Raw genomic sequence first — 271,621 nt, forward strand, 5'->3', positions numbered from 1 at the left:
TTGGCCATTTGGCACCATGCTTGTGGCCATCACAAGCCAAAATCCATCAGACTCGTCCTCATCCCCTGCCCTTCTGTAGCTCTTGCTTGAGAAATTGGTCAAAGGGCTCAAAGGTCTCAGGGCATCCTTAGACCTCCAGTGACCCGTTCAGTTGAGCACTAAGAGCAAGGACCATAGCTCGCTGCTGGTGTCTGCCTGAAAGCCTAGACCACTAAGGGAAAGTGGGTTGAAAGGTGTTTGGGCATGAAAAATGCCCCAAAAGAGCCCGCAGAAAGCAAGCAAATGACCCGCACTACGACAGAAGAGGGGTGGTGGACCCGCAGAGAATCCACCCAGCTCGTGCTTCTGCTGTGTCTCTGCTGGTTGGCATTAGCCAGGCTCTGCTTTGTGGCCTGTACACACCACAGCCAAAGCAAAACCATCCCAAAAAATACACCACAGCTCCTGAAGGTGGCCCGGCACCAGCAGAACTTGCCTTAATCCATCCTCCCCCACCAGGCTGTGCTGGCACCAAGATGGGCTTCGCACCTCACCACCAGGGAAAACCAGCATCCTCTGTCCCTGCGGTGAGGAAGATGATGGTCCAGCCCCCCAAATCCGTAGCTACCACCCCCTGAAGCCACCAGCATCACCCCTGAGCAGGCAGGATGAGGTCCGTGAGGACAGGAGGGCAGCAGAGCCCCCAGCGCACGCCCCTCCAGGAGAGGCTGGAGGCGCGAGGCTCCCCCCCCAGCCACCTCCCCCCACCTCTTCTCCCTTCCCCGTATGTAAATGGAAAATAACAATTAGTTTATTTTTGCTTGTGCAAATTACAGCTCGCGCTCCCAGGGAGCAGACAGCTGCCAGGGCTGCGCCGAGCTGCGCGCCAACCCCGGCCTGTTACATGAATAAATAACCTGGCGCTGGGGTTGGGGAGGGGGATGCTCGAGCTGCCCCCCTCTCCAGGAAGGGAAAAAGGGGGAGGGAAAACCCACGAAGCCTCTGGATTCCTCCAGGTGTGTAATTAGGCAATGAGCTGATGAGTTAATTGGGGAGCTTGGGGCATGCGGGGGACAAGGTGCTGGGGTCGGTGACACCACAGAGGGCTTTGGTGCACATGGGAATCCTATTTCACGTAGATACACATCGGTTTGTCCTATAAATCCTACCTGGAGTGATGGGAAATAAGGAGTAATAGCTCCCAAAAATTGTTAACAAACGTGCCAGGAGTGACTTGCCGTGGTGGTGACAACTGGCACCGCGTCCCTTGCTGGAGCCTGTCCCGGTAGGGAAGTGCCAGGCTCCAGCACCCGAAATCTTCTCTCCTTGTGCTCCAGCATCCAAAATCTTCTCTCTTCATTCATGGTCCAGCACGGCTCCTTCCTCCCAGCACAGCATCAGCCACAGCCGACACACGGTGCCATGGCAGAGACATGGGTACCACTCAAACCACGAAGGGGGCTGCTAGAGGAAAGCATCCCATAACCCAAATCCTGTACCCCACACCCCATATCCCATATTTACCCCCCTACATCCCACTTCCAACCCTCTGCATGCTGTATGTGACACCCCACATCCAATGTCCCATAACCTGCCCCATATCTTCCATCCAACCTCCCACCTCCTGCGTGCCACATTCCATATCCTGCATCCTACATCCCATATCCTGCCTCCCACCTCCCCCAAATCCCACCCCATGTCCCCCTCCCACAGCAGCAGCCCCCCCACAGTGCCCTTTCCCCATTAACACTCTCAGTCCAGCCATGTGGGGGAATTTTTTTTATTATTTCCAGGGCCCGGAGCCGGTCATGCCCCAAGGTTGGATGCTGCAGGACCACAAACCCAGCTCCCTGTGCCGGTGCTCTGCAAGCTCAGAGCCTTAAAAAAAAAATTGTGAGAGCTCAGAACACCCAGAATTATTAGGATTTTGGGGGATCACAACCCAGCTGTGTTCCTGTTCACGGTGCACGGGGATTTCTTGCATGGCATCCAGCCGGGAGGATCCCAGCAATGTCGGTGCAAAAGCGATGAGCTGGGAGTAAATCCCAGCCACAAGGACGAGCTGGGCAAATGCCAGAGTGAACGAGCCCATGAGCTGTTGGAAGGAGGTTAGCTGTGTTTTTCCAGCGTGATCTGTACCTATAGGTGTATTTTTCTATGGGGAGCAGGGCAGGGTTTGGCTCCCGGGGACAGGGGAGCCCCGAGGAAGGAGCCAAAAGCGTGGAGAACAGCAAACGGCAGCCGAGCCAGAACCTAAAACCCACCCCGAGCCAAAAAATATCCGCTCCAACCCACAGCAGGGACGGCTCGCCCTACCAGCCCTGAGACCAGCACTGAACCCACCAGGGCTTTCGTTTCACCGGGGGTTTATTTTTGCAAGAAATTTGGCCAATTCACGCTTTTCCAGCTCGCGCAGCCCCAAATTCGCGCCGAGGAGCCTCCCGGCCACGACCGAATATCCCAGGGCCGTAGCAGGGGCTCATGTTACCAAGATGTCGGGGCTTGTGCAGAGCACACTGCAGCAGCTCGGTGGCAAACCTGCCGAGTGTGAGCATCAATAATTGACGAGGGATGAGCCAGGGGTGCTCCGGCGATGCCGCATCGAGCGGCCCGGTGCGGTGTTCGTTCTGCCCCCTCTGCAAAAACCCGCTTGGTGCTGGGAGGTTGGGCGAGGAACCCCGGGGTACTGCAGATTTTGGGAGCTGCATCCCCCAAAATTACCCTTCTGCCTGCAGGGAGAGTGGTGCAAAACCCATCTGTGGGCCAGCTGGAGGAGAAGGCTGCGGTTATTTCCCAGCCCTGCAATGCCCGTGGCCGCTCGAGCCAGCAGCGAGGACGAAGCCGAAAAGTGTTTTAGGAACAGCCCCGGGTCCTACAGCCCCACGCAGACCCCAAAGGGGTTAAAGAGAAGTGGTTGCCCCACTCCAGGGCTGTAATATGGGCAGAAAAATCTGAAAACTGGGACAGAGCACCCCAAAATTCATACACATTCCCATGACACGCTGCAACCGTGTGGTCCCCCACACCTCCATCCCAAAACGTGTGCCCCAAGCACTCACAACACACTGCCAGTGCGCACACAGCCTCAATGTGCTGCACAAGCCATGATCCTGCACCCCAAACACCCTAAAATACCAGCAGGCATTGCCTGGACCCCTCTCTCCCTGGTGCACGATGCAAGGTTGGGCTCAGTCCTGTTCCCAGCAAGAAAATAATTCAGAAAGTAATTCCCTTTTGGGGATGAACCCCTTTACTTTTTGTTTTTTGTTTGCCAGCAGCAGCTATGAGGCTGGGAAAGTGCCAGGAGTAAGTCGGGGTGATGGGGACACTTGGGGTCCCTGCCCCCTGCACCCCAATGCTGAAAGGGGACAGGAGATAAGCAAAGAAGAGGAGTGACTCTGCCCCTAAATGTCCCCAGGAGCTGTCGTGGTCCCCCACGTAGGAAAGTGGCTTGGGGACCAGGTCCCCACTGTTGATACAAGGCTGTAACACCCTGTGCCCTTTTCCAGGGTGCTTTTCCCCTGCTTAGGGGATTTCCAGGAGGCGCTGGAAGAACTTAAATGGGGGTGGGAGGGGAGCAGGGGTTGTGAAATAAAAAATAAATCACAGTAGTGGAAAGAGAATGGGTCGGAGAAATGCCCTGAGGGTCAGGGATGAAGGGGAGCGGGTGATGCTGCGATCGCCAAAATGGACTGATGGGGCATGCGGGAACGGATCTGCTCCCAAAAAACAAGGAGTTGGTTAAAAAAAAAAAAAAAAACAGGAAAAAAAAAAAAACAGGAGTGCTCAGCCCCAAACCGCTGCCCGCACTGCACTGAGTGGGCAGGGAAAGGCATCGGGGGCAGGAGCCGCTTGCAGCTGTCCCGGGGTTTGCAGAGCATCACAGCAGACCCCGGGACAAGACCCCATGGGACAGAGCTCCCCCAAAACCAGAGCTGGGGCATCGTAAACCCCACAGATGTGATGGGGACAGAGGAGAAGGATGGACAGGAGGAGCAAGGACGGAGCAGGGTGACCGGGACCAGGGGCACAAACACAGCCCCGAGCGCCACTGTGGTGCAGGGAATCGCTGGCCCCAAACCCCTTCCTCTCCTCCCCAAACTCTTCTTATTCAGTCACAAAGAGGAGGGCTGGGAACACTCTCAGAAACATGCCGAGGAGGGGAGAGTATGGGGGGAACACCGGGAGGAAGAGGCGGTGCAGAGAAATTGGCTGAACCCCACCGGGTAGCTGCGAGCCACCCCCAAAAAATAGCGAGGAGAGGAAGCGATGCCCTGATGGAAGCCGAGCAGGGCAGCAGGGCTGGCTGCAGAGGCAGGGGTGGGGATGAAAAAACTTCCCAGGCTCAAAATAAAAATAGGAAGAGGGGGTGGGCAACCCCACAGTCCTCCCCCCAGAGCTTTCAGCCCAGCCCTGGCGCATCAGGCACGGGACCGCGGATCCCTCCGTGTGTCCCAGCTCCCATCCCAAAAACTCAGTAAGACTGACCCAGAGCAGCTGAGCTGTTCCCCCAAGAAAAATCCTAAATAAAAAATAACACCTCTGGTCCCCAAAAGCCCGAAGAGGCCAGGGAAAACAGGACAGAGGGGCCCCAGGGGGGCTGCATCAGCGCCACTGGGCTTCTCCGCCCCGGGAAGCGGATTTACGGAGGGAGCCAGGAGGAACCTTGCCACAGCCCGGGGGCAAAAATAAGGGGAAAAAAATGCAAAATATACCTACAAAAAAGTTCAGAAGTACTTCAGAGCATGGGTTTTGTCGCAAACAGCCAGGGAAAAGCAGGGAGCAAGTGGCCACGGCCGTGCCCGGGCTCTCCAGCAGCGCGGCACGGAGCCGCCAGGAACGCGCATTCCCCGGCCAACCCCAAAACATTTGCAAAGAACGAAGAAGGGAAAGGGTTGGTTTCTTGTTGTTAGTTTTCCCCTCTCCTTTAATTACAAAACTCAGAAGGGAGCAGCCAAAAAGGGGGGAATTAAAAAAAAAAGCCATTTATTACCGTTTAAAATCAAGCCAGCGGCTCGCTGTCGGGCAGCCTGGGGTCCAACGGGATCCGCAGTCCCCGGGCTGGGGCGAAGGTGACTTTTCGGCGGCCACGGGGACGGAGGTCTCCGGGGAGCCCAGAACCCATCGGCCGGGGAAAAGGTGGGTTCCCGGCTGGAAAAGAGAGGCAGGAAAAGTGAAAAGCAAAAAGCAGAGCAGGGGGAACGTGGGGTTTGCCCTCCCCGAGCCCCCCACGCCCCAGGAGGGTTCGCATCGGTACCGGGCTAAATGGGAAAGAGGAAGGAAATCCCAAAACGAAACGCGAGGCTGCGGGGGTCCCCGCTTGAGAGAAAAGCCGACCCAGGCTCTAGTTGAATATAAGTTTTTATCTTGATGCAACATCGTTAAAACCGTCACAAATCGAAACAACAGGTCGTTAAAAACGCTTCGCACGATCAGTACCTAAAATGCACCAGGCTCCAAAGCTCGCTTTGTCCACAAAACCCTTGTGTTTTTTCTTTTTTTTTTTTTACCCCCCAAGATTATTATTTTTTGTGGTTTTTCTTTTTTAAATAAGCAACTTGTTTTTTTTAAAAAAAAAAAACATCCCGCTCCTCCGTGCAGGATCGACCCCGCTTTCGCTTCAAGCACAATTGCACGAATTCTTTTTTTTTTTTCCTCCTCCTCTTTTTTGCGCAAGAAATAATGTGCATTTTCCTTTCCTTCCTTCGACACCGAGGTTAAAATAATATTTCGTTTCCCGAGGGTTAATAAATAAATCTGGTGCATAGTGAGATAGCAGCCAACCGTTTGCAGTCCATATATTACTATATTGCCTTTCAGGTCACCCTAGAATTGTTACCTCTCCCCCCCCCCGCCCCCACTATTTTTATTTTTTTTAAGAGCATAGATAATTTTAAATCTCTATAAAACAACAGTATTATTTAACCCAATTGATTCCTGTATATAGTGCATTCGGCTTCTTCCCAACATCATTAAATTAACTCGGATATTATTTGCATGCTATTACATACAAACTTTAAGACTCGTGTTTTTTTTTTTTTAAAGGATTTTTGTCGTTTTTTTTTTTTTCCCCCGTAAATCACCAAGCAAAATATAGGCTCAGAAAAAAAAAAAAAAAAAGGCAGAAAACTAACTAATTTCTACATATGTACAGGGGTGAATAAGTTAAAGGAAGGGGAGAGGGGTTGAGGGGAGGGGGCTCAGGTTCGCCGGCCGGGAGGGCGGCGCGGGGTGCGGGCAGGGCGCAGCGCTGCCGGGGCCCCCCCGGGCAGATCCGTGGGGACACCCCGAAAATAATGATAATTTGGGGGGAGGTCTTGGAGGGGGGTGTTAAGCACGCAGGGCTGAAGGGGAAGGGGGGGGAAAGAAGCCACCGGGCTGGCGCTGGCGCTGCCGGGGGGGCGCGCCCTACACGTCCCGCATGCAGGCTGCTCCAGGTCCGCCGCCCCCCCAGCGGGTGTGGAGGGGGGGGACACTCCATTTCCAGCTCCCCCTCCCCGTATTTCCGAAAGAAAACTAGGATTTCGGTTCAAACCGAGCTGGGGGGGGATCGGGGGATGCTCCCCAAAACCCCCGAGCCACCCACCTTTTATCCCCCCCCCCTCCAATCCCAACCCCCCCCCCCCTCCCCAAAGGGGCCGGGCTCACATGAAGAAGTCGGCGGCGGCTTTGGGGGCGGCTGCCGGGGATGGCTCCCGGGGGAACCCCCGGGCCGCCAGCTTCTCGTACTTCTCTTTGTACAGATCCCTCTCCTTGGCCAAGCGGGCCACCTCCTGCTTGAGCTGCTCCACCTGCCCCTGGAGCTGGCACTTCTCGTTCTCCAGGATGTGCCGCTGCTGGACCCGCTTGTAGCGGCAGGACTGAGCGTAGCCTCGGTTCTTCAAGGTCCTCCTCTTCTGCTTGAGGCGGATCACCTCCTCCTTGCTGAAACCCCGCAGCTGCCGGTTGAGCTCCCGCACCGACATGCTCACCAGCTGGTCGTCGGAAAAACGCTCCTCCAGCCGCAGGTGGTGGTGGTGGTGGTGGTGATGGTGGTGGTGGTGGGAGCCCGGCGCCAGCTCCTCGCCGCCGAAAGCTGGGGGGCGGAAAGCCTCGTAGCCCTGCGGCGGGTGGTGGTGGTGCTGGTGGTGGTGGGGGGCGCCGATCAGCGCCTCCACCGCGTCCTCGGGGGTCAGGTTGAGAGCTTCGGGGTTGAGGTGGTGCTGGTAGCCCGACATCCAGTAGAGCTCCTCCAGCTGGGGTTTGGAGCCCAAAGAGGCGGCGGGGGGACCGGCTGCGGGTTGGCCCCCGGGGCTAGGGGCGCAGAAGCTGGGCGAGGAAGGCACGGAGGAGCAAGGGGTGCTGAGAGGGGTGGAGGACAGAGAGCCGGCGGGCAGGCGGTGGCACAGCCTCTCGGCCTCCGCCGGCTCCTTCTTCACCTCGAACTTCATCAGGTCGAAGTCGTTGACGTACTCGATGGCGAGGGGGCTGGTGGGCAGCTCGCCGCTCATGGCCAGCTCCGAGGCCATCTCAGTCCATGGAGGGAGGCCGAAGGGTGCTGTCCTCCTCCTCCTCCTCTTTTTCTTTTTTTTCTTCTTCTTCCTCCTCCTCCTCCTCCTCCGTGGCACCACCGCTCGGCGCGGGGCTCGGCGGCCTCCCTCCGACGGGGGAGGCCGACGGGAGGGATCGGGAAGCCTCCGGCGAGGATGAGGAGGCTCCGGAGAAGGGACGGAGAGAGAAGGGAGACCCCGGCGAGGCTGAGATCCGACGGTGGAGGCTCCGAAGTGGAGGCAGAGAGAAAGGAGCCCCCGGCGAGGCTGGGCTCCGCCGGCAGCCTCCGAGCTGAGGCCGGGCGGGCAGCCCCTCCGAGATGAGGCCGGCCTCGGGGGGGACTCCTCGGGGCTCCCCCGCTGCTTTCAACCGGGCTCCGGCAGCCTCCTCCGAGGCTTTTCGTCCTCCGCCGGCTGCCTCCGAGGTCGCCGCTCCGGGAACCTCCGGCGAGGCTGGGTTGCTGCTGCCTTCAGCCGGCCTCCGGGAGCCTCTTCCGACGGCTCCCCTCTCTTCTTCCTCCTCCTCCTCTTCTTCCTCCTCTGGAGCTTGGCCTCCGGGGGGGGTCCCCTGATAACGGGAGCCCCGGCGGTGCGGGACCGGCCGCTCTCCAGCCTCCGGCCGGAGCCCAATAGCGAGGAGCAGGCAGGGTCCTGCCCTCCCCCTTTCTGCAGCCCCTGGCACCTGCCCCGGCCCCACCCCCGGGGCTGCTGCGAGCCTTCCTCTGCCCCTTTTCCTCCTCCTCTTCCTCCTCCTTTTTTCCCCCCACCCTCCCCCAGACCCCCGGAGGCGAAGCTCCCGGGGCCGCCCCCCCGGTGCTCGGCGCTGCCACTGCCGGGCGCGGAATGGAGCCGCCGCCTTATATACGGGGAGAGGGGCTTGGGAACGCCCCCCCGGGGCGTGGCCTGAGCCCTCTCAGCCAATCAGCGAGGAGGATGCGCGGGCTCATTAGCATATCCCCATGGCAACGCCCCCGGGCCGGCTGTCAATCAGCGCGGCGCTGGAAATTGGGGACCCCCCCCCTTTGGGGACACTTTTGGGGTCACCCCCCCCCCCCCGGTCCCATCACGGGGCTGCAGCCCCGCAGCTCGGTGAGAGCAGCGATGAGCAGATTTCTACTGAAATAAACCGCTCCCTCCTCCAAAAAGGACAGGAAAACCCCAAAATTGGGGTTATTCACCCCAAATCACGCGCCCGCCTCCGGGACACCTCTCACTATAGGGCCACCACCTCCCACCCCATCCCATCCCATCCCAGTGGGTACCAGGCCCCAAAGCTGGGCGCAGCCCCTTCCCCACCCCACTTTTCCCAGCTCTGTGAGCACCCAGCACCCTTCCCAAACCTCCCCGATCCCTTTTTTTGCTTTTTTCACCTTTTTTTTTTAATCCGTTCCTATAAACTCTTGGTGCCCGGGGACCACCGGCACCTGCTGGAGGCGCCCCCGGTACCTTTGGGTGCCCCCAGTGGGTGCTGGACCCATTTTTGGGGTCGCCTCATGGGTGGGAATTTCGCACGTGGCAGCTCGAGGCCATCAAATTGGGGGGAAAACGGTAAAATCCAGGTGAAACGCAGCAAAACGCAGCTCCGAGGCGGGAAGGCACGTTTGGGGAGGGCGATACGGGGAAGGGACAGAGTGATTTATGGGATCCCCCCCATCGGGGTGTTGGGTGTTAGGGTACCGGGGTGTTGGGGTGTTGGGGTACTGGGGTATTGGGGTGTTGGGATGTTAGGGTATTGGGGTATTGGGGTGTTGGGGTACTGAGGTGTTGGGGTGTTGGGGTGTTAGGGTGCTGGGGTATTGGGGTGCTGGGGTGTCAGGGTACTGGGGTGTTGGGGTGCTGGGGTATTGGGGTGTCAGGGTACTGGGGTGTTGGGGTGTTAGGATGTCAGGGTACTGGGGTGTCAGGGTGTTGGGGTACTGAGGTGTTGGGGTATTGGGGTGTCAGGGTACTGGGGTGTCAGGGTTCTGGGGTGCTGGGGTGTTGGGGTGTCAGGGTGTTGGGGTATTGGGGTACCGGGGTGTCAGGGTGTTGGGGTGCTGGGGTGTTGGGGTACTGGGGTACTGGGGTGTTGGGGTGCTGGGGTGTCGAGGTGTTGGGGTACTGGGGTGCTGGGGTATCAAGGTGTTGGGGTGTCAGGGTGTTGGGGTATTGGGGTGTTGAGGTATTGGGGTGTCGGGTACTGGGGTGTCAGAGTACTGGGGTACCCAGGTGTTGGGGTATTAGGGTGCTGGGGTGTCGAGGTATTGGGGTGCTGGGGTGTTGGGGTATTGGGGTGCTGGAGTGTTGGGGTGTTGGGGTGTCGATGTATTGGGGTGTTGGGGAGTCAAGGTGTTGAGGTGTTGAGGTATTGGGGTGTCGGGGTATTGGGGTGCTGGGGTGTCGGGGTAGTGGGGTGTTGGGGTTTTGGGGTGTCAGGGTATTAGGGTATTGGGGTGTCGGGGTATTGGGGTGCTGGGGTGTCGGGGTACCGGGGTGTTAGGGTATTGGGGTACTGGCGTGTTGGGGTGCTGGGGTGTCGAGGTGTTGGGGTGCTGGAGCGTTGGGGTGTCGATGTATTGGGGTTCTGGGGTGTCGAGGTGTCAAGGTATTGGGGTGCTGGGGTTTTGGGGTGTTGGGGTGCCGGGGTATCGGGGTGCCGGGGTGCTGAGCACCCTACAGGCCGTGGTCCTGGGCTGGATGCGGCCCCGAGGCTCCGAGCCCTGCCACCTCGTGGCTGCCGAGGCTGCAGCACGAAGGGGACGAGGCCGCTTGGGGAAGGACGGGGGGGCTGCAGGGTTTGGGGTCAGGGTGGGAACGGGTGCTGCGGGGCAAGGGACGGGGGTCTCCGGGGCTCCCCACAACCAGGGGACTGGGGGAAACTGAGGCACGGGGCCGCCAGCTCCCAACCAGCCCAGCCTGACCCCAAAGCTCCGTCCCATGGGGTCCCCTCCATCCTTGTGCCCCCAGCACCCCAATATCCACTCGGTCCCTTTGGGATAGGGCCCTGCCCGGTTAGAAGCAAGGACTGTTTTGGGCTGTATTCATGCAAAAAGGGTTTTTTCTTTTTTTCTTTTTTTTTTCCTTTTTTTTTCTTTTTTTTTTCTCTTTTTTTTTTCTTCTTTTTTTTCTTTTTTTTTTTTCCTTTTTTTTTTTTTTCTAGGGTAAGGGAGAGGGAAGAAGGAGGAAAAACCCTTTATCCTGAAACAGCAGGGATAAATAAAATTGGAGGGGGGCTGGGTGCTTTTCGTCCCCTTCCCCGTCCTCTTTCTGCCAAAATAAAACAGAGGTGGGGGGGGGGAGGCTTTGTCCCAACCCCAGGAGGGGGACACGGTTACGGGCAGAAGTGAGGCTGGAGAGGGAAAATCTGGGGGAAAACCCAAAGAAAACCGAGCCAGGGAGTAAAAAAAAAATTAAAAAAAAAAATATTTATTTATTTTTGTGGGGGGATTTTAACCACTTTTTCTCCATTTTGTAGCAAAAAAAATAAAAAATAAAAATAAAGAAATAAAAATGCTGCTCCTCCAGCTTGGAAAATGCAGAGAATGAAACCACGCACGTGCCCCTCTACCTTAAACTCCTAAAAAGGGGAAAAACACCCCAAAAAAAAAAAAAAAAAAGCAGATTTTGCAGCCCAGTTGTGACCCCAAAGGCGGCGCCTGTAGGATGCGGGGACCCCGTGGGTGCCACCACCCCACTGCCGTGCCACCACGGCCCCGGGGCACCCTTGGGACACCCTCGGGGCACCCAAAATTTTGGGCTCCCTTCCCGCAGGGGCCACCACGTTAGCAGCAGCCGCCCACGGTGGCCAAGAGCCACGGAGGGATTAGGGCCGGGCCGGGCTCCAAGCGGGGCCGTCGTCGCTTGCCCTCTTTGGGGGGTATTTTTAGCGGGGCGGCCGGGTACAGTGGGGCGGCCGAGGGCCCCGTGGCATGTCCCCGTCCCCCGTCCCTCCCCGCCACGCCGAGCAGCTCGGTCATCTAAGTTTACTCGCGGGCGGTCGAGTGACATAACCAGGTTGGAGGCTATGGGATGGCGGTGGGGTGGCGTCACCCCGTGCTTTTAGAGCGGGCAGCTCGGGCGATCCTTTAACCCTCGGAGCGGGGCCGGGTGCCTCGATCCCATACGGGTGCTGCCTCGGTTTCCCTGGGTGTGAAACCAGAAGGTGGGGGTGCTGGCTGGTGGCCCTGGGTGGCCATCGTGGGGACAACGAGGTGGCCGTCCCCATTGGGGTAACGGGGGGTGCCCCACCGTAGGGCTGGTGGCACTGTCTCGGTGCTCGTCCCCTCGCTTGGCTCCAGCCCCTAGGGAGGATTAAAAATGATCCCCGAGTGTTAACTTTGTCCTGGGGGGGGATAAAATTGCCCAGAGTTGTGCCCCCCACCTTTGGGATGGGACTAAGGGGACGGCCACCCCGCTAAGCGAGCCCGAGGGCGCTGCTCCCCCGGCACCTGCTTCCCCGGCAGGGGACCAAGAGCTGTGCCAGCAGCCCTGGCCCACACGGGAGGGATTTCCAGGAAATGTTTACGGTGTGCCCTGCAAAAACACAGCCCCGTGCGTGCGTGTGTGTGTCCCCCCCGGGGCCCCCTCCGCTGCCAAGGAGCTGCTGTCCCTTGGGATTTGTCCCTTATGGGGCTTGCGCGGTGCCTTTGGCCACCCCGTGCCCATCGCCGAGCCATCGGGGCTGCTTTGAGGGGGCAAAAAACCCACCAGGGCTCCGTGACACCCCTCCAGGGGCTGCGTTTATCCCTTTTTGGAAATCAATCACCCCGCAGCAGCTGGCAATAAATTAAAATATTCCCCGGGAAGGCGCCGGTGGGCGGCAGAGCCGGGGATTTCGGAGCCTTAATTATTTTGGTGCGAGCTTTAATCCTCGTTAGCCTGCTCGGTAACGGGGGCTGCAGCCTCGTGCCCCTGGGCTGGGGATGGTACCGGAGCTGCCAAAGCTCCTCGGCCACCGTCACCCCTCACCGGCCACCCCCAGGGACTTCGCCGTCTCCTCCCGGGTGATTTGGGGTGAATTTAGGTTTTTGACTCGATGCCGGAAAGCATCACCGGGCACCACATGTAAAAAATGGCTTTTTTTTTTTAGAAAACGGGAAAAATTAAAACACCTTTCCCTGGCCAACCCCTCCTGGAGGTTTTTTCAGCCAATTTAAAAACCAAACGCTGGAAGATTTGGGTTTTAGGGGAGCAGCCCCTCTGCCAGGAGGGGGATTTGTGCCCGTTTCCCCCCCTCACCACCACCATAAGACTCCACTGAAAGACGAGCGCTGTTTTCGAGGCAGGAACTCCTTTATTTAAATATCAAAACGCACAGGTTAATAAAAGACATGGAGGTAACGAGGTGGGGGGGGGGGGGGGATGACATCTTTATTAAAAACAGCTCGGGGCGAGGAGAGCTCCGTACACACACCGTGCGCTGCCCGCCGCACCGAGGAGGGGGGACACCGGGGGGGGATGCTGGGGACACGGCCACCCCCAGCTCTCCTCCACGTGGCATTAAACCCCCTGGCTGCCCATAACGAGGAACCCAGGGAGGTGACAGGCATTAATTAATTAATAGGGCCCTCGGTGGCCTGCCATGCCCCGAGCCGTGCGCCAGGCACTTGGGGCGAAACATGACCGGGATTTGGGGAGGGGGGGGGGGCTCTGCGTGCCATAAATCCCGCGACCCCAAAAAGGAACCAGGCAGGGTGTGGACGGGGTAACAACAACCCCATGTCTGTGGGGTGCACTCACCCAGCTCGTTCGGGGATGTGAACCCCCCCTTTGGGATCGTGGAGGGGGTGAAAACGCAGCCGTCAGCCTCGCCGGAGCCGCGGTTGCAGCTGAGCCCGCTGCGGCGCGGTGGCTTCGTCGCCCACCCCACGGCCGAGCCCAGCTGGGTGCCAGCTCCCCGGGGACACCGAGCACCCCCTGAGCTCACCCCCCCGTGCCTGCTGGAGCTGGCTCCGGGTTGGAAACGCCGAGGAGGGGCTCAGGGGTGTAAGGAAAGCGGCTGAGCTCTGCCAGCAGCAGGGTGAAGGGCGCTGCGCACGTGGGGAGCGAGCAAAAAGGGGGTTGGTGCACAAATATTTTGGCACGGGCAGGCAGAGCCAGGAAAATGTCTCCACGGGGCACGCAGCCCTGCTTTGTGCAGCCCTGCCTCTTCCCCCAAAGGGTTCCTAGGTCGAGTTTGCCCCCGGGGGCTGCAGTTTAGGGACAGTGGGTGGGCAAATCCTGCCTCCCCGTCCTCAAAATCGCACCCGAGAGGCCGAAAGCAAAGTGAATTTGGGGTTGAAATTGAACCCGCGAATGCAAAAAAAAAGCTCCACAGCACTGGCTGGCCAGCAGGCGGCCGGGAGGAGCTGAGATTTGCACAGCTCATCACACCCACGCCGTGAGATATTCGATCCACACCGCAGCAGGGACAACGGCTCGACATTTAGGATGCGCCCACGACGCGCAGAGCAGCTGCGGTCCCGGGGTTATTTCCTACCAGCCTGGAGGTTTGCTTTGCTCCCATCCGGATTCCCAAAGACCCCAAAAGAGCTGGTTGGGGTCTTCCAAAAGAGCAAAAACCCCGCTGGGACGGGCGTGCTGCGAAGGAATTGGCCCACGGTGATGCCTGGCACGTGGCTCCGCTCCAAACACTCCTAAAGAGAAGGGACGGAGCAGGATGGATGCAGGTGGGCTGTGATTTTGGGAAAGCCGAGCCAGGCGGGGGCTTTACGCCCTGCTACATCTCACCACGATGACTTGAGACCATCAGGCTCTTTGTCCCAAACCTGGAGGCGGGCACGTGGCCGTGGACGACCGCAGGGCGCTCGGGTCCCGCATCCGAGCAGCGCCCGCGTGCCCTTCAGCCTTAAATAAACCACCTTAAAAGAGAATTTATTGGGAAAATAAAATAATAAAAAACCAAACAGCTTCAACAAAAACACCTCCCTGAGCCACGTGGACTGGGCGCCGCTCCCTCCGCGCCGCTGCCGGGCTCCCTGGCCAAACCACATCCCAAAACTCAACGCAAAAAAGGGGGTGCCACGTCCCGGCACGGGGTCCTGAGGTAGGTGCCAGGCGATGAAGCCTGGTTTTGGCTTTTCCTGAGCTGGTCGGCTGCCGCGGGGACAACGCTCACAGCCGGGGCTTGATCTGCAGTTTTTTGCCTGAAAGGAGGAAAGAAAAAAAAAAGGTGGAAGGTGTCCCACGGCGCCCTGGCTTCGTGCTCCACCTCCGGAGGGGGATAAGCTCACCTCTGCCACCACCTTCCTCCTGAGAGGCATTTTCGGGGTCCCGCGAGGCCGCCCACGACAAGGTCCTTTTCCACTTGGTGCCAGCTGTGTGAAAAAAAAAAAGGGAGAAATTGGGAGAATGTCATCCACCTCTCCTCCCTCAAAGGTGGCCGTGCCCCCGAAACTGAGAGCGCAGCCGAAATTGGCTCCGGCGAGGATTTTCTGCTCCACCACGGCCCTGCCAGCGCAACCTCGAGGACACGAGTGTCCCCCCGTGGTGCTCAGCCTGGTTGTGCTCCCCAAAAATGTCCCCAGCCTCCTGGTGGGGATTTGTCCCCTCTCCTGGGGCCGTGTTTCCCCGCCAGATGTTTTGTGGTGGCTGGGATGGAGCTTGCAGCTTCCCCAAATCCCTCCGAGCATCCTCAGCCCCCAGCAAGGGATGATGTGCACAGGTCCCTTCCCCACCACAATACTGAATCGGTTGCAAAATCCTATAGTTATGGGGAAAAAAAAAGGTTATTGCAGCATAAGGTGGGTGTCACAACCAGCCCAGGCACCCAGAGCACGCATCCGAGCCGCCCATCACCAAATCCGAGGCAGCAGAGGGCAAAATGAGAACCAAAACCCACCCAGGGGGGCTGGGGGGGTGCAGAGCCGATGGGTTTTTGCCACCTGGCGGTGACGAGGCCGTGGCAAATCCCAATTCTGGTGCCTCGAGGCCAGGAGGGTTTGGGGATTCGCTTGGGAACGGCGCTGCTGCTGCCATCTAGCCGAGGGTGGCCGGGCCCCGTCCCGAGGACGCTGAGATTTTTTTTTGGGGGGGGTGAAAGCTCAACCACCCCAAGCATCCCCCCTCCAGGTGCTCTGGGCGAGGATTTTTTGCTGTTTCGGAGTGGGGAGGAGGTGGAGAAGGCGAAGCTTCCTCCCCCGGGGGGGATTTACGCCCGCTTTGGTTTTCACAGGGACTTTCCGCTCTCGGCTTCCAGCTGCTGCCCTGCTCCCAGAGGGAGTCCCCCGGGGGCTGGGTCCCCCCGGCGCCGTTTCCCATCCAGCCCTTGGAAAAAGCAGGGGAAAAAAACGCTTTTTTGGGTGCCCGCCAGATGCAAGGAACAGCTGGAAGCAAAGGAGCAACAAGGGATGGAAGAGGAGGAAAGCAAACCCTGCCTCCCTATAAAAGGTGCCTGCTGCCCCTATAAAAGGGTCCCAGATGCCCCTACAGAGCCCAAACTTCACCAAATTCTCCACCCGGAGAAGTCCCTTCTCATTTGGGATTTTAGGAGGAGGAGAGCAGAGAGGAGGAGACGGAGAGGACCCAGCCCAAACCTCATCCCAAGCGTTTTGGTCATAAAACTGGAGAATAAGCAGCACACAACGGGCTCTGTTTTGACCCCTGTTAATCTCTTCGGCCATCCAAAGCATCCCCGTTGCAGAAATCCTACAAAAGGGGTGTCCCCAAGCCAAATCGAGCACCGGGAAGCCCACGAGCACCACGTCCCCTCGGCGGGGAAGCGTCGGGTCGCGTCGGCCGAGCTCTTCTTCCCTTCGAAACTTGGGTAACCAAACTTGCCGGGCGCCGTGGCAGTGATACATGGCTCCGGAGCTAATTTATGTAAAATAAAGAGGGCTCATTTAGCACCTTTCCACCCTTAATATAACACCCATACATCAGAGGGCTGCAGAGCAGCCGCGACGGCCGCGGCCATCAGTCACCCTAATGCGGTTCGAGGAGCGGCGGCGCGAGCCACCCGCACCCCGCCGAGCCTCTCAGGGCTCTCCCGATTTTCCAGGTGACCCCAGAAACCCTAAAATTGGGGATATGGGCACTATAATCCCATGGGAAATGGTAGCAGAGGAGTGGGGTCGCTGCCCAACCAGCCTGATAGGGGAGCATCAGCATCTCCGCATCGCTGCCCCGCGAGGATTGCAGCCCCAGTGCGAGGGGAACCCTACAAACGGCTCAATTCCCCCGAAGAAACGTCCTTAGCTCATTTTCCTACAAGCGGCACGAGAGCCCACGCTCTGCAATTCAAAGCAAATATTGTTACGGAAGGAGAAATCGAGATTTCTTTGGGGGAAGAGGGAAAAAAAGAAAAAGAAAAGAAACAAACACGAAGCTGATTTCTGCATCGACCACAATTAACTCCCCATCTCCTGTACCAGGTTGCACAGAGCCCAGCTCTGATTTTCCTAAAATCCCACAATTATAGAATTCTGTTCTATCCTATTCATGGCGCTGAGGTCTGGTTTTTAAAGTCTTCCTCCAAAAAATCACCACGAGGGTGGCAAGACGCGGCGGCGGTGACGGAATAAAAAAACAGGGTGGGTTGTAAAAAGGGCAGCCAGGTGAATCGGGGCCGGTTTCTCACCTCCGATTTCAGGTAGAGGAGATGCTGCCCGTGGAAAGGGGCCGGGGGGGAACTCGCCATGCTGTTAGCCCCACAAACCCAACTCCATTTTCTGCCTCTGCGCACGGCGGATCCTGCAAATGGCGCGATCAATCTCGGGGCGCATCTCGCGCGCCTTCCGCTCCTTCCCTCCCTTCCCTCCCTCCCTCCCTTCCACCCCCCCCCTGCGTTTCGGGAGCGACACAATCCATCTTCCAGGAACCCAGGTATATCATTTCTAGTTAGCGAAAGCCGGGCTAAGAAGCCCCTTTTTCATTACGATGATTGAAGCGCTCCCGAGGAGAGGCGCGGGGCTGGAGCACGAGCCCTCCGCGCGGAGCCGAGGCGCTTTTGCTGAGCTTGTCAGCCTCGCCGGAGAATTAGGACTTCCAGCGCTCTTACTTCTGATGAAAATCAACATTTATTTTGCCTAAGCCGAAGAAGGTGTCAGGCAGACGGAGAAACTTGCCACTCTTCGCCGGGAGAAGGGAGTGAAAGGAGGAAATCTAATAGAAATATATTATCAAGTCCGAGGAGTGGACACGGCAGTAAATCACGCTTCAGGTGGCACCATTAGATTTTTCAATAAAACCCGGCCTTCCCCCAGACGCATCCTCGCCGAGCGGCTCCAGCTGCACCCACCAAGTGAAACAAAATCCGCTTCAGCCAGATGCCGAGGGAAGGGGGAGAATGGGACGGGGGAGTTTTAGGGGATTTGAAGGGACGCTGCCAGCAGGGAATCCCCCAGGACGGGGGACAAAAGGAGGTGGCTTTTGTCCATCCCCAAATCCTCTCCCTGCTCGATGTTGAGTGCTGAAAAATGCTTTTTTTTTCCCCCGATTTGTGAGGCTGGGAGGCAGCTGGGGTAAAGGATGGTGCCAGGAGGTGTCCAGCATCCACGGGGACCGTGCAGCCGCTGGAAGGTGCCCAAATCCCGAAGCGATGGGATGCGGGGAAGATGGAGAGCGTGGCAAAAGCTCGCTAACGATTTTCCAAATTCCTCCATCAAAACCTCGCCAGAAAGCTGGCTGGTGTAGGGATGCCTCCCCTCCAAATGCAGGCTAACGAGAGGGCTGCAATTAGCAGGAGAGCCGCGCTTCGTCAGCCTCCCAGATACTCAGACGGGAGCAGCGGGGAGCAAAGGGGATGCTTGGGGCGCCGCGGCGCATCCCGGCACCTCCCTACCCACACAAAGCCCAGGTGGAGAAATTCCTGCCTTTCTCCCCCAAATCCCACGTGTATTTTTTTCACCCTTCCAGGATAAATACCCTTTTTCTGCTTTTTCTTTTTTTTTTTGAGGGGAGCCCAGAGGCTGAAGCTGCCTCTGGAGCAGTTTTTTTCCTGCCGCTGAGTCAGCTCCGGAGGAACTTGGGCTGAGGGAGGCCTTTTTTTTTTTTTTTTTTCCTTTTTTTGCAAAGCCCAAGGACAAAAGCAGGGATAGAAAGGCCGGCAGCAAAGGGCTAAGCCCCAGAATTTCCAAGAAACGGGTTTTTGGATGGAAAAAAGCAGCTTGCTGGGGGGTTTTGATGGTTTCCCAAGGGGTGTCTGCATCACTCCCCAACTTTCTCCACTCCTCCTCACGTTTTTAATTTAGCTAGAAGGTGCCTGGGCAGGTTGGGCCCTCTCCTGCCACCTAATATCAAGTTTTTATCCTCAAAGACAACACCAGGGCTGCCTCCCAACCCCTACAAAATCCAGAGAGTGATTTTCCGTGCCTCTGCATGCAGCGAAAGTGTGCAGGAGGGAAGAAATTATTGCGTCGGGCAGGAGCACTTCACGCAGAGAGGTGCACCTGAAAAACCAGCAGCATTTCGGTGCGGAGAGCAGGCTGAGACCCCAAATCCTCCATCCCCAAAGGGGACCCAAGCATTGAAACGTAAAGTTTGTGAACCAGACACGAGCTACAGCAGTGCTGGAGGAGTTTTGGTAGGTCATGGGCACCAAAATGATGAGGAATCATCTGGTGGTTTGGGTACGGTCGGGTATGGTGAACATCTGCCCCAGCCAAGCTGAAGGAGATGGGATTTCATCATCTCATCATCACCAAGGGTTCTTCCATCTCCAGCTTTCGGGTCATTAAATAATTCAGGGGGGGCATGACAGGGGTTCCAAGTGGCAGCCTGAACGAGAAGGGTCTTCAGAAATCCTAAGCAAAGTCTGAAAGCCCTGGTCTCCAGACCCTCCATCCCAGGAGGATGAGACCCTAAAAAAATGGGTAGAAAATTAATATGGAAAGAGCAGATTTCAGGAAAACAAGAGAGACTTGGCAGGTCTGAACCTCGCCTGCCGATCAATCGATAAGGAAAGAGGATTGGAAACGTGCAGGCAGCGAGGTGCGGGCAGGGAGTGAATCAGAAAGGGTTTTTTTTTTTTTCAAGTGTGGGATGAGAAAGGGCGATTCTGATTCAGACGGAGAGCCCAATTAGAAAAAAGCCACGGCGCTCATCAGCTTTACTGGAAGTTTCGAATAAATTGGCCGCTTTGCAAGAAGGGAATTAAATAAACATCAGTGGAGTTTCTTAACTCTCGGACCTTCCATCTCAGCTGTCCAGGCTGGGAGCATCCAGAACCAGGAGACGGACTCCTGAAACCAGCACCCGGATAAAACAGGATGGAGGAGAACAACCCAAGGCTCTCCTGATGTGGGGACCACCCTCAAACAGCCCCCAAACCCTCAGTGGTTTTGGGTCCCCAAACCCAGCACCTGCTGGTTCGGGAGGAGGAGATGGGATTGCTAAGGACCCGAGGAGAGCCGGCACGTTACCGGGAAAGCTCGCTACCTGCAGCTCCATCCATTTGGCATGAGGCAAGCAATTAGGTTAGAGGTTTGTTAATTGAGTTATGAAAGAATTTGGAGGCTCTCTAATTAAACTGCCTGCCCAACGGGGCGTGCAGCAGCCCGGGGCTGGTGAGGAGCAGGAGAGCCGGGTGCGCACAGCAGCATCGCGCCGCTCACCGTCACAGGGGAGATCTGCTAAGTGCCAGGAGAAGATCCAGGAAGGTCCCACGAAGGTCTGAGCTGTAGGAGAGCCATGAGAGGCAGTAGGAAGGAAGGAAGATGGGTTCTCCTCCTCGTGCTCAGCTCACCATCCAGACCCTCTTAAGTTATCCTACTGGAGCAGAAGACCCCAAAGAAAGGAGGTGAGCCATTCCGTGGGGCCAAAACCTCTCCTCGGCTCTCCATCGGTCTCCTCACCTCTCCCAAATTGGTGGAGGACCCGGCCAGGTGTGTGCTTTGGTGGCCATGAGGTGTCCTGAGTCAACTCACTGTCCTCTATCCCATGTCCCCTATTAGATGATCCACTGCTTTGAGTTTCTCGTTGAGTTTCTCGCCCCTAAGCAGGGGTAGAGCAAAGATTTGGGGAGTTATTGCCCAAAGATTTGGGGAGTTGTGAGCAGGAGAGGCAGAGCCCGTTTTGGAAGTGATCCCACCCAAAGAAGAGACCACGGAGGTGGCCCCAACCAAAGAAGAAGCCACAGAAGCAGACCAGATGTATGGCCACTGCCTCATCACTTCCCCATGGCCAAGGTCCTTCCAAAAAGGGGCAAAGACCCCCACCAGGAGAGCCAAGACCTCTGCGCCGCCACCAGCCAGGACTCAGATCCCCAGAAAAATCCTGGAGGTAACTGGGATGGAAGAGAGAAAATTGGTTTTTGTTTTTTTGGTCATTTTTTTTGGCCAAAGAACTGGTTATTTATTTATTTATTTTGGCCGAAGAAGCGCAGGTTAACGGGAAATTGCGTTCTTCAACTACCTGCCCTCAAATAATTGCTGCCTTCGGTAGCTGCAGGTGGAGCCAGAGCCTGGGTGGAAGTTCCCACGGAATAACGGATCGATACAAGCAAGGGCATAAAAATTGTTTCCCTGGGTAAACAAAAAGCTTCAGCTTTATCATGAAGAAGTCCAAGTTCAGCGCTAAGGCGTGCAATAAATGTTTCGTTAGCGGTGCTTTTCGGGGTTTTGCTGGCGCTGTAAAAACCTCTTTGATATCTACCTGGAGCCCTCAGGGTCCCCAGTACAGAAAGACGGGGACGTACTGGAGCGAGTGGAGGCCACCAAGAGGGTTGGACCATGAGGAGATGTTTGGGACAACGCTAAAAAGACAGTTCCTGGTATTTTATCCACGATAATGGATAACCAGACCCTACAAGGGGATCAAACGACTTGGTCCTGCTGGGATCAACGCTGGCAGGACGCTGGCTCCCTGGGACACCGCTCTCGCACTCGACCCTTCCATCACCAGCCCCAAAGATGCTTTCTGTAGGGTTTCAGGGCATTTTTTGCCACGTCAACCCAAAGGGCTGGCTCTCATCTGCCGCCAAAAACGCAGAGATTTGGGGCAAACAGCAGGAGCAGCGTTGAAGGCGATGCTGCAGGTGGTGGAGACCCTCCACAAGGCATCCCACCACCAGGATTTGCATGGGGGAACCAGCCCCAAATGTGGGCTGGGAGCAGGAGATGTTCACACCGGGGTCCAGCCCCATGGGGTCGCAGCAGGGCGAAACGGGATCGGGATCAGCCCCGGCGGCAGCGAGCACGGCACGGGTTCGGGCAGGGAGGGCGGCGGCGAGGATTTGTGTTCTCCGAGTGATTCCTCCAGAAGTGAAAGCTGTAAACAAAACTGGAAGCGCCGCACCTCGATGAATTCCTCCGAAGCCAAAGCGTTTTTGAGCGTGCTCAGCGGAGCCGTTAAAAAAGACTGTAGCGAGCATCTTCCATTAACGTTACGACCGTGAAATATGACAATAAAATGATAGCCGTATGGTCGCAAATTTGCAGCCCGCCGAGTTGCTAGGGGTTTATCGTCACTCAAACGTGCAGAGAGCTGTAAAATGTTTACAGAAAGGGTCGTTTGCAGCTATAAAATCCTCTTTTCTCTCCTAAACAAGGCTGAGTGGAGCCATTTACAAACCCCTGAATGTTCATCGGGGGAGAGGGGAACATCTGTTCTCTCCAGGAGTTTTCCGTGATCTTCTCGAACAAATTAACTAAAATGGGTGCTTTCTAATTAAATTAGCACTCGATTGGAATGGTTTGCATTGGTGCGCTCGCTGACAATTAGCGCGGGGAGGCCGGTTAGGCTCCGGCGCAGGCTATTTAACTGGGAGGTGAAATATGGAGGAGCCCATTACCTGCACGATGCTCGCGCTCCCTCCTGCCTCTGCCCCGAGAAGGAAACGTGACGGAGGATGGGGAGGCACCGAGAGATGTCCGGGAGCTCGTCCCAGGCACCGGGGTCTCCATTTGGGGACTCACGGTGGGTCTGTCCCCACGTGAGGACAGCATCGAGCTCAGCACCTCCTCTCTCCTTTCCAATCCCCTTTTTATCCATCCCAAGGCTGCGGATGTGCACCGAGACCCCGTTAAGACCACGGTGAGCCTAAAAAGCTGGACCCTAAAAGTCATCCCCAAACACCTGCCCCACCGGCACCTTCCCTCCTGCACGTGCAGCTGGTGCTTTTCTCCCTTCCTCCCCTATTTTCCAGTATTCAAAGGGCATTTTCTGAAATTGTGAGCGTTTAACCAAGCCATTCAGATCACTCCGTAATAACCACCTGTCCTCCTCCTGATTTCCTACCCCACCAATTTGCGTGTCACCCTCAGGGTCTGCAAGCAGGAACTGAATATTAGCGCCGCGCCCCCCGTTACGGACAGAGCCGCCCCTCGGGGAGGACACGGATCCCAAAACCTCATCGCAGACACCCGGAGCCATGTGAGGACCCATCCTAACCGACCCGAATATACCCTCGCTCCTGGCTTTGTAGGTGATTTGGGCACGGTGAATCGTTTAGATCCTTTAGGACCACCAGCAGCCTCATCCTGCGCCCTCCTGGGATGACCAGGATCAAACCTGGCGCACGATGGCTGCATCCCCCTGGCAGGGAAACTGCTTCCTCATCAGATCCTTTTACAGACATCTGCAACTCCTTCCCTGCTTTCCTCTCCTTTGGCTCCTGCTTCACTGATTCCCTCCTGCTTTTTTTATTTTTTTCACAGTCAGGTCAACCAGCTGAAACATTTCCTTAAGTTTTACCCAAAATTAAAAATGTCAAGGCGGGAGCTGCTCGCTGTCAAGCTTACCAAGTTTTGCTCATCCTAAAACTGAATTTTTTCGTGGAGGTCCAGAGACCACAGCCTTTTGTGGGTCCAGCAGTAGGGCAAGGCATCACCACACCCCTCTGAGACCCCCTCTTTCCTACCTGGGTTTGCTGGGGTTATGGGAACAAGACTGGATCCATCATTGGGTAATTTATAGGATAAGGAGGAAGCCACTGAAGATAAAAGATGGGGACAAAATCCTATGGCGTGATTTCAGGAGCAGTGAGAGAATTGGTCAGTATTGGGGCTGCTGCCCCTGTGGGTACAAAGATGCGAGTCCCAGTTGTCAGCCCAGTTTGGGCTCCCAGTAAACTGGTTTGGGGACTCATAAAACCCACCGATCCCATAAAAACACACAGGAAAAGCCACTCAATGAACCGGGGCACTGAGGAGCAAAACCAGTGCAGAGCTTCCTACCTGGCTCGTCCCCTGGCTCGTCCTCGTCCCTCTCCACTTTGCAGCCCTCGTCCCCGGGGGAGGCGGAGGACAGGAGGGAGATGAAGGAGGGCAATTTTTGGAGCCGGCTGCTTTGCGAGGCGTCAGCGTCTTTCCAAAACTTCACGTCCTGCTCCGCGCCGGAGGGGCCGGGCACTTCCCCGTCATCGCAGCGCTGAGCTGGGTGGTTCCTGGCAAATAATGAAAATAAAATTTAATAATGAAAAATGAAAACTCAGCATCACGTGCACGGGAAGAAGCCGAGGAGAACCGCTGGGTACGCGGAGGATCCTCGGGCTCCATCCCGGGCTGCCCCTTGTCTCTGATTTCTTGCGAGCCCAGCTAACGTGACAGTCAGGCTTGCTTTGACATCTCTGGTGACGGTGCTAATAAAGGAAAAACCTCCCGGGCAGCTTTCAAACTCTTCGAGCTGGCCAGGGGCGTGCTCCCTTTCCCGTGCAGGATATGCCAGGAACCGACCCGGGGCCGGGAACGGGCGCAGGATGCCCCGCGCTCATGCCTCCTTACCTAAAAAGAGCAAGGAGCTATTTTACACCTCATTCACACGGGGGACGTGAGCTGGGTGTCATTCCAAGGCTCTTCTGTCACCCGGGAGAAGTCCAGAGCCTGCTGAGAGCTCGTCCCCTCCGCGGCCATACAAGGCAGGGCTGGGATGGGGACCAGGACCCGGCCAGCACCGTGGTGGGGGGCATCTTGTAGGGTCCCCCTGTGCCATCCCAAATCCTGCTGCGGAGGGGCGAAGCAGGCAAGCTGCTCTTTCCTCCTCCTGCTAACCAGGACTTTTTAGAAAGGTCGTGGGTCTTTTAAAACCCACATTTCAGCTGGGTTTTAATTTTTGGTATGCTTAAAGCGGGTGACAGTGACGGTGATGGGTAGGGCGAGACCTGCCCATGGGCTGCGAGGAATTAGCACCACCCCAGCCCTCCTCTTGCCCCCCGTTCTGTCAGATGGGTTTTCTGCAGTGGATTCGCCACCAAAGCTCCTCCATCTCCAAGAGGAAGGGCTGCAGAAACCCCAGAGGCCACGGACGTATCCCCAAACCTTCTGCTCAATTCCTACCTGCCCGTCTCCTCGCAGAGCCACTGGCACTTGGAGGGGGGATCAGCGATGTCCCCTCGGGGCTGACGTTTTTTCTGCGGGTGCAGCAGCTTGCAGCGGGCGCCCTTGGGGCAGACGCCCTTCTTGGCGAAGTCCGGGCAAACCAGGGTGTGCTTCTTCTTGCACTGCCAGGGAAAAGAAAAAGAGGGAGATGTTAAGAAGTGTGGCGACGTCTCCCTCCCGAAATCCTCACAAGGAGAGGGAAATCCGCAGGACTCCCCGGGATTTGGGGACTTTTGGGGCACTTTTTGGCAGTGGGAAATGATTGAAGAGATGCTGGCAGGGCAGACGAGGCAGCTCTGGATGTGATTCAATCCCCGAGACATCCAGCCCCTTGTTTCTCTGCGTGGCTCCTGTCTCACCTGAACGCCCGCACTGCAAAACCTCCTCGCTCCCGGGCGGTGCGGATGCCAAAATTTTGCCTGGGTTTGGGGAAAAAGCGGACAAATCCATTGGGTAGAGAAACACAGCGAGGGGTTGCGGGACAAAATCATGGATCACAGGGCTCCTGCCCTTTGAATACCCTCAAAGTGAAGCCGTTTGGGACCAACCCCCTGCGGTGACCTCGGGGACGTGGTGGCAGCCCCGCTGAGCCGCCGGAGCGGTGGCGGACCGAGGGGTCCCCGCTCGAAAGGGCAGCGGGGTCGGCAGCTCGGTGGCCCCAGGGGAACGCCGACGTCGGCAGCGGAGCGAGGAGCTCGTCTGCTGGAGGCCGGGGAGGTCGCCAACGCGGCAGGAGGGCTGGGAGCTGGACAGACACACGGACAGCAGCTCTGCAGGGGTGGAAGAACCGGGGAAAAGCCCAGCAGGGATCAAGCCAGAGGTGGAAAATTCGTAGAAACATCTCCCTGCGCTCCCCTCCTCTATTTCTATGAGCTGCCGTGAGGTTGCAGCAAGTAAATCGCTAACCCAATGCGTAATCTGAAAGTTGAGCATCTCCAAATAGTGCCCAGAGTTTAGCACTACTCTATTTTTTTTAATAAAATCCTACTTTTGACTATGGATGGGTGCTGGAGAAGCACACAACTGGGCAAAATCCGCTCCGTGCTTGGTGCCAGCTCTCAGGAGCTGGTAGGGTCATTAAATCTTATCTTTTGAGCGCATGAAAATCACCTCCTCCAGCACCCAAAGCTTCTCTCGCCCTGGTTAAGCAGCCAATATCTCAGCAAATCGAGAAAACATGCGCTAAAATTGAGGGAAGTTTGGGAAAACAGCTTTCCTTTTCTCCCTGCCTTCCTCCCAACAAAACCCTCCGGCTGCCGAAGTCGTGGACCACCAGCAAGTGCTTGGAAAAGGCACCAAGAGGACAGCTTTCGGGGCGTTTTTTCCCAAAATGTTAGGATCTGAGAGCAAACCCCTCAACCCGGGTGACGTCCAACGCAAAACCAGACGTGGGAAGGAGAAGGGCAGCAAAAAGGAGCCCTCCCCTCAAAGGGCCACGTGGATGCACTTGGCACTGCTGCCCCTACACCGAGGGATGACAGAGAACACCACAGATTTGGGAAAAAAGCCAGGAAACGTGGCTGTTTCATCCCATATCAGCTTGGAGGGGCCAAGGGACAGTGCCACGTGCGTCCCCATCCCCGTTAACACCTTGCGGTGGGAGCGGGAGCATCCCCAGCTGGTCGCTGGCTCCCCGGCGAAGGCAGACTTAATATTAAGAAAACAAACCGCCCGCGACTAATTCGGGGCCCCGGCTCGGTTTTCTAATGACTTTTCCTCGCTGCTCTCCGTGCCAAACACGCTTGGCCCTCCTCTCACGGGGCTGCAGGGAGAGACAGGGAATTGCTCGCAGCTCGCGGGGTCCTGGGGAAGCAGCTCCTCGGCTCCAGGCTCGAAAGAGAGAGTGGAAAAGCCCCCTCTATTTATTTATGGGAGGGAAGGGGGAGCTCTTTTTCTCGTGCCCCCCGTGCCCTAAAGGCAGGTGAAGGCGAGGGTTGGGGTTACTGTAAAGCTGCTCGCCGCGTGTCGGCCGGGGTGAAGCAGCGCTGGGGCTGCGGGGTGGCAGGAGCCACCCGATCCCTTCCACCTGTCGGGGCGGCTAATTATACCCCGCGGGACCCCCGCCAACGGGCAGGTTGGGCCATAAAAAGAGAAAAAGCATCTGGCTCCTTTCTCCAGGCAAGAGAAAACCCGGAGCACCCCCCCAAAACGCCCCCGAGGAGAAAGCCGGCGGCTGCGTCGGGCGCCCGGGTGATGCCACCACAGTGGGGACACCCCATGGAACGGGGTCACCCCATGGATATGGGATGGGGACGAACCCCAGGGGGTGCTTCTGGTGTTCCAACCCCTTCTACCACCTCCCTGTTCTGGGGTTTCCCCTGCAGCCTGCAGCAGCGGTGCCCGACCATGGCACGGTGCCCGCTGGCATCCCCGCGGCCGGGACTCCTCCCTGGCTGCCAGGGAGCCCTGGGTGAAATTTGAGGTGCTGCTCAGCACCCGAAAAGCCTTAAATGGCCCCCGGCCCCATCACACAGCGGGAAGGGGTCGGGCAAGAAGGGTTATCTGCAGAGTGCTGCCTTCTTTAGCCCGGACCTGGCAAAAGAGGAGGCAACAACTGGCAGGGCCGGTGGAAGAGCCTCACTCAGCCCCGGGAATGCCGTTAATGAACATTTTCCATCACCGCCCTTGGCAGGAGGTTGGGGAGGGAGGGAGGAAGGTGAAGCTGGGTTACTGGGCCGACCGGCGAGCTCCCGCTGACCCCACGGGGGGAGCAGTGGTCCCGTCCAGCTTGGCATTCCCGGCTCCGCTCCACCGGCGGGGTCCTGCCCAGGTTGAACTTCTCAAATATCTCCGGGCTCGTCTCGCGCCCTCCGCTCCAGCCCTTCTGCTCCGGTGCCAGGGGACAGCAGGTGACACGGGGAACGGCGGCTGGGCAAGAGAGCAAACCCCTGGTGCATCCTTGCCCTGCTCTTCCCATCCCTTTGGGCTCGCATCCTTCTCTCCGGAGACAAGAGAGTGCGGCTCCTCGCCTGCTGTGCCAGCAGGGAATTCCCCTTCTGGGGAAAAGGGCGCCTCGAAAGCCCAAACTGAGCCCCAAAAGCCAAGCATCTTGCTCTGCTGGAGCTGTTAGAGCTCCGGGGTGCAGGATTAACAGGCTGGATCGATGTCAGGCTGCCTTCATGCACCTCTTACCCGCGACTTCTCGCTGGAGGTGGCGGGGCTGCTTTCCGACGCCGCTCCGAGCTGACAGCCTGTAAACAGCTTTTTTTTGATGGCTTTTTTTTTTATAATTGGCTGCAGATGGAAGCAGCCTTAAAAATTCCAGCTCCCCGGCGTTAAAACCTGGAGGACAATGCAGCCGAGCATCATGTGTGTGGGGGAATAATAACAGGGGAAATTTAGCCAACACACGGAGCGGTGCTTGCGCCTTTTTGTCTCCAAGCTGCAAACAGCCCAAACCAAGGCTTTTTGATGCTGTTTTATCGTTTCTTCCAGGCAGGAAAAGGCTGGCGGGGAAGCAAGGAACTCCTAGAGATGGAGGCTCTCTAGGATTTTGGATCTATCTGCTCTCTAGGACCTATCACAATATGAACAGGACTGTGGGCATCGGTCGCTAACATCCATCCAGGCACGACACGAAGAGGTGCTTAGAGGGACACCCACCCCAAAGCCAAGCTTCTGAACCTGCCCCGTGGTCCTGGCAGGAGTGAAAGTGCCTCCAGAGCAAGAATGGGGTGGCATTTCTGAAATCACAGTGATTTAAGAGGCAGGAAAACAGCTGGGATGGATTGAAGGGGTGAGGAAAAGACCTGTCCCTGCAGTGTGCACCGTCCTGGCATGGTCCAGCCTAGATATAACTGACCTAAGGGCTGGGTTTTGTTCCACATCCCTTCTCCCCAACCCCATTTTGGCTCCCTCTCCATCATTGTTGACTTTTTCTTCTTGTCTTGCTCCTTCCTGGTTTGGAGGCGTTGTTTTGCTGGTGCAAAATAAAATACACGCGGCATTTTGGGCTCAGCGAGCATCTGCAGGGCCGGCTGTCCTGCAGCATCTTCCCCCTTGCTGCCACCACTCCCCGACGCTTTCTCCTCTGAGTCTGCTCAGGCTTGCCCAGCGCAGGGACTTTTTCAGCAGACAGGTCCTGTTACCGGCCAGATCCCTCCTTCTGCCAAAGCCCAAACGGGAAACGCCATGAATGAAAGAACTGTGAAACGTGCAAAGGGAAGAATTCACGCAAGGAACTTGAAAAGCTGCAAAATTCCCCTCCTGGAACAGCCAAGCAGCAGCGTCGCGGTCCTAGTTAACGTCAGGCAGGAGATCTGGAAGCAGAGCATGAGCTGGCAGGAGCTGAGATCAGGGAGGCGAAGCATCACGGGATCCGTCAGCAGAAGCTGACACTTGAGCTCGTGGTTTCCAAGCCAATGGCCCTTGTTTTGGAAAAACTCTTTGTTTTGGAAAAAAAAAAAAAAAAAGGAAGGAAGAACTTGAAATCTGCAGCCACTCGATGCCTCGGGAGTTCGGTGACACCGCTCGAAGGGTGACAACAGCACTTGACAAACTGCCCCACGAAGCACCGCAGCCCGGAGCTGCCGTTTGTGCCGCGGCCCTTGGCAGGCTCCGTGTAATTGGAATTTTCCATGTAGCAAAATGATGTCAAAGAGCAGTTAACCTCCCCAGCGTGAGTGCACGCGACAGCTCCGAGCAGGAGCCCGAGTACTGTAATTGAGCATTTCCAATGCTTTTTCTTTTTTTTTTTAAATTTAATTTTCTCTCTTCCCTCGGGAATTGCTGCCGGCCGGTCCCACCGCTCGCTCCCAGCTCCCTGCTCGGAGCCGCAACAAGCAGAGGTTGGATTTTCCAGGCTTGGCTTTTGTCCGAGTCCTGGATCGACCTGGAGGACAGCCACGTGTCTCTGATGATGCTTTCTGACATTATATGCCCAAATATAAATAAAAATAACCGAGCAAGCCTGGAGGATAGAGGAAAACCAGCCAGCCACAGCAAGCACCTTGGCCCTACTCCAACCCCAAAGCAGCAAGGGCTGGTAGAGACATGGTGAAAGTGAAGCCATGGATGTAAGGAGGAAGGGGAATCCCAGCTGAAGAGCAAAGACCTGCAAAGGCCAGCAAGGACACCCACGTGGGAATGCCTTCAGCATTTAATTATTTCCTCACTGCTTCGCTGAGCTTGTTCAGGAATGCCATTTCCATCAAAGCCCCCTGATAACTTCATCCTTTGCATCTCAAAGTCACAATGGAACTGTTTTTTACGGAGAACCTATCAATGTTTGACATGGAGCCCCTAACCCCTTCATTACCAACCCCAAATCTTTACCGTTAGGGATGTAGCAAGCCAGAAACCCACCGTACATCCCCTACAATGGGGTCTGCATCATGAGCAGCCTTTCAGGTGGCCCGAGGAAGCAGCTCACGGGACGCAGAGATCATCTGACAGCAGAGAACAAGTGGGAGCAAAGAGGAACCCCAATGCAGGAAGCAAAGACGACATCTGCCCCGCTTTGTGTCCGCCTCTACAGAAGTTCAGGCTGAAATCAAGAACTCTCTGCCTCGTCAGTAGATTCCCAGCCGGTAGCAGTGATTCAGTGACTGCTTGCCCCCAGACTTCCTAATTTTCATGTTTTGTGATGCATCTTCTTCTACAAAGATATTAAAGCGTGAGAGAAAAAAAAATCGCAGGCCGGTATTTATCTAGGCACTATTATCAACTAGCCCGGGCTATTAAGCAGTTCGAGTTTGCCCTGATAAGCAACATCTTTAATGTAAGCATCTGAGTGCCGTTGGAGATACTACAGTTAAATTAAAGTCGCAATAAGAGCCCTCATTATGCCATTACAGAGTACGGTAAATAAGATGCAACTGGAAACCCACAAAGATTTCTGCACAGATACATGGGTAGGATGGGGCCGGGAAGAAACCTGATTAGTTTTAAAGCTCCGCTGCAGGTTACGAAGCTTTTTGAAGAGAAAGCTGCCATCACCAGCATTCAGGTTTATCACTTTATCAGTAGCACAGCCCTCGGTGCTGTTTTAATTTCAGCCAAGAATGTGCAAAGAGAAGCTACCGACTTCAGGCTGAAGTCCGGCGAGTGTGGATCACCCGGGGCATTTCTCTCCAGCAAGCTCAGCACATTCCAGTGCAGAGCTAGGGAATAGTCCTGGGTCTCTGTCCTGGCACAGTTCTGGCACTAAACACTTCCCCAAATTGCTGTTTAGCCTGTCCAGGCAGCTCAGCAGGGTCTTAAACTGCAGAACGCTGCGGGCACAGAATGGCAGAGGTTGGAGGCGCCTCAGGGCCATCAGGTCAACCCCCGCCACAGTAGAGGCCTACAGCAGGGTGCCCAGCCCCAAGGCCTGGTGGGTTTTGGGAGCCCCCAAAGAGGAGTCTCCAGCCCCTGGTCTAGGGGGTCCAGTGCTGTGTGGGGGCCAAGTGGAGCCTCCCAGGCTCCAGGCTGGGCCCGTGGACTCCGCTGATGGCCCTGGGCCCTCCTGAGCAAGGCCTGGCCCCGGCCTCTCGCACCTCCCTGCAGGGCTGCAGGGCCGTGGGGGAGCTCCCCCAGTGCCTCCTCCTCTCCAGGCCAATCAGCCCCAGCTCTCGGAGTCTCTCCTCATGGCAGGGGGGCTCCAGGCCCTCCCAGCACCATGTACCGAAAGACATTTGTCTGTTTTGGGCCTACACTTCCAGAGGAGAGGAGCTTTCCGCCTCTCCCACAAGGACTCCCCATCCCCAGCGAGGCACCCAGGTCCCTGCCTTCTTGAATCGAGCCTGGCTGCTGCTTGTGATCTTAAGAGCAGACATATTCACCATCATTACTAAACCTAACCTTTTTCTTTCCCCCCCCCAATAAAGAATTTACTTACTAATCAGTTTGTTGACTGAAAATTCCTGCTACACATCACAGGAGAAAAAAAAAACAAACACCACACAACAAATTAAATGGGCAACTGTAGCACGCAGAAAACATCTGTCAACCGAAGCCAAAATTAAAGATAAATGAAATGAAGTTGCCTTTGCAGATGATTTTCATACAGCTGCAGCGGACTATAAAAGAGCAATCAAAGGCAGCGCTGCCTCTCAGCTAATTCTGAACAATGGGAGAAGGGGAACTGCAAACCTCCTGTGGGATCCCAAAGAGGGGTCTGGAGAAATCTGTGGTGCTGTGTGGGCAGGCCAGCAAGCACCAAAAATTGGCTGGAGGGTTTTGGTCCACTCAGCACACCACAAACTTACAGTTGGAACAGACGAATACGTGGCTACTGTCTACAGATATGCCTAAAATATCACTAAAAAGTCCCAGTGAACTCAAGTCCTCAAGGTGATCCAGGTCAAAATGAAGGTGAGGGAGCTAAAAATGGGTGAAAAATGGAGGTAAAATCAGAAAATCGTCACCACTGTGAAGGGATAAAGGCTGAGCCAAGAGCACAAGGAGGGCAGCAGTCCAGAGGCTCTTGGACATGACCTGGGATGAAACCTCAAAGCTCCGAGCCAAGAGTTGGACTTAGTGATCCTCATGGGTCCCTTCCAACTCTGGATATTCTGTGATTCTATGAGAATTAACACTGTAAGACATGGCCCTTGGTGAACATGAGCAAGCCTGTAGAGGACTTGTAGCCTCAAAAACCAGCCCTCGTGCACCCCATGCAAAGCAAAAGAAGGGGGCAAAACACCCCAAGAGATGTTTCATGCACGTAAACAGCATTTCTGTAGCTAGGACTTGGCGTTTCTACCACCTGTCCTCCAGCTGAGCCCAAAACAGCTGCACACGAGTCAGAGATAAATTTCCCTCTTCAATGTCTCTTTCCCTCGCACGAGGGAGTGAAGGGGAAGAGAGGTTTCCGAGATGCTTTAATGCGACACCTCCTCACCGCTCCCTCCCCTGTTACAGGTGTAGAAAATGGATCAGCTCTTTAGAAGAAGCAATTTGCCGATGTCCAGACTCCTAAACATCCAACCTCTGTGAACGCAGGCAGTTAATCTGTTTGAGGTTTGATTCTTCTAATAGGAGCCCAAGTCAGTTTTATACTCGGAGCAGAATGTGTTCGGTGATGAGGTATGGAGCAGGGCAGCGAGACTCAGCAAAGCCATCCTCGCTTGGGTAGTCCTTAAAGATTTGATCAAGGTGGATGAGAAAAGGGAGATGTCCCTGAGCAGCTGAATAGTGGAAGCTTTTCTCCTCTTCCTCCCCCCCAATCCTTTGACCAGCTCACCCGATTCACTGATTTAGTGTTGATGAACACCCCGTTGCCTCCTGGTCATGATGAGAGGTCCATCAATCACATCACCGTTCCCCTCTGCTCAGGTCCAGCCTCATCTTGCACACATACAAGGTCCTGCTCTTCCCTACCCAGCGCATCCTGCCACCAGCAGCTCCCTCTGAATCAAAGGGGACTGGAAATTGGAAGCAGCTCTGATAGGATCATAAAAGAAATAAGATGGAGGTACGGCCGAAATAGGGAAAATTTAGGATGGCTCAAAGCTTAGCCTTCCCCGTACCCCTCCCCATGCTCACACCGAGTGGAGAGGTTTTATATTAAGGCTTCTTGCACTTCAAACAGCCCCCCTGGTAGCTGGGCATGGAGGAGCTTCTCAGCTTGATTGGGTCTAATTCAGCATAACAGCATCAGGGAGTTTGGAGATGAGCGCTTCAAGCCAGGAAATCTGCTCCTGCTGTGGCTGGTTCTCTCCAGGCAGCAGCAGCAGGGCGATTTGAAAGAAAAACCATCTGAATTTGAAGCCTTTAAAAAAAAAAAAAAAGTTAGTCTGTCCCAAACTAACAGCATAAGGCAAATAATCCACATGGGAAGCAGCTGCTTGAAGTCTCACGGAGTATTTGAAGGGCCTCCAAGAGGGGAGCAAACCTTCGTTTGCTCACAGATGTGATGCCGATGACCCAAAGGTACAAATTTGCCACCCAGAAAAGTGATCCAGAAACACAGATGGAGAATACGGCCCCTCTCGGTGCTAGCACATCTGGATGGGAAAAGGAAGGCTGGGAGGAAGCTTTCCTGGTCACCAGTCCCAGTGCTCTCCTCTGCAACCCCCAGCGCACCCAAAACCTCTCCCAGATCCACCGTGGCCCCAGCCAGGACCAGCTTTGAAGCGATGACAAGAAGGAGCAGTCTGAGGTTTTGGGATTTCCACAGCCAGAAGATATTTAACAATTCTCTATGTTTTTTTTGTTTTTTTTTTCATCCAGGGCTGATTTGTCCATGTGCTTCTCTGAAATAGTAGCTCCAAGCCCTGAAGGAAGCAGATCCCGTCCCACCGCCAGTCCTGACATGGTAGCAGGGACCTGGAGGAATCAGGACAAAGAGCCCAACCCAGCTTAAGAGCAAAATGGAGAAGAAAAATTATTCTGAAAGGGTTTTTACACAACTTAAGAACTTCCTGGGAGTCTTATTTCTACGGCCAAGAAGCTTCTGCCATGAAGCGCCTCCGAGTGCTTTGCTGTCGCCGAGTCTCCCAGTGATGCTGGAAGAGGAGAAACGTCTGATGGCTCTTTTGAGGGGAAAATCACTATTTTAGCAAATCGTTATGCCAGCAAATGATACAAAGCAGCTAAATACGCAATATGAGGTGTTAACGTCACCTTTCTGTGCTCTGTGCAAGGGGAGCAAGAATGCCAGGCGGCTCTCTCCATCCCAAACCAAGCACTGGATAATTAAAAGAATTGCCCCAAGATGTGAAATTGGCAGCTGCCGCTCATACAGCTAAGGTGGCTTTTCCTAAAGCTCGGTAACGTGTTAAATTTAACGTGTCCAATCCATGAAATGAGAAAAAAAAACAACAAACTTTAGAGGGAACCTGTTAAACTTCCACCAGAAAAGGAGGAAAGAACCAACCTGACGCACCACCCGACGGGAGAAACACCAACAGGAACAAACTGTCCCCTAAGAAAAAGTCCCCGAAATGGAGTTTTTTTTTTTCTGCAGAAAATGAAGCAGCTGCCGTGGTGGAAACCAACACGCTCCACCTGGGGGCGAGAAATGATTTTCCCCACGGAAGCGGCACTTCCACGGGCAGCTGCCCCTACGAGCGGGATTATTGAGGGTATTTTAGGTGGATTTTGGGTCTCTCTCAGCCAAAACACGCTCCCCAAAAGGTTTTAGGGGATGGCTGGGCAGCCCCAGTGCAGGTCAGGGATGAGCATCCAGGAGGCCAGGAGGGATTGGGACCGGCAGAGCTCCCGGCCCCCGCCTTCCCCCTGATTTATTCCACTACATTTCCCCCCGCGTTTTCACAGCGGCCTCGTTGTTTAATCTCCCCGTGCCTTACTGCTTAACAGCTCCCACAGGGGAACAATTTACCCACAGGCTTCAAAGCAGCTGATGGAAACAATCCGAAGATAGGTATTTAATGCAGCACGTTTGCTAATGTACGCCGTGGGGGAAAAGCTTATTTAATACCGACCGATTTTACGGAGGCAGCAGTTACGGGGCACCGGGCTGGCTCACTTGCCTTTGCTGCGACACGCTGCGAGGGCTGGAAAACACCAACGATGCTGGGAAGCGGCACCAAAACCCACCCAAGCCACGACTCTTCCAAACACAGTAAAATTTCCCCAAAAAGTCAAGTTTGGCTTCTTTACGGCAAATCGCAAGCTGCCTGATCCGCTCCACCAGGACCGAGCAGGAGCGTCCACCCGGACCCCCTGCTCCACTGCCAACTGCTGTTGGGCTTCAATAACTTATCCAGGGAGCTGTGGATAAGCAAAATCTGTTTGGGGAACCTGATTAGTTTTCACCATAGAGAAACTCATTAAAACAGCTTATTTTAATGACGAAAACTTGGTATGACAGCAAGCACCACGGCACGGCCGTCATCAGAAAACCCTGGGGAGCACCTGCAAGCGGCCCCATTTCTCCTTCCCTCTCTCCCCGCTGTCCCCTCTGCATGGGCACAAGGACCCTTTACAGTTTGTGTCCCCAAAAAAGGGATTTGGGAATGCAAAATTAAAGCATTTTGCGCTTATTCTGAGCTCCTGATGAAGGCAGAGCAGGCCAGGCTCACAGAACAACCTTTTTTTTTTAAGGAAAAGTGTGCACAGAGTTAGAGCTCACGGGATGGGCAAAGCCTGATCGTCTCGGCCGGAGAATCCTGCAAGAAACTCTAGAAAACACCCAAGATGCGACAGCGCCATCAATTATGAATAATAACGGGCATTTTTTATGAAGGTCTGATAAAAAAAAAAACAAAACAGCTTCTTCGGCGGAGCGCGGAGAGGAAAACACAGCAGGCAGAAAAAATCAGGCACCGAACGACCTCGATCCCTAATTCCTGAGCATCCTCCCCCGAATTTACCCTCCGAGGACGCCGCACGGACGCCGAGCGCCTTCGCCATCCTCGCCCTCGGCGGCTGGGGCTGCGGCTCCTCGGCCACGGCGCCGCAGAACGAGAGCGAAGATTTACTCCTGGCCTAAATTATTCAAAAGAAAAGGGACTGCGCATCCCTAACAAGGCATCGTTTTATGAAGCAAGGTTAACATTTTTACTTGATTCAGGAGAATATTATAAACTCTCCGGGGTCCATTTGAGGACTTTCTACTTTGAGCAAAGGCACGGACTCAGCACTTTTGGTATTATTTAGAGAATAAAATTAACCCTTAATGGCCCAAGCTGGTATTTCTCCTCCCCAGTTAAATATGGCCCGCTCAGCAATTTCTCCCCATATATAATTACAGGCTGCTATCCATCATCTGTAGGAGAATGCTTTTCTGACACTCTAAAAGTGACGCGGTAAGCACTTTTCCTAATAGAATAAATATTCTAAATATCTCTTTTATATTTTCATTTAAATTGGAATATTTTAAAATAATTGTAGGGCCGCTGCCCGCGTGGCTAGTGCTGGAGGGAGGCGGCAGGACAGCTCTGTTTTCCTTCACGGGAGATGTTTACCCTGCACGCAGTCCCCTCCGCGCACGCCGCCGCAAGAAGTAATTAGGCAAGGACTAATTTATTAGCCTCTCCCTCCACTCTTGCTGATGTCCCGCTTTTCTTCCAGCTCTAACTTTTGGCTTTTCTTCCTCCCCTTTGCCTGCTTTTCGCTCCATTGCTGTTTTTCCCTCCAGAAGGGATGGGTTTGCTTTGCCAAAGGTGTTGTCCTCGGTTGTGTCGGGGTGCTGGGACAGCTCGGGGGGCACCTGGTGGCTCTGCACGGTGACAGGTGACAGCTCCAACAGCTTCACCTCTGCCCACCCACCCCAACACGCCATGGCTTCACCTTCTTTTTGGGCAAAACCACCTCCTGGGCATCTCCTTCGAGCACCCTCATCCATGTGGGGCTCTCCAACTCCCATATCCGCACCCAAGGATGGTGCTGAGACCTCCCGGCACCTCGCTGGTGATACCTCTGTCAACCCGAGCTCCTGGGATGGACAAGGAGGAGAAGAGCCCAAAGATCTGAGCTCCTGACAGCTCATCCTAGCAAATCCCCTGGTGAAAAGGAGCCCAAAAAGGTTAAAAACCTCTCCGAGCAGCCGGTCTGCGAAACCATGCTTAGGCAGACACCCACACGTATCTATTAAATTCAATAAAATAATCTCGCTCCGTTGGCCCACTGGGGCGCTTTTGGGATGGTGCCTGGCAATCTGGCAGCCTTTCTCTAACCAAAATTATCGTTTCATTAGTGGCTCGTTTATTTTTTTTCAGCTGGAGAGCCGATTTCGAGCAGTGTTTGCAGAACTCCTGGTGTGTTCTGAGTATAAAGGCTTCACCTCGGGGAGGAGATGTTCCCCAAAGTTTGTCTCGTCCTGCTTGCTTGCTGTTGGCTCATGGAAGGCTGAATTAAACCAGGACATGTCTGTGATGTTTTCTTCCACGTAAAGCAAATGAATCCTTGAGGATATGGAGAGAAGGGGAAGGTTTCCATCCTCTCCTAGATTAGTGCTGGATTCATCGGGATGCTGCACAGAAAATGGTCAAAGGACGGACAGAAATCCCACCACGTGTTACAAAAAGCTCCCAACTACAGAAGAAACCATCATCTCCATGAATCGGAGTCAACCTTGTCTAAATATTCAACCTGCTGGCAAATTTACTGGCTACCCCTCCTGAATTATCAGTGTCTGTTGTGATGGTGTCGCTGGTCTCGTGAGTTTGGGATGGCACCGAGAGGAACCAAGTGAAGGCGGTCTGCACCTTGTTGGTGGGACCCAGAAGAAAACCATGTGCTCTACGAACAAAAAGCCCAAAATGGTTTATAATCGGAAGCCAAACAAATGTTTAAATGAATAGAAAACAGCAAAGACGAAGTATGAAGGTCAGAAACGCCCAGGAGGTACCAGGAACCTTCTCCAGAGCAGCTAAAGGAGGGAGCCCATCCTCAGCAGGAGGCTAACGAGGTCTCCCCGAGAGCCAAAGCAGCAGCACAAGTTTCCTCTCATCCCTTTTGTCCTCAGTCATCTCCCCCGTGGTCCTGGAGCAAAGCATCCTAACTTAAACCACCCCGAAGTTAAAACAACCCCGGGGAGGAATTAATTGCACGGCCAGCTCTCCCCCTTCCCACGAAGCGAGGGAAAAGGAGAAAAGGCATTTACGAGGAAGGGGGAAGATGTGAGATGTCAGATAAACCCTAAATTTCTCTTTTTTGGTGCAACTGCCCCCACGTTTTTTGGAAATGAGCAGCTCTCAGCCAGCTCCAAGCCCTGGGCTCGCTCAGGCTCCGCGTGTTTCGTACGGTGCCGTAAGCTCGGGGACGTGTTGTGTGCCTACCCCGGGTGCACATCGAGTCCCTGCAGGTGCCGCGTTGATCCAAGCAGAAGGAGCCAGGGATGGGAGCCGGACTCCAGGAAACCCCCAGGAACGTACCCAGACACAGCTCAAGGCTCACATGCTGCAGTTACCCAAGGAAGGGCGCTCCTGGTGCTAAAGCTGAGCCACAAGAGCTCGTGCTCAGCTTTAACGGAGCCAACGTGACTGTAAATAACCATTAACCTCTCCGTTTGCTCTGTGTAAACCCTCTCCCTTCACTTCTCATCCGTTTAACCGAGCAGTGCCTGGGGCTGGGGCTGTCTGCTCGTGCACAGGGCTCTGGTATCACACCGGCAAACATCGAGGACGCCTCTCGCATTCGTTCCCTTCCTATTTTTCCCCGCCTGCGAAGAAACAAAGCCGCTCTGCCCGTAAACCCTTTGGTTTTGCTCATCCCATCCAGGTGTTCGGCAGCTTCCAGCTCTACGGCTCCCTTTGGTGCCGTAGCTGGAGTGAAAAACAGCTCGAGGCTCGCCGGCACCCCGAGCAGGCGGCGCGGGTCCCTCCCGCTTCGGCAAAACCTTTTTACCTTTTCTCCCATGGGGCAATAGCCTTTGAGGAAATCCTGGCACACTTCAGCCTTCCGGGAGACGTAGACGTGGCTGTAGGGGCAGTTGCTGTTGCTGCAGATCCCCTTCAAGAAGTAGGAGCACACCGGCATCTGCAGGGGCGAGAGGACGACAAACCCGTTAGCGCTGCCCCCAAACTCCTTGGCGATCCGGATCCGTTCCGACGCCCGGCGCTGAAATAAAACCAGGTGAAATTAAATCAATCTCTGCCTTTTGCCAGCTGCTGATCTCGGAGATATTTGTAGCTCTTCGAGTGGTGCCTCGCAGCACAGCTCCTCGGTGTTACCTGGGCCCTCTGGATACCGGCACCGATGCTCCCGACTAACCTTGGAGAGGAGAGGAGGCTCCTGGCTTGCCCACGATGCCAACCCGAGCATCCCGGGGACCAAAAACACCGGTCCCGAGGGGCGATGCGTTGCCTGTAGCTGGAGCAGCCCTGCCACCTCCTCCCCTGGGAGCTTGCCAGCACCCCAAAAGCCCAACCAGCAGCGTGGGGGTGCCCCCGCAATTCAGCAAGGGGGAAAAAGTGCTTTTTTTTTTTAATTTTTTGTGCGAGTTGCATCACATCAAGGCACCCCCCAGGGCTGTGAGCGAAGGGGGTCCCTGCACACCAGAGGAGGGATGCTCCAGGAGCGAGGGAAAGGAGAAGGAGAGCTCTGGCTCCTTCTGTCCCAGTGCATAAATTCGTGGGGCGCAGCTCCCCACCTTCAGCATCGCAACAGCCGGTGGAAAAAAAAAAACAAAAAAAACCAAAAAAAACAACAAGAGAGCAAGGATCCTCCTCGTCCTCCGCCTCAAACCACCAACTTCACCTTCCGCACAGCTGCTCTAATTAAAACCGAATTACCAGCCCGCTGCAATATTTCACCGTCCTTAACTCACCGGCCGCTCGCCGACGGGCGCGGGCGCTTTGCACCGCCTCGCTTCGTCCCCGCGCCCGGCTCCTGCCTCTCAGCCCCCCTAAAATGCAAAATTTACTTACTGCTCGGCGCCCTGCCCATCCCTCTGCTCGCCCATCTCAGCCGGTTCGTGTCCCCAGACCAATATTTCCCCTTCTGCGCCAAGCGCAGGCGGAAAAGTCCCTTTCCCTGAAGGGCACGGCGGGGTTTGAACCAAATTGGCTCACTTGAGGGAAAAGAGAGAGAGAGGGAGAAATGGCAGGAAGGAGGGAGGGGAGGGGGGAAAGCCGCAAGAGGAAAGAAAACAAAGGGTGCTTTAAGAGAGAAGAGTTTATTTTTAATTGTCTTTTAACTGCAGGCATTAACATAAAGGACAGGGCTCTGGGGCTATCTTTTTTGTTGGTGGTGGTGTGACCGTAAATGATTCCCTTAATGTAGTTTTTGATATAGAGCCCAAATTAGCTCTAATAAAAAGGGATAATAAAGCCAGCTCTTAGACAAAAATAAACTCCTCCTAGCTGTCAAGCCTGAGCCATTATCAAGAGGAAGCAGCGCTCTCATTTCAATTAACCTTGTTTGCACCCCACTACGTCCACACAAATAACAATAACATTAATTCAAGGCACTGGTGCGGTGCGTCCATATTAGACAGCTTTGACTATGTACACGCTTTGGAGCCAGCAGCTAATGAACCCGAAACTCAACGTGAATTTCCAAATTGCTCACAACAGAGTTTTGAAGCTCTATTAGGGAGAAAAATGCTGATTCTTTTCGAGTTCCTCAAGGGGAAAAGCTGTTGTAGCAGCAGCAGGCGGCTGCCCGAGCCCTAGCCTCTCGCTAACCTTCAGTCGCAAACCCGTTCATTCACTTTTACCGGTTCCCCTAAATCATTGGGATGGGCTGGAGAGGCTCTGCCCCGCCGCACGGAAAGCCCCGAGCAGCGCCTCTGTGGCTGCTCCTCAGCCGAGGGCTTTGCACCAAGCCCCCCCTGGGGTAAAAATCCCCGAGCTTCAGGTTCCCCTGTCCTCCAGAAAGGTTTTTCTGCTACAGTTTTTCCACTGCTGGAGGGGCAGTTTTGCTTCCCAAGCCATCTGCGAGGCTTGGTGCCCATCTGGAGCAGCGCTCTGCTCCGGGGCAGCGAGCAGAGAGCATCCTCGGAGCGGGACCATGGTTGAGGAAGGAAAAGATTTGGCCGTTTAGGATGGGGAAAAGCTCTTTGCTGCCTCACTACTGTCACAGCTGAATCCGCAGAGCCTCCGTGTATAAAACACGGGGATTATCCCCGGTTCTCAGTGGGGAAACTGAGGCACGCACTCGTTGAGCAAGGGTTTTGTCCTCAAATCAATAGCTTGGGGTCAGGCACCCCATCCCGGTGACTTCCCCCCCGAGGTGGGACACACGATGACAACACAAGAGCTCCCCCGCTGGCACCCCGAGCACCCGGGTGCCCCCCACATCTGCAAAGAGAAACGGAGAACAAATTAACGGGGCCAGCCGCAAAAACCTCGGGCACCGCCGGGGAGCCCCCAGCCACCACCTCCTTGAAACTGAGCGCCAGGAAGCAATAATTAACCCTATTAAAGCTCCGATTTGAATAGAGGACCTGCCTGGCATGAGGTGTGAGCGGGGAAAACGCTGCCTTCCTCTGCCGAACGGCTCCTCCTGTCTCCCTCCCCGGGTGTGCGGGTTGATAAATGAGGCTCCCAGCACCTCTGCTAGTAATCACCCGGGTTAACAGGGAGCCACGGGAGCTGAAGAGCAGAGTCGCCTCTCGCTTTGGGCAGCCGGCTCCCCGCGGCTATAAATCACCCTGAGCAGGCTGGAACTCCGTGGAGGAGCTTGTTTCCCTTCCAGCTCATGCTGACGACGAGCACGGGGCAAGCGGAGAGCTCCGAAGCGCTCCGGGGGGCCTAATCCCGCGACAAATAATCCTCCTTCCCCACTGAGAGCGACGTGCGTGGCTAGAAAACACCTGCTCCGAAATATTATTTGTTTCGGAGGCACGACAGAGGGCTGGCACCTGCCTGCTTCACACGGAGAAGAGTTGAGGTAAGAGCTCAGCCTGCGGTGACGACGCTTGGCGAGACCACGCGTACCTGCTAAGGAGAAGGACGAGATGGGTAAAGACCCCTGTGCCTCGTGGGGCCCCTTTGGTTATCTCTAACTCCCAAATCTTGCACAGGTTTTTGCCCTGGGACCAAAACCAGGCTGAAATACTCCAGGAGTGCTGAACTCCCTGGTACAGATGGAAGGTGATCGCCCCGTGCCATCTGGATCGGCGCCGATCCTTCGGATCACGGGCATGGGCTTGCGCGCACACCAGTTATTACAGTGTAAAGAAGCAGCAGCTCTTTTACAAACCATCTTACCCCAATATCCCCTCCAAATTTCTGCTACGATATGCCAACAGCCAGTTCCTTTGCAAGCCTTTCTTCTTTCTTGGTTTCTTTATTCCTGAAGTCTCGCTACATGTTATAGGGGAAAAAAAACAACAACTTCCAACAGCCCTCCTGCCTTCTATCACTTCTCATCCCCATCCGTCCTCGTCGTGCCGTGAGTCAGGGAGTGCAGCTGTCCCCAGTCTATCTCCTCTACTTTATATACTCATGATTAAGTGACTCTGAAGAGAGAGCCATGTAAAAAACATATGGTGCTTTGTGCCTTGCTCAGAGCGACTCCGCTCACCACCGGCATAACTTATGAGCTCCTCGCCGACAACGAGCGTGCCGTATGCAGGCAGGGGGGGAAAGGAGACAAGAAAAACTGCACAGCCAAAGGCAGCTGCTGGAGGAAAAGGTCCTGTTTTAGACGCTGATGAGAGCCAGTGAGCCCCATGGGTTAAATCTTTTACGGGCAGTAATTGTGCTGTGGTTTACCTACACGATGCTGGACAGGGGAATGAGGGCAGTGACCGAAGAATCACAGGATGGCTGAGGCTGGGAGGCACCTCTGGGTCCATCTGCTCCAGCCTGTGCAAGTTCCAGTCCCTGTCCTGCCCTAGGCACAGCTGTGAAAGTTTTGGCAAAGCCACTTCCACCAGTGTGCCAAACCCACAGCCAGCGGGGCCACAGGCTCATTATGTGCTACGAGGAAAGACTGAGCTTGGTCATGGGTTTCTCCAGAAAAACTGAATTCTCATTCCCATCCCAGCTTTTGTCACCTCCACCCCAACAGTGGGACCTGTCACAAACCATTTCCTTCCTGCAGGGACCCAACTCACTGTATTTTTGATGTCCCAGTGGGATTAACCTTCCTGCTCTTTTCTGGGTGATTCTCTGGCTGTAGTAGAGAAATGTTCCTGCAAATCCACTAAATCAACACGTAAACACGTGCTCGATGCACATCCCAGCTCTGTGAAGGACCTCAGGCCACGCAACCTTCAGCACCAACTTCACCTCAGCTGAAGAGCCTGAGGTCTCCAAAACTATGTCCGACTGGAAATCCTAGCCACCGTACAGAGTTGAACCTGCTAAATTGTCAGCTGATCATCACTAAAAGAAAACCTAATTATTTTTCCACCTGGCACCGTGTAATAAAACCACGGAGCCCCAGATACGCCAAGCAGGATGAAAACGATGATGAAATCAAAAACCATTCTGCCAGGGAGTTCCTCTGCCTGGCTTTTTAGAAAGGTTAATTTATGCCTCAAAGCTCCCGGATGCCGCAGCATCGTCCTTGTCTGACCCCAGCGTGGGATGATTTGGAAGGAAGGGCGATCTGGCAGAGGTAAATAAGGATTAGACATAGCAAACAATGCTCCCGTGCTCTTTCCCTCTGAGTTTAAGTACTCCTTAACCCAACACGTTGTTATTGATACTTCCAGCAGCCCCAGGTGCTCTGGTTTCCAATCCGCTGCTTAAGGCACTAATCTACTGATTCACCACGCTGGTTTAAGAGGCGCACTCTGCTCCCATTATAAGCTCTGACCCCGTAATGAGCCTGAACAGCTTGGCAAGCAAACTACAAATGAACTCTATTTGAAGCACTCTATAACACAGGTTTCCCTACAGCCGTCATAAACGCTGCCTCTGTAGGTCAGCTCTCTCATAAAGCCGCGGCGAGCTCATTAGGAAGCCATACAGACCTTGTCTTTGGAAACTTTGTGGGAAAATGGGCAATTCCCGTCCGTCTTCTTGCACGTGCCACGGAGAAACCTGCCAAAAAAAAAAACAGAGGGAGAGGGCTGAGTGTGAGATCAGGTGGGTCACAAAATGCAACTTTTTAACATTGAGTCTCTTCTGGCCCAATATCCCTGCAAATTAACATGACCGCTGCAGAGTTCATTGTTAAAGCCCGTAACAGGCCATAAATCGGTCCTTTTCCGGACAGATTTTGCTCTCTCACTGTATTTGGCTGCTTATTAGCAGTCAGAGCAATGTAGTGAATGACAGAGTGGTGGAGGGTGCAGGCACCTCAGGGCCATCAGGTCAACCCCCGCCACAGTAGGGGCCTACAGCAGGGTGCCCAGCCCTGAGGCCTGGTGGGTCTGGGGAGCTCCCATGAGGAGCCCCTCCAGCTCCTGGTCCCAGTGCCGGGGCTCTGGCACCTGCTGGGGACCAGGGGGAGCCTTCTGGGCTCCAGGCTGGGCCCACGGCCTCCGCTGATGACCCTGGGCCCCCCTGAGCAGAGCCCGGCCCCGGTCTCTCGCAACTCCCTGCAGGGCCGCAGGGACGTGGGGGAGCTCCCCCGGAGCCTCCTCCTCCCCAGGCCGAGCAGCCCCAGCTCTTGGGGTCTCTCCTCATGGCAGGGGGGCTCCAGGTCCTGCCACCCCTCAGGGCTCTGTGCTGGGCTCTCCCCAGTGTGCCCAGCGCTCTCCCCAGTACACCCAGGGCTCTCCCCAGTATGCCCAGGGCTCTCCATCCCAGGGCCAGATGAAGACTCAAAACAGCACAAGCAGCAGAGATTCCTAAGGTCTGCAAGTAGCACAGCCAACCACCCGATTTACTCCCCAAAATAAGAAGAACGAAGGAGTCAAAATGAGGACTTGGTAGCCAGCATCCATAATCCTCTGTGTCACCAGAAGTAATCCTCACACCTTGCACACGCATGTCTTTGTGCTCATGAGGATGAGAAACTGAGTGCAAGCAAGTAAAATCAGTTTTAAAAAATAATTTAAAAAAAGAAAAAAGTCGCTTTTCCTTCTGTATTGTCTCCCACAGAGCTTTGTGCAACCCACCAATGATTTCTAGCATGGCAGCAGTGTTAAGGAGAAATTAAGAGTTCATCAGTGGAGTTGGCTTTTCTACGCTTTTTAAACGACTAATAATATAGTTTAATCAACTGTTGGGCAGGTATAATGAGCTGGCTGCATTAATCAGTTCTCCTGTAATAAATTACCAAGTCTCTCAGCTGCCTGGCGTCACAGGCTGAAGGACTCAAACCTGTTGCAAAGATCTGAGCCGGTCTGTGCAACACGTCAGCTCCAAACGACACAAATGTAGTTGTGGTAGTAGTAGTAGTCGTAGTGGTAGTAGGGTGATGGTTGGACCAGATGATCTTGAAGGTCTTTTCCAACCCTTATAATTCTATGAACTGGTCTGTGATAGATGTTGCCAGGAAGAAATCACCTGGTGCACGGCGAGGGGAGGCTCTCAGATCATTCAGCCAAAATCCAGGCTACTCTGACCATCTGTCCCCATCATCTCCAACGAGTATTATCCAGAACCCATGAAGCAGTTTGTTCGAGTTGGATGGCCTTTTCAGGGTCTGGCTAAATATTTTAGCCTCAAATCCCACCTTGCAAACTCTGATGGCGTTCTCAACCCGACAGTAGTAACTAATGGCTAAGGATTATTTTTCTGATTATATTTTAAATATATATATTTTTATATAATAATATATATTTTATATAATGATATAATATTTTATATAATAATATAATATTTTATATAATAATATATATTTTTATGTTGATTTGATCTTATTACAGGTTCTTACTACAATTTTTTAAATCTTTGTAGTTCTTCTGCACTATGATATGATGTGATTACTTGGCAGGCATAAGTGTACAGGTGGTGGTATCCACCTCCAAATTGTGAAGTAAATATTTCTGTAGTTCCTAGAAGCTTCATCAAATATCTAAAACATGTACACTTAACTTTGAGTCTTAATGTGGTGTTTAACTAGCATGAATAGGTCTCAAATGTTGCATAAATTCAGAAAAGAAAAAAAAAACACACCAGAAGAGATTAAATAGATCAGGATTCTCTTGTCTGACAAGCTTGGATAGAAAGGGAAGACTATATAGAGTTATAAATGGTGCCTAGAAGGCGATTAGGGAATTATCCTATTCTTCTCGTGAACGAGGAGGTGCCTAACGCAGCAGTCAGGCAGGCAGTTGAGGAGGCTTTTTTCACGCAGAGCCCAATTCAGTTACACAACCCATTGCCACAAACATCACGCATTAAAGAAAGGACAAAATCCATTCACGAAAGAAGAGAATTGCTGACTATTACAAGATGCTTTGGTGGCAACCTCCAGCGACTGCAAGCCCTACCAGGCAGCAGGGTTTCACTGCCAGAAACTGAGAGATCCCAGAAAAAAGAAAGAGTCCTCTGTGAACCTCATCTCCTTCTCCTCCTCAAGGCACCTTCCAACCCCAGGGCATTGGGCAAACCCTGGGCCTGACCCAACCCAGCAATTCTCATGTTCTTACATCTCCATTATCAGGATTTTTCCCCAAATGAGCAAGCTCTGAAGCCATCTGCTGACCCAGTGATGGCTCAAAGCAACGTGGATGCTCAAAGCATCCATCCATACCTGGTGCAGACGGCCACCTTCTCTGGATCATGGATGTAGGGGCAGTTCTCCCCACGATTACACCGGCCGAAGCGGTTGTAGTACATGCAGTACTCCTTCTTCTTCTCTTTCTTCTGCTTGGCTTGACGAATGATGGCCAAACTCCGCTGAACGGCACGGCTAAACGGAGCGAGACAGACAGGTTGTGGTAACGCTTCCAACTTCAACGCAACGTCATAGAACAGCACAGAGAAAATAGGTCAACTGCACCCAAATCACAGAGAAGCACAGTTCCTCTTTGAAAAGGGAGGGAGATATTTAGAAAATTCGTACCGGGCCATAAGCTCTAGCACTTGGTGACTTTTGGACAACTTCACCCCAAAGCTTTAAAAATCTGCAAGATGAGGCCAATTGTAGAAGAGGTCGTGATGCCAATCACGTTTTGGGCTGTACGAGCAAGAACGCAGCTGGGAGGATGAGGGAAGGGATGAACCCCCTCTGCTTGGTACTTGTGGGACCACCAGGGCATACCAGGCCCTCTTTGGGACTCCCAAAACAACACGGACAGCAGAGGATGGCAGTGAGGCCAGTGTAAGGCCACCAGGACATGTGGGGCTGGAGCAGAGGCCATGAGCTGATTTGGTCACCCAGGAGAAGACAAAAGGGGGATTTTATTGTCCTCTGTGATTATTTATGGCATGGTGCAGAGGATGTGGAACCTCCTCAGAGATGCGGTGTAAGGATGAGAGTCCCTTTGGTGCCAGAGCCCCTACAGAGACCTTCAGGGATCCCTCCGTGACCATGACCGTCTCCAATGACTTTGTGAGCATGGAGAGAGCTCCGTGCAGTTTTTATGAGCACAGTGAGACAAAAAATATCCTTTTTTTTGGTGCTGGGCTCATGCAGTACAGGCTGCAAACACCAGGCAACTCAGGGGGTACATCAGCACAAGTCTTAAGGGTCACAGTAGCATTACCCACGATAAACTCGCTCAAGGCAACTATTTTAGGGGGGAAATGCACATTTTTACCTCTGTATTGACCAACTGAAGCTTTCCAGTTAAAACGTGCTAAGAAAACTTCATGCAGCCAAAATGCTGACCGTGAAAGCCCCTCTATATGGCATGATAAGGTTTTAGAAAAAAAAAAGGAGTCTTTCCTTGCTGAAATTATGATATTGATAAACACGGTGGCTACCTGAGATACTCAGCCAGGCCACCGGCACGTGGACCTCGGTGGCCGGCGCTGAATTCGGACTCTACCACCGCTTAACTTTGACAGCAGGTTTTAAATCAGTTGGTATAAATGATAGGAGAGGATAAAATATAGCCAGGATCTGGCACTATGTCTGCGTAGACATCTGGAACCAACACGCTTCGGGGATAAATTTCAGTCTACTACAATTAAGCGGGGCTTGTCTGCAAGAGCTCACGCTTAAGGACGCGATGATATGCGGCACATCTGTGGCACAGAAGCGAGGCGATGGGGAAGTCAGGAGGGTGCTGAGCAGCAGCGATGTGCTGTTGTGCCCGGGGTGCTTCCCTGCTGGTGCTGGAGGTTACTGGTTTGCAGGGGCAGAGCGCCCAGTGAGCACTGGTTCCCAGTTTGCAGGGGCTGAGCAGCCATCGAGCACTGGTTCCCAGCTGGAAAAGCTCAGCAGAGCCAGCAAGAAGCAAAACCTGCAGGTTTTCTGGGCTGAAAGGGGATGAAATTCTCTGGATCAGGGGGAAAAAACACCAAACTGCTGTGATTCAGGTGACGGTGACGCTGCTCCCCTCGAGAACAATGCAGTTGTTGTTTTAAAAAGGGACTTTCGGAGAGGGCTGGAGCAGGGTTTGGCGTTCCTTGCCCACAGAAAGGTGCTGATATCCATTACTAACCTTTCACACCCTTTCAAGAGCACCTTTCAAAGCAGAAACCAGTGGTTTTTGCTGAGTTTACAGCCGCCTCGTGGCATAGGATGGGGGAAAACCAGCGGTGCTTCGGTCCTTCACCGAACAAAGAGTCGGTGAAACAGCCTCGTGCCAAGTTTTTGACCCCATCCTGAGCATAAAGCATCCGGAGGGGGAGCGTGCTGATCCTCCCCATGGGTACAGACCTGGCAATGTAGCGGCTCGTCGTGGATCGGTTCAGGATACCAGATGGGGAGAAGCCAGGACCACCGGGCGTGCCGCTCAACCTCACTGTTTGAAACAGAAAGAGAAACACAGGCACGTTCAGGACAATTTGCTCCGAAGCAAGAAATTCAGCAGGAATTCATGTGGTCCTTGGCTAAGACGGCAGCCCCGAGAGCTGAGGATGCTCTTTGCAAACCTGCCTGCTGCTGGCACCTCTGTGCCGGCCACACCAAGGATGAGCCCTACCAAAAAGGGCTCCAAAATCCATCAGGTGCCCTTTTTCTCCGTGCTCAAACCTGCTGGGAAACCCCCCCCGGGGAACCCGCATGCACTGGAGCAACCTTGGAGGCTCAGCAGAAGCAGCTCACGCTCCCTGCAGCAGCCCGGGGAAGCCCAGCAGCTGCCTGGAGCCCGTGCGTGCACATAATTAAATCGTCCTCGAGCGGCGCAGGGAAGACTGAATCGAAAATAAAGGCTCGGCTCGCGGTTTTCCAGGTGGCACGAGCGCGGCTCAGTCACTCACCTGCCAGCCCGGGCGTGCTGGGGAGTGAGTGAGCGGGATTTGATAGCTCCCCCCGCGCTCGAGCTGTCACTCTGGCTGCTGGCACCGGCAAAACCCCAGCTGTTCCCTCGGAAAATAAAAAGCGGCGGCGCAGGAGCGATGCCGGCACGGGTGGCACGTGCCCGTCCGTCAGGGCATCAGGCAGTCCTGATATGGGATGCAAGCACGGGTCTTTGTCGTGCAGCCACCAAAAAATAACTGGGTGTTTGAGCATTATTTTGTGTTCTTTTTTTTTTTTTTTCTGTTGTTTTTGGGGTTTTTTTTGGCTTACAGCTGGGGTCCTGCTTCCCCGAGAGGTGCTACAGAGCATCGCGCTCGAGCAACGCTGCCCTTCCAAACGATGTAGGGACACAGACCCAAATTAAAGCCAGTTATTAGGGTCGGGATAAAGCCTCCCTCAGACCTCTGTAATTACATTAATGATCTTTAAGACAAGCTCAGAAGGACAAACTATCCCAGGAGTGGGCTCCCCTGGGTGGAAAAGCTTTTGGGTACGCGTGCGTTGCCGTGCCCGTGCGCCATCCTTTTAGTTAAAACAACCTGCCAGCCACATCCTTGCCCGAGAAGGCACAAAATAAATCAACAGATAAATAAATAAAGGCTGCAACGGTCTCACGCAGCTGGGTTTTAAGTGTATATATACCCAAAATAAACCCATGGCTGAATTTATTTTTTTTTTTTTTGCAGTTTTAATCTTCCCACAAGAAGGCTCGCCGTTGTTATACGCAGCCTAAAACCACTGAAATCGCTGGGAGGACTGAATGTGTGCGATGCTGGCTGGCCAATGCACGTCTCCTGGTACAGGTGACCGTGCTGTGAATTAATTTTCAGCCTGCAGGCACTTTGCACGCCTGCGAAACGCTCCCATCCATCCCAAAACACGGGGCAGAAGAGCCTGGTCGGCGTGCCGGCCACATCCAGAGAGGCAGCAGCCTGGCAGCAGGCAAAGAAACCCTTCCTACATGCTTCCACGCTGTCCAACCTCCTAATTACTCGCCCAGAGTGGAAATCCTCGCCCAAATAATAGGGAAGTGCCTAAATATTTACCCAGGAGGAGCCCATCGGCTGCGCAATGGCACCGGTTCGGAAGCTCCCTAATTACGCGCGGAGCCCGTTAAGGCGCAGCAGCCTGGAAAGGGGCGAAGCCTCATTTCTCTCTTCCATCTCCGGGGATTTACAGGAGGGTGTTGTTTTTAGAAGCCTTTCCATCACGTAAAAATTAACTTAAATGCTCAAAGCAACGAGCGAGGGGATGCAGGCAGGGGGATTTATCGCCGCACCCCTGTTGGAGGGTTCAAGGAGCCCAAGTTTTTCTTCGAAGCAACACAAAAAGATGTTAAGTGATGAAGGTCAGAGCAGGACGGAAGCAAGGTGGAGATTTGGGGTCTCTCTGCATTACCAGAGTTACCCACGCGGTGCGAAATTGGGGCAGAAAAAGACACAGAGGGCTGGAGAGGGGTTAAATTTAGAAAAAGGAGCTGAGACGTGCTGGTGCGCGATCCCCCGGGGAGCACGGCAGCAGGCTCTGGATTAAAGGGAACAAAATGCTGAAACCATGCCCCCAGGGCTTGACTCTGATCTTGGGGGGGGTCTCACGGGGTCCTTTCTTCAGATGCGACACGATTTCGCACGAGAGGACCTCAGCACGGCGGGGAGAGCATCGGCGTCAGGGCCGAGCGCCGCCGGTCCTATAAAAGTCCCCTTGCTGCAGAGATCGAAAGGCAGCGAAGGCAGAGGGAACAACAGGAGGGGAAAAGAAAAAAAAAAAAAGAAGAAATAAATAATAAAAAAAAAAAAGCTGCTGGGGAGAGCATCAAGGAACTGCACATTAAGGGCTTTTTAACTGATTACACCCAGCACGGCGGCGTCAGGCTTGATATTTTATACCCCGCGTAAGGGACAGGTGTTTTTCTCCCTCCGCCTTTTCTTTTTTTTTCTTTTCTTTTTTTTTTTTTTCTTTTTCCTTAATGATCGAGCCGGGCTGAGGCGCATCATCTGTAAGGAAAGCCGCAGCCCGTGCAAACGGGGGCTGCTCCTCTCCATGCATCACCCGCAGCCGACGCTGGCTGCTCCGGCGGCGCGGTGACGGCGAGCGCTGGGAAGTGATTGTTGTACCTAACCCAGCCGGGAGGCTCGGCGCGTCTCTCCGGAGGGAACGGGAGCTGTCATGTTCATTAAATGCATGATTACAGCTATGATTAATAGCAGGGGCTACAGCCTAACTACTTTTTTTTTTTTTTTTTTTTTTTTTCCCTTTCGCTCTGAAGGAATCCGCAGGCGAGCAGCGCGACAGCCTGGCTCCGCTCCCTGGGTTTTTTCCGCGGCGCCTGCTTCTACCCACTCCAAAATTGGGATTTTGGGAGAAGAAAAGGGGAAAAAGAAGCAACCCAGCCCTGCCAAAGGGGCTCCCCAAGCACCAAAAGTGGTTAAAATGAGCGGGGTGGAGGCTGTGCCCCTCCGCCACCACCCCTACCTTAGTCCTGATGTTTTTCCCCGTAACACAAACCCAGTTTGCAGCTCTTGGTTCCCTCCCCGATCTCCAATCTCACTCCTCCAGGGGATGATTTCCCCTTAAATCCTTCCAAATTGTGCCTGGGAGCCAAGCTCAGCGCTCCCAGGATGTGGCATGGGGTGCACGAGGCACCCAGCTCACGGCTCCTCTCACCCCAGGGCTCCTCCTGCAGCAGGGCGCTCAGCACCTTCCTCCGTATTCGGGTCAGCCCCAAATATTTCAGAGGGATTGCTGTTAATTATGACCTGCTTAATTATTTAGGAACGACTTCAGTGCTCGTATCGGGGGTCCCTTTATCGGGACCTCAGCACCGCTGCGGTGGAAACGCAGAAAGAAGCGCGTGTGCATCCGATGTAGGCGATTTGTTGGGTTTTTGTTGGTTTTTTTTGGTTTGGTTTTTAATCTTGTTTGTTTTTTTGGGGCCGTGTGGGTAGAGATGCCATTTGTTTCGCCGGGTGCTGAACCGAAAGTTTCGAGGCCGGCACCCGGTTAATTTATTTCTTTAATTAGCAGCCGTTTAAGCTCCTTCCACCGTCGCAGGCGATCAGCACCCGCGGCTGCCGGGGGTGATTTATTTCATCTCCCCGGACGGCACGAGCCCTCTGGAAGGGAACAACGTTAAAAGGGATGCGGGAGAGCAGCTGGACACGCTTCCCCTCCCACCCCAACAGGATCGAGCACGTCCCTGCTTCGGGCGTTTGGTTCTTAACGAGGCACGCTCAATTAACGAAGCGTTTCGGCGCTGTTGCGTGACCGGCTCGGCGGAGGCGAGGCGAGGAGGTTGGAAATCTCCCGAGCTCTGCACACTTCGGTCCTCGCGGAGACCAGGTCCTAAACCCGAGGGGCTGAGCTAAAAGGGGACGAGGATTGAGCAGTCCCCAACTTAAAGGGGTTGGGTTCAAAAGGGACCGAGGGACTGAGCGATCGGACAATCCCAAAACCAAGGGGTTGAGCTCAAAAGGATCCGAGGGATGGCGCAATCCCAAATCTGAGGGTCTGAGATTGAAGGAACAGGGGGAGTGAGCAATCCTAAAGGCAAGTGACTGAGCTCAGGAGGGACCAAGGGAATCATGAATCCCAAAACCAAGCCATTAGGATCTAAAAGGGATATGGGATCGAGCAATCCCAGCCCCAAGAGATTGAGCTCAAAGGGGACGTGGGATCGAACAACCCCAGCCCCAAGGGATCGAGCTCAAATGGGATATGGGATTAAGCAATCCCAGCCCCAAGGGATTAAGCTCAAATGGGATATGGGATCGAGCAATCCCAGCCCCATGACACAGAGGGCGCATTCGTCCCCCAAGTTCCCGGCACCATCACCGGCTCGCCGGCAGCGCTGAGAGTTTGCCAGCGGGGATGTCGCTGCCCCGATAGCAGAATGGGGAAACTGAGGCAGGAAGAGCTGTTATGCACCAGGATGGAGAGAGGGAACGTGTTGAGATTTGGGAAAGGCCCCCCAGCCCCATAGGGTTGAACTCGGCCGTGAGTTTGAGAAATAATTCGCTCTCCTGGTGGCAGAGGCACCGCCGCGAAACCACCGCGGTGGCATTTAGGGCGCACGTGGCGAGAAGCTGAAGCTCCTCTGAAACCTCCATCGCGGGGAGCTCGGCCGTTGTGGGAGAAGAGAGGGATCTCGAAGCCTTCAGAGTTTATAAAAAATAAATAAATCCAAAAAAAAATGAAATTTTGACGATAAATAAGACCTTAACACCCGAGGAGCTGTTGACGGCCCAGGGGCTGGAGGCACCAGTTCGGGGCTCAGATAAAAGGTCTCACCTCCGTTAAAAGGATTCCCATTTTTTCATGCCATTTCCCCCATTTTCCTACAATTTCTCTGAATTTAACACATCCCCCGGCAGCACGTAGAAGTCTCCAGGAGCGCTCCAAAGTGCCTGGTCCCGTGGAAAAGCAGCAGGAGCTCAGGGATTCGGACACTTTGGAAAATCCCATCCCCCCCCAAAAAAAAAACAGACCTCTCTGACCCCAGGCTCTGCTTGGTCCACAACCAAGCGAGATTTACGCAGCCTTTTTCCAAGCCTCCCAGGGCTGATCCTTGCCCACCCTCCTCTGGACTCAGCCCCAAAGCCGAGCTCACAGGCAGTAGGATCGCAGACTCCCCTCCCTCCTTTTGCCTCCAAACCCTGCTTTTTGTGGGTCTGTTTGATGGAACCGGTACCCAGGGGGTGCCAGGAATAACCAGTTAGGGAGCAAAACCATTTGACCCCAGGTAAAAACTCAAAACCCACTTTAGGAGCAGCTCAAAAACCCGGTCCTGCCTGAGAGCTGCACTTGAGGTGTCAAGCACTGGGGGAGCTAAAAGACAAATTGAATCGAAGCTCAAATTCCAAATTCCACTTCCTAAAAAGCTTATTTTTTTCCCCCCAAAAAAACTTCTCGGGGTTCTCAGAGAGAGGTGGATCCTCTCAAATCGGGAGAAGGCGACGAGCCGCAGCCACGCAGCCTGGGGACGAGCAGCTAAAAGCCAACGCTGCCACCAAGCCGGGGTCCTGCTGGTTTTGGGTGCGCACCAGGAGAAATTCTCGCTGCTCACCTGCTCTGCCGGGGCTCTTGGTGCTCAGATCTCTGCCCCGGCTGGGGGTGCTGGAGGTTTTGGAGAGTTTGTTGGCCGACACGCGGTACATCACCCCTCCAATGCAGCGGTAGCCTTTGCTCCTCCATCCTGGTGGCACGGGCTGGGATTTGGTGCCCTGCGGCGAGGGGCGCGCTTGGTTTAACAGCAGGGACCTGTAGGAGAAGGATAAAGGCACGGTGAGAACCGATTCGGGAAGATATCATGAGGAAAAATTGCTTTAGAGAGTGAAAATTGGTGGTAATCCCCCAGGGGAATCGGTGGAAGAAGCCATGGGTCCGTGGGACCTTCCCGGAGCTTAGCCAAGATTTTTGGAGCTCTAAAGGCTTGGATGTTCTGGCAGCTTCACCCCAAGCCTGTCTCTTGTAGGGTTTTTACCACGTTCTTGCATGGGGTGAGCTGCCTGAGAGTGCTGCTGGTCCCTGTGTAATGCCTGGAGGGGATGCCGGGACCCAAATCGGACCCTGGCAGCTCTGGGGACCCTTCTCCAGCCCCACAGCTCCCCGTTACACCACCAAGGGGACACAATCCCCCTCCAGCTCCGCAGCGATGGGGCAGGAGCCGTGCTACAGCCCCAATTTTTAGTGTCACCAGGACATTACCATCACCACGATGTGCCCAAGCTGTCCCCAACGGGCAAAGGACACCTCCAGGAATTTCCCAAGCGTCACCCTGGGGGTGAATCCCTCCTGGCCAGGCTCCTCTGCGCCCAAAAACCCCAAAACCCCAAACCCAGCTCCCCACACGACCCGCAGGGAGCCCCCCGCCCCCAGCTCGGTGCGGTACAGATGCCGTTCTGCAAACAGAGGCGTTGCAGCCACATCAAATCTACGCCCAGATCAGTCGCCTTCGCCATTTAGCGCTAATCCAAACAGTAATTTGTTTATGCAAATCAGAGCCCTAATTTGGTATTAGCACAAACTACGCTCGTAATGCTATTAGCGGAACGTATATAAAGCGCGCATTAAGCGGCGACTATCTGTAAATTAAGGGCTGCTATCCTATCAGCAGAATGCAAACCCCGGAGAGCATTACCTTTAAATGAACATGTGCCGCCGAGAGAAAAGGGAATTGTAAAATGGAATAGTTACATTTCTTGGTGCTTAGTGTGACAGCCGATTCATTTAATAGGGCTGTTGCCACTGGCTACCGAGCTGGGCGAATTCCTGCCAGGCGGAGAGGTGGGGATGGGGACCTCGCAGAGCCGTGCTCGGGGCTCGGTCCCCGGGCAACCCCTTTCCTTGCTCTGGAGATGAGCAAAGAGCCTGAAATTGTGCAAAAGCAGCAGGAGAAAGCGGCACCACCAAGCTGAGATTGAGCACCGAAGGTCCCGAGGGCTTTCCCCAGCTCCCCGCGTCCCCAGATTTGCAACGCTCCAGCTCGCAGCAAACCTCGGCGCGCCCCAGCCCATGGAGACCCCAAGAAAATCTCCCTCAAGAAGCTCAAACATATCTCACAGAGCCCCTCCAGCCTTCCCGAGGGAGGAGGAGGCACGGGATGCTCGGTGCCGATGGTTTTTGCGCTCCCGTTGTGCGTGCCATTGAGCTATAAGCATCGGTCCCCTACAGATCTGCACCCCTGTACTGCTGACGCGGACACATCGGGTCGTGGCAAGGCAGTTTTGGTATTAGCTGCCTGTAAAAAAAACTGAATTCTGTTTAAAAAAAATATTTCAGCTCTTTGCAGCCCACCAGCAAAGTATATTCGAAGGTCTCGAGTACAGGGAGATGCTACGAGCAACCAGAGCATCTCCCACGCCGGGCGCCCTGCACACCAAGCACAAAATTCCACTCAAAGAGGTTTGTCTAAAAAACCCGGAAAATGGCTCAAAAGTGACCCTCTGCAGGCCACTGCCGTGACTCCGGGGTGTGCTGCAAACCTGGATTTGGGTAGAAACAGAGCGTTTTCTTGCTCAGAAAGATCTGGCTGTATCCCTAATCCCCGCACGCACGCCGCATTAGGGGAACGGTTGGTGACATGAGGTTTATTTACTTCAATTTCAACCCAGAAAGCGCAGCACGACACCGAGGGAACCCTACTGATGGAGACACGGAGCCCAGATGTTACCATATTGCTCCTCTCCTGCCTCGGGGTCTGCAGAAGATAACTCAGAGCAGCGCTCCTGTGCCCGGCGCGCTGCTCCAAAAAAAACCAACAAAAAACCAACACATAATTGGGGTGCAAAATAAAAGGCTGGGGAAAAACCCTCCTGGTTTAAGCAGCAGCTCAGAGCTGGGGTGGTCACAGCCGTAGAGCATCAGCCGCCGTTCCCACTGTTCCCCCAGCCCCTCCAGATATTTATTTTCTCACTTTTCCACGCTCACTCGAACCGCTGAAGTGGCTGCGCGCCGCAGCGGCCCCCGTTCGGAAGTCCCCGTTTCTCGAGAGTTATTACCCGGTGGCATCTGACCCCTCGTATGTGAGCAGAGAACAAGCAGCTGCTGGCAAAGACCAAGCAGCAGGAGCAGCAGATTATAAAACACGTTAGACTTTTATAAACCGATATTAGAAAAAAAGAGGAAAGAAAGGAACAAGGCAGCGCACCGGGAGCAGAGCGGCGACGCACGCAGCAGGACCGTGGGGCTCACGTCCCTCCCCTGCAGAGGATTTTCAAGGATTTCCGCAGCTGAAGGCATTGCCTTCACCCAGACGTCCTCCAATTTGCATTTTTGAGGGAGAAAAAGCATCTGTGAGTCCCGCTGGACCGAGACCTGACCCCACAGGAGGCTTGGCCACCTCCGCTTCCACCCTCTGGCTGATGGGGCATCGGAGAGGGGACAGCCCTGGCACCCCCTGGTTCCTCGCCTGGGAACTCAGTGTTAAAAACTCAAAAAGTTAAGGGAGAGGAGGAAAAAAAAAAAATAAAAAAAAAATCAAAAGGAGTTGTAATCTGCTCCAGTAACCTTTACAGCTGTTTCCCCTGCTGGAGACAGACAGACGGAGCGAAAGGCGCCAGGAGGTTGCAGCACTGCTTCAGCAGTTTTATTGTCCGTCCTCGCCTTGCTTGCAAAAGATACGGCCCAAACCTTTGCGGGGAGAGATCCCAAACCCCAAAGTACCCCAGACTGGGTACGGTGTCTGCCCTAAAACCCCAAGCACCTGCCCTACTCACTCGATTTGAGCACATGGCAGAGGGGATGCCACAATCCTGGAGACGCCTCGCGGGGACTTTTGGCTGCTGAACGCACGCGTTAGGGTGAGCTCTGGCCACTTCTGTTTTTTACTTTTTCTGGTTTTTTACTTTTTAGAAGCCCTAGGCCATTCAGAACTGAAGGTAAAATATGTTCTGTAAAGAAACCTCACCGGGTAACCTTTGCCCGGGGAGAAGAATGGGAAAAAAGGGAATTGGCCAAGCAGACGGAAAGCCGCGACCGCTTCGGGTGCTGCTCGCACGCGGTGGCGTCGCCCCAACGTCCTCGTGCCACCAGCATCACCTTCATGCATCCGAGGTGACACCTCGACCTGGGGACGGCCACCACTGGGCCAGAAGAAGGGGACGAGGCCTCCAACGGAGGGCAAGGAGCCTGGCAAAAGCCCTCGTCGCTTTTCATCCCCGGCGGTGTCACGGCACTCGGCTGAATTGTTACCCTAATGGAAAGGACGGCCTTTGGAAATGAACTGTATTGAGAAGAGAGGATAAAATTAATGAGATAATAGCCAGGCCAAGGACCTGAAGAATACGCCGGCCCTCGACACGAGGGGCTTGTAATTCCCTTTCTGCAGCACAAGCCCTCGGATCTAAAGAGTTCTCCCGTCCATCCAGAAGACCCGCTCCGGCAGGAAATTTCATTAACGCTGGAAAATAGGAAAGGTATTAAGCGTGGATAATGAAGGCCAGAGTGTGAACAGTGCCTTAAGATAGTCTTCTTTCTAGCCTTTGTAATGGGAGGCATGAACTTTCCCTTCAAATCCATTTCTAATCCATTTGAAATACTACAGCAAATTATCTTCCCTTCAGCCCGAAAGCGGCCAGCCAATTTACTCCGAATAGAAGTGACAATGCTACAGAATTTATCGCCATAACCTTGACTACACAAGGTTGAGGGTTGTCTTTCCCCCCACCCCGGGGTGGACAGGGGAATGAAAATTTTTAATGAAAAGGGGGTAGAGGGACACTATAAAAATGTTTTAAAACAGCGTAGCGGCTGTTGGAGGTCCAGCGCCCACACCAGGGCCAGGCTCGACGGCGAAATCTCAACACCTACACTAAAAACGTTAGGGGTGCAGGTCCCGGGCTAATAAAACTCTCTGCAGTTGGAGATTTGGGATCTTCCATGCATCCTTCGAAGCAGCAGAAACTTTGTCCGAGCCCGATGATTTCACGCAACCTCTTCCTAAATGCCTGTCTTGACCAAGTCTTGACTTTCTTCTTCTCTTTGCTGTGGTTAAACAATGAGTGGCCTCTTCGTGTCTCTTCTGCAAGACTTTCCAAGTGCTCTGAAGCCCATGTCTCATTTCTTCCAACAGCAAACCCAAAGTGAGAATTGGACCAAAAGAGGGAGAAAAGGGGAAAAGGATTCAGCCAGGCAACGGGAACCCAACGGTCAGCGGCTGAGCGGTTTCCAAACACGGCAAAACTTCTGAAAGTTGAACAAAACCACCAAGACTTCAGCCAGGAGCCACCACGTGACACAACTGAAATGCACTTCTCTTAAATAAAGACCAATAAAAATAAAAAAAGGGAGATTTCCAAGCCAAAATCTTGGGAAGTGAGGTTAGCAATCAAGGACGATTCACCCCGGAGTGCGGCGGACGCTCACGTTTAACCCCCACGTGCAAGCAGGGACAAGAAGATCTCATCCAAACCCCCAGAAGCAGGCACGAACCCACCTATATTCGAAACACGAAAATGCCTGATGCACATAAATCTCACACAAAACCGAGAGCAGGGGAAGAGCATCCCGACGGCGTTTCAACCAGCTGAAACGGAGAGGATTTCTCGGAGCTAACGGCAATACAAGTGCCTCTTACAGGATGGTTTTCTTTTACTTCTGGATATCTTCTTTAGGCTTAGCTTATTTTTATTTATTTATTTATTTTTTTCTTAAAGTAATCCTTACATAGTAAGAAATCGCATTTGCATGCTGGTATTTGAGGAAAGAGAGGATCACACGGGGGCTGGGCGCGCTCCGGGGCCCGGCGAGGCAGGAGGGGCAAAGCACTGATCTGGGAGAAATGGTGGAAAAAAAAAAACACAGGACCCTTCTTCTTTAGCACACAGCAAAAGAAAATACAGGATTTAGGCTCCGAGTGCTCTTCAAACGTGCCTCTGAGCTTCAACAGCATTCCCCTTTGGAAGCCATCCCCATCACCCGCAACATCTCTATCCCCAGCTGCCCGCTGCTCGAGTACCTACCCAAATCTGCAGGGAAAAAACAAGTGATTCCATTGAAATGTTTGATTTTCAGGATATTATCAACGTTTTATCGCTTTATCTTCTTAAATTCTTCTTTATCTTCTTACAAGTAAAAACGTGAATACTCAAATAAACGCTTCCTATTTCAAGACCGAACTTACAAAAAGAACCTGATGTGGGTTATTCGGGTAAGTCAACTGAAGAACGAATATTTGAGGTTGAAAAAGTGGTTGCAAATTGAAAAGAAAAAGAGCACACGTCTTCTTCCAGTATACAAATACAAAACCCACCGGCTTTCAAACCGTAGTTACCGGCAATACTCTAATTGATCTGCAAACAAATCTCTATTTTTAACAACCAGTTCTCATTAGGAAATTTGTGCTCAGAAGCTCAAGTCGGCTTCCCGTGCGTCCAGCACATTTCAGGTAACCCAAGGAACGCTTTAAAAAACTCCTCGAGTTGAACTGAATCTGAATTTCCATTCACATGCACCTCAATGATAATCTCCAGAAAAAAATAATCCAGCACAGATCTCATTTACCATTTTCAAACCCTGAGAGAAATTACGAACCTCGATGAGTGCCTATTAAGCCACGTAATTGCCTAAATAAAGATGTGCCCACCTCATAAATCCTCCTGACTCGGGAAGGAAAAATAGTTGCACGTGTGTCCTGACGGTTCTCAACCACAAGAGTAGAAACTCCAGAAATACATCTGGGATTAAAGACGTGGAATAAAACCAGGTAATATTAAACCAAGGGTTTCCATCCCGTGGATTTCAATCCTGATTAACCTCAGCAATTAAATCAGCGCGAGCTGCGACGGTGCCACACAGCCAGAGGCGAAGAAGGGTTGACACAACGGGGCTGCTGGCAGCTCTCCGCGAGCCACCAGGACCATCTGCAAACCACACAACTGTTTAATATTTTCTCCATCTATTTAAAAGCTTTGGGCTTTCACCACGTGCTGCTGCCAACGCTGTTATCAAAGCTATCCGACTGGATTTCTTCTTCGCTGTTCAACCCATGGCTTGAGCCTGCAATCAAAACCATCACGGTCATTTTTATGGCTTCATGGCGTAGAAGAAATATTTGATTTATACCCGCAAAGCAGGGCCGTTGGTGGCTTTTTGTTTGTTTTTGTGTGGTTTCCCCATCTTCTACCTGTCCTAGGTGTGAAACCTCCTCCTTGCACAGGATGAAGAAGCTCCCTCCTCAAGCACTTTCACTCCGAAAGACCAGGACACAAAAATATTATTCTTGTGTCTTCCCAAAGGGCTGTAAAACTTATGGCCAAGCTCGTGCTAAACTGATGGGGAATACTTGCAAGAGTTGAATCTTTTACAGTTTTTCACCCAAAATGAAGTTAAGACTGGAGCAACCACATTGATCCTCATTGTAAAGACAGGACCAGGCCATGGGATGGAGAGCGATGTTTTGGAGCCAGCAGCAGAGTGAGGGCACTGGGGCAGCACCAGCAAGAGCCAAAACTTCGGGAACTAAAAGCTTTGAGGACAGAGGTGGGAGGAAACGCAGATCCCAAAGCCTCCATCCCCAGGAGCCATCAGGTAACCGGGGAGCAGCTCCAGACAGAGATGATGATGGCACGAACCAAGGAAGCCTTCATTTTGGGCTGGGAACGGCTGATGGGAGAAGGGAAGAAGCACCAGATTTTATTTAGGGTTTCTCACCTGTCCCCAGCATCAGCATTTGCTCCTTTTTCCCCTATTCCTTCCTCTGGACCCTAAACCCATCGGCTCACCCTGCAGCCAGTTTGGGTACGGACCCACAACCAGGAGCAGCCAACACAAGCTCCCTCCCCACCAACCCCAACAACACCCCGAGCAATCAGCAGCAGCTCCCTCTGGGCTCCAAAACCCATCCAAAACCTCAAGTTTCAGCCAATCTTTTAAACACGTTGTGTCTTCCCTCACCACCCACACAGCTTGGGAGAAGAGGCAGAGGCAGAAACATGCCCAACACCATAAATCCTGCTCCAAGCTGGGGATTAAAAACTGGAGCATTAGGCCTGTAAAAAAAAAAAGCCTAATTAAGGCTGCAGAAGGAGATACAGTTTGGGCTCCACGTGAGCCACGGGCAAGCCAGGAGCTGGTTCGTGCCTTCCTTCCCCAGGAGATCCAAGGGGGAGCAGAGGGAAGTCCTGTGATGTTCCTTCTCCGGAGCCTTGGCTGGCCACACACTGTAATCCCACGGGATTAATTCCCATTTCTCTCTCAAATGCCTTTCAGTCCTACCTTCCCTTTCATTTTCACCATCCCTTTCGTTTCTCTGCAGCTCCCAAAATAAAAAATCACAGCCAAGGCACCGCACTTGGCAGCCCCGCGGCGCGCCGGGCACGCTGCCTTGGCCGCACGGCAAGGGAAAGCCAGGAGCCAAGGAAGGCACTTAAATCACTCCAGGATCTCACGAAACGCAGAGAAGATGCTGTTATCGCCTTCAAGGAGCTTATCGCCGTGTTAGGGACTGCTCTTCTTCCTGCCCCAAATCACTCCCGTGTGCTAAATGGCTGCTATTGTTTGCAGCCCCATTCATCCCGGCGCTAAAGATAAAGAGCCTGGAGAGCACGGAGGAAAGCATCTGCCTCCGTGCTGCTGTGCTGAGGGATGGGCAGGGAAAGCAGGGATGGATCAGGCTCTTTCAGGGCAGTCTGGTTGTGGGCAGAGAGGGTTTGAGGTGGCGTGCCTGGAGGGCTCGAAATCCTCGCTGATATCGGGCTCACGCCGCGCTCCCTTGTTGCCCATTTTCCAGTTACCCAAAGCCCGTTCCCTCGCTCCTCTGGGCAAGCAGCTGGTGGGATGCTCATGCAGGGGAGGTGAAGATGGGGGTCACAGCACCAAAAAAGGCAGCACGGGTCCTTATGAGAAGGTTTGCTCCCGTGGCTTCACTGAGCTTTGGGCCGGGAAGCGGGGAGGAAACCAAGAGCCTTGGACCAGGAGCAGGTCTGTGCACGGCCATCTCCTCCTACAAACATCCTCCTGTAAGAGCAAACTGTGATCAAGGTGAAACCCAGGGCAATAAAGAGAGATTTTAAGATAAAGGACAAAAGTTTGCTGCTTAATTAACCAAGGAAACCAAACGAGAGCATTCTGCACCCTTGCCACCGACCCTAGATGGCTTTGAGACTGCAAGGGTGCACGCAAACCACAATCAAACCAACGGCTTCAAGCCACCGAGGATCATCACCTCCCCTTTGAAAGAGGTGTAAAAGTCCCAGCTTTGGTTAAATTGGCCCAATTGCCTGCGTGGATCAACCTCAGACAGATGACAGGGTCATGGTTTAGTGGTGTAGTGATAGGGACATGCTTTAGCCATGGGTCGTAGGGTGCTGGTTGGAGCAGATGAGCTTGAAGGTCTTATCCAACCTCAATGATTCTAGGATTTGGGATCGTAGAATCATTATACGGGCCATATCTCACCACAAGCAAAGCCTCACCTGACGTTTCACCCCTTTTTTTTTCAACGAAAGAGCAAAGAAAGAGCTGGTAGGCTCTGCACTGACGTCTACCCCGAGGCTGTATCCACTTCGGGTGTCGCTTGTTGGTCAACAACCGCCAAGGAGCAGCGGAGAGGTTAACGGCTTGAGCAGCAAAAAAAAAATAAAACAAATTGAAAGGAGCAAATAACCTTTAATGTCCCGTGACACGTTCAGCCTCCCAACGACTGCATTTCCTCTCCAGACCCTTCATTTCCAACGATTATGCGAGACAGCCGCACGTCAACGGGCTTTCTACCGCCTCGGCAATCTGCGCTCCCGGCGGTGTCACACACGCGGCCTCAACTGTGTATTTAGGCAATTTATGGAAATGTTGCAAACTGCCTTTAGGACGGGTCCGTTCTCATTTATAAACCCATTAAAATTCTTGGAAAATGCTCTTACCCAGCAGCACTGGGTAAAAGAGCTTGAAACTGAAGGATGGGATGGGATGGGAAGAGGAAAAGAAGAAAAACCCATCGGGATGACGACAGGAAAAGAAGAAAAACTCATCGGGATGACGATGGAAGGTGGTCCAAGCATGACAGCCTCCTACCCTGCGAATGCAGCAGAGCATCGGACATTAGGATATGAAAAAAGGGGCACCTAATGATGCCGGGAAGGGCCAAGGACCCATGGGTGGGGTGTTTCGGAAGCTGATCCAGGCACGGCATCCATCACCTGAATCCCGACTCACCACGAGCGGGGTGGCTCCGAGCTGATCCCGCAGAGCCCCCCGGTAGAGCCGGAGGGGATTACTGCAGACGGATATCGACTGAGGGCTTAATTACTCGAGGGATAACAAGAGAGTTCTCCTGTTAAATTTGAAAGCGTCGCTAATGCCAAGAGTTTAATTGGCGTCTCCTTTTCTAATGTAACTGGAATTGAGCGATCAGCCGCTGGTGACAGAGGGACAAGCGAAAAGCCCCAGCTTGTTACGGGCACGGACCTATTTTAAGATCAAACACGTTACCGGACGCATCAAAAGCTCTGTCCCTACGACGACGCTAAATAAGATTTCACTGAGGCACTGGGGTCATCGTGGCCTTCACACAAGGGCGAATTTCACCCCTGGTGTGCAAACACAAGTGTCTCTGCTCCACGACCCGTTTTGCCCCGAGGTGTGAGGCATTTACGGAGCGCCGCGGCAATTCCCAACCACAAGGACAGAAGAAGGGAGAGGATTGCCCAAGATCACTGCGGGTTCTCCATCCACCCTATACAAGAGTACGGACCTACGTCTGAGTAAAGCAGGCCTGAAATCACTTCTGGCCTCTCCTCTAAGCCTTACGACTTGCTACATCTCCAAAGCACCAGGAATTGGCCAAAGCCACCCCGATCTCCTGGTGGCCCCTTCGTATCACACGTACCTTGTGGGAGATATTGTTCCACCCAGCAGCTGGACTCAATAATCCTCGTGGGTCACTTCCAACTCAAATATTTGACAATTCTGATTCATTCCTTGCCACAAACCCTTCTTCTAGCCCCGTGACCAGGTTTCCATCCAGCTTTTCTTCGTGCCCTTTCCGCGTCCCCATCCCATCACCTCGCCCACGCGAAGGTGCCCGGCTCCGCCAGCTAAATGCATCTTTGCAGAGCTGCCAGCAGGACAATATTCCTCTCGGCAGGATGCCGCCTCTGCCTGTAATTAATGTTTCATCATCAGCCCTGAAAGCAAACAGCTGCTGCCGTCTCAATCACTCATCTTCTCGTGGCGCTCGCTCTCCGAAAGGCTGCCTGGCATCACGGGACCTCTTCTTCTCCGTCTTCACCCACAAATTTTGCCATGGCCAACAACACCTCAGGTCGTTTTGTAGCCTCCTGGCCAGCAGGGCTCGGCCAAGATGCCTACAGTCAGACTGTTTGCCAAATTTTGGGTTTGTGGGGATTTGGGCATGGTGCTGCTGGTCGAGGCCACCACCGTGTCTTCCCCAGTGACCCCCAGGTTGGACTTTTCTCTCCAGGTATGGACGAAGGGAGTTTTTGCTGAGTCTGCTCCTCTGCTGGCTTCTTAATTTCTGAGATGCTGCCCTGTTCACGCACAACTTCTGGTTCCCTTCATCCTCAATCTCCTCAGCTGTTTCATTTCCGTGTGCTTCAGCTCTTGCACGCCTCTCCTGCGGAGCCTCCAGGTGGTCGCACACCTCCTCCCATCCTTGGCAAGTCCTCCTCCCATCCAACCCCAGCCCAAAGCTTGTCTCAGCTCACCTGAAAGCCCAACTCAAAGCTCCCTTGCTCGGCTTCTCTCCAGGGCAAGGCATGATCCCGGGGTCCTTGAAGGATCTTCCGAAACCTTCCAAAGTTCAGAAAATTTCCCGGCAAAGTCCTAACGCTGTAAAAACTTGTAAAAGAGTGGCCTGGAGAAAAGACAAAAGCCCCTCTCTAGAAGACGTGATAGTCCAGATGAAGCTGTTTTCAAGGTAGGTCAACTTTCAGCCTAAAACCCCATGACAGCGTCCCGTTAAACCGCTTAAGCCGAGCTTGAGAATGGAAATGCTGACAGCCCCTAATGCACAGCTTTCCAACCCGCTGCTCTAATGCTGCAGCACATCACTAATTCTACCAGGAGGACCGGGGGGACCATTGTCCCATTAATTAGATTCCTTTTACCCCCATTAGCTCAGATGATTGGACGGAGTTCATTAGGGTTTAATTCCGATTAGCTGAAACCGAGCTCCCGGGGCAGGCAGGTGTTAGCGGTTTCAGCGCTTGAGTCGCCGTGTGCCAAAGTCCCAGCCCACGTGGGATGGGACACGAATGCTTCATCCCCCCCAGGCACGGTCCTACCACCCTTGGAGATGCCCTAAAACGGGCTGGGAAGCTCACGGACACTCTCCTGCGGAGGCACAGAAGTGACACTTACTCTTTGCCATCCTGCAGCGAGCAGAGCCTCCTGCACCACCTGCAAAACCCCAAAACCCAAATATTTTCCGAAACGCTCGGCCAGACGCGCAGCCCAGCCCCAACCGAGGCTTCCCCTCCCGCCTGCTTCCCAAAAAAAAAAAAACACCAGTGTAATTGCTTTTCCCAGAGACGGCTCCTTGTGAAATATTCTTTTTTTTTTTTTTTTCTCACGCGGGAAATAATAATAATAATAATCACAGCAGCAGCAGCAGCAAGAGCAGCTGATAGGTTTTAATTAAAGACAACTAATAACTCAGGCGGGCAGCGGGGCTCGGAGGCGAGCGGCGCGGCGGGGCCGGACGCCTGGAAGAGGTGAGCTGGGTTGCTGCAGGGGATTTATCCACGTGCCCACAGAGACAGAAGTAAAAGCAGAACTGAAAACCAAGCGTCCTGCTACTTTGTTCGTGTCTCTGCTCCACCAAAATGATGGAGAGGGATGGATCCGGCCCCTCTTTCTGGCTCCCCTTCCCATCCACCACGAAGCGGTGCTGCCCGCATTTCCTCCACCCGGTGGTCCCGGGTGGGACGGGGACCACATCCCAGAGCAGGTTGCTTTGCTAGGGATGGAGAAATGCCCAAACTGCGTTTTAAATTCAAGCTAATTCACCTCTTAGGGCTCAAAAAATATCGCCCAAGTGTTGCTCCTGTTTTTTTCCCCCGCAAGAGAATCGGGTTTGCTGCCTTCTTGCTGTCCGCAGGAAGAAATCAGCTCGTCTTTCTCCTCCAGGTTTACTTCTCTAAGTGTTACATACCCATGAATGTAGCTGATATTGGGGCTTTTGGGCACCTTTTAGGAGCCGAACGCCAAAAATTGGGCTCAGGAAGCATCCGGAGCAGCCCTACATGAAACCATCCCGGCAGTAAATGTATGAATCCAAGCGTTGGCTCTGTCTGTGTGAGCACATACACATATATATTTTATAAAAGTGTGCATGCATATTTTATCCATAAAATCACAGAAATACACGGATAAAGGACTGAGATCCACTCGGAAGCAGAAGTACAAGAGGTGAAGCCTGAGAGCATCGGGGTATCGGCTGCTCGCCGGGCAGCTGATCCGAGGAAGCCTGCCCGGGCTCCGTGGACTCTGCAAGGTAGAAAAATGATTCAAAGGCACCCATCCAGGGGCAGCGTATTGGTTAGCAATACTAATTGCATCGCCTCCGTTACAAATGATATCGCTCCCGTTATTAAAGGGTCGGGGCCGATTTTATGGGCTCCCATCCCTTTCAATCGGTATTTTCGATCAATGGCCGCGTTACAAGCTTCCCCTTTCAGAGCCTAATAAACAACACGCCGGGAAGGAAAAAATCTCCGTAAAATGACGCTTTTAAAAATCCATTTCGAGGGGAGCTGGTGGTGCTTGGCTGCAGCCGTGGAGGGAAGGAGTTCAGGAGGAGAGGGCACGGGACGGCGCCCCGGGCTCCAGGAGGATGGGCTACGTCCTTCGTAGTCCTTTGGGCTCCCAACAATCCTCCCCGGCTCCAAAAGGAGGCAGAAATCTCACCAGAAATCCCAATATTTGCTCGGACGGACCAGGCAAAGCCGATTCCGAGAGCCCCCTCATCTCGGCTCGCTCTCGCAGGGAGCGGCGTTGGGGTTTTGGGCTGAGATGCCCGGAGCTGGGTGCTCGGTGGTGGGGTTAGGGGTTAAAAAAAGACAATGTGCAAGAAACAAAACGATGTGCACGATGGTTGTGATGTTGTTTTGAAGATGAAGGCGCTGGGGGGCTGTCCCCACGCAGCGCATCGGATGCAGGATGCACAGAGAGGTCAGCGAGGATTTCTACAGCTCCGAGGTGCCAAAGTCCCCAATTTTGGCATCCCGGAGCGATGCGTGTTCAACGTGTATGGGAAAAGGGAATAAATTCACTGCCACTCTCCCATGAAAGCTGAATTAGCCTTCCCCGCGCTGGACTCGCACAGAGCTGTCTCCCTCTGCTGGCATCAGACCCAGAGCGACTCAGGGCTCCGGAGCCAAAAAAAAATAGGGAAAAACTTCGCAAACGAACCCAAAACTGGCTCAGGGGTCTCACACAACCCTGCACAGGCACGTTAGGGTGGGATGCAGCATCATCACCTGCCTCTCGACACCCTCCACCTCTGCTCAAGTGGCAGAAAGGGGCAAAAAAAATGATTTCCATGATGAAATCTCTCCAAAGCTGACGTGGGGCCCTCAGACCTCTCCGCCTTCCCTCCTCCCAACTCCACACGGGCTCGCTGACTTTCGGGGGCTCTTCTCTCGTTTTTGACCCCCTGGGCTTACACCAGAAAGCCAGATCACACGTTTTACAGCCCAAAAACCCAAAAGGAAGGAGATGAGGGATCGACCGCAGGTCACCCAGGAACCAGGGACTCATCCCCAAGCCACCACCAGGGAGGTGCAAGAAGAGGGCACGAGCCATGCTCCCTCTCCCTCCCATCAGGGTGAAACTGAATTATTTTTCCTTTCCTTTCCCACATCCCAGCCTTTATTTTAATTTATCCACCAGGGAAAACAAACCCTGCTTGGGGAGGAACGGACACTTCACCCCATGCAGCACAGAGCCCAAACCCGGAGGAAAATCTCCTCCCGTGCCACAGCAAAGCACCTCGCTGCTCCTGCCCCCCAAAAAATTGGCACGGCCGGACCCCAAACGAGGGCTGGGAGAGGTCCAGCAGGGCTAGGAGAGGAGGCAAAGCCGAGCCTGAAGAAGACACGGCGAGATGGCTGTAATTTATACTCTCCTGCCTATACTTTATGGCTTTCTTAATTCGGCTCCTGCTACTATTAATGTAGTTAATGTTGAGATTATATCTATTTTCTGGCGTCAGGCAGTGATTTATTCGAGCCATTTTTCCGGTGCCGGCTCCCACGCTGTTAAATCAAGCGACTTGCCAATTAAGTGCTGACTGGGGAAGTGGATGCAATCTGAACAGATCTCTTAACCGCAAATTAAACCGGGCCCCCCTCGCACGCCCGGCGGTGCGCGCGGCCAGCCCGCCCGCCCAACCTTGCTGAGCTCGGGGAAAAAAAAAACAAAAAAACAACCTCCAAAACAAAGGGGAAAAAAGGGAAAAAAAGCACAAAACTTGCAAAAGAGAAGGAAAAAATAAAAAAATAAATAAAAGCAGATTTTCTCAGCGGGCTGGCCCCAAGGGGTTAGGGGAGGTGGCGGCGATGCTCCCGGTCACGGAGCAGCCCCGGGTGGCCGGATTTTGGTTTGTCCCCAGCAAGGTCCGAGGGTGGTGGCTTGGTTCGGGGCCAGGAGGCTGTCAGCAGCCCTTTTTAGCTCGTGGCCCCGGCAGCAGGTGACAGGCTGCTCGCTCGGGAGGCGTTTGTCACCCGCGCTTCGGGGCTCGGGTTCGAGGCTGGTGACAAAAACCAGGCAGAGGAGAGGGGCACGGGGTGGAAAATTGGCACCGGGGGGATGCCAGGATGGCTCCGAAACTCACGTTTCGGAAATTCAAAAAGAATTTTTGAACAGCAAAGAGGGGAGCTGTCTGATCCACCAGCACCTCCGGGTCTCTTGGGGTTGGCTCAAGATGAAGCCACCTTCTCGGGTGGGGGCTTGGGTGGTCCTGGAGCTGGCCAGCACCTCGGTGGGTTGTGTCAGCTGCCCATCTGAGGGCAGTATCTGCCCTCTTTTTCCCCCAGATGCTGCAGGAGGGGGGGGAAATAAAATACCTGTTGTATTTTTTCCACTCTGGAGCATCTTCAGAGGCGACCACGTGCGGTCCCAGCCCTCAAGAAGGACTCAGCACGGTGCAGAGCAGCACATCCAGAGGGACACGGGGTTGCTTTTTGGTAGGTGACCTCCAGGAACCTCCAAACCCACTCCCCTGCCCTCCCGGAGAGGCGATGAGGGCTCTCCTGCTTCCTTTTTTATTCTTAAAAAGGAGAAGGAGCTGTTGTGGTAACAGCTCGTGGTAAGTGCCGAGCGGTTTTACGCTCCTTGAACACCGAGCAACCACTGAAAAAGAAATAAAAAACGAAAAGGGGAGGAAAAACCCAAACATATGGGGTGCCAATCCCCAGGGATGGGATGGGCTGATGGCCCCGAGGGAATGCAAGGACGAGAGGCAACAGGTAAGATGCTGCCGTGCCTCAAAAGCAAGAGCAACCCCCGGGGCCGACCGGAGAGCTCCTCGCCAGCTGATGAAATTCAAGCCGAGGGAAACGCCACCCGCAGCTCCCATCATAAATACTCCATCAACGAGGACAAATGACTTGGCGTCGCAATAAAAGGATCGCGTTCCTGGGTGGCACAGGCACGTTAAAGGAAAATCTCCTCCCCGCTTTCGTGCGTCAGGAAGCCCAAATCCCTTCCCCGGCACGAGATAAACCGCACTGGGAGAACGCAAACCAACCCGTACGTTATTTACAAGAGCCCAAAAGGTTTTACAAAGCAATTCAAGATCCAAAAATGGTTCGATCCATTGCAACGAGGTCTGGGGACCCCATTTCCATCGGTCTCTGGCAGGAGCTGCCTGCCCGGCTCCCCAAAATCCCAGCGCGTGCCACGTGCTGCGACAGCACAGGAACATTATACACAAATATCATCATACCCAAATAAATTCTTCAAATATTGGCAAAAATACTTGAAGACCTCACAGCAGTGAGGTCTTAGTTTGGTTTTCTCTCACGTGAAGTCCCTTTTTGGCCACGTTTTTGGGCTTTCGGGGCTTATTTTTTGGGGGGGGAGGCCACCGAGGGGTAAGTGCTGCGCGCAGCACAAAGCGCAAAACGTCTCGGCCCGAGAAATACAACCTGGGCCAAACGCTCCCTTCCCCTGCCGATGCGTTTTAAATTATTAGCATTGATCCAATTAACGCAGCTCCGGCTAACCCGGGTGATTTCCAAGCCTCCTCCCGGCTGTCGCACGGCCTCGGGTGCATTTGGAAGGAGCCAAGGGCTTGCGCCTGATCTCCGTGGGCCCTTCTTCTTCTCTTCAAGGCACTTTGGCAACAAAATCGTGGTTCCTTCCTCACCTCTCAGCTCTCCTGCCGTGCTGGTTAACCCCCAAAATCAAGTGTTTGACCATTGGATGTGGGGATGCTCGCCTAGGTCTGAAATGTTTGGTTTCTTTCCGACTCGCCAGAGCCTCCAGAAGACGTACAAAGATCTCCAACTCTTCCTAGGTGCAGCATCCCCACCACAATACCCTGAACCCATCCTTGTCCCCTTCCTATGGTAGCTCCAGGATGGATAAGTGGGAGGAGAAGCCAGTTCTGGTTGCCCCCAGGGCCACCCTGGTCTCCGTCCTTCACATGGGGAGCCACCAACTCTGGGTGGGAAGAGCCCCCAGGTGGCACCCAAGAAGTTTTCCAAATGTTTCTGTCTTAACTCTGTCTTTCCGAAAGCTTTTTTTATTTAATTTGGTCACCAAGACATGCTTCCTGCCCCCTGAAGCATCCCTTGGTGGGTTCACGCAATGCTTCACCACGAGCAGCCTCTCCGCAGCGAACGATGCCTTTACACGAGCTCTGTTTTTTTCCCCAAAAACTCCTTTTTTTTGTCCCTCGAAATACATGCAAAGGGCTCCTTTGAGGTCTCAAAGTGCCCAGAAACCCAACGGTGGGAGCACCTGGCTTTGAACCAAAAGCTCAGGGCATCCCAGCTCTTGGCCAGGGGCTCTGCTGAGACCAAGGAATCGAAGGAAGAGCCCTCCACGTCTCCAAACGCAAACTGCAGAAGCCTTTGAAAGCGGCTCCAAATTAAGAGCTGCACCGAGGCTGTCAAGCCCCCGCTAGCTGAGTCTCCAGCACCTTGCGTGCAAAAAAAAGGGAGCTTAGCCCATTTATTAGAGTGATGAAAGCAAAGGGATCTAAAAATTGCACTCCTTCGTTAATGAGCAGCCGAAGGGATCGGTAAGCATAATTTCAGAGGCCAGTAATATTTTATATAATCGCCGAGCGGTTTAAATTGAAAACCCCCAACTGAATCAATATTTACTGCATTGAAACGAAATGAATAGTAATAAGTCACTAAGCTCCCTGTCCTGTTTCATAAAATAAAAAATTATAAAAATGAGCACAGGCGCAGAGAGACTATCGCATTAACTTTTACGGCACTCGGGGAGTCATAACCGACTCTCCTCATCAAATAAAATTTTAAAAAACCTGCCGGAGGAAGCCTGGCTTCAGCATCGCCGACAGAAAAAAGGCAAGCGGGAGGCGGGAGGCGCTCCCAAAGCACCTTTTCAAGTAGGATTTCATCCCAAATTTCACGCTGATGTCAAGGCTCTGGACAAACCCCGGCACCCAGACCCCATCCGCCGGTGCCTTTGGGGTCTCGGACTTGCAGAATAAATTGAGGCTTCCCAAAAAAGCTTTACAGGATAGGTTGAGGCTTCCCAAAAAATGTTTTGCAGGATAGATTGAGGCTTCTCAGGCAGGGCGGCTCACCTACATTGCTCGGGGCTGGAGGTCTGAAAGCTGGGGGAAGCATTTCTTGGAGGGGTTGGCAGCGCGATCCGTTTCTTCTTGCAGCCCTGGTGTAATTATCAGGGGAGTAATTAAAACAAAAACACCTACAGCGCTTTGGTCCACGTAGAAGAGATGCGTTTCAGCACCAAACCGGGGAGAAAAGCGCCACCCCTTGTAGGTTTTGGAGAACCAACCTCCCGAAGACCACGGCCGGGACCGATGCCACCGACTGAGGACACCGAGAGCTTCCCCCAATACCCTCAGTCAACATCTCCTCTTCCAAGCACTGCTCAAAGCCATTTTGGGTGTTTTTCATCACAAAGAAGAGAAATAACCCAAAGCAGGAGTGCTGCCTCCAGCCACGGTGCCGAAGCGCCCGGGAGGCGGCCCGGATGCGTGCCCATCTTCGCCTTTCACCTTTTCGAGCTCTTTCTTCATGTTTCTTCTCGTGTTTCCGAAGCTGGTTGCCTGGCTTCCCAATCTTCTTGTCCATGTTTAAAAAGAAGATGTGAGTCTTGCAAATATTACCAAAACCAAACAGGAATGAAGAGAAATTCGAAAAATACGAGCTACGTTTTTTTTTAGCTCACTTCGCCAAAGCCAGCGCCCGTCCCATGCGCGCTTCAACAGCGATAGGGGAAAAAATTAAATTATAAATAAATAAAAAACTAAATTATAAATAAATAAACACCTCTCATTGCTTGAGACCTCGGTGCTGGAGCTTCCCAGCACCTTCCCACCTCTCCCAGCACCCTGACCGTGTGCTCACGTGCCCCGATCCCCCCATGGTGGTGCCGAGCCATTGACCTGGCACTGACAATTATCATTTATTTGTCCATTATTTAATTAACCATCGATAATTATGAAATCCAGATTCGTTGGGAGGGGTGGAGGATTGAAGCCAAAGGAAATTATTTGTATTTAAAACATACTCCAGGCTGCGAAAACCACTGATGCCTCCGGACAGGTGGCCGCGGCGCTCGTGCCAAGTTCGGGAACCCCCCCAGCCCCTTTTTCTTCCCATTTTCCCAGCGTTAACAGCTGTGACCTCTCAGACCTCCCCCTGTCCTTCTGCAAATCCTTCTTCCAGGCGGGTCCAGCGGGCAGCGCCAGCCACAGATGTCGGCGAGGGTCCCCTGCTTCTCGGGGAGCTCAGCCGTTCCCCTCCAAAAGCAGGGACGTGCCAGGGGCTGAGCCGGATCCCAGCCCCGTGCAGGGATTTAGGGGCAAGGTGGTTAAACAGGCGGATAAATCTAGATATTAAACAAAAACGGGTTATTTCCAGCAGCTACGGAAAGAATTTCATGGAGAAATTGTCAGGGTAGAGGCACCCAACACCTCTTGCAAGTCCGGCCACTGATTTTTCTCGGTACAGATCATCCAATATGGAAAACACAAATGTTGTACCCCAAAAAAAAAACAACGCTGTGCCCCATTTCTACCACGTGGTAGATGGATATACCAAGCGATGCCTTCCCAGTAAGGCTGCGCTGCTTCATGGAGAGCCTTACTGGTCAAACTGGGAGCTGCACTCAGCCCCACGGGGAGCACTGCCCAGGATGCCCACATGGAGCATCCCAGCTGGCAGCTGAGGAGGGTTTGCACCTCGCAAATGCCTCCAGCTGAAAAAACTAAGTTATTTTTCTAGTTATCCACCAATCCTCGCATCCAAACAGCCACACGTTAAGAGCCCAGCATCAAAAGGGGCCCCAAAAAGCAGGGGCCACATCCCGCAGCCCGGCGGCCCCCGTTTCACGAGCGGCTTTCCAGCCCCTTTGGGGAGCGCCTTTATTTCTCACCCCAGGACGAAGCAGATGGAGCCATCCTCCAGCCCAAAAGCAAACTCGATGTCTGCTCAGCCTGGGATGAATTAATCAGCCACAAACCAAGCTCGAGCGCCTGCCAAGCGAAGCGACCTCCGTGCCCCCGCAAAAACCTCTTCGCCCTCTCCTTTCCCCGGGTCCCGAGGCGGGCGCACGGCGCGGGGCAGCCCAGCTGCCGGCAGCATTTGGCCACGGCTCAGAGCAGGAGCTAAGGAGAAGCGAGCGGGGTCAAGAGCCACGGAGCACGGAGCTGCCACTCAGCACAACCCGGAGCTCTTCTGCTTTTTGTTTTTTTTTTTAATTATTATTATTTTGTTCCTGTCCCAACTTTCGCGGCGGCGCTCGGCACGGCGAAAACTTCTCGCGCCGAGCGAAGGAGTCGCAGGTTTGCAGCAAAAACCATTCGGGGAAAAGGGGAAAATGGAAAGAAAAAATAAAAAAAAAAACAGCCCTGCCGTTGCTCATCTCCGAGGAGGGCAGAAATTTAGAAATTAAATCCATCGCTCGCGCAGCTGTCACTGGCAGGTGAAAAAGCAGTGACACTTGAAAATGCCCGGCGCCAGGAAAAAAAAAAAATCCTCCAACTGCTCCGCCGTTAGGTGGGATTTAGCAGCCCGGGAAAAACCGCTTCCAGAGGTTAAGAACTGCTTCGAAATGAGCTGAAAATACCGAGCGTGTGCAATTTTGCAAACTATATCCCCAAGCTGATTTCATCTTTCCGGGACTTGCTTGCTTGCTGCTGAAGCCCGGGCTAAAAAAGGGTGAAAAAGGCTCCTATCGGGTAAAAATTTATTTCCTTTTTTTTTTTTTAAGAGGCACAACTGGCGTTAGGGAATTTGGGAAAGGAACAGTGATATCAGAAGGCTCACGACCACGTGAGATATTTTATCCTGGAGTTTCCAGGAAAAAAAAGAGATGCCCCAGGGTGAATGGGGCCAAAAGGGTTTGGAGAGCTGCTCCAGTCCCCGGTGTCACCACTAGGACCTGCTCACGAACCCACAGGCAACACCGTAACACCCCTATTTAACGTTTTCCCACTATTTTTTGCTTGGTTGGTGTGTAAGGATGTAATGATTTGAGTTTGGAGAGGTTCTTCAGCCCACGTGCTGCGTTTCAAGGTGCTCCAATGTGGACCCCAAGCGAATGAAGAGCAGTGGCAAGCCCCAGCCTCCTGACTGCCACGGGTACCATCGTTTTTAGGGTGCTCTGGAGGAAACCCATAGGACCCTGCCCTGAAGCAAACCTTCCCAAAAGCCAACAGAGAGGAAAATGCAGGCGCTCGCCCATCTCAGGGTCCCAGCACCTGAAAACAGGCTCCCAAAATCGGCGCCGAGGCTCCACGTGAACCCTTGTGGTTCTCCCGGGCCATACGATCCGGCCCCGATCCGAAACTGCTGACCCGCAGCTCAAAATCCTCCGCTTTTAATCCCCGTAAACCTCCTTGTTCGGGATATCCTGCTTTTTTTTTTCTGAAAGCTGCCTGAAAGCAAGGCGAGGCGATGACAAAAGAGGGGGGAAGAAATCCTGCCTAACGAATCGCCGCTCATCAGCAAATCCTCCGGCAGCCGTGCGCGCGCTCTCTGCCCGTTATAAACCCTAAAGAAAACATTTTGGCTTAGCACCCAGACTTTGTGGATGAGCAGGAACCCGTTAAGGAGCAGCACGGCCCCTTGTGAAGCACTGGGATTTGGGTGAACACGTGCAGCTGAAGCCCCTTGAGAGGTGGCTGCACCGTCCTGGGAACCTGTTCTCCTCCTCTCTGCCTCCTTGGAGAGCCAACATCCCCACCACAAACCCACTTCATTTCAGCAAAACCCTTTGGTTTGTGTCATTCGGGATGTCTCGGGGCTTGAGAGCATTTTTGGGGTCAGTGCCATCCACGAGGAGCCTCCAGACCTGCTCTGTGAAGGACCCCAAAGCGTTCGGGATGCTTTCTGCATCTCCATCCCTAAATCCAGACAGCAAGAGGAATTCTGGGCTCTGGATCTGTGGCTGCATTTAAGCAGCCAAATAAGAAGCCTGGTAGTCTCGAGGTGCCTTAAACCCATGGAATTTTATGGATTTTAGGAAAAAAAAAGGTTATTTTCGGTACCTGTGCAGGAAACGCAAGGCGCACCCAGGTGCATCCCCTAAATAACGCAGCGCATGGGCTACCAGTTGTACCCCACTAGCTCACAGAGGGAGGAAAATAAGCAGGAATTCTCCAGTTTTGAAGTCAAACCAGTCCCACACCTCCTCTCTCTTCTCAAAATAAACCGCTGCAGATCCATCATGCGATGAACCCACAAGATCTCCCCAAAAAACAGGTCCCGGTTTCGGGATTTGCGGGCTGAGTAGGGAAGGATGTGCCCGGCACAGGGCAGCTGGAAATCTCCTTTCTGCCTGTACCGGGCTCTGGGAAGATCTGCAAGAGGGGCTGATCCAAGATGAACACAATCCCGAGTAAATAACCCATAATTGCCTCCCCAGGTTGGGGAAGTGACACTTTTATTTTTAATCGAATCCATTCCAAACTCCCCTAACTCCATTAAGCAAAATTAAAAAAGGAAAATCCCATTATTCTGAAGCATTTCCATATGCATTTAAAGCTGGTCGTTAACCTCTGAGTCCCGCTTTTATTTTGTTTTCATTAGTTCCTCCGAAGTAGAGCTCGATGACTGCGGCCGGCCCTTCGAGGAGGAGCGCGGCGCCGCCGGCGGGCACCAGCACCAAGAGCTCTGAAATGCGGGGAGGGGAAGCAGGGGGAGATGTTTGATCCTATAAGGGCACAGGGTGATCCTACAGGACCTCGGGAGGTTCATCCAGGTGGAGGACAGGGCATGGGGACACGGAGGACAGGGTATGGGGACACGGAGGATGAGTGGGGACGGTGCCCGGGAGCGGCACGGTGCTCGGAGCCGACGTGGGATGCTTGCTTGGGAAATCAGGGCGAGATAATCAGGCCCAGATTCCAGTTCTGGTTAGGGAGAGGGAAATAGAAGAGGCAAAAAAAAAAAGAAAAAGAGGCAAAAAAAAAAAAGACATTGAGCTTTATAATGCGTCTTTCTGCAATGGGGGGAGCGGGGAGAGCATGAAAGATTAATCCCGAGCTTTGCTGAGAAGAGGCGACATTGTTTTTTTGAAAGCCTCTAACTAGTCCCCAACAGAAACTGGATTACGTTAGGCCAGATGTCAGGACTTCTCCGAAACAATGCGGGGTTGTGTATCTCATACCATCCTCATTAAAAAGATTAAAAAGTACTTCCCATAGAAAAAAAAAAAAACACGTTTTCAGACGGAAAGCCCCGGTTTCCTCCTGCCTGTAACGTCTCCAATCCGGGCAGATGAATTTCACTGTAATGAGATGTCAGTTGGGAGAATGGTTTAACATCCCTTCAAAAAAAAATCTTATCCCTAAACCTCGTCAAACCACGTCGAGATTATTAAAAGAAAATGTACCGCCCAGACAAAAAACTAAAATAAAATCAAATAAAACAAAATAGAAGCCGCCAATTCGCAGAATCCATGACACGGCCGTTTTTAAATGTGATGGAAAAGGCTTTCCAAGTTATCTGCTTAAACGCAGGCTTTCTGTTTACTTCTCACTTTCATGTCAAATGAATTTGGGGAGAAAAAAATTGACAGGAGCTTTAAGGACATTAGTCACATTTCGACTCCTTTTCAGCTTAACGCAGAGGAAGCCGGGGAGGACCGGAGCGAGACCGCTCGTCTTGATAAAAGGAAATTAACCCCGGTGCCACGGCCTCGGGCCGTCGGGTTAGGATGTCCCCGGCCCTTCATGGACCATCCAGGAGCAAAAAAAAAAATCCCATCGGAGCATCCTCTGACGAGGCATCGAGATAAAAACCTCGGCGCTCCCCCCAGGTCGCTAAAGCGAGGGGATAAAATAGACGGAGCGAGGAGAAAAAGGCAGACTTTGCTGAGCTCGAGATAAAAACCCCACAGTCGCTGTCTCCTCGCAATATACGGTGCCTTCGATTCGAGCCTCTCCCCCGCAGCACCCAGCAATTAGCAGCGGCAGCCGCCGACGTTAACATTTTTCTCCGGATTCTCTGCGATTTGTGCCGTGACATCCCGGCCCCGCAAAAATACGGCTTTGCTCTCTCTCCCCGTGCATTACGGCCCCAAACGGGGCTCGTAGAAGCCCTCAGCCCCCCTCCAGGCTCGTTAACGTGCCGTGATTTAATGAGCTTTCCTCCTGGCACGCTGCGCCAGCACCGCCGGACCGGCCCGGTGATGCCCAGAGCCTGGCACCGTGCGCATTTTGGTGGAGAAACCCAAGGAAAATGCTCAGCCATTCCCCACCTCCCATCCCCATGTGGCTGGGATGGAGATGTCAAGGTTTGCCCGGCACGAGGGTATCAAAGGAAAGAGGGGAAACCCTAAAAGTCATCGATTTATCTGCCAGGCTGTGTCCTGTGCAGCTCTCCAAAAAAATAAAAGCGCGCTGACTTCTCCTGGAGGTGCGTCGGAGCGAGCACCCGAGAGCAGCTCCTGCTGAGCAACACGGAGAAATAATTACGTGTAATTTATTTGCCTCTGGCTTCTCCTGGATGTCTTTGAGACGGTGGGATTGGGAAGGGAGAGAGCAGGATCCAAGGGAAGCTGCCTCTGCCTGTCCCAACCCCGTGCACTTGGGGAAACCACACCTTGTGCTACGAAACGCGTTTGGTTTTCAGGACAACCTTCATCAAACCCCAAATGGCCAAGATAAAATCCCAAGATTTTGTTGCTGGTGGATATCGGAAAGGAAAGGAAAGGAAAGGAAAGGAAAGGAAAGGAAAGGAAAGGAAAGGAAAGGAAAGGAAAGGAAAGGAAAGGAAAGGAAAGGAAAGGAAAGGAAAGGAAAGGAAAGGAAAGGAAAGGAAAGGAAAGGAAAGGAAAGGAAAGGAAAGGAAAGGAAAGGAAAGGAAAGGAAAGGAAAGGAAAGGAAAGGAAAGGAAAGGAAAGGAAAGGAAAGGAAAGGAAAGGAAAGGAAAGGAAAGGAAAGGAGCCAACGAGGCTCCTGTTCCAGCCTGGTCCTTCCACATCGCTCCAGGCCAAGGAACAGAAAGAAAAGAAGAAAACAAAACTAAAATACACAAGCTTATCCTCTGCTGACGAGCCTTTTCTACTGAGCAGGCACTTTCCCTGACAAATGTTTTATTACCTTGTTCTTTACTTATTTATAACGCTGGAGGGTGAAGTTTGTCCCTCCAGAGGAGCTGCAAAGTTTTCTGAAGGAAATATCTGAGCTTTCCCACCAGCGCCAGACAATATTTGCAGACGGGTTACTTTTCTTTTCAACGCAGGCATCATTATTTTCAAAGAAAACTGTTCAAAGTGGGTCAGCGCTGAAGTTGCCCGGAACTAGGATCTCCGAACGCGACATCAGCCCATCTGCTCCCAAAAAAATGGTCTCAAAGCGGGTTTGTCTCTCCGTAAATGAGTGAGTTGGGGTCTCCTTCTCCTGGTCAGTGCTCGTGGGACAGTTCCTGGTGGAGCCCACCACGCAGCACCAAGTACATTGTTCCCCAAAGGGTAACAGGGACATTTCCCATTGATATCTTGGGTTGCGTGCTCAAGGATTTTGGCTTTCTCTGGCTGGCAAGAAGACTGTTGCTTCTGTGGAGCAAGTGGATTTGCAAGGGGAGCATCTCCAACAGCCAGGAGCATCCTCCTGCCGTCATCTTCATCCTCCAGCTCCAACCGAAATGCACCAGGTTGACACCCTACCTTCTCCTCTAGTAGTTTCCCCAACCCTACAGAACCCTCAAGCCCACGAGGCCTGTGGATATCTCCTACCTGGACACCCCATCTGGGCAAAGCGGGCACAATTTTGGCCCCAAAAGCCACGGAAGATGCCAAGAGCAGCATCTCGTCCAAGGAAGGCACCGTGGAAGGGCTGAAGACGTTTCCAGGACCTGCGAACGCCGCCGTCACTCCTCCATCCCGATTCCTCCGTGTCGAGCAGCTCGGCCCCCTCCTGGCCACGGAGAAGATGTCCCTGCACGAATTCCAGGCGATGGCCGACCGCCACGTCAATAAGGAGAAAATGAAATTGAAGGCGAGCAGATCAGAGCCCTCCCGCGCCGCGCTCCTGCAAAGCGCGGCGAGATAAGGGGGAGGAGTGAAAAGGAGGATCAATAAATCTTCACCTCATTCACAATGATCTGGAGCTCTTATTAAGTAAATTAATTTAAGTTAATTTAACTCGATCATGACTCCCGATCACAGTGATTTAGTGAGGGGGAAATTGCATTAGGAAAGGCCACACTCACTAGATAGAAGAACGGAAGAAAATTAGATCCACTTAGCAATGTGAATTAATATGGAAATAGCAGGTGTAAATTTAACCTTATCAAGAGAGCGAAAATTATCTTCATAAATTTGGAGAAACAGCCCCCAAGCCGCTTATAAATCTATTTAAAACAAAAATATTACAAAAAGTGGAGTAAAATTAATTTAAAATATACTCCCGTCTATCGCCTCCAGAAAAGTCAGCGGCGGGGCCACGTTTAAGGCGAGTCAGAGGTAAGGGGAGAAAGCAGCTCGTCCCCGAGGGATCCGCAGTGACTCTCCCCATCACTTGGACACATCCATCTTCTCCTTCTCCTGATAATTTGGGGCTTGTTGGCAAGTTGGCACTACCCGAGATGCTCCAGCAAAGTTTTTCTGGCTACGTAGCCAAAAAGAGGAGGGAAATCTCCAAGAGGTGGTTCAAGAGATGGACAGAAACCCAGTTTGCTACGTGAAATCTATGAAGTATTAAATCAGAAAAGGTCACTGGTCACGTAAGACCCCTGCCCATCGATTTTGGAGCCCCAAAAACTGGGTTTCACAGCAGGAATTGCCCCATAGCCTCAGCTTGAAACGAGCTCAGGAGCAGCGCTCGAGCACGGTGCCACCAGCCCTTTAACGCCGAGCTCCTGGCTTCAGGCCAGAAGGGCATTAAAAGGAAAAAAAAAAAAAGTTGGCTGCTCGATCCGACACACACCGAAACGTGAAACGGGAGAGGTGACAAAGCCTGGACTGCAAAACGACCCCAGGGAGATCTGCACGGTCCCTATAGGGACGACGCGCGGGCATGCCCCATGCTTCCTCCCCGTCCTGGTTTGACAAAATAATTTTTTGACAATAGCACAGCAAAGTGGCTGGAAAAGGAGCTCTCATTCCCTTGCTACTTGTCCGAAGGGATGCTACGAGCACAAGGGAAGAGAAAAATACTCAAAAGTAGAGGAGAAGCATTTGCCATGTGCTTCCCCCCGCCAGGCGGGATGATGGATCACACGTGCCGAAGGTACTTGGGAGACGGAGCGGGAGATTTATGGCTTCTGGAAAATATAATTGTTTTTAATTTGCTGATGGCGTTTTATCAAGATTTGTCTGAAACAGCCGTAAGATCCAAAGCACGTTATTTAATGAAGTCGAAGATTAATACGGATAAAATTATCCTCCAAGTGGGAGCTCGCGGATGATCGGGTCCCTCCTCTGCGAAGCGACGGCCTCGTAGTTTTGAGCCAGGCCCCAAAACTCCTGCTCCCAGCCCCCTCCCCTCCTACTGCCCCCAACCTAATTATCTCACCCTCATTAAACACATCCACAATGCTGTGAGGTTCACCTCGTAATGGGGCAGAAGAGGAGACCCGATACGATGTCGAGACGACACTCCGCGTGCCGCTGCTTTTGGAGTCAGGCTCATGAATTAGAGGGTAAAAGTTTGGGTGATGCCACAACACAACACCACGATACTCTACAGGAAGCCCCCCAAGCTGCAAAACTTCATCTTTCACTGGCTGTGATTGCAGAACTTAATCAGCACGTCCCAGACACAAATTCCCCTCCCAGAAATAAAACGGGGCGATGCCAGGGCGGGGCGAGCCCAGCCTGGCTCACGTTTTCTCTCTCTTTGCACCAAATTTCCCCTTATCAGACTTAAATAAAGAAGCAAGATTTGCTCAAAGTGGCTGGTTCAGGGCGAAAAAAAACAGCCACTTCCCAGGCAAACTGAGGAAAATGGGAAAGGGCAAGAGTGCAGGAGGAAACAGGAGAAAACAAATCCTCACCTGCACACAAAGCAGCCGGGAGCCGCAATTACCAGCAGCAAACTCCGAGCCTCTGAGATTACCACTGCAGTTTTTACCGGAATAAAATTCACAGAACAAAAGCCGTGCTTTAAATAATAATAAATAATAATGTTTTTAAGGAGTTTCTATTTAGCCCGAAGAAGAAACACAAGAATTACGTTATTTGATGGTCTGGCTTGTCTATCACTGCCTGACAGCGGCGAGCAAGCGAGGAATTTATCTGTCGGTAACAAGCACACGTCTGCGAGCTCGATTCAACACAAATACAAGATGAGGGAGCAGGGAAACGAGGACGTGGTTTGGCTGGGGAAAGGACAACGCAAGGATTTGCCCCCAGGGACCCGAAAATGGAGGTGGCACGTAGAAGCAGGGCAGGAACTGTACCAAAAGAGGCAACGTAAATGTTCTCGGAAGGGAGTAAGAGGAGATATCTCGATCCCAGGACTGTCAAAAAGGGAATGGATGTGTAGATGGAAGTAGAAAGTAAAGAAAAAGGAGGAGGAGGTGGTGCAGGTAAGACTGAATGCAGAAAATTTGGGTAAAAGCCATTAGTCCCAACCGTTTTCCATAGGAGAAGCACTTGGACCAGGAGCTTCCAAACTACAAGGTTTTGAATGACCAAAAAAAAATATTAAATCTAATTCTAGATTTTTTTTTAAATGGTTTGAAAATAAACACATCTTTTTTTTTTTTTTTAAATTCCCCTCTTTTCCTGGAAGTTTGCCTCGCCATCCTCAAGTCTTTCAAAACCCACCTTCCCTTCTGATAGGAACATTTGTTAAACCCGATGCCGACTCCACGTAGAGCAAGGGGAAAAATCGGGCAAAGTCAGGCTTTAAAAACAACCCCCGCAATCTTTTGAGTCTCCACAGCAGCCAGCACTCACCAGGAAAGCGGTCAGCCCTTGGAACACGGCATGAAGACGAAGGAAAGCACTTTTGGAGGAAACCACCTAGATGTCAACCCATGTAGGGTGTGCCAACGGAAGGGGACAACCCAACACGTCCTCCAGTTCCTTGGGTCTACCCAAGGCGTGAATAACGGCACGGGCAGAGCAGAGCAAGCTCTTTTTCCCCAAAATATTGCCCCTGACAAGAGCAAACCAGCATTTCAGGAGGAGGAGAAAGAGAACCGGTTCTCTCAGGAGCAGCCACAATCAACCACGCCTCATTAGCAGGACGTGTCTCTCTCCAAACACGCAGTAAGTCTACTTAGGTCTGATATTGAGAGCTGTGTGCATTTCCTCGGCATCCTCACGGCTTATTTAACCACAATGAATTCAAAGAGGGAACGGATCTGAAGGAGCAGGCTGCGGGAAGCCGTTTGCCACCAGCCCGGCTCAGGCTAACGTGATTACTAACACGATTTTCCACTTTAAGTCAATAAACGCCGCGTGGAAGCGGCTAAACAAATAGAGAAATTAAGGGATTCGTGCAAATAATGCGCAGCAGTAACGGCACGGAGCGGTCGTGGCTCTCGGGTCCTGCATCCGAGGGGTGGCAGGGTTACCTGGATGTCCCCAAACGCCTGGTCTTCCAGCTGGGGCCAGGGCTGCTGAAGGAGGAGGAGGGGAAGCCCACGTTCTTCTTCACTATCCTGTAGCGCGTCTTGATCACCTTGTTGGCCGGGGGGCTCCTCGCGAAGAGCAAGCTGGCACCTAGGGGAAAGCAGAAGGGGAGAAGGAGATGAAATTCGGACGTTCCCATACAAAACCTCAATCCCCAATGCCTCCATTAGGAGATTTCTGCACTGAACCCCCAATTTGAGAACATTTTGTGGGATGATCTAAGCGCCGGTTCATCCCGCTGAACATTTCACACCATTACCAGTTGTGTGTTTGGTTTTCTCCGTGTTGACGGCCCGCAATTTATTTATTTTTATTTTTTTTAAGCTTTAAGGAAGGCGTCTAATTGCCTGGTTTTATAACATCCAGCCATAACTGCCCGGCTAATTAAAGCTGACACTACACGCCGAGACTTCAGCCTGCTGGTTTTAGAACTGATTTAAAGGGCTGGCGGTTTTTCTTGGAGATGGTCTCGTTAAAATTATTGAAGGGAAAAGCAGAAGCATTATTTTCCTTGAAAACCTTGTACCCATCATCACGTATCCCTTGGAGAAGAGCGAGGCTTCCCGGATAACCCGGTCCTCGCCGGGATGTTGAGATGAAGAACCAAAAAAAGAAAGGAAAAGGCATTTTGAGGTGGCTCTTGGCCCCCGGAGCAACCTGCATCTCCCAAGTTTAACACGGAGAATTATATTTTTATATACATATAATGTATTTTATATTTATAATTCTATCTTATATTGACAAAGCACGGGGAATTTTCATACCATGGCCAAGTGCTTTCATATCCACAGCCCAAACATTCAATGTTAGCCCAAAAACCCAAGAAGTCAGCAGCGGTGCCTTGAGGAGCTTCTGGTGGCTTGGGTTAAAAATTAAACGAGATGCATTCGATAAAGACTCCCCGGGATTAGGAAAGGAGGACGACAAATTCCCTTTTTTATTTGTTTTTGTCCTAAAAGATCTTCATTTCCCAGGTATTTAGCCGTCCTTCATTGAGCCAGCCTCTAAATGTATGGGATCTGGGAGATGCTCACAAGCAAACAAATGTCATATATCTAAAAAAAAAAGGTAAAAAGCTCACGCAGGAGCAACCAGAGGAACTGCAAAAGCCCACAGCTTTAAGGGGGAAGGAAAACGAGAGGAAAGGACAAAATCAAAGTGGCTTTCCACCACTGTTTCTACGCCCTGGGACTTTTTCCGACAAAATTCTTCGGGGCAATGATTGTGCCATGAGTCTTGACAGCCTTTTGCAAGGTTTGAGCACTGATTGTAATTGGGATTGTGTAAAACAACAGCAAAGTTGGACAAATTTGCTTCTGAGAATTGGTTTTGGGGGAAGGGAAGGGAAGGGAAGGGAAGGGAAGGGAAGGGAAGGGAAGGGAAGGGAAGGGAAGGGAAGGGAAGGGAAGGGAAGGGAAGGGAAGGGAAGGGAAGGGAAGGGAAGGGAAGGGAAGGGAAGGGAAGGGAAGGGAAGGGAAGGGAAGGGAAGGGAAGGGAAGGGAAGGGAAGGGAAGGGAAGGGAAGGGAAGGGAAGGGAAGGGAAGGGAAGGGAAGGGAAGGGAAGGGAAGGGAAGGGAAGGGAAGGGAAGGGAAGGGAAGAGCCACAACCCCGCAGCCTCCCCAAACAACACCAGCATCTCCTTGCCTCCTCCACCCCAACCTTACAAAATTACGAAGCTGGGACTGTGTCGATTGCATTATTAACTTGTTTTTTTTGCCCCTGCTTGGCCCCCGGTTGCCACCAATCAGCCCAGAACCCAACCAAGCCCCCGCTGCCATCTCCCCCTCGCCCGACGCTCGCGGGAGACGCGGGGAAGGTCTCGAATCGTCGGGGCTCGCAAGCGGCCCCGGTGCCGGCACGCAGAAGGGCTGGCACCTGCTCTCAACTCGATTCCCCGGCAGTAATTGGATGTTGTATTCATGCCGGAGCTGCTCTTCGGAAGCCGCCTGCCCGGCATTAAGCACCTCGTGAAAGCGGCTCTCCGAAGAGCTGGGTTTTCTATTATTACTTTGCTAGCTGAGGGGTTTTGTGTAGATAATCATGTTATTTAGATAGGATGTTGGTTTAATTCCCTTCATTACAGGCTCCCAGGGTTGTAATTTTTTTTCTCCGCATGATGTATTCCCCGTGGCACATTTCACTCAAATCAAACACTTCAGGCTTTTATTACAAACAATACCCCGGCGTCCCCCGTTATCAGCCCGGCACACGCGCGCACGCTCCTCGCGGAGATCCAGAGGTCACTTCTAATGACTAATCGATCTCATTAGCTTTCCTAATTAAAAACTTTACTACCGCAGTGGAAGACAAACTACAAAAAAAAAAGAAAAAAAATCTGCTTGCATCATATTTGAATGGGATATGAGCACCATTTATCAGGCCCGCGCCGCGTTGCTGAGCTTGGGGCTTTGCTCGGAGCCGCGCTTCCCCCGGGCACCGCTGGCTGGGGGCTCCGAAAAAACCTGGCCCGGGGACCCCAAGGCCTCAAACCGACCTTCAGATGGGAAAGCCAGGTCCAAAAAGCTTCCCTGAGGTGTGCCAGCACCAATCATGCCTCTGAGCTGATGTGGTCCAGGATCACATCCCCTATAGAGGGCACGCACCCTATAGGAAAGGGGCCAAATGCCACAGGGTGATGTAGGGCGTTATTTCAGCTCGGATTTTGTCCCCGAGAGGTTCCAGGAGCTGACACCACTTCAGGAAAGGGATGTTTGAGGCAGGGAGAGCAAAACAGCTCCTGGGATGCCTGCAGAGACAACACGAGGTCCTGCTGCCTTCTGGTCGCCTTAAATCGTGCACACCCGGCTGTGCCCCGAGCTCTCACGGCCCCAAGCACCTCAAAGTGCCTCTTGCTGCTATTCTGTGCCTCCCCCAAACCCAGGAAGTTTATAAAAGTGATGGTTTAAGCTTTTTTTTCTCGATTTTTTTATTCCTCCCTCAATGCAAAACTAAGATCGCTCACACGTAAGTTTCAACAAAAACGTGAAAGCTTTTGTAGAAACATAAAAAAATATGGAAAATCTGGTTTTGTAGAAACATAAATATATATTTTCTTCTATGGCAAGAAAAATTAGGGGGAGAAATATTGACCTGCTGTTAATTACAAAAATCTCCTGCTCCTAGGGCTGCCATCAAACTGTAATCCTCCACTTCTGCCAAAAAAGATGAGCGAGAAGAGGAAGGTATTGGGTAAATTTGCCTGCTTCTTCAAAAACCCAGGTCTTTTTGTGAGCTTTCTGCCCCTTTCCCTGCTGTGGCTTTAAACCAAATAATGGGAACTGCATCCTTTTGGGGGATATTCCACAAAAAAGGGAAAATCTGCCCAATTTCTCCCTTGCTTCTCCTCTCCACGTCGTGGGTGACCTTGGCACCCGGCTGAGCCCGGAGGTGCTGCCACTCAGAAAGTGCAGCATCAGCAGAGCAAACCCTGCACTGCTGGGAAAAAAAGAGTTAAAAGAGCACGGACACGTTTCCAGGAGCACAGATTCCTAAATTTAAGGGGTTATTGCGGCTTTAGGAAAAGGATTTGGGACAGGGAAAGCTTCCCACATGGGCAAGGGACCTGCCGTGGGAGCACGGAGCGCGTCATAGCAATTACGCTGAGCAATTTGCCAGCAAAAGGAAGGGTCCCAGCAGCTAAAAGCTGAGAGTCCCTAAAAGACAGGGTGACTCTAAGGTCTGATGACCTTTTTTAAGGTCTGATGACCTTAAAAAAACAAAACAAACCAAAAACACCAACTCTGAGGGGCTCCGGGAGAGGTTGGGGACCTCCCCAACTCATCCTTCAAGAGCAACGCGAAGCGGCTCCGCACAAAACGGCCTTCCCAGAAGGACAGATCTGCACGGGTTCGTGTGCCCGGGGTTTTAGCACAACCCTCCACGCCTCTCTCCCCGGCTCAAATTGTTCTGGTGCTTCGCAGGACGCCGGCAACACCTGCCCGACGCCGGCCCCGACGCCTTTTGTTGTGCTTCCCAACTTGGCCGGGTCCCGCGCGTTGACAAAAGGCTTTGGGATTACCGTAAATGCTGTTACGAATCGAGTGTGAAAGCAGACACCAGTATTAGGGGGTGATTATCACCGAGAGCCTTCAATATGTTCCCGCAGAATGGCACAGCAAGAGGTTAATTATATTGCCGCCGCAATCGGCTTCCGAAAGGGCCGTCCTTCGGTGGTTTAAGAGGGGAATTGAATTTTCACACCCGTTCAGCACGCAGCTCTTCCAATGGAGGCGGCTGTTTATGCCGGAATGGAAACGATGGTTTCTGATCACGAACTGCTGCTGAATAGGAAATAAATCCCATTGAGCAAAAAGGGCTTTACCTGCGACCCCAACGAGGCGGCCGCGTTGGCGGCGGTGCTCACGGAGGACGAGAGAAGCACGGGGGGCTTCGCAGCTGGAACGTTTCAGTGGGCTCCAAGAGCACGGGGATTTCTTTTTTCCCGGCAGCTGCTTTCAGCTGGGCCCATGTGGGGAATGAATACCGAATCTGCTTCCCAAATTCTTTGTATAAAGTGGGCTGGAGGCAAGGATGAAGCCAACGGAAGCCATCAGGCACGACAACGCATGGGTACAGTGGCACTTGGTAGAGGGGAACCCCAAGGAAATTTTAGGGTTAATGTTTGAGCAGGGAAGGTTTTAACACTCACAACTGCTATTAAAAGACTTGCGTGTGGCTGTGTCTGTACCCGAATTTCCAGGTTAGAAGCAAAAAGAACCGAATTTTGTTTCCTGGAGATACGGCGTGGCAGGAAGGGGAAAGCATCACCCACCTGCGAGGGGAAAATGAAGTTGTCAAAAGCTCACCGAGCTCAAGAGTGCCTTGGGGAAATGATTTCATGTGACATTTCTGGGAAAGAACCATTTCCACATGGAAATATCACTGGATGTGGTTAAAGGACAACTTATTACGAGTTACATCTCCGCTTGCCTTACACCCAGCAAGGACCCAAAGCCTCGCTCCTGTGTTCTCATCACACATTTGCAAACAAAGCAACCAAATCTTACCAAACTCTCACAAAAAAGCTTATTTTCAGATTGGGACTTATTTTCAGATTGTTCTCCCCATTCATCAAGCTGGCTGCTTCTCCTCCTCAAGCTATGGCTGTAATGATGCCCACCAGTTTCAAGATATTCATTACTGAGTGCAAATAACCTGGAGAACAATCCCATTTTCCCAGCTACAGGGCACAGATTGAGCAATAACAATTCCCAAAACCAGCTTCAGGTAGGTGCTTTTCATCTAGGGATTTTTTGGGCAAGAGATGGCTCAGGACACAGTGCACGGAGACAACAGGAACGGAGTAAAACCTCTGCACAGTGGGAACTGGAATTACATTCAATTGTAGGTTTTTCTCTAGGTGTCAATTTCTCTAGTGTCTTCTCCGCGAATTTTGACACAAAATGTCAAAATTTGGTGTCAAAACTTTTCCTTGGCACAAAAAAAAAAAAAAGTAAGGGAAAGGGGATCGCCGTGCAGTCCTGGAAGCTGGGAATCCTGCCTCTGGGGTGGAAAAACCCCAAGGGTGACGCAAGCGTCCGGGCTGAGGGCTGGATTTTCCATCACACAACTGCAGCCAGCTGGGTTGAGGGCCGGCCTTGGCAAAGCGGGGCTCGAGCTGGCAAATCTGAAGATTGACGAGCAAGGCAGGGCTGGAGCAAAGCTGTCCCCAGCGAAAACGCCCCGCTCACCCCTCGGAGCACTTCTTCCCGAACTAAATTTGTGCCCAGGGAGCGCATCGGGACGGAAACCCGCGCCAGGGAAGTTGGTAAGGCGGTGATTTAGTTCATCCATCTCTCAGATCTACCCATCCGTCTTGCTGATTGATGCACCCGTCTGGAGAATCCACCTGAGCTCCTCCGCAGCCTCCTCTGCCATCCGTCTGGGGGCTGTCCAATGAGGAAGTCTTGCTCCCAATTCCTCCCAACGCCAAAACCGAGGCTTCAGCACCCTTGGCATTTCGGTGACTTTTCCTGAAACACCCCCAGAGCACTCACACGCTCATTTTAAAGGAGTAGGGGGAAAATGGAAACTTTTTTAAATGTGTAGCCACGTGCCAGTGTTTCCTCTTTCCCATTTGTGTCCCCACCTGGACGCGGGTTGAAGCTTCCCTTCCACGTTTCCAGCCCAGGCTGTGATGCTGCCTACAAAGGAGGTTTATTGGATCCGTTTTTTTTTAGGGGATTTTGCTCTTTCCACCTTCCAGCTCCTGATTAAAGGTGCTTGGGATCAGCCTCTCCATTCAGGAAAGGAGCTGTGAGCGCAAGGTGCCACACAGGGCACCGCTGAAAGGCACCGAGCAAGTCCTCAGCGCTCCTTTGGGAGCTGCTGCAATCCCTACCCTGCCCAAAACAGCACGAAAATGAGACAAAAGAGACATTTTACACCTTAGAAACACCCAAAATCCTCAGGACTCGAAGTACAGCTCCCCTGAACCACACTGCTGCTTTTCTTTTTTTACTGGGCTTTTCTTTTCCAACATAGTAAATGAAGCATTTGAATCTCACACATCGTGCTGAAGATTCATGATGTGTGTCTGCTGGCCCTGGAAAGCCAAACGCTGATTTACCACGTGGAGATCTTTCCTGGTGCTTGGTGGTCACACCATGACCATCAGCAGGTTGTATGGCACAGCCCATGCTACCATCCCCCAGGATCTCACATCCCTCGCAGCGACGGATTTCTAACGCTCTGCAGACCTGCACAGATGAGTTATCTCCTCTTGTAACGCAAGCAGCCCTTCAAATATTTCTGTCTCGCGTCAAGCAGGGCCACTTAAGTGGCTTCGGCAGCAAGACAAACTTCTCCCCGAGCAACACTCGCCACCTACTTGTCTTCTTATTTGACCCAGAGGTCCCTGCAGTGGATGGTGCTTGCAGGCAGATGGGGACCTCGCGGTATCTGCCTGGGTTAATTCATGCACCCCGCATCCCAAAGGAAAGGAAAGCATTTTAAAGCTATTTCCAGTCGCTAGAATCAGAAGCAGACAGCTCGTGGATTGGTCTGTAATGCAAAATCAGGATGACCTCTTCCAGTTGAGCCATAGTGGGGCAGGAGAGGGGACAGCAAGCCACCAGGGCAGCTCCTCCATTCAAAGAGAAGGGCAAGGAGCACGTGTCGAAGCCTCTGTTGAAGTACAGATGGAATAAAATCCCTTTCTAGAGCCTGCACACGCTCCCAGACCTGCCAATGGTCTTCTGCAACAGCTCCTGGTCTCTCTGAGATGTTTGGTGGATTTCAAACGAATTTGGGCTGCAGTCAAGATTTGCAGACGCTGGGTTAGTGATGGCTACGCCGCTGCCAGACACACCAGTGAGTCAAAAAAAAACATATAGCCCTGTGCTGACAACTTATGTGGTCCCAAGGGCCTGCCAAAAGCCACCCTCGTTGCCCACCGAAGGTCCAGCTTGAGGTCATGGTTGGCACGCTTTGGAGAGCCACCAGCACCAGGTGATTCAGGAAGCCCAGGGGAATAACCCACAGGGAGCGGCTTGGACTCAGCTCTATGGGACTCAGTTTTAATTATTGAACCCTGACGAGAACCTGTGTTTCTCCTCTCCAGTCCCAAAATACAGAGGGAGATGGGACAGGAGGGGGCCAGGAGGACATCTCCCCCACCATCAACCTTGCGAAGCCGCGCTCGCAGTTCCTGGTGGCTGGGCACAACCTGGGGGTCCACAGACCAATTCCTGGCTCTGCTGCATCCCTGTCTGAACATCATGGGAACTAACGAGCCCACTAACGAGGGGGAAAGGCTGCTTTATCCCTGTTTCCATCGGGATCACCAAGGGGTGGCCATGCTTAGGCCCCACTAGGCCGCGCCTTTCCCCGCGGCAGCCCCCGACCAGTGCCAGGCCTTGTTCAAACACAACCCTTACATTATTCTAACAAAAGATTTTTATTTTTTTTTCCTCCCCACACCTTCCGTCGGTGAATGATTATGGATGTGTTGCCAGGAGCCGGCTCCATTTCTCTAAATGAGAGCGGGCTGGCAGCCGAGGCGGGCGGGAGGCTGATAAATGCCCTCCTCCCCCCCCCCCACGGCCGGCCTCGCGGCGGGAGCTGCCAGGGGTCCTCCTCTTAACAAGCTGCAGATGGAAGATGACTGGAATAACAAAGTGTGAATTTTGATGAGCCTAATAAATCACTCCACTTTTCCCGCTCTTGATCGTTTCCAGCGCCTCACGCGGCAGCCGAAGGCCGGCTACCATCAAATGGCTCCGCGCATCCCGCGCTGGCGCGGGGAGGCCGCTCCGCCACAAAAAGCCCTCGTCAGGCTGAAAACCCGTCTGCATTCGGGCTTTAGGACTGGCTCCGTGCCTCTTTGGTTGAATTTAATGAGATTTGAATCCCTCGGGGTGTCCCCCACCCTCAGAGGCCCTTCTCGAAGTGAAGGTCGACCTCCTTCCCCCGGCTTTTATCTCTCCTAAGTCGCCGCTTAAAAAGACCCTGACCCGACTCCAGAAACGTGGGGAAAGTCCCTAAGAGTGGAGGGAAACTTAGCAGGCAGCAGGTTTGTTAAGATCCTTTTAAACCCCCTTCTTCAACATATAAATAAAGCAGGCGACGAATGGGCCCCAAACACCAAACTAAAGGTTTCTGATTCAAGTTGCTACCCCAGAGCACATGCACAAGTATCTGCCAAGGAAAATATCTGCCAAAAGGCCACAAAATAGTGTCTAAACCCCATGTCGATCTCAAGAAAATTAAGACTTTGCTCTCCCTACTGAAGAATTACTCTCAAAGTCACCCGGACAAAGACCAGAGGAGGAAAATGGGACCAAAGTCGGAGTGTGACTGCATGAGGCATCAAAACGCTCTGCAACACCCCAAAACCAGACCAGAAACCCAGCCTGCAGCTCTGGGGAGCTCTGAAAATGGAAAAAGACAAGTCTGTAAAATGGGTACAGTCCTCCCAGGCCACCAGCGCCTCGCTGATGGCAAACCCTCCTAAGGACGGGCATGGCCTTGATACCCCAAAGCATCCCAATGCCCCAAAAGCATCCCGATGACCCTGAAATATCTTGACCCCAAAACTTGCAGGTTCACCTCCCCGAAGCAAGGAGGGCAAGCAGGCAGGGAAACCTGTTGTTTTCGTCATCCTCCTCCCGCCCCGTTCCTCAATCCCCCCGCTACGTTTCCCCGCGCACCGCTTTTCATTTGCTTTTCCAGCACGGCACTGAATCAGGGAGGGAATTCATCTTTGACAAACATTTACCGATTATCAAATCACAACTGCAGCCACAGACAGGGGCAATAAGTCACTTTAAGCAGCCGTCCGTACTGCAGTCTGAGGAGTTTGGGCAGCTCGGCGATGACAAATAACTCCTGTCAAAGCCGCATGTTCCCTCGCGCTCCGAATCCGTGTTCTCTGTTGTTCCACGCTACCTGGTGTTTAATGACAACACTGTCAGACTAAGACGAAGCCTCGGCGCTGCGGACTGTCAAAGCCCTATTAGAGGAAAGATTGAGACCCTACTCTTCTTAAACTCACTCAAGCAACACAACCTGCTAGTTTTTATAATTATTGTACGAGAGCCATCGATCGCGCGCTGACACCTAACCTATCTGTATGAAATGGGAGTAGTTTGCTGGGTGACAGTTGCTATAGATTATTGCGGGTGGGTTTTTTTTCCCCCCTTTTATCCATTGCTCTACAAAGCCTAAAATGGATGGGAAGGAAGAAGGGAAAAAGCGTGCGCCTTCGCTGAGACGCCTTCTCTATCCCCGCTCTTTACCTTCAAGAAGTTTGCCACTTGTCTCTTCCCCGTTGGGAAAACCAATCCAGCTCATCGGATCCGCACATCTCATGGTGTGAACAACACGCAGATCACCCCAAAAAAGCATTTCACACCAGGACAGTGCTTCAGGAGAGCACTGGAAATACTCGTGTAGGGATTTGGGAATTACGGAGCAACAGTGGGCAAAGCCAGTGCGGCTCAGGATGGATGCAGGGGAAATCCCAGCTTAAAACCTACCAGCCTCGGGAGACAGATGTGCCAGGCAGACACGAGGATGAGCCCCAGGCTGTGCTGGAGAGGACTTTCACCAGGCTTCATCTGATCTACACCATGTTTCAAAGCTTCCTTTGGGCACGAAGTTTTCCCCGTCTAATAGTACGGCTGCGATCCTGGTCCTGGCAAAGGCTCGGAGGTTGAATTTTGCTGCAAATGCTTGTTAACCTTGCCTGTTTGCATCTAACTCAGCCTCCCCTGGTTCATTTTGTTCCACTCCTGGAAAAGGACTGGACTAAATTTGGGGTTGGCACCAAGGAAAATCTTCTCCCCACCCAGAAACTTGGTTCAGGCTGAATTCCCAGCAGTATAAAGGGAGGAAACTGGAGTCTGGGGGCGCTGGGAAGCTGCTCCTGAGCCAGGAAAAGAGGCGCAAAGGGAAAATCAGAGCCAAGGAGGCATTCAACCACCCCAAGGGAAACTTGGGCTGGAGAGAGGACGCACTTTCTAGCAGGACCATGGGCAGCAGCACCTTCCCCGTGGACAGACGCTTCTCCCAGTCCATTACACGCAAGCAATGGTTTTGTTTCTCAGGAGCTCCATCCTCCAAACCACGGTTGGGGCCATTTTACCATCAGTTATTTTGGAATCGGTACACGCGTGGCTTAGCACCACGTGCACACCCCAGCACCAAACACAGACTGGAAACTCTTGAGGGTCTGGACGGGTAAGGAGGAAGAAAATTGCTTTTGCTTTACAGAAATGTCCTCATTTGTTTAGAGCAGCTACTGGATCCAGTAAGTTGCTATAAATAAATATTTGCAGTGCCTAAGCTATGCGCAAGCATCAGTGCACGTGGTTTATTTGCTTGTATTGCCCATTTGGGTGATACAGTTGGGTGAGTTTGGCACACATCCACGTCTTCCCCTCCCCAAAGAGCATCATTTATGCTAGAGGAGAAGAAACCCACCAGCACTCCAAAAAGAGGCACCGAGAGGCAGCCAAGCTCTACCTCACCTTCCCAGTCCATCTTCACCAGGTCCTAAATGGGATCCAAAGATCCCAACCCACTGAACCAGTGGTGAAACCTTCTCATGGGTCTTTATCCAAAGAAACGGCCCTCTTTGGGAGGGGAGGAGTGTGAGAGAGATTAAACCACGGGAATATTTCACCCAGATGTCTGTCTGGTTGAAATCCACGTGGGTCTTGTGGTCACCTAAACGTATTGTGTGGAAAACGTAACCGATGGTCATGAGAAAGCCATTCCCGTTGGCTAACTGGATGGCAAGAAGATCTGAAATGAACATCACAGCCCCTCAGATTCCATCCACGTTCATTTTGACACCACTACAGCCACAATTATGAGTACAAATGCACAAAAATGACCCCAGGCTGTCCATTTAGGAAAGGGGGCAAAAGAAAGCTTGGGTGTCGGTCGCCTTCTACCTTCTGAAGACAGCGATGAAGTTGACCAGAAGATGGCTGAGCGATGAAGTTGGCTGGTCCTAAATAATTTACCCAGCCCACCGGAGGCTGTTAATGAAGAGGGGCCCAAAACTGCCAAAATGGAGAAGAGAAATTTCCATTTCTGGTGGAAAACAAGCACTGTTTTTCATCACCACATCAACAACCCTACCGTTGCCCTCCCATCGAGTGCTTTATGTCCAGGCTCAGTCCCTGGAGACCAGCGCAGCCTTTCTGTCCTCTCCTCCAGCACACGTCGAAAAAAACGGCGTCTTGTTCCACGACAAAAAACGTAGGGTAGCGCCCAGCTTCTGCCTGCGATAAACACCTCATTTTCTAAACCCTGAGTGACAGGAGCAGAACGCTTCCCTTGCATCGTCCTCGCGATCACCTGGCGATGTCAGAGCAGGAAAAGGAAAGGCGAAGAAGAAATCTCACTTCTCCTGCCTCCGAGTTTGACAAGTCGTCCTAGACAGGGGCGGTAATATTTGATAAATTTTCATTTTCCTTCCAAGGCTGTCAGGTAATCTTTTTATTGACAGCACTCCGGGGGTTTTCTGTAGTCTCAGGGAAAAGGTCTCGCGCTCCTGCTTGTTATTAAACCAAGCATGTTATTTCGGATGGAGAAACAGCTCCGAGCCACCTCCACCTCCAAACAAGTCCTCCGGGTGCAAGTGCACCCAAGGCTGGTTCACGACACCCTTGGAAACCCCCCGGCAGAAATCCAGAGCTGAAACCACCTCTAACACCAGGTCTGCTTTCGCACCGGAGCAATCGTGCTTCCCCTTCTCTCTTCGAGGGGATAATTTTACAGCTAACGGGCCTCGAATGCCAAGAGATGTTTTTGTGGCTTAAGCCTGACCACGTCGCTTCTAATTATACCCGCTGGAGTCACAGCGGGGTGGTGGTTCCCAAACCACCACGCGAGGTCACTGCATCGAGATCCTGGCTACGCAAAGAGCTGCACCAAGCCTTGTCCTCGAGGACAACGCCATCCCATAGAGGGTTGGCATCCTGACCCCAAAGAGGCACAACCCCGCATCGTGATGACCAAGGGAAGTTGAACCCAGGATGAAGAGCAGCCTCCTCTCCTCCTTCAAGCCTTTTCCTCGAGGCTTAGGGAAGATGCCCAAGGAGGGCAGGAGCACAGGCATCTACGGACAGCATCACTGATTTCAGAAGGAAAAATATTCAAAGAAAACCAGATCTGCAAAGGGAAATAATGTCTCGGAAACGGTGTCCTCTTTTCCCTCACCGCACCGTCAGTGCTTCCCTGCAGAGCAAGTTGAGAAATGTGGGTCCGTTTTATAGGGAGAGGACAAATAGTTTCTCTCAGTGTTGGTTAAATCAATAAAAGAAGTTCATTTAAGTTAGAGGAGCCTTCCCTTAAAGCCCTTTTTCCCTGATATTTCATTACCGCACTCGGAGAAAGGTCACCCGCAGAGAAGCCCGAGGTGTCGACTTCCCAGTGCCATGAGCATTCGATCCCGGAAAAGAAATTAAAGCAGGGCCAGAAATACCAGAAAAAAAGTTGCAAGAATCATAAATAAAAGCCTTGCTGGATTTCTGTTCATTTTGAGACTTCTGGCTGTTTTTTTTCCTAATTTTTAAGTCCAAAAGGAGACATTTGGTGACGAGCCATCACTGAAGAGAGCTGCGGTTTCCAAGGAGAGTCAGGGGAGCCAAACCCCGGAGAGGTCCTTCTGAAAACCCCACCCTCCAACTTTTAACACCCTGCTGGTGCAAAAAGTCAGAAGAGGAACTTGGCCGCGAAGGCGAATTCTATCCAACACCCGACACCGTGGCAGGAGTGACGCTCGCCGCATTCCCAGCCTGGCCTCCTCCTGTTACCGAGCCCTTCCAGCACAAACAACTGCCCTAGTTCACGGCGTTGGTATTTCGGGTCTCCTGCTCTGCAGATCTTTTGGTGAAAGCCTGCTCCTTTTCTTTTCCATACCTCCTCATCCTTCAGGACGTGCAGCCTTGTCCTCGCCGTGTCTTGCAAGCTCGTGCCGCGTGGTCTCAGCCCTCGGGGGCTGGAGGACCTCTTGCAAACCATGTGGGTGTTGAAGAGGGATGCTCTAAGCTCCTAAAATCCACGTTCTCACCTTATTCCACCTCTCAAGCGAGCTTTCAGCTCCTCGTTACCTCACCTGCCACCTCCAAAAGATGGAGAGATGACACAGCGAGGACTCGGGTGTTTCCCTCTGGCAGTTCTCTCCTTACCCCCAGCGTCAGCTTTAGGTTGGGGTTACCCTGGGAAAAGCCAAAACGCCTTCCTGCCATCCTGTTCCTTCCTTTCCTGCTGTACAAAGCACAGTTTGGTGTGGTTTTACTATCACTTTTTTTAAAAAAAAGTACAATTTGTGATCGCACTAAAAGCTCACCTTGCAATAGCTCGCGGTAGTTCCACCAGTGCTCCTCCAGTTCACCTCGCACGTGGCAGCAGCTTAATTAACGTCTGCACAGCCTCCCGAAGCCAATTAGTGCTGAGTATTATTAGTTAATAAAAGACCCCATTACTTAGGTTCCTCCTTATCTGCACGATCCTCGCCAGGCTGAGTTTTGAACTCACCACGTGCAGTCCGCTTTAGACACAGCGCCAGCCCCGCGAGTTCAATACCCAAATCCTCATCCCTGAGCTCCTGCCTGCCCAAAAATCATTCTGCAAGGGGCCGTCACCAACTCAAGTCAACCCCAAGGTGCTCCTCATTGCACAACAACGATCTCGGAGGGGTCTGAGGGCTTTTGCAGCCTCTCCAACAATGCCAAGACGCGAGGCGAGCACACGCAAGAGGCCACCATCAATAAATCACCCCAACTAGTAATGTCCTAGCCCACGAAATAGCTGAAATTCAACAAGAATCCCTCCAACTAGCAACATCCTAGCCCACAAAATAGCTGAAATTCAACAAGAATCCCTCCACAGCAATGCCCTAGTCCACAAAATAGTTGAGTTGCAACAAGAACCGCTGCCCACATCACTTTGGGTTTTTCTGCTCGTTTTCTGTGCCGCTCCACCACTCGACGGCTTCACGTTCAAAGGTCAGAAATCCCCTCGCAGGAATACCCCGAGAATAGCAGGGCTATAAAAAGAAAGGCGAGCTCACAGCGAATCCCACGTGCAAACCATAAAACCCTCATCCGCCGCGGGGATTCTGCGCCGAAGGCGTGCGAGGTGCTGAGCTCGGAGCCCGGGTTTTCACGTTGGCTCGGGCACAGGACCAGGCTCCACGATCCGAGCCCGTCCGACAAACCTTGTGCTGCTTTGGGAGGGTTTGAGCCCGAGGAATGAAAGGTTTCGGGTGAGGTCCAGGAGTCCCAAGCAGCTCGGTAGAGGTTTGACGAAGCGTCCTCATAATTTCCTTTACCACATCATGATTTGAGTCATGTTTTTGGAGAGCCAAACGTTACCCTTCTAAGTCCCCTGTGCGGAAAAATCAAGCCGAGTATCATAAGCAGCTAAAATAACCAAAAAATTCAGAAGGAGGGCGTAAGATAAAGAAGTCCTGCTCTCCCCATGCCCCCCCTGAGCTCTTCGGGGTGCAGGCACAGCGGCACGAGACATGGTGCCAAATGTCCCGCACCCCACGAGCTCCTCCGGCGTATCCCAAACCAGCTGCAGCTCTCCTTAATTAGTCTCCGCGGGCATTAATGAATCCATTAATGAACCCCACAATATGAGGACCCCGCTTTGGGCAGCGCCGGGGGAAGATGTGCCCAATGTAGGGCCGAAGGCACGGCCCCAAACACGCCGTGGCCCCCGGCAGGAGCTCGCTGCGTTCGCTCCAGGGCCCTTTTAACCCCAGCTGCTGCCTTCCAGCTTCTCCTCCCAGGCAAATGGGGCTCGAGGGTCTGAGCAGAAGGCGGCGGGGAAGATGAGAGCGCATCAAGCCGTTGCCTTGACTCAGCACTTGGCTGGCAGAAATAACTTCCCCAGCAAGAGCGGGTCGGGTAATAAAAACCTCAGCAGCGCGTCCACCCGGTTCCCTCAGCGGGGGCCGGGTTTTAAAAGCAGTTATAACAATTAATAACAGTGGGAAAAAAAAGGCTGAGGATGGCAACGCTGCCACTGGAAAAGGAACGTGCAGAGCAGCCACCGGGGAGGAGCTGAGAGGACTCCAGCTCGCCGCAGAGGTCGCCTTGAGAAAAAAGAGCCACGTGCCTGGTGACTTCCCCGCTGCCGTCGCAGTTTTCGAGGCAGAAATGGGGGTTAGGAGGGGTGCAGATCCAGGTGGGACTGAGCTCCAGCGCTCGGAGATGTGCCAGGGGACTGGTTTTAACTAAGACAGTCCCCAATTTCTGCCCAGCTCCCCGTTTCGGCAGCAGCAGCCCGCCCTGCCAGCCTTCCAGCGGGGCTCAGAACGCACTGGAGAAAACAAAAAATGAGAAACGAAGCGAAATCTTCCTCCCAGCTCAGCGAAACCTTTCAAAGCCGCTTCTGGGGGATGATTCTCTCCCCTTGATGTACCTGGGCGAGTCCCAGATTCGGCGGAGAGGTCCCCAGACATCGGGGAAGCAGCACAAATCCTCCGGGCTGGTGGCTCCCAGGGGCGGACGGCACCGGCGCGGTGTCTTCGGGCAATCAAGAGGCTGGGGGAGAGCGAGCGGAGCACGAGGCAAATTCCTCCTCTTCTCCTCTGCCTCTTTTCCCTTCCTGCACCCACGGGAGGGTGCCTGGGTGCCCGCAGGATCTCCACGGATTTTAGCAAGAAGCTAAAAGGGGTATCTCGAGCGCACACGCGCGTGGAGCTCTCCGCTTTCCCTCGGTGGCACACACCGAAAGCTCCCGGCTGACGGAGTGACAAAACCCCTGCCTCTCCCCGAATTAATGCGAGTTTGGGACATGAAACCACACAAACGGGCTTGGAGCTCTTTAAAATAATGAACCGCCTCGGATTTTTCACGTTCGGAAAAGCCGCGACAACGTGGCAGCCCAGGGAGGACGCCCATCAATAAAACCGAAGGTTTTCCTCAACCTCAGCCCCTGCAAGTGCATTTTCCAGGCACTATTTTCTCTGAAATCGCCGTAAACCACGCGTGGTTTCTGTGTTTTATCCTGTTTTTGTAGGGGAGGGCACTGCCATCGGTCTTGGGAGGAGCAAAAGCTTCGGTTGGGTTCGTGCCGCGGCGCAGCCCCAGAGCTGTAGGGGTGAGGCAGGTCTCAACTCTTGCTCTCAGAGCATTTAAACAGAGATTTTCAGGAAAAAAAGAGAGAAAAAAGGGACAGCAAGCATGGATCTGCAGTGGTATCATCTCAGGAGAGCCTCCCAAGGCAAAGAAACCTCAGCCTTTGCAGGGTTTTCTTCGTGGAGATGGATAAATGACAAGTACCCAAGATACGGACCGAGATCTTTTACCCCAAAAGCCACGAGGTGATGAGCAGAGCAGAGCCGGGGATGCTCTGCCTGTAAAACGTGGTTAAGCCACATCCTCACCCACGTTTTGGGTCTAATTCTGCCATAAATCCACATAGAAAAAAGCCTCTAGATGAGACGTGAAGGTGCTTCACCCTCTGCCGAGCCACTGAGTTGGGTTTGGGGGGGAATCCCCCATGGTAATGCTTCACCCTATAACTTCACCTCTTGTCCACAGAGCAGGGGTCTGTGAACGATTTGGGGAAAGGCAAAAACCAGCTGAATTTCCCCCGCAGCCGTTCCTTGAAAGGAACAAAGGGAAGAGTAAAAAGTTAAGAGGTGAAATCTCTCCCTATCGACTCTCCCCTCCGGCCCCGCAGGAAAAGAATCAGGAGCCAAACGATGTGAAAAAATGAAATTAAGAAGTCAAGCAGCATTTTCTCCCTAAATATCCAGCCCCATCCGAGTGTTTGAGCATGTTTACACCCCCCCCCAAATCCGGAGCATCGCTGAATTAACACCCGGAGTTAACACCCGGAGTTAACTCCCTCCCTTTTGGGTGCTAAAGGCGGGGAAAAAAGGCGTCCCGTGACGCCCGGAGCTGGCAGGACCCCATGCAAGGACACCCTAAAGGGTCTGCCTGCTCCTCCAGGCGGATCATATAAGCTGAGCCAGATCCTTTCCACTCTAAATACACGAATTTGGCACCCTAAACCACAGGAGCACCCAATTCTGCCCTGCAGGAACACCCCCTGCCTTGCGGCGTGTCCTAAAATTCACACCAGGGCCCTGGCGCAGCACCAGCACCAGCGCCTTCCCCCTCAGGAACCCTTGTGCCGTTAAACCAAAACCCAGAAAAGTCCCCAAGAGCCCACCCCATAACTCTGAGCCCTCCCTATAACTCCGAGCCCTCCCCTGAGAGCTGAGGGATGCCGAAAACAAAAGTTTGGGAGCTTTGTGCTGGATGAACGCGGCGCTGCTCTCAGCTTCCAGGGCATTTCCCAGCCAGCACCGCTTCATCCCACCAGCTGCTAAAGCGATTACAAGATGAGGGAAAGCTGAAACAGCAGCAAAATTTGGGAAGGAGGCAGCAGAATCGGGCTCGAGGTGAGTTATGGGGTGGTGCCTGCGCCTCGCCGTTCCCCTCGCCAGAATAAATCCTGGTGGAGAAGCGTAAAGGAGAAGGAAGGGGAAAAAAAAAATCCAGCCGAAAGGATGCTTCACGGAGAAACCAGGGTTTAGGGGGGGTCGGGGGGTGCTGTTTGGAGTCGAGGGAGTTTTAAGCTCCAAAAATTGAACCTGAAGACTTTTAAGAACAAACTTAAGGTTTGTTTGCCCTGCTGAGAGTCACCGAACCTGGGGCACCGAGCCAGCCGTTTGCTGCCTTAACCCAAGGCAATCCAGGGATGGATTCAAGGAGCTGATGGGGTAACGATATATTTAATTAAACAGCAGAGCCCTTCTCCTTCGCCATCCTGCTCTTCTGCTCAAGTCCTGGTCCTGTCCAAGGCAGGCAGAGCCTTATTTTGGGGTGAGGAGCTGGCCGCAGCACGAAAGCAATGCAGGCTCCAGCTCTACTGCGGCGATTGGACTCGAGAATTAATTACAGGAGCGCTGGGAAAAAGGATTTACCCCAAAATCACTCATGGAGTCACCTGCCCTGTGAGTTATTCTCCTGCCCAGAGGCTCAAGGAGCCAGGGAAAAAGGAAAAAGAGGAAAAAAGGGCAGCAGGTTGTTTAAAATCAGGAGCCCCAAAGGTTTTTGAGGTTCCCTGGGCACGCGCCAGCCGCCGGTCCCGGTTTTACGCAGCCCCGTCCTTTATTTGCCAAGCTCTGGGAAATCTGACCTCGTTGCTTCTGCTACTTAAAAAAAAAAAAAGAGAAATAAAAGCTTTAAAATCTGGCTGGTTTTCAGGTGATCTTTACACAGGATTGGTTACGAAAACGATTCAGGAGCAGCTCCCTTTGCAAGCCCCCTGCCTTAAATCCCGAGCAAGGTGAAGAAAGCCCTACAAAAAGCAAAGCCAGAGCCTCCCCAACAGGCAAAACCCCCCCAGCTCCGGCCAGGCCCCTCTTCCTGCTGACCACGAGGGTCTTTTGCTGCTTCTTGTGGCTCTTTCCCCATCATTTCAGAGGGAAAAACCCTTTCCTGCCAGAAAAAAAATCGCTCAGGTTTTGGAGACGCAGGGAGCAATCGCAGCCTCATCGTGCCCCCTAGAGGTCCCCTTTGCTCCAAGGTCCTCAAACACCCAGGTCCTCATCATATCGGGGTCCTCATCGTATCAGGGTCCTTGTGTGCCGCAGCCTGCTCAGGTTTTGGCTCTGAATTTGAAAAAAAAAGCAAGGAGAAAGAGGTGGGGGGACGCAAAACTTGGCCAAAAAGGTCAGGGGTGGCTGCGGACCGCTCGGCGTTTCACTCTCCGGTTGGATTTGCTCATAAATCCCAGCCTGATCCCAACCTCAGGGGGGCCCTTGAGGGCCATTTCTTGATTTTGGTGATTTTGGGGTCGAGATTTGTGCAGAATTCATCGCCCTGAGTGCTTGGGGGAGCCGGCGGTGCGGAGCTGAGCCCTGGCATTTCTACAAAACGATCCAGAAACGATGCCTGGAGGCTGCGCCCTTTCCCTCCCCGGGGCTGAACCCCCCAGGAAAAGCCAACCCTATTGCATCCCTAGGGTAAAAGGAATCGGGGCGGGGAGAAAAAAGCCACCCCCCATCACCCCCACCCCCCAAATCAGGAGGGCACGGCCTGGGACCACCAGCTGAGGGTGGAGAAGGCAAAAATATCCCCTCCACAGCGTCCTTTTTGAGGGTGAGGACGATCTCCGGCTTCTCTCCTGGAAGAGCTGGGTGCTGGGGGAGGAGAAGAGCCCCAAGAGCTTTGCAATTCTGAAATTTAGGAGGTGATCTTTGGGGTTTATTTGATGTAGAGGAAGAAGCTGAGTCGCTGGGAGCGAGCAGAGACCCTCAGCCAGCCCCTAACACCCCCACGGTGCAGCGGATAAAGGTGGCGCAGGGCAACGAGCCGATTCCTCCAAGCCCAAGGAGAAACATCCAAGCCTTAAAAATCCCTCTGGACACGGAGGAGATACCAACGGGGACCCCTGATTTGGGGGGAAAACCTGCAGAAACGTGAGCATCTCCAAAACAATCGTGAGCAAGGACTTCACCCAGAAAAAAAAAGAGGAGGGAGGAGGACCGTAGCCATAACGCCATGCCCTCAATCAGCTCCTGCAGCTAATTACAACTAATTACCCCGTGCAAATTGACGGCCAGGGCTCGGGGGGCAGGCCCCAGGGAACCAGAGGAGCCAAGTGGCAAAGGGACAAGGGGATTTGGGGTGAGATCACGAGAGCAAAAAGGGGACCAAGGGAGGCGTCGGGCAGCAGAGCCGCGTTTAACGGCGCACGGCTCGAGGGCCCCGGCGGCGATCGGTGCCAGGACCCGGCCCCGTCTTTAATTTACGGTAATTGCATCTGACTCGGGACTTCGGTTACGGATTCCATGGGTGGGAGGCACTCGGAGGGAGCCTTAAAATGGGCAAGGCACCTGCGAGGGGCGCGAGAAGCTTCCTGAAGCTGCGGCGGGGAGGCCGGCGTGCCGGGCGCGCGGCGGATGCCAAGCGGGATGGCTTCTACGGGGACTTAAAAAAAAAATGTAAGCGTTGTCCCGAGCCAAGCCGGGTAAAGATAGCTCCTGCCCGCCATAAAAAACCTCGGGCTGAAGTTTCCCTTTCTGCCCCAGGTCCCTGTTTTGCTTTCTCGCCCCCTGGAGAGTCCCAAACGTCGGCCGGGCGAATCCCCCCGGGGAGAAAGGCTGAGGTTGGGAAGCGGGGTGGGAAGGGATTGGGTTACCCCACGGGGCTGGGGCTCGCTCGCAGCTGCTGTTCCCTCCCCTCGTTTTCTCCCAGGCGGTTAATTGGTAATTTTCATCACGCTGGCTGCAGGCATTCGCTGTTAGGTACAGCTGCAAAAAAAGGGAAGAGGAGGAAAGAGGGCAGGGCGAGCGGGCTGGAGACGTGCGAGGGGCACAAGTGGCACCCCCAAAGAAGGATGCTCTTGATTGTGTCTGCAACCCCGATGCTATTTCAGCAACATAAATAATAACAAGGCAATAATCCACGATGTTCCCTTCGCCTTTCCCTGCTCTCTCCGCCTACACGTGCCCAAGAATCCTCAAAAAGACCAGAAAATGCTCATTTTCTTCCCTTAATCTCTATTCTTGGTATCCTCCAGGACGATTTGATGGCGGCGCTGATCCCGACGAGCTGCTGGAGCACCGGCTGCAGCTCTTCCCCGACCCCATTTTTGCTCTTTGAACCAGCAGAGAGGCGGCAGCGGATCTGGGAGCACACGACGGAGGAGATTTTGGCTGGGTTGGCTGCCAGAAACTTTACCCAAGCTGAAAAGGGAAAAGCCACGCTGCCAAAACGTCCCAAACCACGTAAAGGGATTGCCACTGCACACCACGCCCGCGTTATTGCATCCAGCCCTTATCTGTGTGGCTCACCCTGCTCCAAAACCTTTATTTGAAGCTTTTAAAACGTTTTAAAAAAGGGAGAAGCTGGAGCCACGGAGAGCAGAGCTGTAAAACCGGAGGCAGGGATGCCCCTGCTAATTTTGGCCGCGTCCCGGTCCGTGCGCGACCACGGGGAACCTCGCTGCCCACGCAGGGGCGAACACGTTCACCTCTTTCTTCAGCCTCGGGGATAAAAAAGTGAGCAGCTGCCAGCCCTGGGAAAAATTTGGGATTGTTTCAAGCAGTGACACCCAGCCTGCAAGCACGGGAGCTCCGTGGGGGGCAGCCCTCGGCCACCAGCACCTGGTTTGTCTCGGCGCTCTGAATTCGGGGCACCTTTTTTAGGTAATTATCCGAATTTTTACCGCTGCGCACCCTGAAAAAGAAACCTCTGAAGTTCTCCGGTTTGGCCTGTAGCTGCTCTTAAAATCTGCTGCCACGGCCACGATCACACGAGGGGTTTTTGGGGAGCTGGCTCCTGTGATGCCTGTCCGGCGAAGGCCGCTCCTGCTCCTCTCCTGCCCCATCACATGGGGGCAAAAGCTGCAGGGACAGCCCAGAAGATAAAAGTTTTGCAATGGGTTGAAAACCAGGGGAAAAAAAAAAACCTGCAGCAGCCCCGGCAGCAAAGTTTCGAGGTGTTTTTGGCCAAGGGCATTAGCCCAGGTAGCCACATCCCATCCCTGTGGGTGGGGTAGGAGAGGTACCCAAAAATCCCTCGGGAGCAGGGCGACGAGGGACTGAGCGCACGGCTCCTCGGGGTTTCAACGGGTACTGCAGGAAGGGAAATTCACAGAAAATCCCGTTTCTGGAAAAAGACTCGCTGACAGCAAAGAAAAGCCACGTTTTGGCTACCCAAACCCCAAAGTGCCCCGATTTTAGGCTGAAAAGGACAAAGTCGGCGCTGTTCCCTGCAGCCCTTCTCCCTTGCTTGTTACCAGCCCATGCCGCTTGCTTTAGGACCAGCAGCTCCCCTATAAAGGGCCTTAAAATCCTCCACTAACACCTCTGATGAGAATTTTAGGACTAATTAACTCTTGGCCTGATTTTTCAGGGGGAAAACGGGACAGGCAGGAGCGATGCTCACCCGGGGGGGGCACAGAAAGAGCATCCGCACGCCCGCACCCACACCCAGGGGGATGCTGTGGGTCCGTGCACCCCCGACCAGCAAGGAAAGCAGGACCCGAAGGCTCATAATTAATTCTGTGAACATCTAATTAACGTTTTTCCCACCAGGAGAGCCAAAAGGGGCTCGTGGTGGTCAGCTGGTGGGTTGTGGTAGCGCCGGGACGCGGCAATCCCCTCGCTCTCGGGTTTGAGCTGCTGCTAAGGGCACGGTTCAGAGGTCAGCCCTATAATTCAGCCAAAAAGGGGGGGAGCCACGGCGAGGTGCTGAATGATTTAAACCATCGTTCTCCCTCCCTTTTTTCCCCCCCGGTGAAGGGAGCCACCTGTTCGCGGGGCTGGAGCCTGAGAAAACAGCCAGGAATGAGCAGAATCCCGGGGCGCCCGGCTCCTCTCCACCAACTGCGCTAAGGAAGAAGCTGCTCGGGGCTCCTGGCTTGCTCTTGGGATTAGGGTCAGAGCTCAAATTGTGTTCCCAAGGAATGGGGTTCCCAAGGAATGGGTTCCTGGGGCGCATTCCCCAGGAACGGGTTGGATAGCAGGCAGCAAGCTCCCCGGCACCGAGAGCGAGCCGGGCGCCGCGGCAGCACGGGGCCACGTGGCACGGGCAAAAAAACCCCAAAGGATTCGAGTGGAGGAGCCCAATAACGATTTGCTGGGGATCAGGAAACCCTAAAGTTTCCCCCAAGGTTTCCCCCGAGGTTTTCCCCAAGGTTTTTCCCTGGGTACCCCCCAGTTTTCACAACCCCTTCAGTCCTACGGGGTGGACACGCGCCAGCCCCATGGTTACGGGGACTACAGAGAATTGCTGAGAACTGGGAAGCTTTGGCAGAAAAACGATAAATGGGAGAGGAAAAAAGGAGAAAAAACAATAAAAAAAAGGAAAAAGAGAAAAGAGAAGATGGCAAATACAGCTGAAGTTGGTGAAAATCAGAGAAGCGCCACATAATTCTCATTATTTATGACTCCGTCTACAATTACCGGACCCTGACTGCTCCCTGCAGTGATAAAACACCCGAAGCGGGATGGCTGCGACTTGACCGCGCTTTCCTTTAATGTTTTCCCCAAAAGAGGGCCCTGCCCTATTTAACATCCCCCTAAAACCCTAAAAGAAGGGTTTGAGCACTCGCAAAAGGCCTCGGATCCATCACCGTGATGATGGATGGTCCCCGCCGGCCCGAAGCAAATCAAAGCCATCGCTCATTTTGAGCGCCGAGGTTGTCCCCCCTCGGGGGGCTGGGAGGATGCCTCTGCTTTCACCCGAGGTACACCAGGAGCTCGCCGACGAGCTCCTTTTCCAGCCCACGAACGAGCTGGAAAATATATTTATTTTTATATATTTTTTTTAACGGACTTTTGCTGCTAGCGAAGCGCCCCGCGCCAGGCTTTCGACGGAGAAAACTTTGCGGAGATGGCAAAAAAAAAAAATAAATAGATTAAACAGTTCACATGAAACATTTCCAGAAGAAAACAGAAAGAAGAAAAAAAAGAGTTGGCTTCCATTTAGGCTGGTACCTAAACCTTTTTTTTTTTTTTTTTGATTTATTTGAAGTCAGCACTTGTGAAAGGCGGCCGCTCGGGAACGTCACCTGTCAACGCCTGCTCCCCAGGCGCACTTAGAGGGGAGCTGATGGGCACTGATGTCCCCCCCCCAAAGCCCGTAAATATTTCAAAGCAGAACCAATTAACACCGCCGCTGCTCCGCTGCGCTTCAGAAACAACTTTCCCCGGCTCGAAGAAAGCTGAAGGAAAAGCAAAGAAACGACGAGGCTCTCGGCGCCGAGACGCTTCGACGCTTTCCCTTCTTGCTTGGACGCAGCAGGGCCACCGAGGCAAAGCAGCTCAGGGAATAAAGGACCCGCAAATAGGTCCCTGAATCCCCTACAAAGGTCCCTGAATCCCCTACAAAGGTTCTTGAATCCCCTACGCACCTCTGGCTCGTCCCCTGCGAGACCCCGAGCTCCCCCAGCTCCCCATCCTCTCGTCCCCGCGTCGTCCTCTCCGTCTAAAAGCTTCATGTTGTAGATGAAAAACCTACAGGAAACCTCTGTCCCCGAGTAAATCCAAGTCCCAAAGCTCCCAGAGGAAAGCAGTGGGGTCAGAGGGGGCTGATTTCCATTCCCAACCCACCACCCAGCAGGGAAATCCTCGGGCTCCTTGTGGACCATCGGAGCAGGAGGAGATGTTGAGCCCTCACCATCTGCCTCCACTTCTTTGGTCTCCATCCACTTCCCTTTGCCATCCCCTTTTGTTTTTCCCCCTCTTTTTAGCTCCCCGACACCCCCCTGACCCTACAGGAATAAAACCAGCAGCCGAGAAGGGAGGGAACCAGAAACAAAACCGTGGAAAGCGCACGTGGGGATTTCCTGAGCCTGATGCACATCGGGTGGTCGGCGACATCACAACCACCTCCCAAGGACCCGACCCCACAAACCCTGTCCGTCTGTTGATACCGAGATGGCCCAAGGCCATAAAAACAGCCGGGAGCATCGAATTATTTAGCAGAAAGGGGATGAATCCGGGATGAATCGGGTTTTTATGCTGGTTTAGCTTTTTGGGTTGGAAAACAAAAAAAGGATTTCTCGTCCCGGCCCCCTCCTGCCACCCAGGCGGGCAGCGGAGCACCGTGGCCAATGAGTTATTGTGCGTGAGCCGAGCCACTGGAACGGGGGGGAAAACACATTATTTGAACGTTTCTCACGGCTTTGTGCAAATTAGAGTTTCCCTCGGGTCTTCTGTGGGGTTAGGAGCTTGTAGGACCAACTAAAATACGGCAACACCCAGCGTAGGGGCACACGGTGTGGGCAGGGAGAAGTCCTGGTGCTCTCAACACGATCAGCTCTCTGAAAACCAAGTTCCTCTCCTCTATATTGCTGTGGCACAGCAGCTACGATCCTTTAAATACCATCTTTGGTGGTGTTTTATTCTTTTGCCAAGATATGGAACATTTTTGGGGTTGTATAAATATCTCTGCTCAGGGTTTGGATGCTTCCCAAACATCTCCAAAGCATGGTTTTGGTTAGCCAGCCCCAAACTAGCCCTAAAGCCGGGTAAATTATTTAGGCTGTGAGGCTCCGGAGCTCACAGCATCCTTTCCAGGGCACCCTCAGTGCTTTTAGTCTTCAAAAAATAAAGATCCAGGGACGTCGCCTCCTGCAGCAGCAGCACAGAAAGGCTGAGGTTGGAAGGCACCTCCAGATCCTCCGGTGCCCACAGGTCCCTCAGCACCCACCTTTGCTCCCATAACACAGGCAGGAAAACTGAAGAACACCACTAAAAAAAAAGGATTTACCCCACGGTCTCAAAGGGAATCAGCAAAAACAGGAATTAATAATGAAATATTCTGGCTCCTAGCCTGCTCTGTCAGGTCTTTCCCTCTCCTCCCAATTATTCAGGTGGCCAAAACGCCTGCTTGGGATTCAGATTTAAGGGTAGTTAGGACAGATCAGATGGTACAGAACAAGAAAAGCAATTCCCCGCTTTCCCTTGCTGTCCCTGGACCTGTCCGAGGCCCCGTTTGACCCCGTTTTTTTACCCAAAAACTTCCTTGGCTTCGTTTTAAAACTTCACGCATCTGCGTGCAGCGCAAATAAAAATCGCATCCAGCACTTTTCACGCAGCTGCCACGTCCGATTATGCTCTCGGGGCCGTGTGTCAGGGGCTCTCTCCTAAACCTGGGGGCTGTTTCCGTGGCAGGAGAGGCGAAATCGCAGCCCTCATCCCACCGGTGACCCGAAAGTGGTGGGAGGACGGCGGCTGGAGGAGCTGCACGAAACGCAAACAGCCCCCGAAAAGTTTCAGCCGTTCCTTTGGCGTTTTATTCCAGCCTTAAATAACGAGCGATGCCCGAGAGCGCCTCAAAGCTAGCTGCAAACGCTGCGCGGAGTCCCAGTTCTACCATAAAGGTGTTATTAACGCCGCTTTCCGAAGAGGAGAGGAAAAATAAAGCCTCAATTACACGACTCGCGCGAAGCGAGCAAATTCCGGCCTGCTGCGTGAAAGCCTTGCCTGAAAATAAAGAGAGGAGTCTCCTTCAGCATCCTTTTTTCTACGTTTGCTCCTTGAAGCAGCTCAGTTTTATCTTTTTGGAGAAGCAGCAGGTGATGACTTGGAGGACTAAAATTGATTTGGTCGTTTATGGGCCAAGAGGACGGTGGCCAATGGGCACAGGAGGAGGACGAGTCCCGGAGATGAGTTTCCTGCCCCAAAACATCCCCGTGATGGGAACCAGAAGGGCGAGAGGCTGCCAAGCCTCAGCAGAGGTGCTGGTTTCTCCTTCCTATTACCTGGCGAAGGCAAAATCCTTTCCCAGAGCTGAAAACTCCATTTGGTTTCTGACATCCCAGGCACGAGGGCTCACACGCGCGCTCATCGGTGCTGGCGACGGCCCCCGGCAGCAAAAAAAGCCAGGCTCAAATCGGGTCAGAAGAAATAATTTCACAAATAAGATACCAAGCACCTATATTAGCATGAATCCTTATTAATTCCTCTACTTTTACCTCTCCCCATCCTTCTTCTGGCTTTTTGGAAGCTGCTTTAGGGTCTAAAAACCGGAGCCTCATCGCTCCTTGCGCCATCCCCGTGCGCCACCGGGGCCGAGCCGTCCCCAACAGCTCCCCCGTGTAGGAAGGGCTAAGGAACACCCAACCAAGTGAAAATCCTCTGTCCCTACAAGATCCAGCTTTCATCCATCCTCTGACAAGGCCACGCTGGTGCACAAGGGCAAATTTCAAACGGGAAAGCCGCTGTAATCCTTCACCGCTGCTCAACGCGATGGGCGCCGGTGCCGGCGTGGCGTTGGCACGGCGCTGGGATTCGGCTTCCACGCTTCGGAGAGTTGGGAAGCATCTGATGGGGTGCGTCAGGAAGCCAGGGCTGAAGGAATCTGCGGTGCTGAAGCCAGGGAAGAGAAAAGGGCAACGGGGTAAAGGTGTACAAATCCTTAAAAGCCAGCTCTTAAAAGCCGGCTCCAGCGGGGAAGGGCGTCCTCCTTCCTTGACCACCACCAAAGCAACCACGAGCTTAACGGTGGCAGACGGGTAGCAGGGACACTGTGAAAGAAGTAGAAATAACGGGGCCAAAGAGATTATTTAGAGGGGATGTGGAGCATCCATCATTTGGGGTCTTCAAGATAAGTTTAGATGCCCACTGGATGGGAATGATGGAGATAAGTGGCTGTGCCTCAAGCTGGGAAGAGACCAGATGGTGTCCTAGGTCCATCCCATCCTTTTTTTTTCTTTAAACACTATTTTATGTCTTCGTATTGCCGCTCTCACTCACCAGAGAAGCCTTCCAGAAGAGTTAAAGCCTTTATTTACACGATAAGGCACAGAGGAGCGAGGAGCGGAGTCGATAAAACAAGCTGGAGAGGAGAACTCCTCCTAGCCCCGAAGCTGCCAAAGAGAGGAGAGCATCCATCCTCATCGACCCGCCGCCACCTTCAGCCAACCCTCCGGCAACAGAGGGGGAAAAATGAAGGGTTTTAACCTTTGGAGAGGGAGTGATGTGCAAAAACACCCTCAGCTTCCACTGGCGGAGACGCGGAGGGCTGTAAATCGGAAGGGAAACGAGAGCCCGGGCGTCACTGCTCGTGGCACCGGAGCGCTTCCAACCCCAAACAATATCACACGAGGTACTACAAGAGAGAGAAAGCACCGAAATGACAACCTGTCAGCGCTGCCATCAGCTCCAGACCTCGCAGGGAGAAAAGAGAGGAGAAAGAGAAGGGGAAATCCTCCCCCGAGAAGGATGAGTTACTTCCCTCCTGGGAGCTCGCACGAGGCAAGACAGCACGGAGCTCGTTCACCTCTTCGATCAAGGGTTCGCGTAACACGCTCCCGCAGACATCTCTAATTCCCGTTCAGCTCTGCTTGCTCTTCCCCTGAATCACTTTTTTTTTTTTTTTCTTACCTCGACTACTTTCTGGTCCAGAATTTACCGAGCAAGCAAATCGCCAAAAAACACCCAAGGCACGAAAGCGACTCCCGATAGGAGATAACGCCCTCGGTGCGGGAGCATCCTCCCTTTTAGGGAGACGTCCTTTTTTTTTTTTGCACCAGAAGTCATTTAAACGTCAAAAGAGGGGAAATATGTCAATCTTGACAGGCTATCAGGCGGCTTAGTGAGAAGTTTTTAAGAGCTTATTGCCAACAGGTCCACTTCTGCCGCGGCCGCGCCGCTCCATTAAGCAACCCGGCCACTCCGCTCCCATGAATATTTCAAAGAGAAAGAGCGAAGCATTAGGGCAGCCACGCAGCTCGGGATGTGCTCTAACCTCTTCGGGAAGGACAAAGGAAGTGTCAGCGCACACAAAGTGCCCGCTGCGGTGCCCAGCCTGCTGAGGAAGACGTGGAAGGGGCGAGGTCCTTGCCCCTCGTCCCCACTTTGCGTAAAACCAGCTTTTCCCCAAAAAAAATTAAGCACACGGGGCTACGAAGCGATTCCGTATCCAATAGATGTTCAGGGAAATGAAATAAGGAGGAAAACGTCCCTTGGGTTTAAAGGTAAGAGCGTCGGGGAATCACGAAGGCACGGCACAAATGAAAGGAAAACTCTTTGAGCCAATCTTTCCTTCCACAAATGCCCAGAAAGCCTCAAAAATTTGGGACCACGCACTGCCAGGTGAGAAATTAGAGTGAAAGTGAGGACTCTGAAGAAGAAATCAAGTTGAAATTGTTTCCAAACCACAGCCTGCTGCTTAGCACGAGCCACGAGGGCAAGTAAGCAAGAGAGCAGGGATCCCGTGTAGAAAATGTGATCCGACGCCGTCCAACTCTTTGGAAAAAGAAGCTTTCGGATGAGCTCATGTGCAGCAACCAGGAAAGCTCCCTTTCCACCGAAGCCTTTAAATCACGGAGGAGCCAAAGAGCAGCTCCCCTGAAAGCCAAAAATGCCCAGACTGGAAAGCCTTGAAGTGGGAGACCAGATCTGGAAGGCACGGAGTGAAAGGAACGGAGATCGCCCCGCTCACCTCGTCTCGGCTTCGGAGCCCACGAGACAAGAGGAGATAAAAGGAGCTGCCCGCTTTAATATATATTAAAAAGCGCAGGAACACCCGCCAGGCTGCAGATTTACTGCCTGTCACCAGCGGAGGTTTAACGTCTTGATTTCACGCTGGTATTCTTCATTAGGTTTTTATTACCGGGCTTTGCTTGTTTCTGTCGCCGCCGTCGCGCTCAGGTGGGAACCGGAGGGGTTTTCATTCAGAAAGGGCTTCAAGCGGAGCAGGGAAACAGCCGCTGATCTGGTTGATGGCACAGGAGGAAGCAAGGATGAGGGCGGCTGGGCAAAATACCCAGCCACAGCCTCACCGTGAGGATGCTGGGGTGATGTGGTGGGGATGGAGAGGGAAAAAAAAGCACCTGGAGATGAGCGAAGTCACCCCCTGTGGTCCACGCTGAGCTCCGCTCGCTTGTCCCTGTGGTTTTGGGACCATCCGAGGGCCTGGTGTGAGCTGGCATCCTCCTCAGACTCTCCCCAAAGGGACTTTTTTTAGGAATTGGAGCAGAATGAGACATTTGGAGAGGGGAGTTTTTGAGTTAGCGATGCCCGGTGAGCCCGAGGGACCGGGCTGGTTTTTATGCGCGCCTAGGAAACGAGATGGGATTAGTTCCCAAATCAAAGCTCAGCCAAATAAAAGCTCAAACTGACAATTTGGTATCGAGATCGGGATCTGTCCGCATCACACGTGGTCACAGAAAGCAGGCAACGTCCCCAAAAGCAGCCCCAGCTGCCCCATGTCACAGCCCAGCAAGCAGCAGCCCTGGTCCTAGAGATGTCCCGGAGACCAGATGTCCCCCCAAATGGCACAGGGAAGGGAAAACTGCAAAAATTAGAGCTCAGGCTGTATATTTTGGGATATTTCCATGTCCTCGCTGCTCCGACCTTGTCGATGAGAACTTCCTCGCAGCCAGACAGAAGTTGGATGGTTTTGTCAACTGGGTTTGGCATCACCGACCCCAAATGCTACAAAACCTAGTAAGCTGCAGATGGACTTGGTTGCTTAAGGTGAAAATTTTAGCATTGTGGAAGAAAATATTTCATTGAAAGCACAGGAATGGACCTCTTGAGGTCCCACCAACCACGAGCACCACCCACACGAAATCGGGGCAGCTGCAGCTCCATTTACCCAAACCCAAAACACCTCCAAGGGCAGAGACTCCACAGCTTCTCGAGGTCTTCTCGAGGTGACCCCAAATGAACCACCTCTTCCCATCCTACTTGAATTAAGGTGCCCCAAAATGGGTATACCAGTAGACCAGAGCGGCCCCCCAGTGCCACGAAGAGGTTTAAGGTCGTTCCTACAGTGAATTTGGCTTCTAGGTCGAGCCCTAGCTCTGAAATTTGAAGAAGCGTCGTGAATTTGTCAGCTGAACAGAACGTTAAGGCCGCCAATTCCTGGAGCATTTCACCAAATTCCCCCGCTGCTCGCTTCCCGACGGACCTACAGACCCCGCAGCCGACCCGTGCCACCTCGTTACCCCTACAAGGTGTTTTTTTTTGCCAAAAGCAAGCCCTCTGGTTAAAAATATACACGCTTACGGAGCAGAAGGGTAAAATCGAAGCCCAGACGACTTCACCGGGGCCAGAATTTCACCGTTTCTTTAAAAAAATTATCAACTCACTTCCTCCAGTCGCACGCGTCTATCTCCCCAGCGCGTGGACCGTTTCGTCTCCATTTGCAAACATTTTATAGCCTCTTAAATAATTCCTCCCCTTCCTTAAAGCCTCTCCATCCTGAAAATGCTCATGATGGAGGCTTGCCCTGGACGTCGGGAGCGTTTTGCTCCGAAGGCGACGCCGTGAGCGAGACCCCCTGAGCCCCAACACCGGGGAGATAAAATGAAAGCACGGCCACGCTGCCCAAAAAAATACAGCTGCCATGCTGAAAGTAAACACCAGAGCCCATTAAGACGGGAGAGAACCAAACTTTTCCTTTTAAACATTGATTATTCGGGAATAATTAATTAGCGGAGCTGGAACAATACATAAACTTGCCAGCCTCTGACTCTTCTGATAATTTATGCAAGATCCCAGTATCGCTGCGGTTGCCTTTTCCGCTGCCTAATTCAGCATTTTCTTTTTTCCTTATGAAAGCAAGACTCCAGATTTAACTGCTCTAATGCCCTTTTACAGTGTTGGGCGTAGTAAAACCTAACAGCCACTCCGGCAGGGAAATGATGGATCACGGGAGCTCGCCGAAGGGGAGCACCGTAAAACGCCCCGGTTAACGTTGAGATATCGAGTAAATCTTGTTTTAAAAACACTCCCCTCGTACATACCACGGGAAGCAGCACCTCTGATGAACTCGTTTCACCCTCTCAAATCCCCTTTTTTTTTTTTTTGATTTTTCCCGTTGATAGCAGGCACTTTCACACCAAGCACCTGATAACCGCGCAAAAGCCATCGCCGCTTGATTACGCTCACCCATCACGGGCTACATCCAGCCAAGGAAAAAAAACAACATTTGGGTGAGGTTTTTTGAAAAGATGAGAGTTGATCTCTTTTAAAAAGGTGTATGGGAAGCATTTGAAGCTGTTTGGGGTTTCTGGGACTCATCCTTTTCACCCCAAAAAGCTCAGAGCTGAGGCTTCCAGGAGACGAAGCGCAGCACCTCCAACAAAAGAGGGCAGGACCACCACGGCGAGCCACTGCCCTGGCTCCTCGAGCTGTTTTTTTCATTCTCAGCACGGTTCCCGAGCCAGATTTTCCCTTACAAACCCATAAAACGAGGCTGCTGCTCTCCTGGGGCCAGGAGCCGCGAGTCACGCACCTTGCGAGCCCTTTTCCTTTTCCACGAGCTGCTCCAGGCTGCAAACGGGGGGGGCAAACACAAATTTAGTGGCTTGATTTTACTGCAGAGCCCTCCCAAAACACATTTCTGGGAGTTTTTTTCGAGGCTGAAGGGCAAATATGCTTGCCCACGCTCACTACCTGGGCGCTCTCCATGGGACTTCTGTCCCAGGAGGTTTCCCCGTGCACAAAACTGCACAAAATACCCCAGAAAGAGGTTTAACAGGGGGTTTAACACCCCACACTAAGGCACCACGTCTGCTTTCCTACCTTTTTCCCCATCAGAGAGCTCCCGAGGGCAGGTTTTTGGGGGGTGAACAAGGTGTAGGATCCGTTTTGGGGGCAGAGCTGGACCTCCAGTTCACCGCCTGTGCTCCCGCCCCGAGCAACCAGCAAAACCTGCACACGTCTGGATTAAATGGAGGTATAAGAGAGGATGAAACCTTCCTCACGCTCAACCTTCCCGTGGGCGACAGCAAAACTCCCGCTGACAACCGAAGGAGCCGCGTTTCCCCATCCCTCAGCCTGAAGCAGAAACCCGAAACGGCGAAAACTGCTGCGGCAGCACGGCTTTGTGGGGCTCCTGAGATGCTGGCAGGTCCACTCCTGCAGCTGTTCCGTATTCTGGGGGGGTATTTTTCATTTCTACGTGCTTTGTAGAGCACACAAAGCCCAGCCCGAGTGAGCAGGAGGGTCCCCGAGCGCGCGGCTTCCACCTCGGCTCAGCAGCGATAACGGGGGAATCGCCGCGCGAAGCCCCCGAGTTGTTAGAGGGGAAAGAAAATCAGCTGGAAAAGGTTTATAAAATAAAAAAAAATCTGTACTTGCAAACGGGGATTTGGAGAAGAACGGGAAGCAGAAAGCAGAACAGAGAAACCCAAGCAGGTTTTGCAGGGAGCCGAGCGTTGGCTGGGGTGGGATTTGGGGAGCTCCGGCACGATGCGCTGATGGGCAGCGGCTCGCAGCCAGGGAAGCATCTGCAACTTCCAGGGTGACCCTGCTGGGGATGCTTCCCGTCACTCCGCACATCAGCTGCGAGGAAAAAGCCAGGGGAGGAAGCAAAAGAGGAGAGATTTGTCAAGCTTCAGGTTACGGGTCCCTTCCTATTTCGATCAAGCGCCTTAAACGCCCGCTGTTGTTCCTCCCGGTTTCATTTTAAGCACGCAAGGAAAGACAACCAAGGGGAGGAAAGGCAGCAGCACTGAAATTCAGCATGAGTCTGAGCAGCAGGTCGAGCTGGACGGGTTGAAAACCGTTTTAAAACCACCTCTAAATGGTTTATAGGGTCTTAGATGCATTCTTTCGGGGTAAGGCTAAAAAAAATCCACCTGCAAACCTCCCCGTAAAAATAATCACCCTTTTTTTACAACTTTGTAATTTGTAATTTGATTACAAATTTGATTACAAATTACAACTGCAAGCCTCGCTGTAGAAACAGGGGCAAGTTCCAGCGCTAAGACCTCTTGGCTCTCTTTTCTTTTCCTTTTTTTCTTCCCGTGGATAAAGACGAAAGCGGAAGGCTCGATCGTCGTCGCGCACCGCGCCGCCCCTGCAAGGTCTGAAATCATAGCAAGGGCCCCCCACGGACCTGCAAATATCAAGGGTCAGAGGCAATGAAAGGCTGTCGTACATCCCCCAAGCCAAATATTTCTTCCTGTTAGCGCAGGGATATACGGCTCCCCCGAGAGCCACCTGCTAGAAAAGAGGATTTCAGGAGCCGGCGCCGCACGCGGGTACGGGAGATTCACCGAAAGAGGGCAATAAAAGAGGGTTTTCGGCATCAAATCGGGCACGAGGCTGAATTGGAAGGAAAAAAGGAGACAGAACGGACGTGGAAAATGAAAATAATTCAATGCAACTGGATGTGAAGAGTGGATTTGGTTTCTATCCATCGCCTGCTGTTCCCCAAACCCTCACCACTGGCCCAAAATTTCACCCGTGGCAGGGGTCCGCTCGCAGGTCTGGCACAAACCCGTGCCCAAAAGCACCCCAAGCACCTTCAGCTCTCATCCCTGCCACGTTTCGAGCCAGATACTCCTCGGATTGCAGCCCCTGGATTGCCTGGCCCCAAATCCTGACACCACAGTGCTCGCACGGAGCTTTGGGGAACGGGCACGGACGCGGTGACACCTCCTCGGGTAGCAGCAGCGACTTCCCTCGCTCCAAGGGACCTGATATTTTGGAAAGAGGGCTCCGAAAACAGAATCCCCTTCTCCGCTGCCTGCCTGCGGCTGGGGACGGAGTCACCTGGAAATGCCAAGGGAAAGCAGAAACCCGAAACCCCCGCTTACGAGCACGGACGCAACCGGTGCCGGCGGGGAGCCAACTATGTGAACTTTTCCCCGAAGGCTGCGAAGGGGCCGGGCAGCCACGTTTCCCCCCTCTCCTCCCAAGGACGAGGCAGGGAAAGCAAAAAAAGGAGAGCTGATTTATGGGCAAGGTCAAGATCCGCAAGGCAGCGGGGCTGGTAATGATGTTATCCCCGCCAGAGTCCAGCAGCAAAACCCCTCCGAGGGATCGGATAAATTGGGGAGGGTCTGCTCCAAGGCCAGATTGGTGCTGGGGAATAAAAGATGTGAAAAAGCTGAGGGTTCCGGGGTGTTGTGCGCGATGAGGGATTCCTTCAAAGGTGTGGATCACCTCCTTTACCTCGTCCTAATCGATGTAAGAGAGGAGTTGAAGCAGCTTCACGCGGCACCCCGCAGGCAGAATCAGCGCTCGGTGCAATTCCCTGAAGGGAAAACAGCCCTAAAATGAGGGCACGGCCAGAAAATAAAAGGACACGGCCAGAAAATAAAAGAACACGGCCAGAAAATAAAGAAAAAAAATACAGTACCCAAGCTGGAACCTCCCCCGTTAGAAATATTTACTCGCCTGCTTCGCGCGAACAAGAAACGGGAGACCTCAAACTCCAGCCCCCGAGATTTTGGAGGCTGCCAAAGGGATGCGCAGGCAGCCAGCGCCAATAAAATTAACAGCAGCTGAGCATTCGGATGCCGGAGATGCCTCGCTCCTCGCCGTTTTACGCCCCCGTTTACTCCCTTGCGCTCGCCCGGGCGCGAGGAACGCCAAGCGGCTCGCTCCCGTGACGCACGGCTCGTGGTTTTGGGGCAAAGCGGGGAAAAAAAAAAATAAAAAGGGAGGATTTGGGGGAGGTGGATGGAATGAGGGGGGATTTGGGGTTTTTTTTAGGAAGGTGGATGGAATGAGGGGGGTGTAGAAGCACTGCTGGAGGGAGCAAAATGCGGGGAGGGTTTGATCCCGTTGGGCACGTTTGTAGGGTCCGGCTGCGGCGCTGGCAACAGGGGACGGGGAGGAGGCTTCTAACACCAACCTTGATCTGAAGCACATAAAAAAAAGGCAAAGTAAAGCAGGAAAGAGAGATTTTGAAGGATTTTGGAGGGGGAAGAGTGAGAACTAGCCCCCTGGCAGCGCACGGGGCGGCTGCCACAAAGGATGCGCTCCCAGCTGGATCCCGAAAATAAAGAGGAGGTCGTGAGGCTTAACTCTGGAGGTTCAGCAGCAAAATAAGTTTAAGTCACTGAATAAAAAGCCACCAGGGGGGTAGAAAGGGCTGCCAGATTGCCAGGACCCTAAAAAGCCAGGCTCAGATGCGTGCCCCGTTCATTCCAGGGGAAGAAATGAATGGCTGAGGGGGTTTCGGGGGCTCCTCTCCCCTCCTGGCTGCACCCAGGGTGGTGAATTCACCCTAAAATAAAACCTACGAGGTTTTCTAGTTGCCTGCTTCCACACTGAGCTGGTGCTAAACGACACAAGTTATTTAAGAAAGGGAATTAGGGAAGAAAAGGGACACGAGGAACACGAGGAACGTCCTCCCCCTGCCTCCAGCCGGCCACGACCACACCAAAAACCCCGGGCACAGGGCTAAGAAGTCCTGCCCGCGAGGAGACATCACAGATTGGGGGGAAATTAAGAAAAAAAAGGCATTGGGGGGGGAAATTTAAAAAAAAAAAGGCACCGGGGAGCCTCTCCCCGGCATCTCCGCAATATTCTGCAATCCCCCCCGGGGCCGGGCGGGCAGCCCGCGCGCCGCTGCTGAACGCTGCACTTTTGGATTCAATTAAAGCCATTATCTGGTGTGCCAAATAAATTGTGTACAGCACACAGCCCCGCAGCCTCTTACACCTCCGGGCTCGTTATTTTCCTCCCCCCCCCTTTCTCCCCGTTTCCCTCCCTGTTTATGCGCTTCTCAAATTAAATCGCTGATAATATGCGCCGAAATAAAAAACGAGCGCACCTTGTCCGCAGAAAATTGATTCTTTTTTTTTTTTCCCTCTTCTTTTTTTCTTTTTTTCTTTTTTTTTTTCTTCCTCTCCCCCCCCCCCCCCGAACCGGGCGATTGCCAGGTTTTATATACTCGGTGCCTGGCGATCATTAGTAATTCAATTTTCTTTTTATTAGCCCCCTTATCTGCTGAGCAATATAGTGGCAGAAGCTGACCTCTTTCGCACGGGTAAATGTTTAAAATCTTTTCCCTGATTAATTTTGCCAGTTAAGGAAAAGAGGAGAAATGGCCCGGCTCTTAGCCATCACAATGAATAAAGCTTAATGTTGATTGTGATGGAATTTCTAATGCCAGGGAAATTGATTGAACGCAGCAATTACACTGCAATAGTAACTCAAGGGAAATGGGATAGTTTTCTCCTGGCCATAGCCTTTTGGTTATTTAAAACAATCCAATTTGCAAGGATAATTATATATTAGTGTTTTATCTGCCACTTGAAATGAACATGGGAGTTTTGATACTGGCCCGGCATTAGCAGGTTATTGCTGCAAATTACTTGATATCTGCTTTCTTTCACATAAAGACGAAATTAGGCCATCAATAACCAGAAAAAGGTGGGCCGGGAGAAAATGCGAGGGGCACGAGTGCCCTCTGCAGGGCTGTGCCGAAGGCTTGGAGGTGCGGGAGGCTCCCCAAAATCCCCAAAATCCCCGAATCACCCCGCTTTTTGGCGGCTGTCTCCGCTCACGTGCGCACGCTCCCACCGGGGACACGCGGGGAAAGGGCACGGCACGGCTCTCCTGGCCCTTCACACCCCGACAGCTGCCACGTTTCTGCCTAAAATAATGTTAAAACGAAGCAATTAGCTTTAATTTCTCCCGGAGAAGAGGCCAGAGCGGTGTCACGGCGAGGATCCGAGCTCGGTGAACCCTACCTGGGCAGGGGAGGCGCAAGGAGGGCAAGCGTGGGCTTTGGCAGGGGTAAGGAAATTAAAAAAACTGCAAGTTTTCACCTGGTTTTCACCCAAAAAATAGCTGAAAAGGAGCCTCATCCTGCGAGATATCAGCTACACCACCCCCATCGCTCTCGGGTAGGATGTTGGTAAAAAAATTAAGGGGGATTTCGGCAGCCACGCTGCTGGCACAGGGCTCGAGGTGCACAAACAGCAGGCACAGCCCTCTGCCACCACATCTAGATTAGTGAAACGTCACTTAAAAGCCGCTATTTGCCCTTAAAATTGCTCAGGAAGAGCTCGAGACGCTGCTTTTTGGGGAAACCTCCCCAAAAAAACACAAATCCGTTCAGAAAAATCCTGCTGCAGGCTGCCCAGGCAAATGGGGATGCGGGAAGCGGGGCTGTCCCCACGCATGCTTCAATTTTTTGGGGGTTGGATGCCAAAAAGGGGGTTGGGGGAACCAAAAAGGGGGTTGGGGGAACCAAAAAAGGGGCTGGGGGAACCAAAAAGGGGTTGGGGGAAACAAAAAGGGGGTTGGGGGAAACAAAAAAGGGGGTTGGGGGAACCTAAATTGGAGGAAACTTCACCCAGACCTTAATTGGGGTTACTCCTCGGGAAAGGCAGGGACAATCCCTTTGCTCACACCCCGGGCACGTCCCGCAGAGTTTGTGCCAAAAATCCCCAAATTAAAGGACCCCTGTGAAGCCAGAACACACTCACCGCTCATTATCCATAATTGCTCGTTAAAGGGCATCGAACGAAGCAGCTCGGGTGCTGCCCACGAGTTTTATCGGGGGATAAAATCAGGAAATGCTGCCCCCAAAATCCCCCGGCCCTGCCCAGCACCCAACAACACCACCACGAAGCTCACATTTTTGGGTAAAAATAAGAAAAAAATAAGAAAGAAATGTTGAAGTTATTTCATGCTTATAATGAAGAAATAAATTAGAATTATTTTAATTCACCTTCAGCAGTTGCTGCGGGTTGTGAGGAAGAAGAGCCCCGCAGAGCTGTTACAGCAGGGATTTGGCTTCCCCGCTAGGAACCAAGACCCCAAAATGCACAAAACCAAGCTGGGAAGTACCAGAAATCACCAAAACACCTCCAAATTCTCCTGGATGAAGCTTTGTGCCATGCTCTGTCTGCATCTCTCATGAATATCTCGATAATTTGACCCGCTTTGGGGCAGGGGACCGAGCTCACTGCTCCCCCCGAGCCACTTCCAGCCCCGTTTTCCCCATTTCTGCTTTCCCTCCGCTTCTTTCTTGATATTCCTCTGCTCTGAGCAAAGGATCACAGCCGAATTTCTGCCCTCTCTACACGTTTCCAAGCCTACGTGACCGAAGACACGAAAATTTTCGCCGCGGGACGATTTCCTTCCAGCGAGGGACGGGGATTCGACGCGCCCCCAAAACACGCGGGGTTTTTGGCAGCGGATTTTGCTCCATTTTGTACATTTTTAACCTCTCTGCAGCTTCATTTCAGCAGGACAAACGCTTCTACTGACAGATAAAAAGGAAAAATTCTTTGCCAAGTCTCAGACGAGCTTCGAGGAGAGCTCGGAGCCTCCCCAGGGCTGCGATTTCAGCGCCGCGACCCTCCTGTGCCATACAGAGGGCTGAGCGCACTCTGCTCGCCATAAAGCCGGGCTTAAGCAGGGTGCTACAGAGAAAAGATCGGGTTTAACCCGGCACGGGATCACCACGACATTTTACATCCCCCTAAACACCAATATCTCAATTTTCTCATATATAAAATGCTCTTACCGGGCTGTAGAGAGGTCCCCGGTGTGGGGTTTGTGGGGTTTGAGTCCCCAGTTAACCCCACAACCAGCCTTGGATATCCCATGGGAGGCTGAAAAGCTGTTCCTCACCCCACAAACCATCAGCCCACAATTAAATTAATTGGAATTAAAAGGAATTAAAGCCCTCCGGGACCCTAAAACGCCATCCCAGATGGATCCACCACCTTTTTGGGGTCAGAAGAGCTCATCTGCGCAGTTATATGGACACACGATTGTCCCCACAAGTCACCTCCAGGCAGCAGACCCCAAATTCCCCCCCCACCAGGCACCAGCCCCCAAATTCTCCCCAAAACATCCTTGCCATCCCTCCTCAACCACACAAACCGCAAGAACCCTCTTTTTCTTCTTTTTTTCCCCCTGTTTCCCCAGGGAACAGAGCCAAAAACCCCCCAAAACCTTTTTATGCGCCCGGATCTGCGGCCCCAAAAAGCCGACACCTGCTTTGAGAGGGGCCCCGGCCCCAAACCACCCGTTGAGAACTTTTTGGGACTCGCTATTCCTCCAGAAATTGTGATTTTAACCCTTTTAAATATAAAAAAAAACTTTTTAAAAAACCCTTTTAAATATAAAAATGATTTCTGGAGGTTGTGCACCGAGACACGGCTGCGTCAGAAGGGCGTGGAGTTTTTGGGGGAATATTTTGTGATGTGCGCAGGCTTCTCCCGATCCGAAAAGAGAGAAATTAGCCTCGCAGATGGGATTTCTGCCTCCTGAAAGTGTCAGAGCCCGGTCATTTTTGGGACAACCGCCTTCAAATTTGCCTTTACCGCAGCCCAAACTCTTCCTGATGCCTGCTTGGGGGGGCGGAGAGCACCGACTTCACCTCCTGGAGGACCCGGGAGCGATTTCCCCGCTCCCAAAACCTCTCGGGGAAGCACGAGGTGAGCCAGGAGCTGATTTTTTCCTACCTTCCCTGCCGAAAATCTGGCTCCTGGCGGCCGGCAGCCTGCAGAGCCTGTGTTTGCTGAGCTGCAGCAGCCCCTTGGGCGAGCAGCGTTTGGGCAGCGCCGTTTTCCCCCGCAGGTTTCGCTTCTTGGCTTGGAAGGGGCTCCTCAGGGGGGCGGGAGGAGTGGGGCTGCTCTTCTTATCCGCCGGGGAGCTGCCGGGGGGGGAAAAAAAAACAGTTAGAGGAGGGTAAAAAGCGAGGAGAAACGCCCTCAATCCCTTCACCTGGAGGTAAAATGAGCGATTTTCCAAGATTTATGGCCGGGATGTGTTTTTTTTCGGGTGTCCCCAGGTCAGCTCCCACCCCGGTTTTCTCCCTGGAGCTTTGCACAAGGTTTTACAGGCATAAATAAATTAAAAAAATAATTAAAAAAAGAAATATTTAAAAAAATAAAGCACTTTTTCGCCCGGTGCAACGAGGTTCTGAAAGGCAATCAGCAATTCCTATCGCCCCGAACTTTAGGGGGTCGGGGAGGAACCCCCTCAGCGCAAAAATCTTCGGAGAACGGGGATGGGATTTGGAGAACGGGATGGGAGACGAGATAAAACCCAGCTCTGGTCGAAAAAACGAATTCTGGGTTATGCAGATTGCTAAAAACACCACAATTTGAGGCCTGGCAACCCTAAAAAGCAAGAATTAAGACCCAGGAATTGGAAACCGGGCGCACCCTGCGGTATCCAACAACCCTCGGTGTCATTTCCCCTGCGGGGACGCCCAAAGCTCTCCGTTAGCTGCCACCGAGGAGATGCCTGACCCCAAAACCATCAAAAGCTGCACCTAAAACCCGAAAATTTGAAGGAAAACCTCTAGAGGGACGGCTTTGCCGAGCAACCCAGCCGCTCACCCTTTCCTCCGGATGATTTTCGTCCTGCTCTTCACTTTGTAGCCGGAGGGAACGGCGTCGCCGAAGGGTTTCGAAACCCCGAAACCCAAGGGAAAGGGTTGGGGGAAGGAGGAAGGCGAAGGCTTCTCCTCCTCCCTCCTCCTCACACCGCCAACGAAACGCCGACCTGGAGGTGGAAGGAGAAGGCTGCAGGGCGGCGGCTTTCCACTTGTATTTGCTGGGAGAAACGCCCGATTTGGGCGGCGATTTCTTCGTTTTGCTCCCCAAATCGCTTTTCGGCGCCACCGTTTTCGCCCCGCCGACGATTTTCCCGAGCTCCTTCGGGACCCCGAGGGCTCCCCCACCTCTTTACCGCCCTCCAGCACCTCCCGGGGTTCGCCACCCAGGTGTAGTTGCTCCTCCTAAATTTGGAGCCTTTCCCCGACCCCGTTGTCATCATCGCCGCCGCCCTTTGGACTCCGGGAGCTTTGTGCAGCGCCGAAAATTTCCCTTTCGCCCCGAGGGCTCTGGAGGACGCCCCCACGACCCCAAGAAGCTCTCGGCGAACGTCCCCACCCCGCTCGAAGCCCGTTTGTCCCGAAATTTCCCCCTCCGGCTTGCACCACACCAAATGGCGAGCCTGCGGTTGAGTTTTAGGGGCGACGGCGTTTTCGCAAGGCGCCCTCGAGGTTTCGGCTCCCTCGGCGCTCAGCTGCACGTTGTGGGGTCGTTCCGGGAAGGTTTTGTAGGACGAGCTGACACGCGGTGAGAGGAGCTGAAGGAGACGGAGAGAGAAGGTTTTGGTCCTTCTTTTTGGGGCGGGTGAGGAGAGGAGGAGGATGGGCGCCCGCTTTGATCCTCGCCCGGTTCCATTTTCAGGCCGGAGGAAGGAGTCGAAAAAACTTTTGGGGCCAAAAACTTCGGGGCCGAAACCTTCGAAACTTTCGGTGTCCATATCTTTAGGGCCGAAAGCTTCAGCATCAAAACCTTTAGGGCTGAAAGCTTCGAAAGCTTCAGCATCAAAATTTTTAGGACCAAAACCTTCAAGACCTCCAGCCCCAAAAGATTCAGCATCAAAATCTTTAGGACCAAAATCTTTAGGGCCAAAACCTTCAAAAGCTTCAGCATCAAGATCTTCTTTAGGACCAAAACCTCCAAGACCTTCAGCCCCAAAATCTTTAGGGCCAAAACCTTCAAGACCTTCAGCATCAAAATCTTCTTTAGGGCCAAAATCTTTAGGGCCAAAACCTTCCAAACCTTCAGCCCCAAAACCTTCGAAACCTTCGGCCCCAAAACCTTTAGAGCCAAAACCTTCCAAACCTTCGGCCCTAAAATCTTTAGGAGCGAAACCTTCCAAACCTTCAGCCCCAAAACCTTTAGGGCCAAAACTTTCAGCCCCGAATCCTTCGGCCCCCAAAACCAACCCGCTCCTTTGGGTCACCTGGATCCCCACCACGATATTCCCGTCCCTAGTGAGGTCCACGTGTCTCTCGGGTGACCCCGCGGGGATCGGGGCCTCCCGGTTCTCCTGCTTGATCCCAAAAGCCCTGGAGGGCGGCGGGTTGACGAGGGAATATTTCTTCCTCCAGGAACGACCCTGTTGGAAATCCCGGGGGGGTAACGTCCCGAAAACGACCCCCTCCTGCTATAGGGGGGGTTCTGCCGCTGCCTGGGGTTGCTCCAGCTCGGCCTCGGCGCGGCCCCGTGGGTGCTCCTGTGGCTGTCGATGAGCCCTGGGGGGGAAAAAAAAAAACATTTTTTAACGTCCAGCCCCGTTTTTTGGGTTTTTTTTTGGAGCAGGAGGCTCCCAGGTGAGTCACAGGGCCCTAACGAGCAGCTGGGGGTAATTAAGACGGGTGATTAACGCGCCAGGGAAGCCAGGGGTTGTCCCGTCCCCACCCCCAGCACCCTTGGGTGCCCGACACCTCCCCTCTGGAGGGTCTCGGAGCTCCCCTAAAGCCCCCCGGGACCCTACAGAGCCCCCCCAAAAAAAACTGGGTCCCCCTCACTGAGCCTTCCTCTTCCTCCTCACCCCCTCTTCTTCCTCTCCCCTCCTCTTCCTCCTCCACCGGACCCCCCTCCCTCCTCCTCTTCCTCCCCCTCATTTTTCCCCAGCCCCCTCCCCCTCTTCTTCCTCACCCCCCTCTTCTTCCTCCTCCCCTTCCCTTCCCTCCTCCTCTCTTCCTCCCTTCTCCTCTTCCTCACCCCCTTTCTCCTCCTCACTCCTCTTCCTCACCCCCTCCCCCTCCTCTCCTTCCTCCCCTTTCCCTTCTTCCTCCTCACCCCCCTCCCCTCTTCTTCTTCCTCCTCACCCCCCTTCCTCTCTCCTCCTCTTCCTCACCCCCTCCTCTCTTCTTCTCCCCCTCCTCTTCCTCCCCACTCCCTCATCCCTCTTCTCCCCTCCCCCTCTTCCTCTTCCTCTCTCCCTCCCCCTCCTCCTCCTTTCTCACCCCCCTCCTCCTCTTCTTCCCCCTTCCTCCCTCCTCTTCTTCCTCACCCCTTCCTCACCCTCCCTCCTCCTCCTCACCCCCCTCTTCTTCTCCTCCTATTCCTCACTCCCTACCCTCATCCTCCCCCCTCCCTCCCTCCCCCTCCTCTTCCTCTCCCCTTCCTCACCCCTCCCTCCTCTTCCTCACCCCCTCCCCTCTTCTCCTCCTCCTCTCCCTCCCCCCTCCCTCCTCTCCCTCCCCCTCCCCCCTTCCTCACCCCCCTCCTTCTCGTCTTCCTCACCTCCTTCTTTCCTCCTCCTCACCCCCTCCCTCAGTCCCTCTCCTTCCTCCTCTTCCTCACCCCTTCCTCCCCCCTCCCTCACCCCCCTCCCCTTCTTCCCTCCTCCTCTTCTTCCTCACCCCCTCTCTCCTCTTCTTCCTCCCTCCTCTTCCTCACCCCTTCCTCTTCTTCCTCCCTTCTCCCTCACCCCTTCCTCCCCCCTCCCTCCTCTTCCTCACCCCCCTCCCCTCTCCTCCTCCTCCTCACCTCCCTCCCCTCTCCTCCTCCTCACCTCCTCCCTCCCCCCTTCCTCACCCCCCTTCCCCCTCCTTCTCTTTCTCCCCCCTTCCTCACCCTCCCTCCTCCCACTCCTCTTCCTCACCCCCCTTCCTCTCTCCTCTTCCTTACCCCCTCCCTTCTTGTCCTCCTCCTCCCTCCCCCTTCCTCACCCCCTTCCCTCTCTTCCTCCCTCCTCCTCTTCCTCCTCTCTCTCCCTCCCTCCTCCTCCTCCTTCCTCACCTCTTCCTCACTCTGCCTCCCCCCTTCCTCCTCCTCCTCCCCCTCCCTCGTCTTCCTCACCCCTTCCTCTTCTCCCTCCCCCCACCCTCCTCACCCCTTCCTCCTTCCCCCCCCCCCGCACCCTGCAGCCTGCGGATCTCCCTGCGCAGCCTCTCGCTCTCCTCCATCCCCGCCGCTCGCCCCCGCCGCCGCTGACGTCATCGCCGCGCGCCGCCCGTTGAGCCCCGCTCACGTGACCGCGCGCGCGCTCACGTGACGCGGCCCGCACCGCGCGCGCGCCCCCGCCGTTGCCTAGCAACGGGGGCCGGGCCCTGCGGCCTGGTGCGCGCCGCCGCAGCCTGAGGAGGGCTCAGGGGGGTTGGGGTCCCCTCATAGGTGGCCTCGGTCACCCGGCCTCGGTCCCCTGGCCTCTTCCAGTTGTCCCCTGGCCTCAGTTAACTGTCACCTGGCCTCTGTCAAGTGTCACCTGGCCTCTGTTACCCAGCCTCAGTCAACTGTCACCTGGCCACTGTCACCTGGCCTCTGTCACTTGATGTGTCTTACTTGGCCTCTATCAACTGTTCCTTGGCCACTGTCACTTGGTCACTGTCACCTGGCCTCTGTTACCTGGCCTCAGTCAACTGTCCCTGGCCTCAGTTAACTGTTATATGGCCTCTGTCAGTTGTCACCTGGCCTCTGTTACTTGGCCTCTATCAATTGTCACCTGGCCTCTGTTTCCTGGCCTCAGTCAACTGTCACCTGGCCACTATCACCTGGCCTCTGTCACTTGACGTGTGTTACTTGGCCTCTATCAACTGTTCCTTGGTCACTGTCACCTGGCCTCTGTTACGTGGCTCTATCAACTGTCACCTGGCCTCAGTCCCCTGGCCTCAGTCAACTGTCCCCTGGCCTCAGTTAACTGTTATATGGCCTCTGTCAGTTGTCACCTGGCCTCTATCAATTGTCACTTGGCCTCTGTTACCTGGCCTCAGGCAACTGCCACCTGGCCTCTGTTACTTGGCCTCTATCAACTGTTTCTTGGTCACTGTCACCTGGCCTCTGTCACCTGGCATCTGTTACTTGGCCTCTATCAACTGTCCCCTGGGCTCAGTTAACTGTCACCTGGCCACTGTCACCTGGCCTCTGTCAAGTGTTACATGGCTTCTGGTACATGGCCTCAGTCCCCTGGCCTCTGTCACCTGGCCTCAGTCAGTTGTCACCTGGCCTTTGTCACTTGGCCTTTGTTACCTGCCATCAGTCAGCTGTCACTTGGCCTCTGTTACTTGGTGTCCGTTACTTGGCCTCTATCAATTGTGACTTGGTCACTGTCACCTGGCCTCTGTCACTTGGCCTCTGTTACAGAATCACAAAATCACAGAATTTCTAGGTTGGAAGAGCCCTCCAAGGTCACCCAGTCCAACCCCTGACCTAACCCTAACCAGTCCTCCCCTAAACCACATCACTGAGCTCTACATCTAAACGTCTTTTAAAAACCTCTAGGGATGGTGACTCAACCAGGGCAGCTCATCCCAATGCCTCACAACCCTTTCCGTGAAGAAGTTCTTCCTAATATCCAACCTAAACCTCTCCTGGCACAACTTTAGCCCATTGCCTCTCATCCTGTCACATGGGGGAATAGACCAACCCTCACCTCACTACATCAAGTTACCTGGCCCCTGTCACCTGCCCCAGCTGGCTCCATCCCATCTCTTGTCCCACCAGCTCCCCTTGTCCCTCTCCCAACCCTTCCATGATCCCAGCTCCCCCAACCCCACCTAGGTCCAGAGACCTGGACTCGATGATCTTGAGGTCTCTTCCAACCTAGAAATTCTGTGAGAGTCCAATGGAGGGCCACCAAGAATCTCTCTCCTGTGAGGAGAGGTTGGGAGAGCCGGGCCTGATCGGGTTGGAGAAGAGGGGCTGGTCCATATCCATCAATATTTGAGAGGAGATGCTGAGAGGACAGAGCCGGGCTCTGCTCCACCGGTGCCCAGTGCCAGCTGCTCTGGGTGTCCCCGCTCGAGCAAGAGGGGTTGAACCAGATGGCCTCCAGAAGTCCCCGTCAACCATTTTGTGGTTTTGGATCTGCTTTTCCCTGTGCCCCAGCCCCATCACGACCAGGTCTCCCACCCTAACGTGGCACAAGGAGGAGGATCTGCTCATGACGGACTCCATCTCACAATCATCTCCCTTAATTTCTCATATGTGGGTCCTAATTGTTGAAAACGCTTTGCAGGAGAGAGATCCCAAAGCTGAGCTGCAACAGTGGTGCTAAGTGGGGTAACCCAGAGCTGTTTTTAGCCTCCTGCAAGAATGGGCAAGTTGGGTCCCTCATTTAAAGTCTTTGTTGTGTGCTGGATGTACCAGTAGGGTTTCGGCAACAGCACGAGTGAAATAGCTGCACAGTCAGGGTAATTATGAGACGTGCAGCTGAACGAGGGAATTTGCACTTTTGGATTAACCCAGAGAAGAGGGCGAGTGGCTCTGCGAGTCTCGTTTTGTAACGCGTTTCCTCAGCGGCTTTCAAGGCAGTTCCTGTTGCCCCATTACTCAATTCCTGCCAGAAACAAATCCAGGAGCAGGAGGCAGTTTTCTTAGGTCTGGTACCACTTTCTGTCACTCTAAAAGTACCTTTTATGAGCTCAACTGTCCCCTTGAGCTCACATCCCATCCTGAAAGTCAGATGGCACCACTTTAACTGCATAAACCAGAAGTATCCACAAAGTATAACCATAAAATTGAGAGCACAAGCACGGAAGAACATTATTTGTATGGACGTTATCCTGAAGGAGCTGGTTTTCTGAATAATCTCCTTCTTTCCTAAGGGAATCAAACCCGTAATAACGTTAAACAAAGCTGGAACAATAGCTCAAGTCTGCAAAGGAGATAAAAATCCCTCCTAAAATTATTTCTGAAACAATTTTGGGAAAAAAATAAAATAAAATAAAATAAAAAAGCTGAGCCAAGTCGCTGTAGCAGCACACTATTTCCTTCTAAACGCTCCCATGATAGGAACTTTATAAAAGCAACCGATCATCAACCTCGGATGGCTGCAAACAGAAGCTGTCTCCTGGGACAACTCCCTTCCCATCGCAGTTCGGGAACTCTGCCTGTCCCAGCTCTGATCAAATAACGATAACGTCCCCGGGACAAGCCCGTGATCCGCCTGCCTGGAAAGGTAGCTTTAGTAAATTATTTACAGCGTGCTGAGTGGTTTTTTAAAGCCATTCGGCGGAGAAATATGGGGAAGAGCCAGCCCGGAGGAATATACCACTTGGTGCAGATGGTAGCAGAGGCTCCAAAACGCGAAGCAGGCGGGGAGCCTGGCCCCTGTTAGCCTCCCTCGAAGCCTTCCAACTGGAAAAAAAATAAATATAATTAAAAAAATAAATCACACAGTCCTGCATAGGTGGGACGGGGACAGGGATCGGGGGGTGGCGGCCTCAGATCAGCTTCGATCGATTCGCAAGCCTCACCCGGAGTTTCGTAACTGCTCCGAACTGGTAGAAATTGGCACTCGTGCCAAAAGAAGCCTCCTCCGCTCCCAGCTGCTCGCTCCCTCCCTTGTGCTGGCACACGGATTTAAAGCGGCTTTGTATAATACATGAGCGAGAACGGGCTGCTCCGAATTAAAATTCATTCGGCACATGCAGGGGGAAAAAGCGGATTTTTCACAGAGGGAAGCCAGGCATCCACCACTCCCACAACACCCAGCCTTGGGAAAGAGCGAGCTAAAAGCAGAGAGGGGGGGGGAGCTGCCCTGTTTTGCTGAGCGAAACACCAAAATACATCGCTAGAAAAAGCAAGCGACGGGGCAAGGCAGTGCTGGGGGGGTCTCAGGCTCCTCGCGGTGCTGCTTAAAATAAATCTTTTTTGTTGTTTTTTTTTTTTTTTTTTCTTTTCAGAGCATTGCGAGGAAGGATTACGCATTCAGCCACCTCGCCGCTCCAAGCAGCACATCTGAAACCTGCAGGAATTCGCGGCGCTCGCCCTTTGTTCCTAGCACCGCGCTTGTATGACACTTGTTTGTGAGCCTAATTGAATTAAAAAAAAAAAAAAAAACAGTAAAATGCGAGTGCAGGTTTTTGGCGCTGCACTAGCAGGGTGTCTGCGTGTGAGAAAACGCCCGAGGGAGGGTGGCACGTTTAAGGGATATTAAATTGTCTCGTTCAGCCCAGAATAAACGTGGTGCTCATCCCTCTAATGGCCTTAACCATCACCAGAACTGCGGCTCCAGCGACGGGCGTGCAGTAGGCCCTGATGAAGCTGCTCACACTTTCGAAACCGTGGCCTCAGCAGCTTGTTTTTCATCTGGAGTCTCTCGGTGGCTTGCCGTGAACTTGCTGTGACAAGCTGAAGCCCTAAACCTCGTGGAGCCCTGCACCAGCAGATTGCAGGAAACCTGATGACAAGGGTGAGTGGGAGGCAGCGGCGTTTCTGCTCCCACAAGACACTTTCCAAAGGGACGGGGGGTCTCCTAGGATCCCCAGATCTTCCAGCTTTGTCTAAAACACCCAGCGGTGCTCAGAATTCATTAGCAGGGAGCATCCTTCATAGGATGGCAGAGTAATTAGTCCGTGGGGACACCTGCGGGTCTCGGCTGGGGCACTGCACCAAGCCCTGAGGGAGATAAGTTAATGAATATGTAGGAAAATCGGTGGGGCGTCCAGAAGGATGCGGGAAATCAAAGTGGCAAAGGTTTAGAAAATAATGGTTGATGGAGAAAAAATTAAATCTTTTTGTGTAGTGTTATTGAAAAGAAAAGAGGAAAAGGAAAAGGAGAAGGAAGAGGAGGAGGAGGAGGAGGAGGAGGAGGAGGAGGAGGAGAAGGAGAAGGAGAAGGAGAAGGAGAAGGAGAAGGAGAAGGAGAAGGAGAAGGAGAAGGAGAAGGAGAAGGAGAAGGAGAGGAGAAGGAGAAGGAGAAGGAGAAGGAGAAGGAGAAGGAGAAGGAGAAGGAGAAGGAGAAGGAGAAGGAGAAGGAGAAGGAGAAGGAGAAGGAGAAGGAGAAGGAGAAGGAGAAGGAGAAGGAGAAGGGAGAGGGAGGGGGAGGGGGAGGGGGAGGGGGAGGGGGAGGGGGAGGGGGAGAGGGAGAGGGAGAGGGAGAGGGAGAGGGAGAGGGAGAGGGAGAGGGAGAGGGGAGAGGGAGAGGGAGAGGGAGAGGGAGAGGGAGAGGGAGAGGAAAAGGAAAAGAAAAAGAAAAAGAAAAAGAAAAAGAAAAAGAAAAAGAAAAAGAAAAAGAAAAAGAAAAAGAAAAGGAAAAGGAAAAGGAAAAGGAAAAGGAAAAAGAAAAAAAAGAAAGAAAAATAAAAGGAAAAAGAAAAGGAAAAAGAAAAAGAGATAAAAGAAAGGAAAATAATATTAGAAATAGGTGATCAGATGTGCTTGATGTTCACTAGTAGTAGGGATTTGCTTCATTTGTGGCAAAGGAGACTCAGGTTACAGCTCTGGAGAAACTTTCCAACTTCCCAGAGAAGAAATTATTCAGGCGGATGGGAAGGTTTAAGGTCAGTGTGTTCCTGGGAAGGTTGATATGTGCCAAACCTGCCAGGGGCTCAAATTAAGGTGTTCTCCTCAGCTTGTTCTCAGCCCTCTGTTTCTGTCTTGTTGGCTCCGTGGTGTCCTGTGTTTGTTGTTCCAACGCCGGTGGTTGCATCCTGCATCATTCTGCTGAAACATCACCAAGTGTGTCGAGTTCCCTCCTGTGCCAGCAGCAGCACTTGTTCAGGCATGGCATGGCTTTACGGGATGTGATCTGACTGCAGAGCAACTCCTTCTCCTTCTCCTTATTTCTCCTTCTCCTTCTCCTTCTCCTTATTTCTCCTTCTCCTTCTCCTTCTCCTTCTCCTTCTCCTTCTCCTTCTCCTTCTCCTTCTCCTTCTCCTTCTCCTTCTCCTTCTCCTTCTCCTTCTCCTTCTCCTTCTCTTTATTTCTCCTTCTCCTTCTCTTTATTTCTCCTTCTCCTTCTCCTCATTTCTCTTTCTCCTTCTCCTCATTTCTCCTCCTTCTCCTTCTCCTTATTTCTCCTTCTCCTTCTCCTTATTTCTCCTCCTCCTTCTCCTTCTCCTTATTTCTCCTTCTCCTTCTCCTTCTCCTTATTTCTCCTTCTCCTTCTCCTTATTTCTCCTTCTCCTTATTTCTCCTTCTCCTTATTTCTCCTTCTCCTTATTTCTCCTTCTCCTTATTTCTCCTTCTCCTTCTCCTTCTCCTTCTCCTTATTTCTCCTTCTCCTTATTTCTCCTTCTCCTTATTTCTCCTTCTCCTTCTCCTTCTCCTTCTCCTTCTCCTTCTCCTTCTCCTTCTCCTTCTCCTTCTCCTTCTCCTTCTCCTTCTCCTTCTCCTTCTCCTTCTCCTTCTCCTTCTCCTTCTCCTTCTCCTTCTCCTCCTTCTCCTTCTCCTTCTCCTTCTCCTTCTCCTCATTTCTCCTTCTCCTTATTTCTCCTCCTTTTCCTTCTCCTTTTCCTTCTCCTGCTTCTCCCACCCCTTTTCTTTTGTTCTCAACTCTCAAAGGAGAGTTGCTCAGGTGGCTGGTGGGAGCTGTGGGGACTCCTTGGAGGAAGACGAAGCATCCGAATTTGCCGTGGAAGGAGACCAGGAGCTGATGCAGAGCTTCAGGAGGAGGTGCGACACGGGCCAAGCAGCAGGCAGGGGAGATAATTTTAGCAGCAGCAGCAGCTCACTGGCCAGACTTAAGCAATGAAAAGGCAAAAAAATAAAATAAAAATAAAAAAGGGGAAAAGAATCAACTACGGAGAGGATTGTAGGACATGTTCATGGTCCCGGTAGCACCGTTGTAGAAGACAGAGGTGAAAACTGCCTTGCTATGTTGTGTATCAGGCTGCATTAGAGAAATAAGTTCAGACTGGAAAAAGTGTAAGGAATGAGATTGGGAACAGAGAGCCTTTTGCTGGAAATGCCCAAAACAGCTGAGTTTTCTTAGCCTCGAACTCGAAGCGAAGACTTGGCTTCTCTGTCAACGGTGTCCAAGGCAGAAGGGCAAATACCAAGGGAAAAGGAGGAGCTATTTTCTACTTTAACTCTTGGAGAAAAAGAAAAAAAAGAAGAAGAAAAAAAAAAAAGAAATAAAAAATAATAAAAAAAAAAGATGTCCCTTTTTTTTTTTGCCCTCTTTCTCGCTTGCAGTCTCGCCGCCGGCGTGTGAGCTGCACGCAGACCCAAACGAATGGGGGAATTGCCTGGAAATGGCAAACATAAACCCCCACGAATTGGGAAAGGGCAGAAATCGGATGAATAACCCGTGCACTTCTTCGCTGCTGTTCCTAGAATTATTTCCCGGGATATTTAACGTTTTCTCTCCACTTTCACCCGCTGAAGTATGCTTTGAATTTGCATGGGGAACCTACTTGGGAAAACCTACTTGGAAAGCAACTGAGGACATTTCGGGATGTTTGGGGGGGTTGTTTTGACCTGTCTCATCTCCCCCCAGGGGTTTGGGACTCCGCAGGCAGCTTTACCTCCAGGAAGGGACATGGGTGAGCGGCTGATGCTCACGTCTAGCAGTAATTCTCCAACCCAGAAAGCTGCAGAAGAAGCTAAACGTGCTGGAAGGAGAATTTTCTCCCTGAATCATTCTTTTTTTTCCCACCACACGCATAACTTGCACCCTTTGGAGCTCTTCTGTGCTTTGGTGGGGGGTTGTTGGCACCTTTTGGTGGAGATTTGCTCTTGCAAGACCCTTTGGTGCCTTTGTGGCTCTGCTGTCCTGGCATGGGCACCAGCACCTCTGCACCATTCCCCCGTCTGAGCTGCAGGAAGGAGTCGTGTTAGGGTTTTTAAGAAGGGACATGAAGATTTTGGGGTGTTTGGCTTCACCTTTTGGGGTCCCTTCCCTCCCTGGAGTCCCACACATTGGGAGGATGGGGAGGCTCCGATCCCTCAGCCTCTTCCAGCCTCCGTAGGGTGCTTTGCTTTGGGAACGGCTTGCTTACAGCTTTGCTCCGGGGAAGCTAAAATTAAAACAGTGACTCCATTGCAGACTGAAAACAGAGCATTCCTTCTCCGCCCGCGTGCTTTGGATGGACATCAGAAGCCGAAGCCCTGCTGCAAAGTCCCCTGTGTCAAAACAATCTGCTATTCTGATCCTCGGCTCGCCGCGGCTCGCCGCGCTCGGGATGTTCAGTTCCCAGACCCGCGTTCGGGGGGCTCCGAAATGGGATTTGCCTGGAAATGGAAAACGTAAACACCAGAAGCCGGCATCTCTGCAGCTTGTCGCTTGAAACAAAAGCTGATTCTGCTCCAGAGAAGGGGGAAAAAAAAAAGAAAAAGAAAAAGAAAAAGAAAAAGAAAAAGAAAAAGAAAAAGAAAAAGAAAAAGAAAAAGAAAAAGAAAAAGAAAAAGAAAAAGAAAAAGAAAAAGAAAAAGAAAAAGAAAAAGAAAAAGAAAAAGAAAAAGAAAAAGAAAAGAAACAAAAAAAAACAAACAGAAGTTGATTCACGAATAAAGGAAGAAAAAACAACTTCAGGATCTCGTTTTTACCCCAGGGGTCCCCTGATCCTTCAAGGAAAGGGGAAGCCAGAGCCCAGGTGGAGATTTCTACCTGTCCCCATCACCGTGGTGATGCACAAAACTGCTCCTGGTGCATCCAGTCCCTGCTAAAGTCCTGCCAAAATCGCCGTGGATCGGTGGCGGCACCCTCCCAAGCTGGGAGGGCTTAACGTTATGGTTTTGTCCTCAACATTATGGTTTTGGAGGGTCCATACGTGCCTGTCCACCACCACCACCATAGGGGCCATCGGTGGCCTTCGCCACGTGGCGCTGGGCTCCTCTGGGCCAAAAAATAAATCAAACGTGGCTGGGGAAAGGGAAAAAATGGGTGAATTTTCAAGGAAGGGGAGAGCTAAAGTGAAGGCAAGGATTTTTCTCCGTGGAGGAGAGAAATCTTCCTGGCAGCGGAGGGTAAAGCTGCAAATCTGGGGGGATTTTGGAAACCCCCGGGATGGGGATAAGGGTTTGATGTTGTCCAGATTGAAATATGAATTGCTCCTGTTTTTAAGGACCAAACAGGATTTTGGGAGATGTCAGTGAGGCTTGAAATAAGTCCATATTCACAGCAGGTCCTGTGTCCCCCCCAAATCGCCTGTTTCCCCCCTTTATTAGTCATTTTCCCCCCAAAATCCCCCGTAATCCCCCAAAATGAGCAGGGTTGCAGCCCCATCGCACCACCGGCTCTTTGCCCACCCAGCACCGGGCACGGGGGTGAAAGAGGGGCTGTGAGGCTGCACCCTGTCGCCCTGTCCCCCTGCACCCATCCCCCTTTTTGTCCCCTCTACCACCCCCAACCCCAATTTCAGGCAGGACAAAACTCATCACAGCGGTGGCTCGTGGGCTTCGGTCCTGGCTCAGCGCTGCAGGCACCCGGAGCTCAACACAACCATTTCCTCCCTTTTTTCACCAATTTTCCACCCAGTTCCCCCCCAGACCTGATTTTTTTGCCCTTTCGCCCTACTCAGGGCAATAATTCCTACAAACAGGAGCACGGGGACCACCTGCATTCACGCGCCCGTGCCATGCCAAAAAATCCACCACCCCCCCTTGCTCACGGAGCCCCCACCCTCTGCAGCCCCCGACCCCGCTGCCGTGTCCCCCTTGGGGGAAGCCAGCACCCACCCCGTCCCCAAGGTGCCCCATCCCTGGGGTGCCCCCCAGTTGTCTGTAGGGCCTGGGGACCCCCCCCTTCAGGAGCCCTTCCCTGGTTCGGCTTCCTCTAGATGTCACCCTCAGCCGCCTCTTCCGTCGCTGCGATTTTCCTTTCTCCAAGATCCTGCATTTTTTTTTTTTTAAATTCCTTTCTGATCTCTTTCCGGCCATGTGTGATTGCAGTTTCCTCTGGGCGTCCATTTCATCAGCCCGAAATTAAGGAGCGGAGAAGGGGCAGCGGGCGACCGGCGAGAGCGAACCTCCCCCCCCCTTTCCTATCCCCTCACCCCATCCCAAAAAAAAAAAAACCAAACCCACCACCCGCATCCCACCCTGGGGGGTCCCCGAAGACCCCACACCCTAAGCCGGGCACCCCGAACCCCTCGCCTCCCCTCCTCACCCCTCTTTGCACGGAGGCCGGGGATCCTCCGGCTCCTCTCCGCTTGCTTTTGGGGTGACTTTGCTTTTTCGGGGCGCTCGCTCTCGCGGCCTTTTTATTTTTTTTGCCACCCTCTCCTTTTTTTTTTGCCCCGCCGAGGTGTCCGTCCCCGAGGCCTTGAGGTGGCCGGATGGTTTGTAGCCCTCCGGCTCTGAAACCGTCCCCCGTCTCTCCTTGCCACCGCTGGATGCCAACGCCGGAGCCGGGGCCGCACGGCGAAAAGGTCGCGGCGCCTCCAACCCGAGCCTCCCACCCCGACGACGCCGGGGGAATCGGCAGCAGAGGAAACCCGTGCTCGGAGCAAATCCCCCGGGAGGCTTCGTTTTTTCCCTTTCATGCATGAGACAACTCCGCGGCTCCGGCGGGCGATGGCCACGCAGTGAAGATGTCCGTCTCCAGGCTCAACAGCGTCAATGGCTTTTTGGAGGACGGCAGGATGGAGGCGGGGGACATGGGCAGGATCCTCCGCTGCCTGGAGATGGGCACCGTCCTCACCTTGTTCTACCAGAAGAAGTCGCAGAGGCCGGAGCGAAGGACCTTCCAGGTGAAGCTGGAAACCCGGCAGATCATCTGGAGCCGGACGCCTGAGAAGGTGGAAGGGGACAGTGAGTATCGGTGGCGGCGGCTGGGGACGGGTTGGTGGGGTGCGTGGTCCCCGTGGGATGTTCTACCCCGGTGGGATGCCCAAATGTGGTGGGATTCCTGGGTTCAGGGTGCCTGGCCATACTGGGATGTCCTACCATAGTGAGATATCTTACTAGGGTGGGATGTTCTACCCCAGTGGGATGTTCTACCCCATTGGGATGCCCAGATGTAGTGGGATACCAGGATTTGGGGCACCTGGCCATACTGGGATCTCTTACTATAGTGAGATGTTCTATCAAGATGGGATGTTCTACCCCAGTGGGATGCCCAAATGTGGTGGGATGACAGGCTTTGGGGTGCCTGGCCATACTGGGATGTCCTACCATGGTGGGATGTTCTACCCCAGTGGGATGTTCTACCCCAGTGGGATGCCCAAATGTGGTGGGATGACAGGCTTTGGGGTGCCTGGCCATACTGGGATGTCCTACCATGGTGGGATGTTCTACCCCAGTGGGATGTTCTACCCCAGTGGGATGCCCAAATGTGGTGGGATTCCGGGTTTTGGGGTGCCTAGACATATTGGGATGTCCTACCATGGTGGGATGTTCTATTAGGATGGGATGTTCTACCATGGTGGGATGTTCTACCATGGTGGGATGTTCTACCCCAGTGGGATGCCCAAATGTGGTGGGATGCCAGGCTTTGGGGTGCCTGGCCATACTGGGATGTCCTATTATGGTGGGATGTTCTATTAGGATGGGATGTTCTACCATGGTGGGATGCCCAAATGTTGTGGGATGCCAGGCTTTGGGACACCTGGCCATACTGGGATGTTGTACCATGCTGGGATGTTCTACCCCGTTGGGATGCCCAAATGTGGTGGGATGCCAGGCTTTGGGGTGCCTGGCCATACTGGGATGTCCTACCATGGTGGGATATCCTACTACAGTGGGATGTTCTACCCCGTTGGGATGCCCAAATGTGGTGGGATTCCTGGGTTTGGGGTGTCTGGCCATACTGGGATGTCCTACCATGGTGGGATATCCTACTAGGGTGGGATGTTCTACCACGGTGGGATGCCTGACCATGGTAGGATGCCCAGTGGTGTAGATGCACCCACCTCCTCCATCCCAGCTCCCCTCAGCCCTAAATTGCCATGGGGCTTGAACTAGAAAGGGGGTAAAGGGACCATCTGCTGCCTCGCCTCCTGGGGGTGTTTTTAACCCCCAAACTGGCACCAGACCTCGCTGCCCATGGGGTTCTCGGGCTCCTGGGGAAGGCAGGCCGGGTGGGGTGGTCACGGTGGTGGCCCCATGCGGCGTAGACGGGGCTGAAATGCAAAATTTGGATGGTGCCCAGGCTGGTGGGGACTGGAGGCAGCAGGGACCCATCAAATCACCCTTTGGGGAGAGGGGATTTGGGGGCTGAGGGTCAGTTTGTGGGGTGCCACCAAGCACAAAGGGGCACGGGAGGGGACCGGCTGGTCCCCCGTGGCTGGCTGATGTCCCCTGCAGGTTTGTTCCCCCATGGCCTTTGTAGGGAAGAGCTCGTTCCCTGCTCGCGGAAATAGCGCCTTTCCGGCTCCTTGTTTTTATTCGGGAGCACCGCGCACAGCCAGGTCGGGAACTCGGCGCCGCTTTCCCCTTGCCATAGATCTCCTGCCTCAGTTTCCCCAATCAGTGCCCGGCCTCTCCCACACAACAACCCAAAATCTCCCTCTGGGAGCGCGTGAGCGTCCTCTGAGGTCATCCAAGAGTGGGGAAAAAAAAAGGGAAAACCCCTAAAAATGTTATAATCCTTCCATCCAACCCCACCACCCGCTTCCCCAGCGGGGCTGGGGGCAATCCCAATCCTGGTGTGGGGCTGGAGCACCTTCACCAACCCGCTCCAGCCCCATTTGGGATTTTTTTGGAGGCTCTGGGACCTTCAGCTTCGCTCCCGAACCTCACGCCTGCCCGGGCCATTTCAAATCCTCTCTTCTCACCCGGCTTGAGAAGGGATTAGCGAGACAACCGACGGAGCTGATGTCTCTGTTAGGAGGCAGGACGGGGATCCTGGTTCTGCTGGAGATGCCCCGCGCCCTGCAGGCTAATTACACGCTTCGTTAAGCTGCTGTTAAGACGCGTGGCCACGCGGATGGGGTCCCCCCCGGCGCGGCAAGGAGATGCAGCTTCAAGGTTAAGAGCTACAGGGGAGCGTGGTGTCCGGCTTTGCCTCCGAAATTCGTCTCTTCCCAGGGTGTTTCCAGTCCCTGGCAACCCCAAAAACATTTTGGAGAGGTGGTTTGCAGCTTGGTGATGCCTAACAGGGACTCACCCCTTTGTCCTTGCTAACGCCAGATGGTTAGAAATAGGATGGTTTTGGGGAGGAGAAAACCCAGGTTTGGTTTCACACCTCTGGCCCGGGAGGAGATCTTTTATTTCAGGTTTTAAATCAGCTCCTCAGCCTCACAGGGAGCCCTCGGTCCTTCATAGAGGGGATCCCACAGGAAGGACCAAGGCGACCCCGAGGGGACACAACTCGGCCACCCCGTGGCACGTCCCAGGCCAGCGGCATCCCTCCAGCCACCTTGGTTTGCTTTCCCCTCCTGCATTTAGGAAACTCCCAGGCTCTCAGCCTGGCTAAAATCTGCTGGGCAGACCCTACACCACCCGGGAGCCACGGCCGCCCCTAGATGTAAAGCCTTTGCAACGTGCTGCTCGCTTTGCATGAGAAGAGAGGAGGGATTTTCGCAGCTGGAACTGGCTTCCAGCATGTTTTAATCACCGGGACCCCGGAGACAATGCAGGGAGGAGTTTGGAGACATACTTCTGCCATGATCGCTGCAAATCCGCTGCAGATGTGGTTTCCAGGAAGCCGCCAGCGCGTTGCATTGTGCTGCACGCTGCTCCCTCGCCGGGAGGCTGGGGCCAACACCGGGTCCTGGCTGCGTTATCCCCCGTCGGCAGAGCCCCCAGCATCAAACCCCGCTTCCGTGCCCTGCCACGGGCACATTTGGGGACACACACCCCGTTCCTATCCTACAAAAGGGTGTCTGGCCCCAAATATCCACCCGGTTGAGCTCAGGACACCACCGTAAGTTAGCTTTGGGCCATGAGCCACGGGGCTGCGCACGGAGGGTGGCACCCAGCTTTCGTTTCCCAAAATCTCACGCCTGGGTGCAGACCCCCCTGAGCATCGCTTTGCCGCCGAGCGCTCACAGCCTGCCCTGGCCCGCGAAAGTTGGCTCGCGTTCCTCCCAGGGAAGGCTGGATAAAGCCACCAGTGTTTTCCGGAGCCTTTTCCGCCAAGAAAAACTACCCCGCACCTCTTTTCCCGCTGCCTTTCACTGAATCGGCCCCGTTTCTCCCCCATCCCTTATCCTTCCACACCTCCTCCAGCTTTTTCCCCTCCGCTCCGGCACCCTGCGCTCCAGCCCCACCGCCACGTAGGAAGCAGCCGGAGCCGGGCTGGAAATTCTCCGGGAAATGACCCATTTCCTGCAGGACAATGACCCTGCGTGGTGTCCGGCCACCCTCAGCCACACAAAGCCCTTTTTTCCGGAGCCCGAGCTCTGCCTGGGAGCAATGCCCGTGGGAAGAGGGATGGGTTCGAGTGTCAGAATCGATCCCCGAATATTATTTATCCCGCTCCATCCCCGAATTTTATTATTCTGCTCCCACCACCGGACGTGTCCGCTGGGCGCAACCAAGGGGGGATGGAAATCCCCCTTTTGGCAACGTGGTGGTGAGGAAGACCACGGTCCGGAAACCCAGCCCTCCTGGCTTTATATAGCGAGATAATGAGAGAGCAGCGCGGCAGGAAAGAAACGCCCTGCGGTCCGGGCTGCAAATTGCCACCTTTGGGCAAAAGTCTTCTATTAAAAGATGAGCTCGGCCCGTCCCAGAGCTTGGGGTTTTGTCTCAAAAGAGGGGAAGGCGGCTGGAGGGATTGTAGGGCCAGGATGGGAAAGGCTGAGCTGGGAGGAGACGTGGCACCCGCAGAGCTGGGAAACTGGTGGTGGGGAGCACCGTGGGGACACCCCTTCCTGGGGACACCCCTTCCTGGGGACACAGGTCCCTGGAGGACTCACGGACCCAGCACCAGCGGGCAGTGCCACCAGGATGTCCCTGAAGGACACGTGGCACCCGCGGTGCCATCACACTAGTGGACACGTCACTGTGGGGTTGTGGGGACATCTCCCTTGGGGGACACATGGTCACAACACTCAAAGTGCCATGGGGATGCCCTCTCCTGGGGACAAGGTTCCCCAAAGGACACGTGGTTTCTACACAATCCCACCTCCCACAGCCTCCCCGAGCCCCGCGCGTGGCTCCGCGGTGGCAGGGCGGCAGGGGACAGTCCCGTGTCCCCTCTGTCCCTGCAGTCGACATTCGGGAGATCAAGGAGATCCGCCTGGGGAAGAACTCGAGGGACTTTGAGCGCTACCCCGAGGACGCCCGCAAGCTCGACTTCACCATGTGCTTCATCATCCTCTACGGGATGGACTTCAGGCTGCGGACGCTCAGCGTGGCCGGTGCGTGGTCCCCGCTCACCCTGTGGCCATCCTGGGGGGTGCCGTCTCCCCCATCCCGTTTTCACCACCCTCTCCTCTTCCTCCTCCAGCTTTCTGCGAGGAGGACATCAACCTGTGGATAACGGGCCTCAACTGGCTGGTGGCGGACACCCAGAAAGCCCAGACCCCGCTGCAGATCGAGAGGTGAGGAGGGACGGTCGGTCCCGTTTCTTGGGTCCCCATTTGGGGGTCTGGAAGGATGAACCTCACCCCCTGGGTACGGTCCCCCAGGCTGAGCGCTGTCCGTTTGTCCTTCCCTTCCTCCCAGGTGGCTGAGGAAACAGTTTGATGGGATGGACCGGTCACGGGAAGGCAGGTGAGCACCATGTGGGGAAAAATGCTGATGGGCTCGGCATGCAATGACCAAAACATCCCCGTCCTTCTCACAGGGATGTTTTGCCAAAGGGCAAAAGAGTTTGGGAAATGCCAAAATGCCACAACGCCCTGGCCTCATCCTTCAAGGCTTTGCTGGCCTTGGATGGGGCCGAATCCTCCCAACTGTGCCCCAAATCTGGAGGCTGGGAGCAGGGGATGTGGGGCGAGGCAGTGTTGGTTTATTTGGGGTGCCCAAAGGCACCTAAAAACAGTCTGGAGTGCGGGTCCCTTCCTTGCTGCTGTAGGGACGGCAGGGACCCAAATGTCCCCGTGCCCGCTGCAGCACCAGGAGGGGATGGGCCATTAAAGCGGCCCATAAAAATCCTGTTGATATAGTAAAAAACAAATAAACAAACAAAAACCTCAAAGCAAGGGAATGTGGACTTAATTATGACGATGGGGATAGGGATAATTACGGTATCCAGATGTGACAGATGCCCAGCAGCGGTGTCCCCGTCCCCAGCCTTCCGCTCAGGGCTCTCACGCTCGCACCAGACCCTTCTAAATTATAAAGAAAAAGGGCAAAAAGGCTTCTTCTAAAAAAAAATAGAGAGCACTGTGCACTTTTAGGGATCCATAACCTGGCAGAGCGGGAACCCCAAGCCAGAGCCAGGGCTTGTGCTGGGATTTGGGGTCAGTCTGGGGGCTCTGTCCTTTGTGGGTGTCCCCTGGGGTCCCACTGCCCTGACACCAGCTCACCCTCCCGCAGCATCACGGTGAAGGACCTGAAGGCCATGCTGCCCCAGGTGAACTACCGCGTGCCCAACATGAGGTTCCTGCGGGACAAGCTCGTGGTAAGACCCACATTTTGTGGGGAGCGGGGCTTCGAGTCCCCGCAACAGGGCTGGAACCGGCCCTGCTGTCACTGGATGTCCCTACACCAACCCCTCTTTCTCATACCCTGCCCCACAGGAGGTGGAAGCCAGGAACGAGATGACCTTCTCCCACTTCATCCAGTTCTACAAAAACCTGATGTTCGACGCGCAGAAGTCGGTAAGAGCCGCGATCCGTCCCCACCGAGCATCCCTACCCCGCAGCGCGTCCCCGGCTGCGCCCCCGTTCCCTTTTTCGTCTCAGCCCCGTTTCCTTTTGCCTTGCAGGTCATCGAGCAGCTGGAGCTCTCCTTCCCCCTGCGGTGAGTCCCGGGAGCCCCACGGCTCCCATCCAGCCCCACCACCAAGGGTGGGAGCTGTCAAGGGGGGCAAACTCGGGGATAGAGGAGGTCCCGGTGGATGCACGCATCCCTGGAGCATCGCCCAGTGCCCGGGGTGCAGGGAGCGGGGAAGGCAAACGTGGTCTGAGGGGCAGGGATGGGAGAAGGGGTGAGAGAAAGGATGGGCGTGGAAACGTGAGTGCAAATGGAGATGGGAGCAGAAACGAGAGCAGGGACGCTCACCCCAAATTCTTCGCTCTGAGGGCGGTGAGGGACTGCAGGGCCAGGGGATGCGGTGATGTAGTTTGGCGCCTGCTTCCCCACATCCTTGGGCATCCTCGTGCCCATCTCTCCCAGCTCATGGGGTGCCACTGGGAGTGTTTGCACGGCCAGCACCCAGCAGCTCAGGCTGCCCCTGGGCTACTCTTTCCCAAATCCCTTTCCCAACTTCTGCTGCGGGCAGGAGCAGGGCAGGAGCCGGGGACATCAGGGGCTGAGCCGCGGGTGGGCAGCAGTGGCATCTGCCCCGACTTCTGCACCCAGTTCCCCTGACGGCCCCTCTGTGCCCCAGGAACGTGGACCGCCCCGAGCTCTGCCAGGTCTCCCTCTACGACTTCCAGAAGTTCCTGCTGCACGACCAGAAGGTTGGTTGCCCTTTGAGACCCCCCCGGTGACCCTTTTCGGTCCCAGTCTCGAGGATTCCCATGGGATGCCCCAGCCCAGCTGCTGCACCGCCGTGGCTCACCCCGTAACGGCAGCCGTGTTTGCACCCCCCCAGGAGCCCTGGGCCAGTGACGTGGGCATGGTGCGGGACTACATGTGCTCCTACCTCAAGGATGGCTCCAACGATGCAGCAGATCCCTCCTTCCAGCTGGATGAGGTGGGTGGCCCCGTGCGGCACCTGCCCCATGAGACCTCCTCATCCCCAGCGAGCCCTGACCTCTCTGCTTCCACCCCCCCAGTTCCTCACCTACCTCTTCTCCAAGGAGAACATGGTGATGGACCCCAAGTACGAGCGCGTGGTGCCCGAGGAGATGAACCACCCTCTGTCCCAGTACTGGATCTCCTCCTCCCACAATACGTAAGGATGGGGTGGGCTCACTTCGGGGACCCCCACCAGCATCCCCTCCTGGCCAGGGCAGCCCCAGCTGCTGAGCATCCCTCTCGCTCCTCCGCAGGTACCTGACGGGGGACCAGTTCTCCAGCGAGTCCTCCCTGGAGGCGTACGCCCGCTGCCTGCGCATGGGCTGCCGCTGCATCGAGCGTGAGTCCCACCTGCACACCCCCCCAGCACCCAAAATTGCATCAGGTGGACCATCCCGCTCACCCATCCCATGGCAAAGGGGAGAGGGGAGACTTCCAATTTCTTTTGGGGTCCCAAAAACATCGTTCTGGTGCACAGTTAGTGGCTGGCATGCATTAACCAAGGTGTCTCCCCGTTCAGTGGACTGCTGGGATGGCCCGGATGATCTTCCCATCATCTACCATGGCCACACGCTCACCTCCAAGATCAAGTTCCTGGATGTGCTGCACACCATCAAGGAGCACGCATTTGTCACATCCGAGTAAGCCCTGGCTCCCCCGAGGCAGACCAGTTTTTGGCTGCTCAAATTCCCCCTCTCCTTCGTCTTCATCCCAAGCCACCTTTCCAAACCTGCTTCCTCCAGGTTCCCCATCATCCTCTCCATCGAAGATCACTGCAGCATCGTCCAGCAGAGGAACATGGCTTCGCACTTCAAGAAGGTCTTCGGGGACATGCTGCTCACCAAGCCGGTTGACATCAACGCCGATGAGCTGCCCTCACCCACCCAGCTCAAGAAGAAGATCCTAATCAAGGTGTGGAGCCAGGCACCACCCCAAAGCCCTTGTCTGCAGGAGGGTCAAAGACTGTATTGGGCTGGGGGACAACCCTAAATCTTGAGGCTTAGAAGCAAGCTCTAAGCTCTGCAGGGAATGGGAGGTGGTGGTGATGGTGGACCTGTAGATACTTAGGGCTGGGGTCTCAGCATGATGGGGACACCATACCCCTGCTGAGCTCCCATTCCTGGCCTGTCCCCAGCACAAAAAACTGGTCGAAGGGAACCTGTATGAGGAGGTCTCCACTGCCAGTTACTCAGAGAACGACATCAGCAACTCCATCAAGAACGGCATCCTCTACCTCGAAGACCCCATTGACCACGTAAGTGTCTCCGCCGTTGATGGCTGGGGGCAGAGCAGGACCTGTCAGATGGGGATGCCCTAGCAGGGGAGAGCACCAAGCTTTGGGGTGAGCATGGGGTACTGGTGCAACGCCACGTGGAGGGATGCAAGGCAGGAACGGGGGTCTCAAATCCCTGTGCCTCCATGCCACCATCCTGTCTTGGTGATGCTCTTCCTCCCTTCCAGACCTGGAGCCCTCATTATTTTGTCCTGACGAGCAACAAGATCTACTACTCAGAGGAGACGTCCCGCTACCAGTTCAATGAGGACGAGGAGGAGGTGGAGCAGAAGGAGGTTTGTGGGGGGCAGAATTTCCAAAAGAACGGGGAGAAGGTGGAAATACCCTTCTCGATGGCAGCTGCTCCGGAGGACGCTGACCTTGGGGTGTCTCTGGTTTCCTGGTGGACTTGCAGGAGTTCAACAACAACGAGCTGCACTTCACGGAGAAGTGGTTCCACGGGAAGCTGGGAGGTGGCCGCGATGGGAGGCAGATCGCCGAGAAACTGCTGCACGAGTACTGCACCGAGACGGGCGGCAAGGACGGAACCTTCCTGGTGCGCGAAAGCGAGACCTTCGTGGGCGACTACACCCTCTCCTTCTGGTAGGAGGCCTGGTCTTGTCCCCATCAGGATCACACCTTCCCCAGGCCACCAGGCATCTGGTGGCTGCCTCCAGCAGGCCCCATTTTTGGAGGCAGAAATGAAGTTTTGAGGGAAAAGACACCTTTTTGAGCATTGTGGTGCCCTGAACCTGATTATCCCCAAGCACAACGTGTCGTGGTCATGGATGTGAATTGACTCGCTCCCATCTTGTCTCCCCATGGCAGGAGGTCGAACCGCGTGCAGCACTGCCGGATCCACTCGCGGCAGGAGGCTGGTGCCACCAAGTTCTACCTGACGGACAACCTGGTCTTTGACAGCCTCTACAGCCTCATCTGCCACTACCGCGAGGTGCCGCTCCGCTGCAACGAGTTCGAGATGCGCCTCACTGACCCCGTGCCCCAGCCCAACGCCCACGAGAGCAAAGAGTGAGGGTGAAACCTGGCCCCTTGGTCCCTTGGGTCCACCATCCTCTTCCACGATGTGTTTTGGGTCCACCATCCTCTTCCACCACGTGTCCCACTCTTGGTTCTACCATCCTCTTCCACCATGTGTTTTGGGTCCACCATCCTCTTCCACCACGTGTCCCACCCTTGGGTCCACCATCTTCTTCCACCACGTGTCCCACCCTTGGTTCCACCATCCTCTTCCACCAATTGTCCTGCCTTGGGTCCACCATCTTCATCCCTCCCCGCGCTGGCTCCGATACAGCTGGTGTCACATTTGGGGTGCTCCCTGGGACGCGGGGATGCCATTGCCAGCCCTCTGCCTCCTTGTTGTGCCTGCCCAGGTGGTACCACGCCAGCCTGACGCGCCTGCAGGCTGAGCACATGCTGATGCGAGTCCCGCGGGACGGAGCCTTCCTGGTGCGCAAGCGCAGCGAGCCCAACTCCTACGCCATCTCCTTTCGGTGAGTGCGGCCATCCTGGCACTGGGGAGCACTGGGCTGTACTGGTGGGACCTAGCCCAGGGCCCTGAGGAGAGGCTTCAAGAGCTGGGGCTGCTCGGCCTGGAGAGGAGGAGGCCCAGGGGAGCTCCCCCACATCTCTGTGGCCCTGTAGGGTGTGAGGGGCCGGGGCCGGGCTCTGCTCATGGGGGCCTGGGGCCATCAGTGGAGGCCGTGGGCCCAGCCTGGAGCCCTGGAGGCTCCCCCTGGCCTCCAGCAGCACTGTTGGGCCAGGAGGGTGCCAGAGCCCTGGCACTGGGACCAGGAGCTGGGGGCTCCTCTTTGGGGGCTCCCCAAACCCACCAGGCCTCAGGGCTGGGCACTGCTGTGGCAAGGGTTGACCTGATGGCCCTGAGGTGCCTCCAACCTCCAACGTGTTTCTTTGGGGATACCACGTCTGCGTGCTGCCCCCATGGGTGGGACACCCTGGCTGTGGTGACAGTGAAGCCACGTCCTCGGGGCTCTCGCACCAGCAGCACCCCACACCGATTTGCCTCCTGCCTGTCCCCCCTTTTTTGAGGTGGGGTCCGGCCACCCCTCACGGCTTCCCCCACTGGATCTCTTGGCCCCAGGGCGGAGGGGAAGATCAAGCACTGCAGAATCCAGCAGGAGGGCCGGCTCTTCATGCTGGGCAGCTCGGCTGAGTTCGAGAGCCTTGTGGACCTCGTCAGCTACTACGAGAAGCACCCGCTCTACCGTAAGATGAAGCTGCGCTACCCCATCAACGAGGAGACCCTGGAGAAGATGGGCACCACCGTGAGTGTCCCCCGTTGGGGACAACGGGGAGGGTTTTTTTTTCCATGCCATGCAGTCCATCCCCATCTCCATCAAGGTGGGAAGATCTCCAGCTGTCCCAAATCTTTGGGACAACAAAGATTTGCCCAAAGGCCAACCCAAACCAGCCAAGTTGTAATCTACTGCCATTGCCCCTGGCTATGGCCAGGCATCTGTGCCAAACATAAGTCCCCTTCAATGAGTTTTAAAGGTTCATTGGGTCCTTGTCAGCCTCCTCTCGGCCACCCATGGTGGCCCAACTTCATGAGTGTTCCCTCAGTGTCCCCACGGCCAGGTGACCTGCCTTGATGTCTCTCCTTGCAGGAGCTGGACTATGGAGCTCTGTACGAGGTGCGGACACCCCACTTCTACGTGGAGGCCAACAAGATGCCGATGGCCAGGGTAAGAGGCTGAGCTGGTGTCCCCAGGAGGTGCAGGGTGGTGGGACATAGCGATTCTGGTGCTGGGGCTCCTGGAGGGTTCCTCTACCACATCTCCCACCATGAACCTGAGCAAGCCCCAACAGCAAGGACGCCTTGATGGGTCCCCTTGCACTGGGGAGAACCCAAAAAGGAGTGCCAACCCTGGGTCACGACAACCCCCGTGCATCATTGTGGGGGCTGAGTGAGCAGCGCTGCCCATCAGCATCCCCAAACTGGGCATCCCAGGCTGGGTGGTGACACATGTGTCCCTCTCCCTGGTGGCCTAGTGCACGGTGAAGGCTCTTTATGACTACAAAGCGCAGCGGGAGGACGAGCTGTCGTTCTGCAAGCAGGCCATCATCCACAACGTCGACAAGCAGGACGGGGGCTGGTAAGGGTGGTCCAGTGCTCTGGGCGGGCAGGGGCAGTGGGTTTTCCTGCGGGTCTTCCTGCGGTGGGTTTTAACAACCTTCTTTTCTGTCCCTCCTCCCCCTTCCTTCCTTCTCCGACTGTTCCCCGACATCGCATGCGGCGTTAACACCCCCTGTCCCCCCAGAATTTGTCCGCTTGCCTTGATCCTCTCACCCCTTGCAGGTGGCGGGGGGATTACGGGGGCAAGAAGCAGTTGTGGTTCCCGGCCAACTACGTGGAGGAGATCGTCAGCACGCAGGCGCAGGAACAGGATGAAGCTGTGAGTACGATGTCCCCATGTCACCTCCTCTCTCCAATGCACCTGGGACCAAAGCCACCTGAGATGCTTCCAACACGAATCCATCCCAGACCCTTCTCTGGAGGCTGTGGGGTGCTCCAGGCCCAAGCCATGCTGTGTTTTTTGTTGACTTTTGCTCAGACTTGGCCAATTTGGAGGTCTGGATGGAGGTTCGGCCACCACCTACCTCTCCCTCTTCTTTCTTCTCTTGCAGTCATCCGAAAACAGCCCCCTGGGGAACTTCCTAAAGGGCTTCATCGATGTGCCATCCTGCCACGTGGGTGAGTGTCCCCAGCACGTGCCCAATAAGCCTGGGGGGACAGCCTGGGGTGGTGCGTGCCCCAAGCTGGAGCTCAGCACCGTGCGCTGAGGCTCTCCAAACTCATCACACACATGGGGGTGGCTGGTGGTGAACCACGTGCTGATGGGCGCTGGCAGCTCTGGCGTGAGGCACGGCTGACAAAAATATCCAACCACAGGGAAGGAGAGGCCTCGTGCTTGGCATGATGTGCTGGGGGCAATTTTGAGCTGATTTCAGAGGGATTTGGCTGATTTTGGAAGGATTCCGAGGGATTCAGAGGGCTGGATGGTTTTGGGGGGGGGATATTTACCCCTGGCTCAAAGGAAAATCTATTTCGGAGTGAAAAGCTGAAACCACAAAAAGGGGCAAAAGAGACCATTTTGGGTTGCTGCTTTCACTTCCAGCACATTTTCAGGGACTGACCGCAGTTTGATGGGTGTTTGGGGTTGCCTTGCCCACCTTGTGCTTCTCATCGATTCGCAATTTTGGGGAGGACCCTCAAAAGGAGGAGGATCCCGGCGGGTGCTTGGGGAGGGCTGGTGGGGGCCCAGGAGCAGGACCGCTGAGGTTTCGTTTGCTCCACAGAGCCATCCGTTGGGAATGTCTTCAAGTAAAGCCCCCCCTCTGATGTCCTTATAGTTATCTCCAAAGACGGGAGGAGCTCCAAACCATTTGTCTTCACCATCCATTCCCAGCAGATGTCCCACGCAGCCCAGTCGCTGGACGTGGCCGCGGACACGCAGGAGGAGCTCAGCGAGTGGGTGGCCAAGATCCGAGAGGCCACGCAGAACGCCGACGCCAGGGTGAGGGGCCCTGGGGTGCAGCCTGAGGGGGGGAGGGACATCCTTGTCCCCAGGGGATGGACGCTGGGTGGTGGTGGATGTCCTATCCCGTGGTGGGCAGAGGATGGATGAACGATGGTGGTGGACATCCCCGTTGCCTGGTGGATGGTCCCCGGTACCCTTGAGGAGAAAGAGTTTCAGATCCTGTTTTCCCTCGTGCAGATGCAAGAGGGGAAGATCATGGAGCGGAGGAAGAAGATTGCCCTGGAGCTCTCCGAGCTGGTCGTGTACTGCCGCCCGGTGCCGTTTGATGAGGACAGTAAGAGCTGGGAAAGGAGGCTGGTGGGATCAGGAGGGGAAGAGCCGGGTAGAGGGGAACGGAGCGGTCACAGGGCTCCCCGAAAACCCCACGTCCTCTTCTGATGGCCACTTCGGTGCTTTCAGAGATCGGCACGGACAAGGCGTGCTACCGGGACATGTCCTCCTTCCCGGAGACCAAGGCGGAGAAGTACGCCAACCGCAGCAAGGGCAAGAAGTTCCTGCAGTACAACCGGCGCCAGCTCAGCCGCATCTACCCCAAAGGGCAACGCCTGGACTCCTCCAACTACGACCCGCTGCCCATGTGGATCTGCGGCAGCCAGCTGGTGGCCCTCAACTTCCAGACGCCCGGTAAATCGTCCTCATCATCACAGGACACCCCCCAAAAAATTCACATTTTTGGTGGCTCATGGTTGGAGGTGGTTTGGATGAGCTCTCCAACCTCTGTCCCTACCTTGATGGGGATATCCCGTGGGTGTTTCATGCAAAATCCTTCTACCCAGGGTTGGGGGCTTTCAGCAGGGGGCTTGCCAAGGCTCAGGGACTTTCTGCTCGAGCCCCGGGGCTCAGATTTGCTCTGTCCCCCACAGACAAGCCGATGCAGCTGAACCAGGCGCTCTTCATGCTCGGCGGCCGCAGTGGCTATGTCCTGCAACCCGACATCATGAGGGACGAGACGTTCGACCCCTTTGACAAGAACAGCCTGAAGATCGTGGAGCCCATCACAGTGCAGCTGCAGGCAAGTGGGCAAGGATGGCGAGTCCATCCCATAATGGTCACCATCACAGTTCTTCCTGGGTTTTGGGTCAATTTTTACATGTTTCAGACCCGTGTTTGTTTTGTAGAATTCATTACCCCATGATCTTTCATGGCGTGATCTTTCCATGGGGAGAACCCCACAATTACACAAAGCCGAGCACAACCTGAGTGAAATTGAGATAGAGATAAAATAGCTAAAACAAGCCCAGAAGCACCTTCCCCAAATTTTTGGGTCCTTTTGTGGGATGGGTTGGTTCACAGGCATCTGACTCTCGGGCATGGCATGGACAAAGCAAAAGTTTTTCAAACCATTTTGCAGATATGGCAAAAACCAGTCTAAGGTCATAAATAGGTCAAAAATAGGGGGTTGGACCCGATGATCTCTTGAGGTCCCTTCCAACCCCTACAATTCGGTGATTCTGTGATAAAAAAAGGTGTGGGGTGGCTCATTATGGCCATGAAGTCTATGGCAAGCCCAAACCAGCCAACCCACAGGAGTTGGAAACCCACTAGCACGAGGAGCCCTTCCTTGACCACATTGTCATCGTGGCCAGCCCTCACTCTCTTCCTCCTCCTCCTCCTCCTCATCCTCCTGCAGATCCTCGGCGCCCGGCACCTGCCCAAGAACGGGAGGAGCATCGTGTGCCCCTTTGTGGAGGTGGAGGTGTGCGGCTCCGAGTACGACAACAGCAAAAACAAGACGGACGTCGTAGGTGAGGCTCCACGGGGACATCGGGACACCCTTCAGGGTCCCATTGGGGATGGATTTCGCGAGGAGCAAAAGGGAAAAGCTTCTCCCACTAACGGGGGAGCCGTGGTGCCGTGGTGGTGCTGTCCGTGTGTCCAAGCCCTGCTCTGTCCTCACCCCCTAGCCGACAACGGCTTCAACCCCGTGTGGCTCTTCAAGCAGTTTGTCTTCGACATCAACAACCCCGAGTTTGCCTTCCTCCGCTTCGTGGTGTACGAGGAGGACATGTTCAGCGACCCCAACTTCTTGGCACAAGCCACCTTCCCCGTCAAGGGTCTCAAAACAGGTACGCTCCCTCTCCCCAAACCCATCATCTTCATCACCCTCAGCCCCTTGGAGACCCAACCGTGGCCACGGCAAGGGGCTGGGTCTTGAGGTCAAGGACTTGTTAGTGCTAGCTCAGGGGTTGGACTGGGTGATCTTGGAGGTCTCTTCCAACCTAGACGATTCTGGGATTGATTTTGTGAGCTTTTATCATGGTGTCGTGCCCAGGCTACCGGTCGGTGCCGCTGAAGAACAGCTACACCGAGGACCTGGAGCTCGCCGCCCTCCTCATCCACATCGAGATCATCAACGCCAAGGCAGGTGTTGGGGTCAACCCGGGAACCCCAATCCTCGTTCCCCCAACCCGTAGCCATCCTAGGGCGTCCCCACCCGCTCCCAAAACCTCACCCCTTTTGTGTCGGAGCAGGAGGAAGACGAGGAGAACCTCTACTCGTCCATCCAACAACTCCGGGACCGCGCCAGCGAGCTCTCCAGCCAGGTCTCCAGCTACGAGCGCACCAACAACTGCGACTCCCGCTACCAGCAGCGCCTCGACGAGCTGCGGGCGGCCCAGGAGCGGCTGATGGAGCTCACCGAAGTCCGAAATCGAAAGTGAGTGCCCCCCCCCGAGCTCGTCCCCGGACCCCCCTACTCAAGGAGGGTCCCTAAATGCCACCCCCCTGCTCCAGGCTGATGGAGAAGAAGAAGAGGGACCGGCAGCTGGTCACCAAACGCAGTTGAGCCAAGCGGGCTCGAGGCCACCAGCCCCTCGTGGACCTTCCACCCCCTCCCCGCTGCCTCCCACCACCTCCTCTCCTGCTGCAGAGGGACAGGAGGAGGTGGAGGGGGGTCGGATCCGGACCTCCTCCACCCCATAACAGCCCCTAAAGCCTTCAAGGGGGGGGGCGAAGGTCCCGGAGGTGACAGCGGTGTGACAAATCTGGGGAGGAAAAAGGGAGTTTTGAGTAGGTCTGCCTGTGAGGTTTCCCCGTCGGAGGACGCTCCGGTGTCACCTCGTGTCCCCCATGTCCCCTGGGGGGGGGGTGACATTCCCTCAAGGCGGGGGGAGAGGGTAAAAAACACCGCGACCGATGGGGAAACTGAGGCACGGAGGAGCTCTCCCGGTCCCTATTTGATCCGGGATGGGGCAGGACCGGCCACCTCCCTCCTGGGGACAGTGGGGACAGCGGCATGAGGACGCGTGGGGGACGTTTTGGGGGCAGAGGGGCGTGTTTCGGCCCCCCCACCCCCCACCCCACTATAAATATCTGTATTTTCTTCTTTTATCCAGCCTGTACATATGGCGGGGGGAGGGTAAAGGGGGGGGGAGGGCTCTGTGTCAGCACAGTATTAAGGCACGAGGGGACCCCAAAATGTCCAGAGATGTCCCCGGAATGGGAACAAGGGAGCAGGGGGGGGACCCCAAAATATCCGGAGATGTCCCCAGCACAGGAGGTGCCCGGTGCAGGTAAAATTCGGGCACCGAGGCAGCCCTGGGGTGGCTGGGGACATCCTTGGGGTCACCTGGGGATGGGGACGTTCCTGGGGTCACCCGGGGATGGGGACATCCCTGGGGTCACCTGGGGAGGGGGACGGATCCTGCCGCTCCTTCAAGGTAAGTCCCACAGTTTGGGGCATTTCCTAAAAAAAACGCCAACGAGGGAATCCGTCAGAGCTCCCCAAAAACCCACACAGGACAGGGATGACCCCAAAAATCTCACCTCCGGTCCCCGCGAGGCCAGGATAGGGACTGGGGACATCTCGGGGTGTCCCCCCGGGTCGGGGTGCCCCCATGGGGGTGGGGGTGGGGGATCTGTGTATTCTTTGTATGAAAATAAATCTATTTAGCCAATATTTATACCCCGCTGCCGTGGTCCGGTTTCCCCAGCTCTGCCAGCGCTGGGTTACGGGGTTTGGGGTGTCCCCAAAGGGGGTGGTGTCCCCAAAGGGGGTGGTGTCCCTAAATGGGGTGGTGTCTCCTTGGGGCCATGGGGACACAGGGACAGCCCATGGGGACACAGGGCTATGGGACTATGTGGCATAGGGTTATGGGGTCACAGGACCCTGGGGACACCTGACTATGGGGACACATGGATATGGGACCATGGGGACACAGGGCTATGGGGACACAGGGCTATGGGGCCATGGGGACACAGGGCACAGAGCTATGGGGACACAGGGCTATGAGGACACTGGGATATGGGGCCTTGGGGCCATAGGGACACAGGGACAGCCCATGGGGACACAGGGCTATGGGACTATGTGCCATAGGGTTATGGAGCCACAGGACCCTGGGGACACCTGACTATGGGGACACAGGGATATGGGGCCATGGGGACACAGGGGACAGAGCTGTAGGGATAGAGGGCTGTGGGACTATGTGGCATAGGGTTATGGGGACACAGGTCCATGGGGACACCTGACTATGGGGACACAGGGGACAGAGCTATGGGGACACAGGGCTATGAGGACACTGGGATATGGGGCCTTGGGGCCATAGGGACACAGGGACAGCCCATGGGGACACAGGGCTATGGGACTACATGCCATAGGGTTATGGGGTCATAGGACCCTGGGGACACCTGACTATGGGGACACAGGGATATGGGGCCATGGGGACATAGGGGACAGACTATGGGGACACAGGACACAGAGCTATGGGGACACAGGGCTATGGGACTATGTGGCATGGGGTTATGGGGACACAGGACCATGGGGACACCTGACTATTGGAATACATGGATATGGGACCATGGGGACACAGGGCTATGGGGCCATGGGGACATAGGGATATGGGGACACAGGACACAGAGCTATGGGGACACAGGGCTATGGGAGTTATGTGGCATAGAGTTATGGGGACACAGGACCCTGGGTATACCTGACTATGGGGACACAGGGATATGGGGCCATGGGGACATAAGGCTATGGGACTATGTGACATGGGGTTATGGGGACACAGAACCATGGGGACACCTCACTATGGGGACACAGGGATATGGGACCATGGGGACACAGGGCTCTGGGACCGTGTGGCATGGGGTTATGGGGACACAGAACCATGGGGACACTGTGATACAGGGCCAGGGGGACACAGAGCTTTGGGGACACAGGGATATGAAGCCACGGGGCCACAGGGCTATGGGACTACGTGTTATAGGGCCGTGGCACCACAGCCCCAAGGGGACCCAGGGCCATGGGGGCCATGGCACCACAGCCCCCTCAGGGGGGGCGGGGCTAAAGGCGGCGCGGTCCCGCCCCCTCTCCTCTCTCATTGGGCAGCCGTGGCTCCGCCGCCGCTTCCTATTGGCTGGCCGCCCGGTGGTTGTGACGGGGCGGACCGGAAGTGCCGGCGTGAGGGGGGCTCCGTGAGGGCCGCGGCCGGGGGCCGGTGAGGAGCTGGGGGGGGGGACACGGGGACAAGGGGACAAAGGGGACACCGGGGGGGACACGGGGACACTGAGGGACATCGCTGGGACCGCGCTGAGGCACCCCCGGGGGGGCTGAGGGGGTTCCTTGGGGGTTTGAGGGGGTCCCTGGGGATGGGGGGGGCACAGGGGGAGCCTTGGGGACAGTAGAGGGACAAAAGGGGGGCCCTGGGGACATTGGGGTGGCAGAGGGGGGCCTTGGGGACATGGGAGTGGTAGAGGGGGGGCCTTGGGGACAGCAGGGGACAGAGGGGACATGGGGGTGGCAGAGGGGGACCCTGGGGGTAAGGGGGTGGCAGAGGGGGGGCCTTGGGGACAGTAGAGGGACAAAGGGGGCCCTGGGGGCAGCAGAGGGACAGAGGGGGGGGGCTGGGGACATGGGGGTGGCAGGGGAACTCTGGGAGTAGCAGGGGGTAAAGGGGGGAGCTGGGGACAGCAGGGGACAGAGGGGGGGGCCTGGGGACAGGGGGTGGCAGAGGGGGGACCTTGGGGACAGGAGGGTGACAGGGGGCCCTTGGGGACAACAGGGGACAGAGGGGGGCCTTGGGGATAGGAGTGTGAAAGAGGGGTTCCTGGGGACATTGGGGTGGTAGAGGGGGGCCTTGGGGACAGTAGAGGGACAAAAGTGGGGACCTGGGGACAGCAGGGGGACAGAGGGGGGGGTCTGGGGACAGGGGGGTGGCAGAGGGGGACCTTGGGGACAGGGGGTGGCACAGGGGATCCTGGGGGTAACGGGGTGGCACAGGGGGCCCTTGGGGACAGTAGAGGGACAAAGGAGGTCTCTGGGGGCAGCAGGGGGACAGAGGGGTCCATTGGGGACAGGGGGGTGGCAGAGGGGGACCCTGGGGACGGCAGGGGAACAGAGGGGGGCCTTGGGGACAGCAGGGTGACAGGGGGGTCCTTGGGGATAGGGGTGTGAAAGAGGGGTCCCTGGGGACATTGGGGTGGCAGAGGGGGGCCTTGGGGACAGTAGAGGGACAAAGGGGGGCCCTGGGGGCATCAGGGGGACAGAGGGGTCCCTTGGGGACAGGGGGGTGGCAGGGGGGTCCCTGGGGACGGCAGGGGAACAGAGGGGGGATTTGGGGACAGCAGGGTGACAGGGGACCCTTGGGGACAACAGGGGACAGAGGGGTCCTTGGGGATAGGGGTGTGAAAGAGGGGTCCCTGGGGACATTGGGGTGGCAGAGGGGGGCTTTGGGGACAGTAGAGGGACAAAGGGGGGCCCTGGGGGCATCAGGGGGACAGAGGGGTCCCTTGGGGACAGGGGGGTGGCAGGGGGGTCCCTGGGGACGGCAGGGGAACAGAGGGGGGATTTGGGGACAGCAGGGTGACAGGGGACCCTTGGGGACAACAGGGGACAGAGGGGTCCTTGGGGATAGGGGTGTGAAAGAGGGGTCCCTGGGGACATTGGGGTGGCAGAGGGGGGCCTTGGGGACAGCAGGGGACAGAGGGGTCCCTGGGGACAGAGGGGGGGCCTGGGGACATTGAGGTGGCAGAGGGGGTCCCTGGGGACAGCAGAGGGACAGAGGGAACTCTTGGGGACAACAAGGGGACAGAGGAGACCCCTGGGGACAGCAGGGTGGCAGCCCACCCTCCCCCAGTGCTTCCCCCCCATCCCCTCGTCCCTCAATGTCCCCGTCACCTAGGACGCTTCCCCTGCTGTCCCCACTGTGCCCCCGTCCCCTCCTGCTGTGGAAGGGACAACAAAAAGCCCTCAAAGACCCCAAATGCCACCCGTCTGTCTGAACTCACGCTCATTTCTGTCACCCGGGGAGCAAATCACAAAACTTCTGGTGCTGGAAAGATCAGGAAAATGTTGAATTTGGTCTTGTTTTTCTCTTTGCACGATCAGAAATTAGCTCGATTTTATTTTTCTCTATTTTAATTTTCTCTATTTTAATTTTCTCTATTTTTAATTTTCTCTATTTTTAATTTTCTCTATTTTTAATTTTCTCTATTTTTAATTTTCTCTATTTTTAATTTTTCTCTATTTTTTATTTTTCTCTATTTTTTATTTTTCTCTATTTTTTATTTTTCTCTATTTTTTATTTTTCTCTATTTTTTATTTTTCTCTATTTTTTATTTTTCTCTATTTAATTTATTTTTCTCTATTTTAATTTTCTCTATTTTTCTGTCCGACAGCTGCCTTCACGTTTCCTGCCGTGAGCCCTTCCACTTCCCTTAATGCCGCCTCTCGATTCCTCCTCTCTCCTCTTTGAAGTTTTAAGAGCTTTTAAGCTCCCTTTTAATATTAAAACAAGCAGCCTGGGTCCCGTTTCGGTGTGCTATCAGCTAGCAGGGGCCGATTACATGAAAGCAATGGACAAAAATGTACCTTTTCACCCCGGATATTTAATTAATTTAGACGTATTTGCTTTTAAAGTGGCGATCTTTAGGATCTTAGCGTAGCACCGAGGTGGTTTCCACGCTCTGCGTGCGCTTGGAGTATTTATTTGTTTCGAGGCAACTTTTTCAGACCAGAAGTGGCTTTTTAGAGGATTTTTAAAAGGGAGAAACTCAGAAATTCAGACGGACGAGGGCTTGAGTGCGGGGCTGGGTTTGAAACCTCTCAAAACCTCTTCCAACCTGATGATATCCTAAAATATCACGCGTGGCTCATCCTTGACTCGTCTCTCCGATTTCTCACAGCTCAGGGCGCCGACGATGAGCCTCCCGCCTTCGGTCGGGGATGGGAACTGCTACTACATCCTGACGGAGGGCTGTACCTATGGCAGCAAATACTTCCCCCCCGGCAGCCTCTGCTGCTGCAGCGAGCGGAGTTACCTGCGCAGCTTCGCCGACCGGCCCTCGGCTCGTTTCCTCAAGGTCATCATGCTGGACGAGGGCTCCACCGTCACCGTCACCGTGGAAATCCTGCAGCCGGTGCGCAGGGAGGTGGCCGCCCTCCTCCTGGGCATCGGGGGCCCCAGCGAACGGTTGGATTCCTTTTTGGAGAGGTTGAGCCTCGAGGCAGCTCTGCAAGCCGGGCCGGGCCAGAAGGTGACAGTGGAAATCGAGCGGCAGCACTTCCCCGGTGTCATCCGCTACGTGGGGAGCATCCACAAAAGCCCCCTGGCTGCCTTGTCCCCGGTCTTTTTCGGGGTGGAGTTACAGGTGAGCGGGCAAAAAAGGGCAAGCTGCTGCTTTTTTTTTTTTCCCCCTCCCGTTCATCACCGTGCCGAGCTTTTCCAGCCTCTTTTTTTTTTTTTTTTCAGGGTGAGGGGGAGAACAGAGGGCGCAGCGACGGCTCCTACCACGGCACCGAGTATTTCAAGTGTAAGCCCGGCTGCGGGATCTTCCTGCCCTTCAGCAGAATCCGTTTCACTCCCGGCCCGGATAACGAGCCTGGGAAGCAAAAGCCAAAAGTGGAAACGGAGGAGGGGGTGCCCGTGAAGGTGGGGGACGCCGTCAGCTTCTACGTGGACGAGGTCCTCAGGAAAGGAATAGCGATGGCAGTCTACAGGGAGGGATCCCAGTGGTTCGTGAAGGTTTGCCCGGTAAGAGCAGCCTGGCTGCCTTTTTCCTGATTATCTTTTGTGGTTTTTGTTTGTTTGTTTGTTTGTTTTTATCCCCATTTGTTTGAAATTTTATACAAGTGAGGACTTAAAGAGGAGCGGAAGCAGCATCCAAAAGGTTTCACGCAGAGTCTTTGGGCCTGTTGGAAAAAATTGGTTCATATTCCAACCATTTAGCTGATCTATTCTTTGCGCCTTTCAGGAAGAAGAAGGAACAACTGACATCTTCAGAGAAATCCCTCTGGACTCCGTCGTGAAGGAAAACCTGATTTCTCAGAGTAAGTTGTCATCAGATGGGTCCACACCGTGCGTGCCCTTATGGAGCTGGGATTTAGCTCTTCTCTGCGGGTTACCCATGAGCTGAAGGTCCAAAAAAACCTTCTCTAGTCCCAACTAATTAAATCAGGAGGCTTGAAAGATCCGTAGAAACATCTCAAGAGAAACATCTGTGCTAGCTCCAGGGCTGGAGAGAGCAAGGTAACAAGGGGTGGAATCACCTCCTCTCGCCCTCAGCAAGCTGCTAGACCAGCTTGGCCCTGTCATCGAGACATTTCCTGAGGATTACAGCTCGTGGCCCTGGCGCTCAGCTTTGTGCTTGCACGTTTAGTCTCTAATTTCAAAGCAGACCTGCTATTAGGGACGGCGACGGGATCCCGAGGTGGCTGTCACTAAGCGTCACCTTCCTGTCTCTCCTGACGCCTTCCTGTCTCTCCTGACGTGCTTTTTTTTTTGCCTCCCAGGTGTTTTTCCAACCTTCGGATCCGACGTGGGCCTGGGCCACTCGAAGCAACCGAAACGGCAGGCGAGCGAGAGCGGCGAGGAGGGCGAGAGCGGGAACCCGCCCTTGGAGGTGAACTCCATGGTCCAGATCACCTTGGACAAGGGCAATCAGGTGTTCGGAATCATCCGCTGGCTGGGCTACCTCCCCCAGATCAAGCACAAAATGGCAGGAGTTGAGCTGGTAAGGAGCAAAAGGAGTTGGACTCAATGATCCTCGTGGGTTCTTTCCTTTTTGGGATGTTTTACAAGCTGATTGACCTAGGGAGGGCTGCGTGCCCCCTCGGAATGGGGAGGAGGAGCTGCAGAGAGACTCTGAGGGTTTGTTCGCTGTCTTCAGGAGCAGTTATTGAAGCGTGGGGCAAAATAATTGAGAATCCTACAAGTGGTGTCAATAAATATAAAAAAATAACCAGAGTAGGTGAAAGCAGCCAGCGAACCAGGACCAAAACTTGTGCACAGCTCTTAAAATCCTAAATGGCCGTAGGGGAAATCACACCTGCCTCATAAAACCTGCTCTCATGGCGTTCCTCGATGTTTTTTTCCCCCCAGGATGAAGATAAGGGGGTCACTGCTGGCGAGTGGCTGGGCAAATATTACTTCCACTGCGCCCCGAAGCGCGGCCTCTTCGTGAAGCTGCAGTCCTGCCAGCCTGACGTCCGCTTCCAGAGTTCACGTGGCAGCGACCTGAACCTCGTGGAGGACAGTAAGTTCCCTGGGAGAGGGGACACGGTGCCGTGCTGGGCCAAAGCAGGCTACAGGGGAGCCCTTTGTGCAGTTTTTTGGCCGGTGCTTTCTTGGAGTGTCCCAAGAGGTGCTGGTTTTGGCTGCAGAGAGCTGGAGGCAGGAGGTAATGGTACCTGGGGACGGAGAAATAGAGGGAAGTTTGGAAAGTGAGAGTATTAAACCCGTTTTCATGTCGAGTTTGATGTGGTAAACACATTCACGAGAAGACACGGGGAAGAACGGGTCGGTGTTGTCATTTAAATAGGGAGAAATGCCTCCAAAGCAGAGAAGATGAAGTGAAACAGCCACTTAGATGTTGTAAATGAGATCAAAGTAAATAAAAAGAAAGGATTCCCATAGGGATTGCCCAGAAACTGGGAGGAGGGACAGGGGAGGATTGTCTGAAGGACCTGCTGAAGAGAGGAGATGGGATTTGAAGGGGAGAACGCTGAAAAAAAAAACAAAAAATACGGGACTGGGAAATCAGCTTAATCTTCAAAGGTGGATGTAGGTAGTTTTAAAGGATTTAAAATGACATGGGACATCTTAAAGGTCTTTCCAAAGAGCTTGAATATAACGCAGCTCCAGCCTTTTTGTGTTTTTCTCCTTGTCTTGCTTGGCGCAGCAGTGGCAGAGGCGCTGTGGGTTGCTCTGGGGAGGAAGGGCAGGTTTTCTCTCCGTTTCCAGCAGATCAATGACTTAAAGAGACCAATTCCCATCCCAACGTGGTTCAGTCCCAGCAGGAGCAGCACAAAACAGCGCTGCGCTGACCTCTGAGCAGTCTTTTGGGGCTCTGGGGAAGGGCAAGAGCGGTCCCAGCCGAGGTGGGAAGCTAAAAGGGAGCTGCTTGTGTCGCTTCTCTTGCAGGTGAGCGCGAAGCTCTTCCCCATGCTCCCGTCAGTTTTCCTCCCCTCAGGAATGAGGACGCGGTGTCCGTCCTGCGAGGGCGGATGAAAGGGATCCAAGGGCACTGCAACTCCTGCTACATGGACGCAGCTCTCTTCAGGTAAGGGCCGGCCTGGGTGGTGATGTTTGCCCAAAAATAAAACGATCATTTAAGAAGAGCTGCAGGACTCCCTAGGTGGCTGGAAATTTTGCCCTAGACCAGAAAATAACTGCGGGGGGATGCAGCTCGCTGCCTCCTGCCCTCCCTCCTAACTTCTGAGGTTCTCAGGCCCTGAAGCACCCTCGTGAGTACCTCGGGTACCGTGTGTCTGTCACGCAGGGTGCTGAGATATCGTAGCCCTCTGGACTGGACCGTGCTGCTTCTGTCACTGGAGGAGGCAGTGGCTGGAAACAGATTTCAAAAGAAACCATCCGGCAAGTCCCAGCTTCACTGTGCAGCAGTGTTGGGAGCCGAACAGACTCGGTGGTGCCCCCACGAGCAGTTTTGGCTGCAAAGTAGGAGATTTCCTTCTCCCTGGGCTGCTTCCTCGCTTCCTTAAAGCAGATTTGGTCTTGCTGTGGAGTTGTGCTGGCACTCACCCCCCCGCAATCAGCACGCGTGGCCTGTTGGAAATAAAAACCCACCGATTGTCACGGAGCACAGCGCTTTGGTTCTAACTGCTGCTGCAAAGCCGTCGGGACTCACGCAGCCCTCTCTCTTCCCAGCCTCTTCTCCTGCACCTCCGTGCTGGACTCCATGCTCTTCACGCCCTTCACGCTGTGTGACAGGAACGTGCAGGAGATTCTGCGGGAGGAGATCGTTAACCCCCTCCGAAAGTGAGTACAGCGCGTGGGGATGCTCCAGCTCTTCCATTTGTTCCCTTCCCCTGACAGTAAAGCTGTCCCAACACTTCCTGCACGCCTGTGAGCTTCCCCTGCTCGGCAGAAGCCTTGTGATGCTTCGATTTCTAAATGAGAGATCACCTGTGGCTGCTTCTTGTTTCTAGGACTGGCTTCGTCAAGGCTCGGAGCGTGATGCACCTTCGGGAGCAGTTAACCGAGAAGGGGAAATGCTCGAGTTTTACCAACGCTGAGAAAGGTAACGTGCTTCCCCAGGCTGCTTCAGCCTCTGCTGCCTCACCCAGGCACCAAACTTAATTAAGCACCAGCTTAATTGCATGCTTCTCCCGTGCACGCGTGTTAACATGCGAGCTGTGCTGCTTATTTATGTAAAAAAAAAGTGCCTGTGAGATATTTTCGGCTTCCGAGAGCTCCCCGTGCTTCTCGACTGACATTTGTCTGATGGGAGGATGGGGATTGCTGGGTTCTCTCTGCCGCCTCCCAACCGGTGGCAGCTGCTGCCAGGAGGGGAGAGGATGAACCGTGTGAGCAGAATTTCAATAAGGGGGATTTCCTTGACCTTTATACTTTGAATCAGCCCTGATAAATCCGTCCCTGCCAGAATCCAGCGTGGTTTTATCGTGTTGCCAAGATCAGTTTCTCTTCCGAGCTCTGATAAATTATTTGGGGTTCCTCAGAGACGCTAGTTTGGTTAAAAATAAGCCAGAAAACGCCGACATCTGGAGCCCACCCCTCTGATTCCCATTGCTCCATCCCTGTCTGTGCTCAGCAAGGCTCCCTGTAGTTCATGACACCGAAGCAGGTCGTGCCAAACATCGTTGCAACAAGCTCTGGGTTCCCAGATAGCAAATGAGTGGCGTTAATTCTCCTAGAAGCAGCAGGTAGCTCATCACTGAACAGCAGCTGCGGTTCCGTACGGCTGTGTATTTATTTTAGCTGGAGGGTGGTTTAATTGCTGTTTGGTTTCTTGAAATTTTGTGAATTTTTCTGAATTTTTTCTTGGTTTCTTGAACTTCTCTTTGAATTCCTGCTCCTGGTCTTGGCTGCTCGTTAACGTCTGTGGAGTGACCCCTGCTTTTCTCTGCCCTTCCAGATCCCGAGGAGTTCCTCAGCCTCATCATGCAGAAGATCCTGGGGATAGAACCGCTCCTGAAACTGCAGTAAGTTACCCGTGCCCGAGTGATGCTCACGAGTTCTTCACCACGCAACCACCAGGTGTTACTGCACCTTCTCAGCAAGGCCGTGGAGGCACAGCTCAGGGATTTGTGCTCAGCTTTCTGCTCTCCAGCAGCTGTAGCTCGTGATCTCACTTGCTGTTAATTTATCCCGGGTGGGCCCATCCAGGAAAAGACATTTTTAAATTCTCCCCAGAGGCGCCACCTTTGGAAAACGCTGAAAAAAAAAACTCGTGCCAGCCTTAGGCCAAGACAGCAGTGGTCTGAGAAACGTGGAGGCCGTCTCCAGTGCGGAGCCGGCGCTGTTTGACAGCCTTGGGATGCGTTTGGGATGCGTCCAGGCTGTTCGAGCTGGCTCAGATCCCGCAGCCTCTCAAAACAGGGAGCCCCGTGGATGCGGTCCCGGTTTCTCAGGACTCTACAAAGAGGATGAGAGGCTGGAGGAAGCCCAAAATAACCGGGCTGTTGGGAAGCATAGAAGGGGATTGTTCCATTTCTGTGCTCGTTTGTGGGGCCGTTGGCCAAGCCTCGCATTGTGGAGCGCTCGCAAGGGCTGAGCACAAAGGGAACTCTGTGCTGCAGCTCCCCTGCGGAGGGGCATCTGAAGGAAATCCTTTTTCTGCCAGTTCAGGGATGGAGAGTTTTTGGGGGACCTGCTCACAGCTCACCTTTTGAATGCCCGAAGCCTCGCTCTGTGGGTTTTCTACGTGCATTTATAAAGAGATCCTTCATTTGAGAAGGAGTTTTCTGGTCGTGCTCCGTAGCAGTTGGTTTAAAAATACCAAAATGTCTTTGCTTTGTGTCCTTGCAGGTCTGGAGGCCACGAGGGACTGGACTGTTACTGCTACCAGATATTTATGGACAAACAGGAGGACCTGGTGGTTCCTGACGTACAGCAGTTGGTGGAACATTCCTTCCTGACCTATGACCAGAAGCTAGTGGAGGTGAGCCCAGCTCCTTTCCATCTTCGTTGCCATCTCCTGCCTCTTTCTTGCTTTCTCCACCATCCCTGCGCCTGCCAGTGGATCTGGTGGATCATCCCCAAGAGATGTTGTAGGGGATTTGACCTGGGAAGAGGGCCGTGCTTTCCCTGCTGCTCTCAGCCCTCGTGAATAACCTGAGCAGAAAGCTTTTCCTCCCAGGAGCAGCACCGAGACGAAACTCTCTGGGATTTGCCTCTTCTGGAGCAGTGACTCGTTTGCCTTCGTTTTCCCAGATCCCCTCTTGCTTCATTATCCAAATGCCGCGGTTTGGAAAGGAATACAAAATGTTCAGCAAGATCATCCCTTCCTTAGAGCTGGACATCACTGACCTGCTGCTCGACAGTAAGTTGTTAGGTGGTGGTGAGAGTCACCAGGAGACGGGGCTGGGCTCTTGGGGCCGTGAGCAGGAGCTGAGGTGGGATCGTGGAGTGATTCCCATCCCCTGAATGCCTCAATTCTGCAGGGTGAGAATTCAGCTGAGGGAAGCTGCCTCCTCTCACCCCTTTTTCCCTCCGCAGGTCCCAGGGAGTGCTGCGTGTGCGGCGACGTCGCCACCCTGGAGTGCTCGGGGTGTTTCAAAGACAAGATGTTCGCGCCTACGGGCCTGAAGCAGTTCTGCAGCACCTGCTCCAAACAGGTATTTGGGCTCTTTGGGCGCTCGTGACATCTGCCGTGGTGACCCCACAGCAGGTTAAACCCCCAAAAAACGCCCACGTTCCCCTCGCTGCCCCTGCAGCTGGCCAGGTTGGGTCCAGAGGAGGATAAACTGGAGGTCTGGCTCGGTCCTGCCCTCTCAGCACTGCCACCCCGTCGTTTTCCCTCAGGTTCACTCCCACTACCGCCGCAGAACCCACAAACCCACCAGGCTGCACGTCCCGGAGGAGTTTCAGTGCCGGAGCCCCCAGGGAAGCCAACGGGTCCCCCGGGAGAAGATGGAGCTCTTCGCCGTGCTCTGCATCGAGACCAGTCACTACGTCTCCTTCGTTAAATACGGCCCCGAGAACGAACACTGGATGTTTTTTGACAGCATGGCCGACAGGCACGGTGAGGATGGAGCCAGGAGGGTGTAGGGTGAGCGTTGTGGGTGCTGCTCTGCATCGGGGCAGCGTCAGGGAGGTTCTGCACCAATCCTAAAAGGAACCCGAGGCTTTCAGAGGGAACGCAGGGTGCTGGGAGGGGGGCAGCTTCGTGTAAGAACGGACAGCCCATTGCTCTGAACCCAAGAATTAGGATCCCAGTGCCACCAGTATGCATTTAAGCCAACCCCAGGGAAAAACGGGAGCAGGGCAAGGATATTTGGGAGTTGCTCCTGGTTGCTCTCGTCCCCTGGCTGCGTTCAGGTTGGGGACTTCCTGAGCCAGCAGGGACTGGGTGCTCCTCTCCCACCTCCTGGTGGCCCCCAGATCTCCCAGCTGAGGCTTGGACTTGCTGCCAGGCGCGACGGTGACTGCTCAGGCTGTGGGTCCTCATCCTTTGGGGCCACGTTTTGGCTAAAATCTCTCCCTTTCCCCAATTTTAGGTGACGAGAACGGCTTCAACATCCCCACGGTGACCCTGTGCCCCGAAGTCGCCAAATACCTGGACTTGCCGCTGGCTGTGCTGGCCCTGGAGCAGCCCAGGGACATGGACGGGGTGGCCAAACGCCTCTTCTGCGACGCCTACATGTACATGTACCAGAGCAAGAAGATGGCCCTCTACAAGTGACGCCGTTTCAGGCTGGTGTCAGAGATTTGAGCTTGGGGTGGCCCCGCAGCCTGTAACGGGTGAAAGCAGCCGGAGCCTGGGTGCCCCGAGCTTGCACTTTTTGCCTCTTCTTGCCTCTTCTTACCTCTTCCAGCGTCTGCCCTTCAGGCTAGCTACGGGAGCCTGGCTGGGTTTGGAAATCCTGCTCCAGGTTTGATGGAGAGAGAGCTTGGGTCTTCCTGCAGACCTGGATTTGGCGTTTTTACGCTCAAATTCTCTCATTCCTGCCTTCTTTCTTCCTACCTCCTTCCTCCGCAGGTGCTCTGCCCTACCTCAGTGTTCTCCCCGCACCCTTTCCCTCCCAGGACCAGCATCTCAAAAACTCGAGGAGTTTCCCTCAGGTTTGTAAAGACCGAGAGAAAAACCACAGCCTCGCGTGGAGTGAGAGAACCAGGTGGCAGCCGAGTGGCTGAGATGTGTCAGGAAGGTTTTTCCTGATCCTACCCCAAAAGCTGGGGCCCTGAACTGTCCTCCCTTCCCTTATCCTAATACCTCTGGCACTTTTACCCACTGTTATTTTCCACCGCGAGGTTATTTGGATGTCGTGGGCTGCAAACACGCTCAAAAACACGTATTTCTGTAGGAACAAACATAGGAAAAAAGGTGGAGCAGAGGGACAGCAGGCGAGCACGAGGCACGCTCTCATCTTTTTGTGAATCCTACATTATTGCTACGGGGCAGGAGGCATCCTAACAGCCCTTCTCTCACTTGCTGTCCCATCTTTAAATCCACTTCTGGGATCCGTACCAAACAGCAACAACAATTTCGGGACAAAACTGGAAGAATGAGCACTTTTTACGTTTCCTTTGCCACGGCAGCAGGAAGGATTAGGGTCCCTGCGTCCTTTAAGTTAAATAATTTAAATTTGCGAGTTAGGAGGTGTCAGGGCAGTGGGAAGCCAGTTGGGGACTCAGTGCCGTGAGCTGTTTGAGCCAGGTTCGAAGGATGGGATGCAGTGTAATGAACCCAGGCTAATCATTTTTATTTTTACTTTTATTTTTTTGGGAACGCTGCTCTCCAATTTAGCTCCCACCCTTCGGTGAGCTGATATTTGGAGGAGAGCCATGGACATCGGTGTGCAGGGATGGGGAAGGCTGTGACCCTGCTTCTGAGCCCCGAGGGCAGCCTCGCTGCCTTTTCTTCTCCGCTCAATGGTACTTTTATTTGTTTTCGTGTAGGAATTCAGGCCAGGCTCTTTTTTGAGAGTACTGTGCGCAGGTTTAATAACAAAAAGTGGTTTTTTTCCTCTCTTATAGTGCAAAGTTAAGTGCCTTATGGAGCGCAAGCCCAGCTGTGCTCCAGCCTGACGGTTTTTTTTTATAAACAGGACACAATCAGGCAACTCTTTGTGGTTGTTTGTTTTTTTTTCCCATCAACATATGTTGCAAGGACCTAAGCGATGGAGAGAAAAAATTAAAATAAAGCATCTTTTATCAAGCTTTCTGCTGGGAGAGGGTGTAAGTCATTGGTTAGGGTATTCAACCACACGTTTCTTCATCTGTCCTGCCTGCCCCCAAGGTAAGATGTGCTCCAGGTGCCACGCCGGAGGCTTTGCTGCTGGAATTAGGTACAGGATCCCCCAAAATGGGGCTGTGACCATGTGCTGGGGTCCCCCCCAGCTGCTATCATCGCTCAACGCTCGCTTCTCATTTCAGTTTTATTCAAATATACACCACGAAGTGAAATGACAGGTGCTGAATTAGACATTCAAGCTGAAGGAGAGTTTTGTTTTTTTTTTTTAGGACTGGGGCAGGCACGCAGTGTGCTCGCAGCACCGGTGTGTAAGGCTTTGATTTTGTTTTGTGCTTTGGCTGAAGTAAGGGCAGGGCTTAGTGCCCCGCTTCCTCTATAAGAATCGAGGTTTGAGGTCATGGGGGTCGACCTGAACCCACCTTCCGTGCTTAGGAGACCTCGTAGAAAATGGAAAGGTAAAAAAACGGGGCCACAGAGCCAAAGCTTAGGGGAGAAAGGGGGCAAAGTGCATCTGCCACGGCTCCGTGGGTGGGAAACCTTCTCGGCAGGGATTTTAGTGCCACCGCTGAGCCTCGCCGGGGGCTCTGGGACACGAGGGTGGTCCCCATGGCCTGGAGATGCCACCACAGAAGGCACAGGGCGGGTAAGGCCACCAAGGCGGGCAGTGTGGCCACCAGAGAAGGCACAGGGGTGGCAGGGCCACCGAGAGGGGCAGGGAAGGAAGGGAACTCCCCAGGCGATGCGGTGACAACGCCGGTCACCGCCGTGTCCCAGCCCGGGACGTGGTGGCCCCGCCACCTCCCAGCTCTGCCTGCCCCATCCGTGGGCACCCAGGGCACGCGGGGAGCGCTTCCAGTTCCAGCGTGGTCCTCGGAGGGGATCGGCAGAGCAGCAGCCTCATTAGCCTCATTAGTTCCCAATTAATCACCCGGCCTTCCGTAGAGGACGTGGGAAGCGCTGGCCCCCAGGCGGGGGCTTGGCGGGGGGCGCACGGGGACCCCCCTCACTGCTTGGCCTGCCGCAGCTCTGCGAGGAGGAGGTGCAGCTTCTCTGTCACGGCCACCTGGTGCAGGAGGGGACATTGAGTGTCCCCAGGGACCCTACAGGAGCCCGAGGGCAGAAAATTGGGAATGGGACCGGGATTAATCAAGCGGCGGGCGTACCGGGTAGGGCTGAGGCTCGCGGAGCTGGCGGTGAGCGGGGCTGAGCTGGTTGAGGGATGTCTGCGCGTGGCTCCGCACCTCCGGCAGGCTGGGCAGGACCTCACACACCTGTAGGATGGGGATAAAAGAGTGTCCCTACGTGGGGCTGCCACCCCGACCTTTTAGGCTTTTCGCAGCAGAAGCCCCAAAACTTTGCGGTGAGAGCCACCTGGCCGAGAGCAGCCCCAAACCACGTCTCCACCTGCGTGCCCAGACCCCACAGACCCTTCTGGAAAACCCCGGGGGACCCATTTCGGATGGGGCACAACCTCATCCCTCCCCTGGGAACCCAAATTTCCTGGGGAAATGGGAATTTCCCAGGGAATTGGGAATTTCCCATCCCCTCACCTGGCCGTCTCTGAAGTAGGTGCGATGCAGGGGCTCCACGGTGCTCGGCCAGACCTTGGTGGCCTCTCCTCTCCTCCCCAGGACGTGGGCCACCAGCTCCTGCCCTGCTTTGGGTGCAGGCTCGTCCTCCAGGGCCATGAGGTCCATGATGGGGTGACCTGCAGGGGGGCTGGGTTAAGGGCGCTGACAATGCCAGGAGCAGGATTTAGGGGCGATCAGGATTTAGGATCAACGGGGCAGCAGCGCAGCGGGGTTCCCAACACTCACCAGCATCGTCGTAGAGCCGATAAATTGCCTTAATCCCGGGGATCGTCATCTTCTCCTCCTCCTCCGTCAGCTTCAGGCAAGGCGAGCCGTTGACCTCCACCAGCTGTGGGACAACAAGAGGACGTTACGGGGACGAGCTCCTTGTTTTTTGCCACGCGAAGCTGGTGCCAAGGGCCATGCAGAGCTCCGTGCCCCCCCCTTGCGTGCCGGGGAGGCCACTGAGGCAAAACAGCCGAATAAATCATTAAAAAAACAAACAAACGAACGAAAAAAACCCTCAACCCTAATAAATTATTAAATAAACCCATAAACTATCCCCAAGCCAAGCGGGGCCGCGCTGCCTCTCCTACCTTGTAGACGCAGCCCAGCGATGGCTGCAGGGGACACGTCACCAGGTTGGTCCCCACACCGATCACGTCGATCTCGCTCCCCTGGTGCAGCGGAGAAGACAACAACCATCAGCAGCCCGTCCTGCCTCTCCTTTTTTTTTTAAATGCTAAAAAGCATTAAAAAAATGCTAAAACCAGAGCCACGGGGCAGGTCAGAGGCTGCTCTGCCCCAAAATGTTTGGTTTCTGTCTGGCACACCCAAAAATCCACTTATTCCAGCCTGGAAACTGCTCTTACGCAGGAGAAACTGAGTCACAGGAGGGTGACAATCCCGTTGTCACCCCTCGTGGCTGCCTCACCTCCCGGATGAAGCTCTCCAGGCTCCGTTCGCTGATGTCGTTGCTCACGGCGATGGGGATGCTCCCAAACCAGGGCACCTGGAAGCTGGAAAAGGAAAGTGAGGAGCTGGGGAGGGAGCAGAAGGACGGCCCCGGGGGCCTTGAGAGCCAACAAGCACCCAAAAGTGTCCCGGCACCCCATCGAGCAGGGAGGGCACCCACCCCAAATATCCAGGGACAACGGAGGAGGTGCTGGGTACCCGGGGTAGGGGATGCTCTCCGTAGGCTCCCTGCCCGTTTTGGGGGACTCACGCGGTGCCGCAGGCTCGGAGCACCCGCCGGATCTCCTTGGACTGCTGGCCCAGGTCCCCGCTGTCCAGGCGCACCCCGATGGCGCGGTAGCCCAGCTGGTGCAGGGCCAGCGCCACGGCGCAGAAATTGGGCAAGCCGCTCCTGGAGAGGGCGAGGAGAAGGATTAGAGCCCGTGGCCTCTTCGCACAGGGGGCAAGGACCGAGGGCAAGCTGAGCAGGAGGCCAAGACGGGAAGGGACCCGTCCGTCCTCACCTCATGACGCAGTAGGTGTCCAGCAGCCCCTGGAAGTGGTGCGGGAAGGTGATGGCGTAGGACACGAAGGCGGCCAGCTCGCCCCGGTTGGCCTTCTCGGGGGGGCTCTGCAGCAGCTCGCACACCCGCCGCAACCACGACTCGGCCAGGGCCACCAGATCCACCGGCTCCCCGCCCGCCAGCGGTGCCAGGACCTGCTCGGGGACATCAGCACCGCGTCCGGGGTGTCCAAACACCACGCGCGTCCCACAGTGGCCCCGTTGCCCTTCCACGGGGCATCCCGTGGGGGGGACACACGAGGTCCTATGGCTCGAGATGGGGTGTCCCATCCCGCTCACCTTGGGCTGCACCTCCTCCAGTGCCGTGAAGGACATGATGAAGGAGTGGGCGATGGTGCCACGCACCGGGATGCCGTAGAGCTTCCCCGCCAGGACGTTGCTGGTGAAGTCGAAGCCTGCGAGGATGGACGGGGGGAGGGTGGGGGTGACGGCACGGCCGTGGCACTGCAGGGCGCTTCGGGGGGCACCACTCACCCCCGATGTAGGAGTATTTGGAGGCGGACAGGCCGCCGTCCGGCCCCTGGGCGCGACGGAGCCCGATCTCCATCAGCTTCACCTCGGGACCGGCGAGGAGGCGGAAGCGGGCGGCGTTGGTGGCCACCAGGCTGGGAGAGAAAGGGACAAAAATGGGTTTTCGGAAGAGCTTCTTCACCAAAAGCGTCATCAGGCATTGGGACGGGTTGCCCAGGGATGTGGTGAAGGGATTTAAAAGATGTTTAGAGGCAGAATTTGGTGATAGGGTTTAGTGGAGGACTTTAGTGGAGGGTTTAGGGTTAGGGTTAGGTCAGGGGTTGGACTGGGTGATCTTGGAGGGCTCTTCCAACCTAGATGGTTTTTTGGGATTTTCTCAGGGTGCTGCTTAGCTCGGACACGGAAAAGGTTCAGGGACAATTGGTGCAGCAGGGACGGATGAATTCTGCAGCCAGGGCATCCCCAAAAAACAGGAGGGGCCCTTACCTGGCGTAGTTGACCAGGCACAGCAGCGTGGTCTCCAGCAGCTGCACCACCAGCAGCGGCCCCTTCACCTGCAGGAGCGGGACCTGCGGGGACAGCGGGGGTGACATCTCCCTGGCTGAGCTTGTGGGGACGTGGGGACATGGCCAAGCCCCGTTTGCTGGCGGCCCCCGGTTCCCCCTGCGAGGCTCAACCCGGGTCCCACCCTGGAGAAGACGACGGAGCCTTCTGGCACGGAAGAGAGGGTGACCTCCGAGGCGTCCACGGTGCAGAGGTAATCGAAGAAGGCGTCCTCCGTCGTGCTGGGCAGGACCGAGCGCAGGTAGGCGATGTCTGTAGGGGCAGGGGACACCTCAGCCCCTGTCCCCACACCGGGTATCCCGTCCCCAGGTCCCTCTAAGAGGTGCCCCTGTCCCACTGAGGACTTTCCCTGCCCCTCTGCCAGGTCCCACAGTGCTTTTGAGGCCCCCCCACACCCCCCATAGGGACATCTCTGTCCCCTCCTCAGGTCCCATGGGGGGGGGGGACACCCCCACCCAGGATTCCTGCCCCTTAAGCCCCTCTGAGGCAGTCCCTGTCCCCCTTACCTCAGCCCCTTGTCCCTCAATGTCCCCTAAGGAGTCCCTTAGAGGCACGTCCCTGTCCCCATTACCTCCCCCTGAGGACTCAGATCCCTCTGAGGAATGTGAGGAATGTCCCCATACCTGTCCCCCCCCCCCCCAACTCCCCAAAGCCCCCATCCCCCAAGACCCTCTGAGCCACGTCCCTGTCCCTCCACGTCCCCCTGAGGACTCACATTCCTCTAAGGGATGTCCCTGTCCCCCCCCCACCCCAGATCCCTTGTCCCCAAAAACCCTCTGAGGCATTTCCCTGTCCCCTCACCTCAGCCCCCCTTCCCTCAAACCCCGCCTGAGGAGCCCCCTGTCCCTCTGAGGCACATCCCTGTCCCCCCCCCTACATCCCCCAAAAACTCAGATCCCTCTGAAGTTTGTCCCTGTCCCCCCCCCCCCAAACATCTCCCCAGGTCCCCTTCCCCCAAAACCCTCTGAGGCACGTCCCTGTCCCCTCACCTCAGCCCCCACTTCCCTCAAGTCCCCCTGAGGATCCCTCTGTCCCCCCTATGTCCCCCAAAAACTCAGATCCCTCTGAAGTTTGTCCCTGTCCTCCCCCCCCAAACACATCCCCGGGTCCCCTTCCCCCAAAACCCTGTCCCCTCACCTCAGCCCCCCCTTCCCTCAAATCCCCCTGAGGACCCCCCTGAGGGGCGTCCCCGTCCCCCCACCCCACCACCTCTACCCCCACCCCTCTTTCCCCCAACCCCACCCCGCACCCCCAAACCCCCCTCTTTTCCCCCCAAACCCCAAGAAGCGACGACGACCCCCGCTTGTCCCCCTAATCCGTGTCCGCGTCCCTCACGCACCGGCGGCGGAGAAGCGAAAGGCGCGGAGGAAGCGGAGCCCCTCGGCCAGGCCCGCACTCAGGGCGAAGGCCCCATGGAAGGGTTCGCGGCGAAAAAAGAGCTCGGCGGCGGCGGGGACGCGGTGGCGACCGGCCCGCCAGTAGCCGTAGGCCATGGTGAGCTGGTAGAGGTCCGTCAGCAACGCCATGGCCGCCACACGGCGCGAGGGAGCCTGGGAGTCATGGCCTGGCAGGGAACAACGGGGCGGGCAGAGGGCGAGAGGGAACGTGGTGGCTTGAGGGGGGACATTGGGGGCATAGGGCACGAGGGCATGAGGGGACGTGGGGTGTGGAAGGGGGAGGTGGGGTATGGGGTGTGGGGTAGTGTGAAGGGGACACGGGCAGCAGGAGGGGGAGCACGGGGGATGTCATGGGGTGTGTGGTGCATGGGATATGGGACATTAGGGGTGGCAGCGTGTGGGACACGGGACATCATAGTGTGTATGGGACACGGGATATCACGGAGTGTATAGTACATGGGACGCAGGACATCATAGATTATATAGGACATGGGACATCAGGGATAGGACACGGGACATCACGGAGTGCATAGCACATGTGACACGGGACATCAGGGATAGGACACAGGAGGTCATGGAACATGTAGCACATGAAACACATGACACGGGACATCATGGATTATATAGGACATGGGACATCATGGATAGGACACGGGACATCATGGAGTGCATAGTACATGTGACATGGGACATCAGGGATAGGACACAGGTTGTCATGGATTATATAGGACATGGGACATTAGGGGTGGCAGCTTGTGGGACATGGGACATCATGGAGTGCATAGTACATGCGACACATGACAGCAGGGATAGGACACAGGACATCATTGATTATATAGGACATGGGAAATGGGACATCATGGAGCGTATAGGACATGGGACATGGGACATTAGGGATGGCAGCATGTGGGACATGGGACATCATAGTGTGTATGGGACATGGGACACAGGATATCACGGAGTGTATAGTACATGGGACATGGGACATCATGGATCATATAGCACATGAAACACATGACACCAGGGATGGGACACGGGACATCATAGATTATATAGGACATGGGACATCATGGATAGGACACAGGACATCACAGAGTGCATAGTACATGTGACACGGGACATCAGGGATAGGACACAGGAGGTCATGGAGCATATAGCACATGTGACATGGGACATCATGGATAGGACACGGGAGGTCATGGAGCATTTAGCACATGAAACACATGACACGGGACATCATGGATTATATAGGACATGGGACATCATGGATAGGACACGGGACATCATGGAGTGCATAGCACATGTGACACGGGACATCAGGGATAGGACACAGGAGGTCATGGAGCATATAGCACATGAAACACATGACACGGGACATCATGGATTATATAGGACATGGGACATCATGGAGTGCATAGTACATGGGACACAGGACATCAGGGATAGGACACAGGAGGTCATGGATTATATAGGACACAGGACATCATAGTGTGTATGGGACATGGGACACAGGATATCACGGAGTGTATAGTACATGGGACATAGGACATCATGGATCATATAGCACATGAAACACATGACACCAGGGACAGGACATGGGACGTCATAGATTATATAGGACATGGGACATCAGGGATAGGACACGGGACATCACAGAGTGCATAGTACATGTGACACGGGACGTCAGGGATAGGACACAGGACATCATGGAGCATGTAGCACATGAAACACATGACACCAGGGATAGGACACAGGACGTCATGGATTATATAGGACATGGGACATTAGGGATGGCAGCATGTGGGACACGGGACATCATAGTGTGTATGGGACACAGGATATCATGGAGTGTATAGTACATGGGACATAGGACATCATGGATCATATAGCACATGAAACACATGACACCAGGGACAGGACACGGGATGTCATGGATTATATAGGACATGGGACATCATGGATAGGACATGGGACACCATGGAGTGCATAGTATATGTGACACGGGACATCAGGGATAGGACACAGGAGGTCATGGAGCATATAGCACATGTGACATGGGACATCAGAGATAGGACACAGGACATCATGGAGCATGTAGCACATGAAACACATGACACCAGGGACAGGACACAGGATGTCATGGAGTGCATAGTACATGTGACATGGGACATCAGGGATAGGACACAGGATGTCATGGATTATATAGGACACAGGACATTAGGGATGGCAGCATGTGGGACATGCTATCATAGAATGTATAGCATATGGGACATGAAAAACCAGGGATAGGACATAGGATATCATGGAGTGTATAGCACATGGGACATGGGACATCAGGGATAGGACACAGGACATCACAGAGGGTACAGCACACGGGACACCACACAGCTGGGACATGGGACATGCAGCACCAGGCACCCATGGGACCAGATGGGCCAGCACTCAGGGCTCTGGGGACAGCAGGACATGGGACAAAACATACAGGACACCAGCCAGGACAACACTTGGGACTCTGAACATGCAGTAACACGCATGTGGGGCTCCAGGGATGACAAGCCACAAAAAATATCACTACACCAAGGACCCCGGGCCCATCCAGCCACCAGATGTGGCACAAAGGACACCAGATGGGACACCAAGCCTATGGGGCTCTGGGGACAGCAGCACCCATGACACACCAGGCTCCTGGGAACTGGAGCCAGCACCACGTGGCTGGGGGCTGCTGCAACTCCATCCCGTGGTCGCAGTGGGGCCCCACGGTGCTTCTCATCTGCTCCGTGTTGGCGGTGTGCAGCCTGCACCCAGACCTTGGACTCTGGCACCGTGACAGAGGACTCTGGCCTACGGTTAAAAATTCCACCTCCCCCTTCTCAGGCCACGCTCAGCACAGCCCCAGCTCCTCACGAAGCAAAGGATCGGCTGAAGTGACCTGCACGGGGCATCAAAAGCAGCAAGGAGAAAATTAAAGAGGAAATTCAGTGGCTTTTTTTTTTGTTGTAGTAGTAGCAGACCTTCATTTCAACACAGAAACACATCTTGAGGTCTTTCCTTTTATGAAGGGAAACACCCAAAGTCTTCAAGACATCGCTTTGGGGAAGCTACACTCAGGAGAGAAAAAACCATACAATCTGCATTCCTTGATCTTTATTAGTTACAGTTTCAGAGAGGATACAGGTTTGCTTCTAGATCTTGTTGAAAGCAGCAATGTCGACGCTCTGCACCTGCAAGAGAACAAGAACAGCAGCTAGAGGTCACCAAGGTGTTATTCAGACACAAAAGGAAGCACTCACAGCGGGGATTTCTTCACAGCATGCACTAGTTCTGCTCAAAACCAGATCAAGCATCGCCCAGGGCTCTGAGGCCAGCTCCCCAGCTGTGCTGAGAGCCAACATGGACTGTTATTTAATATTCCTGTAACACCAGTCATAAAAGGACACCACACTGTGCTCATCATTGCACGAATTTTTAGGCAGTCCAGCTGATGAAGAACATCCATATTTAGCTTCTAGCAACACGCCTAAGATCAGTTCCTGATTTAGTGTAAATATAAGCAAAATGTATGCGAGGAAAATGAATAAAAACAGGTAATTTGGCCTGCTGCTTCCCCTTTCCAGTGGTGAAGCAGGAAAAACTACTAAATCTGTGCATTATCTGGCACAGAGCTGGAGCTCCTGCGGCCAATTTCCACGAAATTGGAGGCAGGATGGGGATGGAGACATCTCTCCAGCCCCAGCCAGCAGGGTTAAACACACGCATTTTTTGGGGCTCCTCAAATTAAGGCTGGGTGGTGAGGAGCAAGAGCCTGCAAAAATGGCTCTGTGAAGTATCTGCGAGGTATCTACGTCAGGCAGAATTAAATATATACACACACGAGTATCTCAGCAGGCACAGATATCACTCCACGTGGTTTTCTATTCGAAATCCAAGTTTGCCAAAGTCTTAGAAGTGACCCCGCGGGTTAGGTGTCTCAAAAAAAGACTTACGTAGTCCTCAAACTTGGTGATCTCCTCCTCCAGGATGTCAGTCCCGACTTTGTCGTCCTCCACCACGCACTGGATTTGGAGCTTTTTAATACCGTAGCCTACCGGGACCAGCTTGGAGGCTCCCCACACCAGCCCATCCATCTGGACGGAGCGGACGCACTCTTCCATCTTGGCCATGTCAGTCTCGTCGTCCCACTGCAAAAGGCACCAAGTTGGAACTTTAAATGCTCTCCTAAATGTCACCGTCAGCCCCAGGAGGTGGCCGGTGACCGAGGACTCTGCAATCTCCTCCAGGGGTGCACGACAGCCCCCATCCCACAAAAATTAAGGCATCCTCCTCGATCAGGCTAAGCTGAGATAATCAAGGTGCAGGCAGTTGTTTTATTACACATCTGTGTGCAGTCTGACCAACAGGTAACACTCACCACTCCTCTCCTCCTCCTCTCAGTATATCTCAGCTGATGCAAACTGCCCTTTCTGGGCTGTTATTTTCGCCAGAATTAGCTGAAGGGGTCAGAGGAGCTACATTTTGCAGCAATGCTACAAAACACGTTGCTTTAATTCTGCCTCCAGGCCCTGCAGATGCAAGGGGGATCCCTCTGAAGCAGCAACATCCCTGTCTCAAAGCCCTCATTTTAAAGTGACTTTTACCCAAAGGCAACTCTCTTGTGCAAATGGAGCACGAGACAGCCCATAGTTTGGTTCTACTGTGACAATTTGACAAAAACAGGTTTCTTTTCATTTTTAGGACATTATTTGGGTTTGGTTTAACTGAGGAAAGTCCTTTCTTCAAAGGCAGGAGCCAGTCCTGCTCAGAGAGGGATCCTTCAGCCAACAGCCAGCACTTGCCATGGTCCAAGGACCAGAGCAGAAGCTCAAGTGCTGCAGATCCCAGCTCACCCAACCTCATTTTGAACCCTCGTTTGGAAACGTGCAGGTCAGATCTTCCCCGGTCAATTCAGTCGTGAAAATGAGATGTTTTAAAGCCTCCTGCATGGGACATGCAGCCTCACGCAGGAGCTCTTACTCACCGGCTTCACGTCCAGGAGGATGGAGGACTTGGCAATGAGACCTGGTTTCTTGGCCTTCTTCTCCGCGTACTGCCGCAGCCTCTCCTCCCGGACCTTGGCAGCCTCTTGGTCTTCCTCTTCATCGTCACTGCCAAAAAGGTCGATGTCATCGTCGTCATCTTCCTCTGCGGCGGCTGGCTCGGCTTTCTTCGCAGGTGAAGCAGATGGCAGCTCCACTTTCTTGGAGGGAACGCTGAAGGGTTCCACTTTCTTCATTGGGGTGACGTGGATTCAAGTTTGTATTAAGGAAAAAAAACAGGAGAACGTCAGTGCTGCTGTGATATAACTTCAGGCTCAGGAAAAAGGAAGAGAAACCTGCTTTGCTAAAGGCAGACCTCTGAGCTATCCCAACACAGCTGTACTTCATAGAGAAAAAAATATTTATAGAGAAAAAAATACCCCAAAGCCAAGAGCTGACCCTTCTCTTAAGGACTCAGTGGTTCAATTTATCTAGAACATAAAGGGGGGAGAGCTATTGGGAACCTGGCCTTACAAATCAGCCTTACTGCATGCCCCAAGACCAGGGCTTATCCAAACAAGACCATATCTTGCCCTGAAAACCTTCTAACAAGGAAGGTTTCCTTCTAACAAGGAAGATTTGTTTAAAAATAAAAAAAAAAATAAAAGTCACCAGTTCTGTTCACTTATTTTAACAGTGGCGCTTTTTTACGTGGTGTGTGCTGAGGAACTTGCAGCACCGTGGGCTAAATCCTTACCAAATATTTGTTAGCTCCAGACTTCCACAGATCTGTGTCAGCTCTCTCCTTTGCTGAAATCTCTCAGCATGGTTTTTCTGTCTTTGGGCAGAAAAACCGCCTTTTTGTCTTCTTTCTACACATACCAATTAGGGAAAGATGACAAAGCAGCTGCCAAAACTGCTCGAAAAGCAGCAGCGAGCTCTTCCTAAACTCTTCCATCTCTCTTTTTTCATCCTCAGCAGCCAGGCAGGAGGCCTCAGAAATGACCCAGCACTTTGTGACAGCGAAGGATTCGAGAAGAGAATTTGGCTGAGGCTCACCTGGGTCGGTGGAACTGGGGAGGGCTGGTGGGAGGTAGATTTTTCCAGAGCATTCAGGCGGCTTTCCAACTTGAAGATGGCCATCTGAAGATCTGCAACGACTGCAAGAAGGGGTGAGGGGGGAGAACTTTAGCTTGTAGGCTCTCGAGACAGATTTGCTCTTGCTCAAATTAGGATTTAAGATCACCAGGCACACCAAGGTTAATAAAGGAGACCACCCACAGGAGCAGGACCCTGCTCGGTTTGGTTTTTTGCTTTCATGCCAGGAGATTCTCCTACTTACCACTGCGAAGGTTTTGATTTTCTACCTCCAGGTGAGAAATTCTGGAAAGAAGCTCATTTTGGTCGCCGGGCCCCGAAGAGGTGGTGCTGGCGCTCTGCAAGAAGGAAAAATTGAGATGAAACAGATTTGTCCAGCTACTCCCACAAAACAGTGAAACAAAAGGTCAAGCCTTTGGGAAAACAAAATTTGAGAGCCCATCTAAGAACAAGGCCATTTTATCTGCAAGCTTTGAAGGCAATTTAACAAGCTCTACAGAACGAAGCATGAAACTTCACGAAATTTCAGCTGGCAATGATGAGCACGGGATGAAATCAGTCTCAGACCACTAAACACACACAAAGTTTTGAACGTTTCACACCGAGCTCTTCCAGCTCTTACCCCAGTCCGGCCTTTGGTTCCTCTCAAAGAGGACTGAACTGATTTTAACACGTCCTGAGGGAACAACGACAGCGATTCGGCTTCAAAAAGTATTTAACAGCAAAAAAAAAAAATAAAAAAAAGGCTTCTTTTTTAAAACAAGCCCTTATCTGCTATTTGAAAGCGGTGAAAGGGAAGAAAATGCAGCCCTTCATGCCTCAAGTGCCATTTATAATCGCACACAATAGGAAAAAATTGTATTTGAGTGCACCCTGCATGTAATCACTGTGGTTCTCTGGCAGAGCTGACGTGCTCCTGGTACCTCAGCAGTCAGTAGAGATGAAGAAAAAGGAACAGGGGGGCAGAGGGAAAGCAGTTAAGGACGCCAAGCGCAGATCTGCAGCCCCTAAATGCTGGCAAGACCCTGTTGTATGGGGTAAACTACAACCACGAGTGGAATTTCAGATGCTCCTCGTGGTAAGGACCAAGAAATGGAGCTGTTTCTCCCTGCAGCCTCCTCTCAGATCCCAAAATCAGCTCAATCCATGCAGAGGTGACTTACAGTTGAGCGGCCCGACTGCCTCTTTTGGCGGGCAGGAGCTTCTTTGCTCCGCGGGGCTGTCTTCTGCTGGAAAGGGCAAGAGGTTTGGGGGTTTGGTTCAACGAGGAGAGGACGGAAAAAGGGTTTTGCTCATGCTGGAGGGCAGCTGGAGTGCAGGACGGGGATCCACATGCGGGAAAATTCACCAAGCAACGAGTCAGCGGCACACCAACTCCACACCAAACAAAGCCTGCTTAAAAAAAACTCATCCACCTTCTTGCTGCACGTCTCAAGAGCCTGCAGAACACGCTCAGCTGGGAGGCAGAGCTAGGATAAGACGCCTAAAGCATGCTCTTAGTCGTGTCTGGCGACACGAGTCGAGTTATCTCTCTTCCACCTTGATAATATTGAAGAATTTCAAGTCTTGCCAGCCTGGCAGCCGCTAACCAAACCCCTGGGAGATGGCAAATTCACAAATTCAGCCACCCAAGCAAATTAAAACCCTGGGAACCTCCTTGCTTTTTCCAAGGGCAGAAAACAGAAGCTACTCTCTTAGCCTCAAAAGGCTTTCAGCATCTGGTCCTCTCTAAAGCACGACTCTAAAATATTACTTTAAAAATTAGAGAAAACACTAACGAAGGAGAAAAACTGGCAAAGACACTCGTGCACACGGATGTGTTTCTGAACGTGGCACAGGTGCCTACCTGTAGGATCTCTCCCCACCTGTAGGATCTCTCCCCACCAGCTGCAGTCTCCAAAATTTGGCCTGGGAAAGCAGGAGGCGGCCTGGGATGACGGTTCAAAGCAGAGATGAGCGTGCAAAGCAGGATGAAAGGTATGTGCAAACAAAAATTTTGGGCACGACAAGTTCCGTGCTCTCCTTCTGGAGGTGCAAAAAGATTCCCTTCAAGCCTTGGAGCGCTCCAGCAAACATTTCAGAACACCACCAACCAGCTGAGGCAGATCTGCAGTCAGCCTCGGCTGAATTTCAAGGGAATAAGCACTCATCTCCCACCTCCCCATCGCCCTAAAACCACGTCTGCTCGTTTCACCTTTACATTCCTGACCAGAACTCTGCGTATTCAGGTGGAAAGACTAAATCCTGACTAGGAAAACGTGATTCTGGGCTGTTCTGCACGTTCAGAAGTATGAACCTGGCCTTCTGAGACCTGGAAATGAAGGTTAATCACGTTCTGAATTCAAGCTTACCCTACAGCGTGGCTGTCCAAGGTTAATAACTCTTCAGAAATGAAAGCTACAAAAAAAAACCCTACAAAAATCTTGAGGTTTCAGCTTTATTTCTCAACAGCTGAGCTCTTCTAACCCACACAAGAGCAGAGAAGATCCAGCTGTGGCTTACTGCTTCAGGTTGCTGAGATATGAAAATTCGTGGAGAAACGCAACGCTTTCCCTTCGAGCCATCGCTGGAGAACCCAAAACCACTTTTTATCACGCCCTAAATTCCCAATTTGAGGTCCTGCTGCTCAATCCTGGCCTTAAATCCTCAAACCCACTGAATCTTTGTCGCAGGAAAGGAAAAAAAGCAGAATAATTGTTGATATTCAATGATAAATCCCCCAAGAAACACCGCAGGGGGCCAAAGGACTTGACTCTCAGCTCTGTTCTGGTTTTAGCCTGGGGTTTTGCCAGTTCCCCCAGTCCTCCCCATTACAGGGGATCCCAAATTTAGGTGCTTCTCACATGAAGGAGGTGCAGGCCAGGACAAGGAAGTCCTCAGGCTGAGCCTGGTCTTGGCAAACCAGATGCTGGATCTGTTTGAAAAGGGTTTTGAGTCCTTAAACTCTTTCTGTGCCTGAAGTCCTCCAGCTCTGTCGGAGGTGGAGCTCAATTCCCCACGGATTTGCCCCAAGTCCAAGCTAAAATCTTGGATAGGGGCTGGTAAATCCTCCTGAGCACCCAAACAGGGTATTATTTTCCCTAAGTTTTTGGCCAAAAAAACAGTGCTGAAGTCAAAAGTTAGCATTAGAAACCTTCCAGGTATTTTCCTCCCCCTTTTTTAAATGTTACTGAGTTCAACAGGCACAGTGAAATCTTAATCAGGCACAGAAATCAAGACATGTCAGCTGCATTCAGTCTTTTCTCACCTTTTTTCACCCAAAAAAACAGTTCACTTTTCAATTGAAGCCACCAGCTTCGTCTCGAAAAAATTTCTGCCCAGTTAGATCCGTAGTTTCTGCCCAGGAAATCAGCACGAAAACACCTCCAGAAAGCACTCAGCTTTTATGGGGTGGTGAGCCAACAGCCAGGCTGATTTCCCCAGCTGGAAAACACCTTTTTTTTTTTTTGGCACATCCCCTAAACCCAAAGCGAGACAGGAGAGAGAAGGTGGCAGCTCAGTGTACCCCGCGAGAGACGAAGCAGCTTGGTGCTTTGCTGCCCGGCGAGGTTATTTTAAGTTAGACAAGACTCGGGGGAACAAACTAACATCCCAAAAGGAGAAAAAAAATAAAATAAAATGCAGAGAAATGCACAGCCGAAGAATTTTGCCCCAAATCCAGTTTGGTTTTCAAAGCCAAGCCAGCAGATAAAGCAGCACGAGCTCTGGACGGAGCTAGGCGGGTGGTACACAGCACCGCACACCTTAAGTTCTCTCCTCTAAACTGAAAAAAATAATAAAAATAAAAATCAGCCCCACAAATTTGGGAAGTGGGATCCCGAGGGGATTGTAGCCAGCTGGTGAGAGAGCTCGGGTACTCACTCCGGCCAGCGATTTCTGGATATTCTCCCTGGCTCTGGCAATGTCGCGGAGGATCGTGCTGGCTCCGTTCTCCTGCAAACAGTGCAGAAAGAACCGAGGTTTTTTTCTTTTTTTTCCCCCCAAAAAATAGGAAAACGCGGGAAACCGGTCAGGGAAAATTAATAAAAAAATAATATAAGGGTTAAGAACGGGGGGAGGGTTCCTTCCAAGGATTCAGCACGCGCTGGCTCCTCGCCTCTCCCAGCCTGCAACCTCCCCCCTCCCCGAGGAAGATTTGTGAGAGGAAAACTCTCCACGAGCCCCCGTCGTGTAAGCCCAGAAAAGGCTGAAAAACCACTACAGAAGCCTTCAAACCCCCCTCTCGCAGGCAGAACTTCCTCACTGGAAGCTCCTGATGTGGCTCAAAATTCACCTAACTCCCTGCAGCCACCTCAAAAGCACATTTATTTGCTCTTTTCAGGCATTTAAAGCTCCCGGTTTTTAGGCAAGCGTCCTAAGGTGCTGTTCCACCGCTCCCCTAGCAGCAGGAACGGGGGAAAATGCCTGGAAATTCAGCAAGAAGCTTCCCCCTTCACCACCCCGGGGAGAGAGAGAGGAAAGGGAAACTTTAAGAAGCTTTCTAGGGAACAGACTCAACGCACAAGCAGTTAGCAGCCTTTTTGTGTCGCAGGAAGAGGTTACGGCAGCTCTGAGTTTTAAAAGAGAGACGTTTGGGACTAAAAAAATCGAGGGAAAACTATTTGAGGTGCTCCCACTCCTCCCCTCCAGGTCATTGGTTGTGGGATGAGTTTTCCAGGCTTAATATTGCAGGGGTACAACGAGAGGAACCTAATTCCTGGTCTTTTTGGGGTCCTGGCACCTCCCTTCCAACATCACCTCCTCTATTTGACGCAACCCCTGCCAGGAAAAGCGTAGCAGCTCCAGGACTGCAGACAGAAAGCTCGGGGAGCCTTGGAAAAAAGCAAAACCCCGAGTGGAAATCGTACAGAAACGCAGGCCCGGGTGGATAATTTCCTTCTGCACACTTTTACCTGCTGCTGCTGCGAGGAGCCGCCCGCCGGGCCGTTCATCTGCTCGTAGTACCTCCGCTCGGCCTCGTCATACTTGAACTTCTCGAACCAGATCCTCTCGTGGGCGAGGAACTCGACTGCCATTTTTCTGCAGGAAAAAAAAGGGAAAAAAAGAACACAAAGTGAGGTCCTGGAAGCGGTTGAGGTTGGCAGGTTGTAGCGGGGATGGGAGGAGAGAGGTCTCTGTGCCTGCTGCTCGTTTCCCCCCTCTGGGGTGAGGGGTTTAAGTGAGCAGGATCCTCTTAGGAAAGCAGGGCAGGCTAATCGGCCGCCCGTCTGCCTCGCCTGACCTGCATTTGGTGACAGGGCACCGAGTGGGGACGATAAATCAGCTCCTTCCCCCCAAAAAAAACCTCTTGGAGCAGGGTTTTCTATGCGAAGTTCGACGCATGATCAAATCTGGGGGAAATTCCCTATGACAGGCACCTCCTGACCCTGTTCCCGGTGTTATTTCAAGCTCGGACACAGCTCCAGACCCAACGGCGGTCCAAAAAAGGTGGTGGGAGCAAGAATCGAGCATCACGACCCGACCACGCCGTTACCAGGCTACATCACGCGACAGAAAAGGCAAAAAAAGCCCCCAAAAACACCTCCAAAACCCCAAATCTCTCCTGTGAAACACTCCTCACCTACCCTCCTCCATCGGGTCAAGGTCTTCCACCACCTCGAAACCTTTCCCAGCGCTCAAGACCCTGCTCGAGCTGCCGGACATCATTACGGAGAAAGAATCCCAAAAACAGACAAATTTCACCCAATTTTACCCCACCCCGACTTCCCTGGGGAAGGGAAAAAGGTGTAACACCTGCTTCTGTCCAGCTGAGGGGAAATTATCCTAATTAGGACAGGGTGAAAGGCTCTGAAGGTGCTCTCTAACACCCCATTTTTCACGTTTCACCTTAAAACATCTCAAACAACCCCTAGAAAACCCCGAAATCTCCTTTTTTTCCCCCTCCGAGGGAACCTACAGGGTAATATTCGAGCGCTGACCTTCAGACGAGCTCTCCCTCGTTACAGCAGCAAATTTCAGGGTTCAAAAAAAACCCTAAATGGGTGTTTAAGGCTTCACAGGGAAGCTTTTTTCCAAGAGCTCTGCCCTCGAGCTGCTCCGTTTTGGGTGACCCCCAGAGGTCACCCCAACGAGCTGGAACCCAGCCGGCCTCACCCCGCAATTAACAGCTCGCAGGGCCCGTTCCCTAACGAATTAACCAAGCAGCCTTCCCCCTCCGCGAGGCGAGGGGCTCGGGGGAAGCTTCCCCCAAAACGCTTCGCCCGCAAACGGGGCCTCTCCATGCGCACAAACGCCGCCAAGCTCAATCCTGAGCCACCCCAAAAGAAAATTCCTCCTACTTGGGTTCGGGAGCGGCCGCGCTCGGAGGTTTGGCAGCCGGCTGGGAGGGTTTTAGGACCGGAGGTTGGGGTTTTTTCGGGTTTTCTCCTGTTTTGGATGCTTTCAGAGCCTCGGCCGCGTAGTATCGAGCCTCGGCGCGGTCGTACGTGGGCTTGCTGAGCCACACGGCCTCGCTGTCCTGGTGCAGGAAGAAAAAATGAGGCTGGAGGTGCTCGGCACCGCTCGGAGGAGGAGAACCGGTGGGCTCCGTGCGCTCAAGACCCTCTTTTTCCCCCCTGCTGGGGTTTTTCCCATCCCCCTGGGGTTTTTTGGAGCCTTTGGGGCCGTCGATGCGTTCCGCCGGGGCACCGTCAAACATGTTCTCGTAGAAACTCTTCTCGGCACCGTCGTAAAGAGGTTTTTCCAACCACACCTCCGAAACCAGAGCCTGAAAACTGGAAGCTTGGGGCTTGCCGTTCACCGTCGGGTGGAGGGAATCCTGCAAAGGGGCATCGAGGGGGGGAGGAGGAGAGCTAACGAGGTCTGGAGCCAAGCTCGGAGTAGCGGGGGTGGGCAAGGCTGTCCCGTAACCTTCATCCGGCGTCCTCGAGCCCACGTTTTCGGCGCTGGGCACGAGGGAGGGGATGGCCAAAAGGTTCGGAGGAGCGAAGAGCTGAGACCTCTGGACGAAAAGCTTCTCGGCTTTCTCGAAGTCAGCTTTGTTGAGCCAGACGCCCTGAAGCACGTGGTGGCAGGCGCTCAGGCTGCCGTGGGTGCAGGGCAGGGCCGCCGAGGGCATCCGCGGTTTTTGGGGAAGGGTTTGGGCAGCTTTGGACGCCGGCTGCTGGGTCTCCACCGCCTCCTGGCTCTGCAAATCCACCGTTTTTTTCCTGGATAAGCTCTCGGCGTGATCCTGGGAGGGTTTCTCAAACCACACGTGCTCCGTAGACAAACCCGAGAGGACCGAATCGGCCGCCTTGGGGGCCGCCGCGCCTTTGGGTTTGGGAGATCTCTTCCTCTTCCTCTGCTTTTTCCCGTTCCTCCCTCTTTTCGGGTCCCCTTTGGGCTCACCCTCGACGATTCCCTCATCGTTGAGGACCCCGTTCACAGCCTCGAGCTCCGGGCACTCCTCGGGGGCAGCGGCCAGCATGGCTTCGCGCTCGTAGTGCAGCCGCTCGGCTTCGTCGTATTTGGGTTTGTCCACCCAAACTTTCTCTACCGGGCACGGAGTTTTCCTCGTCCTCATCTTCCAAAGAAGGGGCAGCATTAAAAAAAGAGAAGCACAACAGTGTAGTCGCGGCAAAAGCCAACAAAGCGAGGGCATGCAGGCTTCAGGAATTAACAGAGAGCTGACAAAAGGCACCATGCTGTCATAATTCACATTTTAGAGCCTAAGAATTCAGTTTTTTCTTTTTTTTTTTTGGTAAAAATTGTAGCTCAGAGAAGCGAAACCGCCTCCAAACATGCTTAATTTGTGACAAATCGGATTCCTCCTCAAAACACTTCTCTTTTGAGAACTATATAATGATTTAAAAAATAAAGTCGCTGGTTGAAGTCACCTCGAATTTCGCTTTTGGGTGATAACCACCAAAATAAGGCTGCTGGGGTCTTGCTCAAAGCCCTGGGACGTAAGAGGTTGGTTCAAATTAGCAGGTTAGCGCTTAATTACCTGCTAGGTATCATCAACCAGGCACTGATTTGCTAAAAAAAGTAAGTTGTCCTAATTCCTGAGGATTTTTTAGAGGTCATTGCTCGCAACTGTTTGGGTTTTTGCTAGCAGAAAGCCAGCAGGGGGAGCTGACGGAGAAATTATGACAATTTGGGGTCAAAACCCAGGGTGCTGGTGAACCAAAAGCGACCCAGAGCTGGAGATTGTTCACGTAGATTACACAAAAAGATCAGTTTAGGTAAAAATCATTGCTCGTGCTTTGGGTTTTCCTGCCTTAATCAGAGTGGACAGGGAAAAAAAATAATCGGGCAGGTTCTAGGAGATGCAGAGCATTGGAAATGGGAAAAGAAATAAAATTTTAAGTATAGAATTTATTTCTCACGTAGCTAACGAGCAGGACGACGTGGTCAGACCCCTGGATAAAAACAAATCGGAGGCCAAGTGCCCCTAAATCAGCTCAGCTCCCCTTTTAGCGACAGACAGCTGCGGGTTTCGTAACTGCGGCTCATTTGGCAGCCTGGCACAGATCAAAACTCAGGCAGCAACGAAATATCCGCCAGAACTCAGCCACGGCTCGCAGTTCCAGGAAGGTTTTACGAGCCTGGAGCTCAGGGAGCGACAACTGGTTGATATTCCAACTGAAAATCTTTGTCTTTTGAAGCTTTATTAAAAAAAATGCAGTTTAAATGAGTAAAGCAGTGAATTTAATTCATCAATGTACCAATTTTTGGTACAATTTTGGGGATTTTTGGAGGGGAGCATCAAGACGAGGCAACATCTGCGAGCTACACCTGAATTTTACTCATCTGTTTTCTCCCAGGCGACAAAGGAAGAAAGTAAAAGCTCCAGACCAGCATCTCTACACCCCGATTTTCCACGGGACAGCTGGGAGTACTTACATTTTTCACTCCTACGACAGCATTAAGAGAAAATAAAAAGAGTTAAGAGAGATTTCCAAGCAGCAGCTCGGCAGCAAGGACACGAACGAGAGCTGAATGTATTAAAATTGAGTTAATTGCCCCCATAATATGTAAGATCATATATTTAATTCAACTTACAGCTGGGTAACTCGCCAGAACTATGCATCTTCAGCAGGCACCACCACAGACACCCAATTACCTTTAATTTTAAGCAATAATTATAATGTATTTATGCAAAAAGGCTCCCGGTGATGACAGGGAGCAGGGAGAGCAGGTGACAAAGGGGAGCTCGGGTGCTCCTGGTTTAAGGTAAGCAAGGACAAAGAGCAAATCCTTAAATAAATCCCGAAAATTTAAGGATTGTAGGGTCAAGTCGTGAATTTGGGGTAATTTCGAGCCAGCAATCCGCACAGCAATTTAGGTATGAGATGGGAATTGGGTGCTAGTGCCAACGCTCAGCCTAATTTTTCAGAAAAATCCTCAAAATGATGCGTGCGAGCTCGCAGAATCCTTCCAGAATTAATTAACAGAGCCACGGCCACGGGGCTGCACCTCTGCAGCCCGACGAGACGCGGATCCTCCGGTCACCGAGCACCCCAAACCGGTCGGTTCTGCACGGGAGAACAAACCCCAAGCCCAAATGACCACGAATTCCCCAGATTTTAGCTCGGAGGAACTCAAAGGGTTGTGGTTTCCTGAGATTACGGCCGGGGAAGGGTTTTGCAGAGGGAAACACCACCAAGAAGAGGCATCAGCACGCCCAAGACGCTCGTGGTCCCGCGGTGGCCAAAGCTGAGGCTCACTCGGGGCCAAAAACCCCATTTTCAATGAGTTTACAACCAAGAAAGGAGAAAAACACATTTTTTGTGACCAAAACACATTTCTGACCAAAAACCCGACGGGTTTTTCACTCTCTGCTCCCCACTTCCCGCGTGTTTCGAGCCAGAACAAACCTTCCAGCGCTCCAGGACAATTCCCAGAGTTAAAAAAAGGCCCTGAAAAGGTCCCTGCTGTCCGTCTGTCCACCCTTTTTATCGTTGTTCCGTGTAAGCTTTGGGTTTAAGCCATTTGGCAGCGTTATCCCCTGAAATCCTGCTATTTTTTAGGTAAAACCACGGCGCACAACGCATCATCCCGCGGCTGCAGGCAAAAAAAAGAAAGTTTGGTCAACTCTGAGCATCAATTTAGCAGCAGCTGGTCCTTCCCTCGACGCGGGTACCAGGTCGGCACGGGGAGCAGGAGGGAAAGGAAACGTTAAGGCTTGCATGGTGCAGGTTTTTTTGGGCTGGTTTCACTCCTTGAATCACCTCTGCTGGAAGAGGAAGCTCCCTGCTAACGTTTAGGCAGGGAAATGACGACGACACCAACCTCAGTCACCTAAAACCTCGCCTCTTCGCTCCCCCAGCGATTCTCAGTGCTAATTAAAACACAAACCCAGGGCTTGGGAAAGCAGCAGCTGGGGGAGAGAGGAGGGCAGCAGTCACCTTCACACGGCACAGTCGACAGCAAGAGGAAGAGGAGGAGGAAAAAAAAAGCGTACCTGCAAAGTCAGGGAGGGAAAGGGCACACCTAGAGAAGGAGAGGACAGGATTACAGCCCCAAAGCCCAGCAATGATGTTTTCCTCTCTGTCCTGAGCACAAAAGGGTTGGGAACATCAGATTGGAACCGGTTGGGAAGCATCAGCAGCCTGGATAGCAAGAAATAACCCTGCAGTGGTTGAAAGGACGACCCCGTGCTGGTTTTGGTGAACACCAGGAGGGGAAAAAAGGATGGAAAAAGGAATGAGAGCGGCCTCAACGCCTCCAGCTACTGCTGCAAATCCTTGGAAATCCCAAAAGGGCACGGGGAGCCCCTTGGGCTCTGCCTGCTCCCCAAGCAGAGGGCTGAAGCTGGGTTTCCTGGGTGGGAAAAATAAAGATAATAAAGGAAAAACATGAGCAGAAGGAGGAGGAGGAGAGGGCAAGGCGAGACGAGCAGGGAAAACGTGAAGGGATTCGAGCAGAGCCCTGACACAGCAGAGCCCAGGCTGGGTCCCAGCCTGCTGCAGGGGGGTGGAGCGGTGCCAGGCACCAGTAACGGGGTGGCAGCGACCAGTAAGGCTTACTGGGAGCCTTCAGGGAGCTTAATCCACGCCGATCCCTGTTCCTTAATGAAGTAAAGATAATTGGGGGGGGGGTGGGGATGGTGCAGGGCTCCAGGGTTGGAGCTGTCAGGTTGGATTTCACCCCTTGGACCCCCCAAAATATCCTTGCCAAGGGTCTGTGGGGCTCTCACAGCCTCCTCCTTCAGGTTTGGGGTTAAATAGGGGTTTGGGAGCCCTAAAAGCCCCTTCAAGGAGCCTGGAAAAAAAAATATAGTTTTTTTTTTTTGGGGGGGGGGGGGGAAGGGGGGAGGCTGTGAGGGGTTAATTATGCTTGGAGGAGCTCACAGGGTTGATATAAGAAGGGAAAGGAGCTCGGGGATTTGGGGAGGGGCAGCACACACCCCTCTGAGGGAAAAAAAAAAATAAAATTTAAGGGGTAAAAACACTAAAAACATCCCAAAAACTGCTCCATGGGGGGGGGGGGCACATGGGACACCCTCTTTGTGGAGATAGAAGGAGGGAGGAGACCCCACAGGGGATGGAAAAAAGAAATAACCCCGTTCCCTGTGGTAATATGAGGGGAACAAACCCCAAACACCTCAGGGGACCCCAAAACCCCTCAGGGGACCCCCAAAAACCGCTGCCCGTGAGGGAAAAACCCCCCAAAACCCCCCCCAAACCCCTCACCGCGGCCTGGAAACGTGACGAGGCCCAAGGGGCAGCGCCCCCCTTGGGCTGCGAGATGCCGAAGAGGCTCCAAAATGGGTTTAAAAGGGGGAAAAAAAGGGGAAAAAAGGGGTCGTGGGGGCGGCACTCACCGGCGGCGCTGAGGCGCGGGCGGCTCCGCTCCGCTCGGCGTCCGCCGGGCAAAAGGGGGCTGCGTGTGGCGCGCGGGGGGTTGTGGGGGCGGCGCGAACCACTCGCGGCGGCGGCGGGGGGGGGACGAAGTGAGGGGAGGGGAGGATAAACAGGCTACGAGGCACAAATCGGGCAAAAAAGGGTATAGTTAAGATTATTTTATTAAGATGTGTTAGGAAAGGGAGGATAAAGGGTGAAGGGGGGTGGGGAGGCGGAGAGAAAAAGCGCGGCGCCCCCCCCGCGGTGAGAATGGTATCCCCCAAGAGGCACGGGAGGGAATGGGGGAAGAGTCCAACTGCGCGGCGGGGCGGGGGGGGACGAATGATGGGGGGGGGGGGGGGAGAGCGCGCATGCGCTGTAAGCGCCTGGGGCTGGGAGCGGAGACAAAGGCGCCCCCCCCCCCTCCCCCCCATCCCCCCGCCCCCCGCTTATAACGCGCCCCCATGGCGGCGGGGGCGGCTGCGAGCCCGGGGGGGGGGCAGAGGAGGGGAGGGGGATTTAAAGGCTTTAAAAGCGTTAAAAGGGAAACGAGGGGGGCTCGGGGGGGAGAGAAGGGGCCGAAGAAGGAGGCTGGGGGGGTGGTGATGGCGGGGGGAAGAAGGGGGGGTGGAAAAAAGAGGGAGGAGGAGGAGGTAAAGGGGGGGGTGTCGGTGAAGATGGCGCTGAGGCGGGCGTACTCCATCAAGGACAAGCTGCGAGCCATCGAGAGGGTGAAGAAGGGCGAGAGGCAGGCGGCGGTGTGCCGGGCTTTCGGGGTGCCGGGGGGGACGTTACGGGGCTGGTTGAAGGACGAAGGGAAACTGAGGTGGTTCCTGGAGCAGCTGGGGGGGGAGGTGGGCACCCAACGCAAGAAGATGAGGTTGGCCAACGAAGAAGAGATCGACCGAGCCGTCTACGCGTGGTTCCTCGCCCTACGGGGTCACGGAGTCCCTCTCTCCGGTCCTCTCATCCAAGCTCAAGCCGAAGCCTTCGCCCGGCAGATTTACGGCCCCGAGTGCACCTTCAAAGCCAGCCACGGTTGGTTTTGGCGGTGGCAGAAGCGCCACGGCATCTCCAGCCAACGCATCTACGGCGAGAACGAGCCGGCACCCACCGTTCCCCCCAAAACGCCACCGTCTTCGTTCCCGTTATCACCAGTTGCCGATACTGGGGGTTACGGGGACGAGCAGATCTACAACGCCAACGTCACCGGGCTCTACTGGAAGCTGCTCCCCCATCAACGCCCGGCTCCTCGCCACCGCGTCACCGTCCTGCTGGCCGCCAACTTGACCGGCGCCCATAAATTGAAGCCTTTGGTGGTTGGAGGCCTCCGCCGACCTCCCAGCCTCCGCCACCACAACCAGGACAAATTCCCCGCTTGTTATCGCTACGGTCCCGAAGCCAGGTTGGGACCGGCTCTTCTCCGGGCTTGGTTTTTCGAGGATTTCGTGCCGGGCGTCAAGCGGTACCTGAGGCGGAGCTGCTTGCAGCAGAAGGCGGTGTTGTTGCTCAGCTCCCCGCCACCGCTCAACGGGGGCGGCCACGAGGAGCTCCCCCAGCTGCAGACCCCCGACGGCTCCATCCGTGCCCTATTCCTCTCCAAGAACCCGGCTGGAGGAGGGGGCGGCTCGGCCGGAGGGGGTGGCCGAATCCCGGCCCCGTTGGAGCAAGGGGTGGTGGCGGCCTTCAAGCAACTCTACAAGCGGGAGTTGCTTCGTTTGGCCGTCTCGTGCGGTGGTGGTGGTGGCCCCGTGGATTTCGTGAGGTCCTTTCTCCTCAAGGACATGCTCTACTTGGCCGGCCTCTCTTGGGACCTCATCCCCCCCGGCGCCATCGAGAAGTGTTGGCTGCTGGGGTTGCGCGCCGCCTTCGAGCCCCAGCCCGGCGAGGAAGAGCGCGGAGATGGGGTGGAAGGGGAGGAAGGCGGCTGGGGACGGCGGAGGGGACGGCAAAGTCTTCAGCGACCTGACCCACTTGGCCGCCTTGGCCTACAAGTGCTTGGCTCCCGAGGAGGTGGCCGACTGGCTGCACTTGGACGACGCGGCCCCGGGTGTCGGGGAGGACGACGGGGACGAGGACGGCGAGGAGGAAAGCTCCGGAGGCTGTAGGGTGGAGGAGGAGGAGGAAGAGGAAGAAGAAATTGCCGGAGATGGGGCTGGTGGAGGGGACATCGGGGCTGGTGGGCTTGGGGAAGGGGGTCCCCCTTTGCTCCCCACGGCTCGGGAAGCCATCAGAGGGTTGGAGACGGCGTTGCGCTGGTTGGAGGGCCAGGACCCGCGGCAAGTGGGGCCGCTGAAGCTGGTGCAGCTCCGTTCCCTCATCAGCACGGCCCAGCGGCTTCACCGCGCCGGCAGCCCCGATCCTTAGGGCCGGGATCCCTTCGCCTACCGCCCGCCTCGCCGCCCCGGGGACACCCGTGGGGTTGGGGACACCCCGTTTGTCCCAGCTCCCCTCCATCACGGGCTTCAGTCGGGGTTCAGGAGGCTCAAGACGCCCGTGGGTTCCCGTGGCTGAAGGGGGGAGAGTCACATTTTAGGGCTAATGGTTTTGGGATTTTTATTTTTGGTCGCAGATTCCATGGGGACGGGGTGGGCGGCGTCCGTGCTGCCCCCACGGGGAGATGGGGTGACGGAGAGACCCACGAGGAGCCGGGACCGTGGAGGTAAAGGGGATGGCGACGCCCTTCCCGCTCCCAAAACGCTTTCCCGCGAAACCGGGGAGATTTGGGGCTGCTTTAGGACAACTTTTGTCATGCACTGGATTGGGACGGGGACACGGGGACAGCTGCAGATCCCCTGGTGAGGGTCGCTAGCACCAGGACCACAGGTGCCATCATCCCAACGCCCTCCTAAAACCAAATTTTGGGGTCCAGGCTCTCGTTTTGCCCTGTGTCTCGTGTGAGATGTGATCAGGAACAGCTCCCGGAGCTGTCATGAAATATTGGAGGCATCGGATGTGAATTAAGCCGCTCGTTTCTCGACCTGATTTTGATAAAATTTTAGCCTACTTAGCCGAATTGTTGGAAAAAAAAGGGGTAAAAAATAAAAATCGAGCTGACGTGCCCCGTGTCAGCAGGCGGGATGGGTGGTTTTATTTGTCGGGTCTTTGTCTCATGATTTCAGAGTTTCTGGAGATTAAATGGATTTTTATTCCCCGCTTGGAGGTTGTCTTTTGTAAATGGTCCCTCGGAGCTGGTGCTCCCGAGCACGGGCAGCTCGGTGCCCAAAACGCTGCGTCTGTCCCCAAAACGCTCCAAGCTGGGGTCAGCCTTTCCTTCCGAGCCCTGTTTCCAAATACAATCCCATAAACTGAGTCCAAGAATTCATAAAGTGGCCTTTAAAGCCCGTTTTCTCCTCCAGCTGGATGCTCGGCTTCAAGGACCTCGATAACAAGCGGGGATTTTGCGTTTTTGCGTTATTCCCACCCCAAAACGCCCTCAGACGCAGGGTCTGGTTTTTGGGTGCTCCTTGGCGCAGCCAGTTGGGACTTGATGAGCCCTCGTGGGGTCGTAACTTGAAATATTTGGTGATTTTATGATTCATCCCCCAAAAACCACGTCCCCATCCTTGTTTTAGCACCAGCAGCCACCCCGGCACGCATCCAGCTTGGTGCCACCACGGGCAGCATTTCTGTGCCACGCAGGTGCCGAAATGCCACAAGATCTCCAAAAATCCTGCCCCGGAGTGGCACGAACCCCACTGCTGCCACCTCCCCATGGAAAAAAAAGGCCCAAAAAGACCAGAAAAAGCCAAGCCTTCCTCCGTGCCACCCGAATTTATTGCGTCCCGGCCCTACAGCCACGTGCGCGCCTCCCGTCTCCATCGAGGTTCCCCCCAAGGGTTCGAGTTCCCCCCGTAGGGTTTTGGTCACCCCGGCTGGAGGAGAAAAGCAGCAGCACCTCTGGTCCCTGGCACAAAGGGGAGTGGACGGAGGCTCCTGTCCCCCTTTAATCCTCTCCCACGTCGCGGGCTCGTTGGGTGGCAGCCTCCACGGCGTTCATGACGGTGGCGCGCAGGGCGCCCTTCTCCAGCTGGTGCAAGCCGTGGATGGTGGTGCCCCCGGGCGTGCAAACGTCCCCCCGCAGCTTGGCCGGGTGCTCCCCGCTCTCCAGCAGCATTTTCGCCGCCCCCTGGGGGGGCACGGAGCAAAAAAAGGGGTCGTTCCCACCTCCCAACCTCCGTTTCGCTCCAGGGGCGCGCGGGCGTCCTCCCGTTTTCCCCGTTTTTTTTTGGGGAGAGGAGGTGCTGAAGCCTCCCCGCCACGGCTTTGATCCCAAAATGGGAAACTGAGGCAGGAGGCAAGGCAGCTCCTCCTCCGATTTGCCACCCCGTTGGCGATGCGCGTTTATCCCGGGGGTGAAACCCGGCCCTGATTCTCCCCTCCTGGCCTCGTGGCACCCGATGCCGCGTGGGGACCGCTCGCGTCCCTCTCAGCCCCATTCCCAGCCCCGTTCCAACCCCATTCCCACTTTCATTCCTCGCTGCCCCAAAATTTTGGCTCTGGGAGGAGCCGATGACATTAAAAAACTCGCACCAAGCCTCGAAGGTGCCGCAGAATCGGGGCACCACAGGGAGAAAAGGGATGTGGAGAGACCCCAAAACGCTGACCCCGACTCACCAGCAGCGTTTGGGCCGCGATCCTACTGGCCAAGCCCCCCCGGCATCCCCATTTTCACGGCCCCCTCGGCCAAGGCTTCGGCAAAGAGGTAGACCTGGGGAAGGCAAAGCGGCAAAGGGGAGCAAAAAAGAAGAAAAAGGGACCCCAAAGATAAGAGAAGCGGGGTCTCCGTGCGCTTTTGGGGGGTCTCCGGCACCGCCGTGCGCTTTTGGGGTGCGCGGCGCTTACGTAGGCGACCCCGCTGCCGCTGAGGCGGTGTGGGTGTTGATGTAGGATTCGGGCACCTCCTCGCAGAGCCCGCAGGAATTGAGGAGGTTTTGGAGGAGGGCGGCGTCCTCGTCGCTGGCCCCGTTACCCCGGGCGAACACCATGGGCCCCCGCTTGCACCACGCACGGGAGGTTGGGCATGAGCCGCAAAACCTTGGTGCCGGCGGGGAGGAGCTGGGGGTGAGATGGGTTTAGGGTTTTTTTTTTGGGGGGGTTTGGGTTTAGGGTTTTTTTTTGGGGGGTTTGGAGATGTTGGGTGTTGGCCGTGGGGGTGGAGGGGGAGGTGGTGGGGTGGGGATGGGGGGAGTGGGGATGGGTGGAAGGTGGGGGGAGGGAGGGGAAGGGGAGGGAAAAAGGGGGAAAGGGGAGGGGAAAAGGGAAAAGGGGAAAAAGGGAGGAGGGGGGGAAAAGGAGGAGGGGGGAAAAGGGAAAAAAAGGAGGAGGGGAAAATGGGGAAAAGGGGGAAAGGGGGAATAAAAGGGAAAAAGGGAGGAGGGGGAAAAGGGGAAAAAGGGAGGAGGGGGAAAGGGGAAAAAGGGAGGAGGGGGAAAGGGGAAAAGAGGGAAAAAGGGGAAAAGGGGAAACAGGGAGGAGGGGGAAAAGGGGAAACGGAGGAAAGGGGGAACGGGGGGAAAGGGGGGAAAGAGGGGGAAGGAGAGGGGAAAAGGGAAAAGGGAGGAGGGGGGAAAAGGGAAAAAAGGGGGAAAAAGGGGGGAAAAGGGGAGGAAAAAGGGGAGGAAAAAGGGGAGGAAAAAAAAGGGGAGGAAGAAAAAGGGGAGGAAGAAAAAGGGGAGGAAAAAAAAGGGGAGGAAAAAAAAGGGGAGGAAAAAAAAGGGGAGGAAAAAGGGGAGGAAAAAGGGGAGGAAAAAAAAGGGGAGGAAAAAAAAGGGGAGGAAAAAAAAGGGGAGGAAAAAAAAGGGGAGGAAAAAAAAGGGGAGGAAAAAAAAGGGGAGGAAAAAAAAGGGGAGGAAAAAAAAGGGGAGGAAAAAAAAGGGGAGGAAAAAAAAGGGGAGGAAAAAAAAGGGGAGGAAAAAAAAGGGGAGGAAAAAAAAGGGGAGGAAAAAAAAGGGGAGGAAAAAGGGGAGGAAAAAGGGGAGGAAAAAGGGGAGGAAAAAGGGGAGGAAAAAGGGGAGGAAAAAGGGGAGGAAAAAGGGAGGAAAAAGGGAGGAAAAAGGGGAGGAGGAGGGAAAAGAAGGAGGAGAAAAGAAAGAAAAAAAATAGAGAAAAAAGGGAGGAGGAAAAAGGAGGAGGAAAACGGCTGGGGGAGGAAACCGGAGAAAAGAAAAAAAAAAGGAGGGGAAAAAAGGAGGGGAAAAAGAGGAGGAAAAAGGAAAAGAGGAGGAGGAGGAGGAGGAGGAGGAAGGGGCATTTGGGGTGCCCTCACCCTCTGCAGCTTCTGGAGGCTGACGCCGGCCGCCAGGGAGACGATGAGGTGGTGGGGTCCCACCGCGGGCCGGATCTCCTGCAGGACCCCCGGCAGGATATGGGGTTTGGTGGCCAGGAAGACCAGGGTGCTCTCCTGCAGCACCTCCAGGTTGCAGTGCGTGGTCCTACAGCCCAAATCCTACAAAGCCCAGCGTCACAGCAGCCCCAAAACCCCGCAGCATCCCCCCCATCCTCCCATCCCCATTTGGGGACCCCCCACCCACCCCCTAATTTCACCCCGATCCCTGCAAGGATGAGACAAAACCTTGAAAAGGGGGAAAGGGCGCCCTAAAACCGTGACCCCAATGCGCCCCCGTGGCCCCACTCACCCGCCAGGCGTCCAGGTTCCTATCCGAGGGGGCGCTGGCCAGGATGCTGCTGGCTGGCACCTTCCCTTTTTGGGGACACGGGGATTTGGGGTGGCCCCACAGCAGTGGGGACAGCCCTAGGTCCTCATGTCCCCATGTCCCTAGGTCCCCATATCCTCATATTCTGATGTCCCGAGGTCCCCATGCCCTCACCTCCCTAGGTCCCCATGTCCCCATATCCTCAGATCCCAGTGTCCCCAACTCCCCGTGTCCCAATGTCCCCCACACCCCTAGGTCCGTGCATCCCCGTATCCCAATGTTCCCATGTCCCTAAGTCTCCATGTCCCCATGACCCCAAATCCCAACGTCCCTACCCATGTCCCAATATCCCAATGTCCCTAAGTCCCCATGTCCCCATGACCCCAAATCCCAATGTCCCCACATCCCAATGTCCCCACACCCCTACGTCCCCATGTCCCCATACCCCCACATCCCAATTTCCCCAGGTCCCCACGTCCCTAGGTTCCAACGTCCCCATGCCCCAATGTCCCCCATGTCCCAATGTCCCCACGATCCCACATCCCAGGGTCCCCATGTCCCAATGTCCCCACATCCCCAAGTCCCCATGTCCCCAAACCCCCACGCCCCAATGTCCCCCACATCCCTAGGTCCCCACACCCCCATGTCCCTAAATCCCAATGTCCCCACATCCCCAGGTCCTCATGTCCCAATGTCCCCACACCCTTATGTCCCCATGTACCTAGGTCCCCACGTCCCCACATCCCAATGTCCCCAGGTCCCCACATCCCTAGGTTCCAACATCCCCATGCCCCAATGTCCCCCACATCCCTAGGTCCCCATGTCCCAATGTCCCCAGGACCCCACATCCCAAGGTCCCCATGTCCCAGGGTCCCTACGTTCCAAGGTCCCCATGTCCCCACACCCCCATGTCCCCCACATCCCTAGGTCCCCACGTCCCCATGTCCCTAAGTCCCAATGTCCCCACATCCCAGGGTCCCCACGTCCCCAGGTCCTCATGTCCGAAGGTCCCCGGGTCCCAACGTCCCCAAACCCTAATGTCCCCACACCCCCACATCCCAATGTCCCCATGTCCCAATGTCCCCACGTTCCTAAGTCCCAATGTCCCCACACCCCCACATCCCAATGTCCCCACGTCCCTAGGTTCCAACGTCCCCATGCCCCAATGTCCCCCACATCCCAATGTCCCCACGATCCCACATCCCAGGGTCCCCATGTCCCAATGTCCCCAGGACCCCACATCCCAATGTCCCCATGTCCCCAAGCCCCCACGCCCCAATGTCCCCCACATCCCTAGGTCCCCACACTCCCATGTCCCTAAATCCCAATGTCCCCACATCCCAGGGTCCCCACGTCCCCAGGTCCTCATGTCCGAAGGTCCCCGGGTCCCAACGTCCCCAAACCCTAATGTCTCCATACCCCCACATCCCAATGTCCCCATGTCCCAATGTCCCCACGTTCCTAAGTCCCAATGTCCCCACACCCCCACATCCCAATGTCCCCACGTCCCTAGGTTCCAACGTCCCCATGCCCCAATGTCCCCCACATCCCAATGTCCCCACGATCCCACATCCCAGGGTCCCCATGTCCCAATGTCCCCAGGACCCCACATCCCAATGTCCCCGTGTCCCCAGGTCCCCACACCCCAATGTCCCCCACATCCCTAGGTCCCCACACCCCCATGTCCCTAAATCCCAATGTCCCCACATCCCAGGGTCCCCACGTCCCCAGGTCCTCATGTCTGAAGGTCCCCGGGTCCCAACGTCCCCAAACCCTAATGTCCCCACACCCCCACATCCCATGTCCCCACGTCCCTAGTCCCCACGTCCCCATGTCCCTAGGTTCCAATGTCCCCACACCCCTATGTCCCCATGTCCCCATACCCCCACATCCCAATGTCCCCAGGTCCCCACGTCCCTAGGTTCCAACGTCCCCATACCCCAATGTCCCCCATATCCCTAGGTCCCCACACCCCCACGTCCCTAAATCCCAATGTCCCCACATCCCAGGGTCCCCATGTCCCCAGATCCTCATGTCCCAAGGTCCCCGGGTCCCAACGTCCCCAAACCCTAATGTCCCCACACCCCCACATCCCAATGTCCCCACGTCCCAATGTCCCAATGTCCCCATGTCTCTGCGCCCCCAATCCCTGCGCCCCCAATCCCCGCGCCCCCACATCCCCGCGCTCCCCACGCCCCCAAAAATCGCCCTCCCCACCCCCCCCCACATTTCCGGGCCACCCCGGGGGAGGTGACAACGTTGTCCCCAAGCCCCCCCCGTGCCCCCCCCCCGTGTCCCCAGCCCCCTACCTGCCCTCAGCAGCCCCCTGGCCATGCCCCCCGCCATGCGCCCTGCGCCCACGAAGCCCACCCGCAGCTCCGGCGCCTCCATCCCGGCCCCCCCCCCCACTCCGTGGACACCCCCCCCGACCCCTCCCCCGCCTCCCCATTGGTCAATCTCCCCCCTCCCCCCCCCTCTGATTGGTGGATGGGGCCGTAAGAGGCGGGACTTGGAGGTGGGGGGGGCCCTGGGGTGTGCGCAGCTGCGGGTGCGCCACGTGGAGGGGGGCGCAAAATTGGGGACCCCCCTCCCCGGGGGGGTGGTGGGGATGTGGGGAGGGGCTGACCCCAACCCTATGGGTGGGGGAGTCCCTAACCCTGCCCTATAAGCTTATGGGGTGCTGGGGGGGCCCCCTTCTTGGGGAGGGGGCCCCCTTCTTGGGGAGGGGGCCCCCTTCTTGGGGAGGGGGCCCCCTTCTTGGGGAGGGGGCCCCCTTCTTGGGGAGGGGGCCCCCTTCTTGGGGAGGGGGCCCCCTTCTTGGGGAGGGGGCCCCCTTCTTGGGGAGGGGGCCCCCTTCTTGGGGAGGGGGCCCCCTTCTTGGGGAGGGGGCCCCCTTCTTGGGGAGGGGGCCCCCTTCTTGGGGAGGGGGCCCCCTTCTTGGGGAGGGGGCCCTCATGTCCCCATGCCCTGCTGTAGGGGCAGGGACCCCTGGGGGAGGCGTCATCGGGGAGGGGGTCCCCTCGTTGGGGAGGGGGCCCCAGTTGCCCGCCCTCCCCAGGATTTGGGGAGGGGGCTGCCCTAGCTTTTTGGGTGCCCCCCCTTTATTTTTTATGCTGCAGGACCCCCCCCCACCATGCTGCCCCCCCGTTGCTGCTGGGCTCTGCTCCTCCTCTGCGCCCCCGCTTTTGGGGGGGGGCTGCTGGGCTGGCTGGGTTTCGGCACCCCTCCCCAGGAAGGGACCCCCCCAGGACCCCCACCGAGCCCTCCCCCGGGACCACCGAGCCCCCCCCACGTCCCCTTCGAGATGGCGACGGGCGACGAGCGCTTCCAAGCCGAGGGGGCGCAGTGGGAGCTGTCCCCCCTGGACGCCTGCCACCGCCAGGTGTGGCCACGGGGGTCCCCTTGGGTGGGAAATGGGGGGGGCACAGGGGGTCCCCCCACTTTGGGGAGCCACCCTAGGGTGCTTTAGGGAAAAGTGCTGCCCCCCCCCGTGGCACTTTTAGGGTGAAGGCGAAACGCTGGGGTTATCATTGGCTTTGCTTCTTGATTGCCACCCTAAAAACCACCCCGGGGCGCACCGGGAGCACCCATGGGTGCCAGGTCCCGGTGACACCGGTGTCCCGGTGACACCGGTGTCCCCGCCACCAGGTCGTGGCACGGCTCCGCTCGTCCTGCGCCGACCTGAGCGAGGACGAGGTGGCCAAGCTGGGGGTGGCCCTGTTCAACTGCCAGGCCAGCGCCGAGGGCCGCCGCACCTACCCCTGCACCCCGGAGATGGTAAGGGGGCGGCGAGCCCCAATTCCCCCCCCCAACAACCCCTTTAAAACCCTATAGCGGCGCCCAACCCCGCAGCAAACAGCCTGAGCAGCTCCCAGCCTGCTCTGCCTGCCTTCTTGTCCTCATTTTGGGGTAAAAAAGTCTTTATCCCATTCCTTGTGATGCCATATTTGTGCTCCTCACCTCTCCATCGTTGCGCACTGCTGAAATTTCCCCTCCTAAAAAAAAATAAATGGTGCTTGGGGTGGCTCCTGGAGCCCACGCTGCTCCTCGTGGCATCCCCTCTCCCTCAACCGAGCGTTTTTGGAGGGGGATTTGGCTCCGGGGGGCTCCTTTTGGGGATGAAAAAGGGGTTGGGGGTGATGCCAGTGCCCTTGTGGTGCCGTCCCCAGCCGCTGGCGAGCTGCACGGCCCCCATGGACCCCGACACCTGGAGCGCCTACCAAATCATCTCCAACCGTGCCCGCGCCGTCTGCTACGCCGCCCGGCAGCTGGAATTTCGGCGCCGCGCCGAGCACGCCGTGGCCGCCTTGGCCACCGCCGCCTCCGACCAGCTCCACGCCGCGCGGACCCTCAAGGTGCGCAGCGGGGTCGGATACGGGGTGGGTGGCCGTGGGGTCGCTGCCTCACCCCTTTTGTGTCCTCCCCGTGCGCAGGAGAGGCACGAGGAGCTCCGGGAGAGGATGGCCGAGGGGCTGCGGCGGGCGCTGAGCGGGCAGAAGGTGCTGGAGGAGCAGCAGGAGCGGCTCGCGGGCGAGCAGGGCAGGATGGAGGTTGCCATCCGCCGCGGGTTGCGGCACCGGGCGCTGGAGGAGCAGCTCCTCGACGGCGCGCGGCGCCGGGTGGCCCGGCTCGTGGAGGGCATGGCACGCAGCGTGGGTAAGAGTCGGTGGCCGCCGGGTGGGTGGTGACACGTCCCCGTTTGCACCCCGTGTGGATTGAGGTGGCTTTTCTCGCCCAGGGGACATCAGCAGGAGGTTGGATACGCAGGACCAGGGGCTGCGGGACGGGCAGCGAGCCATCCTGGCCGACCTCCGCCGCCTGCAGGAAAGAGCTCAGGACGTCTCCGCACATCTAGGTTTGAGCTTGGCGACCCCAAATCCCTGGTTTTTAATCCCTTTGGGGTGCCCTCGTTATCTTTTTGGATGGCTCACCCCACCCTCGGTGCGCAGAGAGCGACCTGGCCTCGCTGCTGGCCCAGCGGAGCCGCGCGGCGCGCTCCTTCGAGGAGGTGGCGGGGACGCTGCAACGCCTCAACCGGAGCCTGGGGCTGGTGCTGGCGGCCGCCGAGGGCGTGAGGAAGGTGCAGAAGGGACTGGAGAGCCACCTGGAGAGCTTCCACGCCGCCCTCGCTCGCCTCGGTGAGCGGGGCGAGGGGTGGAGAGGTGCCGGGCGCCTCCTTTTGGGCGCCTCCTTTTGGGCGCCTCCTTTTGGGCGCCTCCTTTTGGGCGCCTCCTTTTGGGCGCTGACGCTGGGATCTGCTCCAAATCCCTCAGGGTTGAGCCCCGGGGCCGTCCCCACCTGCGTCCTGCACGGTTCCTATTTCCTGCTGCTGGCCCTGCTGCTGGCCTTCCTCCAGGTGCCCGCGCCACCCCGCGCCCTCCTCCTCCTCCTCGTCCTCTCCAGCGCCCTCGGCGAGCTCCGCGGCGCCGAGCCCATCGGTTTCCCGGCCCTCGCCGCTCTCCTGGCCCTGGCTGTGGCAGGTGGGGATGGGTTTTGGGGTCGGATTTGGGGACGTGGGTTGAGGACGCAGCGGGGTCGAGCCACTCTGGGGTGCTGCAGCCCATTTGGGGATGGGCTGGGGGTGCTCGGCCCTCTCCCACCCTCATTTTCCTGCAGGGCACTGGGTGCTGGCGGCTGCCCTCCGATTTGCTCGGCGGATATCCCACCGGGCTGAGCCTCGCCGTCACCTCACCTCCACCCCAGAAAGGTATGGGGTGGGGGGAGAGGGGCACAGCACCCTTGGGTGCTCCTCGGATTCAGCTGAAGGAGCAGAGGTCCTGTTGGGGGGGTGGGCTGTGGGTACCCGAGGGCGTCTTGGTGGGCTTCCCGTGACCTCGGGCGCCTCGTCCCGGTGGGTGGTTGGAGAAGGGACCCCCCCATGGTGAGTGGGGTCAAGGAACGGGGCGGGGAGGTGACGGAGCTCAAGGTTTTCCCCCCCTTTTCCTTCCCAGGGACTGCAAACTGGGATTGTTGCAGGAGGAGCTGGCCAGGATGGAGATGAGCTACCTGCAAGGTGAGGGCTGGGGGGGGCCCTAAAAGCCCCACGGTGCCCACGGGGTACTTGTGCCACCCCATGGTGACCCCATAACCCCGGGACACCGCTGGGAGCCCACCACCACCCCCAATGCCTCTTGCAGAGCCCTCGTTCCTGGAGCAGCCCCCGGTGATGGTCGGGGACCCCCACGCAGCAGGGAGGACGTCGCTGGTCCCCGAAAAAAAGGGGCTGAGCTTGGTCCCTTCGCCTGGGCACCCCATCCCCAGGAGGAGCCCGTATGGGGTAAGCCCATATGGGGTAGCTGTGGGATATGGGAAATATGGAAAAAATTGTGGGATATGGGGGATAAAGGGACATCTGCAGCACAAGCGGGTCACCGGGGATCATCTCTGTGTCCTAATAAACCTTTTCGTCCCTCGGCCAGGTGATTTTGGAGCCAGGTTTTGGAGCTGGGCAGCGCCGGGAACCCAAACCCTACAACCCGAGCCAGTCCCTGGCCAGCAGCAACGCGTGAGTACCGCCTGCAAGGGGACACCTCGGACTCCGGGGGGGCTTTGGGGGGATTGGTGTCACCACCCTAAATGGCTGGGAGCGTTTTTGGGGCCGTGGTGCTGATGGTTTTTTTTTTTCCCCCATCCCCAGGTCCTCGCTGACCCCACGGACCCCGTGCCGGGGGCTCACCAGGGCCGGGCAGCGGTGTCGGAAGAGAGCTGTCCCCGGGCAGGATTTGTGCCACGTCCACATGGATGGGTCCCCACGCCTCTGACCCCCAAAAAGTGGGGCTTTTTAACCCAGTTTTGGCTCATTTTGGCAGGTGGAGAACACGGAGCTGTGCTCAGCACCCTATGGGTGCCCCTTTGGTGTGGGTATGGGACTGCTGGGTTCCCCCTTGAGCCCCGTGGGGTGGATACTCCTCATCCCCCCATTTTTATGCTATTTGTACGTATTTTAATAAATGCCAGGTTTATTTATAGCTATTTATTTTCCCTATTTTGGTTCCTTTCCCCCATAAGAGTCGCTGGGAGCTATGGGGCTGTCCCCACCCCGTTGTGCTTACCCCATGCACCTGTGCTGCAGGAACAGCCCCCATCAGCTTTATTACAGCCTAATTACGTGTAATTAGCAGCAGCTAATTAGCAGCAGCTTCCAGCTCTGCCCTGGGGGAGGAACACAGCCAACGGGTGGCTGCTACTGCCCCATTTGGGGTCCGCCAGCACTTTTGGGGTCCCCCTACCCGAGCACGAGGTCCTTTCCTTCGTCTTTTTCTACCTAAAATGCTACTTTTTGATTAATTTTTTCCACTCTTCCCCGCTCACCCTCAAGCCTAACCAGCACCCTGGTCCCCCTCTGGCTTTGGAAATGTCACCGTCACCCCCCCAAAAAACCCCGTCCCCTGCCCCAGCAGGGGACAACCCTGAGTGGAAGAGGATGCCGAGAGCGCCGCTCCCTCACTTCCTCGCGCTGGCGTAGTTGGCGTTGAACCAGGCGCACGTCTCCTGCACGGCTGGGGATGGAGAGGAGAGAGGATTTTGGGGATGGGGGCGCAATGGGGTGGCCGTACCCTTACCCTGAATGGGGCTGCGTGCGCCCCATTTTTTTTTTTCCTCACCTTGTTTAAAGGGGGTGAACTGGAAGCCGGGGAGGTAGCGCCGGAGCTTGGCGTTGCTGGCTGTCTTCTTGAACTGCCCGTCCGCCTTGGTGGTGTCAAACTTGGGGGGGTTAAGGGGGAAAAAAAATAAAAAGGGGGAAAATTTGGAGGCTAGCGGGGTGAGGTTGCGCTCTGTGCCCCCCTCCATCCCAACTGGGGATGCGCCGGGCACGGTTTTGCCCTGGTGTCTGTGTTTTGGGGGGTCTCCGCTGCGACCCCACAATCCCTGGTGGGATTTGGGGGGGCTCTGCTGCGACCCCACAGTCCCTGGTGGGATTTGGGGTGCCCCCTATTTGCTCCCCCAGCCTTGCCCTAAAGGATACGATGAGCTCTCCTTTGAAGTCCATGGCCTCCACGATGGCATCCGCCGCCTCCTTGATGGAGACCTCATCCTCTTCGCCCACTGGGGAGAACGGGGAAAACTGAGGCTTTTTTTTTAATTATTATTATTTTTATTTTTATTATTTTTTTTCCCCTTTCCTTCTCACCTGACAAGATGATGGGCTCCACCTCCTCGTATTCCCGCAGCACCCAAAGGAAGAGCCGGGCCAGATCCTGATGAGAAGAGTTGAGTTTTTGGGTTTTTATTGGGGTGGCTGATCCCCCAGCCCCAGGACCCCCCCAGGAGGGCTCAGCCTGGGTTGAAATCCAAGCCCCACACCTACCAGAGAGTAAATAAACTGCCTCCGGGGCTTCCCTGTGCCCCAAACGGTCAAAGCAGAGCCCGATTCTGCAGGAGAACAGAGAGAGCATCCATCGGTACCATACCTCCCAAAAAATATAAAAAAACAACCCCCCAAAATGCCCCAAAACGCTCACGTTTGGCCAGGTACACCTTGTGGATGAGCCCCGGCAGCACGTGGCCGTCCTCGATGTTGAAGTTGTCGTGGGGCCCGAAGATGTTGGTGGGGATGACGGCGGTGAAGCGGCAGCCGTGCTGCTCGAAATAACCCCTTTTGGGGGGAGAATGTGGGGTGAGGGGGCTCGTGGTGCCATCCCATAAAGCAATCCTTGGGGTTTTCCCAGGGCTAGCGAGGCAAATCCCCCTAAAATCCCCCTGGCAGCTCTGGTCGCCCAGCTCAGGTGTCTCCCCGGCCCCATTAGGCAGCCCTGGAGGTTTCCCCTGCCCCGATATTTTATAGGATGCTCACAGCCCTCCGGCACCAGGGTGGGTCTCCTGTGGCCCCGCACCTATTCTGGACGTCGATCATCCTCTTGGCGTAGGAGTAGCCGAAGTTGGAGCTGTGGGGTGGCCCGTTGTGGATCTGGGGACAGGAGAGCAGAGAAAACCCGGTGGGAATTCAGCAGCCACCTCCTGCCTCGCCCCATGGGAGCCGTGTGGGGTCAGAAACTCCGTGCAATTTTGGATGTGGGGAGCTGGGGTGGGTTTTGACCCCGCTGCACACCTCAGAGAAGCCAAAAATACTCCACGGAGAGGTTTTACCCACGGATGGGCTGGATAAAAAGGGTGGGGATTGGCAAAACCGTGCCAGGACCTGGCTCTATCCCCACGTGGGGAGGGGGACGGAGACCCTCACCATGGTCTCGTCGATGGGGTACGTCGTTTTGTCCGGGAAGATGCAGGTGGAGAGGCAGGAGACCACCTTCTGCACCCCGCACTCGTAGGCCGAGTGCAGGACGTTGTCGTTGATGTGGACGTTTCTCCTCTGGGGACAGAGAGAGAGAGAAATTCGGCATCCTCAGCGGGTGGAGCTGGAGGGGGGACCCCAAAACCCTGCACCCTACAGGGTGCAGATTAAAACCAGAGCAGATATTTCGGCTCCAGGGCGGAGCAAACTGGGTCTTGGGGTGGGCAGGGTGCTGCAGGACCCCAACGCTGCGTGCTCACCCAGAAATCCAGGTTGCAGCGGATGTTTTTGAAGAGGCCCCCGACCATGGCCGCCAGGTGGACGACGTGGGTGGGTTTGTGCTTCTCGAAGAGGGCTTTGGTCTCCGCGGCGCTCCTGGCGGGACGAAATCGCGGGGTTTGGGACAAAAAGGAGCACGGTGGGGTGGGGGGGGTCACCGAGACTCACGTTAGGTCGGCGTCCTTGGAGGACACGAAGAGCCACTCCTCGTCCGGCCGCCCCTCTCCATCTGCCACCACCTTCTGGATGGCTCTGCCCACCAAACCGGTGCCACCCGTCACCAGGATGCGCTTGGACTTCGGCCCCGCCGCCTCCGTCATGGCCACAGCCCTGTGCCACGGGGGGGGGAAGGAGAGGGAAAGGGGGGGAGCTAAGGCAGGGCCACCTTATGGGGTTCTATTTGGGGCCACCGTGGTGGTCCTGACCCTGGCACCGGTGCAGCTGGTGGGCTTCTTTCTTTTGCCTTCGAGCTGCTGCAGCCAGAAGAGGCAGAAAGGAAAACGAAAGCGGTGTGCCTGGCGGTGACGCTCCCGGGGGGGGCAAAAACTCGTCAGCTGCAGTCGTTAATTAATGGGAACGGGGTGGCGGCCCGCGGGCTCGCGTGCAGGTGGCCACGGGACACGGCCACACGGTGCCACGCGGCACCGGGATGGCACGGCTTCCCGGAAACAGCTGCGGCCCCCCCCCCCCCCACCTTGCACCCTAAAACATGGGGATGCGACCCCCCCACCGCACCCCAAATCCCAGGGCTGCACACCCACACCTCCCTGTGCGCCCCAAATCCCAGAGCTGCACCCCAAACCCCCCCAACACCCACCCTGCACCCCCCAATTCTACCGTTGCCCCTCCCCACGGCCCCCCCAGCACCCCAAATCCCATACAGCCCACCCCCCAGGAACTCCCCCATTCTTTGTAGGGGGCTCAGGCCCTGCTCCCCCCTTAGGGTCTTTCCCCTCCCTGCTCCCCCCCCAACCCCAGGGGTGCCCCCACTCCTCTGGCACCACCACAGACAGGGGTCTCCCCCCCTCGACCCCCTAGAGGGGCGTGCCCTCTGCTCCCCCCCCAAAAAAAAAAACTTGGCGGGGGGGTCCCCCACCTGTGCCCCCTCCCTATTTCAGACGATCCCACCCCACCCAGTGTTGGGGGCGGCCCCCATCACCACCCCACCCCCGGCACCCCCATTCCCCAAGCCCACCCTGGGCGCGGGGGTGGGGGGGGTGTGGAAGGCGGAGAGCTCCCCAACCCCGGGTACCCCCACTTCGGGGGATTCCCCCCCCCCCTGTTATAGGGCTCCCCACCTGCCTCGGGCACGGCTCGGCTCAGCCCAGCCGCGCTTCCTTGGCCGTCACCGGGCGCCACCGCTCGGCTCCTCGGGAAATGGAGTCCAAGCAGCGGGGGCGGGCACCGAGGCGGGGTGAGGGGGGGGGGGGCGGGGAGGGGGGGTGGTGGTGGCATCGGTGACACTCGGCTGTGCAAGAGGGGACAGGTTGGGGACCGGCGTCGCGGCTCCTTGCTTGCTGGAGAGCTTTGCGCACGGGAGCGCAAATGCGTAAATGCGCACTTTACGCGCGGGCACGCTCCCGCGGAGCGGCACTCGCACGGGCGTGAGCGCGCACACGCGCGTGGCAGCTCACACGCGTGCACACGCGTGTGCACGCCCTCATACACACCCGCATTCGCACGCGTGTGCGCGCCCGCACGCGTGTGCGCGCTCCCCAGGGGCACCGCCCAAGGGACCCCCAAGCCAACGCGGGGTGCCCTGACCCCCCTCCCAAAGGCACCTGAAGGTTTTGGGGTAACTCAAGCTGAAGGTTTTAGGGGAACCTCAGCCCCCCCTGCAGGTTTCACCTCTAGAACCCTAGGAAAGAGCCCCAAATCTGCTCCTCTGCTTGCCCTGAAGCTCTCAGCGCTCAGATTGCACCCGGGGGGTGGCCCCAGCTTGGAGCTGGAACCCCAGCTGGGGGTGCTGGGCAAAGCCCCCCTCGCCAGAAGGTTGGGATCCGGTGGGAGCATCATTATGGGGGGGGCACGAGCAGCACCCCAATTCCTCCTCCTGGGCTTTCCACCAGGCAGCGGTGCAGGGGAAAGGGGTGCGCAGCCTCCGTCCCCTCCTCCCCAAAGCAAGGGCTCGCCCAGCTCTTAAAAAAGGATTTTAACGAGCACCTTTAATGCACTGAAGCGGAGATTAAAACCCAGCAGGGCTTTCTGGTGGGCGGGGGAAGGTTTTAAAGCCCCTCCAAGCTGGCTCGTCCTTTGGGATTTCTGCTAAGCGAAGAATGGGACGTTGAAGAACGGGACTAAGGGACACCCGGGCAGGATTTCCCACTTCTCTTCCAAAGACGTGGTCCCCTTATGGAGGAGCAGTAAAATATCTCAGCTTTTTACTCCTTTTCTCCCTCTTTCTTTCTACTGGGGGTCTGGTGGCTCCACAGGCAGGCATTTATGGGGAAAAGGGGCCCCACTGCTTGTCCCTGAGCCTTCACAGAGTGGGACATTTGGGGATTAGCCCCTCGCCTTGCTCAGAGCAGCCCCCAGCCCTCCCAGGGCTTTCCCAACTCCAACATCCCCCTCCTGGGAGCCACTCCAGCCCCGCTGCTCTTTCCCCCACGAAACATGCCGGCTGATTTTACACCTGGAGCCCGTGAAGAGGCACAGAGGGCTGAAGCTGCCTCGTTTGCCCTGCAAACCTCTTTCATCCTCCAGCAGACGCCAAGAAGAAACCTCATCCCGGTGTTTTCTGCGCGGCCCCCCCCTCCACCTGCCCCAGCCCAAGGCAGGGGGATGAATCGCAGCCGCCCCACATCCAGCTGCATCCACGCTTCCAGCTCGCCGCAGCCGGTGGCTTGCGGTAAAATTCGCCGAGCCAGGGAAATGCAAAAAAAAAAAAGGCCAGGGAAGGCTCTCCAGGTGCCTGTGGGTGGAGAACGGCTTCCTGCCGTACCCCGAGGCCTTCGGAGAGTTAATCACGGGTAACTCCTGTTCCTGCCAAGGCATTGCCACGTGCAGCTGGAGCTGCAGTCCGGCGCCTGGACCGCTGAGCCGCCCGCCGCCTCGCCGCCTTGCTGGGCGACCGCGGCGCTGGATTTGGGCATTGGCAGCGCTGGAAGCGATGTTAGGGCAAGGAAAGGGAAGATCACAGGGAGAGGTGTAAACGTGCACTGGCCGCATGGGATGGGGCAGGCTCTCTTGCTTCTGAAACCTGGGCTTTTGGTACAATCCAGCAAGATTTGTTGAGTATGGAAATGTGGAGAAGACCCCGTAGCTCAAGCGGAGAGGTCTCCAGGGTGGCACAACCCGGAGACCTCGCAGCAGCCAGGGGAAAGCTTGGGTGGCTTCGTCAGATCCAGCAGCAGCTGGAGAGCCACTGCCTTTGCCTGCTGCCTCATTTCGGCAACGAAGCTTCCTCGTGGGTGACCTATTTCTCTCCAACTGGTCTGGTTTCGGCTCCAGCCCTTCTCTGCCCTCCCCGTTCCACCCAGGGAAGTGGGGAAGACGGAGCCGAGCCGCCCAGATGCTGCCCACCCCGGGGTGGGAGCCAGCTCGAAGCGATGATTCAAGGAACAACGGCCACGGCTTGCCCCAAACCCAACCCCCCACCCCCCGTCCTTGCTCTTGCTAATGATGGGAGGTTTCTCTGCATATGAAATACGAACCAATCGCAATTCAAATGAAGCCTTTCTGGCCTTGGGTATAAATAAAAGGTATAAATCTGGCTCCTGGCTTGTGGGGAGCGGCTGCTGGTGCGCTAATGCCCTCGCCACCGCTTCGCCTTTGGCCCTGCCGAGTCCGGTCCTCCCGAGGGAGACGAGGGAAAGACCCCGCGTGGCCGCAGGCTGTGGCCACTCTGCGATGAGTTTTGGGCCAGCTGAGAGTCACAACGCGAGTCAGACACTGGGAGAGGTGCCACCCGCTCCACCTGTAGCTCAGGAGGGTGAAGGTGGACCTGCTCCGGCAGGTTTCTCCTGCTGCCTGCCCGGCTTGGGGTCTCCTAAGGATGAGGTACAGCAAATATCCAGGCTGGGCAGGGAAAAGCCAAGGCGACCTCGCCTCTGGCTCCCCTGGGGGCTGCTGGCACGAGGGCGGATGGGAGGGAAGCATGCGCCGGTCCATCCATGCTGCCAGGAGGTGGGGGATCTGGGTGGAGGACAACGTGGCTGTGAGCCTCCTCCCAAGCGCTCCCTGAACCCGTCTGAGCTGACTGTGCCCGAAACGAGCAGCTCTGGAGCAAGTTTGGGCTCAGACGGCCTCTGAAGCATGAGGCAGACATCCCGCTGGGCCTGGCTGCTCAGGCATGTCGCAGGGCTGCGGAGAGACGAGATCGGCACCCGTTCCAGTCCAAGGGTTGACGTCGAGCTGGCAGAACTCCAAGGAGAACAACTCTCTCGTAAGAGCAGGTAATAAGGTTTATATATATATATATATTTTTTTTTTTTCCTTGTATTGAATAGAGATAAGTGGAAGATGAACTGAAACAAACCCCTCAAGGCCAACGAGGCACGTCTCCAGGGGAGATGAGCTATCTGTACTAAATCACGGCATGAAAACGCCAAGCAGATCCAAGCCCATTCCTCCTCGCTTTGCCTGGCTCCGAGGCAGGTGATGCTTGGTTTTGATTTCGGGGAAGGCCTTTGTTCCCAGCAAAAGCTTCGTCTTTGAAATGAGGCCGACTGCAGCTGTGTGCCGAACTCTCCAGCGCTCTGGACTCCAGCTGCCGCGGAGAGGTTCTCTAAATTTGCTTTTGATGAGTATTTCAGTGCTGCCAATAGCCCCGGAGACTGCGAGTCTCACCCCAGAGCTCACCTGTTTTGCAGGAGCCTTCCTGCACGGCAGGAATTACAGAGAGCAAAAACTGAAAATAAAAAATAAATAAAAATAATAATAAAAAAAAAAGAAATGAGAAGAAAAAGTGAACGGCAACGGTGATGGGCAACTGGAGGAGGAGGGAGGTGGTAGTATTTAAAGATCAGTGTTTGAGTACCCAACATGGGAAGGTGGCACAAGGGAAAGTGCCTTCTTCTCTCATGACTAGAGGGCCCATATTTTTTGTTTTTACCGATTTCGTACTGCTCATCCTGTCTTTCTTAGCTATCCTCCTTATTTTGGGACTGTGGGTCCTTCCCCTTATCTTCTTAACGTACTCCCCACTGCTATGCTGCCCGGTCACTCTTGAATATGAAAGGTTAGTGGAATTTTTCACTCCAAAACCACATTCTGCTGCAAAAACACCGCTTTGTTTCTCACACTTGGGGTCCCCTACACAGGTGGCCCAGGGACCTTGCAGGAGTCAGGTTGGTGGCCTGATGGTCACCTGGGCATCCCCCCAAAACAGATCATTTGGTGACCCCGTAGCAAGAAGTGACCAAGGCCTGAGGATTCCCGTGTTGGCAGAATGGGAACCACACGGCGGGGTGGATGGTGGAACAAAGACCCTCTGCTTGGTCAGCTGAGGACTCCATGGCAAGGGGGTGGTGACATGGGCACCTTGCATGGCTTTAGCAGTTGTTTGGCGGGCAGTTTGGTGAAGATTATGTCCTTATTTTATGGGGAGGTGTTGATTGTGGGGTCCTGGCGGGCACTTTCTGGAAGCTTCCAGAAGCTTCTGCAGGTGCTGGGGCTGCCAGGTGCCCTATGACTGGCAGGCTCTGGTTTTTAGCTGCCTGCTGGGGCTGTGAGTGCCCAGTTCTGCTGAGGGTAGGCTGTGGTTGCTGGGCTGAGGCTGGTGGCATTGCCCAAGGAGAAATTTGAGCCACAGGAATGGCAGCCCAATGAGTGATGGCCTTTGTGGTCTCTTGGGGGGGTTGAGTGTCATGGGGTGAGGCCATTTCTCTGTCTTTGCTGAGCCTGGAGTGGGATTGGATAGGATAGTTCGGGTGGAAGGGACCTTCAAAGGTCATCCAGTCCAACTGCCTAGCCTCTTCTGGGCTAACCAAAAGTTAAAGACATGGACCTATTGTAGCAGGTTCAGAGGAGGGACACAAAAGTGATGAGAAGGCTAAAACACCTCTTAAAAATGGAGAGAATTGTGTTCCCACAGAAGAGGGCTTTGGGGAGATCTCATTGTGGCCTTTAAGTATTAAAGGAAGTCTATAAGAAAGATGGAAAAGAGCTTTTTACCTGTAGTGATAGCACAAAATGTAACGTTTTTCAAAAAGGAGGACAGATTTAGATTAGCTATTAGGAAGACATAATTTACTGTGAGGGTGGTGAGACACTGGAAGGGGTTGCCCACAGAAGCTATGGAAGTGTTCAAGGTCAGGTGAGTGGAGCCAAGCTCTTCTCGGTGACACCCAGTGATAGGACAAGGGGCAATGGGTGTAAGCTGGAACCAAGGAGGTTCCGCTTAAATATGAGACAACAATTTTTTACAGTGAGGGTGACAACACTGGAAGAGGCTGCCCAGGGGGGTTGTGGAGTCTCCTTCTCTGGAGACTTTTCAAAACCCACCTGGACGTGTTCCTGTGTGACATGATTTAGGTTTTCCTGCTCAGGTAGGGGGATTGGACTAAATGATCTTTCAAGGTCCCTTCCAATCTCTAATATTCTGTGATTCTGTGAAAAAGCAATGTTGTTGGTACCACTGTGAGAGCATTTAACTGAACTTCCCCTGCGGCACATGGAGAGGCCGTGATGGTAATTGTTGAGTGATCTCCCTGCCCTTATCTCAATATTTAAGCGGTTTTTAATCATATTTTCGCCCCCTTTCCCTTTGAGGAGAGGGAGTGAGAAAACAGTTGTGGTGGAGCTCGGCTGCCCACCTGAGTAAAACCACCACAACAGAGGATTAGTTTTTGGGTCCTCATCCTTGGAGATATTGAGAACCCAACTTCACGTGGTCAGAACAGACTTAGTATGTTGTGGGAGTCCACTCTTCTCCTATGCTTGACATAAGTGTGGCAGCGGCTTATGAGGTCTATTTTGAATCACAATAGACCTTAATGTGACCCTTCCTTGACCGGCAAATCCATGACCAAAAAAAAAGGCGGGTACCTCCTTAAAACATGTGCCTATTGAAATAATTCATGGGAAAATGATGTATCACATCAGAGTCGAAAAACTGTTTGACTACATGACAATCACGTTAACTTATAAATACAGTGGCCAGAGAAAAATGTGGTGAAGTATATTTTTCCCCAACTCAGCTATGATTCATGATTAACTAATGTTACATCAGTCCTGAAACTCAGCTGCCCAGCTGGGTGAAACCACAACAACCCATTTCTGTGCTTCTCTGGATTGTGCCTTGACAGAAATAGCCATGGTTGTGGAGCTGATGACCCAGTTGGTCAAGGACGGCACAAAGGTGCAAACACGATCCATGAGGAGTCTCGCACCATACCTGTGGTGTCTGTATGAGGGACAATTCTGTTAAATAATACTGGCCTCAATAGAGACCCCAGAGGGACACCACTCCTCCCTGGTCCCCACCTGGGCACCGAGCTGTTGAGCGCAACTCTTGAGATGTGACCATGCAGGCAATTCCTTATCTACTGAGTGGCCCATCATGTCTTTCCATGGCAGTGAGAAGGAGCTATGTAAGAGCGCTGTCCAAACACTTCTTAAACACCAACAGGCTTGGGCCCTGATGGCCACTTGAGCCCTGCTTTTTGTTCTTCTTGTTGGGTGAAGCTGGAAGAGCGTTGGGAGAAGAAAGCAAGAGGAGGCATCTGAGAATATGGGATGCAGATTGACTTTATTGAGGAAAACATGAAACAGAGCGAGCGTCAAGGTGCACATTCTGAGGTGCCTGGAGGGCGACCACCAGCCTATGTCCCTTGCGTAGAGCAGATTTTCCCAGAGCCCCAAGGTCTCCCTACTCCATGGTAGGAGCAGCCCCAGAAGGTTTCTGGAGGGATTGTGCTAGTGAGCAAGGCATTGCAGCAGAGAGTAGCGGCCGTAGGTGGTGGTGCTATGGAAAGGAGAAAGAGGAAGAAAGAAGGAGGTATGTTGGCCATGTTTCCTGACAGCAAGGGCTGGCCCCTTCCTTCCTTGCTGGCTTTCTTGTGCCATGGAATGAGCTACGGCTGGTGAGCCCGTGTGCCATGAGCGGCACAGAGGAGCATCCTCAGCCTGAGAGCTGTCTGGCACGGTGTTGGAGGCTGCTGTCAGGGGTGTTGGCCTGGGTCCTTAGCAGGGGTAGCAGGCTCTTCTGCCAGAGAAGCAGCCCAGGCCTCCCAAGCCATAGCCCCCAAAGCCATAGCCTCCAAGGCCAAAGCCTCCGAAGCCGCCTCCAGAGATGGGCACTCCCTGGGCGCTGAGGTTGCTGCCCACGGCAGCTGATGCGGAGGATCCAACGGCGGTGTTCTGGGGGAAGGAGCTGAGGATGGGTCCTGGCAGGGTGACCAGCACGGCAGGAGGCTGGATGACGACGCGGGAATCCTCGCACTGCCTGACACAGGGCTCGTTGCAGCTGTTAGCCAGCGGGGTGGGTCCGCAGGGGCGGCAGATGTCGTAGCAGGACATGTCTGTGTTGTGGAGGGTGCCTGGAAGAGAGGGTGTTGGGAAGGCGGAGGGTGTTAGGTGTGTGTGGAGCGGTGGTGGGGGAGGCCAAGGGAGTGGGGAGGCCTGTGTGTGTGGGGAGCATGGCTTTGGGGAGGTGGAAAGGTTGCTGAGGCTGGGGGCAGAGGGCGTGTGGAGAGATGGGTCGGATGGGGCGGGCGAAGGTTGGGAGTGGGGTTCAGGCTCACCTTGTTGTTCGCAGGGGAGAAGGCGTCAGGTGAAGTGTGTGAGGGTGCGAGGAGCAGGGCTGGCTTTTATGCTGGTCCTTGAGTGCCTGGGGGCAAGAGAGCCTTTGCGCACAACAGCATTTTGCAAGAGCCGCTCTTGTATACAAAAGCCTGGCAAGTAATGAGGTGGGGTGTGCTGTTCTTCCCGCAACTCTACCTTTTCATTTCCTCCTATTTTCCTCCTGATGAGTTGTCCATTCCAAATCTAGTGATTCCTTTGGAATGAAAAAATTAGAAGTTCAAATATGTATTGTCTCAAATGTTTACTGTCTGACCAAAAAGTGCCTTGTGTTTAGTAAGGAGTGGTATCAGTCACTTCTAGTCCTCAGGAACCACTCACAATTCCTGTGATATTCAACAATTAATTGAAAATGGCCTCACAGAGACGTGAGGGAGCTCTATCAGTATTCATGGATGCAAAATTTTTGGTTTCTACCTGAGCTGAGGAAGTATTCTATCCCTCCTAAATACCCGTGTCAACAAGAACAAGACCCATGTCAACTGCCAGACAGTCACGTTCCTTGACCAGCCAGCAGTGCTGTGTTTGATGTATCCCAGGACATGGTTTGCTGTTTTGGCTACAAGGGCACACGGTTGACTCATGTTGCTGTCAACTAGAAGCCCCAGATCCCTTTCCACAGGGCACCTCTCCAGCTCTCTCATCTCCCATTCTGTACGTATCGCCAGGGTGCCCTGTACCAAGTGCCAAAAATGACACTTAGTCTTCTTAAGCTTCATGGGATTGGTGGTTGCACAGCCCTGTGGTCTATCAGGATCTCTCTCGACAACATTGAGGGAGACAACAGCAACTCCTTATTTCCTATCATCAGCAAACTTACTTAGTATCCATTTGAGTCTTATATCCAGATGATTTACAGAAACATCAAAGAGAACCGGGTCCAAAATGAAGACCTGGTGAACCCCACTACTGACTGGCTGCAGGCCTCATATAACCCCAATTACTACAACCCTTTGAACTTGACCAGTCAGCCAACAGTCCACCAACTGTTTTATGTATTTGTATACCTACATGCCAGACATTGTGTCCCGGAGGATGTTGTGAGAAACAGTATCAAAAGGTTTGCTGAAATCCAAAGAAATTGCATCTACTGCCTTCCTTTGGTCAATTAGATGGGTAACCTTGTCGTAATAGGAAGTGGCTGCACCTCATGCCCACTGTATGCAGGAAGCCCCTCTTGACAATGAAGCCGCAACCACACCACATGAGAGCAGCACCATGACCTCACTGAAAACACCGCTCCTCTCCTATGCTTGGGTCACGTCTTCTGCCCGCCCTGACGTGCACCTTCAAGAGCAATCCTTTGGCCTCTAATAATTACTTTCACGTGAAAGGTGCAACTGTTGCCAAATAGATGTCCTCAAGAGGAGGACGTGAAAATTGAGTGTTGCAGGATCAAAAACACACCCCACCTCATTACTTTCCAAGCTTTGACATGTAAGAGCAGGTCAAGCCAAATGCTGTCATGCGCAAAGGCTCTCTTGCCCCGTGGGCACTCAAGGACCAGCATAAAAGCCGGCTCTGCTCCTCGCATCCTCACACACTCCTCCTGAAGCCTTCTCCTCTGCGAACAACAAGGTGAGCCTGAACCCTGATTCCCTCCTTCGCCCACCCCACCAGGCCTCTCTTTCCATACGCCCTGTGCCCCCAGCCTCAGCAGCCCTTCCAGCTTCCCACCCCCATGCTCCACACAGCCCCAGGCCTCCCTCTTGCCTTGGCCTCCCCCACCACAGCTCCACATACCCACAACACCCTCCACCTTCCCAACACCCTCTCTTCCAGGCACCCTCCACAACACAGACATGTCCTGCTACAACCTCTGCAACCCCTGCGGACCCACCCCGCTGGCTAACAGCTGCAACGAGCCCTGTGTCAGGCAGTGCGAGGACTCCCGCGTCGTCATCCAGCCTCCTGCCGTGCTGGTCACCCTGCCAGGACCCATCCTCAGCTCCTTCCCCCAGAACACCGCCGTTGGATCCTCCGCATCAGCTGCCGTGGGCAGCAACCTCAGCGCCCAGGGAGTGCCCATCTCTGGAGGTGGCTTCGGAGGCTTTGGCCTGGGAGGCTATGGCTTTGGGGGCTATGGCTTTGGAGGCCTGGGCTGCTTCTCTGGCAGAAGAGCCTGCTACCCCTGCTAAGGACCCACGCCAACACCCCTGACAGCAGCCTCCAACACCGTGCCAGACAGCTCTCAGGCTGAGGATGCTCCTCTGTGCCGCTCATGGCACACGGGCTCACCAGTTGCGGTTCATCCTTCCATGGCACAACAAAGCAAGCAAGGAAGGAAGGGGCCAGCCCTTGCTGTCAGGAATCATGGCCAACATACCTCCTTCTTTCTTCTTTTTTCTCCTTTCCATAGCACCACCACCTACGGCCGCTACTCTCTGCTGCTATGACTGGTTCATAAGCCAAATGCCACCATGGATTGACACCCTGTCTGCTACTCTCCTCAATAGGACAGGATGTTCTCAGTGCTCTTCGGAAATGTGCTGTAGATGAGGGAGAGCAGCTGGTGGTCACTCTAATAGCACCTCAAACCCTGGCTCTTGTATTGTTGCTCCTTCCTTTCATTTTTTTTCCCCTCAATAAAACCTGTCTGCATCCCATCCTGACATTTGTTGTCTTTCTTTTTTCAACCCAACGCTCTTTCCGCTTTACCTACTACTAACGCTTTGCTCAAGAGACCATTGGGTGGGGTTGTAAAGGCCCACTGGACCTCCCCTCTCAAGGATGTCATCACCAACAACACAGGTGGGCACCAGCTGGTTTTCCAGCCCATCATAAATACATATGGATGACCACACTAAGGGTTGTGCACATGTCATGGAATTAGATTTCACACTGGTTTAATAGAGCAGCAATTTGGGATTTATTTTATATTTTGAGGTATATATGGTATGATTTTTAACAGCTCTTAATCAACCTTTGATAATCTGAGAATTTAACAAAATTATTTTAATGGGATTTGCTACAATAGAAACAGTGACTTAAAGGCTCAAGAATGGCAAGGTTCAGCTGCGACTTACTGCAGGATTCTTGGGGGTACATAAATTCAGTCATGTGCTTCCAAAATACACCCTAGAGTATACCCTAATTCCTTGTTGGTGTTTGTCTGCATCTGAGGTTGTTCCTCAAGGAGTCAGGCCTGAGATGCACTTTCCTTCAGGGGTATGCTGTGAGGCATACCCTTTGTCCTGGCAGCAGGCAGTAATTGAATTTAGTCTGGTTCCCTTGTCTTTGTACCCAGCCATCCTGGATTTGGAACAAGAAGGAGATTCAGCCTGAGCACCCATCTCTGTGGGTTGAAAACGCCCAGCTCTCTCAACTTCTCCTCATATTGAAGAGGCTCGAGGCCCGTCAGCATCTTGGTAGCAATGCACTGGAATTTCTCCAGCCTGTCTGCTTCCATCTTCCTCTGCGGCACCTCAAACTGGACAAAGGACTCCACAAGGAGCCCCACTGGTGCTGAGGAGAGATGACGGAGCGCCTTCCTCAATTTGCTGGCAACACTCTTCCCCATGCCCTCCTGGAGCATGGTGGCCTCTTTTGCCGCAAGGCTGCATTGCTGACTCAAGGTTCTGCTCGGTAAAGCTGACTGCCACTATAAGTCTGGTTACATTCAATGTATCTTGCATTATCACGATCATGCATGCACAGTTAGTGCAATAAGCATTATAAGCAGAATTACACAATCACGATCACGGATTCACAAATAAGAGAATACACTTTCAGTCTAGTAAATTAGAAGCAACAGGAGTACAAGTTCTTGTTCACCAAAAGGCCATGCTTTGGTTATCCGTTTGAGCCAGAGCTGCCCATGCAGTCTGTCAGTTCCACAATACCATCTGGTTCCTGATCCCGGAAGGGACGTCACAGTCTGGCCACAGTGCCTTTGCTCTGCTCCACTCTCCATACTCTTTGACTCAGCACACCAAGATTCCCTGGTGTTACGGATACCTAGGGTTGCAGGCTTTGTTGCCAAAGACAATACCATGTAAGTACTTCATTGTGTATCCTCCGCATCTGAGTCTTGAAGTTCCCTCAACACTGAACCAAACTTAAGAGGTGAACAGGTGTTTAGCCTCACCGAGACACCTCCGGCACTTATTCTAAAATTTCAGATAGATGTCTCCCCATTTTAGTGAGACATCAGCCTCACCAAACTCTCAACTAACCTCTCAAGACAACCTAGCTGTTGAGCGCAACTCTTGAGATGTGACCATGCAGGGAATTCCTTATCTATGATGAGTGGCCCATCATGTCTTTCCATGGTAGTGAGAAGGAGCTATGTAAGAGTGTTGTGCAAACACTTCTTGAACACCAAGAGGCTTGGGCCCTGATGGCCACTTGAGACCTGCTTTTTGTCCTCTTTGTCAGGTGAAGTTGGAAGAGCGTTGGGAGAAGAAAGCAAGAGGAGGCATCTGAGGATATGGGATGCAGATTGACTTTATTGAGGAAAACATGAAACAGAGGGAGCGTCAAGGTGCACATTCTGAGGTGCCAGGATGGTGACCAGCAGCCTATGTCCCTTGCATAGAGCAGATTTTCCCAGAGACCCAAAGTGTCCCTACCACGTGGTAGGAGCAGCCCCAGAAGGTTTCCCAAGGGATTGTGCTAGTGAGCAAGGCATTGCAGCAGAGAGTAGTGGCCGTAGGTGGTGGTGCTATGGAAATGAGAAAGAGGAAGAAAGAAGGAGGTATGTTGGCCATGTTTACTGACAGCATGGGCTGGTCCCTTCTTTACTTGCTTGCTTGCTTGTGCTATCGAATGATGAGGTGCAGCTGGTGAGCCCGTGTGCCATGAGCAGCACAAAGGAGAGTACTCAGCCTGAGAGCTGTCTGGCACGGTGTTGGAGGCTGCTGTCAGGGGTGTTGGCGTGGGTCCTTAGCAGGGGTAGCAGGCTCTTCCACCGTTGATACAGCCCAGGCCTCCGAAGCCAAAGCCTCCAAGGCCAAAGCCTCCGAAGCCGCCTCCAGAGACGGGCACTCCCTGGGCGCTGAGGTTGCTGCCCACGGCAGCTGATGCGGAGGATCCAACGGCGGTGTTCTGGGGGAAGGAGCTGAGGATGGGTCCTGGCAGGGTGACCAGCACGGCAGGAGGCTGGATGACGACGCGGGAGTCCTCGCACTGCCTGACACAGGGCTCGTTGCAGCTGTTAGCCAGCGGGGTGGGTCCGCAGGGGCGGCAGATGTCATAGCAGGACATGTCTGTGGTGTGGAGGGTGTCTGGAAGAGAGGGTGTTTGGAAGGCGGAGGGTGTTAGGGGTGTGTGGAGCGGTGCTGGGGGAGGTCCATGAAGCGGGAAGGCCTGGGGTTGTGGGGAGCATGGCTTTGGGGAGGCAGAAGGGCTGCTGAGGCTGGGGGGAAAGAAAGGTTGGGGATACAAGGCTGTTCAGGTGGGCGAAGGACGGGAGTGGGGTTCAGGCTCACCTTATTGGTTGCAGGGGAGAAGGTGTCGGGAGGAGTGTGTGAGGGTTCTACATGCAGGGACGGCTTATATATTGGCCCCCGAGTGCCTTTGGGGCAAGAAACCCTTTGCGCATGACAGCATTTTGCGTGAGCTGCTCTTACATGCCAAACCCTGGCAAGTAATGAGGTGGGGTGTGTTGTCGTTCCCTCAACGCTCTGGTGTCCTTTTCTCCTGTTGAGGATGTGTCTCTGTGGCCGTGGTGGCAGCTTTTAAGTGAGAGTGGCTCTTTGGGTGGATTTGCATGGAGCGTGCGTTTGAGGGCAGTCGGCAGACGCGGCCAAAGCATGGGAGAGGAGGGGTGTCATGAAGTGAGGTCATGGCGTGTCATTCGTGCGGTGCTGTTTGCGGCTGCATTGTAGCGAGGAGGGGGCCCTATTTGCTGGCCTCGCCATAACACAGGCTGGTCTGGGCTTCCCAGATGTGCTGGGCACGAGGCACTGGTACTGACATCGCACCCGCTCCCTCCTTGCCTTCCTGTCCACTCCCTATGCTTCTGTTTATTCCTCATGTTTCAGATCCGGTGTCCTGCGTGAGTTGGCGGCTTGGTGGCCTTTGTGCCTGAAAGGTCCTTTTGTGGGAGAAGGGAGGCTGCGAGTTTTCTTCTTGTGGCAGCTTGGGGGTGGTAGTTTGACCATGCGGAGGAGAGGTGTTTGCGACTGCAGGACGTTGTCCTCTCAGGCCTGGTTAAGAGCTTGCAAGCCCTGAGCTGAGCGGGAGTGGTTTGTCAGGGAGACTGAGGCAGAGCTTTTGGCGTCTTGTTCGGTGCTGAGCGTCCAAGAGTGAGACCCTTTCCCTGCCTACGCTATGATGGTCATACGCAGGGTTTGGACCCTGCAGCGGGCAATTGGAGGCATGCATGGTGCGCAGGGCCACAGCCGTGAGCCCCTCCTGGCTTGGTGGTCCTGGCATGGCTGCTGAGTGGCAAGGCCTGTCCCCGTTCAGCTGAGGTGGATTTGGCTTGCTGCTGAAGTGAGTAGTGTTGGTTGCTGAGGAAGATGAAGCAAGGTAGGAAGGGGGGCTGTGCAACTGGGTGTGCCATGGTCCGTGAGGCCTACTGCATTGAAGCCACGAATGCTGAGGGCGCGGTGTGGTGTCCTTGGGAGGCCACTACTAATTCTCTTTGAAAGGTCCTGGTGAGTGGGAGAGGCTCCTGAAGGCTGGAAGAGACTCGCCCCGCTCCTCTGTTCAAGAAGGTGAAGAAGGAAGGTTTGTGCAACCAGAGGCTGGTTGTCCTGACTTCAGTCGCTGGGAAGGTTCTAAAGGAAATTGTCCCAGAAAGCGTTGTTGAGCAGACGAAGAACCAGAATGTGATGGGCAGTAGTCAGCAAGGATTTACATAGGGAAGTTCATGCAGTACCCTTCCCAGTGTCTTCTACGTTGAAGTGACCAGCTTGGTGGATAAGGAAAAGGCAGTGGCAGCTGCTCAACTTTAGTAAAGCCTGTATGTAGTAAGGGCTTTCTTTGGCACTTGCTCCCATGACACGCTCATAGAAAAGCAAACAAAGTATGGGTTGGATAAAGGTACACTGAGGTGGGCTGAAAAATGGCCAATTGCTTGGGTGCAGAGGCTTGTGCTGAATGGCGGAGAGCGGAGTTAGAGGCAAGGCCCTATCGGTGTGGTCCAGGGCTCGGCAGTGAGGTCAGAAGTGTTCCATATCCTCATTTGTGAGGTGGGTGATGGGATGGAGTGACCCCGCAGGATGTCTGCAGATGACCCGAGACAGGGAGGAGCGACTGATGCACGTGATGAACGTGGCACCATTCAGAATGATGTGCAGAGGCTGGAGAACTGGGCAGAGAGGAACTTCATGAAGTTGCAGAAGGGCAAAGCAAATTGCTGCCTCTAGGGAGGACTAACGCCAGGCAGCAGAACATGGTGTTGTCCGACACAGGGGTATGCAGCTTTGCCGAGCAGGACCTTGTGTTGCTGTTGGAGAGCAAGCTGACGATGAGTCAACAATGCAGCCTTGCGGCAAAAGAGGCCACCAGGCTCCAGGAGGGCATGGGGAAGAGCAATGCCAGCAAATTGAGGAAGGCGCTCCGTCATCTCTCCTCAGCACCAGTGAGGCCCCTTGTGGAGTCCTTTGTCCAGTCTGAGGGACTCCAGTGGAAGGTCGAAGCAGACAGGCTGGAGCAATTCCAGTGCATTGCAACCAAGATGCTGAAAGGCCTTGAGCCTCTTCAATAATGAAGAGAAGGTGAGAGAGCTGAGCATTTTCAACCCGCATAGGAGGGTGCTCAGGCTGAATCTCCTCATTGTTCTAAATCCCAGATGGGCGGGAATGAAGACAAGGGAGCCAGACCACCCCCAAGCTGCCAAAAGATGAAAATCACAACCTTCCTTCTTCCACAAATGACCTTCCAAGCATAAAAGGCACCAAGCCGACAAAGTACACAGGACACCCAATGTAAAAGATGAGGAATAAACACAAGCGTTTGGAGTGGACAGGATGGCAAGGAGGGCGTGAGTGCGATGTCAGTGCCAGCGCCTCGTGCCTAGCACATCTGGGAAGCCCAGACCAGCCTGCATTATGGTGAGGCCAGCAAATAGGGCCCCCTCCTCACAACAATGCAGCCGCAAACAGCACCGCACGAGTGACACGCCATGACCTCACTTCATGACACCCCACCTCTCCCATGCTTTGGCCGCGTCTGCCGACTGCCCTCAAACGCACGCTCCATGCAAATCCACCCAAAGAGCCACTCTCACTTAAAAGCTGCCGCCACGGTCACAGAGACACATCCTCAGCAGGAGAAAAGGACACCAGAGCGTTGAGGGAATGACAACACACCCCACCTCATTACTTGCCAGGATTAGGCATGTAAGAGCACCTCATACTAAATGCTGTCATGCGCAAAGGGTTTCTTGCCCCAAAGGCACTCAAGGACCAGTATAAAAGCGGTACCTGCGCTTCGCACCCTCAAACACTCCTCCCGACGCCTTCTCCCCTGCGACCAACAAGGTGAGCCTGAACCCCACTCCCATCCTTCGCCCGACCGACCAGCCTAATATCCCCAACCTTACTATCCCCTCAGCCTCAGCAGCCTTTCTACCTCCCCAAAGCCATGCTCCCCACAACCCCAAGCCTCCTCGTTCCTTTGGCCTCCCCCGGCACCGCTCCTCACGCCCCCAACACCCTCCACCTTCCAAACACCCTCTCTTCCAGGGACCCTCCACACCACAGACATGTCCTGCTACGACATCTGCCGCCCCTGCGGACCCACCCCGCTGGCTAACAGCTGCAACGAGCCCTGTGTCAGGCAGTGCGAGGACTCCCGCGTTGTCATCCAGCCTCCTGCCGTCCTGGTCACCCTGCCAGGACCCATCCTCAGCTCCTTCCCCCAGAACACCGCCGTTGGATCCTCCGCATCAGCTGCCGTGGGCAGCAACCTCAGCGCCCAGGGAGTGCCCATCTCTGGAGGCGGCTTCGGAGGCTTTGGCCTGGGAGGCTTGGGAGGCTTTGGCTTCGGAGGCCTGGGCTGCATCTCTGGCGGAAGAGGCTGCTACCCCTGCTAAGGACCCACGCCAACACCCCTGACAGCAGCCTCCAACACCGTGCCAGACAGCTCTCAGGCTGAGGATGCTCCTCTGTGCCGCTCATGGCACACGGGCTTACCAGCCGTAGCTCATTCCATGACACAAGAAAGCCAGCAAGGAAGGAAGGGGCCATTCCATGCTGTCAGGAATCATGGCCAACATACCTCCTTCTTTCTTCCTCTTTCTCCTTTCCATAGCACCACCACCTACGGCCGCTACTCTCTGCTGCAATGCCTTGCTCACTAGCACAATCCCTTGGGAAACCTTCTGGGGCTGCTCCTACCACGGGGTAGGGAGACCTTGGGGCTCTGGGAAAATCTGCTCTACGCAAGGGACATAGGCTTCTGGTTGCCCTCCAGGCACCTCAGAATGTGCACCTTCCACTTGACACTCCCTCAGTTTCATGTTTTCCTCAATAAAATCATTCTGCATCCTGAGATTCCTCCTCTTCCTGTCTTCTCCCAGCGCTCTTCAATTTCACCCAACAAAAAGAACAAAAAGCAGGGCTCAAGTGGCCATCAGGGCCCAAGCCTCTTGGTGTTCAAGAAGCGTTTGGACAATGCTCTTATATAGTTCCTTCTCACTACCATGGAAAGACATGATGGGCCACTCAGCAGATAAGCAATTGCCTGCACTGTCACATGCCAAGAGTTGCGCTCAATAGCTAGCTTGTCTGGAAACATTAGTTGAGAGTTTAGTGAGACGGATGGTTAGTGAGTCATGTATTTGACATTTAGAATAGAATAATTGGCAGAGGTTACTTGGTGAAGCTAAACAGTTGTCCACTTCTCAAGTGATGGTTCAGTGTTGAGGAAACTTTAAGGGTCAGATGCGGATGATACACAATGAAGTACTTACATGGTATTGTCTTTGGCAACAAAGCCTGAAACCCTAGGTATCTGTAACACCAGGGATTCTTGGTGCACTGTGCCTAAGAGGCATAGTATGGAGAGTGGAGCAGAGCAAAGGCACTGTGGCCAGGCTCTGTGACGTCCCTTCCGGGATCAGGAACCAGATGGTATTGTGGAACTGACAGACTGCATGGGCAGCTCTGGCTCAAACTGATAACCAATGCATGGCCTTTTGGTGAACAAGGACTTGTACTCCTGATGCTTCTAATTTACTAGACTGAAAGTTTATTCTGCTGTTTGGGAATCCATGATCGTGATTATGTGACTGTGCTTATAATGCTTATTGCACTAACTGTGCATCCATGATGGTGATAATTCAACATACATTGAATATAACCAGATTTATAGTAGCAGGCAGCTTTACCGAGCAAAACCTTGAGTCAGCAATGCAGCCTTGCAGCAAAAGAGGCCGCCAGGCTACAGGAGGGCATGGGAAGAGCGTTGCCAGCAAGTTGAGGAAGGCGCTCCGTCATCTCTCCTCAGCACCAGTGAGGCCCCTTGTGGAGTCCTTTGTCCAGTTTGAGGCGCCCCAGAGGATGGCGGAAGCAGACAGGCTGGAGCAATTCCAGTGCATTGCAACCAAGATGCTGAAGGTCCTTGATCCTCTTCAATATGAGGAGAAGGTGAGAGAGCTGGGCATTTTCAACCCGCAGAGAAGGGTGCTCAGGCTGAATCTCCTCCTTGTTCTAAATACCGGATGGGCGGGAACCAAGGCAAGGGAGCCAGACTAAATTCAGTTACTGCCTGCTGCCAGGAGAAAGATGAGTGGATGCCACAGAGAAGCAATTGCCTTGGAAGAGCGGGAACCCCTTTTTCGCTGTGAGAGTGGTCAAGCAGTGGACCTCAAGTTTTGTATTTCCATCCTTGGAGATATGAGAAACCCAGGAACTGCACATGGTCCTGGACAGCCTGCTGTAGCTGCCTGTGCTTGAGCAGGGCACTGGCAGTACATGGTCTCCAGAGTGTTATATATACGTTCATCTGATTCATGTCAGTATGGAACATTTTCTCCCTTTCCTCCCAGTGTCCCAGTCTCCCCCTCATTATAGTCAAATTATCAAATCTTCAGAAATATTCCTCAAATCCATGAGCCTATTTGCTTTTGTTATTCGGAACTCTTATTCCTAACAGTTACAGCCTTTTTGCCTTCTTTGTGGTTGATTTAGCACTGCTATAGATGTGACTGGAGTGTCCCTGTGAATGGCCTGTAAGGAATGTTTTAACTACTTGTGAAGTGTCAATAAGAGAGCTATTTGTGTTTGTATGTTCTTTCTTTGAAGTCTCTGATGTCTGGGGGTTTCAGAACAACTGCTAAAAACTAGTGACTGTTATGGCTTCTGAATGGGACACTATGCAAGCCCCTGATATCTGGCCAGGTGGCCAGGAGATTAAGGAGAAGAAAAAAGAAGCTGAAGGATGGCTAGGAGACAAAACTTGCAGGGGACACTGTGTAAGCTTTTGACATGCTACCAAGGAGTACAAAGGGGAAGGACAAGAAAAAAACGTGGAGAGGAAGACTATGAGCCTTCAGCATGAAAAACCCCTAGAGACCCCCAGAGAGACCACCGGAGACTGATGCGCATGCTCCAGTAGTAGGGACTGAATCCCGGAAGCTAATTATAATAACCTATTTTTTTTAGAAGTAGTAATGAATATGTATTAGTCTAGGAGCATAAAAATCAACTACTTGATGTAACTGGTGTGCGTCCTGGTGGAGCGGAGACTCCCGGTACACCCAGCGCTGTTTGCTTACCTCTATTCCCTTAATAAATTGTGAACTTTGATTATAATAATATTTTGAAGACTGAGCCATTTATAACAAGAGGTTACTTCCAAACGGAAGGGAATCTCTGGCTGCATCTGTTGTCAATGCAGGAGAAAGTGCTGGGTGAGAAAGCAGTCCAATGTGTGCTGACAAAGAAAGATTGTTTCAGAGGGCACGTGCAGCAGAGGTGTGCCCAAGCCTTTTTTTGGTCACGTGTAGGTCTTCTATGACATACTGCAAGGTGTGGTGTCCCTTTTTGACTTGCCCCGATGATGTCTTGAGCTTTGGCTTTGTCGTGAGGGAAGTGGGAAGAAGAAGGGAAGAGGAGGAGCATCAGGCTGGCATGAGACCTTTAGACCTTTATTGAGGAAAGCACATGGAAAGGAAGGAGCAGCAAGTGGAACATCCCCGGGGGGTCTTGGATGCACGTTGGGTAACCAACAACGTCATCCTTGTGCACGGAATATTTTCCTGGAGCACAGAGATCTTCCTGCCCTGTGATAGGAGCAGCAGAGAGGGAGTCCATCCCTGGTGGCGTTTGGCTTGTGAGCCCGTCATAGCAGCAAAGAGAACCGGACACAGGAGACAGTGCAAGTCAAGGAAAGAAGTGGGGGAATGGTAGAATGTAAGTGGGCCATGTTTCCAAACATCGTGGAGTAGTCCACGTCCTTGCTTGTCTGGTTCATGCCTTGAGAGAAATAGCCGTGGTTGTGGAGCTGATTACTGAGTGGGTCAGGGATGGCACAAAGGAGCATCTATAATCCACAAGGCGTCTCGCACCATCCGTGTGTTGTCTGTGTGAAGGACAACTCTGTTAAATAATACTGGTCTCAATAGAGACCCCAGAGGGACACCACTCTTCCCTGGTGTCCACCTGGGCACCGAGCTGTTGAGCGCAACTCTGGAGATGTGACCATGCACACAATTCCTTATCTGCTGAGTGGTCATCATGTCTTTCCATGGTAGTGAGAAGGAGCTATATAAGAGCGTTGTCCAAACGCTTCTTGAACACCAAGAGGCTTGGGCCCTGATGGCCACTTGAGACCTGCTTTTTGTTCTTTTTGTCGGGTGAAGTTGGAAGAGCGTTGGGAGAAGAAAGCAAGAGGAGGCATCTGAGGATATGGGATGCAGATTGATTTTATTGAGGAAAACATGAAACAGAGGGAGCGTCAAGGTGCACATTCTGAGGTGGCAGGATGGTGACCACCAGCCTCTGTCCCTTGTGTAGAGCAGATTTTCCCAGAGACCCATGGTCTCCCTACCCCGTGGTAGGAGCAGCCCCAGAAGGTTTCCCAAGGGATTGTGCTAGTGAGCAAGGCATTGCAGCAGAGAGTAGTGGCCATAGGTGGTGGTGCTATGGAAAGGAGAAAGAGGAAGAAAGAAGGAGGTATGTTGGCCATGATTCCTGACAGCATGGAATGGCCCCTTCCTTCCTTGCTTGCTTTGTTGTGCCATGGAAGGATGAACCGCAACTGGTGAGCCCGTGTGCCATGAGCGGCACAGAGGAGCATCCTCAGCCTGAGAGCTGTCTGGCACGGTGTTGGAGGCTGCTGTCAGGGGTGTTGGCGTGGGTCCTTAGCAGGGGTAGCAGCCTCTTCCGCCAGAGATGCAGCCCAGGCCTCCGAAGCCAAAGCCTCCCAAGCCTCCCAGGCCAAAGCCTCCGAAGCCGCCTCCAGAGATGGGCACTCCCTGGGCGCTGAGGTTGCTGCCCACGGCAGCTGATGCGGAGGATCCAACGGCGGTGTTCTGGGGGAAGGAGCTGAGGATGGGTCCTGGCAGGGTGACCAGCACAGCAGGAGGCTGGATGACGACGCGGGAGTCCTCGCACTGCCTGACACAGGGCTCGTTGCAGCTGTTAGCCAGCGGGGTGGGTCCGCAGGGGCGGCAGATGTCGTAGCAGGACATGTCTGTGTTGTGGAGGGTGCCTGGAAGAGAGGGTGTTGGGAAGGCGGAGGATGTTAGGGGTGTGTGGAGCGGTGCTGGGGGAGGCCAAGGGAGTGGGGAGGCCTGGGGTAGTGAGGAGCATGGCTTTGGGGAGCAGAAAGGCTGCTGAGGCTGGGGCGAGCAGCCGTGTGGGGCGATAAGGCTGGTCAGGTGGGTGAAGGATGGGAGTGGGGTTCAGGCTCACCTTGTTGGTCGCAGGGGAGAAGGCGTCAGGAGGAGTGTGTGAGGGAGCAAGGCACAGGGCCGGCTTTTATGCTGGTCCTTGAGTGCCTTTGGGGAAGAAACTCTTTGCGCATGACAGCATTTAGCGTGAGCTGCTCTTACATGCCAAACCCTGGCAAGTAACGAGGTGGGGTGTGTTGTTGTTCCCACAACGCTCTGGTGTCCTTTTCTCCTGTTAAGGATGTGTCTCTGTGGCCGTGGCGGCAGCTTTTAAGTGAGAGTGGCTCTTTGGGTGGATTTGCATGGAGCGTGCATTTGAGGGCAGTCGGCAGACGCGGCCAAAGCATGGGAGAGGTGGGGTGTCATGAAGTGAGGTCATGGTGTGTCACTCATGTGGTGCTGTTTGTGGCTGCATTGTTGCGAGGAGGGGGCCCTATTTGCTGGCCTCGCCATAACGCAGGCTGGTCTGGGCTTCCCAGATGTACTGGGCACGAGGCTCAGGCATTGATGTCACACTCGCTCCCTCCTTGCCATCCTGCCCTCTCTGTACACTTGTGTTTATTCAGTACCCTGAGCTGGTGGAAGGGGATGGGGAGCAGGATGTGGCCCTCACCATCCACGAAGAACTGGTTGGTGACCTGCTACGGCACTTGGATGTGCACAAATCAATGGGGCCGGATGGGATCCACCCAAGGGTACTGAGAGAACTGGCAGAGGAGCTGGCCAAGCCCCTATCCATCATTTATCAGCAGTCCTGGCTATCGGGGGAGGTCCCAGCTGACTGGCGGCTAGTGAATGTGACGCCCATCTACAAGAAGGGCCGGAGTGCTGACCCAGGGAACTACAGGCCTGTCAGTTTGACCTCAGTACCAGGGAAGCTCATGGAGCAGATCCTCTTGGGAGTCATCATGCGGCACTTGAAGGGCAAGCAGGCGATCAGGCCCAGTCAGCATGGGTTTATGGAAGGCAGGTCCTGCTTGACGAACCTGATCTCCTTCTATGACAAAGTGACGCGCTGGGTGGACGAGGGAAAGGCTGTGGATGTAGTCTACCTTGACTTCAGCAAGGCTTTTGACACCGTCTCCCACAACATTCTCCTCAAGAAACTGGCTGCTCTTGGCTTGGACTGGCGCACGCTTCGTTGGGTTAGAAACTGGCTGGATAGCCGGGCCCAAAGAGTTGTGGTAAATGGAGCCAAGTCCAGTTGGAGGCCAGACACTAGTGGCGTCCCCCAGGGCTCGGTGCTGGGGCCGGTCCTCTTTAACATCTTCATCAATGATCTGGACGAGGGCATTGAGTGCACCCTCAGTAAGTTTGCAGATGCCACCAAGTTAGGTGCGTGTGTCGATCTGCTCGAGGGTAGGAAGGCTCTGCTGGAGGATCTGGATAGGCTGCACCGATGGGCTGAGGTCAGCTGCATGAAGTTCAACAAGGCCAAGTGCCGGGTCCTGCACCTGGGGCGCAATAACCCCAAGCAGAGCTACAGGCTGGGAGATGAGTGGTTGGAGAGCTGCCAGGCAGAGAAGGACCTGGGAGTGATGGTGGACAGTCGGCTGAATATGAGCCAGCAGTGTGCTCAGGTGGCCAAGAAGGCCAACGGCATCCTGGCTTGTATCAGAAACAGCGTGAACAGCAGGGCTAGGGAGGTGATCGTCCCCCTGTACTCGGCTCTGGTGAGGCTGCACCTCGAGTACTGTGTTCAGTTTTGGGCCCCTCGCTACAAGAAGGACATCGAGGTGCTTGTGCGGGTCCAAAGAAGGGCGACGAAGCTGGTGAGGGGCCTGGAGAGCAAGTCCTATGAGGAGCGGCTGAAGGAGCTGGGCTTGTTCAGCCTAGAGAAGAGGAGGCTCAGGGGTGACCTTATCGCTCTCTACAGATACCTTAAAGGAGGCTGTAGAGAGGTGGGGGTTGGCCTGTTCTCCCACGTGCCTGGTGACAGGACGAGGGGGAATGGGCTAAAGTTGCGCCAGGGGACTTTTAGGTTAGACGTTAGGAAGAACTTCTTTACTGAAAGGGTTGTGAGGCATTGGAACAGGCTGCCCAGGGAGGTGGTGGAGTCACCATCCCTGGAAGTCTTTAAAAGACGTTTAGATGTAGAGCTTAGGGATATGGTTTAGTGGGGACTGTTAGTGTTAGGTTAGAGGTTGAACTCGATGATCTTGAGGTCTCTTCCAACCTAGAAATTCTGTGATTCTGTGATTCTGTGATTCCTTGTCTTTCACATTGGGTGTCATACGTCAGTTGGCGACTTGGTGGCGTTTGTGCTTGGAAGGTCTTTTGTGGGAGAACGGAGGTTGTCATTTTTCTTCTTTTGACAGCTTGGAGGTTGTCTGGCTTCCTTGTCTTCATTCCCGCCCATCCAGTATTTGGAACAAGGAGGAGATTCAGCCTGAGCACCCTTCTCTGCGGGTTGAAAACGCCCAGCTCTCTCACCTTCTCGTCATACTGAAGAGGCTCCAGGCCCTTCAGCATCTTGGTTGCAATGCACTGGAATTGCTCCAGCCTGTCTGCTTCTGCCATCCTCTGGGGCGCCTCTAACTGGACAAAGGACTCCACGAGGGGCCTCACCAGTGCTGAGGAGAGATGACGGAACGCATTCCTCAATTTGCTGGCATCGCTCTTCCCCATGCCCTCCTGGAGCATGGTGGCCTCTTTTGCCGCAAGGCTGCATTGCTGACTCATCGTCAGCTTGCTCTCCAACAGCAACACAAGGTCCTGCTTGGCAAAGCTGCCTCCCCTGTGTCGGACAACACCATGTCCTGCTGCCTGGCGTTAGTCCTCCCTAGAGGCAGCAATTTGCTTTGCCCCTTCTGCAACTTCATGAAGTTCCTCTCTGCCCAGTTCTCCAGCCTCTGCACATCATTCTGAATGGTGCCACGTTCATCACGTGCATCAGTCGCTCCTCCCTGTCTCGGGTCATCTGAAAACTTCCTGCGGGGTGACTACATCCAATTACCCACCTCACTAATGAGGATTTTGAACACTGCTGACCTCACTGCCGAGCCCTGGCCCACACCGCTAGGGCCTTCTTCCAACACCACTCTGTGCCAATCAGCACAAGCCTCTGCACCCAAGCAATCGGCCACCTTTCAGCCTACCTGTGTCCCTTTATCTAACCTATACTTTATCCAACCCATACTTTGTTTGCTTTTCTATGAGCGTGTCATGGGAGCAAGTGCCAAAGAAAGCCCTTACTACATACAGGCTTTCCTAAAGTTGAGCAGCTGCCACTGCTTTTTCCTCATCCACCAAGCTGGTCACTTCAACACAGAAGAGGCTGAGGAGGTTCCCGCGTGACTTTCCCTATGTAAATCCTTGCTGACTACTGCCCATCACATTCTGGTTCTTCGTTTGCTCAACAACACTTTCTGGGACAATTTCCTTTAGAACCTTCCCAGCGACTGAAGTCAGGACAACCAGCTTCTGGTTGCACACAACTTTCTTGTTCACCTTCTTGAACACAGGAGCGGGGCGACTCTCTTCCAGCCTTCGGGAGCCTCTCCCACTCACCAGGACCTTTCAAAGCGAATTAGTAGTGGCCTCCCAAGGACACCACACCGTGCCCTCAGCATTCCTGGCTTCAATGCAGTAGGCCTCACGGACCATGGCACACCCAGTTGCACAGCCCCCTTTCCTACCTTGCTTCATCTTCCTCAGCAACCAACACTACTCACTTCAGCAGCAAGCCAAATCCATCTCAGCCGAACGGGGACAGGCCTTGCCACTCAACAGCCATGCCAGGACCACCAAGCCAGGAGGGGCTCACGGCTGTGGCCCTGCGCACCATGCATGCCTCCAATTGCCCGCTGCAGGGTCTAAACCCTGCGTCTGACCATCATAGCGTAGGCAGGGGAAGGGCCTCACCCTTGGACGCTCAGCACCAAACAAGACCCCAAAAGCTCTGCCTCAGTCTCCCTGACAAACCACTGCCCCTCAGCTCAGGGCTTGCAAGCTCTTAACCAAGCCTGAGAGGACAACGTCCTGCTGTCGCAAAAACCTCTCCTCCGCATGACCAAACTACCACCCCCATGCTGCCACAAGAAGAAAACACGCAGCCTCCCTTCTCCCACAAAAGGACCTTTCAGGCACAAAGGCCACCAAGCCGCCAACTGATGTAGGACACCCAATGTGAAAGATGAGGAATAAACACAAGCATAGGGAGTTTACAGGAAGGCAAGGAGGGAGCGGGTGCGATGTCAGTGCCAGTTCCTCATGCCCAACACATCTGGGAAGCCCAGACCAGCCTGTGTTATGGCGAGGCCAGCAAATAGGGCCCCCTCCTCGCAACAATGCAGCCGCAAACAGCACCGCACGAGTGACACGCCATGACCTCACTTCATGACACCCCACCTCTGCCATGCTTTGGCCGCGTCTGCCGACTGCCCTCAAACGCACGCTCCATGCAGATCCACCCGAAGAGCCACTCTCACTAAAAAGCTGCCGCCACGGCCACAGAGACACATCCTCAACAGGAGAAAAGGACACCAGAGCGTTGTGGGAACGACAACACACCCCACCTCATTACTTGCCAGGATTAGGCATGTAAGAGCACCTCATACTAAATGCTGTCATGCGCAAACGGTTTCTTGCCCCAAAGGCACTCAAGGACCAGTATAAAAGCGGTACCTGCGCTTCACACCCTCAAACACTCCTCCCGACGCCTTCTCCCCTGCGACCAACAAGGTGAGCCTGAACCCCACTCCCATCCTTCGCCCGACCGACCAGCCTAATATCCCCAACCTTACTATCCCCTCAGCCTCAGCAGCCTTTCTACCTCCCCAAAGCCATGCTCCCCACAACCCCAAGCCTCCTCGTTCCTTTGGCCTCCCCTGGCACCGCTCCTCACGCCCCCAACACCCTCCACCTTCCAAACACCCTCTCTTCCAGGGACCCTCCACACCACAGACATGTCCTGCTACGACATCTGCCGCCCCTGCGGACCCACCCCGCTGGCTAACAGCTGCAACGAGCCCTGTGTCAGGCAGTGCGAGGACTCCCGCGTCGTCATCCAGCCTCCTGCCGTGCTGGTCACCCTGCCAGGACCCATCCTCAGCTCCTTCCCCCAGAACACCGCCGTTGGATCCTCCGCATCAGCTGCCGTGGGCAGCAACCTCAGCGCCCAGGGAGTGCCCGTCTCTGGAGGCGGCTTCGGAGGCTTTGGCCTTGGAGGCTTGGGAGGCTATGGCTTCGGAGGCCTGGGCTGCATCAACGGCGGAAGAGCCTGCTACCCCTGCTAAGGACCCACGCCAACACCCCTGACAGCAGCCTCCAACACCGTGCCAGCCAGCTCTCAGGCTGAGGATGCTCCTCTGTGCCGCTCATGGCACACGGGCTCACCAGCCGTAGCTCATTCCATGACACAAGAAAGCCAGCAAGGAAGGAAGGGGCCATTCCATGCTGTCAGGAATCATGGCCAACATACCTCCTTCTTTCTTCCTCTTTCTCCTTTCTGTAGCACCACCACCTATGGCCGTTACTCTCTGCTGCAATGCCTTGCTCACTAGCACAATCCCTTGGGAAACCTTCTGGGGCTGCTCCTACCACGGGGTGGGGAGACCCTGGGGCTCTGGGAAAATCTGCTCTACGCAAGGGACATAGGCTTCTGGTTGCCCTCCTGGCAACTCAGAATGTGCACCTTCCACTTGACACTCCCTCAGTTTCATGTTTTCCTCAATAAAATCATTCTGCATCCTGAGATTCCTCCTCTTCCTGTCTTCTCCCAGCGCTCTTCAATTTCACCCAACAAAAAGAACAAAAAGCAGGGCTCAAGTGGCCATCAGGGCCCAAGCCTCTTGGTGTTCAAGAAGCGTTTGGACAATGCTCTTATATAGTTCCTTCTCACTACCATGGAAAGACATGATGGGCCACTCAGCAGATAAGCAATTGCCTGCACTGTCACATGCCAAGAGTTGCGCTCAATAGCTAGCTTGTCTGGAAACATTAGTTGAGAGTTTAGTGAGACGGATGGTTAGTGAGTCATGTATTTGACATTTAGAATAGAATAATTGGCAGAGGTTACTTGGTGAAGCTAAACAGTTGTCCACTTCTCAAGTGATGGTTCAGTGTTGAGGAAACTTTAAGGGTCAGATGCGGACGATACACAATGAAGTACTTACATGGTATTGTCTTTGGCAACAAAGCCTGAAACCCTAGGTATCTGTAACACCAGGGATTCTTGGTGTACTGTGTCTAAGAGGCATAGTATGGAGAGTGGAGCAGAGCAAAGGCACTGTGGCCAGGCTCTGTGACGTCCCTTCCGGGATCAGGAACCAGATGGTATTGTGGAACTGACAGACTGCATGGGCAGCTCTGGCTCAAACTGATAACCAATGCATGGCCTTTTGGTGAACAAGGACTTGTACTCCTGATGCTTCTAATTTACTAGACTGAAAGTTTATTCTGCTGTTTGGGAATCCATGATCGTGATTATGTGACTGTGCTTATAATGCTTATTGCACTAACTGTGCATCCATGATGGTGATAATTCAACATACATTGAATATAACCAGATTTATAGTAGCAGGCAGCTTTACCGAGCAAAACCTTGAGTCAGCAATGCAGCCTTGCAGCAAAAGAGGCCGCCAGGCTCCAGGAGGGCATGGGAAGAGCGTTGCCAGCAAATTGAGGAAGGCGCTCCGTCATCTCTCCTCAGCACCAGTGAGGCCCCTTGTGGAGTCCTTTGTCCAGTTTGAGGCGCCCCAGAGGATGGCGGAAGCAGACAGGCTGGAGCAATTCCAGTGCATTGCAACCAAGATGCTGAAGGTCCTTGATCCTCTTCAATATGAGGAGAAGGTGAGAGAGCTGGGCATTTTCAACCCGCAGAGAAGGGTGCTCAGGCTGAATCTCCTCCTTGTTCTAAATACCGGATGGGCGGGAACCAAGGCAAGGGAGCCAGACTAAATTCAGTTACTGCCTGCTGCCAGGAGAAAGATGAGTGGACGCCACAGAGAAGCAATTGCCTTGGAAGAGCGGGAACCCCTTTTTCGCTGTGAGAGTGGTCAAGCAGTGGACCTCAAGTTTTGTATTTCCATCCTTGGAGATATGAGAAACCCAGGAACTGCACATGGTCCTGGACAGCCTGCTGTAGCTGCCTGTGCTTGAGCAGGGCACTGGCAGTACATGGTCTCCAGAGTGTTATATATACGTTCACCTGATTCATGTCAGTATGGAACATTTTTTCCCTTTCCTCCCAGTGTCCCAGTCTCCCCCTCATTATAGTCAAATTATCAAATCTTCAGAAATATTCCTCAAATCCATGAGCCTATTTGCTTTTGTTATTCGGAACTCTTATTCCTAACAGTTACAGCCTTTTTGCCTTCTTTGTGGTTGATTTAGCACTGCTATAGATGTGACTGGAGTGTCCCTGTGAATGGCCTGTAAGGAATGTTTTAACTACTTGTGAAGTGTCAATAAGAGAGCTATTTGTGTTTGTATGTTCTTTCTTTGAAGTCTCTGATGTCTGGGGGTTTCAGAACAACTGCTAAAAACTAGTGACTGTTATGGCTTCTGAATGGGACACTATGCAAGCCCCTGATATCTGGCCAGGTGGCCAGGAGATTAAGGAGAAGAAAAAAGAAGCTGAAGGATGGCTAGGAGACAAAACTTGCAGGGGACACTGTGTAAGCTTTTGACATGCTACCAAGGAGTACAAAGGGGAAGGACAAGAAAAAAACGTGGAGAGGAAGACTATGAGCCTTCAGCATGAAAAACCCCTAGAGACCCCCAGAGGGACCACCGGAGACTGATGCGCATGCTCCAGTAGTAGGGACTGAATCCCGGAAGCTAATTTTAATACCTATATTTTTAGAAGTAGTAATGAATATGTATTAGTCCAGGAGCATAAAAATCAGCTACTTGATGTAACTGGTGTGCGTGCTGGTGGAGCGGAGACACCCGGTACACCCAGCGCTGTTTGCTTACCTCTATTCCCTTAATAAATTGTGAACTTTGATTATAATAATATTTTGAAGACTGAGCCATTTATAACAAGAGGTTACTTCCAAACGGAAGGGATTCTGTGGCTGCATCTGTTGTCAATGCAGGAGAATTCTGCTGGGTGAGAAAGCAGTCAAGTGTGTGCTGACACAGAGAGATTGTTTCAGAGGGCACGTGCAGCAGAGGAGTGCCCAAGCCTTTTTTTGGTCAAGTGTAGGTCTTGTGTGATGTGCCGCAAGGTGTGGTGTCCCTTTTTGACTTGCCCTGATGATGTCTTCAGCTTTGGCTTTGTCGTGAGGGAAGTGGGAAGGGCTGTGGGAGAAGAAGGGAAGAGGAGGAGCGTCACGCTAGCATGCTTGAGACCTTTATTGAGGAAAGCACATGGAAAGGAAGGAGCAGCAAGTGGAACATCCCCAGGGTTCTGAGGTGCACATTGGGTAACCAACAACGTCATCCTTGTGCAAGATTTTCCCGGAGAACGGAGATCTTCCTGCCCTGTGCTGGGAGCAGCAGAGAGGGAGTCCATCCCTGGTGGCGTTTGGCTTTTGAACCTATCATAGCAGCAGAGAGAACCGGACACAGGAGAAAGTGCAAGTCAAGGAAAGAAGTGGGAGAATGGTAGAATGTAAGTGGGCCATGTTTCCAAACATCATGGAATAGTCCACGTCCTTGCTTCTCTGGTTCATGCCTTGAGAGAAATAGCCATGCTTGTGGAGCAAATGACCCAGTGGGTAAGGGACGTCACAAAGGAGCATCCACAATCCATGAGCAGTCTCGCACAATCCATGTGATGTCTGTGTGAAGGACAACTCTGTTAAATAATACTGGCCTCAATTGCGACCCAGAGGACCACTCCTCCCTGGTGTTCACCTGGGCACCGAGCTGTTGAGCGCAACTCTTGAGATGTGACCATGCAGGCAATTCGTTATCTGCTAAGTGGCCCATCATGTCTTTCCACGGCAGTGAGAAGGATCTATGTAAGAGTGTTGTCCAAGCGCTTCTTGAACACAGAGAGGCTTGGGCCCTGATGGCCACTTGAGCCCTGCTTTTTGTTCTTTTTGTCGGGTGAAGTTGGAAGAGCGTTGGGAGAAGTAAGCAAGAGGAGGCACCTGAGGATATGGGATGCAGAATGACTTTATTGAGGAAAACATGAAACAGAGCGAGCGTCATGTAGGAGGTGCACATTCTGAGGTGCCAGGAGGGCGACCAGAAGCCTATGTCCCTTGTGTAGAGCAGATTTTCCCAGAGACCCATGGTCTCCCCACCCCGTGGTAGGAGCAGCCCCAGGTTTCCGGAGGGATTGTGCTAGTGAGCAAGGCATTGCAGCAGAGAGTAGCGGCCATAGGTGGTGGTGCTATGGAAAGGAGAAAGAGGAAGAAAGAAGGAGGTATGTTGGCCATGATTCCTGACAGCATGGAATGGCCCCTTCCTTCCTTGCTTGCTTTGTTGTGCCATGGAAGGATGAACCGCAACTGGTGAGCCCGTGTGCCATGAGCGGCACAGAGGAGCATCCTCAGCCTGAGAGCTGGCGGGCACGGTGTTGGAGGCTGCTGTCAGGGGTGTTGGCGTGGGTCCTTAGCAGGGGTAGCAGGCTCTTCTGCCAGAGAAGCAGCCCAGGCCTCCCAAGCCATAGCCTCCCAAGCCTCCCAGGCCAAAGCCTCCGAAGCCGCCTCCAGAGACGGGCACTCCCTGGGCGCTGAGGTTGCTGCCCACGGCAGCTGATGCGGAGGATCCAACGGCGGTGTTCTGGGGGAAGGAGCTGAGGATGGGTCCTGGCAGGGTGACCAGCACGGCAGGAGGCTGGATGACGACGCGGGAGTCCTCGCACTGCCTGACACAGGGCTCGTTGCAGCTGTTAGCCAGCGGGGTGGGTCCGCAGGGGCGGCAGATGTCGTAGCAGGACATGTCTGTGTTGTGGAGGGTGCCTGGAAGAGAGGGTGTTGGGAAGGCGGAGAATATTAGGGGTGTGTGGAGCGGTGGTGGGGGAGGCCAAGAGAGTGGGGAGGCCTGGGGTAGTGGGGAGCATGGCTTTGGGGAGGCAGAAGGGCTGCTGGGGCTAAGGGGATAGTAAGGTTGGGGAGATAAGGCTGGTCAGGTGGGCGAAGGATGGGAGTGGGGTTCAGGCTCACCTTGTTGTTCGCAGAGGAGAAGGTGTCAGGAGGAGTGTGTGAGTGTGCTACGCACAGGGCCGGCTTTTATGCTGGTCCTTGAGTGCCTTTGGGGCAAGAAACTCTTTGCGCATGACAGCATTTGGTATGAGCTGCTCTTACATGCCTAATCCTGGCAAGTAATGAGGTGGGGTGTGTTGTCGTTCCCACAACGCTCTGGTGTCCTTTTCTCCTGCTGAGGATGTGTCTTTGTGGCCGTGGCGGCAGCTTTTTAATGAGTGGCTCTTTGGGTGGATTTGCATGGAGCGTGTGTTTGAGGGCAGTCGGCAGACACGGCCAAAGCATGGGAGAGGTGGGGTGTCATGAAGTGAGGTCATGGCGTGTCACTCGTGTGGTGCTGTTTGCGGCTGCATTGTTGCGAGGAGGGGGCCCTATTTGCTGGCATCGCCATAACGCAGGCTGGTCTGGGCTTCCCAGATGTGCTGGGTGCGAGGCGCAGGCATTGATGTCACTCTTGCTCCCTCCTTGCCGTCCTGCCCTCTCCTTACGCTTGTGTTCATTCCTTGTCTTTCACCTTGAGTGTGCTTCATTGGTCGGTGGTTTGGTGGCCTTTGTGCCTGAAAGGTCCTTTGTGGGAGAAGGGAGGCTGTGAGTTTTCTTCTTGTGGCAGCTTGGGGGTGGTAGTTTGATCATGCGGAGGAGAGGTGTTTGAGACAGCAGGACGTTGTCCTCTCAGGCCTGGTTGAGAGCTTGCAAGCCCTGAGCTGAGGGGCAGTGCTTTGTCAGGGAGACTGAGGCAGAGCTTTTGGGGTCTTGTTCGGTGCTGAGCGTCCAAGGGTGAGGCCCTTTCCCGGCCTAGGTTATGATGGTCAGACGCAGGGTTTGGACCCTGTAGTGGGCAATTGGAGGCATGCATGGTGCGCAGGGCCGCAGCTGTGAGCCCCTCCTGGCTTGGTGGTCCTGGCATGGCTGTGGACTGTCAAGGCCTGTCCCCGTTCGGCTGAGGTGGATTTGGCTTGCTGCTGAAGTGAGTAGTGTTTGTTGCTGAGGAAGATGAAGCAAGGTAGGAAGGGGGGCTGTGCAACTGGGTGTGCCATGGTCCGTGAGGCCTACTGCATTGAAGCCAGGACTGCTCAGAGCACGGTGTGGTGTCCTTGGGAGGCCACTACTAATTCTCTTTGAAAGGTCCTGGTGAGTGGGAGAGGCTCCTGAAGGCTGGAAGAGACTCTCCCCGCTCCTCTGTTCAAGAAGGTGAACAAGGAAGGTGTGCGCAACCAGAGGCTGGTTGTCCTGACTTCAGTCGCTGGGAAGGTACTAAAGGAAATTGTCCCAGGAAGCGTTGTTGAGCAGACGAAGAACCAGAATGTGATGGGCAGTAGTCAGCAAGGATTTACATAGGGAAAGTCACGCGGGAACCTCCTCAGCCTCTTCTACGTTGAAGTGACCAGCTTGGTGGATGAGGAAAAGTCAGTGGCTGATGCTCAACTTTAGGAAAGCCTGTATGTAGTAAGGGCTTTCTTTGGCACTTGCTCCCATGACACGCTCATAGAAAAGCAAACAAAGTATGGGTTGGATAAAGGTACACTGAGGTGGGCTGAAAGGTGGCCGATTGTTTGCGTGCAGAGGCTTGCGCTGAATGGCACAGAGCGGTGTTGGAGGCAAGGCCCTAGCGGTGTGGGCCAGGACTCAAGTGCGAGGCCAGCACTGTTCAATATCCTCATTAGTGAGGTGGGTGATGGGATGTAGTCACCCCGCAGGAAGTTTGCAGATGACCCGAGACAGGGAGGAGCGACTGATGCGCGTGATGAACGTGGCACCATTCAGAATGATGTGCAGAGGCTGGAGAACTGGGCAGAGGGGAACTTCATGAAGTTGCAGAAGGGGCAAAGCAATTTGCTGCCTGTGGGGAGGACTAACGCCAGGCAGCAGGATATGCTGTTATCCGAGAGAGGGGCAGGCACCTTTACCGAGCAGGACCTTGTGTTGCTTTTGGAGAGCAAGCTGACGATGAGTCAACAATGCAGCCTTGCGGCAAAAGAGGCCACCAGGCTCCAGGAGGGCATGGGGAAGAGCGTTGCCAGCAAATTGAGGAAGGCGCTCCGTCATCTCTCCTCAGCACTGGTGAGGCCCCTTGTGGAGTCACACCACATGAGTGACACGCACATGAGTGACACGCCATGACCTCACTTCATGACACCCCACCTCTCCCATGCTTTGGCCGCGTCTGCCGACTGCCCTCAAACGCACGCTCCATGCAAATCCACCCAAAGAGCCACTCTCAAAAGCTGCCGCCATGGTCACAGAGACACATCCTCAGCAGGAGAAAAGGACACCAGAACGTTGTGGGAATGACAACACACCCCACCTCATTACTTGCCAGGGTTTGGCATGTAAGAGCAGCTCACGCCAAATGCTGTCATGCGCAAAGGGTTTCTTGCCCCAAAGGCACTCAAGGACCAGCATAAAAGCCGGCCCTGTGCCTTGCACCCTCACACAATCCTCCCGACGCCTTCTCCCTTGCGACCAACAAGGTGAGCCTGAACCCCACTCCCATCCTTTGCCCAACTGACCAGCCTTATCACCCCACGCAGCCACTCCCGCCAGCCTCAGAAGCCCTTCTGCCTCCCCAAAGCCATGCTCCCCACAACCCCAGGCCTCCCCGCTCCCTTGACCTCCCCCACCACCACTCCACACACCCCTAATACTCTCCGCCTTCCCAACACCCTCTCTTCCAGGCACCCTCCACACCACAGACATGTCCTGCTACAACCTCTGCAACCCCTGTGGACCCACCCCGCTGGCTAACAGCTGCAACGAGCCCTGTGTCAGGCAGTGCGAGGACTCCCGCGTCGTCATCCAGCCTCCTGCCGTGCTGGTCACCCTGCCAGGACCCATCCTCAGCTCCTTCCCCCAGAACACCGCCGTTGGATCCTCCGCATCAGCTGCCGTGGGCAGCAACCTCAGTGCCCAGGGAGTGCCCGTCTCTGGAGGCAGCTTCGGAGGCTTTGGCCTTGGAGGCTTTGGCCTTGGAGGCCTGGGCTGCATCTCTGGCAGAAGAGCCTGCTACCCCTGCTAAGGACACACGCCAACACCCCTGACAGAAGCCTCCAATGCCACGCAAGACAGCTCTCGGCCTGAAGACTCTCCTCAGTGCTATTCATGGCGCACACTCTGACCAGCCGAGGCTCATCATTCTATGACACAACAAAGCAAACAAGCATGGAAGGAGCCAGCTCATGCTGTCAAGAAACACGGCCAACATACCACCTTCTTTCTTCCTCTTTCTCCTTTCCATAGCACCACCACCTACGGCCGCTACTCTCTGCTGATATGACTGGTTCATAAGCCAAATGACACCATGGATTGAGAACCTCTCAGCTACTCTCCTCATTAGGACCGGATGTTCTCAGTTTTCTTCGGAAATGTGCTGTAGACAAGGGAGAGCAGCTTGTGGTCACTCTAATAGCACCTCAGAATCCAGTGCTTTTATTTTTGCTCCTTCCTTTTATTTTTTTCTTCCCCCCAATAAAATCTATCTGCATCCTATCCTGACATTTGTCCTCTTCGTTTTTTCAACCCAAAGCTCTTTCCAGTTCACCTACTACTAACACTTTGCTCAAGAGGCCATTGGGTGGGGTTGTAAAGGCCCACTGAACCTCCCTTCTCAAGGATGTCATCACCAACAACACAGGTGGGCACCAGCTGGTTTTCCAGCCCATCATCAATACATATGGATGACCACACTAAGGGTTGGGCACATGTCATGGAATTAGATTTCACACTGCTTTAATAGAGCAGCAATTTAGGATTTATTTTATATTTTGAGGTATAGATGGTATGATTTTTAACAGCTCTTAATCAACCTTTGATCATCGGAGAATTTAACAGTATTATTTTAATGGGATTTTCTACAATAGAAACAGTGGCAAAGTTCAGCTGCGACTTACTGCAGGGTTCTTGGGGGTATTTAAATTCAGTCACGCACTTCCAAAATACCCCCTGGAGTGAATTACTCAAACTAATTCCTTGTTGGTGTTTGTCTGCATCTGACTCCTCGAGGAGTCAGCCCTGAGATGAACTTTCCCTCAGGGGTATGCTGTGAGGTGTCCCAGCTCAGGTAGAGATTGAGTTTTCAATGCCTAGAGAGCTCACTGGGTTCTTTGCTTAGGACTACTATTTATAGGACCACAAGATGATTGACTGTTATTTGCCATCCTGGCTACAGTTCAGATAAGGCAATTTTGGTATTTTACACCAACATTGCAATTCTGGTACAGGCCTGGAGCCTCTTCAATATGAAGAGAAGGTGAGAGAGCTGGGCATTTTCAACCCGCAGAGAAGGCTGCTCAGGCTGAATCTCCTCCTTGTTCTAAATCCCGGATGGGCGGCTACAAAGACAAGGGAACCAGGCTAAATTCAGTTACTGCCTGCTACCAGGACAAAGGTGAGTGGACGCCACAGAGAAGCAATTGCCTTGGAAGAGAGGGAACCCCTTTTTCCCTGTGAGAGTGGTCAAGCAGTGGACCTCAAGTTTTGGATTTCCATCCTTGGAGATATGAGAAACCCAGTAACTGCACATGGTCCTGGACAGCCTGCTGTAGCTGACTATGCTTGAGCAGGGCGCTGGCAGTATAAGGTCTCCAGAGGTTACTTCCAAACGGAAGGGATTCTGTGGCTGCATCTGTTGTCAATGCAGGAGAATGCTGCTGGGTGAGAAAGCTGTCAAGTGTGTGCTGACACAGAGAGATTGTTTCAGAGGGCACGTGCAGCAGAGGAGTGCCCAAGCCTTTTTTTGGTCAAGTGTACATCTTCTATGACGTACTGCAAGGTGTGGTGTCCCTTTTTGACTTGCCCCGATGATTTCTTCAGCTTTGGCTTTGTCGTGAGGGAAGTGGGAAGGGCTGTGGGAGAAGAAGGGAAGAGGAGGAGCATCACGCTAGCATGCTTGAGACCTTTATTGAGGAAAGCACATGGAAAGGAAGGAGCAGCAAGTGGAACATCCCCAGGGGGTCTTGGATGCATGTAGGTAGACCAACAACGTCCATCCTTGTGCACGGAATATTTTCCCGGAGCACGGAGGTCTTCCTGCCCTGTGATGGGAGCAGCAGAGAGGGAGTCCATCCCTGGTGGCGTTTGGCTTGTGAGCCCGTAATAGCAGCAGAGAGAACTGGACACAGGAGACAGTGCAAGTCAAGGAAAGAAGTGGGAGAATGGTAGAATGTAAGTGGGCCATGTTTCCAAACATCGTGGAATAGTCCACGTCCTTGCTTGTCTGGTTCATGCCTTGAGAGAAATAGCCGTGCTTGTGGAGCTAATGACCCAGTGGGTCAGGGACGTCACAAAGGAGCATCTATAGTCCACGAGGAGTCTCACACAATCCGTGTGATGTCTGTGTGAAGGACAACTCTGTTAAATAATACAGGCCTCAATTGCGACCCAGAGAACGACTCCTCCCCGGTGTCCACCTGGGCACCGAGCTGTTGAGCGCAGCTTTTGAGATCTGACCATGCAGGCAATTCCTATCTACTGAGTGGCCCATCATGTCTTTCCATGGTAGTGAGAAGGAGCTATGTAAGAGCGTAGTCCAAACACTTCTTGAACACCAAGAGGCTTGGGCCCTGATGGCCACTTGAGACCTGCTTTTTGTTCTTTTTGTTGGGTGAAGTTGGAAGAGCATTGGGAGAAGAAAGGAAGAGGAGGCATCTGAGGATATGGGATGCAGATTGATTTTATTGAGGAAAACGTGAAAGAGAGGGAGTGTCAAGGTGCACATTCTGAGGTGCCTGGATGGTGACCACCAGCCTATGTCCTTTGCGTAGAGCAGATTTTCCCAGAGCCCCAAGGTCTCCCTACTCCGTGGTAGGAGCAGCCCCAGAAGGTTTCCCGAGGGATTGTGCTAGCGAGCAAGGCATTGCAGCAGAGAGTAGCGGCCATAGGTGGTGGTGCTATGGAAAGGAGAAAGAGGAAGAAAGAAGGAGGTATGTTGGCCATGATTCCTGACAGCATGGGATGGCCCCTTCCTTCCTTGCTTGCTTTGTTGTGCCATGGAAGGATGAACCGCAACTGGTGAGCCCGTGTGCCATGAGCAGCACAGAGGAGCATCCTCAGCCTGAGCGCTGTCTGGCACGGTGTAGGAGGCTGCTGTCAGGGGTGTTGGCGTGGGTCCTTAGCAGGGGTAGCAGGCTCTTCCTCCGTTGATGCAGCCCAGGCCTCCGAAGCCAAAGCCTCCAAGGCCAAAGCCTCCGAAGCCGCCTCCAGAGACGGGCACTCCCTGGGCGCTGAGGTTGCTGCCCACGGCAGCTGATGCGGAGGATCCAACGGCGGTGTTCTGGGGGAAGGAGCTGAGGATGGGTCCTGGCAGGGTGACCAGCACGGCAGGAGGCTGGATGACGACGCGGGAGTCCTCGCACTGCCTGACACAGGGCTCGTTGCAGCTGTTAGCCAGCGGGGTGGGTCCGCAGGGGCGGCAGATGTCGTAGCAGGACATGTCTGTGTTGTGGAGGGTGCCTGGAAGAGAGGGTGTTGTGAAGGCGGAGGGTATTGGGGTTGTGTGGAGCGGTGGTGGGGGAGGCCAAGAGAGCGGCGAGGCCCAGGGTAGTGGGGAGCATGGCTTTGGGGAGGCGGAAAGACTGCAGGGGTTGGGGCGAGACGGGAGGTAGCAAGATAAGGCTGGTCAGGTGGGCGAAGAATGCGAGTGGGGTTCAGGCTCACCTTGTTGGTCGCAGGAGAGAAGGCGTCGGGAGGAGTGTTTGAGGGTGCTACGCGCAGGGACTGCTTTTATGCTGGTCCTTGAGTGCCTTTGGGGCAAGAAACCCTTTGCGCATGACAACATCTTGCGTGAGCTGCTCTTACATGCCTAATCCTGGCAAGTAATGAGGTGGGGTGTGTTGTCCTTCCCACAACGCTCTGGTGTCCTTTTCTCCTGTTGAGGATGTGTCTTTGTGGCCGTGGCGGCAGCTTTTTAGTGAGAGTGGCTCTTTGGATGGATCTGCATGGAGCGTGTGTTTGAGGGCAGTCGGCAGACGCGGCCAAAGCATGGGAGAGGTGGGGTGTCATCAAGTGAGGTCATGGCGTGTCACTCGTGCGGTGCTGTTTGCGGCTGCATTGTTGTGGTTGGAAACTGTCTTGGGCAGAGTGACCATGAAATGCTAGAGTTCTCCATTCTTGTAGAAGCAAGAAGGAGACCAGTAAAACCACTGTATTGGACTTCCTTTGGACCGACTTTGTCCAGGACACTGGTTGGTATAGTCCCTTGGGAGGCGGTTCTGAAGGGCAGAGGAGTCCAGGAAGGGTGGGCGCTCTTCAAGAAGGAAATCTTAATGGCGCAGGAGCAGTCTGTCCCCAACGTGCCCAAAGATGAGCCGGCGGGGAAGAAGACAGGCCTGGCTGAAAAGTGAATTGTGGCTTGAGTTTAGGAGGAAAAAGAGGGATTACAATCTTTGGAAAGGAGGGCGGGCCACTCGGGAGGACTATAAGGATGTTGCGAGGCAGTGCAGAGACAAAATTAGAAAGGGCAAAGCTCATCTGGAGCTCAATCTGGCTACTGCCATCAAAGACAACAAAAAATGTTTCTACAAATACATTAATGCAAAACGGAGGACTAAGGAGAACCTCCAGCCTTTGCTGGATGCAGGGGGAACTTAGTTACAAAAGATGAGGAAAAGGCGGAGGTGCTTAATGCATTCTTTGCCTCAGTGTTTAGCGGCAAAGCCAGTTGCTCTCTGGATACCCAGTACCCTGAGGTGGTGGAAGGGGATGGCGAGCAGAACGTGGCCCTCCCTATCAGTGAGGAAAAGTTGGCGACATTCTACGGCACTTGGATGTACGCAAGTCGATGGGGCCAGATGGCATCCACCCGAGGATACTGAGAGAACTGGCGGAGGAGCTGGCCAGGCCGCTTACCATCCTTTATCAACAGTCCTGGCTATCGGGGGAGCTACCAGTCGACTGGTGGCTAGCAAACGTGAGGCCAACTACAAGAAGGGACAGGGGGCAGACCCAGGACACTCTAGGCCTGTCAGTTTGACCTCAGTGCCAGGGAAGCTCATGGAGCAGATTATCTTGAGTGTCACCACGCGGCACTTACAGGGAACCAGGTGATCAGGCCCAGTCAGCATGGGTTTATGAAAGGCAGGTCCTGCTTGACGAACCTGATCTCCTTCTATGACAAAGTGACGCGCTTGGTGGATGAGGGAAAGGCTGTGGACGTGGTCTACCTTGACTTCGGCAAGGCTTTTGACACCGTTTCCCACAACATTCTCCTCAAGAAACTGTCTGATCATGGCTTGGACTGGCGCATGCTTCGTTGAGTTAAAAACTGTCTGGATAGACGGGCCCAAAGAGTCGTGCTGAATGGAGTCAAATCCAGTTGGAGGCCAGTCACTAGGAGCGTTCCCCAGGGCTCGATACTGGGGCTGGTCCCCTTTAAGGTCTTCGTTGATGATCTGCATGAGGGCAGTGAGTGTACCCTCAGTAAGTTCGCAGATGACACCAAGTTAGGTGCGTGTGTTGATCTGCTTGAGGATAGGAAGGCTCTGCAGGAGAATCTGGATAGGCTGCACCGAAGGGCTGAGGTCAACTGCATGAAGTTCAAAAAGGCCAAGTGCCAGGTCCTGCACCTGGGGCACAACAACCCCAAGCAGAGCTACAGGCTGGGACATGAGTGGTTGGACAGCTGCCAGGCGGAGAAGGACCTGGGAGTATTGGTTGATAGTCGGCTGAATATGAGCCAGCAGTGTGCTCAGGTGGCCAAGAAGGCCAACACCGTCCTGCCTTATATAAGAAGCAGTGTGGCCAGCAGGGCTAGGGAGGTGATCATCCCCCTGTACTTGCATCTGGTGAGGGTGCACCTCGAGTACTGTGTTCAGTTTTGGGCCCCTCGCTACAAGAAGGACATGGAGGTGCTCAAGAGAGTCCAGAGAAGGGCAATGAAGCTGCTGAGGCATCTGGAGAACAAGTCCAACGAGGAGCGGCTGAAGGAGCTGGGCTTGTTCAGCCTGGAGAAGAGCAGGCTCAGGGGCAACCTTATCACTCCTAATAAGTACATTAAAGCAGGCTGTAGCAAGGTGGGGATTGGTCTGTTCTCCCATGTGCCTGGTGACAGAACAAGGGGGAACGGGCTAAAGTTGCCCACCAGAGGTGTTTTAGGTTGGATATTAGGAAGAAATTCTTTACTGTGAGGCATTGTAATGGGCTGCCCAGGGAAGTGGTAGAGTCATCATCCCTGGAGATCTTTAAAAGACGTTCAGATGTTGAACTTAGCGATATGGTTTAGTGGAGGATTTGCTAGTGTTAGGTCAGAGGTTGTATTCAATGATCTTGAGGACTCTTCCAACATGGACAATTCCGTGGTTCTGTGAGTCTCGCACAATACATATCGTATCTGTGTGAAGGACAACTCTGTAAAATAATAAAGGCCTCAATAGCGACCCAGAGGACCACTCCTCCCCGGTGTCCACCTGGGCACCGAGCTGTTGAGAGTAACTCTTGAGATGTGACCATGCAGGCAATTTCCTTATCTGCTGAGTGCCCCATCATGTCTTTCCCTGGTAGTGAGAAGGAGCTATGTAAGAGCGTTGTCCAAACGCTTCTTGAACACCAAGAGGCTTGGGCCCTGATGGCCACTTGAGACCTGCTTTTTGTTTTTTTGTCGGGTGAAGTTGGAAGAGCGTTGGGAGAAGAAAGCAAGAGGAGGCATCTGAGGATATGGGATGCAGATTGATTTTATTGAGGAAAACATGAAACAGAGGGAGCGTCAAGGTGCACATTCTGAGGTGCCAGGATGGTGACCACCAGCCTATGTCCCTTGCATTGAGCAGATTTTCCCAGAGACCCAAGGTCTCCCTACTCCGTGGTAGGAGTAGCCCCAGAAGGTTTCCCGAGGGATTGTGCTAGTGAGCAAGGCATTGCAGCAGAGAGTAGCGGCCGTAGGTGGTGGTGCTATGGAAAGGAGAAAGAGGAAGAAAGAAGGAGGTATGTTGGCCATGTTTCCTGACAGCATGGGCTGGCCCCTTCCTTCCTTGCTTGCTTTGTTGTGCCATGGAAGGATGAACCGCAACTGGTGAGCCCATGTGCCATGAGCGGCACAGAGGAGCATCCTCAGCCTGAGAGCTGGCTGGCACGGTGTTGGAGGCTGCTGTCAGGGGTGTTGTCGTTGGTCCTTAGCAGGGGTAGCAGGCTCTTCCTCCGTTGATGCAGCCCAGGCCTCCGAAGCCATAGCCTCCCAAGCCTCCAAGGCCAAAGCCTCCGAAGCCTCCTCCAGAGACGGGCACTCCCTGGGCGCTGAGGTTGCTGCCCACGGCAGCTGATGCGGAGGATCCAACGGCGGTGTTCTGGGGGAAGGAGCTGAGGATGGGTCCTGGCAGGGTGACCAGCACGGCAGGAGGCTGGATGACGACGCGGGAATCCTCGCACTGCCTGACACAGGGCTCGTTGCAGCTGTTAGCCAGCGGGGTGGGTCCGCAGGGGCGGCAGATGTCGTAGCAGGACATGTCTGTGGTGTGGAGGGTGCCTGGAAGAGAGGGTGTTGGGAAGGCGGAGGGTGTTAGGGGTGTGTGGAGCGGTGGTGGGGGAGGCCAAGGGAGTGGGGAGTCCTGGGGTAGTGGGGAGCATGGCTTTGGGGAGGCAGAAGGGCTTCTGAGGATTGGGGGAGAGGCTGCATGTGGTGATAAGGCTGGTCGTTTGGGTGAAGGACGGGAGTGGGGTTCAGGCTCACCTTGTTGGTCGCAGGAGAGAAGGCTTCGGGAGGCGTGTGTGAGGGTGCTACGTGGAGGGAAGGCTTTTATGCTGGTCCTTGAGTGCCTTTGGGGCAAGAAACCCTTTGCGCATGACAGCATTTGGTATGAGCTGCTCTTACATGCCAAACCCTGCAAGTAATGAGGTGGGGTGTGTTGTTGTTCCCACAACGCTCTGGTGTCCTTTTCTCCTGTTGAGGATGTGTCTTTGTGGCCGTGGCGGCAGCTTTTAAGTGAGAGTGGCTCTTTGGATGGATTTGCAGGGAGCGTGTGTTTGAGGGCAGTCGGCAGACGCGGCCAAAGCATGGGAGAGGTGGGGTGTCATGAAGTGAGGTCATGGCGTGTCACTCATGTGCGTGTCACTCATGTGGTGTGACTCCACAAGGGGCCTCACCAGTGCTGAGGAGAGATGACGGAGCGCCTTCCTCAATTTGCTGGCAACGCTCTTCCCCATGCCCTCCTGGAGCCTGGTGGCCTCTTTTGCCGCAAGGTTTCATTGCTGACTCATCGTCAGCTTGCTCTCCAAAAGTAACACAAGGTCCTGCCCGGCAAAGCTGCCTCCCCTGTGCCGGACAACACCATGTCCTGTTGCTCGGCGTTAATCCTCCCCACAGGCAGCAAATTGCTTTGCCCCTTCTGCAACTTCATGAAGTTCCCCTCTGCCCAGTTCTCCAGCCTCTGCACATCATTCTGAATGGTGCCACGTTCATCACGTGCATCAGTCGCTCCTCCCTGTCTCGGGTCATCTGCAAACTTCCTGCGGGGTGACTACATCCCATCACCCACCCCACTAATGAGGATATGGAACACTGCTGGCCTCACTGCTGAGTCCTGGCCCACACCGCTAGGGCCTTGCCTCTAACTCCGCTCTGTGCCATTCAGCACAAGCCTCTGCACCCAAGCAATCGGCCACCTTTCAGCCCACCTCAGCGTACCTTTTTCTAACCCATACTTTGTTTGCTTTTCTATGAGCGTGTCATGGGAACAAGTGCTAAAGAAAGCCCTTACTACATACAGGCTTTCCTAAAGTTGAGCATCAGCCACTGCCTTTTCCTCATCCACCAAGCTGGTCACTTCAACGTAGAAGAGGCTGAGGAGGTTCCCGCGTGACTTTCCCTATGTAAATCCTTGCTGACTACTGCCCATCACATTCTGGTTCTTCGTCTGCTCAACAACGCTTTCTGGGGAAATTTCCTTTAGAACCTTCCCAGCGGCTGAAGTCAGGACAACCAGTCTCTGGTTGCGTACACCTTCCTTGTTCACCTTCTTGAACAGAGGAGCGGGGCGAGTCTCTTCCAGCCTTCGGGAGCCTCTCCCACTCACCAGGACCTTTCAAAGAGAATTAGTAGTGGCCTCCCAAGGACACCACACCGTGCCCTCAGCATTCCTGGCTTCAATGCAGTAGGCCTCACGGACCATGGCACACCCAGTTGCACAGCCCCCCTTCCTACCTTGCTTCATCTTCCTCAGCAACCAACACTACTCACTTCAGCAGCAAGCCAAATCCACCTCAGCTGAACGGGGACAGGCCTTGCCACTCAACCGATGAAGCACACCCCATGTGAAAGTTGAGGAATAAACACAAGCATAGGGAGAGGGCACGATGGCAAGGAGGGAGCGAGTGTGATACCAGTAACAGCACCACGTGCCCAGCACATCTGGGAAGCCCAGACCAGCCTGCGTTATGGCGAGGCCAGCAAATAGGGCCCCCTCCTCGCAACAATGCAGCCGCAAACAGCACCACATGAGTGACACGCCATGACCTCACTTCATGACACCCCACCTCTCCCATGCTTTGGCCGCGTCTGCCGACAGCCCTCAAACGCACGCTCCATGCAAATCCACGCAAAGAGCCACTCTCACTAAAAAGCTGCCGCCACGGCCACAAAGACACATCCTCAACAGGAGAAAAGGACACCAGAGCGTTGTGGGAAGGACAACACACCCCACCTCATTACTGGCCAGGATTAGGAATGTATGAGCAGCTCATACCAAATGCTGTCATGCGCAAAGGGTTTCTTGCCCCAAAGGCACTCAAGGACCAGCATAAAAGCCGTCCCTGTGCGTAGCACACTCACACAATCCTCCCGACACCTTCTTCCCTGCGACCAACAAGGTGAGCCTGAACCCCACTCCCATCCTTCGGCCATCTGACCAGCCTTATCTCCCCAACCCCTACTATCCCCTTAGCCCCAGCAGCCCTTCTGCCTCCCCAAAGCCATGCTCCCCACAACCCCAAGCCTCCTCGTTCTTTTGGCCTCCCCTGGCACCGCTCCTCATGCCCCCAGTACCCTCCAGCTTCCCACAAGGCCTATCTCTCCACACCCCCTCTGACCCCAGCCTCAGCAGCCAGTCCACCTCCCCTCTCTCAGGCTCCCCACAGCGCCACTCTTGGCCTTCCCACTCCCTTGGCCTCCCCCAGCAGTGCTCCACAAACCCCCAACACCCTCTGAATTCACAACACCCTCTCTTCCAGGCACCCTCCACACCACAGACATGTCCTGCTACGACATCTGCCGCCCCTGCGGACCCACCCCGCTGGCTAACAGCTGCAACGAGCCCTGTGTCAGGCAGTGCGAGGACTCCCGCGTCGTCATCCAGCCTCCTGCCGTGCTGGTCACCCTGCCAGGACCCATCCTCAGCTCCTTCCCCCAGAACACCGCCGTTGGATCCTCCGCATCAGCTGCCGTGGGCAGCAACCTCAGCGCCCAGGGAGTGCCCATCTCTGGAGGCGGCTTCGGAGGCTTTGGCCTTGGAGGCTATGGCTTCGGAGGCCTGGGCTGCATCAACGGAGGAAGAGCCTGCTACCCCTGCTAAGGACCCACGCCAACACCCCTGACAGCAGCCTCCAACACCATGCCAGCCAGCTCTCAGGCTGAGGATGCTCCTCTGTGCCGCTCATGGCACACGGGCTTACCAGCCGTAGCTCATTCCATGGCACAAAAAGGCAGCAAGGAAGGAAGGGGCCAGCCCATGCTGTCAGGAAACATGGCCAACATACCTCCTTCTTTCTTCCTCTTTCTCCTTTCCGTAGCACCACCACCTACAGCCGCTACTCTCTGCTGCAATGCCTTGCTCACTAGCACAATCCCTTGGGAAACCTTCTGGGGCTGCTCCTACCACGGGGTAGGGAGACCCTGGGGCTCTGGGAAAATCTGCTCTATGCAAGGGACATAGGCTTCTGGTTGCCCTCCAGGCACCTCAGAATGTGCCCCTTCCACTTGATGCTCCCTAAGTTTCATGTTTTCCTCAATAAAATCAATCTGCATCCCAAATTCTCAGATGCCTCCTCTTCCTTTCTTCTCCCAACGCTCTTCCAACTTCAGCCGATAAAATGAACAAAAAGCAGGGCTCAAGTGGCCATCAGGGCCCAAGCCTCTTGGTGTTCAAGAAGCCTTTGGACTATGCTCTTACATAGTTCCTTCTCACTACCATGGAAAGACATGATGGGCCACTCAGCAGATAAGGAATTGCCTGCATGGTCACATCTCAAGAGTTGCGCTCAACAGCTAGCTTGTCTTGAGAGGTTAGTTTAGAGTTTAGTGAGACTGATGTCTCACTAAAATGGAGAGACATCTATTTGAAATTTTAGAATAAGTGCCAGAGGTGTCTCGGTGAGGCTAAACACTTGTTCACCTCTCAAGAGATGGTTCAGTGTTGAGGAAACTTCAAGGCTCAGATGCGGAGGATACGCAATGAAGTACTTACCTGGTATTGTCTTTGGCAACAAAGCCTGCAACCCTACATATCCGTAACACCAGGGAATCTTGGTGTGCTGTGTCTAAGAGACATAGTATGGAGAGTGGAGCAGAGCAAAGGCACTGTGGCCAGACTGTGACGTCCCTTCCGGGATCAGGAACCAGATGGTATTGTGGAACTGACAGACTGCATGGGCAGCTCTGGCTCAAACTGATAACCAAAGCATGGCCTTTTAGTGAACAAGAACTTGTACTCCTGTTGCTTCTAATTTACTAGACTGAAAGTGTATTCTCTTATTTGTGAATCCGTGATCATGATTGTGTAATTGTGCTTATAATGCTTATTGCATTAAGTGTAGATCCATGATCGTGATAACGCAAGATACATTAAATGTAACCAGACTTATAGTGGCAGGCAGCTTTACCGAACGGAACCTTGAGTCAGCAATGCAGCCTTGAAGCAAAAGAGGCCGCCAGGCTCCAGGAGGGCATGGGGAAGAGCGTTGCCAGCAAATTGAGGAAGGCGCTCCGTCATCTCTCCTCAGCACCGGTGAGGCCCCTTGTGGAGTCCTTTGTCCAATTTGAGGTGCCCCAGTGGAAAGTCGAAGTAGACAGGCTGGAGCAATTCCAGTGCAGGGCTACCAAGATGCTGAAGGCCTGGAGCCTCTTCAATATGAGGAGAAGTTGAGAGAGCTGGGCGTTTTCAACCCGCAGAGAAGGGTGCTCAGGCTGAATCTCCTCCTTGTTCTAAATCCCGGATGGGCAGGTACAAAGACAAGAGAACCAGACTAAATTCAATTACTGCCTGCTGCCAGGACAAGGGTGAGTGGACGCCACAGAGAAGCAATTGCCTTGGAAGAGAGGGAACCCCTTTTTCACTGTGAGAGTGGTCAAGCAGTGGACCTCAAGTTTTGGATTTCCATCCTTGGAGATATGAGAAACTCAGGAACTGCACATGGTCCTGGACAGCCTGCTGTAGCTGACTATGCTCGAGCAGGGTGCTGGCAGTACATGGTCTCCAGAGGTTACTTCCAAATGGAAGGGATTCTGTGGCTGCATCTGTTGTCAATGCAGGAGAATGCTGCTGGGTGAGAAAGCTGTCAAGTGTGTGCTGACACAGAGAGATTGTTTCAGAGGGCACGTGCAGCAGAGGAGTGCCCAAGCCTTTTTTTGGTCAAGTGTACATCTTCTATGACGTACTGCAAGGTGTGGTGTCCCTTTTTGACTTGCCCCGATGATTTCTTCAGCTTTGGCTTTGTCGTGAGGGAAGTGGGAAGGGCTGTGGGAGAAGAATCATAGAATCATAGAATATCCTGAGTTGGAAGGGACCCTTAAGGATCATCAAGTCCAACTCTTGACATCGCACAGGTCTACCCAAAAGTTCAGACCATGTGACTAAGTGCACAGTCCAATCTCTTCTTAAATTCATTCAGGCTCGGTGCAGTGACCAATTCCCTGGGGAGCCTGTTCCAGTGTGCAACCACTCTCTCTGTGAAGAACCCCCTCCTGATGTCAAGCCTAAACTTCCCCTGCCTCAGCTTAACCCCGTTCCCGCGGGTCCTGTCGCTGGTGTTAATGGAGAAAAGGTCTCCTGCCTCTCGACACCCCCTTACGAGGAAGTTGTAGACTGCGATGAGGTCTCCCCTCAGCCTCCTCTTCTCCAGGCTGAACAGGCCCAGTGCCCTCAGCCGTTCCTCGTACGTCTTCCCCTCCAGGCCTTTCACCATCTTCGTAGCCCTCCTCTGGACACTCTCCAACAGTTTCATGTCCTTTTTATACTGTGGTATAATACACACAGTACTCGAGGTGAGGCCGCACCAGCGCAGAGTAGAGCGGGACAATCACCTCCCTCGACCTACTAGCGATGCCGTGCTTGATGCACCCCAGGACACGGTTGGCCCTCCTGGCTGCCAGGGCACACTGCCGGCTCATATTCAACTTGCTGTCTACCACGACCCCCAGATCCCTCTCTTCTAGGCTGCTCTCCAGCGTCTCATCGCCCAGTCTGTATGTGCAGCCAGGGTTTCCCCGTCCCAGGTGCAGGACCCGGCACTTGCTCTTATTGAACTTCATGCGGTTGGTGATGGCCCAGCTCTCCAACCTATCCAGATCCCTCTGCAAGGCCTTTCCACCCTCATTCGAGTCCACAACTCCTCCAAGTTTGGTGTCATCAGCAAACTTGCTCAAAATACCTTCTATTCCTACATCCAGATCGTTTATAAAAATATTGAAAAGTACCGGCCCTAAAATGGAGCCTTGAGGGACCCCAAGAAGGGAAGAGGAGGAGTGTCACGCTAGCATGCTTGAGACCTTTATTGAGGAAAGCACATGGAAAGGAAGGAGTAGCAAGTGGAACATCCCCAGGGTTCTGAGGTGCACATTGGGTGACCAACAACGTCATCCTTGTGCAAGATTTTCCCGGAGCACGGAGATCTTCCTGCCCTGTGATAGGATCAGCAGAGAGGGAGTCCATCCCTGGTGGCGTTTGGCTTGTGAGCCCGTAATAGCAGCAGAGAGAACCGGACACAGGAGACAGTGCAAGTCAAGGAAAGAAGTGGGAGAATGGTAGAATGTAAGTGGGCCATGTTTCCAAACATCATGGAATAGTCCACATCCTTGCTTACCTGGTTCATGCCTTGAGAGAAATAGCCGTGCTTGTGGAGCTGATGACCCATTGGGTCAGGGACGTTGCAAAGCAGCATCCACAATCCACGAGCAGTCTCGCACAATCCATGTGATGTCTGAGTGAAGGACAACTCTGTTAAATAATACTGGCCTCAATTGCGACCCAGAGGACCACTCCCCCCTGGTGTTCACCTGGGCACCGAGCTGTTGAGCGCTACTCTTGAGATGTGACCATGCAGGCAATTCCTTATATGCTGAGTGGCCATCATGTCTTTCCACGGCAGTGAGAAGGATCTATGTAAGAGCGTTGTCCAAGCGTTTCTTGAACTCCAAGAGGCTTGAGCCCTGATGGCCACTTGAGACCTGTTTTTTGTTCTATTTGTCAGGTGAAGTTGGAAGAGCGTTGGGAGAAGAAAGCAAGAGGAGGCATCTGAGAATATGGGATGCAGATTGACTTTATTGAGGAAAACATGAAACTGAGCGAGCGTCATGTGGGAGATGCACATTCTGAGGTGCAAAGAGGGCAACCAGAAGCCTATGTCCCTTGCATAGAGCAGGTTTTCCCAGAGTCCCAAGGTCTCCCTACCCTGTGGTAGGAGCAGCCCCTGAAGGTTTCCCAAGGGATTGTGCTAGTGAGCAAGGCATTGCAGCAGAGAGTAGCGGCCATAGGTGGTGGTGCTATGGAAAGGAGAAAGAGGAAGAAAGAAGGAGGTATGTTGGCCATGATTCCTGACAGCATGGGATGGCCCCTTCCTTCCTTGCTTGCTTTGTTGTGCCATGGAAGGATGAACCGCAACTGGTGAGCCCGTGTGCCATGAGCAGCACAGAGGAGCATCCTCAGCCTGATAGCTGGCTGGCACGGTGTAGGAGGCTGCTGTCAGGGGTGTTGGCGTGGGGCCTTAGCAGGGGTAGCAGGCTCTTCCTCCGTTGATGCAGCCCAGGCCTCCGAAGCCATAGCCTCCAAGGCCAAAGCCTCCGAAGCCGCCTCCAGAGATGGGCACTCCCTGGGCGCTGAGGTTGCTGCCCACGGCAGCTGATGCGGAGGATCCAACGGCGGTGTTCTGGGGGAAGGAGCTGAGGATGGGTCCTGGCAGGGTGACCAGCACGGCAGGAGGCTGGATGACGACGCGGGAGTCCTCGCACTGCCTGACACAGGGCTCGTTGCAGCTGTTAGCCAGCGGGGTGGGTCCGCAGGGGCGGCAGATGTCGTAGCAGGACATGTCTGTGGTGTGGATGGTGCCTGGAAGAGAGGGTGTTGGGAACGCGGAGGGTGTTAGGTGTGTGTGGAGCGGTGGTGGGGGAGGCCAAGGTAGTGGGGAGGCCTGGGGTAGTGGGGAGCATGGCTTTGGGGAGGCAGAAAGGCTGCTGAGGCTGGGGCGAGCAGCCGCGTGGGGCGATAAGGCTGGTCGGTTGGGCGAAGGATGGGAGTGGGGTTCAGGCTCACCTTGTTGGTTGCAGGGGAGAAGGCGTCGAGAGGATTGTGTGAGGGTGCTATGCGCAGGGATGGCTTTTATGCTGGTCCTTGAGAGCCTTGGGGCAAGAAACCTTTGCGCATGACAGCATTTAGTATGAGCTGCTCTTACATGACAATGCCTGGCAAGTTATGAGGTGGGGTGTGTTGTCGTTCCCACAACGCTCTGGTGTCCTTTTCTCCTGTTGAGGTTTTTTCTCTGTGGCCGTGGCGGCAGCTTTTAAGTGAGAGTGGCTCTTTGGGTGGATCTGCATGGAGCGTGTGTTTGAGGGCATTCGGCAGACGCGGCCAAAGCATGGGAGAGGTGGGGTGTCATGAAGTGAGGTCATGGCGTGTCACGCGTGCGGTGCTGTTTGCGGCTGCATTGTTGCGAGGAGGGGGCCCTATTTGCTGGCCTCGCCATAACGCAGGCTGGTCTGGGCTTCCCAGATGTGCTGGGTGCGAGGCGCTGGCACTGACATCGCACTCACTCCCTCCTTGCCATCCTGTCCTCTCCAAATGCTTGTGTTTATTCCTCATCTTTCACATTGGGTGTCCTGTGTAAGTTGTCGGCTTGGTGGCTTTTATGCTTGGAAGGTCATTTGTGGGAGAAGGAAGGTTGTGATTTTCTTCTTTTGGCAGCTTGGGGGTTGTCTGGCTCCCTTGTCTTCATTCCCGCCCATCCGGGATTTAGAACAAGGAGGAGATTCAGCCTGAGCACCCTTCTCTGCGGGTTGAAAATGCCCAGCTCTCTCACCTTCTCTTCATTATTGAAGAGGCTCAAGGCCCTTCAGCATCTTGGTAGCCCTGCACTGGAATTGCTCCAGCATGTCTTCTTCTGCCATCGTTTTGTGTGCCTCTAACTGGACAAAGGACTGCACAAGGGGCCTCACCAGTGCTGAGGAGAGTTGACGGAGAGCCTTCCTCAATTTGCTGGCAACGCTCTTCCCCATGCCCTCCTGGAGCCTGGTGGCCTCTTTTGCCGCAAGTCTTCATTGTTGACTCATCGTCAGCTTGTTCTCCAACAGCAACACAAGGTCCTGGTCAACAAAGGTGCCTGCCCCTGTGTGGGACAACACCATGTCCTGCTGCCTGGTGTTAGTCCTCCCTAGAGGCAGTAATTTGCTTTGCCCCTTCTGCAACTTCATGAAGTTCCTCTCTGCCCATTTCTCCAGCCTCTGCACATCATTCTGAATGGTGCCACGTTCATCACGTGCATCAGTCGCTCCTCCCTGTCTCGGGTCATCTGCAGACATCCTGCGGGGTGACTACATCCCATCACCCACCTCACTAATGAGGATATTGAACACTGCTGACCTCACTGCTGAGCCCTGGCACACACCGATAAGGCCTTGCCTCCAACACCGCTCTGTGCCATTCAGCACAAGCCTCTGCACCCAAGCAATTGGCCATTTCTCAGCCCACCTCAGCGTACCTTTTTCTAACCCATACTTTGTTTGCTTTTCTATGAGCGTGTCATGGGAACAAGTGCTAAAGAAAGCCCTTACTACATACAGGCTTTCCTAAAGTTCAGCATCAGCCACTGCTTTTTCCTCATCCACCAAGCTGGTCACTTCAACGTAGAAGAGGCTGAGGAGGTTCCCGCGTGACTTTCCCTATGTAAATCCTTGCTGACTACTGCCCATCACATTCTGGTTCTTCGTCTGCTCAACAACGCTTTCTGGGACAATTTCCCTTCCCAGCGGCTGAAGTCAGGCCTACCAGCCTCTGGTTGCACACACCTTTCTTGTTCACCTTCTTGAACACAGGAGCGGGGCGAGTCTCTTCCAGCCTTCAGGAGCCTCTCCTACTCACCAGTACTACTATTTCTCTACAAAGAGAAATAGTAGTGGCCTTGCAAGGACATCACACCTGCCCTCTGCATTCGTGCCTTCAATGCAGTAGGCCTCACGGACCATGGCACACCCAGTTGCACAGCCCCCCTTCCTACCTTGCTTCATCTTCCTAAGCAACCAACACTACTCACTTCAGCAGCAAGCCAAATACACCTCAGCCGAATGGGGAGAGGCCTTTCTACTCAACAGCCATGCCAGGACCACCAAGCCAGGAGGGGCTCACGGCTGTGGCCCTGCGCACCATGCATGCCTCAAATTGTCCGCTGTAGGGTCCAAACCCTGCGTCTGACCATCAAACCCAGGCAGTAAAAGGGTCTCACCCTTGGACGCTCAGCACTGAACAAGACCCCAAAAGCTCTGCCTCAGTCTCCCTGACAAAGCACTGCCCCTCAGCTCAGGGCTTGCAAGCTCTCAACCAGGCCTGAGAGGACAACGTCCTGCTGTCTCAAACACCTCTCCCCCGCATGCTCAAACTACCACCCCCACGCTGCCACAAGAAGAAAACATGCAGCCTCCCTTCTCCCACAAAAGGACCTTCCAAGCACAAAGGCCAACAAGCCACCGACTGATGAATCACATGCAATCTGAAAGACAAGGAATAAACACAAGCATAGGGAGTGGGCAGGATTGCAAGGAGGGAGTGAGTGTGATACCAGTACCAGTGCCTCGTGCCCAGCACATTTGGGAAGCCCAGACCAGCCTGCAGTATGGCGATGCCAGCAAATAGGGCCCCCTCCTCACAACAATGCAGCCGCAAACAGCACCGCACGAGTGACATGCCATGACCTCACTTGATGACACTCCACCTCTCCCATGCTTTGGCCGCGTCTGCCGACTGCCCTCAAACGCACGCTCCATGCAAATCCACCCAAAGAGCCACTCTCACTAAAAAGCTGCCGCCACGGCCACAAAGACACATCCTCAACAGGAGAAAAGGACACCAGAGCGTTGTGGGAAGGACAACACACCCCACCTCATTACTTGCCAGGATTAGGCATGTAAGAGCAGCTCATGCTAAATGCTGTCATGCGCAAAGAGTTTCTTGCCCCAAAGGCACTCAAGGACCAGCATAAAAGCCGTCCCTGTGCGTAGCACCCTCACACAATCCTCCCGACACCTTCTCCCCTGCGCCCAACAAGGTGAGCCTGAACCCTACTCCCATCCTTTGCCCACCTGACCAGCCTTATCACCCCACGCGGCCGCTCGCCCCAGCCTAAGCAGCCTTTCTGCCTCCCCAAAGCCATGCTCCACACTACCCAAGGCCTCCCTACTCCCTTGGCCTCCCCCACCACCGCTCCACACACCCACAACTCCCTCCACCTTCCCAACACCCTCTCTTCCAGGCACCCTCCACAACATAGACATGTCCTGCTACAACCTCTGCAACCCCTGCGGACCCACCCCACTCGCTAACAGCTGCAACGAGCCCTGTGTCAGGCAGTGTGAGGACTCCCGCGTCATCATCCAGCCTCCTGCTGTGCTGGTCACCCTGCCAGGACCCATCCTCAGCTCCTTCCCCCAGAACACCGCCGTTGGATCCTCCGCATCAGCTGCCGTGGGCAGCAACCTCAGCGCCCAGGGAGTGCCTGTCTCTGGAGGCGGCTTCGGAGGCTTTGGCCTTGGAGGCTATGGTTTCGGAGGCCTGGGCTGCTTCTCTGGCAGAAGAGCCTGCTACCCCTGCTAAGGACCCAGGCCAACACCCCTGACAGCAGCCTCCAACACCGTGCCCGCCAGCTCTCAGACTGAGGATGCACCTCAGTGCTGCTCATGGCACACGGGCTCACCGGCTGCAGCTCCCTCAGTTTCATGTTTTCCTCAATAAAATCAATCTGCATCCTGAGATTCCTCCTCTTCCTGTCTTCTCCCAAGTCTTTTCCAACTTCTCCCGACAAAAAAAGAAAAAACAGGGCTCAGGTAGCCATCAGAGCCCAAGCCTCTTGGTGTTCAAGAAGTGTTTGGACAATGCTCTTATATAGCTCCTTCTCACTACCGTGGAAAGACATGAGTGGCCACTCAGCAGATAAGGAAATGCCTGCATGGTCACATGCCAAGTGTTGTGCACAATGGCTAGCTTGTCTTGAGAAGTTAGTTGAGAGTTTAGTGAGACTGATGTCTCACTAAAATGGAGAGACATGTATTTGACATTTAGAATAGAATAATTGGCAGAGGTTACTTGGTGAAGCTAAACAGTTGACCACTTCTTAAGTGATGGTTCAGTGTTGAGGAAACTTTAAGGCTCAGATGCGGAGGATACGCAATGAAGTACTTACGTGGTATTGTCTTTGGCAACAAAGCCTGGGTATCTGTAACACCCGGGAATCTTGGTGTACTGAGTCTAAAAAACACAGTATGGAGTGTGGAGCAGAGCAAAGGCACTGTGGCCAGGCTCTGTGACGTCCCTTCCGGGATCAGGAACCAGATGGTATTGTGGAACTGACAGACAGCATGGGCAGCTCTGGCTCAAACTGATAACCAAAGCATGGCCTTTTGGTGAACAAGAACTTGTACTCCTGTTGCTTCTAATTTACTAGACTGAAAGTGTATTCTCTTATTTGTGAATCTGTGATCATGATTGTGTAATTGTGCTTATAATGCTTATTGCATTAAGTGTAGATCCATGATCGTGATAATTCAAGATACATTGAATGTAACCAGACTTATAGTGGCAGGCAGCCTTAGAGAGCAGAACCTTGAGTCAGCAATGCAGTCTTGAGGCAAAAGAGGCCGCCAGGCTCCAGGAGGGCATGGGGAAGAGCGTTGCCAGCAAATTGAGGAAGGTGCTCCGTCATCTCTCCTCAGCACTGGTGAGGCTCCTTGTGGAGTCCTTTGTCCAGTTTGAGGTGCCCCAGAGGAAGATGGAAGCAGACAGGCTGGAGCAATTCCAGTGCATTGCTACCAAGATGCTGAAGGGCCTGGAGCTTCTTTGATATGAGGAGAAGTTGAAAGAGCTGCGCGTTTTCAACCCCACAGAGAAGGCTGCTCAGGCTGAATGTCTTCCATGTTCTAAATCCTGGATGGACGGGAACAAATACAAGGGAACCAGACTAAATTCAGTTACTGCCTGGTGCCAGGACAATGGGCACGCCTCACAGCATACCCCTGAAGGGAAGTGCATCTAAGGGCTGACCCCTTGAAGAGTCAGATGCAGACAAACACCAACAAGGAATTAGGTTGAGTAATTCACTCCAGGGGGTATTTTGGAAGCGCATGACTGAATTTAAATACCCCCTAGAACCCTATAGTAAGTCGCAGCTGAACCTTGCCATTCTTGTGCCTTTAAGTCACTGTTTCTATTGTAGCAAATCCCATTAAAATAATTCTGTTAAATTCTCAGATGATCAAAGGTTGATTAAGAGCTGTTAAAAATCATACCAACTATACCTAAAAATATAAAATAAATCTCAAATTGCTGCTCTATTAAAGCAGTGTGAAATCTATTTCCATGTGCCCAGCCCTTAGTGTGGTCATCCATATGTATTGATGATGGGCTGGAAAACCAGCTGGTGCCCACCTGTGTTGTTGATGATGACATCCTTGAGAGGGGAGGTTCAGTGGGCCTTTACAACCCCACCCAATGGCCTCTTGAGCAAAGCGTTGGTAGTAGGTGAACTGGAAAGAGCTTTGGGTTGAAAAAAGAAAGACAACAAATGTCAGGATGGGATGCAGATCAATTTTATTGAGGGAAAAAAAAAAAAAAAGGAAGGAGCAACAATACAAGAGCCAGGGTATGAGGTGCTATTAGAGTGACCACCAGCTGCTCTCCCTCGTCTACAGCAAATTTCCCCAGAGCACTGAGAACATCCTGTCCTATTGAGGAGAGTAGCAGAGAGGGTGTCAATCCATGGTGTCATTTGGCTTATGAACCAGTTATAGCAGCAGAGAGTAGCGGCCGTAGGTGGTGGTGCTATGGAAAGGAGAAAGAAGAAGAAAGAAGGAGGTATGTTGGCCATGTTTCCTGACAGCATGGAATGGCCCCTTCCTTGCTTGCTTGTTTTGTTGTGTCATGGAATGATGAGCCGCCACTGGTCAGCCCGTGTGCCATGAATAACACTGAGGAGAGTCTTCAGGACGAGAGCTGGCGGGCACAGTGTTGGAGGCTGCTGTCAGGGGTGTTGGCATGGGTCCTTAGCAGGGGTAGCAGGCTCTTCTGCCAGAGATGCAGCCCAGGCCTCCCAAGCCATAGCCTCCCAAGCCCCCCAGGCCAAAGCCTCCGAAGCCGCCTCCAGAGACGGGCACTCCCTGGGCGCTGAGGTTGCTGCCCACGGCAGCTGATGCGGAGGATCCAACGGCGGTGTTCTGGGGGAAGGAGCTGAGGATGGGTCCTGGCAGGGTGACCACCACGGTGGAAGGCTGGATGACGACGTGGGAGTCCTCGCACTGCCTGACACAGGGCTCGTTGCAGCTGTTAGCCAGCGGGGTGGGTCCGCAGGGGCGGCAGATGTTGGAGCAGGACATGTCTGTGTTGTGGAGGGTGCCTGGAAGAGAGGGTGTTGGTGAGGCAGTGGGTGTTCGGTACATGAGGAGTGGTTCTGGGGGAGGCCAAGGGAGTGGGGTGGCCTGGCGTTATGGGAAGCATGGCTTAGTGGTGGCAGAAGGGCTGCTGAGGCTGGGGGCAGCGGGCGTGTGGAGAGATAGGCCTAGTGGGGTGGGTGAAGGAGGGGAGAGAGGTTCAGACTCACCTTGTTGGTCACAGGGGAGAAGGTGTTGGGAGGAGTGTGTGAGGGTGCGAAGAGCAGGGATGGCTTTTATGCTGGTCCTTGAGTGCCCACGGGGCAAGAGAGCCTTTGCGCATGACAGCATTTGGCATGACCTGCTCTTGCATTCCAAAGCCTGGCAAGTAATGAGGTGGGGCATGTTTTTGATCCTGCAACACTCAATTTTCATATCCTTCTCTGGAGGACATGTCCATTTGGCAATGGTGGCACCTTTTACGTCAAAGTAATTATTAGAGGCCAAAGGATTGCTCTTGAAGGTGCATGTCAAAGCGGGCAGAAGACGTGACCCAAGCATAGGAGAGGAGCGGTGTTTTCAGTGAGCTCATGGTGCTGCTCTCATGTGGTGTGATTGCGGCTCTGTTGCGAGGGGGGGCTTCCTGCATGCTCTGGGCATGAGATGCAGCCACTTCCTTTTATGACAAGGTTACCCGTCTAATAGACCAAAGGAAGGCAGTAGATGCAATTTCTTTGGATTTCAGCATACCTTTTGATCCTGTTTCTCACAACATCCCCCTGGACAAAATGTCTGGCATGCAGGTAGATAAATACATAACACAGTTGGTGGACTGTTGGCTAACTGGTCAAGTTCAAGGGGTTGTAGTAAAGGGGGGTTCATCACGCTTGCTCCCAGTCACTAGTCGTGATTCCCAGGACTCCATTTTCGACCCAGTTTTCTTTGATGTTTTTGCACATGGTCTGGATACAGGACTCAAAAGAGTGCTAAGTAAGTTTACAGATGATGTGAAATAAGGCGTTGCTGTTGTCTCCCTCAAGGGTGGGGAGGTTGTGCAAAGAGTTCTTGACAGACCACAGGGCTGTGCAATCACCAGTCATACGAAGTTTAAGAAGAGTAAGTACCAGATTCTGCACCTGGGGCAGGGTAACCTGTCCCAGTATATGTACAGACTGGGGGATGAGGTACTGGGGAGCTGCCCCACAGAAAGGGATCTGTGTCTTCTAGTTGACAGTAAGTTGAGTAATGAAGTGGGGTGTGTTTTCTTACCTCAGATGTTCCCTTTTTGGGTCCTGCTATTCAGGACATGGCCAATTATCATGGCAGTGCATTTCAAGTGTCAGTATTAAAGGCCAAAAAATAGTTCTTGAATGTGTGTGTAAGAATCATTAAATGATTGAATGTTTTCAGTGCGAAGGCATGTTTATTCTAAGATTCCTGTAGGCCTGTTTTAGTTACTGGAGTGTTATAAATGGCTAAGCAAACTTGCTGAGTGCCTGCTCAATACCACCGTGCATATCAGTGACAAAGAGGTCAAATAAAACTGGTCCCAGGACAAAATCCTGAGAGAAAGCAATCCTCCCAGGTCTCTATACGAGCATTGAGCTGTTGCCCACAACTCCTTGAATGTGCTCATCCAGCCAATTATTTGTCTGCTAAGTGGTCCACCTGTCAAACCCATGACAATCGTCTTTAAAAACAAGGATATATATGTAAGGGTGCTGTCCAGATCCTTCTTGAACACCAACAGCCTTGGGCCCAGCCAGCCTGCTGATCCTTGCTTTATTTTGAGTGAAGTTGAAGGAGTGTTGGGAGCAGAAAGGAAGAGAAGACATCACAGGCTGATGAACTTTGTTGAAACAAGAACTTTGTTGTGAAAAAAGAGTGCAAAGGTGTGAGAGTAGAAGGGGCCTGTTCTGTGCTGCGAGTAGTGCAAGTAGTCAGGCTGTGTCCCATTGTAGAGCAGATTTTCCCAGAGCCCCAGGGTCTTCCTGCACTGCAACAGAATCAAGACATGGAAGGGGCTGGGTGGGTTTGTGGCTGCGAGCACGTCATTGCAGTGGAGAGTACTGGACATGGAAGATGGTGGTAGGAGTAGAAGGAAATGAGAGTAGACTGTTAATCAGCCATGTTACCATGCAGCACGGACTGGCCCCCTTTCCTGCTTGTGTGTGGAGTACCATGAGAAGTAGAACTGTGGCTGGTGAACCCATGCACCACGAACAGCACAGAGATGCATCCTCACTCTGAGAAGTGGCTTGCACAGTCTTGAAGGCTTCAGTCAGGGATGTTGGTGTGGGTCCTTCGCAGGTGTAGCAGTGTCTTCTGCTGGAGAAGCAGCCAAGGCCTTTGGAGCATCAATCATAAATTCAATAATCATGGATTTATAAAGAACACATCCGATGTGACCATCTGCAGAGTCTTCTATGTAGAAGTGACTGACATTCTACATATATGACTCTGTGATAGTGTTTGTTGTGAAGGCGTAGGATCATGTTGCAGAAGAAAGCAGGTCAAGTTGTGCTGACATGAGGAGATTGTTTAAGAGGGCATAATCAGAAGAGCCTTAGAGTGCCCAAGGCTTTAGTTGGGCACATATATCACAGCATCATAGAATCACAGAATTGTCTAGGTTGGAAGAGACCTCAAGATCACCTAGTCCAACCTCTGACCTAACACTGACAAGTCCTCCACTAAACCACATCACTAAGCTCTACATCTAAATGTCTTTTAAAGACCTCCAGGGATGGTGACTCAACCAGGGCTGCCCATTCCAATGCCTGACAACCCTTTTGGTAAAGAAGTTTTTCCTAATATCCAACCTAAACCTTCCCTGGAGCAATGTTAGCCCATTCTCCCTCGTTCTGTCACCAGACAGGGAGAATAGACCAATCCTCACCTCACTACAGCCTACTTTAATGTACCTATAGAGAGCAATAAGGTCACCCCTGAGCCTCCTATTCTCCAGGCTGAACAATCCCAGCTCCCTCAGCCGCTCCTCTTAAGACATCCTTGAAGCAGGGCCTCAACGTACGTAGCCTATTTTCAGTAGGAGGATCGACGTTTTCACAATGAGAGCCCAGCCCTCCCCTCTTCTGTTTCCACCTTTTATTGTTGAGTGTGACACCACATGCTATGGAATGTCCCTTTGGCTGGTTTAAATCAGCTGCCCTGGTGATGTTTCTCTTCTCACTTTTTTGCCCACCCCCTAGGAGGGTTAGAGACCGTCCTGATGTGCCAGCACTGCTCCGCAGTAGACACAGCACTGGTGTAATAACTCTGCTGTTCTAGCTACAAGTGCAGAGCACAGCACTGTATGGGCTGCTGCAGGGAAAGGTAACATCCCAGCCAGACACAGTACACAAGGGCAGAGTAGAGCGGGACAATCAACTCACTTGACCTGCAGGTCACACCTCTGTTGATGCAGCCCAGGATGCAGTTGGCCTTCTGGGCTGCAGGTGTGCACTGCTGGGTCCTGTTGAGCCTTTGGTCCCCCAGAACAACCCAAGTCCTTCTCTGCAGGGCAGCTCTCAATGAGTTCTTCTCCCAGTCTGTACTCCTGTCTGGGATAGCCCCAACCCAGTTGGAGCACCTTGCACTTGGACTTGTGGAACCTCATGTGGTTCACATGGGCCTGCTTCTCCAGCCCGTCCATGTCCCTTTGAATGAAGAGCATTGTGTGAAGAAAGGAGGAGTGTCAGGCTGGCATGCATTAGAACTTTATTGAGGAAGACTCATGAAAAGGAAGGAGCACAAGCAGCAGGGCCCTGGTCAGAGGTGCAAGCAGAGTGACCATCAGCAGCTGTGCATTTTGTGTGGAAGGTATTCCCAGAGCATGGAGATCAGAGCATCCTCAGTCGATGAAGTTGGTTGCAGGGCATTGTTAGCTGCTGTCAGGGGTGTTGGAGTGGGTCCTTAGCAGGGGTAGCAGGCTCTTCTGCCAGAGAAGCAGCCCAGGCCTCCAAAGCCATAGCCTCCCAGGCCTCCCAGGCCAAAGCCCCCAAAGCCGCCTCCAGAGACGGGCACTCCCTGGGCGCTGAGGTTGCTGCCCACGGCAGCGGATGCGGAGGATCCAACGGCGGTGTTCTGGGGGAAGGAGCTGAGGATGGGTCCTGGCAGGGTGACCACCACGGTGGAAGGCTGGATGGCGACGTGGGAGTCCTCGCACTGCCTGACACAGGGCTCGTTGCAGCTGTTAGCCAGCGGGGTGGGTCCGCAGGGGTTGCAGAGGTTGTAGCAGGACATGTCTGTGGTGTGGAGGGTGCCTGGAAGACAGGGTGTTGTGAATTCAGAGGGTGTTGGGGGTTTGTGGAGCACTGCTGGGGGAGGCCAAGGGAGTGGGAAGGCCAAGAGTGGCGCTGTGGGGAGCCTGAGAGAGGGGAGGTGGACTGGCTGCTGAGGCTGGGGTCAGAGGGGGTGTGGAGAGATAGGCCTTGTGGGGTGGGTGAGGGAGGGGATCGGGGTTCAGGCTCACCTCGTTGGTTGCAGTAGAGAAGGCGTTGGGAGGAGTGTGTGAGAGTGTGAGGAGCAGGGCTGGCTTTTATGCTGGTCCTTGAATGCCCACGGGGCAAGACAGCCTTTGTGCATGATGGCATTTGGCGTGAGCTGCCCTTGCATGCCAAAGCCTGGCAAGTAATGAGGTAGGATGTGTTGTCATTCCCACAATGCTCCCTTTTCATTTTCTCCTTTGAGGATGTGTCTTTTTAACTTGGTGGTACATTTCAAGTGAGCGTACTAAAGAACAAAGGATAGTTCTTGAAGGTGCATGGAAGAGCGAATAGAAGATGCATCTAAAGCATGTGAGAGGTTCATTGTCATCAGTGACATCATGGTTTGGCACTCATGAGGTTTGGTTGTTGGCTTTGTTGTGAGGAGGGGGCATTGGCTGTTGGCATCCCCGGCAGGCTGGTCTGGATTTCCCAAGTGTGCCAGGTATGATGCCTTTCCGATTGCATCACATTCACTCCCTCCATGCCTTCATCCCAACTCACCAGCCTGCGTTTAGCCCTTGTTTTTTCCCTGTTGGGTGTGCTACATTGGTTGCTTGGTGGCCATCTTGCACGTAGTGGCTGTATGTGGGAGCAAGTGGGCTCCCTGTGTTGTCCCTGGGGCCGCAGTCCAAAGAGGCAAAGAGGTGTTTGCATAGCAGGGTGTTGTAGTCGCGGGCCTGTCTCAGTGCTGACAAGACTAAGTGTGTTGGGAGCCCTGCCGTGCTTCATAAAGGGTTGCATTGGCAACTCCATAATGCTCCCTTTTCTGTGGCCAG

General features: G+C 54.2%; 23 protein-coding genes and 2 long non-coding RNA genes across 34 annotated transcripts; 10 read left to right on the forward strand and 15 right to left on the reverse strand.

The window, feature by feature from the left end:
- Positions 1-5,322: 5,322 nt before the first annotated feature.
- Positions 5,323-7,487, reverse strand: MAFA (MAF bZIP transcription factor A). The gene has a single exon (XM_068672786.1). It carries the CDS (start codon positions 7,485-7,487, stop codon positions 6,624-6,626), a length of 864 nt encoding a protein of 287 aa, XP_068528887.1. The 3' UTR covers positions 5,323-6,623.
- Positions 7,488-14,339: 6,852 nt separating this feature from the next.
- ZC3H3 (zinc finger CCCH-type containing 3) lies at positions 14,340-128,440 on the reverse strand. Its single transcript, XM_068672788.1, is given in 17 exon segments — positions 14,340-14,632; positions 14,720-14,803; positions 23,600-23,808; positions 24,698-24,861; positions 38,975-39,106; positions 43,998-44,067; positions 46,673-46,831; positions 48,749-48,833; positions 54,393-54,586; positions 83,989-84,136; positions 124,170-124,360; positions 125,052-125,189; positions 125,191-125,360; positions 125,362-126,302; positions 126,390-126,650; positions 126,653-126,763; positions 128,380-128,440. Coding segments are annotated over 17 exon segments (3,135 nt in total). The 5' UTR covers positions 128,426-128,440; the 3' UTR covers positions 14,340-14,600.
- On the forward strand, positions 103,861-106,809 carry LOC137851561 (uncharacterized). Its single transcript, XR_011093283.1, has 2 exons — positions 103,861-104,287; positions 105,057-106,809. It is a non-coding gene; the product is annotated as an uncharacterized lncRNA (long non-coding RNA).
- A 2,833-nt stretch (positions 128,441-131,273) lies between the features above and the next one.
- LOC137851562 (uncharacterized) lies at positions 131,274-132,344 on the forward strand. Its single transcript, XR_011093284.1, has 2 exons — positions 131,274-131,415; positions 132,143-132,344. It is a non-coding gene; the product is annotated as an uncharacterized lncRNA (long non-coding RNA).
- A 5,797-nt stretch (positions 132,345-138,141) lies between these two features.
- LOC137851556 (1-phosphatidylinositol 4,5-bisphosphate phosphodiesterase gamma-1-like) lies at positions 138,142-155,677 on the forward strand. 3 transcript variants are annotated; one of them, XM_068672787.1, is made up of 32 exons: positions 138,149-138,935; positions 143,282-143,431; positions 143,521-143,614; positions 143,739-143,786; positions 144,555-144,639; positions 144,758-144,838; positions 144,946-144,980; positions 145,570-145,642; positions 145,777-145,878; positions 145,961-146,079; positions 146,177-146,262; positions 146,443-146,563; positions 146,666-146,834; positions 147,058-147,177; positions 147,384-147,491; positions 147,611-147,798; positions 148,024-148,224; positions 148,587-148,706; positions 149,315-149,498; positions 149,841-149,918; positions 150,226-150,329; positions 150,533-150,629; positions 150,862-150,928; positions 151,588-151,751; positions 151,953-152,049; positions 152,175-152,399; positions 152,639-152,787; positions 153,406-153,520; positions 153,680-153,841; positions 154,048-154,136; positions 154,247-154,431; positions 154,509-155,677. In XM_068672787.1, exons 1-32 carry the CDS (start codon positions 138,716-138,718, stop codon positions 154,558-154,560), a joined length of 3,888 nt encoding a protein of 1,295 aa, XP_068528888.1. In that variant the 5' UTR covers positions 138,149-138,715; the 3' UTR covers positions 154,561-155,677. The 3 variants fall into 3 exon arrangements, 1 of the variants encoding a protein (XP_068528888.1); XR_011093280.1 differs by lacking the exons at positions 153,680-153,841; positions 154,048-154,136; positions 154,247-154,431; positions 154,509-155,677 and adding an exon at positions 151,534-151,558 and having other exon boundaries at positions 138,142-138,935; positions 151,644-151,751; XR_011093281.1 differs by lacking the exons at positions 153,680-153,841; positions 154,048-154,136; positions 154,247-154,431; positions 154,509-155,677 and adding an exon at positions 151,534-151,558 and having other exon boundaries at positions 138,142-138,935; positions 151,647-151,751.
- LOC137851910 (repetin-like) lies at positions 138,943-142,269 on the reverse strand. The gene is made up of 3 exons (XM_068673005.1): positions 142,223-142,269; positions 139,367-139,435; positions 138,943-139,120 (listed from the first exon to the last, which is right to left on the reverse strand). Exons 1-3 carry the CDS (start codon positions 142,267-142,269, stop codon positions 139,039-139,041), a joined length of 198 nt encoding a protein of 65 aa, XP_068529106.1. The 3' UTR covers positions 138,943-139,038.
- Positions 155,678-157,111: 1,434 nt separating the features above from the next.
- Positions 157,112-169,355, forward strand: LOC137851558 (ubiquitin carboxyl-terminal hydrolase CYLD-like). 2 transcript variants are annotated; one of them, XR_011093282.1, is made up of 16 exons: positions 157,112-157,210; positions 159,897-160,361; positions 160,463-160,744; positions 160,965-161,040; positions 161,503-161,723; positions 162,092-162,245; positions 163,133-163,271; positions 163,877-163,987; positions 164,158-164,249; positions 165,105-165,171; positions 165,998-166,130; positions 166,403-166,511; positions 166,688-166,806; positions 166,994-167,213; positions 167,689-169,066; positions 169,169-169,355. XR_011093282.1 is itself a non-coding variant. In XM_068672790.1 (15 exons), the coding sequence occupies exons 2-15, from the start codon at positions 159,912-159,914 to the stop codon at positions 167,871-167,873; spliced, it is 2,358 nt and encodes a 785-aa protein (XP_068528891.1). In that variant the 5' UTR covers positions 157,112-157,210; positions 159,897-159,911; the 3' UTR covers positions 167,874-169,355. The 2 variants fall into 2 exon arrangements, 1 of the variants encoding a protein (XP_068528891.1); XM_068672790.1 differs by having other exon boundaries at positions 167,689-169,355.
- Positions 169,356-169,551: 196 nt separating this feature from the next.
- On the reverse strand, positions 169,552-175,122 carry NAPRT (nicotinate phosphoribosyltransferase). The gene is made up of 13 exons (XM_068672797.1): positions 174,868-175,122; positions 173,653-173,780; positions 173,451-173,533; positions 172,968-173,098; positions 172,773-172,888; positions 172,435-172,628; positions 172,182-172,322; positions 171,891-171,975; positions 171,553-171,633; positions 171,203-171,305; positions 170,936-171,093; positions 170,549-170,656; positions 169,552-170,448 (listed from the first exon to the last, which is right to left on the reverse strand). The coding sequence occupies exons 1-13, from the start codon at positions 175,052-175,054 to the stop codon at positions 170,389-170,391; spliced, it is 1,575 nt and encodes a 524-aa protein (XP_068528898.1). The 5' UTR covers positions 175,055-175,122; the 3' UTR covers positions 169,552-170,388.
- A 2,932-nt stretch (positions 175,123-178,054) lies between these two features.
- Positions 178,055-192,925, reverse strand: EEF1D (eukaryotic translation elongation factor 1 delta). 5 transcript variants are annotated; one of them, XM_068672792.1, is made up of 9 exons: positions 187,314-188,539; positions 185,928-186,054; positions 184,897-184,968; positions 182,199-182,261; positions 181,280-181,373; positions 180,997-181,097; positions 179,940-180,188; positions 178,909-179,103; positions 178,055-178,146 (listed from the first exon to the last, which is right to left on the reverse strand). In XM_068672792.1, the coding sequence occupies exons 1-9, from the start codon at positions 188,537-188,539 to the stop codon at positions 178,108-178,110; spliced, it is 2,166 nt and encodes a 721-aa protein (XP_068528893.1). In that variant the 3' UTR covers positions 178,055-178,107. The 5 variants fall into 5 exon arrangements, with proteins under 5 accessions (XP_068528893.1, XP_068528892.1, XP_068528894.1 ...); XM_068672791.1 differs by having other exon boundaries at positions 182,199-182,264; XM_068672793.1 differs by lacking the exon at positions 182,199-182,261.
- A 479-nt stretch (positions 192,926-193,404) lies between these two features.
- On the forward strand, positions 193,405-195,957 carry TIGD5 (tigger transposable element derived 5). The gene is given in 2 exon segments (XM_068672798.1): positions 193,405-194,725; positions 194,727-195,957. Coding segments are annotated over 2 exon segments (1,761 nt in total). The 5' UTR covers positions 193,405-193,408; the 3' UTR covers positions 195,171-195,957.
- Positions 195,958-196,562: 605 nt separating this feature from the next.
- Positions 196,563-201,898, reverse strand: PYCR3 (pyrroline-5-carboxylate reductase 3). The gene is given in 9 exon segments (XM_068672799.1): positions 196,563-196,932; positions 197,421-197,459; positions 197,461-197,514; positions 197,649-197,674; positions 197,677-197,791; positions 197,793-197,861; positions 199,072-199,251; positions 199,442-199,506; positions 201,769-201,898. Coding segments are annotated over 9 exon segments (813 nt in total). The 5' UTR covers positions 201,851-201,898; the 3' UTR covers positions 196,563-196,749.
- Positions 201,899-202,381: 483 nt separating this feature from the next.
- Positions 202,382-206,431, forward strand: LOC137851565 (protein brambleberry-like). The gene is made up of 12 exons (XM_068672800.1): positions 202,382-202,841; positions 203,108-203,236; positions 203,629-203,814; positions 203,893-204,115; positions 204,198-204,314; positions 204,409-204,597; positions 204,733-204,939; positions 205,076-205,166; positions 205,411-205,472; positions 205,597-205,736; positions 205,879-205,964; positions 206,097-206,431. Exons 1-12 carry the CDS (start codon positions 202,593-202,595, stop codon positions 206,218-206,220), a joined length of 1,803 nt encoding a protein of 600 aa, XP_068528901.1. The 5' UTR covers positions 202,382-202,592; the 3' UTR covers positions 206,221-206,431.
- GFUS (GDP-L-fucose synthase) lies at positions 206,418-210,384 on the reverse strand. 3 transcript variants are annotated; one of them, XM_068672801.1, is made up of 11 exons: positions 210,269-210,384; positions 209,139-209,300; positions 208,952-209,066; positions 208,641-208,769; positions 208,294-208,367; positions 207,922-208,055; positions 207,768-207,832; positions 207,591-207,657; positions 207,426-207,505; positions 207,064-207,163; positions 206,418-206,958 (listed from the first exon to the last, which is right to left on the reverse strand). In XM_068672801.1, the coding sequence occupies exons 2-11, from the start codon at positions 209,288-209,290 to the stop codon at positions 206,903-206,905; spliced, it is 972 nt and encodes a 323-aa protein (XP_068528902.1). In that variant the 5' UTR covers positions 209,291-209,300; positions 210,269-210,384; the 3' UTR covers positions 206,418-206,902. The 3 variants fall into 3 exon arrangements, 2 of the variants coding, with proteins under 2 accessions (XP_068528902.1, XP_068528903.1); XM_068672802.1 differs by having other exon boundaries at positions 210,273-210,372; XR_011093285.1 differs by lacking the exons at positions 206,418-206,958; positions 210,269-210,384 and having other exon boundaries at positions 208,254-208,367.
- A 6,521-nt stretch (positions 210,385-216,905) lies between these two features.
- Positions 216,906-217,430, reverse strand: LOC137851878 (feather beta keratin-like). Its single transcript, XM_068672975.1, has one exon. It carries the CDS (start codon positions 217,428-217,430, stop codon positions 217,095-217,097), a length of 336 nt encoding a protein of 111 aa, XP_068529076.1. The 3' UTR covers positions 216,906-217,094.
- A 5,166-nt stretch (positions 217,431-222,596) lies between these two features.
- LOC137851879 (feather keratin 2-like) lies at positions 222,597-222,917 on the reverse strand. The gene has a single exon (XM_068672976.1). It carries the CDS (start codon positions 222,915-222,917, stop codon positions 222,597-222,599), a length of 321 nt encoding a protein of 106 aa, XP_068529077.1.
- A 3,451-nt stretch (positions 222,918-226,368) lies between these two features.
- On the forward strand, positions 226,369-226,698 carry LOC137851880 (feather keratin 2-like). The gene is made up of 2 exons (XM_068672977.1): positions 226,369-226,606; positions 226,640-226,698. The coding sequence occupies exons 1-2, from the start codon at positions 226,369-226,371 to the stop codon at positions 226,696-226,698; spliced, it is 297 nt and encodes a 98-aa protein (XP_068529078.1).
- A 4,272-nt stretch (positions 226,699-230,970) lies between these two features.
- LOC137851881 (feather keratin 2-like) lies at positions 230,971-231,300 on the reverse strand. Its single transcript, XM_068672978.1, has 2 exons — positions 231,063-231,300; positions 230,971-231,029 (listed from the first exon to the last, which is right to left on the reverse strand). Exons 1-2 carry the CDS (start codon positions 231,298-231,300, stop codon positions 230,971-230,973), a joined length of 297 nt encoding a protein of 98 aa, XP_068529079.1.
- A 5,108-nt stretch (positions 231,301-236,408) lies between these two features.
- On the forward strand, positions 236,409-236,738 carry LOC137851882 (feather beta keratin-like). Its single transcript, XM_068672979.1, has one exon. The coding sequence runs from the start codon at positions 236,409-236,411 to the stop codon at positions 236,736-236,738; it is 330 nt and encodes a 109-aa protein (XP_068529080.1).
- Positions 236,739-247,710: 10,972 nt separating this feature from the next.
- On the reverse strand, positions 247,711-248,031 carry LOC137851883 (feather keratin 2-like). The gene has a single exon (XM_068672980.1). The coding sequence runs from the start codon at positions 248,029-248,031 to the stop codon at positions 247,711-247,713; it is 321 nt and encodes a 106-aa protein (XP_068529081.1).
- Positions 248,032-251,704: 3,673 nt separating this feature from the next.
- LOC137851589 (feather beta keratin-like) lies at positions 251,705-252,034 on the reverse strand. Its single transcript, XM_068672835.1, has one exon. The coding sequence runs from the start codon at positions 252,032-252,034 to the stop codon at positions 251,705-251,707; it is 330 nt and encodes a 109-aa protein (XP_068528936.1).
- A 2,739-nt stretch (positions 252,035-254,773) lies between these two features.
- Positions 254,774-255,094, forward strand: LOC137851884 (feather beta keratin-like). The gene has a single exon (XM_068672982.1). The coding sequence runs from the start codon at positions 254,774-254,776 to the stop codon at positions 255,092-255,094; it is 321 nt and encodes a 106-aa protein (XP_068529083.1).
- Positions 255,095-259,499: 4,405 nt separating this feature from the next.
- LOC137851885 (feather beta keratin-like) lies at positions 259,500-259,820 on the reverse strand. The gene has a single exon (XM_068672983.1). The coding sequence runs from the start codon at positions 259,818-259,820 to the stop codon at positions 259,500-259,502; it is 321 nt and encodes a 106-aa protein (XP_068529084.1).
- A 3,449-nt stretch (positions 259,821-263,269) lies between these two features.
- On the forward strand, positions 263,270-263,590 carry LOC137851886 (feather beta keratin-like). The gene has a single exon (XM_068672984.1). The coding sequence runs from the start codon at positions 263,270-263,272 to the stop codon at positions 263,588-263,590; it is 321 nt and encodes a 106-aa protein (XP_068529085.1).
- A 2,441-nt stretch (positions 263,591-266,031) lies between these two features.
- LOC137851591 (feather keratin-like) lies at positions 266,032-270,031 on the reverse strand. The gene is made up of 2 exons (XM_068672836.1): positions 269,935-270,031; positions 266,032-266,381 (listed from the first exon to the last, which is right to left on the reverse strand). Exons 1-2 carry the CDS (start codon positions 270,029-270,031, stop codon positions 266,032-266,034), a joined length of 447 nt encoding a protein of 148 aa, XP_068528937.1.
- Positions 270,032-270,270: 239 nt separating this feature from the next.
- LOC137851592 (feather beta keratin-like) lies at positions 270,271-270,600 on the reverse strand. Its single transcript, XM_068672837.1, has one exon. It carries the CDS (start codon positions 270,598-270,600, stop codon positions 270,271-270,273), a length of 330 nt encoding a protein of 109 aa, XP_068528938.1.
- Positions 270,601-271,621: the final 1,021 nt, after the last annotated feature.

The sequence above is a fragment of the Anas acuta genome, chromosome 2, assembly GCF_963932015.1.
Source record: "Anas acuta chromosome 2, bAnaAcu1.1, whole genome shotgun sequence".
Lineage (NCBI taxonomy): Eukaryota > Metazoa > Chordata > Aves > Anseriformes > Anatidae > Anas > Anas acuta.

What these genes read in the sequence shown, in the direction of transcription:
- MAFA (XM_068672786.1), bottom strand. Translation starts at nt 7,487, where the DNA reads ATGGCCTCGGAGCTGGCCATGAGCGGCGAGCTGCCCACCAGCCCCCTC.
- LOC137851556 (XM_068672787.1), top strand. Translation starts at nt 138,716, where the DNA reads ATGTCCGTCTCCAGGCTCAACAGCGTCAATGGCTTTTTGGAGGACGGC. An exon ending in TGAGAAGGTGGAAGGGGACA is followed by an intron (nt 138,936 to 143,281) that starts GTGAGTATCGGT and finishes CTGTCCCTGCAG; the next exon opens with TCGACATTCGGGAGATCAAG. An exon ending in CCATCACAGTGCAGCTGCAG is followed by an intron (nt 152,788 to 153,405) that starts GCAAGTGGGCAA and finishes ATCCTCCTGCAG; the next exon opens with ATCCTCGGCGCCCGGCACCT.
- LOC137851910 (XM_068673005.1), bottom strand. Translation starts at nt 142,269, where the DNA reads ATGGGGGAGAAACGGGGCCGATTCAGTGAAAGGCAGCGGGAAAAGAG. An exon ending in GAAAGGCAGCGGGAAAAGAG is followed by an intron (nt 139,436 to 142,222) that starts GTGCGGGGTAGT and finishes CCACTGGGGTAG; the next exon opens with AACATCCCACTGGGGTAGAA. An exon ending in GGCCAGGCACCCCAAAGCCT is followed by an intron (nt 139,121 to 139,366) that starts GTCATCCCACCA and finishes CCAATGGGGTAG; the next exon opens with AACATCCCACTGGGGTAGAA.
- LOC137851558 (XM_068672790.1), top strand. Translation starts at nt 159,912, where the DNA reads ATGAGCCTCCCGCCTTCGGTCGGGGATGGGAACTGCTACTACATCCTG. An exon ending in GGAAAACCTGATTTCTCAGA is followed by an intron (nt 161,041 to 161,502) that starts GTAAGTTGTCAT and finishes TTTGCCTCCCAG; the next exon opens with GTGTTTTTCCAACCTTCGGA. An exon ending in CACTGACCTGCTGCTCGACA is followed by an intron (nt 166,512 to 166,687) that starts GTAAGTTGTTAG and finishes TTCCCTCCGCAG; the next exon opens with GTCCCAGGGAGTGCTGCGTG.
- NAPRT (XM_068672797.1), bottom strand. Translation starts at nt 175,054, where the DNA reads ATGGCGTTGCTGACGGACCTCTACCAGCTCACCATGGCCTACGGCTAC. An exon ending in CTCCGAGCCTGCGGCACCGC is followed by an intron (nt 171,976 to 172,181) that starts GTGAGTCCCCCA and finishes TTCCTTTTCCAG; the next exon opens with CTTCCAGGTGCCCTGGTTTG. An exon ending in CGCTGGGCTGCGTCTACAAG is followed by an intron (nt 171,306 to 171,552) that starts GTAGGAGAGGCA and finishes GTTGTCCCACAG; the next exon opens with CTGGTGGAGGTCAACGGCTC.
- EEF1D (XM_068672791.1), bottom strand. Translation starts at nt 188,539, where the DNA reads ATGAGGACGAGGAAAACTCCGTGCCCGGTAGAGAAAGTTTGGGTGGAC. An exon ending in GCTCCTCGCAGCAGCAGCAG is followed by an intron (nt 184,969 to 185,927) that starts GTAAAAGTGTGC and finishes CACTGTTTGCAG; the next exon opens with GAGAACGGAGCCAGCACGAT. An exon ending in CCCCAGTTCCACCGACCCAG is followed by an intron (nt 180,189 to 180,996) that starts GTGAGCCTCAGC and finishes ACCCCAATGAAG; the next exon opens with AAAGTGGAACCCTTCAGCGT.
- LOC137851565 (XM_068672800.1), top strand. Translation starts at nt 202,593, where the DNA reads ATGCTGCCCCCCCGTTGCTGCTGGGCTCTGCTCCTCCTCTGCGCCCCC. An exon ending in GGAGATGAGCTACCTGCAAG is followed by an intron (nt 205,473 to 205,596) that starts GTGAGGGCTGGG and finishes TGCCTCTTGCAG; the next exon opens with AGCCCTCGTTCCTGGAGCAG. An exon ending in TCCCTGGCCAGCAGCAACGC is followed by an intron (nt 205,965 to 206,096) that starts GTGAGTACCGCC and finishes CCCCATCCCCAG; the next exon opens with GTCCTCGCTGACCCCACGGA.
- GFUS (XM_068672801.1), bottom strand. Translation starts at nt 209,290, where the DNA reads ATGACGGAGGCGGCGGGGCCGAAGTCCAAGCGCATCCTGGTGACGGGT. An exon ending in GGAGCCCATCATCTTGTCAG is followed by an intron (nt 207,506 to 207,590) that starts GTGAGAAGGAAA and finishes CGTTCTCCCCAG; the next exon opens with TGGGCGAAGAGGATGAGGTC. An exon ending in ACTTCAAAGGAGAGCTCATC is followed by an intron (nt 207,164 to 207,425) that starts GTATCCTTTAGG and finishes AACCCCCCCAAG; the next exon opens with TTTGACACCACCAAGGCGGA.
- LOC137851878 (XM_068672975.1), bottom strand. Translation starts at nt 217,430, where the DNA reads ATGTCCTGCTACGACATCTGCCGCCCCTGCGGACCCACCCCGCTGGCT.
- LOC137851879 (XM_068672976.1), bottom strand. Translation starts at nt 222,917, where the DNA reads ATGTCCTGCTATGACATCTGCCGCCCCTGCGGACCCACCCCGCTGGCT.
- LOC137851880 (XM_068672977.1), top strand. Translation starts at nt 226,369, where the DNA reads ATGTCCTGCTACGACATCTGCCGCCCCTGCGGACCCACCCCGCTGGCT. An exon ending in AGTGCCCATCTCTGGAGGCG is followed by an intron (nt 226,607 to 226,639) that starts GCTTCGGAGGCT and finishes GAGGCTTGGGAG; the next exon opens with GCTTTGGCTTCGGAGGCCTG.
- LOC137851881 (XM_068672978.1), bottom strand. Translation starts at nt 231,300, where the DNA reads ATGTCCTGCTACGACATCTGCCGCCCCTGCGGACCCACCCCGCTGGCT. An exon ending in AGTGCCCATCTCTGGAGGCG is followed by an intron (nt 231,030 to 231,062) that starts GCTTCGGAGGCT and finishes GAGGCTTGGGAG; the next exon opens with GCTTTGGCTTCGGAGGCCTG.
- LOC137851882 (XM_068672979.1), top strand. Translation starts at nt 236,409, where the DNA reads ATGTCCTGCTACGACATCTGCCGCCCCTGCGGACCCACCCCGCTGGCT.
- LOC137851883 (XM_068672980.1), bottom strand. Translation starts at nt 248,031, where the DNA reads ATGTCCTGCTACGACATCTGCCGCCCCTGCGGACCCACCCCGCTGGCT.
- LOC137851589 (XM_068672835.1), bottom strand. Translation starts at nt 252,034, where the DNA reads ATGTCCTGCTACGACATCTGCCGCCCCTGCGGACCCACCCCGCTGGCT.
- LOC137851884 (XM_068672982.1), top strand. Translation starts at nt 254,774, where the DNA reads ATGTCCTGCTACGACATCTGCCGCCCCTGCGGACCCACCCCGCTGGCT.
- LOC137851885 (XM_068672983.1), bottom strand. Translation starts at nt 259,820, where the DNA reads ATGTCCTGCTACGACATCTGCCGCCCCTGCGGACCCACCCCGCTGGCT.
- LOC137851886 (XM_068672984.1), top strand. Translation starts at nt 263,270, where the DNA reads ATGTCCTGCTACAACCTCTGCAACCCCTGCGGACCCACCCCACTCGCT.
- LOC137851591 (XM_068672836.1), bottom strand. Translation starts at nt 270,031, where the DNA reads ATGCTCTTCATTCAAAGGGACATGGACGGGCTGGAGAAGCAGGCCCAT. An exon ending in GTGCAAGGTGCTCCAACTGG is followed by an intron (nt 266,382 to 269,934) that starts GTTGGGGCTATC and finishes CCTCTCTTCCAG; the next exon opens with GCACCCTCCACAACACAGAC.
- LOC137851592 (XM_068672837.1), bottom strand. Translation starts at nt 270,600, where the DNA reads ATGTCCTGCTACAACCTCTGCAACCCCTGCGGACCCACCCCGCTGGCT.